Source organism: Acipenser ruthenus, chromosome 5, assembly GCF_902713425.1.
Source record: "Acipenser ruthenus chromosome 5, fAciRut3.2 maternal haplotype, whole genome shotgun sequence".
Lineage (NCBI taxonomy): Eukaryota > Metazoa > Chordata > Actinopteri > Acipenseriformes > Acipenseridae > Acipenser > Acipenser ruthenus.
In genome coordinates this window covers 42,076,091-42,307,125 of record NC_081193.1, presented here as the reverse complement: position 1 = coordinate 42,307,125, position 231,035 = coordinate 42,076,091, and the positions used below count along the sequence as shown (strand labels likewise).

At 39.4% G+C, this 231,035-nt stretch overlaps 5 protein-coding genes across 11 annotated transcripts; 3 read left to right on the top strand and 2 right to left on the bottom strand.

Moving 5' to 3' along the window:
* Window positions 1–61,335: 61,335 nt before the first annotated feature.
* On the top strand, window positions 61,336–88,141 carry LOC117402214 (solute carrier family 22 member 3-like). The gene is made up of 11 exons (XM_059024250.1): window positions 61,336–61,920; window positions 68,684–68,787; window positions 69,926–70,080; window positions 76,057–76,225; window positions 76,511–76,628; window positions 77,061–77,167; window positions 78,323–78,537; window positions 79,424–79,532; window positions 81,117–81,229; window positions 82,301–82,400; window positions 87,284–88,141. The coding sequence occupies exons 1-11, from the start codon at window positions 61,510–61,512 to the stop codon at window positions 87,339–87,341; spliced, it is 1,659 nt and encodes a 552-aa protein (XP_058880233.1). The 5' UTR covers window positions 61,336–61,509; the 3' UTR covers window positions 87,342–88,141.
* Window positions 88,142–99,892: 11,751 nt separating this feature from the next.
* LOC117403251 (solute carrier family 22 member 3-like) lies at window positions 99,893–126,410 on the top strand. The gene is made up of 11 exons (XM_034921282.2): window positions 99,893–100,483; window positions 103,152–103,255; window positions 104,367–104,521; window positions 108,234–108,402; window positions 108,757–108,874; window positions 109,307–109,413; window positions 110,578–110,792; window positions 111,680–111,788; window positions 113,355–113,467; window positions 114,543–114,642; window positions 119,543–126,410. Exons 1-11 carry the CDS (start codon window positions 100,073–100,075, stop codon window positions 119,598–119,600), a joined length of 1,659 nt encoding a protein of 552 aa, XP_034777173.2. The 5' UTR covers window positions 99,893–100,072; the 3' UTR covers window positions 119,601–126,410.
* LOC117402942 (plasminogen-like) lies at window positions 126,401–186,606 on the bottom strand. Of its 2 annotated transcripts, XM_059024246.1 has the most exons (27): window positions 186,483–186,606; window positions 185,315–185,450; window positions 184,303–184,409; window positions 180,299–180,413; window positions 179,319–179,458; window positions 179,014–179,134; window positions 178,101–178,219; window positions 177,613–177,775; window positions 177,049–177,173; window positions 176,471–176,630; window positions 174,967–175,091; window positions 174,390–174,552; window positions 172,889–173,013; window positions 171,628–171,790; window positions 168,726–168,925; window positions 161,904–162,063; window positions 154,925–155,124; window positions 148,111–148,270; window positions 141,102–141,301; window positions 140,715–140,863; window positions 139,636–139,729; window positions 133,767–133,881; window positions 133,356–133,430; window positions 132,319–132,459; window positions 131,708–131,814; window positions 131,229–131,374; window positions 126,401–126,696 (listed from the first exon to the last, which is right to left on the bottom strand). In XM_059024246.1, the coding sequence occupies exons 1-27, from the start codon at window positions 186,529–186,531 to the stop codon at window positions 126,538–126,540; spliced, it is 3,717 nt and encodes a 1,238-aa protein (XP_058880229.1). In that variant the 5' UTR covers window positions 186,532–186,606; the 3' UTR covers window positions 126,401–126,537. The 2 variants fall into 2 exon arrangements, with proteins under 2 accessions (XP_058880229.1, XP_058880230.1); XM_059024247.1 differs by lacking the exons at window positions 176,471–176,630; window positions 177,049–177,173.
* A 4,961-nt stretch (window positions 186,607–191,567) lies between these two features.
* si:ch211-140l13.3 (centromere protein J) lies at window positions 191,568–223,805 on the top strand. Of its 6 annotated transcripts, XM_059024238.1 has the most exons (22): window positions 191,568–191,755; window positions 192,892–192,943; window positions 193,330–193,410; window positions 195,422–195,518; window positions 200,005–200,202; window positions 201,584–201,725; window positions 202,229–202,316; window positions 203,567–203,641; window positions 206,176–207,463; window positions 209,450–209,555; window positions 211,889–212,036; window positions 212,733–212,948; window positions 213,537–213,677; window positions 215,227–215,370; window positions 216,948–217,053; window positions 218,609–218,715; window positions 219,054–219,173; window positions 220,241–220,345; window positions 221,276–221,416; window positions 221,700–221,784; window positions 222,028–222,148; window positions 223,069–223,805. In XM_059024238.1, exons 2-22 carry the CDS (start codon window positions 192,938–192,940, stop codon window positions 223,256–223,258), a joined length of 3,705 nt encoding a protein of 1,234 aa, XP_058880221.1. In that variant the 5' UTR covers window positions 191,568–191,755; window positions 192,892–192,937; the 3' UTR covers window positions 223,259–223,805. The 6 variants fall into 6 exon arrangements, with proteins under 6 accessions (XP_058880221.1, XP_033861400.3, XP_058880218.1 ...); XM_034005509.3 differs by lacking the exon at window positions 192,892–192,943; XM_059024235.1 differs by having other exon boundaries at window positions 192,892–193,410; window positions 203,570–203,641.
* A 52-nt stretch (window positions 223,806–223,857) lies between these two features.
* Window positions 223,858–229,445, bottom strand: ttll2 (tubulin tyrosine ligase-like family, member 2). Its single transcript, XM_034921453.2, has 2 exons — window positions 229,366–229,445; window positions 223,858–228,056 (listed from the first exon to the last, which is right to left on the bottom strand). Exon 2 carries the CDS (start codon window positions 228,030–228,032, stop codon window positions 226,149–226,151), a length of 1,884 nt encoding a protein of 627 aa, XP_034777344.2. The 5' UTR covers window positions 228,033–228,056; window positions 229,366–229,445; the 3' UTR covers window positions 223,858–226,148.
* Window positions 229,446–231,035: the final 1,590 nt, after the last annotated feature.

Here is a 231,035-nt window from a genome sequence, read left to right as displayed (position 1 = left end):
TGTGTTACTGAGTGAATTGTGCTATAGCTGGATAATATTACCACCTGCAGGTGGTTCTCTGGGATCCTGTGCCATCTACTTGGACCACAGCCTGAACTTGGGCTACATTCCAGCCCCAAGCAGCCACTGATGGTTCCTTCACTATTGTGTATCTTAATGGCGACAAGTGTGACAACGGACGCTACTCTACCCGCATTATCTTTCAATGTGACGATATCCCGGTGAGTTTGCTGGGGTTTTTTTTTTTTTAGTACCATAGTTTTTTTAAATAATTTAGCACTCTTGAAAGGTAAGGGCAATGACCACAGTCAGGAACAGTGGCAGCATATACCAGGAGCTCTGCAAATTCACCTCAAGACTGACCTGAACTGCCCTTGCCAATCTGTCATAGCAATGACAGGAGCAAAGGCTGTTTTTTTGTGATGTGTAATGTATAGTGACTCCTTTGTTGAGTAAACTCTTTTCACTTGTTGACCTGAGACAAGTTTGATTCCAGGCCAAGTCTGAATCCAGACTACCAGAGGTGAAATGCCACTTAGTATTAAGTATTTTACTACTGAGGTGGTGTAAATGTACTTGATAAATTATGTTAAAATATCTCTTACCAAGTTTTTGAAAATTCTGTAACTGTCTTGGTGGCAAAGTTTATTAGATTATGTCAAAGAAATTAAATACCTTAAAATAATCCAAGATACCAACCTGAACCCAATTAACAGAGCCTGAACCCACTATCCAACCTTTTGTCCAAATACTATGTAATCATAAATACTTACTGGGAACATTACATTCCTCACGCTGCTGCAGTGAGAACATAAACCTTGCAAAGTGAAGGGTTGTTTCTTCAATCCGTTACGACACAGAAAAGATGCTTTTAAAATGTGTTGGGAACCTGATTTGGGTGAATCTGCAGGTGGCGCTCTTTCCTCAAATAAAAGAAGGACAACAGGAGTAACCTTTGATACTTCCCTGCCCTTTTATTTAATCCTATTTTTTGTTTTGGTCAGTATTTATATTGGATGGCTATAACCAAATGTCCGGGATCCATAGCAGCCAGTTTTTAATGGGAGGCCTTTAACCTTTCAGCGTAAGACGAGAGGCACATGCTGTAGACTGGGGAATGTAAACAAATCAGACTAAAGTACATATACATATGTCCAGTGGAATGCTTTGTTTTTTCCAACACTAATAATCCAGAGAATCATCCAGTGCACCCAAAGAGCAATTTGTTCTTTGTTGTTCCGCAGGGCTCTCCAGTATTTGTGCGTAAGGATGGCTGTTAGTTTGTGTTCATATGGAGGACCTCGAAGGCCTGTCCTGTTTGCAGATCCCAGGGTAAATGAGATGAGGTCTTCAGCCTCCAGAAATAAATATATCTAACCTAAAGCAACCTCACTTTGGCCCAACATCATAATGCTGCTTCTCTTCAACACCGACACTCAGTCTTGATTATTAGTGCTGCCACCTTGTGGCTGTGAGACGGCTCTGTATCACACATTTTAATGATTTGGCTTTTGTTGGATAATTCCTTAAGCCAACTGATAATGCTAACTATTTGAGAGCTGGAGAATAAGGTTGCATATACAGCTATGGCCAAATACACCCTAGAATTGAATATTGAGACATTAATATATATATATATATATATATATATATATATATATATATATATATATAATTTAGATATTTTTAATCATCAAATAAACTACAAAATTATATTGCAAAATTCTACCGGAAGCCATAATAGTAGTTCAATGTTCAATAGTTTGGGTTGTGTGCTGCCAGAACTCGATCTCTGAACTTCCACTGATGGTACTGAACGTTTAAATATAGGACTGCAGGAAAAAAAATATGTTGGCAGAACATTTAATGTAAAGAATCCATTGAGAAAATATTGGAGGTTAGTGAATTAAATTATAAATGGCAATTCTACAATAATGCGATACCTACAGGTGATCCTTGACTTGTGTGTAATGTCCAGTTGCAGATTGGATTGTATGCTGCAGCTGGAACCAGCAGCTGCCCCAGTTTGACATTGGAACAAGATGAGATTGAGTTTTACAGACTGTTTTCATGCAGATGGAAATGTGGCACAATTTATTGGCAGGTTAATTTATGAGAATGGCAAAACATTAATAGTGGTAAACTGAAGCATGTAAGTGTTTAAATGTGAAACACTTATTGGTTGAAATAATTTATTACCTATATGGTAACAGTATCCTGGGAGACAGTCAGCAGGGTTTTAGGAAAGAGAGATCGTGTCTAACTAACCTGCTTAAAGTGTGCATTATAAATATCATATGGGAGATACTGAAATTGAAGAAGGAATCTTTGAAAAAGACCTAGGAGTTGATGTTGCCTCAGAAATGTCTTCATCTAGACAATGTGGGGAAGCTATAAAAAAAGGCCAACCAAATGCTTGGATATATTGTGAAAAGTGTTGAATTTAAATCAAGGGAAGTAATGTTAAAACTTTACAATGCATTAGTAAGACCTCACTTAGAATATTGCGTTCAGTTCTGGTCATCTCGGTACAAAAAGGACATTGCTGCTCTAGAAAGAGTGCAAAGAAGAGCGACCAGAATTATCCCGGGTTTAAAAGGCATGTCGTATGCAGACAGGCTAAAAGAATTGAATCTATTCAGTCTTGAACAAGAAGACTATGCTGTGATCTGATTCAAGCATTCCAAATTCTAAAAGGTATTGACAATGTCGACCCAGGGGACTTTTTCGACCTGAAAAAAGAAACAAGGACTAGGGGTCACAAATGGAGATTAGATAAAGGGGCATTCAGAACAGAAAATAGGAGGCACTTTTTTACAGAGAATTGTGAGGGTCTGGAACCAACTCCCCAGTAATGTTGTTGAAGCGGACACCCTGGGATCCTTCAAGAAGCTGCTTGATGAGATTCTGGGATCAATAAGCTACTAACAACCAAACGAGTAAGATGGGCCGAATGGCCTCCTCTCGTTTGTAAACTTTCTTATGTTCTTATAGTAGGAGGAGTAGATCAAGAGATCTACAGTGCAGTAAACAGGTGGGTCTTGAGGAGGTGGTGGAAGGCAGTCTTGAAGTTCTCCAGTAGCTGGCTCCACCACAGAGGGGCTAGAAAAGAGGAGCGGTCATGGGAGGATGGAGATGGAGAGTGGACCATAGAAGAGGAGCGCGAGGGGGTGTAGGGAAACATGAGGGATTGGAAGTATCAGTGTGGTGAAGGGAGCGGTAGGCAAGAACAAAATGCGAACAAATGCGAGCAGAGGTAAGTAACCAGTGGAGGGTGTGAAGCAGAGGGGTAGAATGAGAGTAGCGAGGTTGGGAGAAAACAAGATGAATGAGCTGAAGGGGGCAAATAGCCAAAGCAGGGAGACCAGCAAGGAGAGTTACAGTAGTCCAATCTGGAGAGTACAAGAGTTTGGACCAGAAGTTGGGTGGAATAAGTGGTACGTTTTTTTGCATTGCAGGATTCAAAGCCAACATTGATTACTGCAATTGAAGATTGCGTCTATTCACTCATGTGGTTCACTGCTGCTGCCTGCCCTCAGAAGAGCAATGTGCATGGAGATTGCAAAGTAACCAACCCAGTTACTGGTATGACAGCTTTTTTGTTTGTTTTTCTATTTCTGTATTTAAAAGCTAATCACCCAGATTTGCTGAATGTGTTTTGGAGTTCACATATTTAAAAGTCTAGTTATTTATTTAGCATTATAAATACAGTTGTCCATCCAGGCTATGTCACCTCCGACCGTGACCGGGAGTTCCTAGGGGGCGGCGCACAATTGGCTGAGCGCTGCCCGGGTAGGGAGGGCTTAGGTCGGCAGGGGAATCCACGGCTCACCGCGCATCAGCGACCCCTGTGGCCGATAGGACGCCTGTGGTTCTGCAGTGGAGCCGCCAGATCTGTGTTGTCCTCCGGCACTATAGGTCTAATGGCATTGCTGTGGATCTGCAGTGCGAAAAATGACGGCTTGGCAGGAGTACGTTTCGGAGGACGCATGTTCCAGGTGCCGTTTCCCGAGTCGGGGTGGGGGTTACGAGCGGTGAGCCGAGGATACAGATAATAATTGGGCATACTAAATTGGGGAGAAAACTGGGGTAAAAAATTGGTGATGACTACATTTATAAAAAAAAGAATTAAAAAAAAAAAAATACAGTTGTCCCGCGTTATACCGCCATCCTCGCATACCGCCAGCTATTCTCTCTGAACAAATGTTACCAATATAAAAACTGTGCTATTTGTACCCATTATATCGCCACGTAGCTGCCCGACACCCGCCAACTTCCCAAGCCAAGCAAACGTAAATATAAGCATTGTAGTTTCCCTCATTGTAGCGCCAGTGAAATAATCATGGGCAATTAAAACAACAAAGTTATGCAGTTAACCTTTGACTCACTTTCCTAATTCGTTGTTAAGTGAAAGTTCATAGAAATGTCATCAACACTCCCGCTCCCAAAGCAAAACAGAAAGTACAAAATGGCGAGTAGACCCTACATTTAACACCAGAGCAAAGAAAAAGAAAATCTGCACGTATGCATCTGAAAATAAGAAAGCAAGTCAGCAAGACAGCGCAAATGTTTTCTCGCCTAAGTGAGGCATATACTGTTAATCGAAGGACAATTAGAGACATTCTAATGGATAAAAACAAATGGCTTACCTTGATGGAACAGGTTGATTTGTTTAACCTGAAAAAGACTTGACGCAGTCTAAAATAAGTGACTTTTATAAACCACAGTAAATGTTTTAAAAAAAAAAAAAGTACATTATGAGGTTTGTTTACGTGCAAGTTTTGCACAAATGAAGGCTGACTTCAACTAAAGAATCAGTTTTGTAAACAGCAGAATAGTTTATTTATTTTTTAACTTTTTGTTTAAAAAAACTGTTTGCCTGTACATATTCAACGGTTTTTTTTTTTAACTGCTTAAAAAAGAATGCTGCTGAGTTTAAATTGCTTTGTGAAATAAATAGATGACATCATTCAATGGGGGATAGTGTTCAGCAGGCTTACAGTCATGCCACAAACAGTAAAGTTCAAATGACAAAGTTCAAAATGTACGCTTTTTTGTTTTTATGGAATTGTTGTTTGGGTGATTTGAAACTAAATGAGTGTTTTATTTATTTATTTTATTTATTTATTTATTTAAGTATAAACTGTTCCTCAAAAGTAACCATGTATGTTTCATACAGATGGGAAAAGATGATAAAACATCACTAGTATACCTACTGTTGTGTACGAGTACTGTTATTTAAAAAAAAGATTAATGTTTTATTAAAATGGCCTGGAGATACTGTAATTGTATAACTAAACAATTAAAACATTTGAATGTATTGCTAACATAGAAGATTATGTGTTTTTTTTTTGTTTTTTTGACCCTCACTATAACACCACCCTTGCTTATTGCCCGTTTTTACCGATGGCCCTTACCTGGCGGTATAAAGGGTTATTTATTATAATCATTCTGAGCTTTAATGCTCCAGTTCTTTTAATTGGATTTCTTTTGTACACATACTCTGAATTTGCCTTTTTTTCTGTCCAGGGCATCTTTTTGATCTAAATGGACTGAATAAAGTTGGTGGCTTTGCTATTCATGAAACTAAAGGAACAAAAGGAAAGCTTACTCATCATGTCTGTGGTGGAATTGGGGACAAACGCAGTGGTGATGAATCCGGTCAGTGTCAAGGGTCAGGTTTTGTTTGGCAAAAGGGACAATTCTCTGATTTAATGAAATGTGAAACATTCTGACGTCCAAGTAAAAAAGGTTATCTGCTCTGTGAAACATTTAACAAAACCGGTGTCTTATTTAAATCTCTGGTTTAAAAATTAAGCAAACCATGTTGAAAGCAAAGAAAGAATGTCACTGCCAGTTAACTTGTCTTTGAAAATATAATAACCTTGTGCACATATTGGATCCACTGTGCAATTTATAATATGTCACCTTGAATGGTCATAATGAGCAGACTATTCTATGACAGAAGGTAGAAAGCACTTTTTTATGCAGGAGCAGCGTACCTGGTGAAGTAGTAACACTAGAAATTGGGGCTGAAATGGTAATGACTTTCTCAATCCAAAACTCTTCTTTACGTCCCAATAAAGCAAGTCTGTTTAAATGCACACTACACGGTGAGACACAGCTTATTTGAACTCATGTTTTCTCTGCTCCAGCAGGCGCCAAGTTCCAGTTTGCTATGCAATCAATTTCAGCCTGGTTTTGTCGTATCAGCTCAGTTTCCACTTCTTCTGCATTTATGTATTAAATTGTGCAAATTGCAGAGGAGATGAGTTGATTTGAATCTTAAGCCAAAATATGTACCTTTTAATAGTACATGTGACAAAAAAAACACATTGATTGTTAAGGCCATTTTAAGTTCATGCAGTAATCTGTAATTTTTGTGAGAAAACCAAAACACGTGTTCTCTTTTGCTGTGCAGGTGTGTGCATCAGTGACGGTTCGAATGCCGTCAACGCAGAGAAGTTTAACAAGCAGTTATCCTACATGTATCAAGTTGTACAGCTTATTTACGATGAGGGAGATGTGTGCCCGGGAAACCCTTATCTCAAACATAAGAGCATCATCAGTTTTGTGTGTAAATCTGAAGCACAGCCAAACCCTCTGCTGGTGTCATCACATGAGAACAAATGCACTAATTTATTTTCCTGGCATACCCCACTAGTCTGTGAACACCAGGTAATCTTCAATTAACCATTTATGATGCTGGCTGTCATTTGGCAACTGTGGCAAGGATGGCTTTGTGGTGATGTCAGACCAGGAAGAGAGACATACAGTACTACAGGGATAAAGCACTGTTGCATGTATTTATTGAAAATAAATAGTTTTAACAGAAACAAAACACTTATACAAAATAAATGGCACAATGGCCAAAATAAACAGACACACAAAACAAACAAGTACCTTGCTGGTCGAAATCCAGCACGAGTAGCAATTGTAGTTATCTTTCTTTGTATATTGAGTCTTGTCTCGTTCTTACTCCCTGAACACCCAACCCTGACCAGAAAAAGCTGCAGGTTTTTATACATGTGCGGATTAGCAATAAATGAATCAATCCGGAGATGGTCACATTCTACACAAGAGTTGAGTACCACTGCACTAAACAATACATTCAAATCATCATAATACAACACAAATTTTCAGTTTTAACTAAAGTAAATTAAACAAGATAACAAACTAGTAACTTAATGAACTGGAATCAAGAGGCTGGCAAATTTGAGTGTCCATATAAGGAAGACACCCCGGACAGCCAGTCAGTAGTACATAGTATTGTATTATTTTGTACCTAACTGGTATGTGTAATGGGCGGCAAGTGCAAAGTTCACTCAACTTTGTTGTACTATGTGGTTACAAAGCTAATATTTCAAAACAATATAGTTAGATGTTAAATTAAAGTAGCACTGTTTGATCCACAGACAAGGCAAAGAACTACACTTCAATGATTGTATTCAGCTGTCAGAGAGGCACAGAGCTGGTAGGCCTTTTCTCTTAAGCACATGTTGTGTCAGTCATTTTGTAAAGTGGCCTCCTCTAGTTTCATATCTCCAACGTCATTTGAAGTACTGACTTTGTCATTTCCTTAATATGTGGAACATCAGCTGTACTGTCCAGTGTCAACAGTTTCACTGACACATTGTTTTTACTATATCAGTGATACAGGCATTTTTTTTTCCTACTTTGTTTTTGTTCACAAGAACTCCCATTTTATGTCAGTAACATAGATCTGATACTCATAATAAATGATGCTTACATAATGCTAATGGATAAGTTGCAAAAGTCTACCGGAAACCATAATAGAAGTACAATATTTCATGTTAGATTTCGAAATGTCACATTTTTCAATTTGTCAGTTTTTCGTTAAGTACAGAGGTCTCCGGCTAAGAGAACACCTCTCGGGAAGCAAATGAAGTGTTCTAATAGCCAAAGTATTCTTTAAGACAGAGTTAGCCACCAGACACAATATGAATCATTAGTTAAATAAATATGTGTTACCTGTCATGACGCATGTGCATCAACATATGAAATTATTATTATTATTATTATTTATTTCTTAGCAGACGCCCTTATCCAGGGCGACTTACAATTGTTACAAGATATTACATTATTTTTACATACAATTACCCATTTATACAGTTGGGTTTTTACTGGAGCAATCTAGGTAAAGTACCTTGCTCAAAGGTACAGCAGCAGTGTCCCCTACCAGGGATTGAACCCACGACCTTCCGGTCAGGAGTCCAGAGCCCTAACCACCACTCCACAAGAAAAGCAATAGGCAAGTGTATACGAAGTAGGCTGATCTTTGCTGAATACAGAGAATAAAAGGATGTCTTACTCTAGGTCTTTCAGTAAGCATTTTACAAATGTTAATGTCTCGATATACAATAATAAAACCTGTCCAAAACCAAGAGTTGAAATTACTTGGTGTCATCAAGGAAACACATCCATATCTGTGAAACATCTACACACTAAATTTGTACCTCTCGATAGATCAGAGTTGCCCGAAGCTGTTCATAAAAACAGTACTGAAAGTTATTTCAGGTGATCCTAGATGACAGGAAACAACAGAGCAAGACCCAATACATCTTGTTATAACTTATATAGACATGATACTGGCTCTTTATTGCAAAATAATGAGGTCTATCAATTTTAGGGTGTTAATGTTTATTGTTCACCTTCAGGTGCTATATTAATAATTTTTTTCATTCACTTCCAGTCACTGAAAAAGGGGAACTCTGTGTCTTTCCATTCAAAGGGAATTCTTACAAGGGCAGCACAACCAATGGAAGGGCAGATGGGCGTTTGTGGTGTGGAACAGCAGTCCGACTATGACACCGACTATAAATGGGGATTTTGTGGCAGTGGTAATATTTCAGATTTAAATAATACAATGTCAATTACTTCAATTGTATATAACATCAGGATTTTATTTCTTAAATCTGTTGAGTAAAAAGGGTGCTTGTTGAATATGCTTTACTCGCATATCTTGTGGATTGGGCTGTACTGTCACTCTCCTGATCCAGGAGACCATTTAATTGCCTGATAGTTTTTTCTTAACTTGTAAAGAAGAAATCAGTTATGCTGTCCAGTTCATTTGTAGAGGTCTCAGATTGACGTCAACTGAAGCATACCGTGCAGGACTTGGTTGTAAATGAATGGATTCTCTGAAAGTTCTGTTGTAAAATATATATAATTATGAATAATAACTACACATTTTGGGAATATTGTACCCTATAGAGAACAATGAGGTTTTAATGTTTCAATGTTCCAACCCATGTAACAATGTGTATTTTATCTGGATTCTCTAGTAACAGGAAAGAGGAGATCCACTATCATTTTGTGACCAGACTGTGCGTGATGGAAACCCACAGCTGCTGAGTGAAACCATGTGGATGTGCCATCACGTCTTTGTTTATTTGTTTGTTTTCATTAAATATCAGTACCTATTGTTGTTGCAAGTGTTGTTTAGCACAGGAGTTCACAAACTTTCTCAATCCATGGGCCACCTGAGGAGCCAGGCAATTTCCAGGGACACCATCACAGTGAGGAACATACTAAGATCTGACAAAACAAGCATTTAATGCAGAAGCTACACATATAAACTATTGTATTTTTAACTATTGAAGTTTTACTGTGCTGATTTAATGCAGTACTCCTGCCTTAAGCTGTTGAACCACATGAATCCAACATGATTATAAAAACCCATGAATAAACATAAGACCTATGACCTGCACATCCTGTCATCACTAACCGGATTGTGGAAATTTAGTCACAATTTAACATACAACTTAGAAAAAGGCGTTCATTCAGGATTCTTTTTACTGATGTTTCTATATTATTATTATTTATTTATTTCTTAGCAGACGCCCTTATCCAGGGCGACTTACAATTGTTACAAGATATCACATTATTTTTACATACAATTACATTATTTTTTACATACAATTACCCATTTATACAGTTGGGTTTTTACTGGAGCAATCTAGGTAAAGTACCTTGCTCAAGGGTCCAGCAGCAGTGTCCCCCACCTGGGATTGAACCCACAACCCTTTGGTCAAGAGTCCTGAGCCCTAACCACTACTCCATACTGCTGTCTATAGGCTCACCAATGTGATGCATGAGTTTTTTTTTATTTTTAACCAGTTTACCATGGTATTTGTGCACATTATTTTTGCAGTTTTACCATGCTTTCCCCATGGTTACTCCTATGCATTTACCATAGTTTGCTGAATTTAATAAGCTTTACCATACCTCATTGTTCTTTATAATGCTTACCTATGCTTTACCATGCTTTTTAAAAATGCTTTATTAAACTTTGCTAAGCTTTTACTATGGTAAAGCTTTATAAAGATCCTTTTATTTTGCATACAAATATTTGTATGTGTTAACTATACACTGTTCCATGACCACCAGTGTAACTGCACAGTTCATGAGAGTTTCTCTGCTTCTGACTATCATGTGACTTCTGGAATTTGAGACCACAAACTGTATAAGAATTTGTACTCATAATACAAACAATGTAGAGTTTGTGTTCTTTATATTTTTTTTGGTGGTGGTGGTGGTGGTGGTGGTGGGGGGGGGATATTTTGTTTTTCGCTTTAGGTATTACATGAATCTTTGCCAGGGTGTCCAAGGAGGTCTTACAGTCTTATAGTGGTAGAACCCAAACTTTGGGTCTAGTCTATACCCAGCAGATATACAGTATGTTCATGGTATGTTCTGTTTATTATTATGAAATATTTGTATTGCTTATTACCCGGCAAAGATAATTTGAATACATAGTAGGGATTTTATTATAAGATTGCTTTATTCACTAGCAACCTGTACTAGAACAGAATAAGCTACCTAACTCATCAAACACATTTATTATAAGTATTTAGACATAATGTCAAAAATTAGGTGGCACGGGCCTGAGGATTTAACCACTTGGCTAATATACTTGGGGAGGGAATAGTTTTCTTTTTGCCAGTTGATTAAAATTGTTATTTTAAAGGCTTTTGTCGATATTTTGTCCTCTTGTATAAAGGCTCTATGTGTGTATGTCCCGTATTAAAGTAATGCCCATATGTCTGATATCCTGACAGATGAGAAGATCTATGTGAACTATTCCAAAGGTGATGATGTGTGTGGCAAAGGTATTCAGGCTAAAACTAATTTGCAGTTGGAATGTGCAAATACATTTGGAACACCCACTCTTCTTGAGTGAGTATTCTTATCTTTACTTTTAGGCTAGCCCTGACCCATTAACTATGTTTGCATGCATTACTGCCTACATTTTTTATTGGTTTACATTCATCAAAAAGTATTTATAAGCAATCCATAAGTTTCCATTTGATAGTTGAAGGACTGGGGGTTCACTTAATCATATAGTATTGGTTCTGTTTTGGAGTGTTCCAAGTGATAGAGAATAGTACAATATTCCTTAGCTTATAGTGGTAGCCAAAAGCAGCTATTTACCTGTCACAATACTGTCACGGTGTGACAAAGCAAAAATTTTGCAGCTTTTCAAACTTGTTTTTTCTGACTACATTAAATCAGCAGCACTTCATTCATCCTGCCACCAGGTGGAAAAGGGGAGCAGAAAATGCATTTAACCAAACAGCAGGAAGGGCTGAGGATTTAAAATGAACCGTGCATTTTGCCAGAGCATTGCTAAACGGCACTTGGATTGGAGTTCTGCTCTTATGTCAATTGATTGTTCACACTCATTCAAAAGGGAGGAGTTATATTTATTGAACTAAAATCAATATAGCTGTCTGTATAAAAAGTGCTTCCACGTATAAATACCCCAAAACACTCAACCTTTTTTTTAAGTGTACAGGAGATGGTCAGTCCAGCAAGAATCTCAAATGATCTGCAGCATTCTTATTATAATATTCATGTAAATATGCATTTGTACAGTACACTTCCAACTATAATGATTCATTCATTACTCTGTATCAAACTATTATTATTATTTGTTTATTTAACAGACGCCTTTATCCAAGGCGACTTACAGAGACTAGGGTGTGTGAACTATGCATCAGCTGCAGAGTCACTTACAATTACCTCTCACCTGAAAGACGGAGCACAAGGAGGTTAAGTGATTTGCTCAGGGTCACACAATGAGTTAGTGGCTAAGGTGGGATTTGAACTGGGGACCTCCTGGTTACAAGCCCTTTTCTTTAACCACTGGACCACACAGCCTCCTTATTATACAGTCCTGTTAATTTTGTATTTGTTAATTTATGCATGAAAGTTGAAAAAAAAAACGAGCAAGGAACAATGCAACAATAATCAAAAGCACAGTTTTATATAGTCTTAAAATGGCAGTGGCACAGATTATGTAATCGGTGTGTGGAAAATCAAAGTCATACTGTAGCCTATATGTTATGCACATTCACCATAACTTGCGTTCTATGAAAATATAGGAGGTCATCGATTTTTCTTCCGTTATTCTCACTTTAGACAGGACAAGTTTAATGTGTCTGTTACGTCTTGGGCAAATATAGGGGGGGACGCAAGGTACTAGATGCTACCAAAATGACAGCATGTAAATAGTGAAACTTCCCAAACGCATAGTGTTTATGTGCAACTGAATCGATTCTGTCCTTCCAAGGGCTGCAGTTTCTGTTTTAAATGTGTGAGTGTTATATTGTGGTTTTTTTGTTTTTTCTTGAGTCCGTATAGTAATGCTACGCGTGTAAACTGATGATCATTAAATGGCGACAACAACTGTAATGTTTGTATTGGGAGGTTTTATTAAACAAAATGTATATTTATTATATCAATACTATACTGTAGCTTACAGCATGTTACATTGTTATAATGCCTATCGTGAGGTCAGCGCATATAAAAATACGTAAGCCTACTACAGTGAAGAAAAACATTTTTATTTTATTATTATTGTCACATAGGTTTGTCTTAAATAGCCAAACTCATGGAAAATGTGTGGCGACAGGGAAGCGGGAGAATTCTATAGTCTTGTTGTCAAGTAGCGTAAACTCGACTACTGCGACCTCTACGACTACTAATAGTAATAATAATATGCTAATTATTACTAATCCCTGTCATAATTAGTTTCCAAATCAATTTATTTCAAATATGACTAAAAGTAATAATAAAAAAATCTCTCTGAACCCTTTATCATTAAACTGTTATCATTTATTTTACTTCTGAGTGAAATTGATGCATTTCAATATTTTATTATTACCACAAACCCAAAAAAGGTTATTTTGATTCCATTTGTCACTGGTTTTGTAAAGAGTAATAATTTTGTTTGAACAAAATGTAACCTTTTTAATTGTTTTCAGCTCTTAAACAGTTGCAGAGTTCAAGTTACTTATAAAATGTTATCGCTAACTTGAAATCTGCAACTGCTTAAGAGCTGAAAACAATTAAAAAGGTCTAATTAAGCAATTTATCAGTTCAATTAAGGGTCTAGTTAAGTAATTGAGAGCTCTGTTGGAATGAAAACTAGCAGACACAGTGGGTCCCTAGGACCAGGGTTGAGAACCACTACTCTAGGGCAGTGGTACTCAACTCTGGCCCTCGAGATCAATTACAGTCCTAGACTTTATTCCAATCAGGTCCTAAATTAGTTAATTACCTTTTAACAACTTCAGTTAACTACATTAGAACATGCTTGGAGTAAAAAACTGGACTGGATTGCATCTCGAGGGCCATTGTTAAGTACCACTGCTCTCCATGCCCATCCAATCCTTGGCCTCTCTTTTTGAGTGCCCACAAAGGTGCAAGTGACTGGTCGATTTTGATATTGACACCAACTAACGAATTTAACTTTATTCACACCCAGATGAAAAACTAGTGCAGTAGCACAATATGCCACTCAATAATATTGACTTGACTTCCTTAATCTCTTCCTTCTCCCTGGTTGATAGGGTCAATGAGGAGAAGTGTGAGTTCTGGCTATTCTGGAAAACACGAGCAGCATGTTCTGTGAAGCCACAGGAGGTCAAAGTAGTGGATGGGACCATCACAATCCCAGCGACGGGGGTCAGCTTAAATCTTGGGGATATCTTTTTCAGGTAAGGAACCAAACTCAAGTGTACATTTCTGGGTCATTCCAGAGAGTACCTGCAGCCTCATTTGTTATACAACTTGCAGTACTTGCAGTACTTTGACAGCTCTACGATGTCATGCATTTGCAGAGACGGTTTCAATAGAAACTTTCTTCCAAGTTTCTGATTGAGTGTTTAAAGTTAAGAATGAAGGCTTGTCTGATAATCAGGGATACTAGGAATCTGTTTGCTGTGGAATAACACGGAAAAACATGGATTTTTGATGCTGTCTGAAAATTTGTAGTTTTACATGCAAGGCTTTTTGTTTTTTGTTTGTTTGATAACCAAATCAATACACTTATCATATATAATCACCAACACAGGCAATTTTACTTTAAATTCACATAAACATACTTGTTCAATAAAACTTCTGCTGAGGTCAAGTTGAATGAGACGCACGGTCACATTCATGTTGATAAGTGGCTTGCAGTTTAATTTGGTAGAATTAATTGTTTTTGAGTGTGTGAGTTATTTGTACTGTACCCATGGTTTATGTCCATTTGCTTCAAATCGTCAGAAATTCGGGCATAAATGTTCTCATTTCTGATGCACAAATTCAGATCTTCCTGAACACGTCTATCTGCCCACAGAGAAACTAGAGCCTGTACTTCCTCAGTGTCCCAAGGCTGTACTTTTTCTCTCATCACACTCGCTGCCCGTCCCGTTTGTTGTTTTTCTTTCTGGAATGTACTGACTGATGCAACGTAATGACGAAAATCCTTAACCCTGCCCCTGGCCCAGCTTGGCTCGGAGATTCAGATGTCTTGTGAGGCCGGAGATTCACGGGTCGGTTCTCGCTCAGCTCGACAAATACCCAGTGGAGAACCACCTGTACCGTACTGAGCCATCACGGGTCGGATGTGCCAGTGGAGAAGGGATATTTGACTTGTGACCTAGGATGGCAACCATATTGGAGTCATGTGACTTTATTTTATAAAGCTGCTGCCGTCAATGTCATAACCTCACCACCATTTGAAATGGTGGCTTCATATTTGCAGGGTTATATAAACGCTGCAAGCTAAATATATTGCAGACCATGATGTTGGCTGCTGTGTTGAGGTCATGTGCCTTGTTTGTTCTGTACATAGACAGTACACTTTGTGTTATTGTCTGGAACACAGCTGTATTATTTGATTTTATTACTGAAGTTCAATTACAAGGGTAGTCCAGTATACACTACACAAGCTGACAGTGTCTTTATAGTTGGTACACAAGTTTGTCTGTCCTGGAGACCATTTATATTCTTAGATATGTCTAGTTATTCACGGCTGTGGCAGAAGATATGTACAGTGCCTTGCGAAAGTATTCGGCCCCCTTGAACTTTGCGACCTTTTGCCACATTTCAGGCTTCAAACATAAAGATATGAAACTGTAATTTTTTGTGAAGAATCAACAACAAGTGGGACACAATCATGAAGTGGAACGAAATTTATTGGATATTTCAAACTTTTTTAACAAATAAAAAACTGAAAAATTGGGCGTGCAAAATTATTCAGCCCCCTTAAGTTAATACTTTGTAGCGCCACCTTTTGCTGCGATTACAGCTGTAAGTCGCTTGGGGTATGTCTCTATCAGTTTTGCACATCGAGAGACTGAAATTTTTGCCCATTCCTCCTTGCAAAACAGCTCGAGCTCAGTGAGGTTGGATGGAGAGCATTTGTGAACAGCAGTTTTCAGTTCTTTCCACAGATTCTCGATTGGATTCAGGTCTGGACTTTGACTTGGCCATTCTAACACCTGGATATGTTTATTTGTGAACCATTCCATTGTAGATTTTGCTTTATGTTTTGGATCATTGTCTTGTTGGAAGACAAATCTCCGTCCCAGTCTCAGGTCTTTTGCAGACTCCATCAGGTTTTCTTCCAGAATGGTCCTGTATTTGGCTCCATCCATCTTCCCATCAATTTTAACCATCTTCCCTGTCCCTGCTGAAGAAAAGCAGGCCCAAACCATGATGCTGCCACCAACATGTTTGACAGTGGGGATGGTGTGTTCAGGGTGATGAGCTGTGTTGCTTTTACGCCAAACATAACGTTTTGCATTGTTGCCAAAAAGTTCGATTTTGGTTTCATCTGACCAGAGCACCTTCTTCCACATGTTTGGTGTGTCTCCCAGGTGGCTTGTGGCAAACTGTAAACGACACTTTTTATGGATATCTTTAAGAAATGGCTTTCTTCTTGCCACTCTTCCATAAAGGCCAGATTTGTGCAGTATACGACTGATTGTTGTCCTATGGACAGAGTCTCCCACCTCAGCTGTAGATCTCTGCAGTTCATCCAGAGTGATCATGGGCCTCTTGGCTGCATCTCTGATCAGTCTTCTCCTTGTATGAGCTGAAAGTTTAGAGGGACGGCCAGGTCTTGGTAGATTTGCAGTGGTCTGATACTCCTTCCATTTCAATATTATCGCTTGCACAGTGCTCCTTGGGATGTTTAAAGCTTGGGAAATCTTTTTGTATCCAAATCCGGCTTTAAACTTCTCCACAACAGTATCTCGGACCTGCCTGGTGTGTTCCTTGTTCTTCATGATGCTCTCTGCGCTTTAAACGGACCTCTGAGACTATCACAGTGCAGGTGCATTTATACGGAGACTTGATTACACACAGGTGGATTCTATTTATCATCATTAGTCATTTAGGTCAACATTGGATCATTCAGAGATCCTCACTGAACTTCTGGAGAGAGTTTGCTGCACTGAAAGTAAAGGGGCTGAATAATTTTGCACGCCCAATTTTTCAGTTTTTTATTTGTTAAAAAAGTTTGAAATATCCAATAAATTTCGTTCCACTTCATGATTGTGTCCCACTTGTTGTTGATTCTTCACAAAAAATTACAGTTTCATATCTTTATGTTTGAAGCCTGAAATGTGGCAAAAGGTCGCAAAGTTCAAGGGGGCCGAATACTTTCGCAAGGCACTGTATGTTGTTAGCATATGACTTTGTTTTGCCCATGATTGTCTTGTTGTGTATAGGAGAATTCATTTTAAATGCCGTGCGTACAACATTCTCGGCTTCCCACGCCTACTCTTTCCTACTTTTCCAGCAGTTTGTCCACATTTCAATTGAACACACTTGATAAAATTAATGGTCTTAGTTTTAATTAGACACTGAGCAATCCATTCTTTCACTTGAAGTAAAACATCTTTTGTATTTGGTAGAACAGTGTTTCTCTGTGTGAAGCAATAGGATTTGCATTTCAAGTGTTCCTCAGTTCACCCTCCCTTTCATTTTATAAGTGGTCCTCATTTACTAAACTTTTTGTAAATGAAAAGTGGTTCAGGGCCTAAGATAAAAACTAAAGAAACTACCCATTTGATAGCACAAAGGTAACACTGCAGTGTTTGACAAAGTATGGGAAATACAGTATTTAATCTGCTTAAAAAAGTCAGGTTTTACTGTTTGATAACACTGATGCATTGTCAGCGTTACAGGTAGGAAAATGAAAGAAAGCTTTTGGCTTGTAAGTAAACTAATATATATTGTGGTTTATAATTTATAATGATTCATGTCCAAACGGTAATTAAGAATTTAACATAGTTCCTTTATTTGATTTCAGTGTTCAAGAGTTACACACACATATTATTTAAACATTGTCTTTTTACAAAATAATGTAGCACTAGTTATTACAGAAGTAAAGGTAGCGTTCAATGACCTCTCCTCCTGGGAGCGCGTCAGCACACACCTTCAGGGTCACCGGGAGGACTTGGAGCGCGTCTCACAATGTCTCTCCCGTGCCTAAATGTATATGCCTTCATGGCTCTGTGAGCTATAAGCGTGGTGTGTTGCCAACTGCTTATTAACTTGCTAAATTACAGTCAACAGCAGTATTTCCACTAGTAAGTGGGGCGCTTGTTCTTGAGTTCAACTGTGAACCTGGTTTAGACACACATTCACTTCTTTTTCACCTTGCATGTCAAACCGCAATTTGATTCCTTTTCATAAACCTCTTTTTCTGTATTCTTAATATAGTTGTGTTGTTGCTACACAGACAAAATCTATGGTAATCTGGTAAATTCATTTTCCATAAATAATATTAACCCTTTCTTAATTCATCTCTAACCCTACAGGCTTACACTGATCCTGTAGCCGGTACAATGGGACACATTTGTATGGATATTGTAAATGTACACCAGGTGTGTAATTCTGGCCATGCCTTGCTCTTTATTTCATTCAGATTAGTTGTGGATGGAAGTAAGTCCAATGGTGGAGACATGGGCTTGTCTGGCCGGAGTCATGCAGTTGGAGCTGTTCTGAGTGCGCTACTAGTGGTACTCACAGTCTGTCTGCTCACTTTACTGCTCTACAAACGAGAAAGGAAGTAGGCTAATGGATGAATTTATTTTAATTAGGATTTGGATGTTATAATGCAATATACAACATGATTTGTGTTTATTTTCTTTTTTTACAGGGAAATTGTGATAGAAAAAGTTACTGCCTGCTGCAGAAGAGGGGGAAATGTTTCTTCTAAATACTCTAAGGCAGTGCTGCCCAAGCCTGGTCCTGGAGAGCCCCTATCCAGCAGGTTTTATAGGTAACCTTTGATCATCAATTTCTTAACACCTGGAACAATTTCATTGTGATCAATTAAGCAGGTGATTTATTAAATAAAGTCATTTAGAGATCATTTTGGTACAAAAAATGAACTACCCTTTTCAGCCCTCAATGGCCTGGATTACATGCTGGGAAAATGTCATGACTTATCTGTCTACTGTCATGACTTATTTAAGGTGGTACAGCTGAATTTTAGATAGTGTGGGTTGGTTTAATTTAACAATTCCTGCTTTGAAACTTCATGATGTATTTGATTTTTGTATAATGTATTACATTTGTATTCAAACATAAACTAAACATAAACCAAAACTAACTAAAATTGTAATCCAGACCGTACCACCTTAAATAAGTCATGACTGTAAACAAGTCATGACATTTTCCCAGCATGTAAACTGGCCCAATCACCACAGTTCCCTTAATTGAACAAGTTATTTGCTTAATTGATCAATAACTTCCATATGTTCCCAGTCTTTAGAAATTAGCGATTTAGGGTGACCTACAAAACTTACTGGATAGGGGTTCTCCAGGACCGTGTTTGGGCAGCACTGCTCTAAGGTATAGGAGCACTTCTCATGTATGCATGTGTATACATCTGAACTTTATAAATACAGTCAAGCCAACTGGAAGGTTTAACTGGGAAACCTGTTGAGATGCTTATTGAAGTCAGTTTGTCTGTTTAAGTTCCCTATAAGTTTTGATTGAGTGTTGTGACGTTATGTTTTTATGTTTTTATCAAAAACATTCTGAAATCTTGTGCCTTTTGCAGTCCAAATGAGTAGATATTTGTCTGTTTGTCTCCCTTTCCCAGGTGAACACAGATGGATGGAGGAGAGGATGAGTGGCTGATGGAGGAGATAGCAGAGCCCAATTCCAGGCTGTCCAAAGAGAACCAGGAAAATGGGCACATCACCAACAAGGTGGTCAACTCGGACGCCTTTAGCTCCTTCCATCTGGATGAGCAAGACAGCGAGGACAAGGTGCTGACAGTCCCTGCCCACTTCAAAAGCAGTCACGAGCCTCCCAGGACAAGAAGGCCATGATGAGGAGGCCCTTCATGGACAAGAGTGACGAAGACTTGGTGGGACTCTTGGGAGAGGACAAGGAGAGGAAGGCCAGACCCAAGCGGAGAGAGAATCCACCACCACAGAGAAAGAAGGAGCCGGACCTGATGAATGTGACTGCCTTCCATGATGACAGTGATGAGGACTTCTTGAAGGTTTGACTCCGATTCGATGTGCCTGCAATACAAAAAATGTATGCTTGTTCTATTACCACAGTACTACGTTTTATAGGGGGGGGGGATCTGATTATTTCAGTGTATCTCTCCCGTCTGGCTGGCTGTATTTTGCACCCAGTCACGTGACTTACTAACGAGGTTAGATCTTCACGAAACCTCACAGTACTGCTGAACACTTCCCGCCACTCTTCTTTAACTGCGGTCGGACTATATTATTTTGTGCAAAGAAAGCTGTTCTGTTTTTGATATGCGAAAAAAAAAAAAAAAACTTGCTGAAATTGCTGTAAATATTGAAGATGAAGGCTTTGCCGGAAGATCACAGGAATGGTACTCTGAAGCAGGGGGAGTCGACACGTGCCAGTATTTGCCAAGCCTTCACTTATCCTGTCACCCCTTTTTGATGTCTGTTAATGTCATGTATCAGCTGGAGTGCACAGCACACACAGTGCCTGAGTTACTGATTTGCAATTTAATCAGATGCCATTTTTGATATATATGAATGTTTTTTACTCTTTTTTCTTAGTTCTACACAGATCTACACTGGACTTAAAAGGAGCCCTTGTATCTTTTAGTTTGGCTTTTCACAGTTTCTGTCATTCAATTTGTTTTGCTTTTTTACCCTGTTTATGTTATTTTGAAGACAACAGAGGGAGTATATGGTCATTGGGACATCGTAAGCTTACAGGGTGTCACACTGTGTATATGGTACTAAGTTGATAATGTATTTTTACATGATCCTGGCAGAACCACCATGTTTCCAAGTTATTTAAAACATGTTACTAGCTGAAGCCCGGTGGAATCCTACAGTACTGGTTAATGTCTGTGACTGTCCATTATTAATGACAAACTACAGTAGGTTACTTTGAAACACCCACTCAGCTACACTCAAGAAAATATCTTGTCTTTTTTTATTGGGAAATGTGTAGCGCTGGTGGTTTAGATTATACCAGGTCACAAAAAGGTTAAAGCTGTCATTTGAGGAATATAGACAGTGTAGATACTTTTTTATTCATTGTTCACTCTGTACTATAAAAAAAAATGTCTCTACAGTATTTGCTTTCACTCTGGCATATCTGCCTTGATTGATAATCAATGCCATATAACTGTACCAATTTTTGCTGGTATCAGTATCCATACTACATCACCTTCTTGTATCAAGCGATCCCTACTACAATATGTTTAATTGATCTTCCAGAGCAAGAGGGTTTGGTACAGTTTTGTAGGTACGGATGATGTGTCTTTGATTTTCTAAATCGTTTTTCGGTTGTATTTTTCTTTAGTCCTTTGGAAGGTAATACTTTATTATTTGTATGTTCTTTTTTGTTTACTATTTAAAAATCACTTTATTTGGTGGAAAATAAGGTATTGCAATATTTCAATAAAAAGAACCTTCATCAATGGGCACTATGGCTTCATTAGTGACTGGATATTGTTCCCTGGAATTTGCCATTTTTCTTGTATCTTGTCTGGCACAGTCTACAGTTAAATGTGGTGCCCCATTCTCCAAAGGGAAACAGAAAAGCACATTGCAAAATAGCAAAAGTTCTGAGAATACTATCTTGATTTGTAATGCTGGCCACACAACCTTGTCAAATGTTTATTTAAAAAAAGAATAAAGAGATTGTATGCTTATCTATTTTTTTTTATTTGCATAACCCCATGCACAAAGTAACTTTCATATCCCCTCTCTCATATAAATTTACTGATCAACATATACTGGTATTTATTATACTGGTATTTTTTTATCTATTGATATAATTATGGAGTGGCCTGAGAGATGATTGAATTGTAACTCATGTTTAGCTATTTTAAAATTAAGAGATTTAAGTCATCAATTTTATGGACTTTTGATTTCATCACCGCCTCAGCACAACCACAGTGTAACAATTGGACAACACAAAGATGATAAACTTCGATGAGATCCTGGTGGAGGCCGGAGAGTTCGGAAGGCTTTAGAAGCATGTCTTTGGGTTGTTTTGCCTGGTTTCCATGCCATGGGCTGGTGTCTGTGGAAATCATTAATTCCCTAATTTAACACTGCGACTGGCCCTGCATACAGTCCGAGGTATGACGTAGACTGGAACAGCACCATTAGCTGTAACAGTCTTCCGCCAAATTTCTGTGTTAACTGTTGAAACAATGTTTTGCTGACAACCTGCCAATGTGGCTGGGTATTTGACTATTAACAGAGAGAAATCCTGTTACAGAGGTAAGATCTTTTATTATTTGGTTGACAGAGCAGTGATAAAGACATTAGCAGAAACATTTGTCTTGACTCCTTCGTGTTACGTTGGTGCATGCCCATTATAAAATGGTTTGGAGATTTCCTGCATCCTGATTGGATGCTGACAATCAAATGCCAGTGCCAGTTGGTTGAATTTTTAAAGTCAAGGGTTTTTTGGTCACTGGTTAAATCCAATTATTTGAAATGAATTTCCATGTGGTAGGAATTCTGTAAAACAAGTTTGCTGTTCTAGTCCTATTCTTAGTGTGCTGGTGACTACATAAAAAATTGCAGAAGTGGAATCACAAGGTCATAAAAACAGTGCTTCACTGCCTTTTGTCGTCTAAACCATTTATTAGCCAGATTACCACATCATATCTACAGTGTAACACCAGAGCTACAAACCTACCTAAAAATATGTTCAGGGAAAATTTGATACACAAATCCTAAAATCCCACTGCACCAATTGCCAGTTATTTCTTGACACAAGAAGAATTTAAGCAGTGGGCAGCAGTGTGGAGTAGTGGTTAGGGCTCTGGACTAGTGGGGGACACTGCTGCTGTACCCTTGAGCAAGGTACTTTACCTAGATTGCTCCAATAAAAAACCCAACTGTATAAATGGGTAATTGTATGTAAAAATAATGTGATATCTTGTAACAATTGTAAGTCACCCTGGATAAGGGCATCTGCTAAGAAATAAATAATAATAAGTGACATTGCTAGTATTTGAGGTCAGGGGTGGCAACTGTCAAATTTCAAGTGGTACCCTCCACTTCAGGGGAGGATCCTAATGTGTATGTTTTTTTGGCCCCTGTACTAAAAACACTCCTCGCAGCAAGTGAGAATACGATGGGAATTGAGGCACATCTACAGTGAAGAAATGTGAGTATGAGGAATGCCAACTTAATATTTTCATTTTTGGGGAAAATCTTTGGGAAAAATCTAACAGTAACTTTCACTTTTTACCATATAAATAACAAAGCACTTTGAGATATTGGTTTCATTTTCGATATACACAACTGATTCTGTACCTCTGTCATTGCCAATTATTTTTATTTCATCTCAGCTCACCACTGCCACCCCTGCACTGACTCGGGAGACATGAAGATGGACACACGCGTCCTCTGAAACGTGTGCCATCAGCTGTCCTCTTCTTTTCACTCTGCAGGCCTGCCATGTAGTTACCTCAGAGCTACAGCGTCGGAGGACCACGCAGTTCTGGGCAACTTACCGGCAGGCCCGTAGGTGCCCGGCCAGTCTACAAGGGTCGCTGGTGCACAATGAGTCGAAGACACCCTGGCCAACTTAAGCCCAAACCACCCAGGCGGCGCTTGGCCAATTGTGCACCACCCCCCTGGGAACTCCCATCCGCTGTTGGCAGAGGAATAGCCTGGACTCGAACCTGCGATCTCCAGGCTATAGGTTGCATCCTGCACTCCATGTGGAGTGCCTTTACCAGATGCACCACTCGGAAGCCCTCAATGCTGGGCTTCTAAGGGGATCCTCAAGATGGCCTACTCAGACAGGGTGTTCGCCGCAAGGTTAGGGAACTACAACAGTATCCTGATAGCCTACTAGTTGCAGCTTCTGCAGTCCAATTCCTCAAGCCACAGGCCACAATAGATGGATGAGCTGCAGCTGGTGAAAAAAAACCTGCTCCAGTTGTCTAAGCTCAAAAGACGGGCTGTAAGCAGAAACCTGGCTGCGCTGGTAGCCGCAAGCAGGCAGCTTTGGCTTTCCCAGGCATGCATGCCTGAAGTGGACAAAGCACCGCTGTTGGACACCTCGATCACTCCAGGGCATATGTTCGGTCCTGCAGTGGACGAGATGCTGCAGCACTCTCACCACACGTGGGAATCCACTAAGGAGCTGGTGCGTCTGCTTCCCAAGCAACCACCTCTGGTACGTAAACCAGTGGCAAACTGACGCCCTTGGGCCCAGTAGCCTCAAAGACTGTCACAGCTGGCGATTTTCATGACTGCCAGCGGCTGCTCGCTGCGGAGGACATAATAGGTTCTGTCACCTGACGCAGAGACAGAAGGCGTAAGCCAAGCCACAGGAATTTGCTGCCACATGCCCAGGGCCCCTTCTCAGGGAGCAATCTGGACTATTAGCATCTGTGCACCACAAGCATCTGGGTGTTTACTACCATTCAGACCAGCTATTCTCTTCAGTTCAAGCACTGTTACCCTCCCTTTCAGGGCATGACTACATCATCAGTTAGACCCACAGGAAGCCACTGTTGTGTTTCAGGAGGTAGCAGCTCTTGGCTTAGCCTTGTAGCATTGGGCAGCAGTGTAGAGTAGTGGTTAGGGGCTCTGGACTCTTGACCGGAGGGCCGTGGGTTCAATCCCCAGTGGGGGATGCTGCTGCTGTACCCTTGAGCAAGGTACATTACCGAGATTGCTCCAATTAAAAACCCAACTGTATAAATGGGTAATTGAATGTAAAAATAATGGGATATCTTGTAACAATTGTAAGTCGCCCTGGATAAGGGTGTCTGCTAAGAAATAAATAATAATAATAATAATAATTCCAGTTGTTCTGCAATCTTGTCCTTGCGACAGCTTTGGTACACTAATCAATTTGTTAATGGTTACATTTTGTACTTGAACTAGAGCGTTAGGTTATTATCATAACCCTGGTTCCCTGGAATATAAATGTAACCATTAACCTTCAAGGTTGCTGCGTCCATGATTGCAGCAGGCTTGAAGGAAAAATGGCGCTGAGATCTGTGAGTGCAGTCCTTTTCATCCCTCAGCGGGGGGGGGGGGGGGCACGACTGCATCACAGGCTCAAAAACCAGCTTTGGTATACAATATTCAGAATTCTGGTCTTTAGGAGAGAAATACCTATTGGGTAATGGTTACATTTCTATTTCAGGGACCCAGTGTTATGATAATGTAAACCATACAAGACAGCCGGATACCACCATATTCAGAATACTTTTAATTGGCTCTCCCCCACCTCCCCAACAACATATGTTGCCCCTTGCTTCAGTTTAATCTGGTGTGTTCTAATGCCTGAATGGTGGATCTCTTGCAGTCAATACTCAATCTTGGCTTTATGGTGGGGACTATAGTCACAGGTTACCTAGAAGAGTGGAAAACTGGGGGACGTGCCCTCCATAGGGGGCGTTAGAAGTTTCACGATTGTTTTTTTTTGTTTGTTTTTTTAACATCTTAACCTATACCGTACAACGGGCAGATCATTTATTTTGGTTTTATTGGCGGTTTTGATTGGATCACCAATAATACTACCACCAATGAGAGGGTTGCATACAGTGCCTGTAGTGATCCCGCCCTCTGGCAGATTGGTATACAGAACAAGTTAAAGAAGTGCTGGATGAGGGAAATAATGTGTCAGTTGTCAAAGTGGATATGAGAATGGCAGTAATGAAGCCACTTTGCATGAAAACATTAAAAGTATACTGGACATTTCCATGAATGGATTTAAAAAATGTGGAATTGAAGATGCGATCAGAGACCCAGAGACACTGTAAACTGCCTGCTACTGTATTGTAGTAAACAAAACAAGCCACAGAACAACACGTTAAATTCTATTAACCAGTTTGAAATTATTTAAAAGCAAATTAAAGCATTTTCGTTTTGGCTTTACTGCAAGGTATACTTTGATCATTCCACTGTGTTATGTTGTAAACCATAACTACGTTTTGAAAGAGAAGATGACCACTAAATTGAATACTTTTGGTATATGCCTGCTTGTCAGGTATTCGCTGAGCATTTTATATCAAAGTTGCCGATAGGCCCCTCCGTACAGTGACATCCTCAAGGTAATAAATAGTCACTGAGCAGAGATCTCAGCCTCTTTTGCATTGAACCCGCGAATGCAAGGTCATCTTCCCTTTCAATTCGAAGATGTCCGCCAAATTGAATACTTTTGGGAAAGCATACCAGAGCCGTCGTGAGGGAGAATGAGTGGATAGCATCTGAGGGACATCTTGCCTATTAAAGGCATAGAGGGATCTACGACATTAAGTCGGTAGAACCTGGTAAACGTATGCGGGGTAGTCCAGCTTGCCACAGTACATATATTGGTCAATGAGGCACCTCTGAAGAGGGCCCATTTGGTTGAATGCGTGGCCACCTTCGCAGGCGGGGGTAGGCCGGCATTAGTATACACAGTCGAAACCGTGTCAACAATCCAATGGGACAGTCGATGCTTAAAGAGGGCTTGACCTCGGTCCGTTCACCATGACAAATGAAGAGCTGGTCAGACTGACGCAGCACTCTCGTTCTATTCACATAGCATCTCAATGCCCGAACTGGACAGAGGGAACTTAATCTCCTATCCGACTCCTCCGTGAAGGGAGAGGGAAGGAAAGCCTCTAGTTCCACTGATTGATTCAAGTGAAATGCTGTAATCACCTTAGGGAGGAAAGCAGGGTTAGTGTGCAATGATACCCTGTTTCCTTCATCCCAAACGCGCATACAGGAACTGTGCATGGACAGTGCCTATAGCTCACTGACCCGCTATAGCTAACAGAAAAGCTGTCTTCATAGAGAGGTATTTCAGCTCTATGGTATCTATGGGCTCAAACAGGGCCTTCGTGAGAGCCTCCAGTACCATGTCTAAAGTCCATTCGGGGAGGGCGTCCTTTATAGGAGGTCATAACCACCAAGCACCCTTTAGAAAACGGGTTGCCAGTATATGAGCGCCCGGGGATACTGAGTCAATGGGAATATGGCAAGCAGATATGGCTACTACACTTTCAACGTAGAGGGGGATTTACCCGTCTCTAGTAGATCTTGCAGAAACTATAAAAGAACTGCTATAGGGCAATACACGGAATCATGGCCTCTGGTCATGCACCAATTTAGAAAATATTTCCACTTATAGGCGTACAATGCTCTTGTGGAAGAAGCCCTAGCGTTCTGCAGTTCTACTAACTACTGCGTCTGAGAGCCTTAGGGCAGACAGACGGTCCCATTCAGGGGCCAGACCCTCAGCTGGAGTCTGCCCGGTTCTGGGTGCCAGAGGGTGCCTTTCACCTGGCTGAGGAGATGCATGCGCATTGGGATCTCCCAAGGCTGGCCATGCAGCAGCTGGCAGAGGTTCGAAAACCAGGTTCTCGTGGGCCATCTGGGGGCCACAAGGAGAACTGTCGCTTCCTCTCTCCTGACCTTCTCGAGGAAGGCAGGGAGTAGCGGTATAGGTGTGAAATCATATAAAGGTGCTTTGGGCCATTCGTGCGCTACGGAGCTGACACCTAGTGGACCTCTGCTACTGCTGAGGGAGAACCACAGGGGGTAATGGGTCGTCTCTGCCGTGGCAAAGAGGTCGACCTGGGCTTCTCTGAAGCATTCCCAAATGTCTGCACCACCTGAGGTTGCAGTCGCCATTCTGACAGGTGAGGACCCTCCCTGGAGAGGAGGTCCGCTGCCCAGTTCACCACTCCCGGGAGATGTACAGCCTGGAGGGACAGTAGGTGCCTCTGTGCCCAGATCAGTAGCCGAAAGGCTATGCGATGTAATCCTGGGGACCGAAGCCCTCCTTGGTGGTTCACGTACGCAACCACTGTGCGGACAAGGACATGTTTGTAGCGGAGCACAGGGAGAAAATGTTGCTGCGTGAGGTGGACTGCTCTCAGCTCTAGCTCATTTATGTGCAGGGACATCCAGCAGCCTGACCAGGATCCGCGGTGGCAAGCCCCTCACCTGAGTGAAGACGTAAAGATGGGAGTTATTTACAACCATCAAGTGGTGACTACAGATGCATTCAGCTCCGGTTGGGGGGTGGTCTGGGCAGACAGAGGAGTCAGGCAGAGCTGAGAGCAGTCCACTTCGCGCTACAACATTTTCTCCCTGTGCTCTGCAACAAACATGTCCTTGTCCGCACGGACAACATGTCAGTAGTTGCGTACGTGAACCACCAGGAAAGGCTTCAGTCCCCGTATGAGCCCATAGATACCATAGAGTTGAAATATCTCTCTGTGAAGACAGCCTTTCTGCTAGCTATCACCTCCGCTAAGTGGGTCAGTGAGCTACAGGAACTGTCTGTGCACAGATCCTGTATGCACGTTTGGGACGATGGAAACAGAGTATCGTTGCGCACAAACCCTGCTTTCCTCCCTAAGGTGATTACAGCGTTTCACATGAATCAATTAGTGGAACTAGGGGCTTTCCATCCCTCTCCCTTCATGGAGGAGTCGGATATGAAATTCCCTCTGCCCAGTTAGGGCATTGAGATGCTATGTGAATAGAACGAGAGCGCTGCATCAGTCTGACCAGCTCGTCATTTGTCATGGTGAACGGACCCGAGGTCAAACCCTCCCTAACAAAAAAAAAATGTTATTTTGATACTTGCCCCTTGCATGTATAGACGTTATCCTTCGGGCACCCTCTGCTGCAGCAAACCACAACTCAACTGCCGCTATTTTATTTGAAAAAATGTCACACAACTCTCGCTAGAGATTTCACTAAGATGACGCAAATAATATTTAAATTAATATATTGTGGCTCTCTTCATTAACATATTTTTTCTTAGTACATATGAAAAAATGTGCACTTTGCAAATTGTCACAACCAAAATGCAAATTGCGGTATGTTTGCGCTGCGACTGGCCCATCTTAGTACATCTACCCCTTAGTGTAACTGTTCCTTCAGCTCCGTTTTTCTTTGTTTAGAGATGCTGTTGTACTTTTACGTGATACACAACTGGAATCAAGCTCTTTTTATGTGTATTTTAAAGTAGTAAAACAGTAAATAGATTTTCATTCTAGGTGGATTCCAGAGTCTACAAGATGACTTCTGTCCCAAAAAGGACTAGTGAAGCTGTGGCACTTACTGAAAAAATCTCTCAAGAGAATGGAAAAATGCTGTCCAAAAAAGTGGAGGTAATGATCACAATATTCCATTTGGGTGACAAATTATTCATAACAATTCAAACATTTTACTTATTTTGGTAGCAAAGTTATTTATTATTATTTATATGTTCTATTTGCACGCATGACAGAGAAGAGCTTTTGAGTCCACCTGTTCTTGACCTAGGTCAGAACTCCCAAGATGAGTTTAATGTTTATTGGTAGGACATTTTAATTCATATTTTTCTTTGTTCTTTTTACTCTTGTTCTATTGTTAAAAAAAAAAACAACTGAGACTGTAATGTACCAATGACTTATAACACAATAAGGTCTAGTAGGGGTGTGCAAATAACTCATTACTTGTATACTCATTCATGCTTTTAAACCGCTAAACTGGAAGCGTCATTAAATGCATATCTGGCCCTAATTTTGATTCAGAAAGTGATCATACAGTGTCTTAATGCTTATTTAACAATGCTTTATTGTTTTGAAGTCCAAATGTGTAATTTTAATTCTTGTTACGCAATCATGTATTTATTCATTTGTTAGTTGTTACTAAGTGGAGATCATTTAGACCAAGTTGCAAATCTACAACACCTATTTTTATTGACTTTTGGGATGGGACGGGGGGGGGGGGTGCTTGTGTACAGTGCATATCAATCACAGAAGACAACACATGTGCAAGACATACAATGTATTATTTGAGTGTTATTTAGGGATTTTAGATATTGTGACGGAGAGGTGCTTGTGTACAAAAAAAGAAAATAATTCAATATGAGGCTAATGGCTGCTTATTAAATCTGCAACCACAACATTGTGATACGGAAAGTGATATGAAAAAATACATGGTCCTTTAAACAATGCACACAACTCGTTAAAAAGAAAATAATAATACAACAAAAACTTGTGGAGCGTATCTACCATAGAAATATGCCTTCTTAAAAGCGAAGGTGAAACAGACAATAACTTGTGTGTGCAAAGTAAATAAAAAGCAGAGTAATCTTATTTTAAGGGCACTGTATTGTATGTGTATGTAGATCTGTACCAGCAGTACTAGTACAAATTTAAATCATACACCTGATCCCAAATAAAACTTCACAACAAAAACAACTAAAAACAAGACACTGCAAGAAAAAACGACCTCTTTTTATAATATGGTATTTTATTGTACTGATATAATAAACTATGGGTGACTATTCCTTTATATAAATGATCATGTTATGCTTTCTGTGGTGATGTACTTTTTTCTTTCAAATAGCATATATCTGTAATCGTTTGCATGATTTATTTTAATTTCAAATATATATCCTGCCCACTATTACACTTTTGTATAGGATACATCAGTTTATCTCTAATGTAATGTAATCACAGTTTTACATATAGACTTCCCTGTTCTCATGCTATGTCCAAATCTTTGCTTTTTAGATAATGTCCTAAATTCTGGGCCGCTTTGCTTTTCTGAATTCAGCCTAGTTTTTTTTTAATGAAGAAACAGAAATTAAATGTATTAAAAAAAAGCTTATTCCTTTATTACAATGAAGAAACTACATTGCACTGAAATAGGTACATGCTAATTCATTAAAGCAGGTGTTTTCCTTTATTAAAGGTTAATATTAAAACACATTTTTGAGAAGGAACATGGTATTCCAAAAAAAAAAAAAAAAGGACATCTCGTTTGCTTATGTAATGTCCATCAATATATAGTCATGCATATGGGGTTTATCAGACCTTCTGGGTTTAAGAGACCAGTGCCCTTCAACAACTTCAAATAAATCTTATTGTATTGTGTCAACATATTCCTTATCTATTCCTGATAGTTTAAACTGCAGGCTATAAATACTGTTTAAACAGTTGGACTATACAAATATCTTGGAAAAATTTAAATACATTGTACAATAGTAATGATCACATCTAGTGAGAGATTACAGACATTCTTGTGCAAAGTACAAGTGCCGTGTAAAAATGTGCCTCTCAACCGTTTACTGTACAGTCCTTCCTACTTAGAAACATTTACACTGGCCATAAATGGGTTAACTGTAAGAGTGATAGAATGACACAAGTTAATTGTATCAAGCTGTGTGACCTACTTAATGCCTAGATTGATACTTTGTTGTAGTTGACACTTCTAACAATCCATAGGCATTTCTGATATTGATAGAATGCCACCTAATAACTGTCTAGATCAGAGGTTTCCAATCCTGGTCCTGGAGGGCTGGTGTCCCTCCTGGTTTTGTTCCAACTCTACCCTGAATTATTTAATTAGACCAATCATTAATTAAAACCCTCTTTTTCCAAGTGCAAATTAACTCCTGATAAATTATGACAATTAACACAGATTTGCTTTTAAATTCCCACACAAACAAAAGAAATAGTCACAAGCAGCCCTGCTTGTTAAGATATTATTTTCGTAAATCAACATAATTTTGGAAATCACATTAGGATGATTATTTAATAACGAAATAGGCACAACAACTGCTTTAAAATGCCAAAATCAATGCTACATACCGATTTCTTGATTCAACACTGGAGTTCTCATTTACAAACTTTTGAAAATCCTAGCATGAGCATTATGTCTTTGTTTATTAAAAACACAAGATATTATTTTTATTTAATTTCCCACACAGCACAGTCGTTCTGAAGGCATGTGAGCGTCTTCTGATTTCACAAGCCTAAAGCCAGAATCACTTTTATGCCGAGCAATCCAGAGCAGAGGTGGGCGGGCTACCGATCCCGGAGAGCAGAGATCAGCCCTGCTTTTTATCCACTCTGAATGTGCTTGGTGTCCGGCCAGTAGGGTTCACTGTTGCGTAATGACGAGAAGGAGTCCCTGCCAGTTTCCCATCCCTCACCCTGGTAGCATCAAAGCCAATGTGACGCCCCCTTCAGAGTCCCCAGCAAAGTTTGGTCTCTAAACACAAGGTACATTTTATCATAATGTGTGCATTTTAACTCTAAAGTTCTCCTTGACCGATTTCATCGCTCCAGATATCAATGTGCCTTGATTTCGGCATCTGATCACGTCGCTCCATGATCCACCATTTTACAACAAGCCTCAGAAATTGTATACGGTACAGCAATATTGTCGTTCTCAACTCCTTCAGGCACCTGTTCTGAGCACAGTATATGTAATGTCCACGTGTCAAAACATATCAGAAAGCATTTTGAGATATTGGAAGATACACAAGTTCGGTATTACAGCGTCCACACTTCTGACAAACAGCACTACCTGATGCAATCTAATTTAGAACCGGACTTGAGACTACCCCCTGAGGTGGTCTCGTCCGGTTCTTGAGTACAGTATTTAATGCTGCATAGTGTAGATGCAAACAGTATTTGGCACTTTTAAGCCGGTTAGTGTGGACAGGGCCTTATGTAATGCCCTCACTCAGAGGAGCACTATGAGTGAAGCTGACTACGCCAGTCCAAGATAAACTATTACCTCAGTCAGAGTTCAGTAGCACAGCGGACACAATGGAAAACAGAGAGGTAAGAACTATCAAGGTTTATTGAGAAGTTATCAGCGAGAACTGGCAGAGGCTCTCTATACAGCAAGGATAGTTTACTTGTTTTCAGAGTACTGACGCAGCAAAAGTAAATAGGCCAAAAGCACCATTTCACTTTTAATTTGTAGTTCCCAACACTCTTAGGTGAAGTGTAGAACAAAAAGGAAATGCCTGTCATACAGTAAGAGAAATAAGTCGCCAAAGTAAGGTAAAAATGTCCTTCTCCTCCTTCTTCTTTTTCTCCCAGGCACTTTTATCCATGCATATTATTATTATTATTTATTTCTTAGCAGACACCCTTATCCAGGGCGACTTACAATTGTTACAAGATATCACATTATACATTATTTCACATTATACAGATATCACATTATTTTACATACAATTCCCCATTTATACAGTTGGGTTTTTACTGGAGCAATCTAGGTAAAGTACCTTGCTCAAGGGTACAACAGCAGTGTCCCCCACTGGGGATTGAACCCACAACCCTCTGGTCAAGAGTCCAGAGCCCTAACCACTACTCCACACTGCTGCCCTACTGCTCCTGCATATGTATATTACAGGACATCCTAGTTTACAATTTTGTCAACATGGAAATATACTAGGGAAAGCATTTATTTTGACGTCTGTATCTTTTATATGAAACAATTTTTTGATATTTTAAAATGGACTAGTTGCACGCACCGTACACACACACAAAAAAATAATAATAATAATTGAAGACCACAGGGAGTTTTACCCACGTATATGTTTATTACAGGACATCCGAGTTTAATGACATTTTAGGAAAAATCTTTTGTAGCAAAAGTTTTGCTTTTGTGGATGAGAAAAAAAAGTTACAAGAAATGGATGTCTACAATTATTTATTTAAGCATTTTTTTTTCCAAAACGTATTCATTAAAAGTATTCATACCCTGACAAGGAAAATGAAATTAATAGCTAGTTGAGGCACCTTTAGCAATAATAACCTCTTTTAAACAATTAGGATGTCAAGAGCTTTTGGCATGATTCTTTAGTGATTTTCGCAAAATTGTTCCAGTTCATTCAAATTCCGAGGACTTCTCTTGTGCACAGCCTTCTTCAACTCATACCAAAGATTCCCAATCGGATTTAGATCGGGACTTTGACTAGGCCATTCCAGAACCTTGATTTTATTCTTCTTTAACCATTCTGAAGTAGAATTTGATGTGTGCTTTGGATTGTTGTTGTGTTGGAATGTTGAGTTGCGCTTTAAACTAAGTTTTGTAGCGGAGGGTTTCAGATGATTGTAGCTTAATTGTATAGCAGTATGCCTGGCCAGGCTAGCAAGCCTCCTAGTTTTCTTGACCCCTCTGCCCTGTTCATTAAAAGAAAAAAAATAATAAAAAGTATTTTCTTTGTCTATAAATGTAGTTTTCGTTTACTGTTATATATTCTATAGTCTATGCGCTGATAATATACTAATGTACTGTAGATTCTGTATTTTAAGCTAAAACTATATACATTAGTTTCCTTTTACTAATGAACTTGTTTGGCAGTAGTTTGTTGTCTATAATACTGCCTTGCTGATATGTAGTGCTTCCTTATCATTGCTACACTTTTTTTCTCACTTTCTAGTTTTCCAAGCAGGTTCTTATTGAATCTTTCACACTGTCTATTTCCTGCAAGACGATAGGGGTGTTATGACTTCTCAGACCCATACAACCTGCAGTTCTTTAATTACAGTGGCCTCAAAGGCTGCTCCTTGATCAGAATGTAGCCTAGATGGACAACCAAAAGGCTGCATTACCATAATGCTTGAGGGATGTAGGGATAGCAGTTTGATCAAATGTAACGACTGCTCAAACAAACTAAGTAAAGTGATTGGTCATGACTAGAACATACTGATGACCAGTGACCAACCGCTCCAAGGTCAGGTAATCTACTGCAACCAGTTCCAGAGGTGCTCTAGTCTGAATAGGGGTTAAAGGTACTTTAGCCTGATGAGTTGGAGTCTTCCTCTGAGCGCATAACTTACAAGCCGCACACCATTCCTTTACCTACACAGATAGAATTAGCAATTAAAATTGACTGCATATAGTTTCCAATGTCTTCTCTTCACCAAAGTGTCCGGCATCACCGTGACCGTATGCCAGTGCAGCTTGCTTTAGCCTCACCCCAAGATCTTTAGGTACCTGCATAGTATGGCATAGAATCTCATTTTGAATGGTCAGCCGCTTCCACTGTCTCAAGATCTTAATCATTTCCTGGTTCTCTTGATACCATTCTTGAGCTCCTGGTGGCCAGCCTCTCTCTAGAAAATAAAACACCTGGTTAAGTACAGTATCTTCTCTCTGTGTCTAACCCCATTGTTCATCTGTTTCCCAGAAGGGTCATGTGATTCACTTGTGGCACCTGCCACCCAATATGGAGCAATAAATGCTTCATCTGCTGTAGCTTAATTGTATAACAGTATGCCTGGCCAGGCTAGCTAGCCTCCTAGTTTTCTAGACCCCTCTGCCCTGTTCATTAAAAGAAAAATAATAATAAAAGATATTTTCTTTGTCTATAAATGTCGTTTTTGTTTACTGTTATATATTCTATAGTCTATGCGCTGATAATATACTAATGTACAGTAGATTCAGTATTTTAAGCTGAAACTATATACATTAGTTTCCTTTTTCTAATGAAATTGTTTGGCAGTAGTCCATTGTCTAAAATACTGCCTTGCTGATATGTAGCACGTCCTTGTCATTGCTATGCTTTTTTCGCGTTCTTGTCCCCGTATGGGCCACCAATTCTGTAACAAGCAACCTTTGACCAAAAGGCCAACCCAATATTCCCAGAATCAGAATATGTTACTACCAAAGACCATTTAAATAATATTGTAAAAAGTAGATGGCAGAAAGGTAGATGACAGCAAAAATAGGATTGCTAGGTTCATTGATTGCAAACAGTTTAATTTATGTACCACACACAAGCATACACAATACTGGAAAACTTGTTATAAGAGTACTTTTATAAACACCAGATCAACCTGGTAAATATCACACATGTGAGCACAGAACAGAGCAAAAAAACAAATAAAATGACTGAGGCACAGATAACGGCCAAGAGGAAAAGAAAACAATAATTCTTGCCAAATCACTTTTGCCTTCCACCCACATAACAGTAAGTACATGCAATTGATATAAAAACAGCAAAACAAGCAATACAAAACAATGTCCCATTTATAATAGTCGTGTAACCCACTCTCTCCTGGTTACAACAAAAGATCCAGCTGAAAAATCATTCCAGTCTACATTTTCTCTAGCAACGGCCTGGTCATTACTATTATCATCCACCATAGTAACCAACAACATACAAATACCACAATTAACTACCCTGAACGTTTCTATTTTCTTAAGAGAAACACTCAGACTTGGGAGATCGAGTGGGCCTTTGGGAGTGCGTCCCACTGTCAACTCAGCTAGAGGAAAACCACGTCAACCTCCACACCCTTTCACATTCCTCCAGGTAGCCCTCCAAATCAATGGCCTCCAGGCCACATTGAGCATGCGGAGCAGCATCTTGCAATGCTTGTTGTGCATGTGCAGGAGGAAGGAGGATTGCAGGGAGACCGGGACAACTAGTTGGAGCTTGTGTCGTCCCTGGTGGATCACAAAACCGATCTTTTGGGGGTCTGCTGGAGACTGGGTCTTAATCACAACACTGATTTCCGCAATGGTGGGAACTTAGGATGATGCAGCTGCAATTTCCTTCAAAGAAAATGGTAGATTGTGGCAAAGTGGTGAATACGTGCAGGCCCGGAAGAAACAGACAGACAGAGACAGCGAGGTTGGTGAAGCTGAGCACTTGGTTGTGCTCAGCATTTAATAAACGAAACAAGAGAACACAAAAACAGGACACGACACTCTACGCCAAAATAAAATAGACAAACAAAATGTACTAAACACTAAACAGACAAACAAACAAACACGGTGAGTGAAAACAACTATCAATTTAATTTACTTTATTTTACTTTCTCCTTCTCTCCCGTTCTCCACTCACCGAACACCCAACCCCGAGTGAGTCAAACATGCATCTATATATACTGTTGTGCTGGGATTCAATTACTAATTAATTATTCACTTGAATCCCAGCATGTGAATTAATTACGTGCAACCTCGTGCTCACATATTAATTACTTTAAATGCACCTGAAGTGATGTGCAATCCCGTGCCTAAATACAATTACATCTTGCTGCACTCGTGCTGCACACACCCATTTATATCCCGTGCAGCCATCTCTATACACCAACATTAACACACGCACGCAACATAGAACACAGAAATGCACACAGGGGCGGAGCACATTGCCACATAGATTCATGCAGTTGTTCAGTGTTTAGCCTGCACAGGCAGCCACAAAGGAGTCACAGGAGACAGGGCCCGGAGAAAGAAGATCCGATACCTGGCTACCGCTTCTTGTGCTGGGCGGTAGACAGGGCTTCCCAACTCTAATGCCAGATTGACGACGAGAATATAAACTGAACCCAGCAGAGTAAAGCTTCACTCTGAGGCGTTTCCCATATCTCATCTCCACCACGCTGCAAAAAAGGGTAAAAGCTGTAGCCCTTAGCTTCTCGCACGCCGTACTTCCTGTTCACCAGGTCTATTTCATTACAGATCTTTGTCAGAAAGTCCACTCCCAGAATAAGAGGGAACACCAGATGACCGTCAGACATGATGTAAATGTCCTGGTGCCAGTATTCGCCATGGAAATCATAGGTGAAGTGAATTTTTCCCAGGCAAGTATGCAACTGTCCGTTGGCCAAGACAAACGTTTGGTCTTGACAGGGGATGAGATCAGAAGAGCCTAAACCTGTCTTTACTATCTGTCTGTCTTGGGGTTCGGGGCTGGAAAGGACCTGCTTTATTAGAACTGTCTGCTAAACTGCCTATCCGTATTAATTTCCCTGAACTTGGAGAGGGGGAAATGTTGTCAGTTATGTTGAGCTGTGTGAAGAATTTCTGGCTCTGCGGCCTATGAGTAATCCTGAAATTATGGCTACTTATCTTCAGTGTTGAAGGGATCTGCAAAGAACTGGTGGATAACAGAACGGAACAATGTTCATATTTGGCCTCATTTTAAAACATATTTTCTGAAAGCTTTTCTTTTCACAGACTTCATCACAGAAACAGAAGATCGAGTGCGGGACTGAGTGCAGACCACAGGAGAGAACACACGTGACTTTGCATATGATTTCCATTCACTGTGTATGAGGCCTAGACCTGACATGCCTGAAGTGGAGATTGTCCATAGGATTCTTAACAACAGCAACCCGAAGCTTGCAGCTTGTCTGGGGGTGGGGGGTGGGGGGTGGGGGGCAGTGCAGCTTTCTAAAGTTTCGAGACAGTGTTGTTCACAAACATCTCAACCCACTTGTTTATGTTCTGCATTGTTTTTTGTTTTGGTTTTCCTGGGTTTTTTGGATTACAAATACGTTTGGATATTTTTTGTGCACTACTAATACAGTTTTTTTCTATTGGATTATTTTTTGTGAATGGGTTACGGGACTATTATAAATGGGACATTGTTTTGTATTGCTTGTTTTGCTGTTTTTATATCAATTGCATGTACTTACTGTTACATGGGTGGAAGGCAAAAGTGATTTGGCAAGAATTATTGTTTTCTTTTCCTCTTGGCCGTTATCTGTGCCTCAATCATTTTATTTGTTTTTTTGCTCTGTTCTGTGCTCACATGTGTGATATTTACCAGGTTGATCTGGTGTTTATAAAAGTACTCTTATAACAAGTTTTCCAGTATTGTGTATGCTTGTGTGTGGTACAGAAATTAAACTGTTTGCAATCAACGAACCTAGCAATCCTATTTTTGCTGTCAATCTGCCTTTTACAATATTATTTAAATGGTCTTTGGTAGTAACCTATTCTGATTCTGGTAATATTGGGTTGGCCTTTTGGTCAAAGGTTGTTTGTTACACACTGTTCCAAATAAATCCTCCCCAGATTGATTCTCTACGGTTGAGGGAGTACTACTTAAGACAGCGTAGACTTCATAACATCCATGCACAACCTCATTCCTTTCATGGTTGAGTGTGGGCACCTTCCAAGGGATCACAAGTTTCAGGCAGTGGTACTCTAGACAGGGCACCAGCATGGCTGTTCTGCTTCCCCGGTCGATGCTTAATTTCAAAGTTGTAGTTGGCTAGACAGGCAGCTCATCGCTGAGTCACACTATCCAACTTGGCAGTCTGCAAATCAGCTAATGGGTTATTGTCAGTATATGCAAGGAATGGAGCTCCGGCTAGATAATCATGGAACTTCTCTGTACAGACCACTTAAGGCCCAAAAAGTCCAATTTAAAGGAGCTAAATTTAAATTGGAGTCATTTCGTTCTGTAGGCTGCAAACTCCTACTGGCATAGGCAATTACTCTCTCTTTCCCTTCTTGCTTCTGCGATAGCACAGCCCCCAGTCAGTGATTTCCTGTCATCTGTATGTAGAACCTATTTAATGTAAATTATTATTATTTATTTCTTAGCAGACGCCCTTATCCAGGGCAACTTACAATTGTTAGAAGATATCACATTATTTTTACATACAATTACCCATTTATACAGTTGAGTTTTTACTGGAGCAATCTAGGTAAAGTACCTTGCTCAAGGGTACAGCAGCAGTGTCCCCCAACTGGGATTGAACCCACAACCCTCCGGTCGTGGGTCCAGAGCCCTAACCACTATTCCACACTGCTGCCCGTTATGCCTTTAAGAATACAAGTGCCAATTGAGAACATACCGACAGCTTGTTACGTGTTAATTGTCTCCCCTTTGTACCAAACATACTTAAACCAAATCAACCATTATTCAAGGGAGTTTTTGTGTGAACGGAGTGTGGAGGCAACAGGAGACGCTAGGAATATTGGGTGGTTTCGTTGTGAGTGTTCGAAAACTCGCTTCCGTGTGATTGCATTGAGACGTTCTCTCTGTTTTTGCCGGTTGTGTTATTGGCGATCTTGAGATCTACAGCTGAAGCATTCTGTAGAGATAAGTACCAAATTCAAATTATTACTAATAACTCTAGCCTCCACGCTCCGTATTAGGGAAGGTGTATTGTGTTTGTGCTTTTGTTTATCTTTGAACTATTGGTTGTTGCAACCACAATGATGTGTGTGTTTTAAACTAGTAATTCAAAGGTGATTGTTGTTTGATTGTGCATTTTATTAACAGACCACGGGTAGTCGTGATAGTCTATAGTTTAAAGTACCAGAGCTTGATAGCAGTTAATTACTTTACTAGAAGTGCACTTCATGTATTTTGCTTTGTGTTATTGTCCTGTTGGGACAAGTTGTATTTCAGATTTGTTTCATTGTTTCTTTCTTTATTTTTTCACTTGAACGTTGGATTGTATTAAGCACCACTTTTGATATTGATTTTTGTTTTGCCTTTTAATTGTAATTTGACTATTGTTGCTATATGTAGCTATTGCTGTGACATTGTGATTACTGCTATTTGAAACAATTTTTAGACATTCATATCATTGTTGCTATATTAAAACCATATTCCACATTGCATTTATTGCTGCTAACTCTAGACAATTGCTGCTACATTTAAAATTGTTTAACTGGAATTGCCTTTGTTAATAAATTTTGTATACATTTATTTGGCTTCTGGGTTTTGTGTTTGGGAAGTGATGCTGCTATTAAACTAAGTCCTTGCCCAATAGAAAATAACCTTAATTAAGATTTTCCTTTTCTCCCTATTTATATTGGGGAGTGGCATAGCGGCTACAATTTAAATGTATTCCTTTAGTGACAGATGTTAATATCGGTTACATGTATACAAAATGAAAGTCAGCAAAGGCCAAGATAGGGGCACTCACTAAAGTCTCCTTCAGTCTCTTAAATGCAATATCGGCATCCTCAGTCCACTTTGAAGGGGTGAATGGGGTCTTGCTCTTTTTGGGGACATACATGGCAGCTGGTGAAGCGGTACTGCAATTTTAAGTTTTCAATAAATCGGTGAAAGTACCCAACAAACCCAAGGAATGCCTGCAGTTCTGTTATTGATGTTGACGTCTTCCAGCTTTTACTTTGTCAAGATCTAGTGCTACACCTTGCTCAGAAAGAACATGTCCCAGATAGTGTACTTGCCTTTAGAGAAAGAGACACTTCAGTTTCAATCCATGCCGCTGGAACTTCTGAAACACAAACTCAAGACATTTTAAGTGAGAGTCAAAGTCCAATGAATACACAACCACGTCATCAAGGCAAATCAACAACGATCCTGTGTTCTGCTTGCCCAGGCAGTTCTCCATTAGGCATTGAATCGTGGCTGGGGCATTGCATAAACCAAACAGCATCCGTTCAAATTCAAACAGACCCATAGTGGTAGTAACAGCAGTTTTTTTACGGTCTCTAAATCCAGTGAAGAGTACCAACTTGCCGCCTTCATGTTAGTTAAAAACTCCTCTATCCAAGGCAGTGGATACGCATTCTTATGAGTCACGGCCTTTAGCTTTCGATAGTCTACACAGAATTTGAGTCCCATCTTTTTTCTTAACTATCACTATGGGAGCCACCCATGGGCTACAACTTTCTCTTACAATGCCTGCTTCTAGCACTCCACGTAATAGTGACAAGGTGGTGTGGCAGGATGGCTTGCAGTGGTGAGGTGTGGTGACATCATGGACCAGGAAGTAACTGAATCAAAACAATGAATGGGAGGGTGAAGCTGAATGCAACGGCGTTCAGCTGATTTTATTAATAAACAAAACAAACAATTTGAACAAAACAACAAAACAAAAGGGCACGAGGGCCAAACGAATAAACAGACAAACAAGTAAGTGTTGTGCTAGCTAATCCAGCACATTTTAGCAATTGTTATTTTCTGTCTCATCTCTATCTTCCCGTACCTCCTCTCTATACACCCAACCCCGCAGCACGGACAGCTGCAGGTTCTTATACTCTGGCCGAGGGGTTAACTAGCTGTTAATTATCTTATTACCCCTTGGCCACAGTCTGCACGCGTTTGGTAAGGATGCGTGACTGTCAGCTAGTTAAATAATCAGTAGCTGATCAGCCACGCATCCTCACAGGTTTTTAAATTATAAATAATAAGAAATATGCTGCGCTGTTATCCGCGCCGCAAACAATAATACAAATAATAATAAATAGGGGTGGGATACTCCACCACAAGTGGGCAGAATCTGACAATACCTTTTGTGAATAGGGGGAGCACTACCAATAGTGATGTGGTGCTGGACAGTACTGGTGCAACCATAATCTTCTCCATGATGGGGAAACAAAAAATCTGGTACTTCAAGCACAGTTCATTCCACTGTTGCTTCTGTCCTTGAGTCAGCTCGGTCTCCACTAGATCTTCCGGAAACAGAGGACATTCTACCTCCACTGTTGCTTCCCCCACAGGTATTACTTCCTATTGGCCGTCACAGACATCACCAGGTAGGTAAACCTCTCCCAGCTTTTGGTGGTGCTGTAAAATGACGGAGAGCGAGCAACATTTTTAACCCTTATTGGGACCTTCCCCTGGTAAACAGGGCTCAAGGAATGATGACAGACCCTTCATTAGACACAGACTCAATGACACACTCCTAGTCCTTGCCATCTGGACCTGTCTTTGTTCGGCCATGGGGCTTCTGCCAACTATTTCCATTTTTTTCAAGTCAGGCCGGAGTCAGCGCCACGCATTGTGTGGCCTAAGACATTGGGGATTATAGTTTAAAGGACTGGAGTGGGAGTATTGGGGCATAAGACAAAAATGATCAATGTGTCCTACCTGCCTACACTTGTAACATATTCTTTGGGCCTGGGGAGGATGTTAGGGAGGGGCCACAACATGGGGAAAGGCACGAGCGATCCCTGTGGCTGGCCAGGCGTCTGCAGGCCTGCCTGCGTGCAATTCAGAACTGCGTGGTCCTAAGACACTGTAGTTCTGTAATGGCTTCACAGCAGGCTTGCAGTGCGAAAAAAAAGTGGATGGCTGACGACACACATTTCAGTGGACGCGAGTGCTCGTATTCGTCTCTGCCGAGTTAGTGTGGGAGTTGCAGTGGTGAGTCGGGTTGAATAATCAGGCATTCCAAATTGGGAGAAAATCGAGGGTAAAATAATTGCCGATTCCCAAATTTATTAAAAAAAATATATATATTTCCCTCTTAGTCTTGCCCTCCAAACTACCTAAAACCATATCCAACTGATGTCCTTCCTGAATCTGGTGTAAACATGGGCTTTACATTTTCCTTCCATTCTGCTAATCCCAATCCACCCTCTTCTGTACTACTACCCATTGGAAGCCATGGGACACACATAAAATAAGGAAACATTCCTACAGGCACCATAAACACCATGCACCGCTGTTCAAATACTGGGATCCTGTCGACTAACGCCAAGCGCTGTAACGCCCTCACTCAGAGGAGCACTATGAATGAAGCTGACTACACCAATCTAAGTTTAAGAAAACTGAGATAATCCCAGACAGTGGTCAGTAACACACCAGACACAATGGAAAACAATAGGGTTAAGAACTTTATTAAACAAACAAGTAAGAGGTCATGACAGAAATAGCGGAATATCTATCTAGTTAAAAGCAGATCAAGTTAAAAAAACATTAAAAAGACAATATCCAATACCACTCAACCAACCTCAAATTAACTTAAGATGTTAAACTTAAAAAGGAATAATAATTTATTTAGTGATAGTTAAAAGGCTTTAAAGTGCATAAAAACTAAAATTACAGTTACCTAATATGAGAAACAATTCTAACAGTGCAAATCATCATAAAAAACAAATCAAATCTAGCCTTAAACTGAAGACTACCCAATTATAATTCCCAGACTATATTGTAGCATTCTTGCAGGAGGCAAAAATCAAGATAAGATGCTTGCTTTTCTTTCAATGCTTTTATTCACTAGGGTCCACAATTCTATCAGCTACTCAGATTACACACACATGCAGGCTAGACTTACACAGGCAGAGGTAACAAACAGTGGGGATTTACAATAACAAACAGGAGGAATGACATAGAGTGGGGAATTACAATTACAAACAGCAGGAATGACGTAGACGCACACAGCATGTAGACACACATATACAGCAGGAATTACAGTAAACGGAACGCTACATTGCCGCAACCTTTGTCTTTTTTTTGTCCCCTAAAAGTTCGCAGGGCGCAATGCCTGAGAGTACACTGGAGCGACGCTAGTGCCGCTGGCATTGCTGCGATCCAGTACATGTTTTCCCAGTAGCCGCTGTCGGTTAACAGTGGTGGTGGCGAGCGATGCAATGCTGTCCTTGTATTCCGAAACAACCCCTTGCCCCCCCCCCCCCCATGAGTGACTGTAGCACAATGCGCTCCCTTACTGTCACCACGTCCCCTTCTTCTCCCAGTGTCTCTCACTCCTGTGCATCTTGTCCGTCAAAGTAGCAGCACCCTACCTCACTGCATGGTCTCTACAGATGTGTCTCCAGCCAGCGGGCTACCTGCCCCAGGTTCCGTGAAGTGCGGGTGGCATGGTCAGAGCGGAGCACAAATAAGCGACCACAGAGGTAGGGGTGATGGTGTTTTACAACTTCCACTACCGCCAGTAGCTCTCTCCGGGTCACGCAGTAATTGCGCTCCGCTTTACTGAGGGCACGGCTGTAGTACGCCACCACCTGATCTCCTTCTTCGGGGGTCCCTTGGAACAGCACCGCTGTGTCCAGTGTGAAGGGGGCTGACACAGAGCAGGCGGTGAGTACAGGGGCGCTGGTCAGAGCATGTTGCAGCTTGGCAAAGGCATTCTCGTGCTCAGCGGCCCACTCAAAGTGCTAATCTTTGTCCAGGAGGTGTTGCAGGGGGCTAGCTGGTTGCGAACCCTTTTACAAATTTCTTGTAGTAGGACGTGAGTCCAAGGAAACTTTAGAGAAACCTTTTGTTGGTTGGGGTGGGCAACTGCTGCACAGCGAAGACTTTCCCAGGGTTGGTGTTGATGCCCTCCTCGCTGACTTTATGACCCAAGAAGGTTGTCTATGGCACTTGTCAGGATGCAGTCACAGTCCGGCAGCCTGGATCCTCTGAGCACCTGCCGCTGGAACAGGGCCTTGGAGAAGGCTGGGGCGTGTACCAGCAGGTCATCCAAGTACACTACACACGCTTGTCTGGGGATGCCGTCCAGTACCCTCTCCATCAGCTACTCAAACGTGGCCGGGGTGTTGCACAACCTGACGCGTGTACAATATACGCGTGTTGCGGCATGACATTAAACTGCCAGAGGCCCTGTCCTGTAGAGGAAAATGGTCTTTGGCTTGGCGTCGTGGGTGAGCTCCACTTTCCAGTAGCCACTTCTCAGGTCAAGGGAGCAAAACCAAGAGGACCCAGTGATAAGGTCCAGCAACTCATCTATGCAGGGAAGTGGGTACGAATCTTTCCCGGTGACCACGTTCAGTCGGCGATAGTTGATGCAGAAGTGCAGACTCCTGTCTTTCTTTCCGACTAAGACAACGGGTGCAGCCCAGAGACTGTTGGACGACTCAATCACCCCCGCCTCCTGCATTTCTTGTATTCCTGAACAAGGGTAGCCGGCATGGTGCTTCTCTGGGTGGGGAGTGGCCGGTGTCATTCCGGTGTTGGACCATCCCGGTCCATCCCCCATCTTCTGTCCGGCCTGGTTGTGCTTTTGCGCGTTAAGTCCCTCTTGGCTGCGTTGCTATACCCCTTTGATGGCTTTGCTGAAGGGGCTCTGCGCAGCTCTTATGTGAGAAGCAGCTGTCGCTATCCCCTTCCCCTCTTTGTACCCCGCTCTTTGGTCGCTCCCTTTGCAGGAGCCCTTGAAAGGGCTGGGGCTCGGTTGGGAAGGAGAATGTCAGTGGTGAGGGCAGCCGTTGCTCTCCGCTGTCACTCTGTTCTGGGGCCGGGCCTTTTGCAGAAGCTCTTGAAAGGGCTGGTGCTTGCTGCGGCTTGGTTGGGAAAGAGAAGGTTGGTTGCTAGGGCGGCCGTCGCCTTGGCTTTCCGCTGGTGCTTCACCCCTGGACGGCGCCGTGTGCAGGAGCCCTTGAATGGGCTGTCGCTCACTGGTGTTCGAGTGGGGCTGACATGGACCAGGGTGCGCAAGAAGGCTGTGGCACCAGGGTTGGTGGTTGGAGGCTCCGAAGGTCATTGTTCCCTTCGTCAGGTCCAGCTGTCCTCTTGCCTGCTGCAGGAAGTCAAGTCCCAGGATGCACTGGTCCTGGATGTCTGCGACCCAGACCTCCTGGTTGAAGGCGGTCTCGCCCAGGTGCCGCTGCAGTAGCCCTCTCCCTCACATCGGGATAGCTGGGCCGTCGCAATCTGGAGTTGTACCGCCATGGGCACCACTTTATCTTGGCTAGTCGCCACCAGGGTGACGGTGGATCCTGTATCGACCAGCGCAGTGCAGGGCATGCCTTCCATCCAACAGTTTAAATGGAGGTGCGCCCCGAAACTGGTTCTCCCCATGATGACTGTCAAGCTGGCAATTGGGTTGGGGTTGAAGACTTGGGCCGATATTTCCCCTTTTACATCGGCCCCTTCTCATTTCCCACCGGTGGTAGATGGGGTTCAGGTCACGGATCCTTTCCGGGGCAGTAGAACAGGATGGCCACATTCCCAGCAGAGGCAGGGACCGGTGGTTGTTGAGGGTCTGTACCATCCGAGTAAGGCTTGCTGGACGTCCACGATATCCCGCAGGATCTTGGCGAGTGGCGCAATGCTCTAGGTGGTATCGTTCGACCCCCCGGACTGTGGGCCATGGACAGGCACTGCTCTCCTCGCGCTTCGCCACCTCTCTGCACTGTCGCCGCTGTCAGTTTGGGTGGCCTGCGGTCTCTCCTTGCTCCGGGTATCTGGCATGGTGCTCGGCTGGTCTTAGCTTGTTCCTCCATCCAGGCAAGCTCTCTCACAAAGTCCTCCTTGCCCTGGATCACCCGCTCCAGCGCGTTGTTCGTCTCTCTGTGTCCTAACCACTCTTCCTTGATGCTCAGGGGTTCCATCTCAAATCCCGCTTCTGACACCAGTGTAGCATTCCACAGCTCTGTCAGCTACTCAGGTTACACACACACGCAGGCTAGTTTTAGACATACACAGACAGAGGTAACAAACAGTGACGAGAAATACAGAGCAGGGGCAGGGACTGTGACTGTGACTGTGCCTGGAAATAGGGCTGAAGCTGATCCAAGTATAAAGTTTTTTTTTTTAATTTAAAATGTATACATGCCATGACATTCTGTAGATGCCACGGGTTGCTTCTATGGTAGTATAACCCCCCCCCCCAACACAGTGTATGTATACAGTATATATATATTATACTAAATAAAACCCACACTAAAACTAAAATCACCAGGTTGTCGCCTTCTGTTTGACCTTATTTAATGATTGTTTAATAGTGATTAACAACTATTTTAAATCGCTCAACCTTTAAAACAGCAAACACAACTTGATGTGTTATATTCTCAATACTTGCTGTTACAGGCAGCTGTACTGCATATTCTTGCAGATGTATTTTTAAACACAATCCAATACCGTGGGTTATTAATTATCTGCTATGAAATTAATTTCACTAAAGAGTGTAGCAGATCACCAAAAATGTTGTATTTATTCAGGTTTTTATTTTTAATACCATCGTAAAAATGACCTGTTCTTTCTGGTATTGCCTAAATGTAATCATCTGTAAATGTAATGTGTTGTGGTATCCAGAGACCAGCTCAAATAAAAAAACAGATGGGAAACACAGTGTGTGCTGTACCTCTGTTGCAACAACTGCGGTGGGTTGTGATCAAGTATTAAAACAGGATTTTCTTGTTTAATACTAATTTGTTGTTGTTGTTGTTGTTGTTGTTGTTGTTGTTATAGGTCTGTGTCGCAAAGTGGTTAACAGTGTGCAGGAGCAGGTGATCAATAAACAGACAGACAACGATAATCCAGGTGCAATGGTGGTTTATTTTTAAATCCAATTGCCTGATGACAAACAGCAGTAAATAATAAACAATGATAAGCAATACAGCTGCATGTATTGCTTTATTGTAATCTGTGGGTTGGTCCCGAAATAATAAACAGTCCCATTCTTTAAACACCCACACGAAACACAAAACACATACACAAGTCCACAGTGAGTGCTAAGGTGCTCGTGGTGTAATTACAGTTCTCTGTGAAATAGTGCAATGTTGTCCAGGTTTAGTGCTGGCCTTTGGCAACAGCTCCGGCTCATGTTAGTCATCTAAATAACAAACAAGCACAATTTAGACACGACAAACAAAACAAACAAAACACTCACGGTTCACAACACAGTACTCCTTCCAGTTAGCGTTAACCATTACAAAGGAACAGATCACCTCGCCCTGTCCCCTTTTGTACCGTCTATCATAACCCCTTGGTTAACAAGTGCAACAGCTCCTCCAGTCCGCGGCTGCTACATCGTTTCCCTTCCGGGTCGATGATTTAGTGTACCGGAGCTCTGCCCCTTTCTGGATTACCATTTTCCACCTAACCCTGGGAATTAATTGTCTGGCCATCCAGTCCAGGGCACTCTGTTCCCTTTACACAGCGCCCTCACAGGTTGGGAGGGAACTGTATCACCAAGAATAATTTTGTCTCTGTCACAGTCTGTTATATATTTGTTTGAAAAGTTTTCAAATTGTGTGCACTGCAATTCTGCATTCACTGTAAAAATAGAAAGCAAGTGACAGCAAAAAAAGGCCACTGCATTTATGTTTTTAGGATTGACGTACTTATACAAAGGGATAATTCTTACAGCCATTCATATTTTGTTTTGTTTCTCATTGCTTTGGACTCCAAGAGCCTTTTAGCCTGAGGTAATACATTATTTGTACAAGGAGATATAACCACATGTGGCCACTTTGTTTTGAATTCCTGGCCCCATTTTGTATTCACAGATGGTGCTGATTAAGTTTATTATGACCTATTTAATAGTATTATAACATTTATGCTTATGTATGTATGTTTTCACAGTAGTGGGAGGTACAGTATCTGGTGTCGGGTCCCTTTCATATGAAAATTCTTAATAGTAAAGCCCATTAGTGAAAGTTCAGAATTATCCCCACAACCCAAGTGAATTAGAAATAAATCGGGGTTTTAAGGGTTAGGTTTTCCCTGTTTTGAGAGGTTCCCACAGGATGTCTTCCCGGGCACCAATAATCCTGAGTTTTAATCTCACACACTGTGTAATACATTGATAATGCTCTCGTAAGAGAACAAGGTATAACTTCAGACTCTGTTAGCTACCCTTCCTTGCTTTCTACACTTTGGCTTTACTGTTAATGTGGGTTGCTAGTAACTAAAGCATCAACAGTAAATTGCGAGTACAAATTTGACCAAAAACCACAAGCAGATGAATTCTGGTTACTGTAGCAAACACTTGCACATTCCATCTTTATATATAGGTACTGCAGTGTTTTGTGGCAAGCTTTGAATTTTTGTCTTTATAGTAATGTTTAACTGAAACCCAAATGGCGTAGACATTTTTGCAGATGGTACTGCAGATGGTGCAAAGATGCTGTAAAAGTTAATTTGTCCAGCAATCAATTCAGAATGAGCACAAAAGACTGATAGTATTCTGAAGACACACATCTTGTGATATTGATAGAAGCTGATATGCCAAATTAGTGAAAACTAGTGAAGACATAAATAATTAACACAGAGGGCTTGGTAATATTATTAATATTATTACATATACTATGTGCTTATTGATTTATTGTCCTTATTACAGCTACAATGATTGGCATGTGTGAATTACGATCCAACTTAAAAGGAGAACTCAGCATTAACATAGAGCTTGAGGGAAATATTCAGGCTGAAATTCATTCACTGGTGTGCTGTCTTACAAGAAACGAAGAAAAGAATACATTTTAACAAAAGGTTAGTAAATATGGTTACAAACTGTAAATTCCAATACACTTACAATGGGCCAAAGCAGGCAAACTTAAATCAATAAATTACAAAGAAACTACAAAAAACACTTCTCTGAGGCCTGTATTCAAAACCGTCTAATTTCACTCGCAGAATTAGTTTTGGGTTCACAGATAGTCAGCATTGCAAAACTGCCACACAATTCGGAACAATACAACAGAATTTATAGTCCTGGATTATAGAATGGTCCTGGACTGAATGGCAGGGGATGTTCTGGTCCAGATTAAGATACACTTGGAGACAGTGAGAAGGGAAACGCTGGCTGCATTGTGCAGTTGTCCCTCTCCTTTCATGCACAGTAAATTTGCACACACCAAAACACAAGCACAAACAATCTTTCTCCCTGCTGTTGAACGTTTTCCTGTCAGTCCCAAAGAGATATAACCCCATGGTTGAGCTAACCACATGGACCTAAATAACACTGAAACAAATCCAGACATCTGTGATCCTGTATACATTCTACCAGTGTTTTCGGGAGATTCAGAAATGAATGTTAGCTTAACAGGACACTACAGTAACATATTTGTATATACAAAAAAAATGACGCACAATGAGACTTGTGTTTGGAGTTGGATGATGAATAGACTGCAGTCGGATCACTTCAATAAACATATCTGGCAAGTATAATCTTTCCTAGAGAAAGAACTGTCTGCTTAGTCAATCAATAGCTTAGTCAATCTACCGAGGTCACTAATCGAGGTTACATTTTGTAAATGTCGTACGTTTCATTTGCATCATCTATAGTAGACTGCCTACTGGAAGTGGTCTGTTCTTATGACATGAGAAAGGCAGTAATATGAAGCTGGGCATTAATCATTTTAGCCTGACAGAATGCTGGAAACAAGCAATAATTCTCTGGCTTTGCCTCTGGGACACAAACTCTCTGACTCGGACATTAGTCCAAAGGCAATGCCTGGACCTAGTTGTAATTACTGTATTCAACTTCCAAACATTCCTTGAAAGTAATGTCCTGTTTTTGATATCACAAAATATGGGAAACTGAACACAATACTTATTCATCTATCATAAAGAGAAAAATTGAAAATGTTGCATTGTCTATTTTCTTTTTCTTTTTCATCTTCCAACAGTAGAATAAATATAAATATATATGGTTTTGTTTTTATATATATATATATATATATATATATATATATATATATATACAGTATGTATATATATATGAAGCAAATGTGAACTTGATATTAGGAAGTGATGCTTTAAATCTTTATTCATTACATGGCATTCTAAACTTACTTTAGGTCCCAAATAAATTTAAATTGAATATCAATTTTGCAGCACAGCTTGTCTGCCTCCCCTAAAACTTCCACTAACAACTACATCTCCCAGAATACAATATCTTCTGTATTAGGGTTGTGCGTTCCTAAACTCAACAATGAGTAGCAACACTTCCGAAAATCGTTCCTAATTTCAACGATGAGGGCTATTGACGTGTTATGTTGGCTCAACGCTGACTCAGAAAACTCACCGACTCTAAGAGCTGGTGAGCTAATCAAAAAAAAGATGGTGGCACCCACAGTTAGCATCAAACTGCTACAAAAATTACGAATGGATTCTGGAAGTAGATAATGAGATTGCAGATTGACTTCAAAACGGTACATGTTAAAACAAACAAACAAACAAACAAACAAACAAACAAACAAAACATACATTTTTTAAATTTATAAAACAGTGCAAACTACCGTAAGGTACGTGGGCGATATAGCCCAGTTTCAACTGTCTGGCCTTATTCATATTGGCCTCGGTAAAATATTGTACAAATAAACAGTAGTACAACATGTTTAATTAAACAGGTGTTGATGGTTTTGTAATATTCTGTTTAGATTCTGCAGCTACAAGCCAATATGCAGAAATGATGTTATCTACAATGGAAGTTGGAACAATGGAAGTTATAGCCACAGCTTCCATCATAGAATCTTCTTTGTCAGATATTTCTAGGATTCTTTCGCCACTTAAAACATCTGATCTTTAATCAACAAAGAGTTCCTAAATACCCAGAAATGTTGACCTTTTAGTGACGTTTTTTGATGGCTCAATGCTGAAAACTACCGTTGAGTTTAGGTATGCACCCATGTACACATGAAAAAATAACCCAACAAAAATGATCCAATCTTTGTCTAGCCATGCTGTATTTGCAACCAATCACAATAAGAATAAGAAAAATTCGAAGCTACACAGGTTGAAGCGTAAACACTCCAGTCCAGCTACAAATCCAACTGGAACCATCCTCAGAGGCAACTGCTAAAAAAAGGTGCCTGTAATATTAAATGAACTGTTTTATAACTTATTAATGCATTTCCTTATATTATTTATCTGTATGGCTTTATATTGAAGTTGTACATGTTCAAGAGTTTAAGAATTTAATGTTAAAATATAAGTAACATAATTAATCTGCTGTCAGTGTGATACCGTGAAAAAAATGCGCTTAGCCGATAAAGAACCTTGTAGAACACGCATATATAGTACATAATATCTACACATATGCACAAAAAAACCCTGCATATTCCTTTTGTTGTGATATCGTAAAAATATATACCCCGGTGCTTAGTTGTCTGAGATATTGGGGGTTCATGTATAGAGGCTGTATGCCTTTAAGAAGAAAGGCAAACAAATGCTTCAGTGCAGAGAGGCGCATGTTATCAACGCCTGCAGAATGCGGTAACCTCAGTTTCATGCAACAGTTGTGATGGTGACCAAATGTGTGTGAGTACTGTTGTGTAAAAAATGAACAACTGCATTCAAGAAATTTAGAACGAGAACAGCAGAACATAAAAATACAATTAAGGTTTGTGTGTTGCACACATGCATTAACAAAATGCCCTCAAAACTTAAAATAAATAAAATAATTTGAATGAAGGGCTGTAATGCAGCAAAGAGGTGAATAATTAAACAAAAAACTCCCAATAAACCAACGTTATCTTTCGCCAGTCAAATCGTAGAGTGCCTAAATAAAGTTTTGAGTTCCACAAACAGTTTTTTTTGTCTGTTGCATCTTCTTTAAGCCACAACTATCACAGACATAATTTGTTTACATTGTTTACTGTCAGGACGCGTAGAAATATCATTAATTAGGAAGTGTATTGCTGATAATATACAGTTGCAGTCAAAAGTTTACATACCCCAGTGGAAATTTATAATTTCTAGAAATTTACAAGGAATTTACAAGAAATTTACAAGGAATTTTAGGAAAAATCTTTTGTAGCAAGGTTTTGCTTTTGTAGATGAGAAAAAAAAGTTACAAGAAATAGATGTCTACAATTATTTATTTCAGCAATTTATTTGAAAAACTCCAAAAATGCTAATTAAAAAATATTCATACCCTGATAAGGAACATTAAATTAATAGCTTGTTGAGTGACCTTTAGCAATAATAACCTCTTTTAACAATTAGGATATTTGTCAATGTGCTTTTGGCATGACTCTATAGTGATTTTTGACCATTCTTCAACGCAAAATTGTTCCAGTTCATTCAAATTCCGAGGACTTCTCTTGTGCACAGCCTTCTTCAACTCATACCAAAGATTCCCAATCGGATTTAGATCAGGACTTTGACTAGGCCATTCCAGAACCTTGATTGTATTCTTCTTTAACCATTCTGAAGTAAATTTTGATGTGTATTTTGGATCGATGTTGTGTTGGAATGTCCAGTTGCGCTTTAAACCAAGTTTTGTAGCGGAGGGTTTCAGATGATTGGCCAATATCTTTTGGTATTCTATGGAATCCATTTTAACATGTATTGGAACTAAATTTCCTGTGCCATTAGATGGAAAACAGCCTCATAGAAGGATATTACCACCTCCATGCTTGACAGTAGGCATGGTGTTCTTTTCTTTGTACGCCTCACCAGACTTTCTCCAAATGTAACGACTACCAGCATGGCCAAATAGCTCGATTTCTGTTTCTTAATTCCACAAAACCTTTGACCAGAACTCATATCCATCATTCAAATGTCGTTTTGCAAACCTTAAGTGATTCTCCTTGTGACGTTTTCCTAAGAGTGGTTTTTCCTTGGCCTGCAACCATTGAGTCCTTCACCATGCAATACTCGACTTATAGTTGAAATGGAAACCCCAGTCCCACTTGCAACCAATTCACTTTGAATATATTTGGCAGTCAATCTCAGACTGTTATTAACCTTCCTCACAATTCTTCTACTTGTTCTTGGTGAAAGAACCTTTTCCAGACCGAGGGAGCGTTGTGACAATACCATTTTATACTTCTTGATAATAGAAACAATAGTTGAAACTGGGAAACTCAAATGCTTGTAAATCTTCTTGTATCCTTCTCCAGCCTTATCACAATAAATAATTTTCTGCCTAAGGTCTTCAGATAGCTCTTTACTTTTTCCCATATTGACTTATTGGTAATGACAGCAATCATCCTATGTCTAACCCTTTTACACTCTCTCAGAATGTTCACCTACAATCCAGCATTTTCTAGACTTTTCTAGAATTAGGTTCTGCATTATCATATTGAAATTTCTAGCTCCTTGTAGACGATACTATTGTAGCATCAAAGGGTATGAATACTTTTGAATTAGCATTTTTGGAGTTTTGCAAAAAAATTGCTTAAATAAATAATTGTAGACATCTATTTATTGTAACTTTTTTTCCTCATCCACAAAAGCAAAACTTTTGCTACAAAATATTTTTCCTATAATTATTTGTTTTCAAGAAATTTCTAGAAATTATACATTTCCATTTGGGTATGTAAACTTTTGTAAACTAGTTTTACTTTTCTAAACTATATATACAGACGTGCTCAAATTTGTTGGTACCCTTACAGCTCATTGAAATAATGCTTCATTCCTCCTGAAAAGTGATGAAATTAAAAGCTATTTTATCATGTATACTTGCATGCCTTTGGTATGTCATAGAATAAAGCAAAGAAGCTGTGAAAAGAGATGAATTATTGCTTATTCTACAAAGATATTCTAAAATGGCCTGGACACATTTGTTGGTACCCCTTAGAAAAGATAATAAATAATTTGATTATAGTGATATTTCAAACTAATTAGTTTCTTTAATTAGTATCACACATGTCTCCAATCTTGTAATCAGTCATTCAGCCTATTTAAATGGAGAAAAGTAGTCACTGTGCTGTTTGGTATCATTGTGTGCACCACACTGAACATGGACCAGAGAAAGCAAAGGAGAGAGTTGTCTGAGGAGATCAAAAAGAAAATAATAGACAAGCATGGTAAAGGTAAAGGCTACAAGACCATCTCTAAGCAGCTTGATGTTCCTGTGACAACAGTTGCAAATATTATTAAGAAGTTTAAGGTCCATGGAACTGTAGCCAACCTCCCTGGGCACGGCCGCAAGAGGAAATTCGACCCCAGATTGAACAGAAGGATAGTGCGAATGGTAGAAAAAGAACCAAGGATAACTGCCAAAGAGATACAAGCTGAACTCCAAGGTGAAGGTACGTCAGTTTCTGATCGCACCATCCGTCGCTTTTTGAGCGAAAGTGGGCTCCATGGAAGAAGACCCAGGAGGACTCCACTTTTGAAAGAAAAACATTAAAAAGCCAGACTGGAATTTGCTAAAATGCATATTGACAAGCCACAATCCTTCTGGGAGAATGTCCTTTGGACAGATGAGTCAAAACCGGAGCTTTTTGGCAAGTCACATCAGCTCTATGTTCACAGACGAAAAAATGAAGCTTTCAAAGAAAAGAACACCATACCTACAGTGAAACATGGAGGAGGCTCGGTTATGTTTTGGGGCTGCTTTGCTGTGCCTGGCACAGGGTGCCTTGAATCTGTGCAGGGCACAATGAAATCTCAAGACTATCAAGGCATTCTGGAGCGAAACGTACTGCCCAGTGTCAGAAAGCTCTGTCTCAGTCGCAGGTCACGGGTCCTCCAACAGGATAATGGCCCAAAACACACAGCTAAAAGCACCCAAGAATGGATAAGAACAAAACATTGGACTATTCTGAAGTGGCCTTCTATGAGTCCTGATCTGAATCCTATCGAACATCTATGGAAAGAGCTGAAACTTGCAGCCTGGAGAAGGCACCCATCAAACCTGAGACAGCTGGAGCAGTTTGCTCAGGAAGAGTGGGCCAAACTACCTGTTAACAGGTGCAGAAGTCTCATTGAGAGCTACAGAAAACGTTTGATTGCCTCTAAAGGTTGTGCAACAAAATATTAGGTTAGCGGTCTGTCACGTTTTCACTTTTCACGTTCTCTTTTATTATATTATTTGCTCTGCACACACTCTTAACTCAGGGGAGACGTTAAGGAGGACATAGATGTTTAAAACTCCTAGTGGTTTATGTTCGAGCACTGGACGAGCGGTGTGTCCTTAAAACCTTTTTATTTAATCAAGAAAATCACTCAGACTCATTTATTCAAAGTTTTACGAATCAGAGCAACATCAGCGCTCCTTCGTTTTATTAAAATGCCTTTAATATTGGTTTAGTAGTTTGCGCATACTACCAAAACCCGAAAACATGTAACAATAATTAGCAATCCTAAGTTTATTACAAGCTTCAGCATTTAATACTTCAATAACATAATACAATTATATGTATTCAGTGCAGCCCTCAGGCTGGTTAAGCACAAAGCCTACAAGCACCCACTGCTATGTTTTAGCACATTCAATATAACACTCTTAATACTAAAACATTGTTTCAAAACCTCATAGCAATATAACCAATAAATGCGAGATACAATAATACCATTAATATGCTTACCTCCTATTATAAGGAAGAGTAGCGTGAACAAAAGAGAAGGACTGTTCTGTAGAGATCTGCAAAGGATGGACCACATAGCTCTGCCAAGCTTGATTGTGGTGGTCTCAGTGTGATCGGCCCAGGGTTTTTATACAATTTTCGTCCCATTGAAAGCAATGGGAAGTCCCAATTAGATCCAATCATCAATCTATATTGACAGTCCTTATCTCTTGGCAAACAGTAATCTCTAAAGAATTCAACCAACTCCTCAGACTCAATTAAAGTCATATGCCAACAAATCAACACTAGCCCATGTTCTCATCCACTCATTCTTGGCCCCCCTCCTTCATCTGAAAAGTTAGGTGAAGCAGAGTTCACAAAATCCCTGCAACCTTGATTCACTACTTAATATGGGTGCATTATAAAAAGGAGTGGTGTTTTAAATATATGCAACACCAATATAAGAAAAGTGGTGTTTTTTTAATATATGCAACACCAATAGTTATATCATAATATAGCAGTTATAGTTATAATGATTATAATTGATTACATGAACTTGGCTTTCAAAAATATATTCCCTCATGTCATCTCACTCTCAGATTAGTTCCCTTCTTTCCTTACAGGTGTGTGTTTAGCAGGTATTATAGGGAACTTCCATCTTATATCTTTTTAATGTAGAGTTTTCTCCTTATGGAAAACCTAACTATTTTACTGAGCTGTAAAGCTGTAATGTTTTTCTCCTATGGGCCCCTGGTAGCTTGAACTTAATTGACATCCAGATGACCCTGTATTTTTCAGCTATACACATACTGGCTAAAACCAGCTTGCTGGAGACACCTCTTTTCCTGCCAAGTTTAATAGTGATTAATGTTCCCTAGAACTTTCCTTACACCTGTATCTTACGTGCTTGTTCCGCCCGGCAACTAACTATCTTAATATATTTTGGAATTAGACCATTTCTATTCTGTCCTCCCTTCTTCTAATTTGAAAAATACTTCTAGCCTTGACACCGTAAATTCCTGATAAAAGAATCCCCGCTTCTCTTGCCAATGAAGACCTCTTGGCCTCAAGCACTGATCCCTCCAAGGGCAGGCTTGTAGAAAGTTCGATAAAGCAGGTTACACAGAGTTTACTTTTCTTTTGCTTATAAAGTTATTCTTCAATATTTTTTCAATCTTTTTATTTTGTATTTTAAACACAACATCTTTTTATGCTGCGTCTTTTAACTTCAGAGTCAAACTAGTACATTACTTCTTATAGCGTATGGCTGCTAACCTTATTACTTTCTGCTAGCAGCAGTATATCCGCAATATTACAATAGGATTTTATTCAATTTTTCTGCTCTCTATTTGTGGTGTATCTTCTGACAATGCTTATTTTTCTTAAGTTATAGTCTGCTTTTACTCTAGGTTGTTCTTACTCACCTACTTATTTTAAAACTGAATTACAAGCAGAAACCTACTCAAAGCGAGGTCTTTTAATCCTTTTCTGTTTTTCTCTTTCCCTTAAGAATACTCCTAACTCCTTTTCCCTTTATATTCAGAAGTTATAATTCTTGAATGTAAGCACACAGTAATTCTTTTCATTGAATTAGGACTCAGTTTTTAACTATGCTCATCTTGATAGAAAACAGCTTCAGGTATGCTATCATATTAAGCATAGTGAATCATATGATCTTATACATAAAAATTGTTCATAGTATTTCATACTAACAATAATTATCACTACCTATGTTTATATGTTAACCCCACCAAAAATATATACCTTTTAAAGCAAACATTTTAACATGTATTTATTAGTATAGCATTATTCTGTAGTCAAGCTGAAAAGTCTTAACAGAGATTTCAGCACTAAATTCTAGGAATCGTGTCAATTTTAATAAGAGACTGCTCAAGGCCGGCCAGTGTATCAAGTTGTACCAGATTCTGTTATACGGTCTTACAGAGAGAGCACTTTACAGTATTTGTTACAGACTAAAGATTATTCAAACATTACAAATGGTTACAGCACATATCATCTCATTAATACATTTCATTTTTAAATCATCCAGTCCATGTCCAATGTTTCAGCTCGTTCCCAGCAGGACTCCACTTCTGTCTTGGGTTCAGCTCGGGTCGACTCTGCAAACACCACAATACCTATTTTGCTCTACATTATTAGTGGGCAGACTTAATACAACTGAATCTGAATCAATCGAGGAGCCGTGAACTCTAGCCACTGAAATTCTCCATGCAAAGGAATCCAATTTCTTACTACACATAATAACTGGTTCGAGGTCACCCGTGACAGGTCCCATCATTTTTGTCCATGTCATTTTCATTTGTTTTCTTATTTACAATATTATGTTGAATAAAAAATCAAAAGCAAAGTCTGATTTCTATTAAATATGGAATAAACAATGGTGGATGCCAATTACTTTTGTCAGTTTCAAGTTATTTCGGAGAAAATTGTGCATTCTTCGTTTTTTGTGGAGGGGTACCAACAAATTTGAGCACATCTGTATATAATGAAATTAAATGTACTGCAGCTTACTTGACTGTATTGAAATAAACTGACATTCACTAAATTTAGCTCTCAGATTGTGCTACAGTAATGAAAATAAGAGAAATAGTGAAATAATTTAATATCGAAAATAGCAAATCTAACATACTATAATTTAAACTTGTTTTTACTGAAAAATATATGATACCATGTAATTTTATAAGAGCTGTCTTTGTTACAGTACACGCTGTCAGATCAGGACTTCACTAACACTGAGCATGGGAGCTGCAGCATGCTGTCAGATCAGGAGTCACTAACACTGAGCATGGGAGCTGCAGCATGCTGTCAGATCAGGACTTCACTAACACTGAGCATGGGAGCTGCAGCATGCTGTTTCCCATATTACAACTGTACACAATTAAAGGTGCGGTCACCAATTCCACACACCTTTTCAGCCAGTCTTGTATTGCACGGGCCTTGATGCTCCAAAACTCAATTTGTCTGGTTGTTCGTGCCTTGTTGTGAGCAGTGCTGAAATAAAACTCCTTCATTGTACTAATGGAGTACTTTGCCAGACACTACAAGCAGACCACTACTAGTCTAGCACATGCTTAAACCATCCAAAATTGTGCCAGAATGCATCATTTGAATCCCCCGTCCCACACTCTCCCCCATCGCCCCTACGCGCCATGATGAGATCGGTGCGTCCTACTACCTTGTAAGTGCCACATACCTTAAAACTAATTGAAACCCCTGGGTTGTACAGTAGTTCAACATAACATTGCATTTAAAATGGAAGGCTCTTTTTTTAATGCCTACCCCATTACCAATAAAGATTGTACTGTATTTATCGAGATTACTCATGACTTCAGGGTAATGTTGCTGAAAAAACATTTTACTCTCTCAGTGTTAAAATTAGAGGGTAAGTTACTCCCAGACCCAAAACCTTATCTGGAACACTATTTATGACATAATTGCCATATTCATTAGAAGATGTTGCATCACATGTTGATGATGTCCTCTCTTTCAAGGGAGCTGTTTCACACACTAGTTAGTATAGTATTTAACTTAGTATTTAGGGTTAGTATTTACATTTGCAGTATGCGACAAACTTTGCTCCCAAAAAACTTAGAAATCCCTTTTGTTGCGCTGCAAATGTTGGCTAATCCAACTAAAATGTTGTGTTGTTGACATGTTATAATAATTCTGAGATCAATAATAAAAACAGAGGAATTCAATTGTTAATCCCACCACAAATAAATGTAGCTGCTTGGAATGTAAGAATTGATGCAAGAAATAACTAAACATGCAGAGCTTTAAAAAGGCAGTTTTTACTTGCTTTGGTGGTTAGAGAACCGCACTACTAACTCACAGGATACCCTATTCTTTAAGTCAAAGCTCTCACTGTGCAGTCTCAAGCAAGTCTCCTGAGCCCTCTTTGCAATTTGAGAGGCAGGACCCCACTGTAAACCTGGTGTTGCTTCTCAGATGGGTTTTTCTTTACAAGATTAATGAAGTGCTGTTCATTTTAAAAGGCTTGAAAGGGCAGCTTTCAGAAAAACATCAGATTCATTTTGTTATACCATAAATATGGGCCCATCAGAAAAAAAGGAATGAAATACGGACCTTTTGGGTATATTTTATATTAATATTGCACTTTGCAGATTGAAAGATAACAAAACTAATCTGTACTATTTCAACTTTGACTCAATTTATATTGATTGTACCAAATACACTATGAAGCACAATCTCTGGGTTTACACAAATTAAGATTAAACTAGCATTCCAAAATGTTAGTTTTGTAATATAACCTTATCGGTGTTGTACAGCCATTTAAAAAAAAAAAAAATATTATGAACAATTTTACCGATAATCTACTCAAACTCAAACGAAAAAAGGATTGGCTTGTTTATTGTGAAAATTGGTGGTGTTCTAGTAGTGCTGATCCCTGCATATCTGTCTCAAACTGAGCTGGAGGAGCCAGGTGCTGCAGGTGACATCTGTAGTGTAGCCTACACAGCAAACTGAGTGAACCACAATGCTACTGTGATTTAATAGAAGATCTCTGGCTCTGTCACTCGAGTGATAACTGGTAGGTGCACTTTGTTGCTACCTGACCAGAAAATAAGCTTTTGCCTACACTCTATCAAAGCTTTATATTATAAAAAAAAACATTTGAGGTGGTTACTTCATATTTCCACGGTTTAATTTATAATGTATTATAAATAATTAGTGTATTATTATCAGAAAAAGGTGTGGGGACATGGTGAAAATGACAAAGGAAGTGCTTGCAAAAATAGATTTATTTAACTTAATATAAAATATCTTTTAAAATGAAAATACTTGTTTGCTAAACCATGTTGTTCTTTCCAAAGGTCACATTTTAGATTTGATGTCCTGGGTGTTCAATTTTTACAACTTTCAAATGTGTCAAGACTTTTATTAAAGACATTTTTAAAAGGAAAGAGAAAAAGCATTGTTTTCATACAGTTACAACAGCTGCTCAGTAATGAGTGTGGGTAAGTATGTTTTTTGTTTTAAATGTATTTATTTATTTTACAACGGTTCTTTTAAATGTTGATGTGCTCCCCTTTTACTGGGGTGTACAATGTGGTTGTGATCAGGAGGAGTGAACATTTTTGGAATCTTACAAGACAAAATTAAAAATGAACACCAGCAGATCAACCTTAACCGTTAAAGTAATTATTAACGAAGAACAAGCAGTGTTTTTACATTATTAACGAAGTACAAGCAGTGTTTTTTATAGGGTTAATGAACTTCTGATTTCAACTGTAGTATAAGAATGCTCTTGGATTACTGAATGTGCCTGCCCACTTTATAAAGCTCAGCCACTTATCTCTAAACAGAAATATATGTTTGGAACCTTTTCACCAGTCTTGGCCAGCAGTGGTTATGTTAGTGTGTGAGTCTAGTTGCTCAAGCTTGGAAGCAGAACGACAGGACTTAAAAAGTTGGAAAGCTTTCAGCTGCTCAGTTACTTGAAGCTTTTGAAAGAACTCTCACTACAACTGGATTGTACATAATGCCAACCTTTGATGAGTTGTTGGTGGACATAGGGGAGTTTGGGTCATACCAGAAGAGGGTTTTTTTGCTAACTTGTGTTCCCGGTATACTTTTCAGTTTTGTTTTTGTGGGGATAGTTTTCCTGGGGGATACTCCTGCTCACTGGTGCCGGAGCCCCGCAGTGGATGAAATCAGAGAAAAATGTGGCTGGACTTGGGAGGAAGAGAGGAACTTTACAGTTCCCCAGCTGAAAGGGGCTGAGGGTTCCTTCAGCCAGTGTGAACAATACGATATACATTGGAACAGCACTGACTTGAGCTGCGGCAAGCCACTGTCACAGTCCACTAATTACTCTACAGATGGGATACATCTTACTCCCTGTAAGAATGGCTGGAACTTTGATACTTCAAGAACCACTATTGTCAGTGAGGTAAGTGTTTAGTTTTTACTTATTGCAGTATAAGAAAACATGAGAATATTTTTCTAAAATAATATTAAAACAAGAATAATTTCTTACCTGGCTCCAAATTAAGAATTGTATTGCCACATAAGCAATTCTTCCGCATTTGAATACATTGTTCTTTATTTAATTGTTCTTATTATAGGACAAAATAAGAACATTTTTCTAAATAAAAAAACATTTTTTGTAGTTATTTAATGATGTTATGTATTTTGTTTGCATTTTTGTTTATAGGCACTGTGACGGGGGACTGCCCCGTCTTTATGATCATGGTTGGGACTGGCAGGGAGGGGGTTAAAATTCCTCCCTGCCAGGAAAACATGTGAGAATGTGGCTGGAGCCCTAATTGACTAATTAGCAATTATTGATTAATTGGGCTCCAGCCACAGGGAATAAAAGCAAGGGGAGAGGCCCTGGCTGGGGAGAGAGTTGGAGAGTGGTAGAGAGAGTTCTGGAAGGAGTGTGTTTTGTTTGTGCTGGTTTTTTCTGTTCCAGTGAAGGCAACGCCCAGCCTGGAAGCTTTATTTTGTAAGTTTTTGTTTTGTGGTTGTATTTTGTGTTTGAAACCTTTTTGTTTGGCCCTTGTGCCTATTTATTTTGTATTTTTGTTCATTAAAAATCTTTATTTTGAACTTTCAACTGTCTCTGAGTCTCAAACCTCGGTCCATCCTGTCACAGTTGGTGTCAGAAGTGGGATAGCGCCACCTGGAGGCTCAGAGCAGTAATTTTTTTTTTTTTCTCTTGAATTTTGGGAGTTTTTTTTTTTTTTGGAAACTTGATTTAAATGGGGAGGAAGAGCAGACAGCGGCAAAGGCAGGAGAAGCAGCAGCCGAAGAAATGTAGGCTGCTGCAACAACAGCCACCCCAGCTGGAGGACCCAGCCAGTCTTTTCCCCTGGTGCTCATGGTGCGGGATGCTGGACCATCGATGGAGATCCTGCCCAGAAGTGCTACCAGCGGACTGGTGTGGGCGCTGTGAGGTCTATGGCCACAACTGGGCAGGACGCCCCTACGCCCTGGCCCAGGAGGAGGCAGATGACGACGGGGAGTTGTTTTTAAAAAGTCTCACGGCAGAGTTGTGCACTGGCTGTGGGGCATATGGGCACACAGTGGCCATCTGCCCCACGCAAACAGAGGGGAGAAGAAGGAGGCAGAGAGGAAGGAAGACATGGGAGGAAGAGGAGTGGTGCACCCAGTGCATGCAGTACGGGCATGAGGAGCACCACTGCCCGGAGGTGTTACCGGACACAGACCTGGAGTGGGAGGAGCACGAACGTCCTGCACCTGAGTGGGAGGAGCCCGAACGTCCTGCGCCTGAGTGGGAGGAGCCCGAACGTCCTGCGCCCAAGAGGGGGGAGTCGGTGCGTCCAGAGCCCAAGAGGGGGGAGTCGGTGCGTCCAGAGCCCAAGAGGGGGGAGTCGGTGCGTCCAGAGCCCAAGAGGGGGGAGTCGGTGCGTCCAGAGCCCAAGAGGGGGAAGTCGGTGCGTCCAGAGCCCAAGAGGGGGAAGGCCCAATGTCCACGGTCCAGGTGTCCACCAGCAGAGGGAGAGTTCCTGCTGGTTTTGCCTCCATCACCGTCACCAGCAGAAGGAGCATGCCTGCTGGTTCCCCTGCTGCCGCCGTCCCGAGAGCCAGAAGGGGAGGAGCTGCCGCCCCGAGAGCCAGAAGGGGAGGAGCCGCCGTCCCGAGAGCCAGAAGGGGAGGAGCCGTCGTCCCGAGAGTCCAAAGGGGAGGAGTCATCATCCCGAGAGCCAGAAGGGGAGGAGCTGCCGTCCCGAGAGCCAGAATGGGGGCCGCTGCCGTCGCCCAGAGAGGGGGAGCCCGAACGTCCACAGCCCAAGAGGGAGGAGCCCGAACGTCCACAGCCCGAGAGGGAGGAGCCCGAACGTCCACAGCCCGAGAGGGAGGAGCCCGAACATCCACAGCCCGAGGGGAAGGAGCCCGAGCGGGAGGAGTCGGTGCGTCCACGGCCCGAGCGGGAGGAGTCGGTGCGTCCACGGCCCGAGCGGGAGGAGTCGGTGCGTCCACGGCCCGAGTGGGAGGAGTCGGTGCGTCCACGGCCCGAGCGGGAGGAGTCGGTGCGTCCACGGCCCGAGAAGGGGAAGCCCACAGGCCCAGGGCTGAAGGGACCCGCAGGGGAAGAATATAGGCTGTTCCCACCTCCACCGCCAGCAGAGGGGGAACAGTCGGAGCTGTCTATCCCTCCACCGCCAGCAGAGGGGCAACAGTCGGTGCTGTCTATCCCTCCACCGCCAGCAGAGGGAGAAGAGCTGCCGTTCCCGCCTCCGCCAGCTGAGGGAGACGAGCTGCCGTTTCTGCCTCCGCCAGCAGAGGGAGACGAGCTGCCGTTCCCGCCTCCGCCAGCAGAGGGAGACGAGCTGCCGTTCCCGCCTCCGCCAGCAGAGGGAGACGAGCTGCCGTTCCCGCCTCCGCCAGCAGAGGGAGACGAGCTGCTGTTCCCGCCTCCGCCAGCAGAGGGAGACGAGCTGCTGTTCCCGCCTCCGCCAGCAGAGGGAGACGAGCTGCTGTTCCCGCCTCCGCCAGCAGAGGGAGACGAGCTGCTGTTCCCGCCTCCGCCAGCAGAGGGAGACGAGCTGCTGTTCCCGCCTCCGCCAGCAGAGGGAGACGAGCTGCTGTTCCCGCCTCCGCCAGCAGAGGGAGACGAGCCGCCGTTCCCGCCTCCGCCAGCAGAGGGAGACGAGCCGCCGTTCCCGCCTCCGCCAGCAGAGGGAGACGAGCCGCCGTTCCCGCCTCCGCCAGCAGAGGGAGACGAGTTGCCGCTCTCGTCTCCGCCAGCAGAGGGAGCCGGGCCGCCGTTCCCGCCTCCGCCAGCAGAGGGAGACGGGCCGCCGTTCCCCGCCTCCGCCACCAGAGGGAGCCGGGCCGCCGTTCCCGCCTCCGCCACCAGAGGGAGCCGGGCCGCCGTTCCCGCCTCCGCCACCAGAGGGAGCCGGGCCGCCGTTCCCGCCTCCGCCACCAGAGGGAGCCGGGCCGCCGTTCCCGCCTCCGCCACCAGAGGGAGCCGGGCCGCCGTTCCCGTCTCCGCCTCCCGAGGGTCCGCTGCTGCTGCCGTCGCCTCCCGAGGGTCCGCTGCTGCTGCCGTCGCCTCCCGAGGGTCCGCTGCTGCTGCCGTCGCCTCCCGAGGGTCCGCTGCTGCTGCCGTCGCTTGGGGTCTTCGGGGATCCTGCTTCGCCTGGGGTCGCTACAGTATGGCCGGAGCCCCACGGAGGGGAGTTGCTGGCCATGAAGAGGGGGAGGGAGGTCAGGAGACCAGCTCCCCCAGCGGCACTTTCGCGGCAAGATGGTGTGTGGCCGGAGCCCCGGAAGAGGGAGCTGCTGGCCACGAAGAATTGGGTGGTGCCGAACGTCCCACCATGGCCACCCCCATGGACACTGTGCTTCCCCCTCTTCCGGGACTGAGACTGAGGGGGGAGGTGGCCATTTAGGCCATGTTGTGCTTGGCACAAGGGGGGGGATATGTGACGGGGGACTGCCCCGTCTTTATGATCATGGTTGGGACTGGCAGGGAGGGGGTTAAAATTCCTCCCTGCCAGGAAAACATGTGAGAATGTGGCTGGAGCCCTAATTGACTAAGTAGCAATTATTGATTAATTGGGCTCCAGCCACAGGGAATAAAAGCAAGGGGAGAGGCCCTGGCTGGGGAGAGAGTTGGAGAGTGGTAGAGAGAGTTCTGGAAGGAGTGTGTTTTGTTTGTGCTGGTTTTTTCTGTTCCAGTGAAGGCAACGCCCAGCCTGGAAGCTTTATTTTGTAAGTTTTTGTTTTGTGGTTGTATTTTGTGTTTGAAACCTTTTTGTTTGGCCCTTGTGCCTATTTATTTTGTATTTTTGTTCATTAAAAATCTTTATTTTGAACTTTCAACTGTCTCTGAGTCTCAAACCTCGGTCCATCCTGTCACAGGCACACATTCACATACTCTTTTCCAGACTGGTTTGTATTTTGTAAAGATTTGCATATACCGGTACAAGGGGTAGTGAAAAAATCAAACCCTGTCAATATAGTGTAATGTCCCTGCTGGTGTAAAGAAGTGTATTTTGAATGTAAGTTTGGCAGGGACGGAGGTTTAATTCCATCTCTGCCAACAATCACGCAGGGAATGTGGCCATTCCCCAGTTATGTAATCGAGTGCCAATTGGGGAATGGCCACATGTATAAAAACAAAGCTAAAGCCTTTGTTTTGGAAAAGGAGTTTGGGGTGAGTGTTTGACTTGTGAGAGACGAGGTGGAGTTGGCCGAGGAATGGCTCCGCCGGGAAGTCCAACCCCAGCCATCCGCCCGACAGTGTAAGATGGACCCATCTGTTTTCTAACCCAATGGGACGGCGGATTAGATGCCCAAGTTGGTGCCTCACCTGTGTTGAGTTTGGGCACTCGTGCTATGCTGCCCACTCCAATACCTGCTAGAGAAGAAGGAATGACCTGCCCAAAAGAGGAAGGGAAGGGGCGGACGTTCCCGGAGGAGAGCAGAGGGAGAAGCCTTTGCCGTCTCCAGTGCCAAAGGGGGAGGGTCCGTTGCTGTCTCAAGTGCCAAAGGGGAGGGGCCATTGCTGTCTTCAGTGCCAAAGGGGAGGAGCCGTTGCTGTCTCCAGTGCCAAAGGGGGAGGGGCCATTGCCGTCTCCAATGGCAAAGGGGGAGGGGCCATTGCCGTCTCCAGTGCCAAAGGGAATGAGCTGCTGCCGTCTCCAGTGCCAAAGGGGATGAGCTGTTGCCGTCTCCAGTGGCAAAGAGGGAGGGGGTGTTGCCGTCTTCAGTGCCAAAGGGGAAAGAGTACCCAGCGACGCCACCCCTGCTGGAGTGACCAGCGCCGCCGCTCCTGGTAGAAAAGGGGTTAAATGGGTGCCCCCTTATAAAAGCCCAGGGGTAACCACAGGGGTTAAACGGGCACCCCTGACAGAAGACCAAGGACCACCTTGGCCGAAGCAGTAGGAGAGGGGACCACCGACACCACAACCCCGACCACCACCCGTGTCCAGATCTGGGCTCCCAGACACCCGACATTGGTGTCCGGACGTCTGGTTGGTGGGCCTGGTTCCCAGGTCGTTGCATCATCAGGCACAGTCGGTTGACTGATTTCCTGCTTTGCTCCCCCTGGTGGCCCAGACGTCACTCCACGGTCGCCGGGGCTCACACCTCTACCGGCTTCTGCACCCGTCCAGTCACCAGTCTGTGCTCCCGATACCCCATCCACGTCGCCTTGGTCCCCTGTCGTCGGTTCTCGGTCTCCAGGGGGAACCACTACTTTTATCTGACCCAAAGTTGACATGAGCACTGAAGCATTTAAAGATTGGCTAAGTCTCCCAGCTGCCTAAATAAATACATTTTTTAAAAATCCATTGCTACAATGTAAATATACACCATAATGGAGTTTTATAATTGCAAAAATAAAATAGGCAGCACAATAAACTGTAAAAGATGAGTTTATTAAAAAAAGCACTTACTGTTCTATAACACCTGATGTGTGTGTAATTACTTAGCCAAAAAATATTTAATTAGCAGGTGAAACAAAAACATAATAAAACAAAACAGGGGCTCTTGTTCTTTTCTAAACAGTGTTTGTTATAATTATTACAATTTACCACACTTACAGAGATTATATTTTTAATATTGATTTATAAAGTACAATGACAACCTTCTTGAAATACAAACTATTTAAAACCCTTGGGGCTCTCTACCTTTAAAAGTTAATAAAAGTTAATAATTGTACATTTTTGTAAGGGCAAATTAGGGCTCTAGTGTAACTGCTAAGTTTTGTATTCTACTTTTTCATAGAAAACAGACTAACTGCTGCCATCATTCAGGATGAATGACCTTCAGTGCAAACACCTAAGCATTTCTTAATCGATCAAATACCATCTCTGTTGTTTTGTCTTTTTTGGCACATTTTCTGGGTTAATCTCTGTCAAGAGAAAAATGAGTTAAAATAGGGACAATACATTTTCCACAAACTATCCTGACAGAAGGAAAAAACTGTCTGCAGAAATTCAACAGGATAATCATTATGCTGTCCCGTCAGTGTTGAAAAGGAAAACAAGAAAGAAAGCACTGCTTTGCTTTTACCATTGTGTAAGGCTTGACAAGCTGCCCTGCTTTTGAAAAAGTGAGTGCATCTTGAGAGGCCCCAAGCTTTTCCATGAAGCTGAAAGAGCAGCCAAATAAGAGAACACATCATTTTATTGAAATACAGCTAGGGTCGACTCTCTCCGGGGGTTCTGTGCAAAATGGAATTTGCACACAACCCCACGTGGGATGCTAAAGCAGGGTAGTGAAAAGCAGAGGAACTGGCATTTGCATTTTGTATTTATGTATTAATTGGGATATAACTTAGAGCTGTAATATAGTACTCTGTTGTATGCATTTTATAAAGTTCCATGTCACTTTTGTACGGCATTAGATGTGGGGTATCCTAATCCCGTGGCATTTGTACAATGATAACCATATAAATGCTGTCCCAAATTAAGTGACCCGTTTTCTAAATGAAAACTCTAATAAAGTTGCCCATCTGACTGCTTACAGGTAGTAGTAACCACTTCCTCTTTTCAAGATGCTCTGTCTGATGGTTCAGGTGCCAGAATGTTCCTCTTGTTTAATAGTTACACTGAGGGAAATTGCAATGGCATTTTTACAAGAAAACATGTTGATTTTTAAAATAGCATTCCCTTGCTGTAGTACCACCTCCTAGAAATTAACCATTTTATGTGCTTTGTGTTTTTCCTCAGTATGACCTTGTATGTGAGCATGCATGGAAGGTAGACCTTACCCAAGCTTTCCTGAATGTGGGATTACTAATAGGAGCGGTAGTCATTGGCTATGGAGCAGATCGGTTTGTACCTCTAAATATATATATATATTTTCTGTAAATAATTTTTTTTTTTTTTTTTTTTAGCTAGCTTGTCTTTTTAACCACACACTGACCAATTCTGTTTTTAGGCAACACGCTATTTTTTTTTTTTTTTTTTTTTTTTACTGGCCCCAACAAAACATATGCTTTTTTATTGTTTTGTATTTGATTTTGCAAGCTAGGTTGAGAGTGGAGCTTTTAAAGCTGGCAAGGCTATGTGATTAACATAGTAATTAATCATCTGTCTTTTAATGCATCCTATAGTAGTTACTTTCAGGAGGTAGGTCAGCTATCCAGAAAATACCCAGATTCTGCCGCGTCAATGCCCATGTTTGAACGCCCCAACCCCAGTTAATGTGTGTTAATGTGTGTTTTATGAACATTTAAAATTACAGTAGACTTACACAGCACCCTTTTTCAGGCAAACCATTTACGTTGTATTTTACCATTTAACACTAGTACAACGGCCCAGGTTATACTCATACCTAAAACCGCCGCAGACAGTCATTATGATGGTTAAATTTTAAACAACATGTTTTTTTTATTTTTAACAATTGAAGAAGTGTTGACAATAACATTGTAAATCAAAATAACATTTAAAAAAAATCATGAAACAATGAAACAAGTTTATTTTTTAACAATTTATTTTAAACTTCAGTTGTTTTTTTTTGGGGGGGGAGGGGTTGTGGTTAAGGTTAGGAGGGGGCATGTATCATTACTAAGAATCAGAGAAGAAGATTCGCTAGGCTTTTTAAATGGTGGTGTTGGATGATTTCCTCGTCTCTCAAGAGCCTCTGTTTCTGAGAGCCATCAGTCTAAACTGCCTAATAAACATCCCACAGAGGGCATGTGGCTGAGGTAATTACTCACTAAATAGATAGCCGCCCCCTAATGTTGTTATACACGTGTCTCATGCTACCACCATGTATAATAAAACTGTAGAACACTGAGGTTTCTAAGAAAATTATCGTTCACCATGAATAAGAATAATAATAATAAGAAGAATAATAATAAGAATAATAATAATAATACACATTATTTGAAAATGTAATCAATGAATTCATTAATTATTGTATTTATTTATTTTTCATATGCTTTCCTAATTCACTTTGTTTTGCAGGTTTGGTAGAAAGTTGTGTATCCTTATTTCTGTTTTTGGATTGGGAGTCTCCGGGGTAGCAATGGCATTTTCACCCAACTATATAATGCTGCTGTTGTTCCGCACAATTCAAGGTGTCTTTGGGAAAGGAGCATGGATGGCTTCATTTGTGCTGGGTAAGAACATTAAAGAAAATGGGACTAACAAAATAATTCCAGTAAATCATTTCCAATATGAAAACCACACACATTATAGTAAAGGTGAATATGATTTGTTTTATGGTAATTTATTTAGCGCTGTTAGTGAAGAAAATGTATTGAATGCAGATACTTCAATGCTACACTTGCTTTCAACTTTGAGATATTACATGAAGGAACTACTGTAAGTCATAGGAAAAGCAGTGATTGGTACTCACAGGCTTTTGCTTCTTGGAGTTTGAGTTATATTAAAGAAAATAAATGGCAAGCATTTCATTTATTTTGTGAAGATATATATACATCGTAGGACTAATCGAAGTACAGCAAAAAGACGACGCGCTACTAGAACTCAAGAGTTCTCTTCTACCGAGGCAATACAGATGGACGAACAGGAGGCATTGGTTCATTGTCCACAATTGAATTAAGAATAACGTAGTAGAGATTGACAGTGTGTCAGAGAAGTCCGCATGACTGATACTGAAAGTTTCAAGGAAGTATGAACTTTAGGTCATCCAAATATATGCACCAACAACAAGCTATTTGGATGAAGAAGTCGAAGATTTTTATGAAGTACAAGAACTACACAAAAATGGGAAGAGCCACTATAAGTTCAACACCAAGATTGAGGCCCAGCAAGAAGACGAGAATTCGGTCTGCAAATTTGGACATGGTGACAGGAACGAGAGGGGCGACAGACTAGTCAAATTTGCAGACAACAAGACCTTATTCATCATGAACACCTTCTTCCAGAAGAAACCCATCAGGAAATGGACATGGAGAGAATGTACACCTAAACACAGCACTAGAGAGAGTGAAATCCAACACAATCAATGTAGAAATGCTCCAGAAGCAAAACCGGGTGTTTCAACTGGAACTGAAGAATAGATTCAGTGCTCTTTAAGATCTGCAAAAAGATGAAGCAAACAAGGTAAATAAAATCTATAAGGAAGTGACGCAAGTAACTGCAGAAACAGCAAAACACATCGCTGGAACACAGAGTACAAAATGCGACCAGAAGATCACGCAAGAGACAAAACACTGCATGAAGAAAATAAGGGAAATGAAACAAACAGCAGCTCTGAAGTCAAATACTGAATACATTGAGCTCTGCAAGACGTAAGAAAGCACATTACTCAGGATATATGGTCATTCAACTGTAGATTGGTAGAGAAAACTATTGAAAACAACCAAAGCATGAAGAAAGCAAAACAAAAAGACTAATCTTCAGGAAAAAAACAGATTTTAGCAATCATACAAGAGGACAGGACTATCATCAAAAACCGCTAATTGATTTTGAAGAGAGTCGAAGACTTTTACAGAAAGTTATATCAAGATGAAAAGAGCAACGTAGCAGATGATGAAGACGAGACGGAAAAAATGCAACTCGAGGATGAAGTTCCAGACATTCTACCGGAAGAAGTGAAACATGCTATCAAACATATGAAGACAGGAAAAGCACCCGGAGAAGACGGCATAACGACTGACATCGTGAAAGAAGGAGGTGAAGAACTGACAAAAATACTGTCATGTATTTTTACAGATTGTATTAAGCAAAAGAAAGTGCCAAACGACTGGAACAATGCATTGGTGATACTTTTAAATAAGAAAGGAGATAAAGAAGACCTCGAAAACTACAGACCTGTTAGCTTACTTTCTATTATCTACAACATTTTTACTAAGATACTCACCAACAGACTTCAAGATAAATTTGACTTGGCACAATCAAATGAGCAAGCAGGATTCTGGAGTGGATTTAGTACAATGGGTCATCTTCAAGTTGTACGGCAAGTGATTCAAACCAGCAACGAGTACGAACTACCACTTTGCTTGGGATTCATCGACTACGAAAAAGCCTTTGACTCTGTTTACACAAGATCTGTATTAAGCTCTCTGAAAAAAACAAGGAATTGAGAAAACGTACAGAGACTTAATAAGCACCATATACAAGAATGTAACATCCATAGTAAGACTCCATAAGGACAGCAACAAAATCAAGATTGAAAAAGGAGTTCGTCAAGGAGATACAATTTTCCCAAAGCTCTTCACGGCCACCCTAGAAAACATTTTTCTAAATACTAGAATGGGAAAATAAGGGGCTGAAGATCAATGGAGCCTACTTGAATCACTTACGATTTGCTGACGACATCCTAATATTTACAACGTGCCCAGAAGAATTACAATGAAGAATACAAGAACTACACAAGGCTAGCATCAAAGCAGGTTTGAAAATGAACCTGAAGACGACTCAGGTTATGTTCAATAAATATACCATTCCTCAGGCAATTGAAGTCAATGGGATCAGGCTTGAAGAAGTCAATAACTATGTACACTTAGTTTCGACAACAGAGAACCACATGTGCGAAATCAACAGAAGAGAAAAATGGGCCTTTGGAAGATAAAGCATGGTTCTGAAACCCTTATGCCTCAAGAGGAAAGTCTTCGACCAATACATGCTGCCCGTGCTAACTTATGGATGTGAAACCTGGACCCTCAATGCAAAAATGACTTAAAATTTACAAACAACTCAACGGAGTATGGAAAGATGGATGCTGGGAATAATAAGAAGAGCCAGGAAAAGGAAGGAATGCAATGCAAAAGTATGCAATGTTATTGTAAGAGTGAAAAAACTGAAATGGCAGTGGGCCGGACATGTAGCAAGAAGAACGGACCATCGCTGGACCAAAGAGATACTAGACTGGATCCCAAGAGATATAAAGCGACCAAGAACAAGACATCCAGGAAGATGGCAAGATGAAATTAGGAAACACGCCAGAGCAACATGGATGAGGGACGCAGCAGACAGGCTTTTGTGGAAGAATCTTGGTGAGGCCTTCATCCAGCAGTGGATTGAAAAAGGTTGAAGATGATAATGATGATGATGATAGATAAAAGGCCTCAGTCTGACATGTGGAATTATTTTGACAAAATAAATGAACAACGAAATGCTGTACAATGCAAGTTTTGCAAAAAACAAATGAGTTCCCGGTGGTACTACTAATTTGCGAGAACACATTAAATGGATGCATGCTGTACTTTACAAAGAAGATCCAGAAAAAGCCGGAGGCCAGACGACCATCACCAACTTTGCAAAAAAAACAACTTCGCTAACACAATCACGTAAAGATGAAATAACAAGCAAGGTGGTCAACTTCTTGGTACAGGGAATGCGTCCACTCAGTATTGTTGAAGACAAACCTTTCATCAAGTTGCTGTGTTGCCTTGAACCACAGTACAAGGTGCCATGTCCCAAAACCGTAAGAGAACTGATTAAACAGCAACACAATGATGGACAAAAAAGCATTTAGGTCCGAACTGGAAAATGTGAGTTCTCTTGCCCTGACAACAGATACATGGACAAGTGTGGCAAATGAGTCATACATGACTGTAACTTGCCACTACATGGATGATGAGTGGAATTTACAAACTAAAATTCGAGCTACAAAACCGATTGCAGAGAGCAACACAATCTACAGCACCACTTAGAGGAAATACTGTCAGACTTTACAATCCCCCTCTCTAAAATTCTTGCAGTAGTTACAGATAATGCTGCCAATATGTTGCTCATGACATAAAAGATGGGCTTAACTGCTGTGAGGTGTGGGGGACTGTGGCAAAGTGGCTGCTGAGATGAACAGGTGCAGCGGTGATGCAGTGCAGAAATAATCACAAGTGAAAACTGTAATCCAATTTGGAAATGTTATTTGTATTTTTAACACAAATCCTGGTCTGGTGACCAAACAATAATCCTCTGCCAATACACCCCTGGTGTAAAGCTCAGCAGGAAAATGATAATAATGATTTGTAAACAAAACAAATAATAACACGTTATCTACTCCCACAATATTACTAACACAAATCACCAGTCCGGGTGTGTGCAGTAGTGCTCAAGGTGGGTGATAACAAATAACAGTGACTGTGGTGTTGTTGTTCCGGGTAGTGCTGGCCCAAGGCGACAGCTCCGGAGACGTGTTAGCCATCTAGTGAATTTACAAACAAAAGACAATTACTAACAGTGGAACAAACAAAACACTCATGAATACTTTTATATTTCTTTTTGGGAACTCTCCCGGTCCTTCCAGTCCGTGCTTCTCTGACCCAAGTGAAGGAAAAGATCTACGATTCCCCAGGCCCCTTTATGCCATTCCGCATGACCCCTTGGTAAACGATTGCAGCTGCCTTTACTGTCTGCAGCTGCTACCTCGTTTCCCTTCCGGGTCAATACGTTCCTGCAACGGAGTACCAGGGAAAGAACTGTCAGGTCAGCCCGTCCAAAGCCTTTCCCTTTCGCTGCTTAGCGCCCTCACAGGTCGGGAGGGAGATTTACAACCAAAACCCATTGTATTTCTGTCACAGGGACACAGTTTACAACTTTCAATTCGGAAAGGTCTGGCAGTACCGGATATTGATCGTGCTATTGGTGCGTCTGGAAAGTTGGTTGGCCCCTTTAGAATGAGCTCCACAGCACAGACTGAACTACACCGGCGACAAGAGCAGTTTGGTCTCTGCAAAGAAGTGCTTATGCAAGATGTACCAACGAGATGGAATGCAACCTGCTATATGATTGAGCGGCTTTCCAAACATAGATGGCCGTTATTTGCAGTACTGAGTGACCGAAAAGTCACAAAAGAAGCTCATAGCTACCTTGATCTCAAACCAGAACAATGGGATATTTTAAAAGTGCTGCTTAACGTATTGTCCCCAATGGAAAATGCTAGACGGTATCTCAGCAGCGAATGCAGTCTTACGCTTTCAGCAGTTTTACCTCTGATCACAAACTTGGTTGACAAAACTAAACCAGAAGGGAGTGATTCATCTGCTGTTAAGACAGACAAAAACTTTGATCAGAACTGACCTGGAGAATCGTTTCCTTAACAATATCAATCCAACCTCTGTGCAAGTGCTAACAGTTGTTCTTGATCGCCGATTTAAAATGCATAAGTTTCTTTCTGATGTCCAAAAAAAAGAAACCAACGGAGAAATTAAGTCCAGATTACGTGCACGCAACCCAGAGCAATTACCACAGAAAATACCTGCCATGGCCAACAGAAAGCAAAACACGACTACAGCAGTTTATTTGGGAATGTAGATGAGGAACCGGATACCATGGACGACCGATCTACGATATTTTTTTGCAAGAACCCAAATCTGTCACAGAAAACCCACTCTTATGGTAGAAGCAACATGCCTCGCGTTTTCCAACACTGTCCCAATTTGCAAGGGAAATGTTATGCATACTGGCAGCATCGACTCCGTTAGAGAGGGGTTTTCAGCAGCTGGTAACACTGTTACAAAGAAGCGAGCCCACCTAAGTGAAGAAGTCGTGGACGCAATTCTGTTTCTTAAAAAAACCTGAACTTTAAAAAAACAAAAACACTTCTGATTTTGTTTTTAAATTATTTTCTGTTGGACTGTTAAATGAACAATGCAAGAGTGAGTTTATTTAAATTCTATAAAGGCTTGAACACGAATTGTGAACAAAATGTTAACACATTTAAATTTCTTTATTGGTTGGTATAAAAGTTAGTTACAAAAAGGCCTGAGTACTGGGGCAATGACAATAGTATACTCAAGTGCTGTGTTTTTGTTGTTTTTCAGATTTTTTTTGTTTAAATATATATATTAGTGGTGGGACGAAAATAATAATAATAGATGGGCTTCAGTGAGTTACAGGAAAATAATTTCATCTAGGGTTTCTGTGATGTCATAAATTACGAGACAGAAGGTTGATTAATTTATAAACTGTCACAGAAACCAGAAATGGAATTGTTTTCCTGTAACTCACTGAAGAGGCCCATCTATTATTTTTTATAATACATGGATACCCTTGTGATACTACTATTAAAGAAGAGGATTCAGCAGTACAGCAGTACAAATATAATATTAACTGGCAAAACTGCAATTACTGACCTGTATTATGATACTAACCCTAAATTTGTTTATTTGTTTATTTTGTAGTAACAGAAATAGTTGGATCAAGCCACAGGAGGGTTGTCTCTATTGTGGCTCAGATATTTTTTACATTTGGGGTGGTAATCCTTCCTGGGATTGCTTATCTCATCCCCTCATGGAAGGCCTTACAACTGACCATCACACTGCCAACCTTCATCTTATTAATATACTTCTGGTACGTGTTGAAAAACAAATTAGATTAAAAATTATGGAATTACTGCCCTGTTTAAAATTTGTAGACATAACCTTGCTATTTTTTTTTTTTTATTATTATTATTTTTTTACAAATCCAGACAATCCACTATTAAACCTATTACTGTTCTGATCAATGATTAATAGTTGGGAAGAGCAACCACTCTGATGGGACTCACCATCAAATACAGTAGCTGGGGTGATTCTCCATTGCTTGGCACATTTCATTAAAGATTAGTAGGTATAAATCTAAAGTTGTCTTTTTAAGGCTCATTCCGGAATCCCCACGGTGGTTGTTGAATCGGCAAAAAATAAAAGAAGCCCTGAAAATTGCAGCGGACATTGCCAAGCATAATGGAAGATCATTACCAGAAAAGTACAGAGAGGTAACAGGATTCTAAAGTTCAGCTTTGTCTTAATGAAATAACACTTCCAATACAAAGTAGAACATGTTGTTCTGCTGGAAGGCTAGCAATGCATCCTCAGCTAAAATAATAGTGGCTCTGTTGAGCTGGTCAATATTACTGTTAATTATTAACTCAACCCTTTTGTGCAAACACAGTATAGTAGTGTTTCTATTTTTGTATTTCCATTTTTTCCCCCTAAGTTTGTTCCTATATTTGTTTAATGTCCAATATTAAATTAAAAGAAATAACCAACAGCAACATGTCTCATTTCTGATCAAATCGAGTCACCGAAGGCTCTAGAATGGTGTACTCTAGAATGGTGTAGTAAGACAGGCACCTAGAAATTATATTGTACTGTAAAATGGATCATGATTGTGGAACACAGTCTGATGCTCTAATTCTCATTTTCAGATGAAACTTTTAGAGCCAAACCCTGAAGATCTCAGTAACCCATCCTTTCTAGATCTGTTTAGGACATCACAGATGAGAAAGCAGACATTAATTCTAATGTATGCCTGGTAAGAACACTCTTAAAACTCTTAAGCTATTTCAAGAATGATCAATGTTTACTAACTTCAGTAGACTGGTTTAAGGCTGTGTCAGTTTAAATGTTAAAACAGTAAACGAAAATAAAAATCCTAAATGGCATAGTATTTTATGTTTCGTTTTTTGAAGCTCTGCGTTTAAATTGAATTTGAGAACATAGATTTCAGGGTTTAGTTTTGCAAAAGAAGCACCATACAACACCATCTGAACAGGAAAAAAAGACAATGAAAAACATTTTCATTTTTGTTACCACCTTGACAAAGAAGCACTTTTAAAGGTGGAGGTCTACTGCACCCCATTTCAACGAGGTATCTAGGACCAATCCACATGAAAAAAGAAATAAGGGCCAGGGGTCACAAATGGAGATTAGATAAAGGGGCATTCAGAACAGAAAATAGGAGGCACTTTTTTACACAGAGAATTGCGAGGGTCTGGAACCAGCTCCCCAGTCATGTTGTTGAAGCTGACACCCTGGGATCCTTCAAGAAGCTGCTTGATGAGATTCTGGGATCAATAAACTAATAACAACCAAACGAGCAAGATGGGCCTAATGGCCTCCTCTCGTTTGTAAACTTTCTTATGTTCTTACATCAGCAGCATTTCACCTGCTGCCATATTCATACAGTACAGTAAACATGGACATGTTGGCTTTGGGGTGCAGTATTACTGGATGTCAAGCAAGCTCTTTTAGGAAGCCTGTCAAATGCTATCTTGTAGTTGAAACATGGACATTTCGTATTAGAGAATCAACTGTTTAAGCATTAATGTACAGTGGTGCTAGATCATTTATCATGTATTCCAAGTCATGGAAAAGGTGAAGACATTTAATAAAAGCCAAAGTTATCTATATGTAATGACAAGGAGGATATTAAAGCTATTATAAACCAAACGCATGTTTTCGTTTGCAAAGACATTTTTAGATGTGTTTTTAGAAACACTGATATCTTGGTCTAAATCGCTTGAAAGTTGACGCCATTTAAAGCGAGTTTCAAGATTCTAGTATGTTAGCTTTTTGAGGGAAACCTAGCAGTGGGATTATGACCGCTCTACACATAATCTGATTGGTTGAGACTCTCTGTTTATAATTTAAGTGAATTGCCTGTCAGAGATTGTATTTGTTGTTTCAGGTTCACAAGTGCAGTGGTTTACCAAGGGCTTATTATGCGTCTAGGAATCGTGGGAGGTAACCTATACCTTGGGTTCTTTATCTCTGGGATTGTGGAACTGCCTGCAGCATTCATTATTTTATTGACTATTGACCGAGTGGGGAGACGTATTCCGTTTGCCACTGCTAACATAGTGGCAGGAGTGGCATGTCTTATTACTGCTTTAATTCCAGAAGGTAAGCTTTTTTAAAGTAGTGCATTGAGACTGTCTTTCATATGCTAACGTCTGCTCTGTGAACATTAAAGAGGTTATTACCACTCACATTGTTGTTGCCGCAACAGTTAAAAACTGTAGCTGTGGGGTCCCTTTCTTCATTCTTTTACATTATGGAGCGTGTAGCCAGCATTCGGCCTGTTCAGTCCATCTACGTTGATGAGATGGGTTTGGACTTGTGCAAAAGGTGCTGAGTAGGTGTTGGTCAAAACAGCCAGTGTGCATTGTGGAAGTATCCGGTCAATGTGGAGGGAATGTCACTACGTTCGCTGCCATATATTCCAAAGTGAGATTGTGGCCCATTTTACCGTGCTTCTACATGTTTGTATTTCATGCAACACTGCGTGATCTGGGAGGTAATCTGGGAATGTGGCAAACAAGGAGAGCCAATACTTCTTGTAATGTCAGTTTTAGTCATGCAGTGCGGGTGCAGCAATGGCTCCATACATATCATGATAATTATTTAAAAATAATGTCAAAGTAATAGAAATGATTGCTGCCAATTAGCGTCAATTAACAATGATAAAGCTCTTTAAATTTCAGCAGATGGTGCTTCCACCTTTGATCATGTGCTTTTGTTTTTACTGAAATATTTAAAAACTATAGCTGTATTTTATTTTAAGTTTGTGATTGATGTACCGATGATAGTATTATGTTTTCCCAGGTGCATAAATGCATTTGAAACTTCAGTTTGCAAGCGCATGCGTTTTGCGAATTACATAACCATTTCAATGTTTGTGTTAAATGTTTGATAATGTGTTTGGAGTACAAGAATTGTGCTGTAATAATTGAGAAAGAAAACTGTAATTGTATTTGTTTTATATATTTTTGTATCTGATTTGTTTTAGACATAAACTGGCTGAAGACAACCCTTGCAGTTATTGGCAGGCTTGGGATAACAATGGCGTATGAAATTGTTTACCTTGTAAACTCTGAGCTGTATCCCACATCATTAAGGTAGCACTTCAATTTAACAGGTGTATATATAACCCATCCCACATTAGAAAACACTGAAGCAAACTAAAGCTACTCCTTAAACAAATGTCAAAGTTGGTAACGTCTGCTTTTACACCCCTTTCAAAAGCTTCTTTGTGGAGCTGGCTAAAGTAGTTACTGGGGCTTGATAATGTGTCGAGGAGAATGGAGATTCAAATTCCTAATTTACTAGATTTATAGGGCAGGTTTAAAGAGTAAGTAGCGGGGGTTCTGAAAAAATATAGTGTTGCATGTCCGCACGCGTTGCTACAACTGTTTAAATAACATACCTGTAATTTCTTTTCATTGTTAACATTCTTTTCTTTTTTTTTAAATTGAGTCGTTGCCAATTATTTTTATTATTTTCTCCCAAATTTGGAAATGAACAATTATTTTTAGGTTCAGCTCACCGCAACCGCCCTTGCGCTGACTCGGGAGGGCGAAGAGGACACTCTGTCCTCAGAAGCGTGTGCCGTCAGCCGAGTGCTTTTTTTCACACTGCGGACTCACCATGCAGCCACCCAAGAGCTACAGCGTCGGAGGACAACGCAGCTCTTGGTCAGCTTACAGGCAAGCCCGCAGGCGCTCGGCCATACTACAGGGGTCGCTGGTGCGCGGTGAGCCGAGGACACCCTGGCCGACCTAACCCTCCCTCCCCCTGGGCGGCGCTCGGCCAATTAAGCGCCGCCCCCTGGAAGCTCCTGTCCTCAGTCGGCAAAGGAATAGCCTGGACTCAAACTCGCGACATCCAGACTATAGAGTGCATCCTGCACTCCACGTGGAGCGCCTTTACTGGATGCGCCACTCGGGAGCCCTCATTGTTAGCATTCTGACAACATTCTACACTTATAACTTTAAAGTCTGTTTCAAAGCTCTATTCAAAATCTAGTGCACTGATAATGTAAGAATTATTGCCCACATTGTCAAGCAGGCAGCAACAACGATCCATACAGTGGTTTAGAGGACAGATCTCAAACCCCTGTGCACTACAGTGGACATTTTGAAAAGAGCTTTGAAACAGACTTTAACGTTACGTGTAAAAAGTTGTCAGGGTGTTAACAATGAAAATAACAATTACAAGTACGCTATTTAAACAGTTGTAGCAACACGTGGAGATGTACAGTATAATGCTATACTTTTTCAAAACCCCTGCTACTTACTTTAACTGACAGTTAAATGAAAACATGAATACAGTTAGACCCTTCAGAACTTTCTTCCACCAGTCAGAAAGCTTCATTAGTTAGATGGAAGATGACTGGAATATTCAGGCACAATGAAAAACAACCAGCAAAACAACATTGAAATGGTATTTAAATCTGTCATTTTAAGATTAAAATGTTTAAAATAGAAAAATGTCACCGGTTACCAGTTGCTAAATGCAATCTTGGTCTTGATCTGTCTATATGGTTACCTTCTTGATGGTAATTCCCTCTATTCGTGGTTGAAACTTGAATAGAAAAAAAGCATTTTGTTATTTTTTTGCATTATTCACTACATGCAACTTAAATAGGCACAGCAACGGACCATAATGCATTTTGTGCTGCATCTTTCTTTTTCTTTTTGAAGGAACCTTGGAGTTTCTGCATGCTCATCCCTTTCTGATGTTGGAGGGATTTTAGCCCCCTTTTTGCTATACAGATTAGCAAGTGTATGGTTAGAGCTACCTTTGATATTATATGGTGAGTATCCTAATTTGCGTATATTTATAAGCTCTGTATTATGCTGATATACTGAATCGGGATGGTCAGAGAAGGCGTCAAGGAATTGCAAAGGATCTGGCAGTTAGAAGACTTCAGCCCTTGAAACACCAGGCAGGTTTTCTAATATATATATAAAACATAAATCTCATTTGCTATTATTATTATTTATTTCTTAGCAGACGCCCTTATCCAGGGCAACTTACAATTGTTACAAGATATCACATTATTTTTACATACAATTACCCATTTATACAGTTGGGTTTTTACTGGAGCAATCTAGGTAAAGTACCTTGCTCAAGGGTACAGCAGCAGTGTCCCCCACCTGGGATTGAACCCACAACCCTCTGGTCAAGAATCCAGAGCCCTAACCACTACTCAGCTGCTGCCCTCTTAAACATTACTAGAGTTATATAAACCATTTTCAGTTATCTGATATTTTCTGAACAGTTTCAGCTTGTCTTTTATTAGTTCAGAAATAGGTTAATGTGTATTGACAGTCTACCCACTTATGTGTGTCGTTTAAATGTGTATCCCGCCTAAGTGAATTAACTTCCAAAATCAAAAAATTACCAATGCTGCATTATTAAATTGACCCTGTTTAAGGTAAAAACAGACAACTGTGGTTGATAGTATATGTTGAGTTAGTTATTAAACAAAACAAGTGCCCCTTTAAAATAAAGTGTGATTGTTAAATGATTTGCATATTCTCCGTAACCTTGGGATTACCCTTTTCCAACTCAGCAGCTTCTCCCCAAGCACTGTTTGTTCTGTGACCCACAAGTGTACATGTTTGCTACATTATGTGACCCTCACAGGATAGAGTATTGAAATTAAACAACAGTCATCTGACTGAAATCTTGAACAACTCTGTTACAGAATAATATGTTTTTTGGTTTATTTAAAAAGACAAAACAGCCATTGTTACTGCATTCTTTTGATTATGAGAGTTATTTTTGCTGCAGTTATTTAATGCATACTGTACATCTCTCTTTTGAGCTGTGGTCCAATGTACAAATCATAATTCAATTCAATTTCCTTATGCTCTTACAGGAGTCATCGCTTTGTTGTGTGGTGGGCTAGTAATGCTTTTACCTGAAACCAACGGCATTGATTTACCAGAGACAGTGCAGGATGTAGAAACATTAGGAAGGTAAGACTTAAGAAACTGTGCTATGAGTAGAGCCTTAGGGAATTGGCTTCAGAAATTGTACAAACTAACTATAGTTCTTTATCTCAAGATGTCCGTATAGGACTCCAAAACATACATTTTACAGCATCTGAAAGATGAAATCAGAAAGGACACTAGCACCCTAACAATAAAGTTTCTCCCTGAGCCAGGATATCAGTGATTTGATACAGTGGTTTATAGCTGTAAAGTTAGCATTTATTAAACATACTTTAAAGTTTGCTGAATTTTAGCCTACTGTAAATGATATTGGCTATTTATGTAAGCCTGTTTTAAAAAAATATATAACAAAAATGAGTTTACAGCAATAAGGATAAATGGTATATATCAGTGGTGCGCAAACTGGGGGGTGCGCTCCCCCTGGGGGGCCGTGGAGAGTCACTAAGGGGGGCGTGACTATGACTAAAGGTGCATTTCTGTAAATAAAAAAAAAAAAGCTAAATATGTAAATGTTAACAAACACATTCTTAAAAGTCGGATTGTAAGAGCAGCTCTGCAACATACAATGCACTGCCAAATCAAACACGTCAATAGGCATGGACTTGCATGTTAAAAGAGCACACCAGACGCGAGCAAAAATAATTAAAACTATTGATTTAAACTGAGTAACGCACAACGCAAGCGAAGCAAGCGGCATGAATGAAGCGAGCAAATATAGAAATACATTTGTTTTATTTGTATTTTGCTACGGGCTGTTTGCGTCGCAATGGACCAATCAGAAATTAGGTCAAAGGCTGTCAGACTGTCAGTGTCTCGCTCACGCAGAAATTACCACAGAAATAAAAAAAAAAAATCGACATCAATGAGAATTTAATTATTAAAGTCGAAAAATATAATCTTCTGTTGTATTGTGCCAGTAGATTTTTAGCAACATTTTAACAAAATTATTTAAATGTCAGGTAATAAAACCCTCCAAATAGGTTTTAAAAAAATAAATAAATAAATAAATAACAGTTAAATGCCAGCAGCCAGCCATTTTAAAGTGTTATGTTTAATAAGCTTCTAATCTGTAGTTTGTAGTAAACTGATGATCGATTCACTAAATTGTAAGCATTAAGTAATGCGATGATTGTTTAATTATTGCTTATTATTTTACCTGTCAAGTCTAACAGACATTGTGTGGCTGTAGGACTAAATTACAAGTGAAAACCTACAGGCCCTGTAAACATAAATGTGTGCATTCATGGATAGAGTGATATTGAAGTCAAAACCTTTGTTCAGCGGAGTCTGTCCATTCATGTTCATTGGGATTCCAAATCTGATTATCTTGTACAAAATGATACAAAATGGTACAGTTTGACTATCACCACTTTATCTGGTTGAATGATTTCATGTGCATTCATTCTGTATTTCTTTTTCTAGTTCTTATTGGGTGTTTCTGTTTTTGTGATTAATTATTGCAAAAGTCCTTTCTGATTCCCCAGTGATACAGCAACAGGAAACTGGTGACATCATCAGCCTTGAGCAACAAATAGAGAATGAAAAAGTCAATTGCTCTTACAAATGAGTAATTTTCTTAACATTAGTCTTTCTTAAAAGGTATATACGAAACCTTTAACTGGGTTGGCTGCAGAAGCCACTCCCATGACAGGCACTCTATAAGAAGTGCCCCAGCAGCGAACACTCATCATTTTCCTTTTTAAACAGTTTTGAGAGGACCAGCTGTCTGCTTACTGTTTTAGCACCTTGGTAGTATTACGGTGTTTTTTGTTATTATTCCAACAGTAATAAAGGAGCCATCTGTCTTTGTCCTGTACCTTGGTAATTTTTTTTTGTGCTAGACCTTAGTTTCTGTGTTCAACCAAAAAAAAAAAAAGTTTTTCCTGGGTCTTCTGCAGTGAGGATCCTGTATTGGTAGACCCTTGTTTGTTATATTTTGTACTCCATTTGTGCAGTGAGGTTTCCTGTGAGCTAAGGTGAATTCCTTGTTTTCTTTTTTTACAACGTTCCTGCCACATTGTGGTTGTTGATTTGAGTTTTACCTTTGGTAGAACTCTAAGTGCTTACACTGCTTCTTAATGTGATTATTTAATTATTTTGTTCTATATTTTAACACCCCATATCCTGCTTTGTAGTTGCTTATTTAGCATAGGCCAATTAACATTTTGACGCTGGTGTTAACATTTTTCAACGTTGCGCCAACCCATTTGCATATTCAATTAATTAATTTGTATATTCTGTCAAAGTACCTAGATTGCTTTGTTTACCAACTACTTTTAAAATTTCAGCATTATTTTTTACTCTCGTGTCCCTCCTTACTTTGGTAATTGGAGTGCTCCAGCAACTGCTTCCCCTGGGTTCCATTTTTGCCTTTGTGGTGCTAAACACCCAGCTTTGGACCCACATCAGCTTTGTGTCACATGCCTGGGCTGGCAGCTTGCCTATGACGCGCTGAATACAGATCCTATGGAATGTCAGTTCTGTGCAGCACTGACAAGTCCTTCACACTCAGAGGCTTGACAGGATCTCTAAATCCGTCCTCAGAGTTATTTAAACCCAGGAAGAAGCCATCTAAAAGGCCAAGAATTATGTCCTCTGATTCTACCTCCTCTAGGTTTGAGGAGGCTCGTTTTTCAAGATCGGAGGACCTCTTCATGTCCAAATTGAATAGTATGGACTGCAGGCTTTGAAAATCGTCTGTCACTGCCACCACCAGAAAATACTGCAAGGCCTTTAGGGTTGCTCCGGCTCAGCAGGCCTTTTCTTATCCTGAGAAGCCAGTGGTGTCTGGCCCTGTTCCTTCTGCAGTTAGGCCTGTCAATCCTGTTCCAGGGCAAGGCCACAGATGATTTTTCCAGGACTCATCAAGTCTTATGCTGCAGCGACCCTTCTTGTTCAGGGCTGGGGGATACCAGTGCTACATAGTCAATTATCAGCTGACCCTCTTGGACAAGTTGGAGTCAGTTTCACCACCTAGCATGAGTCCATTCTAGCTGCTTAGGCTTATTCCCAAACACTCATTGCAGTTTGTTTCTCCTGTCGCTAAGGCTGCTGACAGGGTAATGGGTGCTGCATTGGTTCTAAAGTGATACGCTTGGATGTCCCAGACCAGATCCACAGACCAGTTGAAATCTCATGTCCTGGACACCCCTTTCTCTCATGGACATGTTTTTGGCCCTCCCGTGAACTCAATGTAACAGTCCATCTTGGAGGATACCCAGGCTCAGGAAGCTTTTTAAGGTTTCATACATAAGCGCAAGCCCTTGCCTCAGACCTACCACAGTGGACAGGCTTTGTGTCCTGGGCAGCAGTTACAGTTTTCCGTATCTGAACCCAGTCATGGTGGACAATCATTCCTGCCTGAGCTCAGGGGACAGGACTGAGGCAACCTCCAGCTGCAGCTGCTGGAGTTCCACCTAAGCCTTATAGTCGTCCGTATGGGGTCCCCCTGGAAGAGATAGATGGTATTCACAGACGCCTCGAGGCTCGGCTGGGGTGGAAGATGGAACCACAAACAGCACGGCAGAGCTGGTCTCCTGCGGAATGCCTGCTACGGATATCTTGCCTGGAGATGCGGGCAGTGTTTTATACTCTCCAGGCCTTCCAAAGACGCCTCTCAGGCAGCCAAGTTCTGATCCGCTGTTGTGGCTTACAAAATTCACCAGGCAGGTGTCAAGTCTCGATTTTATTTTTCCAAGGAGCCTTCAAACTTCTACTGTAGTTTTACAGAGAAGAACATCACTTTCAAGACACCCATCATCCATGACCCTCAACCACCCTGTGGACCTGCTCAGTGGAGTGGTCACTGTCCCAGTCAGTGGTGGACATGCTGTGAGAGAAGATCGTCACTCCAGTTGCCGATCTTTATTCCTCCCTTGACAGTGCAAAATGTCTCCTGTGGTTTTCTCGACATCCGCATCCTCTGTCTGACAGGGTAGATACCTCGTCCACCATGTGGCCAAACAACTTCCTGTTCACCTTCCTCCCTTTCATCCCTTGCTGCTGCTCTGTTTCTCGTGGTCATTACATCTGCTTGGAGGGTAAGTGAACTTCAAGCCCTGTCTACTTCTAATATAGGTGTTTTCTTCGCAGAAGGTAGATTTCTTACCAAAGCAGGTTACAGAACTTCATCTAAATCAGCCTATTGAGCTTGAGGCTTTTAAATTGGATGCATACGCGAACAGAGAAGGTGCAAGCTACATTCTCTGTGCCCTGTCAGAGCACTAGCATACTACATGCAAAGAACAAAGGAGCAAAATAGGAGCAGCTCCTTATATTCCATGGTGCTAATAAAGTCGGTCAGGTACTTTCTAAATCTAGATCAGCTCTAAGGCTTTTAGAGCTTATCTGGGAATGTCATGCTAGGGCAGGTTTTCTATTAGAATGCAAGATGAAGGTGCATTCCACCAGAGTGGTTACTACATCCTAAGCTCTCCTTCACGGTTCTTCCATGGAGGTCTGCAAAGCAGCTGTCTGGGATGGACCCCATACCTACATGAGGTTCTACAGGGTTAATGTCACATCCTCACTTTGAAATCTGTCTCCTTCAAGCTGGTACTTCCTTATAAGTAAGCACCTGAGTCTAGCTGATCTTGACCGACTCTATCTTTTGGTATGGGTTACTCATTCGTAAGTGGAATTTACGTGCTTTTTCGGTTGTCTAATCTCAGTGGGCGACAAGGAAATTGTGAGGGTTCGCTCCTTAGGCACTTCCTCTTACAGACTTCCTGTCATGGGAGTGGCTCGTGCAGCCAACACAGTTAAAGGTTTCGGATATACCTATAAAGAAAGACTAATGTTAGGAAAATACCATTCATAAGTGGAATTGATGACTCTGAGAACCATGTAAGGTAAGGCAACACAGCGCTTTTCATTTGCCATTAATGGCATTTATTTTATTTTCACAGGGGCCACAAGGTTCAAGTTAAAAGAAACAAGTCGAAGACTAGAGATTCCTGCATATGACCACAAAGCAAGAGGAAACTTTGAACATAAACTAATGCCAGGTTACTGTCGTTATTACGCACAAGTATCTTAGTAAAACTATTATTTAGAAACAGTCAATGAATGTGGAGTGACCTATGACCTCTTGTTGTACAGTAGCTGCCCCAGGGTCATAGTGGTTACATTTTTTTTGTACTCTGCCGTGACTAAATCTGGCTATCAATCTGCCAACATTCAGAATGTAGGTTTCTCATACATGTATTTGTTTGTGATGCAGTGTAAAAGTCTTTAATATGCTTGCTACCAAAGTATTTTTTTCTGTACAATAAATATCATATTTTGCAAAACGTATACAGCTATGGCCCAAATGTTTTGCATCACCTAGAATTTTAGGATTTAGACATTATTTAAAAAAAACAAAAACAAAAAAAAAACTATATGAACTTAATTTTAACATCATGTAATCAAATAAACTCAAATGATATTGTGAAAGTGTACTGGAAGCCATAATAGTAGTACAGTGTTTGATAGATTTTGAATTAATTTGTCAGTTTTTCATTAAGTACTGTATAAGGAAAACGATAAAGCAGTATGTAATTCAATATGTTAACATAACATTATTCAGCAGGTATCTTTCGACTTTATGAAGCAAAATGTGTTCATTCCATAGGGTGGCCATAGCTGTAGATGCTTTATAAAGGTTTAAGGCTTTCAGGTACCAGTTTTCCAATGAACGTACAAGCTTATTTTGTTTCTTAAAGGCAATGTCTCATTTAGTTTGTGTTTGTCCTTGATTAACAATGCACAATCTTGATACCGCCCTCCAATTTTTTTGTCTGTGTAAACATATGTACAGTCCTGATTTTCTACCATTATTAGAATCGCTTGTTTCCTACTTTAATTTTTCAGAAAGATTACTAACAGTGACACTAAGCAGATCAACCATCTGCTAAATTGTATAAAGGGGTAGTTAACTAGATGAAATGAGACAGTTTGAACTCTGTTTCAACACCCCAAGTAAAATAGTGGCTGGACATAAGTTATAATGGCTTGTGGAAAAGATTGGATCAGTACATAGGCACAGGGAAATGTTGAGGCTGATTTCATTAGAAGGAAATTGAATTATATTAAACGAGTTGATTTGATCACAGTTCAAGCATCCACACTGGTCTGTTTTGAACAGTAGAAAAATATTTGCAATAGAGTCCTAAAATGTATTTGTAGTTTAAATTAAAGGTATACATGGGCTCTACACACAATAACTAACAGGTGCAACAGACCTAACTCTTTTTATCTAAAAAACGTCCAGCTTCAGCTTTTTACTCTCTGCGATGCAATTCTTTTTATCAGAGGTTTAGTGTGTTTGCAAATCCCTGGCGGCTGGCCTGCTGTACACGTGTAAGACTTCCTTTTATCAGTCCATGTTGCAGCTTTAGTACACTTTCACTGCTAGTTTGCCAAACACATTTTAAAAGGGTTATGTTATTAAAGTAATGTCACAAAGACGGCCGGAGTGGGTGGCGTCAGACCAGAGCCAGGAAATAAATAAACAGAGAGATGTGGTTTGGTGAAGCTGGGCGCGTGATCGCGCTCAGCATTTAATAAACAGAACAGAAAATAAAAGGTTTGTAACAAAACACAGGACACGGCACTATACGCCAAAATAAAAAGACAAACAAAACGAACTAAACAGTGCACAGACAGACGAACAAAACACGGTGAGCAGATTTAACTATTTACGTTCTTTTATATTCACTTTACTCCTTCTCTCTCTCTCTCTCTCCCGTTCTCCACTCACCGAACACCCAACCCCGACTGAATGAAAATGTGCATCTATATATACTGTTGTGCTGGGATTCAATTACTAATTAATTATTCACTTGAATCCCAGCACGTGAATTAATTCTGTGCAACCCCGTGCTCACATATTACATTTAACCAGCACGTGAAGTGATTTGTGCCCTCCTCGTACCTAAATACAAATCTACACTTTTTAAATACACGTGAAACACAGACCCGTTTATATCCCATGTACCAATGACTATACACCAACATTAACACACGCACGCAACATACAACACATAATAAGCACACAGGGGCGGGGCACATTGCCACATATACCCCCCCTGTGCAAAGCACACATGGCCTCAACGGCCACCTCCCCCCTTAAAAATCCAGCAATCCAGGGCAAAGTCTCGGGCTGGGAAGGGAGGCTTCCAGGGGCCCACAGGTGGCAATGTTGCCAGTAGCCAGGCTGCTACTGGCCATGCTGTCAGCAGACGTGCTGACAGCTCCCAGACTGACTCCTTCAGTCGGGGCAGTCCTGGCAGCGGAAAGGCTGCTTGGGTGATGGTCTCCTGACCTCCCCTCTTCTTCGTAGCCGGCAGCTCCCTCTTCCGGGGCTCCGGCCACAGTCTCTTCTGCAGCACAAGTGCTACAGTGGGAGCAGGTCTCCGGACCTCCCCCACGATCTCCGGCAGCGAAACTGCTGCAGTGGGAGCAGGTCTCCGGACCTCCTCCACGATCTCCGGCAGCGAAACTGCTGCAGTGGGAGCAGGTCTCCGGACCTCCTCCACGATCTCCGGCAGCGAAACTGCTGCAGTGGGAGCAGGTCTCCGGACCTCCCCCACGATCTCCGGCAGCGAAACTGCTGCAGTGGGAGCAGGTCTCCGGACCTCCTCCACGATCTCCGGCAGCGAAACTGCTGCTGGGGTTGGTGGTCTTCAGACCTCCTCCCCTTTCTTCGTGGCCGACAGCTCCCCTTTCTGGGGCTCCGGCCACCGTACTCCCCGTGGTGGAGGTACGGGAAGCAGAGACAGCTCCTGCTGTTCTGCTTCTGGCAGTGGCGGAGGCAGAGGCAGCTCCTGCTCCTCTGCTCCTGGAAGTGGCAGAGGCAGCTCCTGCTCCTCTGCTCCTGGCGGTGGTGGTGGCGAAGGCAGAGGCAGCTCCTGCTGCTCTGCTCCTAGTGGAGGAAGCGGTGGAGGTGGCGGAGGCAGAGGCAGCTCCTGCTGCTCTGCTCCTAGTGGAGGAAGCGTTGGAGGAGGCAGAGGCAGCTCCGGCTGCTCTGCTCCTGCCGGTGAAGGTGGCGGAGGCAGAGGCAGCTCCGGCTGCTCTGCTCCTGCCGGTGAAGGTGGGAGCAGCGTGTAGTCTCCTGGCGACGGAGGTGGGGGCAGCGTGTAGTCTCCCCCTTTTTCAGGGGACTGGTGCTGCTCTGCCTCTCTTGCAGGGGACTGGTGCGGCTCTGCCTCGGAAGGGAAAACCAGCAGGCATTCTTCCTCTGCTGGTGGAGATGGGGACAGCAGGCATTTTCCCTATGCTGGTGGAGGTGGGACCAGCAGGCCTTCTCCCTCTGCTGGCAGCTTGGTTCCTAGGGTTATGGAAGCCCCGACTTTCCTCTCTTTGGGCTGTGGACGCACCGACTCCTCCCTTTTGGGCTGTGGACGCACCGACTCCTCCCTTTTGGGCTGTGGACGCACCGACTCCTCCCTTTTGGGCTGTGGACGCACCGACTCCCCCCTCTTGGGCTGTGGACGTTCGGGCTCCCCCCACTCAGGCGTAGGACGTTCGGGCTCCTCCCACTCAGGCGTAGGACGTTCGGGCTCCTCCCACTCAGGCGTAGGACGTTCGGGCTCCTCCCACTCAGGCGTAGGACGCTCGGGCTCCTCCCGCTTGGGCTGTGGACGCTCAGGCTCCTCCCATTTTGTCTCTGTCACAGTCTGTTATATATTTGTTTGAAAAGTTTTCAAATTGTGTGCACTGCAATTCTGCATTCACTGTAAAAATAGAAAGCAAGTGACAGCAAAAAAAGGCCACTGCATTTATGTTTTTAGGATTGACGTACTTATACAAAGGGATAATTCTTACAGCCATTCATATTTTGTTTTGTTTCTCATTGCTTTGGACTCCAAGAGCCTTTTAGCCTGAGGTAATACATTATTTGTACAAGGAGATATAACCACATGTGGCCACTTTGTTTTGAATTCCTGGCCCCATTTTGTATTCACAGATGGTGCTGATTAAGTGTATTATGACCTATTTAATAGTATTATAAATTTATGCTTATGTATGTATGTTTTCACAGTAGTGGGAGGTACAGTATCTGGTGTCGGGTCCCTTTCATATGAAAATTCTTAATAGTAAAGCCCATTAGTGAAAGTTCAGAATTATCCCCACAACCCAAGTGAATTAGAAATAAATTGGGTTTTTTAGGGTTAGGTTTTCCCTGTTTTGAGAGGTTCCCACAGGATGTCTTCCCGGGCACCAATAATCCTGAGTTTTAATCTCACACACTGTGTAATACATTGATAATGCTCTCGTAAGAGAACAAGGTATAACTTCAGACTCTGTTAGCTACCCTTCCTTGCTTTCTACACTTTGGCTTTACTGTTAATGTGGGTTGCTAGTAACTAAAGCATCAACAGTAAATTGCGAGTACAAATTTGACCAAAAACTACAAGCAGATGAATTCTGGTTACTGTAGCAAACACTTGCACATTCCATCTTTATATATAGGTACTGCAATGTTTTGTGGCAAGCTTTGAATTTTTGTCTTTATAGTAATGTTTAACTGAAACCCAAATGGCGTAGACATTTTTGCAGATGGTACTGCAGTTGGTGCAAAGATGCTGTAAAAGTTAATTTGTCCAGCAATCAATTCAGAATGAGCACAAAAGACTGATAGTATTCTGAAGACACACATCTTGTGATATTGATAGAAGGTGATATGCCAAATTAGTGAAAACTAGTGAAGACATAAATAATTAACACAGAGGGCTTGGTAATATTATTAATATTATTACATATACTATGTGCTTATTGATTTATTGTCCTTATTACAGCTACAATGATTGGCATGTGTGAATTACGATCCAACTTCAAAGGAGAACTCAGCATTAACATGGAGCTTGAGGGAAGTATTCAGGCTGAAATTCATTCACTGGTGTGCTGTCTTACAAGAAATGAAGAAAAGAATACATTTTAACAAAAGGTTATTAAATATGGTTACAAACTGTAAATCCCAATACAATTACAATGGGCCAAAGCAGGCAAACTTAAATCAATAAATTACAAAGAAACTACAAAAAACACTTCTCTGAGGCCTGTATTCAAAACCGTCTAATTTCACTCGTAGAATTAGTTTTGGGTTCACAGATAGTCAGCATTGCAAAACTGCCACACAATTCGGAACAATACAACAGAATTTATAGTCCTGGATTATAGAATGGTCCTGGACTGAATGGCAGGGGATGTTCTGGTCCAGATTAAGATACACTTGGAGACAGTGAGAAGGGAAACGCTGGCTGCATTGTGCAGTTGTCCCTCTCCTTTCATGCACAGTAAATTTGCACACACCAAAACACAAGCACAAACAATCTTTCTCCCTGCTGTTGAACGTTTTCCTGTCAGTCCCAAAGAGATATAACCCCATGGTTGAGCTAACCACATGGACCTAAATAACACTGAAACAAATCCAGACATCTGTGATCCTGTATACATTCTACCAGTGTTTTCGGGAGATTCAGAAATGAATGTTAGCTTAACAGGACACTACAGTAACATATTTGTATATACAAAAAAAAATGATGCACAATGAGACTTGTGTTTGGAGTTGGATGATGAATAGACTGCAGTCGGATCACTTCAATAAACATATCTGGCAAGTATAATCTTTCCTAGAGAAAGAACTGTCTGCTTAGTCAATCAATAGCTTAGTCAATCTACCGAGGTCACTAATCGAGGTTACATTTTGTAAATGTCGTACGTTTCATTTGCATCATCTATAGTAGACTGCCTACTGGAAGTGGTCTGTTCTTATGACATGAGAAAGGCAGTAATATGAAGCTGGGCATTAATCATTTGAGCCTGACAGAATGCTGGAAACAAGCAATAATTCTCTGGCTTTGCCTCTGGGACACAAACTCTCTGACTCGGACATTAGTCCAAAGGCAATGCCTTGACCTAGTTGTAATTACTGTATTCAACTTCCAAACATTCCTTGAAAGTAATGTCCTGTTTTTGATATCACAAAATATGGGAAACTGAACACAATACTTATTCATCTATCATAAAGAGAAAAATTGAAAATGTTGCATTGTCTATTTTCTTTTTCTTTTTCATCTTCCAACAGTAGAATAAATATAAATATATATGGTTTTGTTTTTATATATATATATATATATATATATATATATATATATATATATACAGTATGTATATATATATGAAGCAAATGTGAACTTGATATTAGGAAGTGATGCTTTAAATCTTTATTCATTACATGGCATTCTAAACTTACTTTAGGTCCCAAATAAATTTAAATTGAATATCAATTTTGCAGCACAGCTTGTCTGCCTCCCCTAAAACTTCCACTAACAACTACATCTCCCAGAATACAATATCTTCTGTATTAGGGTTGTGCGTTCCTAAACTCAACAATGAGTAGCAACACTTCCGAAAATCGTTCCTAATTTCAACGATGAGGGCTATTGACGTGTTATGTTGGCTCAACGCTGACTCAGAAAACTCACCGACTCTAAGAGCTGGTGAGCTAATCAAAAAAAAGATGGTGGCACCCACAGTTAGCATCAAACTGCTACAAAAATTACGAATGGATTCTGGAAGTAGATAATGAGATTGCAGATTGACTTCAAAACGGTACATGTTAAAACAAACAAACAAACAAACAAACAAAACATACATTTTTTAAATTTATAAAACAGTGCAAACTACCGTAAGGTACGTGGGCGATATAGCCCAGTTTCAACTGTCTGGCCTTATTCATATTGGCCTTGGTAAAATATTGTACAAATAAACAGTAATACAACATGTTTAATTAAACAGGTGTTGATGATTTTGTAATATTCTGTTTAGATTCTGCAGCTACAAGCCAATATGCAGAAATGATGTTATCTACAATGGAAGTTGGAACAATGGAAGTTATAGCCACAGCTTCCATCATAGAATCTTCTTTGTCAGATATTTCTAGGATTCTTTCGCCACTTAAAACATCTGATCTTTAATCAACAAAGAGTTCCTAAATACCCAGAAATGTTGACCTTTTAGTGACGTTTTTTGATGGCTCAATGCTGAAAACTACCGTTGAGTTTAGGTATGCACCCATGTACACATGAAAAAATAACCCAACAAACATGATCCAATCTTTGCCTAGCCCTGCTGTATTTGCAACCAATCACAATAAGAATAAGAAAAATTCGAAGCTACACAGGTTGAAGCGTAAACACTCCAGTCCAGCTACAAATCCAACTGGAACCATCCTCAGAGGCAACTGCTAAAAAAAGGTGCCTGTAATATTAAATTAACTGTTTTATAACTTATTAATGCATTTCCTTATATTATTTATCTGTATGGCTTTATATTGAAGTTGTACATGTTCAAGAGTTTAAGAATTTAATGTTAAAATATAAGTAACATAATTAATCTGCTGTCAGTGTGATACCGTGAAAAAAATGTGCTTAGCCGATAAAGAACCTTGTAGAACACACATATATAGTACATAATATCTACACATATGCACAAAAAAACCCTGCATATTCCTTTTGTTGTGATATCGTAAAAATATATACCCCGGTGCTTAGTTGTCTGAGATATTGGGGGTTCATGTATAGAGGCTGTATGCCTTTAAGAAGAAAGGCATGATGGGATATCAGCTGAAATTGTCAGCTGATAAACAAATGCTTCAGTGCAGAGAGGCGCATGTTATCAACGCCTGCAGAATGCGGTAACCTCAGTTTCATGCAACAGTTGTGATGGTGACCAAATGTGTGTGAGTACTGTTGTGTAAAAAATGAACAACTGCATTCAAGAAATTTAGAACGAGAACAGCAGAACATAAAAATACAATTAAGGTTTGTGTGTTGCACACATGCATTAACAAAATGCCCTCAAAACTTAAAATAAATAAAATAATTTGAATGAAGGGCTGTAATGCAGCAAAGAGGTGAATAATTAAACAAAAAACTCCCAATAAACCAACGTTATCTTTCGCCAGGCAAATCGTAGAGTGCCTAAATAAAGTTTTGAGTTCCACAAACAGTTTTTTTTTGTCTGTTGCATCTTCTTTAAGCCACAACTATCACAGACATAATTTGTTTACATTGTTTACTGTCAGGACGCGTAGAAATATCATTAATTAGGAAGTGTATTGCTGATAATATACAGTTGCAGTCAAAAGTTTACATACCCCAGTGGAAATTTATAATTTCTAGAAATTTATAATTTCTAGAAATTGCTCAAACAAGGAATTTTAGGAAAAATCTTTTGTAGCAAGGTTTTGCTTTTGTAGATGAGAAAAAAAAGTTACAAGAAATAGATGTCTACAATTATTTATTTCAGCAATTTATTTGAAAAACTCCAAAAATGCTAATTAAAAAATATTCATACCCTGATAAGGAACATTAAATTAATAGCTTGTTGAGTGACCTTTAGCAATAATAACCTCTTTTAACAATTAGGATATTTGTCAATGTGCTTTTGGCATGACTCTATAGTGATTTTTGACCATTCTTCAACGCAAAATTGTTCCAGTTCATTCAAATTCCGAGGACTTCTCTTGTGCACAGCCTTCTTCAACTCATACCAAAGATTCCCAATCGGATTTAGATCAGGACTTTGACTAGGCCATTCCAGAACCTTGATTGTATTCTTCTTTAACCATTCTGAAGTAGATTTTGATGTGTATTTTGGATCGATGTTGTGTTGGAATGTCCAGTTGCGCTTTAAACCAAGTTTTGTAGCGGAGGGTTTCAGATGATTGGCCAATATCTTTTGATATGCTATGGAATCCATTTTAGCATGTATTGGAACGAAATGTCCTGCGCCATTAGATGGAAAACAGCCTCATAGAAGGATATTACCACCTCCATGCTTGACAGTAGGCATGGTGTTCTTTTCTTTGTACGCCTCACCAGACTTTCTCCAAACGTAACGTCTACCAGCATGGCCAAATAGCTCGATATCTGTTTCTTAATTCCACAAAACCTTTGACCAGAACTCATATCCATCATTCAAATGTCGTTTTGCAAACCTTAAGTGATTCTCCTTGTGACGTTTTCCTAAGAGTGGCTTTTCCTTGGCCTGCAACCATTGAGACCTTCACCATGCAATACTCGACTTATAGTTGAAATGGAAACCCCAGTCCCACTTGCAACCAATTCACTTTGAATATATTTGGCAGTCAATCTCAGACTGTTATTAACCTTCCTCACAATTCTTCTACTTGTTCTTGGTGAAAGAACCTTTTCCAGACCGAGGGAGCGTTGTGACAATACCATTTTGTACTTCTTGATAATAGAAACAATAGTTGAAATTGGGAAACTCAAATGCTTGTAAATCTTCTTGTATCCTTCTCCAGCCTTATCACAATAAATAATTTTCTGCCTAAGGTCTTCAGATAGCTCTTTACTTTTTCCCATATTGACTTATTGGTAATGACAGCAATCATCCTATGTCTAACCCTTTTACACTCTCTCAGTATGTTCACCTACAATCCAGCATTTTCTAGACTTTTCTAGAATTAGGTTCTGCATTATCATATTGAAATTTCTAGGTCCTTGTAGACGATACTATTGTAGCATCAAAGGGTATGAATACTTTTGAATTAGCATTTTTTGAGTTTTGCAAAAAAAATGCTTAAATAAATAATTGTAGACATCTATTTATTGTAACTTTTTTTCCTCATCCACAAAAGCAAAACTTTTGCTACAAAATATTTTTCCTATAATTATTTGTTTTCAAGAAATTTCTAGAAATTATACATTTCCATTTGGGTATGTAAACTTTTGTAAACTAGTTTTACTTTTCTAAACTATATATATCATGAAATGAAATGTACTGCAGCTTACTTGACTGTATTGAAATAAACTGACATTCACTAAATTTAGCTCTCAGATTGTGCTACAGTAATGAAAATAAGAGAAATAGTGAAATAATTTAATATCGAAAATAGCAAATCTAACATACTATAATTTAAACTTGTTTTTACTGAAAAATATATGATACCATGTAATTTTATAAGAGCTGTCTTTGTTACAGTACACGCTGTCAGATCGGGACTTGACTAACGCTGAGGATGGGAGCTGCAGCATGCTGTTTCCCATATTACAACGGTACACAATTAAAGGTGCGGTCACCAATTCCACACACCTTTTCAGCCATTCTTGTATTGCACGGGCCTTGATGCTCCAAAAGTCAATTTGTCTGGTTGTTCGTGCCTTGTTGTGAGCAGTGCTGAAATAAAACTCCTTCATTGCACTAATGGAGTACTTTGCCAGACACTACAAGCAGACCACTACTAGTCTAGCACATGCTTAAACCATCCAAAATTGTGCCAGAATGCACCATTTTAATCCCCCGTCCCACACTCTCCCCCATCGCTCCCCTATGTGCCATGATGAGATCGGTGCGCCCTACTACCTTGTAAGTGCCACATACCTTAAAACTAATTGAAAACCCTGGGTTGTACAGTAGTTCAACATAACATTGCATTTAAAATGGAAGGCTCTTTTTTAATGCCTACCCCATTACCAATAAAGATTGTACAGTATTTATCGAGATTACTCATGACTTCAAGGTAATGTTGCTGAAAAAACATTTTACTCTCTCAGTGTTAAAATTAGAGGGTAAGTTACTCCCAGACCCAAAACCTTATCTGGAGCACTATTTATGACATAATTGCCATATTCATTAGAAGATGCTGCATCACATGTTGATGATGTCCTCTCTTTCAAGGGAGCTGTTTCACACACTAGTTAGTACAGTATTTAACTTAGTATTTAGGGTTAGTATTTACATTTGCAGTATGCGACAAACTTTGCTCCCAAAAAACTAAGAAATCCCTTTTGTTGCGCTGCAAATGTTGACTAATCCAACTAAAATGTTGTGTTGTTGACATGTTATAATAATTCTGAGATCAATAATAAAAACTAATTCAATTGTTAATCCCACCACAAATAAATGTAGCTGCTTGGAATGTAAGAATTGATGCAACAAATAACTAAACATGCAGAGCTTTAAAAAGGCAGTTTTTACTTGCTTTGGTGGTTAGAGAACCGCACTACTAACTCACAGGATACCCTATTCTTTAAGTCAAAGCTCTCACTGTGCAGTCTCAAGCAAGTCTCCTGAGCCCTCTTTGCAATTTGAGAGGCAGGACCCCACTGTAAACCTGGTGTTGCTTCTCAGATGGGCTTTTCTTTACAAGATCAATGAAGTGCTGTTCATTTTAAAAGGCTTGAAAGGGCAGCTTTCAGAAAAACATCAGATTCATGTTGTTATACCATAAATATGGGCCCATCAGAAAAAAAGGAATGAATACGGACCTTTTGGGTATATTTTATATTAATATTGCACTTTGCAGATTGAAAGATAACAAAACTAATCTGTACTATTTCAACTTTGACTCAATTTATATTGATTGTACCAAATACACTATGAAGCACAATCTCTGGGTTTACACAAATTAAGATTAAACTAGCATTCCAAAATGTTAGTTTTGTAATATAACCTTATCGGTGTTGTACAGCCATTTAAAAAAAAAAAAATTATTATGAACAATTTTAGCAATAATCTACTCAAACTCATAAATCGAAAAAAGGATTGGCTTGTTTATTGTGAAAATTGGTGGTGTTCTAGTAGTGCTGATCCCTGCATATCTGTCTCATACTGAGCTGGAGGAGCCAGGTGCTGCAGGTGACATCTGTAGTGTAGCCTACACAGCAAACTGAGTGAACCACAATGCTACTGTGATTTAATAGAAGATCTCTGGCTCTGTCACTCGAGTGATAACTGGTAGGTGCACTTTGTTGCTACCTGACCAGGAAATAAGCTTTTGCCTACACACTATCAAAGCTTTATATTATAAAAAAAACATTTGAGGTGGTGACTTCATATTTCCACGGTTTAATTTATAATGTATTATAAATAATTAGTGTTTTATTATCAGAAAAAGGTGTGGGGACATGGTGAAAATGACAAAGGAAGTGCTTGCAAAAATAGATTTATTTAACTTAGTATCAAATATCTTTTAAAATGAAAATAGTTGTTTGCTAAACCATGTTATTCTTTCCAAAGGTCACATTTTAGATTTGATGTCCTGGGTGTTCAATTTTTACAACTTTCAAATGTGTCAAGACTTTTATTAAAGGACATTTTTAAAAGGAAAGAGAAAAGGCATTGTTTTCATACAGTTACAACAGCTGCTCAGTAATGAGTGTGGGTAAGTATGTTTTTTGTTTTAAATGTATTTATTTATTTTACAACTGTTCTTTTAAATGTTGATGTGCTCCCCTTTTACTGGGGTGTACAATGTGGTTGTGATCAGGAGGAGTGAACATTTTTGGCTTACAAGAAAAAATTAAAAATGAACACCAGCAGATCAACCTTAACCGTTAAAGTAATTATTAACAAAGAACAAGCAGTGTTTTTACATTATTAACAAAGTACAAGCAGTGTTTTTATAGGGTTAATGAACTTCTGATTTCAACTGTAGTATAAGAATGCTCTTGGATTACTGAATGTGCCTGCCCACTTTATAAAGCTCAGCCACTTATCTCTAAACAGAAATATATGTTTGGAACTTTTTCACCAGTCTTGGCCAGCAGTGGTTATGTTAGTGTGTGAGTCTAGTTGCTCAAGCTTGGAAGCAGAACGACAGGACTTAAAAAGTTGGAAAGCTTTCAGCTGCTCAGTTACTTGAAGCTTTTGAAAGAACTCTCACTACAACTGGATTGTACATAATGCCAACCTTTGATGAGTTGTTGGTGGACATAGGGGAGTTTGGGTCATACCAGAAGAGGGTTTTTTTGCTAACTTGTGTTCCCGGTATACTTTTCAGTTTTGTTTTTGTGGGGATAGTTTTCCTGGGGGATACTCCTGCTCACTGGTGCCGGAGCCCCGCAGTGGATGAAATCAGAGAAAAATGTGGCTGGACTTGGGAGGAAGAGAGGAACTTTACAGTTCCCCAGCTGAAAGGGGCTGAGGGTTCCTTCAGCCAGTGTGAACAATACGATATACATTGGAACAGCACTGACTTGAGCTGCAGCAAGCCACTGTCACAGTCCACTAATTACTCTACAGATGGGATACATCTTACTCCCTGTAAGAATGGCTGGAACTTTGATACTTCAAGAACCACTATTGTCAGTGAGGTAAGTGTTTAGTTTTTACTTATTACAGTATAAGAAAACATGAGAATATTTTTCTAAAATAATATTAAAACAAGAATAATTTCTTACCTGGCTCCAAATTAAGAATTGTATTGCCACATAAGCAATTTTTCACCATTTGAATACATTGTTCTTTATTTAATTGTTCTTATTATAGGACAAAATAAGAACATTTTTCTAAATAAAAAAACATTTTTTGTAGTTATTTAATGATGTTATGTATTTTGTTTGCATTTTTGTTTATAGGCACACATTCACATACTCTTTTCCAGACTGGTTTGTATTTTGTAAAGATTTGCATATACCGGTACAAGGGGTAGTGAAAAAATCAAACCCTGTCAATATAGTGTAATGTCCCTGCTGGTGTAAAGAAGTGTATTTTGAATGTAAGGGACGGAGGTTTAATTCCATCTCTGCCAACAATCACGCAGGGAATGTGGCCATTCCCCAGTTATGTAATTGAGTGCCAATTGGGGAATGGCCACATGTATAAAAACAAAGCTAAAGCCTTTGTTTTGGAAAAGGAGTTTGGGGTGAGTGTTTGACTTGTGAGAGACGAGGTGGAGTTGGCCGAGGAATGGCTCCGCCGGGAAGTCCAACCCCAGCCATCCGCCCGACAGTGTAAGATGGACCCATCTGTTTTCCAACCCAATGGGACGGCGGATTAGATGCCCAAGTTGGTGCCTCACCTGTGTTGAGTTTGGGCACTCGTGCTATGCTGCCCACTCCAATACCTGCTAGAGAAGAAGGAATGACCTGCCCAAAAGAGGAAGGGAAGGGGCGGACGTTCCCGGAGGAGAGCAGAGGGAGAAGCCGTTGCCGTCTCCAGTGGCAAAGGGGGAGGCTCCGTTGCCGTCTCCAGTGCCAAAGGGGGAGGGTCCGTTGCTGTCTCCAGTGCCAAAGGGGAGGAGCCATTGCTGTCTTCAGTGCCAAAGGGGAGGAGCCGTTGCTGTCTCCAGTGCCAAAGGGGGAGGGGCCATTGCCGTCTCCAATGGCAAAGGGGGAGGGGCCATTGCCGTCTCCAGTGCCAAAGGGAATGAGCTGTTGCTGTCTCCAGTGCCAAAGGGGATGAGCTGTTGCCGTCTCCAGTGCCAAAGGGGATGAGCTGTTGTCGTCTCCAGTGGCAAAGAGGGAGGGGGTGTTGCCGTCTTCAGTGCCAAAGGGGAAAGAGTACCCAGCGACGCCGCCCCTGCTGGAGTGACCAGCGCCGCCGCTCCTGGTAGAAAGGGGGTTAAATGGGTGCCCCCTTATAAAAGCCCTGGGGTAACCACAGGGGTTAAACGGGCACCCCTGACAGAAGACCAAGGACCACCTTGGCCGAAGCAGTAGGAGAGGGGACCACCGACACCACAACCCCGACCACCACCCGTGTCCAGACCTGGGCTCCCAGACACCCGACATTGGTGACCGGACGTCTAGTCGGTGGGCCTGGTTCCCGGGTCGTTGCATCATCAGGCACAGTCGGTTGACTGATTTCCTGCTTTGCTCCCCCTGGTGGCCCAGATGTCGCTCCACGGTCGCCGGGGCTCACACCTCTACCGGCTTCTAAAGTACAATGACAACCTTCTTGAAATACAAACTATTTAAAACCCTTGGGGCTCTCTACCTTTAAAAGTTAATAAAAGTTAATAATTGTACATTTTTGTAAGGGCAAATTAGGGCTCTAGTGTAACTGCTAAGTTTTATATTCTACTTTTTCATAGAAAACAGACTAACTGCTGCCATCATTCAGGATGAATGACCTTCAGTGCAAACACCTAAGCATTTCTTAATCGATCAAATACCATCTCTGTTGTTTTGTCTTTTTTGGCACATTTTCTGGGTTAATCTCTGTCAAGAGAAAAATGAGTTAAAATAGGGACAATACATTTTCCACAAACTATCCTGACAGAAGGAAAAAACTGTCTGCAGAAATTCAACAGGATAATCATTATGCTGTCCCGTCAGTGTTGAAAAGGAAAACAAGAAAGAAAGCACTGCTTTGCTTTTACCATTGTGTAAGGCTTGACAAGCTGCCCTGCTTTTGAAAAAGTGAGTGCATCTTGAGAGGCCCCAAGCTTTTCCATGAAGCTGAAAGAGCAGCCAAATAAGAGAACACATCATTTTACTGAAATACAGCTAGGGTCGACTCTCTCCGGGGGTTCTGTGCAAAATGGAATTTGCACACAACCCCACGTGGGATGCTAAAGCAGGGTAGTGAAAAGCAGAGGAACTGGCATTTGCATTTTGTATTTATGTATTAATTGGGATATAACTTAGAGCTGTAATATAGTACTCTGTTGTATGCATTTTATAAAGTTCCATGTCACTTTTGTACAGCATTAGATGTGGGGTATCCTAATCCCGTGGCATTTGTACAATGATAACCATATAAATGCTGTCCCAAATTAAGTGACCCGTTTTCTAAATGAAAACTCTAATAAAGTTGCCCATCTGACTGCTTACAGGTAGTAGTAACCACTTCCTCTTTTCAAGATGCTCTGTCTGATGGTTCAGGTGCCAGAATGTTCCTCTTGTTTAATAGTTACACTGAGGGAAATTGCAATGGCATTTTTACAAGAAAACATGTTGATTTTTAAAATAGCATTCCCTTGCTGTAGTACCACCTCCTAGAAATTAACCATTTTATGTGCTTTGTGTTTTTCCTCAGTATGACCTTGTATGTGAGCATGCATGGAAGGTAGACCTTACCCAAGCTTTCCTGAATGTGGGATTACTAATAGGAGCGGTAGTCATTGGCTATGGAGCAGATCGGTTTGTACCTCTAAATATATATATATTTTCTGTAAATAATTTTTTTTTTTTTTTTTTTTTTAGCTAGCTTGTCTTTTTAACCACACATTGACCAATTCTGTTTTTAGGCAACACGCTATTTTTTTTTTTTTTACTGGCCCCAACAAAACATATGCTTTTTTATTGTTTTGTATTTGATTTTGCAAGCTAGGTTGAGAGTGGAGCTTTTAAAGCTGGCAAGGCTATGTGATTAACGTAGTAATTAATCATCTGTCTTTTAATGCATCCTATAGTAGTTACTTTCAGGAGGTAGGTCAGCTATCCAGAAAATACCCAGATTCTGCCGCGTCAATGCCCATGTTTGAACGCCCCAACCCCAGTTAATGTGTGTTAATGTGTGTTTTATGAACATTTAAAATTACAGTAGACTTACGCAGCACCCTTTTTCAGGCAAACCATTTACGTTGTATTTTACCATTTAACACTAGTACAACGGCCGAGGTTATACTCATACCTAAAACCGCCGCAGACAGTCATTATGATGGTTAAATTTTAAACAACATGTTTTTTTTATTTTTAACAATTGAAGAAGTGTTGACAATAACATTGTAAATCAAAATAACATTTTAAAAAAATCATGAAACAAGTTTATTTTTTAACAATTTATTTTAAACTTCAGTATTTTTTTGGGGGGAGGGGGGTTATGGTTAAGGTTAGGAGGGGGCATGTATTATTACTAAGCATCAGAGAAGAAAATTCGCTAGGCTTTTTAAATGGTGATGTTGGATGATTTCCTCGACTCTCAAGAGCCTCTGTTTCTGAGAGCCATCAGTCTAAACTGCCTAATAAACATCCCACAGAGGGCATGTGGCTGAGGTAATTTCTCACTAAATAGATAGCCACCCCCTAATGTTGTTATACACGTGTCTCATGCTACCACCATGTATAATAAAACTGTAGAACACTGAGGTTTCTAAGAAAATTATCGTTCACCATGAATAAGAATAATAATAATAATAATAATAATAATAATAATAATAATACACATTATTTGAAAATGTAATCAATGAATTCATTAATTATTGTATTTATTTATTTTTCATATGCTTTCCTAATTCACTTTGTTTTGCAGGTTTGGTAGAAAGTTGTGTATCCTTATTTCTGTTTTTGGATTGGGAGTCTCCGGGGTAGCAATGGCATTTTCACCCAACTATATAATGCTGCTGTTGTTCCGCACAATTCAAGGTGTCTTTGGGAAAGGAGCATGGATGGCTTCATTTGTGCTGGGTAAGAACATTAAAGAAAATGGGACTAACAAAATAATTCCAGTAAATCATTTCCAATATGAAACACACATTATAGTAAAGGTGAATATGATTTGTTTTATGGTAATTTATTTAGCGCTGTTAGTGAAGAAAATGTATTGAATGCAGATACTTCAATGCTACACTTGCTTTCAACTTTGAGATATTACATGAAGGAACTACTGTAAGTCATAGGAAAAGCAGTGATTGGTACTCACAGGCTTTTGCTTCTTGGAGTTTGAGTTATATTAAAGAAAATAAATGGCAAGCATTTCATTTATTTTGTGAAGAGATATATATATATATATATATATATATATATATATATATATATATATATATATATATATATATATATAATGTGGTAAGTTAGAAAATAACCCCTTAAATGTTTAATTATTCATTTAAATACGGCGTATATATATCTTGAATAACATACTCAGCCAAAGTGGAAGGGGCACTCACTAACCCACCTGGCCAGCATGGTGAGTAATGGCCAACTCCTCCACCCCCCACCATGATGAAAGCACATACAAAAACATGGCCCTCATTCCCCGGAGGCTGGATTGCCACTGACCAAGGCAGCGGCCGGTTAGGCATAAAGGCAGAAGGTGCTAAGAATCACCGTGTTACGATTTTAGGCTGCCACAGAACACTGACTCTAGCTACGTACAACAACAGATCTCTTTCAGGTGAAGCAAGTCTTCAAGAGTTGGAAGAAGAACTTAAAAGAATCAAGTGGGACATCGTAGGACTAATCGAAGTACAGCAAAAAGACGACGCGCTACTAGAACTCAAGAGTTCTCTTCTACCGAGGCAATACAGATGGACGAACAGGAGGCATTGGATTCATTGTCCACAATTGAATCAAGAATAACGTAGTAGAGATTGACAGTGTGTCAGAGAAGTCTGCATGACTGATACTGAAAGTTTCAAGGAAGTATGAACTTTAGGTCATCCAAATATATGCACCAACAACAAGATATTTGGATGAAGAAGTCGAAGATTTTTATGAAGTACAAGAACTACACAAAAATGGGAAGAGCCACTATAAGTTCAACGCCTAAATTGAAGCCCAGCAAGAAGACGAGAATTCGGTCTGCAAATTTGGACATTGTGACAGGAACGAGAGGGGCGACAGACTTGTCAAATTTGCAGACAACAAGACCTTATTCATCATGAACACCTTCTTCCAGAAGAAACCCATCAGGAAATGGACATGGAGAGAATGTACACCTAAACACAGCACTAGAGAGAGTGAAATCCAGAAGCAAAACCTGGTGTTTCAACTGGAACTGAAGAATAGATTCAGTGCTCTTCAAGATCTGCAAAAAGATGAAGCAATTGAGGTAAATAAAATCTATAAGGAAGTGACGCAAGTAACTGCAGAAACAGCAAAACACATCGCTGGAACACAGAGTACAAAATGCGACCAGAAGATCACACAAGAGACAAAACACTGCATGAAGAAAAGAAGGGAAATGAAACAAACAGCAGCTCTGAAGTCAAATACTGAATACATTGAGCTCTGCAAGACAGTAAGAAAGCACATTACTCAGGATATATGGTCATTCAACTGTAGGTTGGTAGAGAAAACTATTGAAAACAACCAAAGCATGAAGAAAGCAAAACAAAAAGACTAATCTTCAGGAAAAAACAGATTTTAGCAATCATACAAGCGGACAGGACTATCATCAAAAAACGCTAATTGATTTTGAAGACTTTTACAGAAAGTTATATCAAGATGAAAAGAGCAACGTAGCAGATGATGAAGACGAGACGGAAAAAATGCAACTCGAGGATGAAGTTCCAGACATTCTACCGGAAGAAGTGAAACATGCTATCAAACATATGAAGACAGGAAAAGCACCCGGAGAAGACGGCTTAACGACTGACATCGTGAAAGAAGGAGGTGAAGAACTGACAAAAATACTGTCATGTATTTTTACAGATTGTATTAAGCAAAAGAAAGTGCCAAACGACTGGAACAATGCATTGGTGATACTTCCTATTATCTACAACATTTGTACTAAGATACTCACCAACAGACTTCAAAATAAATTTGTCTCGGCACAATCAAATGAGCAAGCAGGATTCTGGAGTGGATTTAGTACAATGGATCATCTTCAAGTTGTACGGCAAGTGATTCAAACCAGCAACGAGTACGAACTACCACTTTGCTTGGGATTCATCGACTACGAAAAAGCCTTTGACTCTGTTTACACAAGATCTGTATTAAGCTCTCTGAAAAAAACAAGGAATTGAGAAAACGTACAGAGACTTAATAAGCACCATATACAAGAATGTAACATCCATAGTAAGACTCCATAAGGACAGCGACAAAATCAAGATTGAAAAAGGAGTTAGTCAAGGAGATACAATTTTCCCAAAGCTCTTCACGGCCACCCTAGAAAACATTTTTCTAAATACTGGAATGGGAAAATAAGGGGCTGAAGATCAATGGAGCCTACTTGAATCACTTACGATTTGCTGACGACATCCTAATATTTACAACGTGCCCAGAAGAATTACAATCAAGAATACAAGAACTACACAAGGCTAGCATCAAAGCAGGTTTGAAAATGAACCTGAAGACGACTCAGGTTATGTTCAATAAATATACCACTCCTCAGGCAATTGAAATCAATGGGATCAGGCTTGAAGAAGTCAATAACTATGTACACTTAGTTTCGACAACAGAGAACCACATGTGCGAAATCAACAGAAGAGAAAAATGGGCCTTTGGAAGATAAAGCATGGTTCAGAAAATACCTGCCATGGCCAACAGAAAGCAAAACACGACTACAGCAGTTTATTTGGGAATGTAGATGAGGAACCGGATACCATGGACGACCAATCTACGATATTTTTTTGCAAGAACCCAAATCTGTCACAGAAGACCTACCCTTATGGTAGAAGCAACATGCCTCGCGTTTTCCAACACTGTCCCAATTTGCAAGGGAAATGTTATGCATACTGGCAGCATCGACTCCGTTAGAGAGGGGTTTTCAGCAGCTGGTAACACTGTTACAAAGAAGCGAGCCCGCCTAAGTGAAGAAGTCGTGGACGCAATTCTGTTTCTTAAAAAAAACTGAACTTTAAAAAAACAAAAACACTTCTGATTTTGTTTTTAAATTATTTTCTGTTGGACTGTAAAGTGAACAATGCAAGGGTGAGTTTATTTAAATTCTATAAAGGCTTGAACACGAATTGTGAACAAAATGTTAACACATTTAAATTTCTTTATTGGTTGGTATTTGTTAGTTACGAAAAGGCCTGAGTACTGCCGCAATGACAATAGTATACTCAAGTGCTGTGTTTTTGTTGTTTTTCAGATTTTTTTTGTTTAAATATATATATTAGTGGTGGGACGAAAATAATAATAATAGATGGGCTTCAGTGAGTTATAGGAAAATAATTTCATCTCGGGTTTCTGTGATGTCATAAATTACGAGACAGAAGGTTGAGTAATTTATAAACTGTCACAGAAACCAGAAATGGAATTGTTTTCCTGTAACTCACTCAAGAGGCCCATCTATTATTTTTTATAATACATGGATACCCTTGTGATGCTACTATTAAAGAAGAGGATTCAGCAGTACAGCAGTACAAATATAATATTAACTGGCAAAACTGCAATTACTGACCTGTATTATGATACTAACCCTAAATTTGTTTATTTGTTTATTTTGTAGTAACAGAAATAGTTGGATCAAGCCACAGGAGGGTTGTCTCTATTGTGGCTCAGATATTTTTTACATTTGGGGTGGTAATCCTTCCTGGGATTGCTTATCTCATCCCCTCATGGAAGGCCTTACAACTGACCATCACACTGCCAACCTTCATCTTATTAATATACTTCTGGTACGTGTTATTATATGTTTAATAAATAAATGGCCCATCATGTATTCCATTTTATAAACAGACTCATAACAATCAGTTGAAAAACAAATTAGATTAAAAATTATGGAATTACTGCCCTGTTTAAAATTTGTAGACATAACCTTCCTATTTATTTATTTATTTATTTTTTATTTTTTTACAAATCCAGACAATCCACTATTAAACCTATTACTGTTCTGATCAATGATTAATAGTTGGGAAGAGTAACCACTCTGATGGGACTCACCATCAAATACAGTAGCTGGGGTGATTCTCCATTGCTTGGCACATTTCATTAAAGATTAGTAGGTATAAATCTAAAGTTGTCTTTTTAAGGCTCATTCCGGAATCCCCACGGTGGTTGTTGAATCGGCAAAAAATAAAAGAAGCCCTGAAAATTGCAGCGGACATTGCCAAGCATAATGGAAGATCATTACCAGAAAAGTACAGAGAGGTAACAGGATTCTAAAGTTCAGCTTTGTCTTAATGAAACAGCACTTCCAATACAAAGTAGAACATGTTGTTCTGCTGAAAGGCTAGCAATGCATCCTCAGCTAAATTAATAGTGGCTCTGTTGAGCTGGTCAATATTACTGTTAATTATTAACTCAACCCTTTTGTGCAAACACAGTATAGTAGTGTTTCTATTTTTGTATTTCCATTTTTTCCCCCTAAGTTTGTTTCTATATTTGTTTAATGTCCAATATTAAATTAAAAGAAATAACCAACAGCAACATGTCTCATTTCTGATCAAATCGAGTCACTGAAGGCTCTAGAATGGTGTACTCTAGAATGGTGTAGTAAGACAGGCACCTAGAAATTATATTGTACTGTAAAATGGATCATGATTGTGGAACACAGTCTGATGCTCTAATTCTCATTTTCAGATGAAACTTTTAGAGCCAAACCCTGAAGATCTCAGTAACCCATCCTTTCTAGATCTGTTTAGGACATCACAGATGAGAAAGCAGACATTAATTCTAATGTATGCCTGGTAAGAACACTCTTAAAACTCTTAAGCTATTTCAAGAATGATCAATGTTTACTAACTTCAGTTGACTCCATAGACTGGTTTAAGGCTGTGTCAGTTTAAATGTTAAAACAGTAAATGAAAATAAAAATCCTAAATGACATAGTATTTTATGTTTCGTTTTTTGAAGCTCTGCGTTTAAATTGAATTTGAGAACATAGATTTCAGGGTTTAGTTTTGCAAAAGAAGCACCATACAACACCATCTGAACAGGAAAAAAAGCCAATGAAAAACATTTTCATTTTTGTTACCACCTTGACAAAGAAGCACTTTTAAAGGTGGAGGTCTACTGCACCCCATTTCAACGAGGTATCTAGGACCAATCCACATGAAAAAAGAAATAAGGGCCAGGGGTCACAAATGGAGATTAGATAAAGGGGCATTCAGAACAGAAAATAGGAGGCACTTTTTTACACAGAGAATTGCGAGGGTCTGGAACCAGCTCCCCAGTCATGTTGTTGAAGCTGACACCCTGGGATCCTTCAAGAAGCTGCTTGATGAGATTCTGGGATCAATAAACTAATAACAACCAAACGAGCAAGATGGGCCTAATGGCCTCCTCTCGTTTGTAAACTTTCCTATGTTCTTACATCAGCAGCATTTCACCTGCTGCCATATTCATACAGTACAGTAAACATGGATGTGTTGGCTTTGGGGTACAATATTACTGGATGTCAAGCAAGCTCTTTTAGGAAGCCTGTCAAATGCTATCTTGTAGTTGGAACATGGACATTTTGTATTAGAGAATCAACTGTTTAAGCATTAATGTACAGTGGTGCTAGATCATTTATCATGTATTCCAAGTCATGGAAAAGGTGAAGACATTTAACAAAAGACAAAGTTATCTATATGTAATGACAAGGAGGATATTAAAGCTATTATAAACCAAACACATGTTTTCGTTTGCAAAGACATTTTTAGATGTGTTTTTAGAAACACTGATATCTTGGTCTAAATCGATTGAAAGTTGACGCCATTTAAAGCGAGTTTCAAGATTCTAGTATGTTAGCTTTTTGAGGGAAACCTAGCAGTGGGATTATGACCGCTCTACACATAATCTGATTGGATGAGACTCTCTGTTTATAATTTAAGTGAATTGCCTGTCAGAGATTGTATTTGTTGTTTCAGGTTCACAAATGCTGTGGTTTACCAAGGGCTTATTATGCGTGTAGGAATCGTGGGGGGTAACTTACACCTTGGGTTCTTTATCTCTGGGATTGTGGAACTGCCTGCAGCATTCATTATTTTATTGACTATTGACCGAGTGGGGAGACGTCTTCCGTTTGCCACTGCTAACATAGTGGCAGGAGTGGCATGTCTCATTACCGCTTTAATTCCAGAAGGTAAGCTTTTTTAAAGTAGTGCATTGAGACTGTCTTTCATATGCTAACGTCTGCTCTGTGAACATTAAAGAGGTTATTACCACTCACATTGTTGTTGCCGCAACAGTTAAAAACTGTAGCTGTGGGGTCCCTTTCTTCATTCTTTTACATTATGGAGCGTGTAGCCAGCATTCGGCCTGTTCAGTCCATCTACGTTGATGAGATGGGTTTGGACTTTGTGCAAAAGGTGCTGAGTAGGTGTTGGTCAAAACAGCCAGTGTGCATTGTGGAAGTATCCGGTCAATGTGGAGGGAATGTCACTACGTTCGCTGCCATATATTCCAAAGTGAGATTGTGGCCCATTTTACCGCGCTTCTACATGTTTGTATTTCATGCAACACTGCGTGATCTGGGAGGTAATCTGGGAATGTGGCAAACAAGGAGAGCCAATACTTCTTGTAATGTCAGTTTTAGTCATGCAGTGCGGGTGCAGCAATGGCTCCATACATATCATGATAATTATTTAAAAATAATGTCAAAATAATAGAAATGATTGCTGCCAATTAGCGTCAATTAACAATGATAAAGCTCTTTAAATTTCAGCAGATGGTGCTTCCACCTTTGATCATGTGCTTTTGTTTTTACTGAAATATTTAAAAACTATAGCTGTATTTTATTTTAAGTTTGTGATTGATGTACTGATGAGAGTATTATGTTTTCCCAGGTGCATAAATGCATTTGAAACTTCATTTTGCAAGCGCATGCATTTTGCGAATTACATAACCATTTCAATGTTTGTGTTAAATGTTTGATAATGTGTTTGGAGTACAAGAATTGTGCTGTAATAATTGAGAAAGAAAACTGTAATTGTATTTGTTTTATATATTTTTGTATCTGATTTGTTTTAGACATAAACTGGCTGAAGACAACCTTTGCAGTTATTGGCAGGCTTGGGATAACAATGGCGTATGAAATTGTTTACCTTGTAAACTCTGAGCTGTATCCCACATCATTAAGGTAGCACTTCAATTTAACAGGTGTATATATAACCCATCCCACATTAGAAAACACTGAAGCAAACTAAAGCTACTCCTTAAACAAATGTCAAAGTTGGTAACGTCTGCTTTTACACCCCTTTCAAAAGCTTCTTTGTGGAGCTGGCTAAAGTAGTTACTGGGGCTTGATAATGTGTCGAGGAGAATGGAGATTCAAATTCCTAATTTACTAGATTTATAGGGCAGGTTTAAAGAGTAAGTAGCGGGGGTTCTGAAAAAATATAGTGTTGCATGTCCCCATGCGTTGCTACAACTGTTCAAATAACATACCTGTAATTTCTTTTCATTGTTAACATTCTTTTTTTTTTTTTTTTAAATTGAGTCGTTGCCAATTATTTTTATTATTTTCTCCCAAATTTGGAAATGAACAATTATTTTTAGGTTCAGCTCACCGCTACCGCCCTTGCGCTGACTCGGGAGGGCGAAGAGGACACTCTGTCCTCAGAAGCGTGTGCCGTCAGCCGAGTGCTTTTTTTCACACTGCGGACTCACCATGCAGCCACCCAAGAGCTACAGCGTCGGAGGACAACGCAGCTCTTGGTCAGTTTACAGGCAAGCCCGCAGGCGCTCAGCCATACTGTGAGCCGAGGACACCCTGGCCGACCTAACCCTCCCTCCCCCTGGGCGGCGCTCGGCCAATTAAGCGCCGCCCCCTGGAAGCTCCTGTCCTCAGTCGGCAAAGGAATAGCCTGGACTCAAACTCGCGACATCCAGACTATAGAGTGCATCCTGCACTCCACGTGGAGCGCCTTTACTGGATGCGCCACTCGGGAGCCCTCATTGTTAGCATTCTGACAACATTCTACACTTATACCTTTAAAGTCTGTTTCAAAGCTCTATTCAAAATCTAGTGCACTGATAATGTAAGAATTATTGCCCACATTGTCAAGCAGGCAGCAACAACGATCCATACAGTGGTTTAGAGGACAGATCTCAAACCCCTGTGCACTACAGTGGACATTTTGGAAAGAGCTTTGAAACAGACTTTAACGTTACGTGTAAAAAGTTGTCAGGGTGTTAACAATGAAAATAACAATTACAAGTACGCTATTTAAACAGTTGTAGCAACACGTGGAGATGTACAGTATAATGCTATACTTTTTCAAAACCCCTGCTACTTACTTTAACTGACAGTTAAATGAAAACATGAATACAGTTAGACCCTTCAGAACTTTCTTCCACCAGTCAGAAAGCTTCATTAGTTAGATGGAAGATGACTGGAATATTCAGGCACAATGAAAAACAACCAGCAAAACAACATTGAAATGGTATTTAAATCTGTCATTTTAAGATTAAAATGTTTAAAATAGAAAAATGTCACCGGTTACCAGTTGCTAAATGCAATCTTGGTCTTGATCTGTCTATATGGTTACCTTCTTGATGGTAATTCCCTCTATTCGTGGTTGAAACTTGAATAGAAAAAAAGCATTTTGTTATTTTTTTGCATTATTCACTACATGCAACTTAAATAGGCACAGCAACGGACCATAATGCATTTTGTGCTGCATCTTTCTTTTTCTTTTTGAAGGAACCTTGGAGTTTCTGCATGCTCATCCCTTGATGATGTTGGAGGGATTTTAGCCCCTTTTTTGCTATACAGATTAGCAAGTGTATGGTTAGAGCTACCTTTGATATTATATGGTGAGTATCCTAATTTGCGTATATTTATAAGCTCTGTATTATGCTGATATACTGAATCGGGATGGTCAGAGAAGGCGTCAAGGAATTGCAAAGGATCTGGCAGTTAGAAGACTTCAGCCCTTGAAACACCAGGCAGGTTTTCTAATATATATATAAAACATAAATCTAATTTGCTATTATTATTATTATTTATTTCTTAGCAGACGCCCTTATCCAGGGCAACTTACAATTGTTACAAGATATCACATTATTTTTACATACAATTACCCATTTATACAGTTGGGTTTTTACTGGAGCAATCTAGGTAAAGTACCTTGCTCAAGGGTACAGCAGCAGTGTCCCCCACCTGGGATTGAACCCACAACCCTCTGGTCAAGAATCCAGAGCCCTAACCACTACTCAGCTGCTGCCCTCTTAAACATTACTAGAGTTATATAAACCATTTTCAGTTATCTGATATTTTCTGAACAGTTTCAGCTTGTCTTTTATTAGTTCAGAAATAGGTTAATGTGTATTGACAGTCTACCCACTTATGTGTGTCGTTTAAATGTGTATCCCGCCTAAGTGAATTAACTTCCAAAATCAAAAAATTACCAATGCTGCATTATTAAATTGACCCTGTTTAAGGTAAAAACAGACAACTGTGGTTGATAGTATATGTTGAGTTAGTTATTAAACAAAACAAGTGCCCCTTTAAAATAAAGTGTGATTGTTAAATGATTTGCATATTCTCCGTAACCTTGGGATTACCCTTTTCCAACTCAGCAGCTTCTCCCCAAGCACTGTTTGTTCTGTGACCCACAAGTGTACATGTTTGCTACATTATGTGACCCTCACAGGATAGAGTATTGAAATTAAACAACAGTCATCTGACTGAAATCTTGAACAACTCTGTTACAGAATAATATGTTTTTTTTGTTTATTTAAAAAGACAAAACAGCCATTGTTACTGCATTCTTTTGATTATGAGAGTTATTTTTGCTGCAGTTATTTAATGCATACTGTACATCTCTCTTTTGAGCTGTGGTTCAATGTACAAATCATAATTCAATTCAATTTCCTTATGCTCTTACAGGAGTCATCGCTTTGTTGTGTGGTGGGCTAGTAATGCTTTTACCTGAAACCAACGGCATTGATTTACCAGAGACAGTGCAGGATGTAGAAACATTAGGAAGGTAAGACTTAAGAAACTGTGCTATGAGTAGAGCCTTAGGGAATTGGCTTCAGAAATTGTACAAACTAACTATAGTTCTTTATCTCAAGATGTCCGTATAGGACTCCAAAACATACATTTTACAGCATCTGAAAGATGAAATCAGAAAGGACACTAGCACCCTAACAATAAAGTTTCTCCCTGAGCCAGGATATCAGTGATTTGATACAGTGGTTTATAGCTGTAAAGTTAGCATTTATTAAACATACTTTAAAGTTTGCTGAATTTTAGCCTACTGTAAATGATATTGGCTATTTATGTAAACCTGTTTTAAAAAAAAATATAACAAAAATGAGTTTACAGCAATAAGGATAAATGGTATATATCAGTGGTGCGCAAACTGGGGGGTGCGCCCCCCCTGGGGGGCCGTGGAGAGTCACTAAGGGGGGCGTGACTATGACTAAAGGTGCATTTCTGTAAATAAAAAAAAGCTAAATATGTAAATGTTAACAAACACATTCTTAAAAGTCGGATTGTAAGAGCAGCTCTGCAACATACAATGCACTGCCAAATCAAACACGTCAATAGGCATGGACTTGCATGTTAAAAGAGCACACCAGACGCGAGCAAAAATAATTAAAACTATTGATTTAAACTGAGTAACGCACAACGCAAGCGAAGCAAGCGGCATGAATGAAGCGAGCAAATATAGAAATACATTTGTTTTATTTGTATTTTGCTACGGGCTGTTTGCGTCGCAATGGACCAATCAGAAATAAGGTCAAAGGCTGTCAGACTGTCAGTGTCTCGCTCACGCAGAAATTACCACAGAAATAAAAAAAAAATCGACATCAATGAGAATTTAATTATTAAAGTCGAAAAATATAATCTTCTGTTGTATTGTGCCAGTAGATTTTTAGCAACATTTTAACAAAATTATTTAAATGTCAGGTAATAAAAACCTCTAAATAGGTTTAAAAAAAATAAATAAATAAATAAATAACAGTTAAATGCCAGCAGCCAGCCATTTTAAAGTGTTATGTTTAATAAGCTTCTAATCTGTAGTTTGTAGTAAACTGATGATCGATTCACTAAATTGTAAGCATTAAGTAATGCGATGATTGTTTAATTATTGCTTATTATTTTACCTGTCAAGTCTAACTGACATTGTGTGGCTGTAGGACTAAATTACAAGTGAAAACCTACAAGCCCTGTAAACATAAATGTGTGCATTCATGGATAGAGTGATATTGAAGTCAAAACCTTTGTTCAGCGGAGTCTGTCCATTCATGTTCATTGGGATTCCAAATCTGATTATCTTGTACAAAATGATACAAAATGGTACAGTTTGACTATCACCACTTTATCTGGTTGAATGATTTCATGTGCATTCATTCTGTATTTCTTTTTCTAGTTCTTATTGGGTGTTTCTGTTTTTGTGATTAATTATTGCAAAAGTCCTTTCTGATTCCCCAGTGATACAGCAACAGGAAACTGGTGACATCATCAGCCTTGAGCAACAAATAGAGAATGAAAAAGTCAATTGCTCTTACAAATGAGTAATTTTCTTAACATTAGTCTTTCTTAAAAGGTATATACGAAACCTTTAACTGGGTTGGCTGCAGAAGCCACTCCCATGACAGGCACTATATAAGAAGTGCCCCAGCAGCGAACACTCATCATTTTCCTTTTTAAACAGTTTTGAGAGGACCAGCTGTCTGCTTACTGTTTTAGCACCTTGGTAGTATTACGGTGTTTTTTGTTATTATTCCAACAGTAATAAAGGAGCCATCTGTCTTTGTCCTGTACCTTGGTAATTTTTTTTTGTGCTAGACCTTAGTTTCTGTGTTCAACCAAAAAAAAAAAAAGTTTTTCCTGGGTCTTCTGCAGTGAGGATCCTGTATTGGTAGACCCTTGTTTGTTATATTTTGTACTCCATTTGTGCAGTGAGGTTTCCTGTGAGCTAAGGTGAATTCCTTGTTTTCTTTTTTTACAACGTTCCTGCCACATTGTGGTTGTTGATTTGAGTTTTACCTTTGGTAGAACTCTAAGTGCTTACACTGCTTCTTAATGTGATTATTTAATTATTTTGTTCTATATTTTAACACCCCATATCCTGCTTTGTAGTTGCTTATTTAGCATAGGCCAATTAACATTTTGACGCTGGTGTTAACATTTTTCAACGTTGCGCCAACCCATTTGCATATTCAATTAATTAATTTGTATATTCTGTCAAAGTACCTAGATTGCTTTGTTTACCAACTACTTTTAAAATTTCAGCATTATTTTTTACTCTCGTGTCCCTCCTTACTTTGGTAATTGGAGTGCTCCAGCAACTGCTTCCCCTGGGTTCCATTTTTGCCTTTGTGGTGCTAAACACCCAGCTTTGGACCCACATCAGCTTTGTGTCACATGCCTGGGCTGGCAGCTTGCCTATGACGCGCTGAATACAGATCCTATGGAATGTCAGTTCTGTGCAGCACTGACAAGTCCTTCACACTCAGAGGCTTGACAGGATCTCTAAATCCGTCCTCAGAGTTATTTAAACCCAGGAAGAAGCCATCTAAAAGGCCAAGAATTATGTCCTCTGATTCTACCTCCTCTAGGAGGCTCGTTTGAGGAGGCTCGTTTGAGGAGGCTCGTTTTTCAAGATCGGAGGACCTCTTCATGTCCAAATTGAATAGTATGGACTGCAGACTGCAGGAAAATCGTCTGTCACTGCCACCACCAGAAAATACTGCAAGGCCTTTAGGGTTGCTCCGGCTCAGCAGGCCTTTTCTTATCCTGAGAAGCCAGTGGTGTCTGGCCCTGTTCCTTCTGCAGTTAGGCCTGTCAATCCTGTTCCAGGGCAAGGCCACAGATGATTTTTCCAGGACTCATCAAGTCTTACGCTGCAGCGACCCTCCTTGTTCAGGGCTGGGGGATACCAGTGCTACATAGTCAATTATCAGCTGACCCTCTTGGACAAGTTGGAGTCAGTTTCACCACCTAGCATGAGTCCACTCTAGCTGCTTAGGCTTATTCCCAAACACTCATTGCAGTCTGTTTCTCCTGTCGCTAAGGCTGCTGACAGGGTAATGGGTGCTGCATTGGTTCTAAAGTGATACACTTGGATGTCCCAGACCAGATCCACAGACCAGTTGAAATCTCATGTCCTGGACACCCCTTTCTCTCATGGACATGTTTTTGGCCCTCCCGTGAACTCAATGTTCCAGTCCATCTTGGAGGATACCCAGGCTCAGGAAGCTTTTTAAGGTTTCATACATAAGCGCAAGCCCTTGCCTAAGACCTACCACAGTGGACAGGCTTTGTGTCCTGGGCAGCAGTTACAGTTTTCCATATCTGAACCCAGTCATGGTGGACAATCATTCCTGCCTGAGCTCAGGGGACAGGACTGAGGCAACCTCCAGCTGCAGCTGCTGGTGTTCCACCTAAGCCTTATAGTCGTCCGTATGGGGTTTTCCTGGAAGAGATAGATGGTATTCACAGATGCCTCGAGGCTCGGCTGGGGTGGAAGATGGAACCACAAACAGCACGGCGGAGCTGGTCTCCTGCGGAATGCCTGCTACGGATATCTTGCCTGGAGATGCGGGCAGTGTTTTATACTCTCCAGGCCTTCCAAAGACGCCTCTCAGGCAGCCAAGTTCTGATCCGCTGTTGTGGCTTACAAAATTCACAAGGCAGGTGTCAAGTCTCGATTTTATTTTTCCAAAGAGCCTTCAAACTTCTACTGTAGTTTTACAGAGAAGAACATCACTTTCAAGACACCCATCATCCATGACCCTCAACCACCCCGTGGACCTGCTCAGTGGAGTGGTCACTGTCCCAGTCAGTGGTGGACATGCTGTGAGAGAAGATCGTCACTCCAGTTGCCGATCTTTATGCCTCCCTTGACAGTGCAAAATGTCTCCTGTGGTTTTCTTGACATCCGCATCCTCTGTCTGACAGGGTAGATACCTCGTCCACCATGTGGCCAAACAACTTCCTATTCACCTTCCTCCCTTTCATCCCTTGCTGCTGCTCTGTTTCTCGTGGTCATTACATCTACTTGGAGGGTAAGTGAACTTCAAGCCCTGTCTACTTCTAAGATAGGTGTTTTCTTCGTAGAAGGTAGATTTCTTACCAAAGCAGGTTACAGAACTTCATCTAAATCAGCCTATTGAGCTTGAGGCTTTTAACTTGGATGCACACGCGAACAGAGAAGGTGCAAGCTACATTCTCTGTGCCCTGTCAGAGCACTAGCATACTACATGCAAAGAACAAAGGAGCAAAATAGGAGCAGCTCCTTATATTCCATGGTGCTAATAAAGTCGGTCAGGTACTTTCTAAATCTAGATCAGCTCTAAGGCTGGTAGAGCTTATCTGGGAATGTCATGCTAAGGCAGGTTTTCTATTAGAATGCAAGATGAAGGTGCATTCCACCAGAGTGGTTACTACATCCTAAGCTCTCCTTCACGGTTCTTCCATGGAGGTCTGCAAAGCAGCTGTCTGGGATGCACCCCATACCTACATGAGGTTCTACAGGGTTAATGTCACATCCTCACTTTGAAACCTGTCTCCTTCAAGCTGGTACTTCCTTATAAGTAAGCGACTGAGTCTAGCTGATCTTGACCCACTCTATCTTTTGGTATGGGTTACTCATTCGTAAGTGGAATTTACGTGCTTTTTCGGTTGTCTAATCTCAGTGGGCGACAAGGAAATTGTGAGGGTTCGCTGCTTAGGCACTTCCTCTTACAGACTTCCTGTCATGGGAGTGGCTCGTGCAGCCAACACAGTTAAATGTTTCGGATATACCTATAAAGAAAGACTAATGTTAGGAAAATACCATTCATAAGTGGAATTGATGACTCTGAGAACCATGTAAGGTAAGGCAACACAGCGCTTTTCATTTGCCATTAATGGCATTTATTTTATTTTCACAGGGGCCACAAGGTTCAAGTTAAAAGAAACAAGTCGAAGACTAGAGATTCCTGCATATGACCACAAAGCAAGAGGAAACTTTGAACATAAACTAATGCCAGGTTACTGTCGTTATTACGCACAAGTATCTTAGTAAAACTATTATTTAGGAACAGTCAATGAAGTTATAATGGCTTGTGGAAAAGATTGGATCAGTACATAGGCACAGGGAAATGTTGAGGCTGATTTCATTAGAAGGAAATTGAATTATATTAAACGAGTTGATTTGATCACAGTTCAAGCATCCACACTGGTCTGTTTACTGAACAGTAGAAAAATATTTGCAATAGAGTCCTAAAATGTATTTGTAGTTTAAATTAAAGGTATACATGGGGTCTACACACAATAACTAACAGGTGCAACAGACCTAACTCTTTTTATCTCAAAAACTTCCAGCTTCAGCTTTTTACTCCCTGCGATGCAATTCTTTTTATCAGAGGTTTAGTGTGTTTGCAAATCCCTGGCGGCTGGCCTGCTGTACACGTGTAAGACTTCCTTTTATCAGTCCATGTTGCAGCTTTAGTACACTTTCACTGCTAGTTTGCCAAACACATTTTAAAAGGGTTATGTTATTAAAGTAAATATATATTTGTTTTTATAATTTTATTTATAGAATCTTGTTTAGTGATAGGATGCCACTATAAAAATGTTTTTTTATTTAAACTATCAGCATTCATTCCAATATATAACCGCTTAACAAAACTGTATTGTATATCTTTTATTTTTAAGTTCAAAAGGAAGAATCTTGTGCTTTCTCTAATGTTTTGTTTTTAATGTGTTAGTTTAAATGTTTTAATGCTTAATTGGAATACAAATACTATAGTTGCTTAAACTATTTTTGAACTCCTGTTCTATAATGATTGTTTTAACTGTTTAGTCTTCTCTCTTTCTCTGTATCCTTCCCCATCCCTATTTACTGTGTGCTAAATTGGTTGTGCCCATCCTTGAATCAATGATCCATTATTGGCAAACAAAAAAAGGAATAATCATGGATAACGTTCCCTGAAATAGGAATATTAACCATTATAAGTGGGTGTTTCCCTTTAAGACATCCGAACCAGAAAACGTATGCCAAAGAATTCTCGACAAAGCAGTGTGACGTGGCTGCTGCTCTGCCCCTGAAAGCATAAATGAGCTACTTACACAAACAACGCTGTCATTTTCCTTCGAGAACTACGACCATGAACACCTTGACCTCAAAGTTAATGGTTAATATTCCTATATCAGGGAACCAGGATTATGATAATAACCTAACATTCCATTTCAAGTAGGGAATATTAACCATTACAAATGAGAATACCCAAGCTGTCACAAGGGCATGGTTGTAGAGCCAAAACCGTTTTGTGCTTGTTAATCAATATCCCAGCAGTGACTGGAATGAAACATTTTTAGGATCAACTCACTAATGTTCTGTTGTGAGGGTGGACTGGGAAGCTGCCCTCAGCGCTCTAGTGCCGAATCCAGGGTTCTGCGGATCCACGACATTCAGTCGGTAGAACCTGGTAAAGGTATGGGGGGGGGAGCCCACACACCGCTGCACTGCATATGTCACGGACAGATGCACCCTGGAACAAAGCCCATGAAGTCGCCTGGCCCCTGGTGAATTGGCCAGTGAGCTTCTCTGGTGGAGGCAGATTGGCCAGTTCATAAGCAGTCTTAACCGTGCCTGTCAACCATTTAGACAGACACTGCTTAGACAGGGCCTGTCCCTGGGGCTTAATATACAAAAAATGTGTTCTGACTGCATTCCAACCTTTAGTCCTGTCAACATAATATGCTAATGCCCGCTCTGGGCAAAGTGTATGGACCTGGTGCTCCTTGTCAGATTGGAAAGGGGGAGGGGGGAGGGTGGAAAGCCTCCAATTCCACTGGTTGACATGAAAAGTCAGGATGGTCTTTGGCAAAAAGGCAGGGTTAGTATAATTTTCGATATTGAGAATGCTTGCATTTCACTCACCCGCTTAGCAGAGGTGATTGCAAACAAGAAATCTGTCTTGAAAGACAAAGATTTGAGCTCAGCTGAGTGCATGGGCTCAAATGGAGGTTTCATCAGTGCCAATGAGGAACTATGTCCTTCACCGGCAGCCTATGCCTTTCAAAAAACTCCCCGCCAGGAAGTGAGCTCCTGGGGAGACTTTTATTAATCAATTTTCACATGGCAAACCGAAATGGCAGCCAAATAAACCTTTAAAGTAGAGGAGGATTTCCCCTCATCGAAAAGGTCCTTCAAAAATTGCAGTATCTGCCATAGGGCGTGTTGTGGGTTCGAAACCACGAGACATGTACCACGCTTGGAACACGCCCCACTTGTACCCATATTGGGAACGTGTAGAGGCTGCCCTGGTGTTTTGTAGGGTGTCAATCACCCTGTTCGATAACCCCAGACGGCTCAAATGCAGCCGTTCAGGGGCCAGACCCAGAGCTGTAGGCTCGATGGGTTGGGGTGCCACAAAGTGCCCTGCGTCTGGCTGAGCAGGTCGCAGCGGATCAGCAGTTCCCACGGCTGGCCGATCAGGAGTTGCATCAAGGAGGAGAACCAGACTCTCCTGGGCGAGTTTGGGGCTACTAGGAGCACCCTGGCCCAGTCCTGCCTGACTGACCTTCTCCAGACATAGCGGGAGCAGCGTGAGTGGTGGGAACACATAGAGTAGATGTGCTGGCCAGAGGTGTGCCAGTGCATCTACCCCTAGAGGTCTCCCATCTCCTCTTATGGAGAACCACGGGACAGTGTGCCGACTCCTGACAGGCGAAGAGGTCTATCTCTGCTCTCTCGAATCTCTCCCAAATAAGGCTCAAGATCTCGGGATGGAGTCTCCACTCTGCACCGCTGGGGACCCCACTCGAGAGGAGATCCGCAGCCCAGTTGATCACTCCAGGTAGGTGAACTGCCGGGAGAGGGAGGAGGTTCTCTTGTGCCCACAGCAGAAGCTTGCGGGCCACACGGTGGAGACTGAGTGACCGCAAACCACCTAAGACAGACATTGAACTTATCTTTTCCGTCATCTGCAGGTAGCTTGGCCTTGCAAGAGACACATGCATAAAACCCAGGCATGGCATAAGCAGGACCAGTACTACATAGCAGTGCACACAGTAGTGAGTTTCAGTGCACACAGTAGACAGTGTCAATACACACAGTGCATACAGTGACAGTCAGCATCGCGGTGCACTCTCGGGATCAGGAGCGACAGGTCGTAGTTACTGCTAGTGGCTAACCTTCCAGTCAGTACAGGCATGAGACTGGAAGCAACCTGCTTGAAAACAAGCCTTTGCAGTAGTGTGCTGGAATATCAACACTATTACAGCAACAAGCTGTTAATGTAAGCACACCCACAGCAGCTGCTCGGTTTTGTTTCAATACTTACCTCGTGCAAAAGAAAAATGAAACACAATAAAATAGATAAAATATACAATAATACACACAACCGGTAGAATGCAAAGCAAAAACACGGTGAACAATTTTTTTTTTTTTTTTTTTTTTTAAACTCCAGCCGGAGTAGACTTTGTGTGCTAAGGTCCCAGGAAGGACGGCACTTGAGCCACAGGCTTCCCGCGGAGCACTAGGCCGCGGCGGGACTTCACCAGCACTAGGGCTGTAGTAAAAGAAAAGCTAGAAATAAACAATTTTTACTTCAGTGATTTCAGTCATTTTAAATTAGCACTTTTAAGCAAAAGCTAAAAAGTATGAACAATGTAATAGAAAAAAATAGATAATACTTATCAACGCTCTCTGATGTATTCAGGTCTAGTTGAAAAAGAAAATGGCAGCGTTGTTTGTGTACGTAGCTCCTTTATGCTTTCGGGGGCGGAGGAGCAGCCACGTCACACTGCTCTGTCGAGAATTCTTTGGTATAAATTTTCAGGTTTGGGAGTCTTAAAAGGAAACACCCATTTGTAATGGTTAATATTCCCCACTTGAAAGAGAACCTAAATCATGTTTTAATTGTGACTTTCCCTAGTTATTAGTTCTTCTCTAACTCTCTCTTGTTGGTCTGCTTTTCAATTGTTGACTTTTTTAAAATAACAATTGGGTGGATTTAATACATGTTCAGATGCCCAGTTTAATTACGTTATACATACAGTAACACACCTTTAAGTACAAACTGAAAGAGGAACAAAACATCTCACTGCCTCACTAGCCTCATATGTCTTCTTGACCTCTGTCACCCTGCACTGTTTGTTGGGGCATGCCGCGTCGTTGGACAGCAAGGACAGGTTGGCCGATTCAACAAGTGCAGCAATGGGGGCCTCTATAACCTGTCTCACTGACAGAGCGTGGCGATGCCGAGTGCTAAGCAGGCGTGAGGGAACGTTCCCTGGAATGCTGGGCCATCATTCCGTTAGTCAGAAACGTGATTGTCACTGATTTAATACGATTATTGATAATAATTTTTCATTAAAATTAATATTCAAGACTAAACAAATAATGTGCTGCATAATACTCTGTTAGTAGTGTGTGTAGATCTTGTCCGTCATATTTGTTTACGTTGTTGAATTTGTTTGAATTTCAGAAAGTCAGAAAACAGTGGCAGTGATGTTTTAATCACCATTTTAGTGTTTGGAGCATCTCTCTTTTGTAGTATGCTTTGTAATTAATTTTCTGTTAACTCACAGAATCGCTGTTTAGCAGTTCTTTCACTTTCAGCCATTTTCTCTTGTGAGAAGTGCAGGGAATGGCGGTGTGTTCCTTTGAAAAGGGGCAGGACTGACAGTGATGTGAACCAATTACATATCAGAGGGAGACTATTGCCCTGTGGTGTAGGGATGTTAGGGCAATAGTTCAATCTATTTTTGCTGCTATGAGGAGGCCAGAATTTCCAAGCATATATATATATATATATATATATATATATATATATATATATATATATATATATATATATACGCACACACACACACAACTTCTGTTCTAGCATTGGTGCTTTGTGTCATCATCAAAATTGAGCAGTAGGTGTTCATAATTGTCTGTTGTATCAAACATTTTTTTTTATCTTGATTTCTTATAAAAATAGACAGTAGAAAAACTTGTGTTTACTCTGTTACTGAGCATGTATGTTTAAAATAGTTGTACCACACACCAATATCTGTGTTAGCCCTTATAAAAGTTCACCATAGTAAAAGCATAGAACATTGTAATAAAACCACAGTGAAAGCATGGTAAAGCAAAGCATTGTGAAGAATAGTGAGGTAAAGTAAATCACATTAATAAACATGGCAAACCAGGGTAACCTATGGTATATGCACAGTATAGCCATGGGAAAGCATGGCAAAACTGCAAAAATACCGTGGTAAAACTTTATAAGGGAGTTTTCATTCAGATGAATTTGACAAGTTAAGCTCTTTTTGCCCTGTTTCTATATCCGTGTTGGTCTATAAATAAATACATTTTTGAAATAATGTTTAGTTTATTTCTGAAAAAAAAAACAGTGGTCATTCATTATCTGACAAAATCTTGAAATATGGCATCAAATGAAATAGTGAAAGGTGATTATGCAGTAAAGCAAATACTTACTGTCAACCTGGCCTAACCGTGAAAGAATCCAATTTGTGAATTATTGAACAGTCATATAAAGGGCCTGTAGTTTACTGATTCTTCTTACCAGAAGGTAGTATTTTAATAATTAACCATTTTTGCTTCAAACATAAATCTGCTGCCCCCTCTAGTGGTTGCCGTTTATAGCTGTTGATAAAAATATATAGTACAGTCATAATCTATTTACTGTACCAGATTGTCAATTAACCCTTTTTTAATGTAATACTTGGTAGGGCAGAAAAGTTCTTAACTGGCAGTTGTGCAAATAGTCAACTAATCAGGCTGCTCCCATTAGTCTGGCTAGTTGTTGTTATACAGTAGTGTTTCATGACAAACTAGTTCCTTTTAATAATGTACGGAACCCCTCAAGGTACATTGACAAACTTTTGTGAAAAGTGGCATTGCACACAGAGTGTCAAGTGTCAAAGACAGAGATTTTTTTGTATTTATTTCTGCCTGGTTATTCTCGCCGCTGATCTTTCAGAACCCACTTACAGTAGGGCATTACATTATTTTTCAATAAGCCTATTGGGGCATGTTCATTTTAGAAAAAAATACGTGATATGGTTGAAGTGGACTAAAATTCTGAGTGCTTTGAAGTTGTGAATGATATAAACTGATAAAGTCTAACAAACTAACTGAAACAAGTATTCATTAACATTTTAATATTATTTACCGTATTTTAACATTAGTATATGTAGATATATTCTTGCTATTGTCACAGGGGCCCTGCGCAGCCGGTTCTGCTTATGTGATATTAAAAAGAGCACTATTATAGCTTTATACCAGTAATAATGTTTTAATCATCTTGGAAAAGCTACTTAATAAAAATTAGCTTTGTCTTGCGATTTTCCAAATCGAACCACACGGAAGATATGAAAATAGTATCTTAATTGTGTATTTGCAAAAAGCATACTAATGATGGTTGTTTTATTAGCCATAAAGAAAGGAGAGGTTGACACTTACTAAACAGGCAGCAATGCTGTTGCAGTTTGTTTAATTCATTGTGCCTACTGTGTATCTATTACTTACTATAACAGTGACACCTCATGTATCCTCTTGTACAACACTCTCTTAAGAACGATGTAGTCTCAACATTTCCAATGTGAATGCAAGTAAAACATAGATTGGCATATGATTTTGCAGTACGTTCAAAATGTACTGGCAGTCTGGATTTCAAGCCTTTTATCTATCCCCATTATAAAGTATGTTACTGAATAACAGCACAATATTTTTGTATTTTTCTACAAACAAACAAAAACAGAAAGAAAGAATACACATAAAAAAAGAGTAAAGATAATTTATTTTATTTATTCTTTTGTTTGTAACTGTTTCAATGTGCTGTATTCACAAAACATTATGGAAATTATTAATTATAAAGAAAAATGTAAAAGGTTATTGTAGGTGCAGAATCTCCCAGAGTACAAATTAGCTTTTTATGGTTTTTTCAATCCAGTCAACAAAGTAGGACACTCTAACATAGACTCCAGGTTTCATGGCATTGGCACAGCCGAGCCCCCACGAAGTCACTCCTTGAAGAACAAAACTTCTATCCTGGTAACAAACCAGGGGACCACCGCTATCATTCTGAGGGAGGAATGGTGAAATTGTAGGTCAATCCACAACCTGCCAGATTTACTATAGGTTTAATCCATTGTCATAATCATAATAACTACAATTATTCCATTATTAGACTTGCAGGTGTGTAATACTGGTGAAGAATGCCATTCAGTAACTAACATGAAACTCAGAAATCAGCTGTATAAGTATTAAACACAAAAAACTATGTTTTACTTGACAGTAAGAGCTGACAATTCTGAAAAAGACCGTCACTGCGCCCTTACCTGCCCCATGTTCTAGGTAGGTCAGTTCAGGTCTCAAACCAGAACAACCCTGGTTGTTTTCATGTTGTCATAGAATTATATGTGAATTGGAAAAGCTAATTAGAAAAGTTGGAATATTAACACATGTGGAGTGAGACAAGTTATTTATTGTGTACTTTTCCAAGTATAAAAATATTTACAACTGTCATAACCATTTCAGCTTTTTTCTTTCTTTTATTTTGGATTTTGATTTTGTTTATATAAAAACATGTGTTTGATATGGTGGAAAACAAATTTGATGTATGTGTGGCATAGTAATGTACGGAACCCCTAAAGGTACACGGTGTAAAAATTAAAATGGGCGCCTACTATCTCATGTGCATGACATAATATCTCATGCGCAGGACATAATATCTCATGCGCAGGACATAATATCTTGTGTGCAAGACTTACTATAACATCTCATGCTGACGAGATAGTAAGTCATGTGCACAAGATAGTAATGTCCCTTTTAGGGGTTCTATAGTAATGAGATCATTGAAAGGAGACAAATAATATGTTGCACAAGCATTTTCCAACCAATCAATCCATGAACTTTATAGATCTGTCTTATCCATTTATGACAGTGACTCTTCTAAACTTCTAGGCTGTTTCAGAGAACTTTTGAATCCCACTGATGACTACACATGTTGTCTGAAGTGAACCCGCCTCCTGTGCCAGTTAAGCAGTGTGTGCTGGAAAGCCGTGTCAGAACATGGGTCCAGTAAGGGCGCAGTGGCGGCCTTACCTGACAATTTCCTGTCTTTTTCGGAGTTGTCAGCTCTTACGTCAAGTAAAACGTAGTTTTTTGTGTTTAATATTTTTTATTTTTTCACTGGAAGGCTGATTTTAAAACATGATATTTATATGCAATGGAAAGTAGATCCCTCCATTTAGATTGTAATCCTATCTGTATATCTTAAAGGGTGTTTTTGGTTTGCTATTTTTTTTTATTTGTGGCGCAACTCTAAGTTTTTGTATAAGAAAAATGATCTACTATTATAACAAACATTCCCAAGTAGGACCACATTTTAGATACCTTATACACATATACATAGACTTCTAATTCATAAAACAAGTTATTATTAGGCTATTACATTTTTAACAATTTTTAAAAACTTTTACATTAGGTTAGCTATCTGATTGTTTATTAATAACATGAATATACTCATAAATGTATTTATATGTACACCTTGTTTAAAAATGTATGTTATTTAAATGGTGTCATTAGGAGGAGAACGGCACATTTCCATACAATCGATTCAACCATTTCATCACTTAATATAAACAAGATAATAGCCTAATAATCATGAACAACAGGATCTCCCAGATACTCCGTTAACTAGGGATTTCAAGGTGTAAACAAAACACTGGGGTAAAGCACATACAGAAATAAAAAAAATAGAAAAACACTTTTCAAATGTAGCTACCCTAGTGTATTCACAACTACGCTGTATGTATTGTGTGTCACGGTTCACACGGAAGGAGGCTTCTGAACATAAATGATAAGTCAACTGCTGCAAATCCATAATTGTTTGTGCTCAATTTATTATGTGATTTTTGTGTTCGGAAGTAAACCCTCAAACATTTGGTAATATTAATTATCATGCACAATACATTGTTTGTAATACATTATTGTACACAATATATTAGTATTACGAATATAGATCTTTCATGCTTATGTTTTAAAGTTTACATAATGCATTGTGACAGAGCGCAAATGAATCCTAATCAACAATCTCCCTCCCGACCTGTGAGGGCGCTGTATAACCGGAGCAGAGTGCCCTGTAATGGATGGTTCGGCAGTTCATTCCAGGGTCAGTCGGAAGCCGACCATCCAGGAAGGGGGCGGGGCCACGATACCAGAAGTCAGAGCCTTAATGCGGTAGGTGATGTGTCAGTCACGGATTGGAGGAGATGTGATTGGCTGTGCCACCGAAAGAGGGTGTGACGGAGGGTATTTAGGGGAAGTGGCCCCAGTGATCTGTTCCTCCATTATGGTTATGGACTGACCGTGAGGAATAAAGAGAAACCGTGAGTGTTTAGTGTTGTACTGTCTGTCTATTTAACTGTGTCTTGTTTGTCATTGTAGACAGCTAAAGATCCGGGAGCTGTCGCTGTCAAGCCAGCATTAAACCCGGACTGCACTGTACCACTGTAAAGCACTCATTTCACATTCACAAAACCACTTGCACCCGGAGCACGCACTGTTGGACTGGTAAACGTATAGGTGTCTTAAAGTGTGTGTTTGTTATTATTATTGCAGGACTGGACCCTGTGGTTTTGCTGACTATACACATAGTTTTGTATAGTCAGTGTTATTATTTAAAAGCCTTAATAAAGCTTTGTTATTTACCCTTGGAACTGTTGTTGAACTGTTGTTATTAAGCACTGCATCACCTCTACACCTCTGCACTACTAACCACTTTGCCACATGCATATAAATTAAATATATACTGACTAATATCTTGGCTGTAAATATTTAAAAGTTACTATTTGAGGGGTGTAGCTAGGAATAGATTTTTACTGAAAATCTAATTTTTGTCTAAAAAAAAAAAAAAACCCTGCACATCCTGTTCATGAAGCCTGGAGACTAGTAATGCAAACTGCAAAGCAATATAAGTCGCTAACTCTTCTTACCCAGTGACCTACCTTGGATGATGTTTGAAATTTCATGACACATTTTTTTAAACAAATCTCCCAGCAAAAACAACACCAACCTAAAATGACCTTATGCACACTGTTAGAAATATGTAATATTAAAATGACAAGAAGAATATAACTTATATGAATAAGTAGATGGGTTTATACTTTCATTGAGACATGCATTTGGTTCACTGCTACAGAAGTTAATGCTGAGACTGGTGACACTGATGCTACAACTGGAACTGGTAAGACTGGTGCTGCTACTGGGACTGGTAAGACTGGTGCTGCCACTGCTAGAACTGGTAAGACTGGTAATAGATGTCATCATTATATGCTACAGCCCGATCACATACCAGAAGCAGTTTAAAGTATATTTATGTAAATTTAAAGCAACATTGTCTGTGATGATGATTATATATGATCAGTGTATTTGTTTGGTTATCAACTCAGTTAAACTGTTTCTTGTTATGAACAGGGACCCTAGGAATCCATTTGCTGGGGAAATCACGGATTGTCCATATGCTTTTGGAGAATTTTTTGTTTTACTCTTGGGGCGGGGCAAAAAACATGCAAGGCTTTTTTTTGTTTGTTTGTTAAGTTTGATAACAAGATCGCAGCAGGGATGAAGAAACGTTTGCTCTAATCAACATTTGGCCCGATAGTTCAATCCAGAGAAGCTTGGATGGAAGTGTCAGTAAAAAACTGCTTCCAGGGCACTGATATGCGCATTGTTTACTTGCGTCTGTCACCCAGGTCAACCCTGCTTTATCAAAAGCAGTGTGAAATCACGTACCCGACCTGCATGATACCGGGTCCTGACCCCGGTAAGTTCTGACTCGGGAGAGCACGCCAGTGTGAAAGAGGCTTTAGTTAAGGTCAGAAGCATTTTAAAAAAAATAATTAAATTTAAACTAAGTCATAAAAATGAAATGGATAAAGTCACAATCCACAAGACATAAGTGACCTAAGGAATTCAAATTAAATTACCGACAGAGAATTATTAAACTGACGAATATCCTATAACTTACTGTTGGTGGTGGAGCCCGACTGCGCATACGTAACTTTTAATTTAGCAAAAATAAACCATGCATGCACGAAGAAAAATTAAAATAACTCCCCAAATACTTTATCCATTTTTTCAGTTCCCAGAACAGGCACTCCTAGCCAATGAGTACTATCCACCTGACGGATATGGTGTTTAAACAGGCAGTCGTTTTTGAGTTATTTTAGCTTAAAAAAAAAAAAAAAACACTGACTAATGTCAAGACTGTATAACTTATAAACCACCGCACAGATTTTCACGAAACTTGGCCAAAAAAAAATCTCCATCTCACGGACACGGAGCATATGAAATGCCGTCCCGATCCGTTTTGAAACGGCTGAGAAAAACATACCCCTCAAATTGGAGTTTAAACAAAGCTCTGCCAGCCACTCTTAACGTTATAATTCAAACTAGTTATCTGCTCAATATTAGTTTATGGTTTTTAGAAATAAAGTTATAAACTTAAACAGAGATATTTACATGCTTTAAGGTGGCAGTCTTGCTGGGCTTAAAAGTAAACCTGATGACATGAACATGAAGAAAACAAAAAAATTGAATCCGTTCCATACCTGACAGCTGTCTGTGCCTCCTTCAAGGTTTCCAGCACACATTTCGTGCACCTTCACCCTGTCACCGAGATATTCCGGACGATTGCACATTTTGGTGTCCAGGACTGGAAAACTGGTTTCCTTAAGGACACCATCTCCTCCGGTACCTGCAAATAAATAACAGTTAAAATATATATGCATATAAAATATATACTCTATTATATTTACTGTACAGGTAGGACTGCAGTGTACCACTGACTCCAATGTATCATATTTACAATGTATTTTATTGCTGAACTGCTGCATGTACACGGTTTCAAAGACCAACAAAACAAATAAGGAAGCTGGGCTTTATAAATGAAAGTAAACCTGCTTAAATTGCATTTATTTTTTAATATGTATGTGTATACCCTTGGTGATCTGTGTCCAATGGTTGGTCAATTTTCTAAATAAAAAAATTAGCTGCAAGTAGAATAATAATCAGTTATAGAATACTACACCGTTTGTAACACCCCAACCAGTCACGTAGCATTCTGTTCCACTCGGCACAATGTAATCTTTCTCTGGCAGGCAGGCTGGCTGCACCTTATCGTTAAGTAATGCAGGACTAAAACACACAGAACAGGCCCATGTGGTTAATGTTTTTCTGTTTGTAAGTATTGCTTTAAATTAGGATCTCTTAATTAAGCATGGTTAACTATGGTAGCTATCATGAATCAAAACGTAAAATTACATATCCAGTTCCACCAGCTGGTTACTACGTAATTAATATATTGAGTAACTAAACTTTAGCAGTTTTACATTACCACACTTAGAATTGTTATGGTCTTCATCCTTTACAGATATCAATGTTTTATTAGTTGGAGACCCAACACTACAGGGGGCAAGGTGGTACAGCTACATAATCTTTCTAGCTCTCATGCCTTTCACCTTTTGGGTTAAATCTGGCACATTGCAAAGGCACCACACAGTTTAGCAGTATTGTCAGTCTCGTTTGGGAGAGGCACAGGGTGCCAAGCCAAGATTGAGTTTCACTGTAGCAAGTAAAAAATTGTGTCTTATATTTCACAAGAACAAAAACAAAATGCATATGTGCTTATAAATACAGTACCTTGTTAACTTAATTAATGCAATGTCTGTTCCCTTAGGCCCCAAAACCAGTCTTTCAACATCTTTCACTTGTTTAGACGGCTCATCTGCTTTTTCAGTAAAGATTCCAAGGAAAACTTTGTATTGCGAAGGCCTTGACGATCTGTGAAAGACACCAGTACCTCACTTAGTTTGTTTCATTATACTTAAGCATTACTGTTCAACATGGGAGGCATTTCTGTTGGATAACTGACCACAGGGCCAGTTAGGTGTCCCCGAAGGAGAGGTTACATTATGTACAGGATCGCTACAGACAAAATTCATGACATTATAGACTGAACAGTCTTGTGTATGAAGACACTTTTTAATGTGTTTTTTCACGTTATATTTTGGTTTCAACATTTTAAAGTCCTGTTAGCTTTTAGAGGACATTTACCTGAGGGATAAAGACTGCTCTACTCTGAACCTCATTGTGTAAAGTGTTTGCTTGTTTGTCTAATAAATGTCTGTTCATACATTTTCTTTCTTTGTTGGTTCTCAAATGTGCTGTATTGACAGTTTTTTTTTCTTCTGTAAATCTCACAAATGTTGGATTTTGATACTGGCTTGCAAATATAATGGAACAGATTTATCAAGGTGACAAATCAAGTTATTTTGTAAACCAAAATAAAACTATTAAACCAACAAACAACAAATAATAACTCTTCCAGGCACGCCGTCTCACTCATTTGGAGTAAGACTTGCTCAGTTTTAGCTCTCACTCTGAATGCAAGAAAATTAAATAAACACAATATGATAGGTACACTTAAGCTTCAAAATAAAAGTAAATTCAATGGATGGAAAGAACATTTTCAATTACATTTTGTCATACATTAAAGGGCATTCAAAATAGGATCTAGAAAATTGCATGTTCTTTAACTGAAGCACAAGTACCATAGAACACGGTCTTGTAGCACAAGTTGAACCTTCGTCCAGCATTTATCTTTGTGCCAGTTGAATTTAATGTAGATGTATTTCAAACAGAATCCTATTTGGGTGGTTTTTGATGTGTTCACTTACCTTTCCAGGCAGTGAGTAGCAGTTAGAACCCACTGTGGATGTATCAGAGTACCTCCACAGAAATGTATATTGAACCTGGAACAAAAAGAGTAAATAAATGAAGATGTTTTACAACAGTTTATACCAGCAGCTCCCCTCATCTTGAAAGAAAAAAACAAACAAACACAAAAAATGTATTTAATAAATGTGTGTATGCCTTTCCTATGTTACAACTGGCCTCATCGGCACAATTATTTAATAAGTACCTAGGGGGCTCAGGTTCATTATCAAATCAGAAAGATTATCATGACATGCTTGGCTATAACATTAAACCTAGATTTTTTTAAGAATTTTAGATAAGATCATTTGCAACACATGTACTTACATATATATTAATTTATGTATAATACAACAAAGAAGCATAATTTTCACCTTGTGCGAAGGCTAATCTGCCAGGGCCATGAGTATGGCTTGGAAACACAGCCCCCAACAATTCTACCAAAGCATCTTTTGGGTTCCACAGCAGAGTATCCACATTCCATGGCTTCTGTTTACAGTGGATACAAAAGGCATATATTTAGTAGGTTCAGATGCATTTATCCAACTTTTCATACTGTATGTAGGATAAATATATCTGACAGAGAGCGTTTAAGGAGGTTTTGACTTTCTCTACTGGGAACTGGCAAGCTTTATAAAGAACTGCAAAGTAATCTTGCCTCACAGTCTGTTGGTTCAAAACCATTACTTGAAGAGGCGTAGTGGGGTTGGGGTGGACTGGAAACAAAAATCAAATGGCACTTAACTAGCTTGCCCCTGCTTTTTACTTTGGGAAGCAGTCTGTTACATGTGTATTGCCTGCATAATAAATAATAAGTTTTACTTTACACCCCAATGTAACTTTTAATGACTTCTGACCACTCTCAAGTCTCTAAAGTATGTTTTATTATTATTATTATTATTATTTTTTTTTTTTATAAATATTTGTATTGCATTTTTAAATAACATGCATGCAATCTCATAATACAAACATATTCTCAAATATGTTATAGGCTATTGTAATGGTTATTTAAATAGCCATCCTCTCACTCTTAGTACAGTCATCCCTCTTTATACCACCTGGTAAGGGCCATGGGCAAAAACGGGCAATAAGCGAGGGTGGCTTTTGCAATAGATAGAAGTGTTTTTTTTGTTGTTGTTTTTGTTATACAATTACAGTAGCTCCAAGCCATTTTACTAAAACATTATTTTTTTTTTTAAACTACAGTAATAGAAGATAAAACGTCACTAGTAGACCTACTTTACAACAGTATTAACAGTCGTTTTTATAATCTTTTCCCATCTGTATGAAACATACATGGTTACTTTTGAGGAACTGCTTACACTTAAAAATAAAAACGAATAAAAAATAAAGCAAGCCTTTTTCAGGTTAAACAATTCGACCCGTTCCACCAAGGTAAGATATTTGTTTTTATCCATTACAATGTCTCCAGTTGTCCTTCGATTAACAGCATGCCTCACCTTGGTTGAGAAAATATTTCCAAACTTTTCTGGTGTTAAATGTAGGGTCGACTCGCCATTTTGTACTTTCTGTTTGGGAGCGGGGGTGTTGATGACATTGGTACATTCAGTTAACACCGAATTAGGAAAGTGAGTCAGAGGTTAACTGCATAACTTTGTTTTACTGGGCCATGATTATTTTGCTGGCGCTACAAGGAGGGAAACTACAATGCTTATATTTACGTTTGCTTGGCTTGGGAAGTTGGCAGATGGCGGACAGCAGGGTGGCTATATAACGGGTACAAATAGTACCATTTTTATATTGGTGACATTTGTTCAGAGAGAAATAGCTGGAGGTATGCGAGGGTGGCATTATAAGGGAGGGCGGTATAACGAGGGACAACTGTATTATCTTTTTTTTAAACAGCTAGCTAATTTCAATACACACCTGGGTGTATAATTTGTGGCTAATTAGTTTAATTATGCATATTGTGTTAAATACAATGCTACCCCTTTATAAGGTGGCCCTTTATACTGTGGAACAGGTTATACGGTGGTACTGTCATGGCTCCCATTTTCCCCATAATGCCATTAAACTAACACTAGTATTCTAATTATAAGGCAGAACTCAAACAGCACAGTCTCTTAACTATGGCTACTGACTACAGCATTATAAAGGGGGAGCACAGTAGGTATTGCTATTTATTATTATTATTATTATTATTATTATTATTATTATTATTATTATTACTACTACTACTACTACTACTGGTATTATTATAAATGAAATCATTAAAATACAATATGTTTTGGCATTTTTCTTTCTTTCTTTTTTTACTCACTGAGCCAGGCTCTATTTATTACCGATGTTGATGTGCTTGCAACCTCTCACTGCTCTGCCTATGTCCCGCCAAACAAAAGCAGTTGTTTAAGCGCTTATAGAGCAAACCTCCAACTTCCTCCAGGTCCCCTGGAAGGCAGCCCTGAACAGCGCTGCTCACTTTTCAGACCGGCGCAAACTTCGACCCCCCAGCCCTTCCCGGTGTTCCCGGATTTTCTGGAGGAGGTACAGTCTTTTTGGCAGCAACCGGCCTCTGCGCCGAGTGTCTCCAAACACGTAGCTCCTCTGGCCTCCTTGGAAGGTGCAGGGGCACAGGGTCTAGCACAATTCCCGGTAGGAGGTTTGTCGAAGGACCCTGCGTGCCCTAACGGCCAATGCAGGATAACTCCTTAAAAAAGCACAAGTAACGCGCCTGGCCAACACGGCAGGTCTCCTGACGGCCTACCTGGATGGCATCTTGCGATCGGCGCCCCTCTCTGAACCAGTAGCTTCAGAGCTGCGCTTGGTCTTGGATACGTTGCTGCAAAGCCCTGGGAGGAAGCCTGGCAGGCCTGGTGGTGGCGCGCAGACAGCTTTGGCCGTCACAGGCGAGGGTCACGGATGCGGACAAGTTGGCCTTATTGGACGCGCCTATCTCCCCTGGCCATACTTTCGGGCCAGCAGTGGAGGAGATACTGCACACGCTCTCACTGAGAGCGGGAGGCATCTTGACAGGTGGCTGCAATGCTCCCTTTCCGTGCTCCAGTACGGAAGAGGATGAGGCGCTGGCCGAAAGGTTCCAATCCCCACTGTGCCACGTGGCGACCTGCGGCATCGCCTTCAGGCTTCCGCGGCAGCTAATATCCGGGGCCGCCCACAAGGATGGGGGAACCACAGACGTGGGGTCCCAGCGTAACAGTGCTCCAGGAGGCAGTTCCAATGAAACCGCCCTAGGCAGCCTCCAAGACAGGCTCCACCCCAGCTTCAGTAGCCCCAGCAGGCTTGCGGCCTCAGACCCACCCCTTCTCAGAACACCAGCTGCAATACTGGTGCAACTGCACCTCACTCTTGAGTGCTCGCCACCGTACACACTGGTAACGTGCTGCAGGGATCTCAGTTACATCTGTGAGCAACCCTCTCTAAGTCTTGGCCCTCAGGCAAGAAGTAAAAACATGACTTCTCCAACAAGCTGTCCGCCACGTAGAACACATCTCTCAAGAGGAGGGGTATTTCAGCCCCTATTGGGCATTGTTTGACTAAGACCTTTTTGTATCATTTTTTTCATAGCACAGTCTTGAAACAAAACTCCCTCTCTACAGCAGTTACTGCATAGTGTAATATTTCTTAATGCTTGTCATTTAAAGTTTAACTTAAGTGTTATATTACAGTACACAGCTGAGTGATACATGCAGAGAGTACAAAGCTTTCAGTATTTTCAGCTTCATTGTTTATGGTGAATTGGTTATATTTTATAGTTATTTCTGAAGGCTTATTTAGTATTCATAAATGTTCTGTGTACCGATATGTAAACATTTTTAAAGTATTTATTCATTGTCACTCAAATTGTCTCTATTTTTTAATGTTTACACCCGCCCTGCACATATGAATACCTGCAGTTGAGAATTTCACCCCTGATTCAGTGGATGCGGTAGGTATGAATTTAGAAATGTTTAACTATTCATTATTTTTTTATTGAATTAGCCTTAGCCCTTCATTTTGGGTAATATTGTTATAATCTGTCCAAGCCCTTGCCTATGAAGCATCAGATATAATAACACCTAGATTTTGCTGCCAGCTTTCTTTTGTTTGTGTATTGAAAATGTCAGAAGGATTGATCAAAATGCCATATAAAAGTAAAAGGTATTTTTTCTGATTTGACAGTAAATAATGTTCTAGAGATTTGGAATTGGAAATTATACTGTATGTTAACCCATTTATGCATGACTTTTTAGTTTTTGAATTTATGTGACACATCTGTGTCAAGATGGTCAGGCCTTTTACCATTCCAAGCTGGATCGTACTTTTGTTTAGTCTTTAGCTCGCACTGGAGTAGACTTTTTCTAGCTGAAGATAGAGTTTCACCTGAAGCACCCTCGTCTACGGAATCCAAGAACACGACTACTGGGGCCTGGATTGCTAACAGAGAGTGGAGGCGGAGATGTTGCTGCATCCTGAAGCTGATGGCAATCGGACTCATCAACTTCTGCTTCAGTTTCCATTTCTTGACAGTAACCTATTGTTTTCTTCTCCTGTCCAGGTTAGGATTGCTACACATCCTGCTCTCTGTTGAGTTTCACTCAAATGATCTACATTCAGTCCCCCTGTGCATCTTCAGGGCCACTGTCAGTATCTAAAACTTGATCCACAGTATTCAAGCGTTAACTAGTAGAATTAAATCAATTAAAAGAACAATGGGTGACAAATGTTTTAAAGTCCTACTACTTAACCACTTTTTTTACTATTGCCATTGATATGCAATATGCAGTGATTGATACCATGCTTAGAGCTAGTGCATAGCGTCCCATATATGGGACAGTAATAAACAGTATAGTATTTTTTCTTTGATTAAACTAAATCTTCACATTCAAATGATGCAGTCTAAAAAAAATTTAGCAGCTATTTTTACTTTTTTTGGTAGATGCCATTTTCAAACCTCCTTCCAGAAATGGACGCCAGCTGATCACATGAGAAGGTTGCTATGGCAACCTTGTATATCATGTGAGAGGGAGCGGGTCCTTACAACCTACCACTAGATGTCAGTATTTTGAATTACAGTACTGTAATAAAGCTAAAAGCAAATATGTAGGCATCCCATATATGAGACACTATGCATAAATGGGTTGGCAATCTTTTTAATTCCCCCCCCCCCCCCCCCCCCCCATGTTTTATTCTTAAAAATCTTTAGAAGTGTAATGTACCATAAAGGGGTTCTAATGTCCTCTTTTTAGATCAAAAAAGCTTTAAAATGTACATCTAAAGTTGTTGTGTTGTTTTTTTTTTTTTTTTTTTTTTTTTAAAGTATAGTGTTTCTGACATCTTGGTTGCAAATGAATACCTGGAGATCATTCTGCAGTCGATTTTGGTTGGTACTGAAAAAGTGTCCTCATTTTGCAGCCATGTATACATACACTTTACTAACTTTACAACTCTGTGTTTATGTAGCTAGATCAGGGAGTCCAATCCACCCCTTTTTCATAGATAAAATAAATGCAGAATAAGAAATCCGAGATTTTTTTTTGTTCTATATGAAAAGTTTTTAGATTAAAAAAAAAATGTTTTGCTAGTTAACATGGGATGTCTTTAAATAGAAAACAAAATCTGGGTACATAAACCATTTTAATTAAATTTACTCCCCCCAATAAGTGATAGGGGTAGAAGTGCTGTTAAAAATACCTGTGTGCGTAAAAACATGTGTACCTGTAAAATAAATGTGTAGACTCACAAAAAAGACGAGAACCTATATGAAGCATTCTGTGCAGTGTAAAATAAATGTGTATGTTTGTAAAAACAAAAATGTATAAAAAATTAAGAGTACAACTCATTTTTTACTATTGTTTTTACTATTTCACGCTCACAAAAAAAAAAAAAATCGCACGCAAAGCTCAGGCAGCCACAGCCGAATGCCGATGCGATCGATGAGTATTTAAACGCATGCGCAGGTAAATAATAATAATAATAATAATAATGAGCGTTTTGCAAAAAACATGTCAGCCTTCTCAATGCACCAATTCATAGTGTTGAGGGTGTGTAGCCGGTTTGGTGGGGTGGCAGGTGTTACCCTTAATTTCGAACAAGGATATTGCACTGAAATAGTAGATGTGAACAGGTGACAGAAATCTGTGCGTTTACCAAACAAAACCTGTGTTAATAAAGATAGAGGGGAAAATCCTGCCCTTTGTCTTTAGAAAATGTATTTCATGTCTAGGAGAGTGTCTGCTAGTTTGTAATATTCCAAAGGCGGGTAATAATAAGAAATGTCCTTACCACACTTGGGGATTTGACAAGTGTCTGATTTTTTGTCTGGGTCCATAGTGTAGCACCATGGTCCATTTACATCACCATCTGGATTCCTGCAATACTAAAACAAAAGCAAAAGATTTGTATTTTAAATATATTTATACAGAAGAGGGTGTTTTACTATTGAGAAACTGTATCTGCTGATTCCAGGCCATCGTGTTGTCCTAGAGAACACAACAATTGCTTTTTCAAGCATTTCTACACAAATCTGCCATTTAACTACCCAGCTGCCCATTTATTTTGCCAATTTTCATGTCAAAAATTGCCTAATAAGCAATTTGGACAGTTTTCAAAACAATTTTTGCTTTATTTTTAAAAATACACATTTTTTATTGTTATTATGAAAGACAAAAATATATTATTTCAATAGAACTTAAATAACAAAATAACAACAATGTGTTTACAATTGTAGTATTACAACAATATAAATCACAACATAACAAGTTTTTTTTTCCAATGGCAGCATTATATAAGTATACAGAACATATTTTTTAGATATAATTGCAGCATTATAATAACAGTGATTGTTCAGTCATAACACTTTTTAGAAAAAATGTTTTGTGTGATAGATTTCAAAGCAGACGCCCTTCAAACTCTCATCAATGCTAAACTTGTGTCGCAAATTTTCAATCACGTCATATACAGGTGGATTAGAATGTAAGTTTAGCACATCAACGCACCATATCATTGATGTGGTAAACTTACTATCTTGCTGTTATATGCATTATTATCTGCGAAGTGTACTTCATTAGCAGAATAAAAAACATCATTAAACCATTAGATTTGGTCGGGTAAATAAAAATATAACGATCAATCGCTGATGACTATTATTTACTTTACCATGATACTAACTCCTTATTTGGATTATCTAATGACATTTGGTCTAAAAACCACTTGATAGACCGCATGGTCATTTTTTTGTCATTCTGATAGCTCTGATTTTGAATTTACAGCCATAGAGAGGATGCATGTTACTGAATTACTTGTGGTTATGCTGTTTCCCCGCACTCTTTCTAGAGAAGTTCAGCTGTGATTCAGGCACTTACATTTGAGTCAAGTCCCTTATCAGGGTGGGTCTGAGGAGTGAAGGTCTCGTGATGGTGTGGTATATTGGAGGCCCATTCCTGGCACGTTACCCCAAGCACAGTAGTTGACATTGTCCCTCTGTAATCTTTTCCATTGCCAACTATGCATTCTAAAGTAGAATAATATTGTAGTACAATAGGATGATTAATGCATTATTTAGTGGAAACAGTGCCAATGTTAATGAATGTGCCTCACGAAGACATTTGAATGCATTAAACATACTGTGCGTTTCCTGTTTTCCATTATCTGCCGGCAGCAAAGTGAATGAATGTATGCAGGAATAATGATTGAATCACAAAAGTCCATAGGAAACGTGTGATGTTGAGAAACAACACTTGACCCATCACCTTTAGCATAAGGCTTTTGTGGAGGTTCTTCTGGTTTTGAAGGCTCAACAGAAAGCTTGACTTTGATGGTGGTGGCATGAGATGGCACACTTGGGCACTTGGTAATGTTGCAGTATTCCCGTTCCACACTGGGTTCGGTGGTATAGCACCAGGGTGCCCTGTCATCATCAGGGTTCCTGCAGTAGTTTCTCCTCAGATCCCTGTTAACCAGAAAATGTATTTTTAATATGTTTTGCTTATGTTTACAATGCTTTAGAATCTCCCTGTAACCGTGTCTTAGCTGACAACTGTTGTCAGCTATCGATCAGTAAAGCCTGCTGTAATGGTTTCACTACAAGATTAACAGAGACTTGACTCTGTTAACTACTCTATATATTTGACAAGCTTTTTGACTAATAGCTACTGCTGTGTTGTGACTGTGCCAAAATGTTTGTCTGGGTGGTGGGTGAACAAAACAGTTATTTATTTTTTTTACATCAAACTGTTCATCCAAAATACCTCAAAACCCACCTGCTGACTATTATTAGATCTATAGCATAAATAATTTGCAAGTGTATTATAAATTGCCTACCTGAAATCAACCAATCACTGTGAAGTACAGTATTTGCTGAAATTCCAGTACATGTTATCCTGTGTACAGGTGTCAAGCCGTGCATGGAACACCACACTTAATTTTAATATTCAAAAATCAAAACAAACAAAAAAAAAACATACTTGGTACCTTTAAGAAAATGACATCGCTACAACTGAACAGACTGTGTGATCCAGTGGTTAAAGAAAAGAGCTTGTAACCAGAAGGTCCCTGGTTCAGATCCCACCTCAGCCACTGACTCATTGTGTGATTGTAAGCAAGTCACTTAACCTCCATGTGCTCCGTCTTTCAGGTGAGACGTGATTGTAAGTGACTCTACAGCTGAAGCATAGTTCACACACCCTAGTCTCTGTAAGTCGCCTTGGATAAAGGCGTCTGCTAAATAAACAAATAATAATAACAAGGTACAAAATGCTTAATTCTTTAGTGCTACTGGCGCAAGTTTCTCCAGCTGAACTTTTGTTTTCAATAAATAGCCTCAACACGACACAGCACCTGTAGGCCTACAAACATTCAAGTACTGTGGTAATTGATTCTGGACTAAACCATTGTATGACTAATATTTTTCATTTTAAAGCTATTCCTGAGTACAATCTTCATTTATGTGATAAGTTAATACTAATTATTAGGGAGGGGCACCAATATTGAAATTTTGATAGGATATCGATATCGTTCAATATCAATAATAATTTCCATATAGCGAGAGTGGGATTAAAAAATATATATATATATTTATATATATTGTATTGCTAATACTGCTAAAAATACAAACACAGTATAATCAAGTTTATATACAACAAACCCTATACATAACAATCATGGTCAGTCTCGTATGGCAAACACGCTGCTTGTACCAAGTGACGTCACATTTCAGGATACCGGTATCTCAATTTCCAGTGAATGAGCGGTTTATTTAAAATCCTGTTGTTTACATCTTTTCCTGTGCTGTATTGAACAGTTTTAAATTTTTTTTTTTTTTTTTTTTTGGTGTGGTGACCCTCTGCCTTACAGGACGTGGCCTGTCCCTCACAGAGCCGGTTTCCTGGTTTCTCTGGACTAGTCTGCTGATTGTTGAAGCAGAACATCTCATTCTCCAGGCAACTTATCTCACAGACAGGCTGCCTTCAATCATGCTGATAGCAACCAAGCAATCTTCATTACTTAAGCGGACATAGTCGTATCTTTCAGTGTTCTTGCGTTAATTAAAATCATGTCTTTTCGAATGGCCATTTATACAGATTCTTAATCAATTCATTTTGGCAATTTTAACTCAAATACCAAACACTGAGCACCTGGCGTTTTATTAAATCACATGACTTGAGCTCAGTATTTTGTTATCCCATAGAACAATACTACTCATACAATCAACAAACCTATCTGCTCACTATTTAAAATGTAAATAATATTATGTATGTGCCTAATGAGCTACTGAGGTAAAAGGAGGACTGTTGCATTTTCATTGTGCATCACTATGTGTGTATATATATATATATATATATATATATATATATATATATATATATATATATATATATAAGCTCAAAGAGCCAGCTGCCCAACGTTTCGATATGTTGTACATATCTTTCTCAAGGGAGCCTGTGTTTGAATCAAAACATTGGAGGTATTTATAGGTTTTTGACGGCATGACAACTACTTGTTATAGTTTACATTCAAATTCATGATTTATTCTTACATGATGTAATGGTGTTCTATATATTGTGACATCATTTTTACTTCTATCTTTGAATCTGTATTAATTCTAATTAACACTACTTTATATAAACTTATATTTTTATTGAGGATCAGTCTAGATTTGGCCTCCCCAGCGCATCAGCATGCACAACTTTTGAATGAATTTTGTTTATTTATTTAAATGTTATATATTTATTGAAGTTAATTAGTTCATTCTTTTCTGTTGAGTCCCGTTGGCATAATCATGTTCAGTCTATTTATCCATTTACTTTCTTTTATTCTTCTATATGTCGCATTGTCTAATTTGAGCTGTTCTAATACTACAAACTTTACATCATTTATGTCATGTCCCTGACTGGTGAAGTGGTGTACTATCGGTTCATTCATTTTTTTATTTCTAACTAATGAAAGGTGGTTCTGAATTCTTTTATATAAAGTAGTTCCAGTCTCTCCAACATATTTGATTTCATCACATCTTTCACAGGCTATTCCATAAATAACATTGCTATTTTTACAGTTGGTATTAGTTTTTAGTGGATATGTGGTGTTCTCATGTTTAATTATATTTTTACGTTTGTCTATGTATTTACACACTTTACATCTACTAGTGCATATGTTCGTAGAACCTATTTTGTCAATTATTCTTTTATGTTTACTGTGAACTAAAATATCACCTAAATTAGCTTCTCTTTTGAATGTTACAACTGGGGCCTTAAGAAATACTTTTTTTAATTTTTCTGAATTATGTAGAATCCGCAAGTGTTTCCAAACTATCTAAGAAATATTGGGCAAAAGTTTAGAGTAAGTCATTATTAATGGGACTCTTTTGACCTTTTTATCTCTATTTTTATAATCTAGTAGATCATCTCTTTTTAGTTTATCCACTTTTCTTAACACCGTCTCTATAATTCTTTCTTTGTATCCTCTTTTTTTAAGATTTGTTTTTAATACATTTCTTTGTTTTACATAGTCACTTTCTTTTGAGCATATTCTTCGTGTTCTTATTCCTAGACCCTTTGGGATTGCCCTTTTAGTGTGTATCGGATGTGCAGAGGACATGTGTAAATACTGGTGCATGTCAGTAGGTTTACAGAAGAGGTCAGTCTCAATTGAACCTTCTTCAAGTTTTACTATGGTATCTAAAAATTCTATTTCTTTCCTTGTCCATCGAAGGTCCACCTTAATATTACTGTGTATTTCATTTGCCATTTTATGAAACTGGAAAAGAGATTCTTCTCCATGTGTCCAAACCCCAAAAATATCATCTACAAACCGAATGTATTCTAAAGGTTCTCTTTCTGATTTTCTAAGTAATTGTTCTTCCCATTTCCCCATGTATGTACTGGCAAAATGCATTCCTAATTTAGATCCTATTGCTGTACCATCGTTTTGTTTGTAATTCTTATCAACAAATGTAAAATAACTGTTTTCTAAAACTATGTTGATCATGTTCAGTACCTCTGCTGTAGGTATTGATTTATCTAGTCTATTATCTAGTGCTTTTTGACAAGCTTCTAAAGTTTCTTTACGAGGGACACTTGGGTACAAGGATTTTACATCCAAGCAAAATAAAATTGTATTCTCTGGAAGGTTGTGTTTTATTGATTCAAGGCTTTTTAAAAATTGTGTTGCATCCTTAACATAGCTTGGTAATTTCTCAACGTGCAACCTAAGTTGTTTTTCTGCTATTTCAGCTATTATGTGTGTTGGATTATCAATTGTACTGACTATCATTCGCGTAGGGTGATTTTCTTTGTGCATTTTAGGATTTCCTCTTGCTAGGCCTGTTCTTGCATTATGTGGCTGCATGTATTTTTTTAATTCTTTTGATATAATGCCTTTATTGTATAGTCTCTCCGCAATTTCCTTAACCTCTTTTACCGATTTATTGATCTTATTGCTTTTAACTTCTTCATATGTATATTTATTATTTAATTCACATTCTACAGATTTCATATAGTCATCTGTGTTCATTATCACTATTCCTGAGCCTTTATCTGCTGGTCTTATCATTATATCATCATCATTTAACAACTCAGTCATAGCTTGTTCTTCAATATTGGTTAAATTAAGTTTACATCTTTTCTTTAGTCCTACTATTATTTCTTGTTTAACTACTTCAATATACATACCTAACCATTTATCTCTTCCATCCAGAGGAGTCCATGTGCTTGTACTATTAACCTTAATCCCATGTTCATAATTACCCTCTGAATCCGAGATATTTTCATTGAAAAAATATTCTGCTAATCTCATGCGTCTCTCCCACTCCTTTAATTCAGTGGCCAGTTTATCTTTATCGATGTATCTTTTAGTCGGTATAAACTCAAAGTCCTTTACTCAGTACCGCTTTTTGGGATGTGGTTAAAGTTTTACTTGATAAATTGAATACTATGTCTTCTGTCTTATCTTTTGTGTATTTGGTACCATGTCTATTTTTGGGTCTCCTATCTTTCTGTTTTGAATTCTCTGTCCTATTCATGTTTAACTCTCTATTTTGCATTTTATTATTTACTTTAACCTGGTTTATTTTTACTGTTTTAGATTTATTTTGATTATCTTTCTTAATTATGCCACAGTATTTAGATTTTCTTCCGGTTTCATTGTCTTTAAATACAATAACTGAGAAATGGTTATTGTTGTATAAAAGATTAATTGGATCGTTCTTATTTTTAATAGTTTCTATTGTGCCTTCGTATTTAAAACAGTCCTTATTCTTTAAGTCTATGTATACGTGTATGGGCCTATTTAGGAGGTCTACAGCTGACATAACTTCTGCCTCTGTAGCCCAAGAATCTATACTCCCGTCACTTAATTTCATTTTTTCAATATGGGTCACTAAGTCAATGTACATTTCATATTGTTTTATATTGCTTTCCATTAGTTCTGTTATATCATGTCTAATTGTTCGATGGTCATTTTGTGAACCATACAAAACTACACCTAAACATCTAAAGAAACAGTTCCCGTCCTTCTCTATTTGAACTATGTTGTAGTCGTCATAACTCTTATACTCGCATTGCTCAAGCATTCTATTCGAAAGTGTTTCAGCAGTGTTTTCCTTATTCTCTGATTTGTTATGATTTGAAATTTTAATTTTTTCTAGACCTATTCTATTTTGTAATCCCGGTTGACCTCTTAATTTGTGTAATTTCATTATCTTTTTGTTGTTCAAATGTTCTAGTGTTTTGTTCTCAAGGTTGTCTACTTTACGAAGTAACTGTCTCATTTCTGATGAAGGGAACATGCAATTTATGTCATTTATTACTATCTCTATTTCATTACTTATTTCTCTAATTCGTCTTGCCGATGTTAATTTAGCTTCCTGCATTACCTTAAACGAAGTCTCTTTTAATATCTGATTTACATTTAATCTTTCTGCTTCGCTAGTCTTCATGTTTACGCTTAGTTTTATTTTAAAGCCAGTTGGAACTACTGCATTATCTATACAAGTATCTATAAAGTTTTGATGAGAACGATACTTAGCTCTCTGTGCCGTCAGTCTCTTAAGTTTATTATCCACCTGTCTTGACCTCCTGGATTGGTGTAATACTCCAGTCCGCCTCTCACTTCCTCCATTCATTTCCTTTGTAGAATGATATTATGTATAAAACACAATAATATATTTTAGCTCAAAGAGCCAGCTGCCCAACGTTTCGATATGTTGTACATATCTTTCTCAAGGGAGCCTGTGTTTGAATCCAAACATTGGAGGTATTTATAGGTTTTTGACGGCATGACAACTACTTGTTATTGTTTACATTCAAATTCATGATTTATTCTTACATGATGTAATGGTGTTCTATATATTGTGACATCATTTTTACTTCTATCTTTGAATCTGTATTAATTCTAATTAACACTACTTTATATAAACTTATATTTTTCTTATATCATGCAATGCTGGCTTTGAGGATCAGTCTAGATTTGGCCTCCCCAGCGCATCAGCATGCACAACTTTTGAATGAATTTTGTTTATTTATTTAAATGTTATATATATATACACACACACATACACACTCATGGTCTCCGCCCTTTAGACACTAAATGCCCGTCTCAGCGAAAAAGCTGGTCTCAAAGTGTAGCTGGTGTGGATGGGGTTGAATCCCCATCCCTGTAAAAGCTTATGGGAATGTGGCTGGAGCCTTAATAGGGTCATTGTTTAATGGGTAATTAAGGCTCCAGCCACTGATATAAAAGATCCACTCCAAGCTCATTACTGGAAGGGTGTTCGAGAGTGGAGAACGAGTGAGGAGTTAGGAGGTAAAAACTAGTCCAAAGTAAACAATTGCTAATCATGCTGGCTAAAAACCAGCACGATACTTGTTTGTTTCTGTTTGTTTGGCCAACATGCTCCTTTTGTTTTGTGTTTGTTTAAATCTTTTGTTTGATTATTATTTAATAAAATACTGAGCGCCGTAGCGCCTCAGTTTCACCCCGCTACTTCCTGAGTCTGTGTTTCTGGTCTGACGTCAGCCCTACAGCCATCCTGTTCACAACAAGGCACACATTCCTATAGTTTGAAGTGTTCTTTCAGCCTTGACCAATAAATGTGAGATAGACCAATCGATCAATCAAACTACCTCCTTCATGGTCCTGGATAACTGGTTTGTCCAACTGTACAGTATATGTTTAGTTGCTGTAAACCTATGTGTATTTGTGTGCCATCATTTTGAATTTCAGTCACATTTAACAGATTTGTATTTGGTAAGTGAAAGAACATACGCATCTGGGAAGCTTTGTGGGGTCTTATTATGACTGTGGGGTTTCATGCTGCTCCAGGACTGACACTTCTTCCCACTGGTGGTCTCTGATGTTATGCCACGATATGTCTTCCCATTATCGACGTAGCAGTCCAAAACAGGAGGAACAACTGGTTCTTCCCCTAATGAAAAAAAATCCATACAGGGAATTAGATATTTTGAAACAAGATTGTGATAGAGAGAGAAAGGATCGATGCTGTAAATCTCCCTCCCAATTAGAAAGGGCGCTGTGTAAGGGAGAAGGTAAGCTGCCTCCTAGATCTGCCACCTCTGTGGTAGGTGGAAGCCGAAAGGTGACCATATTGGGAGGGGCGCGTAGCTGCAAGTAGTCAGGACGATTCCATTGCAGTCAGCTGCGGGGCAGCCCTCCATTGGAGAAACAATGGTGACACGTTGACTGCAGGGAGGAGTTTTCTGGGTACAAAGGGGAAGCAGCTACTTCAGTTCCTCCTCTTGCACTGAGAAACTGAGCCACCAGCCGGAGCGTTGTGTTTTTTGGATTATGTGTTGTTTGTTGTGTGTTTTCAGAGGCGGAGTAGGAGCGCGGGACTGCAGCCACAGAGCCAGTTCCAGACCACAAAGCACTACCTTCCCTTCACTAACATCAGCACACCCCGTGTGGATTACAGAGCACTTTCATGCACAGGACACTTGGGATTTCATTGTGGACACTCTCTGTTTGTTTCTTTATTTTTGTTTGTCAGCCAGCTGTGTTCCACCCAATACCCTCGCAGGTAAAGGGGAGGTTTATTTTAATAAACACAGTCGTTTTTTTTTTGGAGAAATACTGTTTCAGGACTGTTATTTATTCACACACCACTCGCATCCGTCACAATTGGAGTCAGAAGAGGGATTCATCATGGACGCCGCCGCATTGGGAGCAATATTGGAGGCGCAGGAGCAAAGACATCAGGAGGGTATGGCAGCTATGATGGAGAGGATGCACGCTATGTTCCTGGAAGCCAATCGGGGGAGAGAACCGACGGCCGAACCAACGGTGCCCTTACCGCGGATAAAGGTACTGAAAATGTCGCTGGAGGATGATCCCGAGGCCTATTTAATTGCTTTTGAAAGGCAGGCAACGGCAGCCCAGTGGCCACGGGATTGGTGGGTTTTCCAGCTGGGACCCAACTTGATTGGAAAGGCCCAGGCAGCCTACCAAGCCCTGACCGACGAAGACGCCCAGAATTATGATCAGGTGAGGCAGGCCATTCTCCAGCGACTTGATATCACTGAAGAAACGCACCGCCGTCAGTTCCGGGAATACTAACGACCCCCAGGACTGCGACCTCGCGTGGTGGCGCAACAACTAGACCCGGTGACCCGGTGGCTCTGCCCCGGCACTAATAGCGCTGAAAAAGACCAGCACTACAGCGTCACCCCATGGGCAGCCTCCCTCCAACACAATGGAGACCGAGGGCGACCCCCAGTGGGGTAAGAGTAGAGCACCCCTCCCCGTTGTCAAATCGGCAGCGGGACACGCAGGCTCCGTGGGCACCCTTTCGCCCCACTTGTTACCGGGGCCAGGAGGTCAGCCACCTGGCAAGGAATTGCCCAGCAGCAATGGAGTGTGGCGTGGCCTCCCATTATGTTCTAACAGCACCAGGTAAGTCCAGGGGTAATGATTGGGAGGGGCCTTGCATTGTTGATGTACGGGTTGGTGATGTGAGCACCCACGCATTGGTGGACTCAGGGTGTGGGCAAACTTTAATTTTGAAAGCTTTGTTGAAGCGGGTACCTTGGTGGTCACGCTGGGTTGTAGTCATTTCCTGCATTCATGGGGATAACAAGGACTACCCCCTCACCAAATTAGATTTGACCATTGGAAGTCATACCAACCGCGTAATCGTGGCTGTGGCTAAAAAGTTGCCCTATCCATTTATTTTGGGTCGAGACTGGCCACATTTTGATAGTATGATTTATAAAACGGTAAAACCAGTCTCCGGGAAGGCCATGGGAGCAGCTGGGGAAGCTATTGGGGATATTTTTCCGCTGCACACTGACCTATTCCATTCCCGATTTTGCCCGAAAAAAACTAAAATAGAGAGAGAAGGGTTGAAAAATGGGAAGGAACATTAATAAGACAAGGTTGGAGCTTGGTGGGGGATACTGCTCAATCAATCAAATGTAGGGGAAAGGGGGTTGGGACTCAGTGTGATCTGCGGGGGCAGGTTACTGAGACCCCCGTTACTGAGACCCCCGTTACTGAGACCCCCTGCACTGGGGGTCTCAGTAACCCCCTGGGGGTTACTGAGACCCCCAGTGCTGAGGCTACTTTAGCTCCACTCGATATCCCGAAATTCTGGGACCGAGATGTGGACCTAGCATTGGAGCAAAACAACGATCCTTCGCTGGTACACATCTGGGGGCATGTTTGGTCTATCAAGGGGAAGGATGTAGAGGATAACCGGCCGCTGACATATCCCCACAACATTATTGTCGGGCATTTACTATATAGAGTAAAACTATATAGAGCAGTCTTTTCGACGTGAGATCATGCAGTTGGCGCACGATGTCCCTGTTCGGGCAATTTAGGGATCGAAAAGACTCAGGAACGAATATTGGCTCGATTTTATTGGATGGGAGTGTTTAGTGAGGTGGCGAGATATGTAGCGGAATGCCCGGAATGCCAGCAAGTAGCGCCGGGGCACGTTCACCTGGCCCCGCTGGTCCCACTGCCCCTGATCTCAGTTCCCTTTGATCACATTGCTATGGACATAGTGGGTCCATTGACCCAGACTGACTCTGGATATACGCACATTTTGGTAGTGGTGGACTACACAACTAGATATCCAGAGGCAGTACCATTGAGATCCACTAGTGCCGCAGTAGTTGCTCGAAAGTTAGTACAGATTATAACGAGAGTAGGGATTCCAAAAGAAATTGGATCACGGAACGAACTTCATGTCACAATTTTTGAAAGAATTATATAAATTATTGCAAATTAAGTCAATTCGAACCTCTGTTTATCATCCACAGACGGCCGGTTTGGTGGAACGTTTTAATCAGACTTTAAAACAGAAGCGGTGCTGAAGCGGTTTGTTAACCAAGAACAGAAACATTGGGCTAAACTCCTCCCCTACCTAATGTTTGCGGTAAGAGAGGTGCCTCAGAGCTCAACCAGGTTTTCTCCCTTTGAGCTCCTGTAAGGGAGGCAACCATGGGGCATTCTTGATCTTGTAAAAGAAGGGTGGGAGGAGCAAACAAAAACTTCCAAAAACATAGTCAAGTATGTAATCATGTTAAGAGACCGCCTGGAATTGGTTGGTCGTTTGGCACAAGAGAACTTAAAACTAGCTCAGCATCGCCAAGAGCAGCAGTACAACAAACAAGCAAGAATTCTGACCTTTCGGCCAGGTGATAAAGTACTGTTGCTACTTCCCACATCGGAATCTAAGTTGTATGCTAAGTGGTAGGGGCCATATGGGGTGATACAGGGAATTGGTAATGTGAATTATGAAATTAGACAACCCGATCGCCAGAACAAGACTGAAATTTATCACATTAATTTGCTAAAACCCTGGAATGAAAGGGAGGCCCTATATGTAGCAGGCGACAGTGTAGAAGAGGATTTTGGTCCCACTGTCAATCCACCAGTTACAACTCATATTCCGATGGGGGAACAGTTACTTCCGGATCAGAAACGTGAGCTCCACCAGGTGGTGCAAAGGTTTAGTGATGTTTTTTCTGACTTGCCCAGCAGAACTAATGTTATTTCTCATGCTATTATTACTCCACCAGGTGTCAAGGTCTGAGAGAGACCGTACCGGATCCCGGAGAGTCGCAGGGGGTCCTGTCCACAAGGAGGTGGAGGATATGCTCAAGCTTGGAGTCACAGAACCTTCCCACAGCGAGTGGTGCAGTCCGATTGTGATGGTGGGAAAGAAGGACGGCTCCACTCGGTTCTGTGTGGACTTTCGAAAGGTTAATGCCATCTCCAAGTTCGATGCATATCCAATACCCTGGGTGGATGAGCTCCTCGACCGACTTGGTAAGGCGCAGTTAATTTCGACCTTGGAGCTGACGAAGGGATACTGACAGATTCCACTCACTCAGAGCTCAAGAGAGAAAACTGCTTTCTCTACCCCAGATGGCTTGTTCCATTTCCGGACCATGCCCTTCGGGTTGCATGGAGCTCCAGCCACTTTTCAGAGACTGATGGACCAGGTCTTAGCTCCCCATCATCAGTACGCAGTCGCGTACATTGATGATGTGGTGATTTTTAGCTCCACCTAGGAAGAGCATATTGTTAGACTTTTAGCTGTCCTTCAGTCTCTGAGAGAGGCGGGGCTAACAGCCAAACTGGGCAAGTGTGCATTTGGCAAACAAGAGACCCAATATCTTGGCTACGTTATGGGTAATGGTCGGGTGAAGCCGATCACCTCCAAAGTCCAGGCGCTGGTGGAGACGGCAATCCCGAGAACCAAGTCACAGGTGAGATCACTACTGGGGTTAGCCGGCTATTATCGCCGTTTTATCCCCGAGTATGCCACCATAGTCAACCCCCTAGTCGAACTCACCCGAAAGGCTGCTCCAAAATTAGTTAAATGGACAGGGCAGTGTCAGGAGGCATTTGATATGATTAAGAAGCGGCTCTGTCAAGCTCCCGCTCTAATTTCACCAGATTTCAGCAAAGAGTTCATCCTGCAGACTGATGCCTCCCACATTGGTCTGGGGGTGGAAATTAACTACTCCGTCATCGAGAAGGAATATTTAGCTATTAAATGGGCAGCAATGGGCTACTCACGCTCTTCGCTATTACTTGTTGGGGCGTTCTTTCTCTCTTATCACTGATCATGCTCCTTTAAAGTGGTTACACACGATGAAGGACAATAACGCCCGGATAACTTGGTGGTATCTGGCTCTGCAACCCTTCCACTATACAGCGAAACATCGTGCGGGTAAGGAGCATCAAAATGCAGATTTTATTTTTGAGGGGGGACCATTGGGAAACGTAGAGTTGGCTGAGTGTTCCTTCGGCATTACTCTGAGGGGTGAGATATGTGAAATAGAGAGAGAAAGGATCGATGCTGTAAATCTCCCTCCCGATTAGAAAGGGCGCTGTGTAAGGGAGAAGGTAAGCTGCCTCCTAGATCTGCCACCTCGGTGGTAGGTGGAAACCGGAAGGTGACCATATTAGGAGGGGCGCGTAGCTGCAAGTACTCAGGACGATTCCATTGCAGTCAGCTGCGGGGCAGCCCTCTAATGGAGAAACAATGGCGACGCGTTGACTGCAGGGAGGAGTTTGCTGGGTACAAAGGGGAAGCAGCTACGTCAGTTCCTCCTCTTGCGCTGAGAAACTGAGCCACCAGCTGGAGCGCTGTGTTTTTTGGATTGCGTGTTGTTTGTTGTGTGTTTTCAGAGGCGGAGTACGTGCGCGGGACTGCAGCCACAGAGCCAGTTCCAGACCACAGAGCACTACCTTCCTTTCACCAACATCAGCACACCCTGTGTGGATTACAGAGCACTTTCATGCACAGGACACTCGGGATTTCATTGTGGACACTTTCTGTTTGTTTCTGTATTTTTGTTTGTCAGCCAGCTGTGTTCCCCCCAATACCCTCGCAGGTAAAGGGGAGGTTTATTTTAATAAACACAGTCGTTTTTTTGGGAGAAATACTGTTTCAGGACTGTTATTTATTCACACACCACTCGCATCCGTCACAAAGATATATATTTACATTATACAACAAGAGTTGTAAGATCTAGCCTTGATTAACTTTTTTGCATTTACATTCCTGAGGGATTTTTTTGTATTATTATCGAATCTCATTAGAATCTACCTTGTATTTTTCCAAATCCAAAGACAGAATAACTGAACAAATCAACACTGTTCTTAATTATGCCACATTGCTAACAAGATGAACAGCTTGATCTAAATAAAGTCATTTTCTGAGTCCTGTGCTAATTCCACTTATGAGGGCAGCTGTAAACCACCTACACAAACCCTTTCAGAGTGTGTTGGTTATGTGACTACAGTACTCCATGAATATATCCTCTATGCATGTTTTTTGCTTTGTTTTTCACGGTACAAAATGTAATAAATACAGTCCATACCTGTCCCAGGCTGAGCATCACACCTTGGCACTTTGCAGTATTCCCATTAGAATAAAAAACATCATTAAACCATTAGATTTGGTCGGGTAAATAAAAATATAACGATCAATCGCTGATGACTATTATTTACTTTACCATGATACTAACTCCTTATTTGGATTACCTAATGACATTTGGTCTAAAAACCACTTGATAGGCCGCGTGGTCATTTTTTTGTCATTCTGATTTTGAATTTACAGCCATAGAGAGGATGCATGTTACTGAATTACTTGTGGTTATGCTGTTTCCCCGCACTCTTTCTAGAGAAGTTCAGCTGTGATTCAGACACTTACATTTGAGTCAAGTCCCTTATCAGGGTGGGTCTGAGGAGTGAAGGTCTCGTGATGGTGTGGTATATTGGAGGCCCATTCCTGGCACGTTACCCCAAGCACAGTAGTTGACATTGTCCCTCTGTAATCTTTTCCATTGCCAACTATGCATTCTAAAGTAGAATAATATTGTAGTACAATAGGATGATTAATGCATTATTTAGTGGAAACAGTGCCAATGTTAATGAATGTGCCTCACGAAGACATTTGAATGCATTAAACATACTGTGCGTTTCCTGTTTTCCATTATCTGCCGGCAGCAAAGTGAATGAATGTATGCAGGAATAATGATTGAATCATAAAAATCCATAGGAAACGTGTGATGTTGAGAAACAACACTTGACCCATCACCTTTAGCATAAGGCTTTTGTGGAGGTTCTTCTGGTTTTGAAGGCTCAACAGAAAGCTTGACTTTGATGGTGGTGGCATGAGATGGCACACTTGGGCACTTGGTAATGTTGCAGTATTCCCGTTCCACACTGGGTTCGGTGGTATAGCACCAGGGTGCCCTGTCATCATCAGGGTTCCTGCAGTAGTTTCTCCTCAGATCCCTGTTAACCAGAAAATGTATTTTTAATATGTTTTGCTTATGTTTACAATGCTTTAGAATCTCCCTGTAACCGTGTCTTAGCTGACAACTGTTGTCAGCTATCGATCAGTAAAGCCTGCTGTAATGGTTTCACTACAAGATTAACAGAGACTTGACTCTGTTAACTACTCTATATATTTGACAAGCTTTTTGACTAATAGCTACTGCTGTGTTGTGACTGTGCCAAAATGTTTGTCTGGGTGGTGGGTGAACAAAACAGTTATTTATTTTTTTTACATCAAACTGTTCATCCAAAATACCTCAAAACCCACCTGCTGACTATTATTAGATCTATAGCATAAATAATTTGCAAGTGTATTATAAATTGCCTACCTGAAATCAACCAATCACTGTGAAGTACAGTATTTGCTGAAATTCCAGTACATGTTATCCTGTGTACAGGTGTCAAGCCGTGCATGGAACACCACACTTAATTTTAATATTCAAAAATCAAAACAAACAAAAAAAAAACATACTTGGTACCTTTAAGAAAATGACATCGCTACAACTGAACAGACTGTGTGATCCAGTGGTTAAAGAAAAGAGCTTGTAACCAGAAGGTCCCTGGTTCAGATCCCACCTCAGCCACTGACTCATTGTGTGATTGTAAGCAAGTCACTTAACCTCCATGTGCTCCGTCTTTCAGGTGAGACGTGATTGTAAGTGACTCTACAGCTGAAGCATAGTTCACACACCCTAGTCTCTGTAAGTCGCCTTGGATAAAGGCGTCTGCTAAATAAACAAATAATAATAACAAGGTACAAAATGCTTAATTCTTTAGTGCTACTGGCGCAAGTTTCTCCAGCTGAACTTTTGTTTTCAATAAATAGCCTCAACACGACACAGCACCTGTAGGCCTACAAACATTCAAGTACTGTGGTAATTGATTCTGGACTAAACCATTGTATGACTAATATTTTTCATTTTAAAGCTATTCCTGAGTACAATCTTCATTTATGTGATAAGTTAATACTAATTATTAGGGAGGGGCACCAATATTGAAATTTTGATAGGATATCGATATCGTTCAATATCAATAATAATTTCCATATAGCGAGAGTGGGATTAAAAAATATATATATATATTTATATATATTGTATTGCTAATACTGCTAAAAATACAAACACAGTATAATCAAGTTTATATACAACAAACCCTATACATAACAATCATGGTCAGTCTCGTATGGCAAACACGCTGCTTGTACCAAGTGACGTCACATTTCAGGATACCGGTATCTCAATTTCCAGTGAATGAGCGGTTTATTTAAAATCCTGTTGTTTACATCTTTTCCTGTGCTGTATTGAACAGTTTTAAAATTTTTTTTTTGGTGTGGTGACCCTCTGCCTTACAGGACGTGGCCTGTCCCTCACAGAGCCGGTTTCCTGGTTTCTCTGGACTAGTCTGCTGATTGTTGAAGCAGAACATCTCATTCTCCAGGCAACTTATCTCACAGACAGGCTGCCTTCAATCATGCTGATAGCAACCAAGCAATCTTCATTACTTAAGCGGACATAGTCGTATCTTTCAGTGTTCTTGCGTTAATTAAAATCATGTCTTTTCGAATGGCCATTTATACAGATTCTTAATCAATTCATTTTGGCAATTTTAACTCAAATACCAAACACTGAGCACCTGGCGTTTTATTAAATCACATGACTTGAGCTCAGTATTTTGTTATCCCATAGAACAATACTACTCATACAATCAACAAACCTATCTGCTCACTATTTAAAATGTAAATAATATTATGTATGTGCCTAATGAGCTACTGAGGTAAAAGGAGGACTGTTGCATTTTCATTGTGCATCACTATGTGTGTATATATATATATATATATATATATATATATATATATATATATATATATATATATATATATATATAAGCTCAAAGAGCCAGCTGCCCAACGTTTCGATATGTTGTACATATCTTTCTCAAGGGAGCCTGTGTTTGAATCAAAACATTGGAGGTATTTATAGGTTTTTGACGGCATGACAACTACTTGTTATAGTTTACATTCAAATTCATGATTTATTCTTACATGATGTAATGGTGTTCTATATATTGTGACATCATTTTTACTTCTATCTTTGAATCTGTATTAATTCTAATTAACACTACTTTATATAAACTTATATTTTTATTGAGGATCAGTCTAGATTTGGCCTCCCCAGCGCATCAGCATGCACAACTTTTGAATGAATTTTGTTTATTTATTTAAATGTTATATATTTATTGAAGTTAATTAGTTCATTCTTTTCTGTTGAGTCCCGTTGGCATAATCATGTTCAGTCTATTTATCCATTTACTTTCTTTTATTCTTCTATATGTCGCATTGTCTAATTTGAGCTGTTCTAATACTACAAACTTTACATCATTTATGTCATGTCCCTGACTGGTGAAGTGGTGTACTATCGGTTCATTCATTTTTTTATTTCTAACTAATGAAAGGTGGTTCTGAATTCTTTTATATAAAGTAGTTCCAGTCTCTCCAACATATTTGATTTCATCACATCTTTCACAGGCTATTCCATAAATAACATTGCTATTTTTACAGTTGGTATTAGTTTTTAGTGGATATGTGGTGTTCTCATGTTTAATTATATTTTTACGTTTGTCTATGTATTTACACACTTTACATCTACTAGTGCATATGTTCGTAGAACCTATTTTGTCAATTATTCTTTTATGTTTACTGTGAACTAAAATATCACCTAAATTAGCTTCTCTTTTGAATGTTACAACTGGGGCCTTAAGAAATACTTTTTTTAATTTTCCTGAATTATGTAGAATCCGCAAGTGTTTCCAAACTATCTAAGAAATATTGGGCAAAAGTTTAGAGTAAGTCATTATTAATGGGACTCTTTTGACCTTTTTATCTCTATTTTTATAATCTAGTAGATCATCTCTTTTTAGTTTATCCACTTTTCTTAACACCGTCTCTATAATTCTTTCTTTGTATCCTCTTTTTTTAAGATTTGTTTTTAATACATTTCTTTGTTTTACATAGTCACTTTCTTTTGAGCATATTCTTCGTGTTCTTATTCCTAGACCCTTTGGGATTGCCCTTTTAGTGTGTATCGGATGTGCAGAGGACATGTGTAAATACTGGTGCATGTCAGTAGGTTTACAGAAGAGGTCAGTCTCAATTGAACCTTCTTCAAGTTTTACTATGGTATCTAAAAATTCAATTTCTTTCCTTGTCCATCGAAGGTCCACCTTAATATTACTGTGTATTTCATTTGCCATTTTATGAAACTGGAAAAGAGATTCTTCTCCATGTGTCCAAACCCCAAAAATATCATCTACAAACCGAATGTATTCTAAAGGTTCTCTTTCTGATTTTCTAAGTAATTGTTCTTCCCATTTCCCCATGTATGTACTGGCAAAATGCATTCCTAATTTAGATCCTATTGCTGTACCATCGTTTTGTTTGTAATTCTTATCAACAAATGTAAAATAACTGTTTTCTAAAACTATGTTGATCATGTTCAGTACCTCTGCTGTAGGTATTGATTTATCTAGTCTATTATCTAGTGCTTTTTGACAAGCTTCTAAAGTTTCTTTACGAGGGACACTTGGGTACAAGGATTTTACATCCAAGCAAAATAAAATTGTATTCTCTGGAAGGTTGTGTTTTATTGATTCAAGGCTTTTTAAAAATTGTGTTGCATCCTTAACATAGCTTGGTAATTTCTCAACGTGCAACCTAAGTTGTTTTTCTGCTATTTCAGCTATTATGTGTGTTGGATTATCAATTGTACTGACTATCATTCGCGTAGGGTGATTTTCTTTGTGCATTTTAGGATTTCCTCTTGCTAGGCCTGTTCTTGCATTATGTGGCTGCATGTATTTTTTTAATTCTTTTGATATAATGCCTTTATTGTATAGTCTCTCCGCAATTTCCTTAACCTCTTTTACCGATTTATTGATCTTATTGCTTTTAACTTCTTCATATGTATATTTATTATTTAATTCACATTCTACAGATTTCATATAGTCATCTGTGTTCATTATCACTATTCCTGAGCCTTTATCTGCTGGTCTTATCATTATATCATCATCATTTAACAACTCAGTCATAGCTTGTTCTTCAATATTGGTTAAATTAAGTTTACATCTTTTCTTTAGTCCTACTATTATTTCTTGTTTAACTACTTCAATATACATACCTAACCATTTATCTCTTCCATCCAGAGGAGTCCATGTGCTTGTACTATTAACCTTAATCCCATGTTCATAATTACCCTCTGAATCCGAGATATTTTCATTGAAAAAATATTCTGCTAATCTCATGCGTCTCTCCCACTCCTTTAATTCAGTGGCCAGTTTATCTTTATCGATGTATCTTTTAGTCGGTATAAACTCAAAGTCCTTTACTCAGTACCGCTTTTTGGGATGTGGTTAAAGTTTTACTTGATAAATTGAATACTATGTCTTCTGTCTATTTTTGGGTCTCCTATCTTTCTGTTTTGAATTCTCTGTCCTATTCATGTTTAACTCTCTATTTTGCATTTTATTATTTACTTTAACCTGGTTTATTTTTACTGTTTTAGATTTATTTTGATTATCTTTCTTAATTATGCCACAGTATTTAGATTTTCTTCCGGTTTCATTGTCTTTAAATACAATAACTGAGAAATGGTTATTGTTGTATAAAAGATTAATTGGATCGTTCTTATTTTTAATAGTTTCTATTGTGCCTTCGTATTTAAAACAGTCCTTATTCTTTAAGTCTATGTATACGTGTATGGGCCTATTTAGGAGGTCTACAGCTGACATAACTTCTGCCTCTGTAGCCCAAGAATCTATACTCCCGTCACTTAATTTCATTTTTTCAATATGGGTCACTAAGTCAATGTACATTTCATATTGTTTTATATTGCTTTCCATTAGTTCTGTTATATCATGTCTAATTGTTCGATGGTCATTTTGTGAACCATACAAAACTACACCTAAACATCTAAAGAAACAGTTCCCGTCCTTCTCTATTTGAACTATGTTGTAGTCGTCATAACTCTTATACTCGCATTGCTCAAGCATTCTATTCGAAAGTGTTTCAGCAGTGTTTTCCTTATTCTCTGATTTGTTATGATTTGAAATTTTAATTTTTTCTAGACCTATTCTATTTTGTAATCCCGGTTGACCTCTTAATTTGTGTAATTTCATTATCTTTTTGTTGTTCAAATGTTCTAGTGTTTTGTTCTCAAGGTTGTCTACTTTACGAAGTAACTGTCTCATTTCTGATGAAGGGAACATGCAATTTATGTCATTTATTACTATCTCTATTTCATTACTTATTTCTCTAATTCGTCTTGCCGATGTTAATTTAGCTTCCTGCATTACCTTAAACGAAGTCTCTTTTAATATCTGATTTACATTTAATCTTTCTGCTTCGCTAGTCTTCATGTTTACGCTTAGTTTTATTTTAAAGCCAGTTGGAACTACTGCATTATCTATACAAGTATCTATAAAGTTTTGATGAGAACGATACTTAGCTCTCTGTGCCGTCAGTCTCTTAAGTTTATTATCCACCTGTCTTGACCTCCTGGATTGGTGTAATACTCCAGTCCGCCTCTCACTTCCTCCATTCATTTCCTTTGTAGAATGATATTATGTATAAAACACAATAATATATTTTAGCTCAAAGAGCCAGCTGCCCAACGTTTCGATATGTTGTACATATCTTTCTCAAGGGAGCCTGTGTTTGAATCCAAACATTGGAGGTATTTATAGGTTTTTGACGGCATGACAACTACTTGTTATTGTTTACATTCAAATTCATGATTTATTCTTACATGATGTAATGGTGTTCTATATATTGTGACATCATTTTTACTTCTATCTTTGAATCTGTATTAATTCTAATTAACACTACTTTATATAAACTTATATTTTTCTTATATCATGCAATGCTGGCTTTGAGGATCAGTCTAGATTTGGCCTCCCCAGCGCATCAGCATGCACAACTTTTGAATGAATTTTGTTTATTTATTTAAATGTTATATATATATACACACACACATACACACTCATGGTCTCCGCCCTTTAGACACTAAATGCCCGTCTCAGCGAAAAAGCTGGTCTCAAAGTGTAGCTGGTGTGGATGGGGTTGAATCCCCATCCCTGTAAAAGCTTATGGGAATGTGGCTGGAGCCTTAATAGGGTCATTGTTTAATGGGTAATTAAGGCTCCAGCCACTGATATAAAAGATCCACTCCAAGCTCATTACTGGAAGGGTGTTCGAGAGTGGAGAACGAGTGAGGAGTTAGGAGGTAAAAACTAGTCCAAAGTAAACAATTGCTAATCATGCTGGCTAAAAACCAGCACGATACTTGTTTGTTTCTGTTTGTTTGGCCAACATGCCCCTTTTGTTTTGTGTTTGTTTAAATCTTTTGTTTGATTATTATTTAATAAAATACTGAGCGCCGTAGCGCCTCAGTTTCACCCCGCTACTTCCTGAGTCTGTGTTTCTGGTCTGACGTCAGCCCTACAGCCATCCTGTTCACAACAAGGCACACATTCCTATAGTTTGAAGTGTTCTTTCAGCCTTGACCAATAAATGTGAGATAGACCAATCGATCAATCAAACTACCTCCTTCATGGTCCTGGATAACTGGTTTGTCCAACTGTACAGTATATGTTTAGTTGCTGTAAACCTATGTGTATTTGTGTGCCATCATTTTGAATTTCAGTCACATTTAACAGATTTGTATTTGGTAAGTGAAAGAACATACGCATCTGGGAAGCTTTGTGGGGTCTTATTATGACTGTGGGGTTTCATGCTGCTCCAGGACTGACACTTCTTCCCACTGGTGGTCTCTGATGTTATGCCACGATATGTCTTCCCATTATCGACGTAGCAGTCCAAAACAGGAGGAACAACTGGTTCTTCCCCTAATGAAAAAAAATCCATACAGGGAATTAGATATTTTGAAACAAGATTGTGATAGAGAGAGAAAGGATCGATGCTGTAAATCTCCCTCCCAATTAGAAAGGGCGCTGTGTAAGGGAGAAGGTAAGCTGCCTCCTAGATCTGCCACCTCTGTGGTAGGTGGAAGCCGAAAGGTGACCATATTGGGAGGGGCGCGTAGCTGCAAGTAGTCAGGACGATTCCATTGCAGTCAGCTGCGGGGCAGCCCTCCATTGGAGAAACAATGGTGACACGTTGACTGCAGGGAGGAGTTTTCTGGGTACAAAGGGGAAGCAGCTACTTCAGTTCCTCCTCTTGCACTGAGAAACTGAGCCACCAGCCGGAGCGTTGTGTTTTTTGGATTATGTGTTGTTTGTTGTGTGTTTTCAGAGGCGGAGTAGGAGCGCGGGACTGCAGCCACAGAGCCAGTTCCAGACCACAAAGCACTACCTTCCCTTCACTAACATCAGCACACCCCGTGTGGATTACAGAGCACTTTCATGCACAGGACACTTGGGATTTCATTGTGGACACTCTCTGTTTGTTTCTTTATTTTTGTTTGTCAGCCAGCTGTGTTCCACCCAATACCCTCGCAGGTAAAGGGGAGGTTTATTTTAATAAACACAGTCGTTTTTTTTTTGGAGAAATACTGTTTCAGGACTGTTATTTATTCACACACCACTCGCATCCGTCACAATTGGAGTCAGAAGAGGGATTCATCATGGACGCCGCCGCATTGGGAGCAATATTGGAGGCGCAGGAGCAAAGACATCAGGAGGGTATGGCAGCTATGATGGAGAGGATGCACGCTATGTTCCTGGAAGCCAATCGGGGGAGAGAACCGACGGCCGAACCAACGGTGCCCTTACCGCGGATAAAGGTACTGAAAATGTCGCTGGAGGATGATCCCGAGGCCTATTTAATTGCTTTTGAAAGGCAGGCAACGGCAGCCCAGTGGCCACGGGATTGGTGGGTTTTCCAGCTGGGACCCAACTTGATTGGAAAGGCCCAGGCAGCCTACCAAGCCCTGACCGACGAAGACGCCCAGAATTATGATCAGGTGAGGCAGGCCATTCTCCAGCGACTTGATATCACTGAAGAAACGCACCGCCGTCAGTTCCGGGAATACTAACGACCCCCAGGACTGCGACCTCGCGTGGTGGCGCAACAACTAGACCCGGTGACCCGGTGGCTCTGCCCCGGCACTAATAGCGCTGAAAAAGACCAGCACTACAGCGTCACCCCATGGGCAGCCTCCCTCCAACACAATGGAGACCGAGGGCGACCCCCAGTGGGGTAAGAGTAGAGCACCCCTCCCCGTTGTCAAATCGGCAGCGGGACACGCAGGCTCCGTGGGCACCCTTTCGCCCCACTTGTTACCGGGGCCAGGAGGTCAGCCACCTGGCAAGGAATTGCCCAGCAGCAATGGAGTGTGGCGTGGCCTCCCATTATGTTCTAACAGCACCAGGTAAGTCCAGGGGTAATGATTGGGAGGGGCCTTGCATTGTTGATGTACGGGTTGGTGATGTGAGCACCCACGCATTGGTGGACTCAGGGTGTGGGCAAACTTTAATTTTGAAAGCTTTGTTGAAGCGGGTACCTTGGTGGTCACGCTGGGTTGTAGTCATTTCCTGCATTCATGGGGATAACAAGGACTACCCCCTCACCAAATTAGATTTGACCATTGGAAGTCATACCAACCGCGTAATCGTGGCTGTGGCTAAAAAGTTGCCCTATCCATTTATTTTGGGTCGAGACTGGCCACATTTTGATAGTATGATTTATAAAACGGTAAAACCAGTCTCCGGGAAGGCCATGGGAGCAGCTGGGGAAGCTATTGGGGATATTTTTCCGCTGCACACTGACCTATTCCATTCCCGATTTTGCCCGAAAAAAACTAAAATAGAGAGAGAAGGGTTGAAAAATGGGAAGGAACATTAATAAGACAAGGTTGGAGCTTGGTGGGGGATACTGCTCAATCAATCAAATGTAGGGGAAAGGGGGTTGGGACTCAGTGTGATCTGCGGGGGCAGGTTACTGAGACCCCCGTTACTGAGACCCCCGTTACTGAGACCCCCTGCACTGGGGGTCTCAGTAACCCCCTGGGGGTTACTGAGACCCCCAGTGCTGAGGCTACTTTAGCTCCACTCGATATCCCGAAATTCTGGGACCGAGATGTGGACCTAGCATTGGAGCAAAACAACGATCCTTCGCTGGTACACATCTGGGGGCATGTTTGGTCTATCAAGGGGAAGGATGTAGAGGATAACCGGCCGCTGACATATCCCCACAACATTATTGTCGGGCATTTACTATATAGAGTAAAACTATATAGAGCAGTCTTTTCGACGTGAGATCATGCAGTTGGCGCACGATGTCCCTGTTCGGGCAATTTAGGGATCGAAAAGACTCAGGAACGAATATTGGCTCGATTTTATTGGATGGGAGTGTTTAGTGAGGTGGCGAGATATGTAGCGGAATGCCCGGAATGCCAGCAAGTAGCGCCGGGGCACGTTCACCTGGCCCCGCTGGTCCCACTGCCCCTGATCTCAGTTCCCTTTGATCACATTGCTATGGACATAGTGGGTCCATTGACCCAGACTGACTCTGGATATACGCACATTTTGGTAGTGGTGGACTACACAACTAGATATCCAGAGGCAGTACCATTGAGATCCACTAGTGCCGCAGTAGTTGCTCGAAAGTTAGTACAGATTATAACGAGAGTAGGGATTCCAAAAGAAATTGGATCACGGAACGAACTTCATGTCACAATTTTTGAAAGAATTATATAAATTATTGCAAATTAAGTCAATTCGAACCTCTGTTTATCATCCACAGACGGCCGGTTTGGTGGAACGTTTTAATCAGACTTTAAAACAGAAGCGGTGCTGAAGCGGTTTGTTAACCAAGAACAGAAACATTGGGCTAAACTCCTCCCCTACCTAATGTTTGCGGTAAGAGAGGTGCCTCAGAGCTCAACCAGGTTTTCTCCCTTTGAGCTCCTGTAAGGGAGGCAACCATGGGGCATTCTTGATCTTGTAAAAGAAGGGTGGGAGGAGCAAACAAAAACTTCCAAAAACATAGTCAAGTATGTAATCATGTTAAGAGACCGCCTGGAATTGGTTGGTCGTTTGGCACAAGAGAACTTAAAACTAGCTCAGCATCGCCAAGAGCAGCAGTACAACAAACAAGCAAGAATTCTGACCTTTCGGCCAGGTGATAAAGTACTGTTGCTACTTCCCACATCGGAATCTAAGTTGTATGCTAAGTGGTAGGGGCCATATGGGGTGATACAGGGAATTGGTAATGTGAATTATGAAATTAGACAACCCGATCGCCAGAACAAGACTGAAATTTATCACATTAATTTGCTAAAACCCTGGAATGAAAGGGAGGCCCTATATGTAGCAGGCGACAGTGTAGAAGAGGATTTTGGTCCCACTGTCAATCCACCAGTTACAACTCATATTCCGATGGGGGAACAGTTACTTCCGGATCAGAAACGTGAGCTCCACCAGGTGGTGCAAAGGTTTAGTGATGTTTTTTCTGACTTGCCCAGCAGAACTAATGTTATTTCTCATGCTATTATTACTCCACCAGGTGTCAAGGTCTGAGAGAGACCGTACCGGATCCCGGAGAGTCGCAGGGGGTCCTGTCCACAAGGAGGTGGAGGATATGCTCAAGCTTGGAGTCACAGAACCTTCCCACAGCGAGTGGTGCAGTCCGATTGTGATGGTGGGAAAGAAGGACGGCTCCACTCGGTTCTGTGTGGACTTTCGAAAGGTTAATGCCATCTCCAAGTTCGATGCATATCCAATACCCTGGGTGGATGAGCTCCTCGACCGACTTGGTAAGGCGCAGTTAATTTCGACCTTGGAGCTGACGAAGGGATACTGACAGATTCCACTCACTCAGAGCTCAAGAGAGAAAACTGCTTTCTCTACCCCAGATGGCTTGTTCCATTTCCGGACCATGCCCTTCGGGTTGCATGGAGCTCCAGCCACTTTTCAGAGACTGATGGACCAGGTCTTAGCTCCCCATCATCAGTACGCAGTCGCGTACATTGATGATGTGGTGATTTTTAGCTCCACCTAGGAAGAGCATATTGTTAGACTTTTAGCTGTCCTTCAGTCTCTGAGAGAGGCGGGGCTAACAGCCAAACTGGGCAAGTGTGCATTTGGCAAACAAGAGACCCAATATCTTGGCTACGTTATGGGTAATGGTCGGGTGAAGCCGATCACCTCCAAAGTCAAGGCGCTGGTGGAGACGGCAATCCCGAGAACCAAGTCACAGGTGAGATCACTACTGGGGTTAGCCGGCTATTATCGCCGTTTTATCCCCGAGTATGCCACCATAGTCAACCCCCTAGTCGAACTCACCCGAAAGGCTGCTCCAAAATTAGTTAAATGGACAGGGCAGTGTCAGGAGGCATTTGATATGATTAAGAAGCGGCTCTGTCAAGCTCCCGCTCTAATTTCACCAGATTTCAGCAAAGAGTTCATCCTGCAGACTGATGCCTCCCACATTGGTCTGGGGGTGGAAATTAACTACTCCGTCATCGAGAAGGAATATTTAGCTATTAAATGGGCAGCAATGGGCTACTCACGCTCTTCGCTATTACTTGTTGGGGCGTTCTTTCTCTCTTATCACTGATCATGCTCCTTTAAAGTGGTTACACACGATGAAGGACAATAACGCCCGGATAACTTGGTGGTATCTGGCTCTGCAACCCTTCCACTATACAGCGAAACATCGTGCGGGTAAGGAGCATCAAAATGCAGATTTTATTTTTGAGGGGGGACCATTGGGAAACGTAGAGTTGGCTGAGTGTTCCTTCGGCATTACTCTGAGGGGTGAGATATGTGAAATAGAGAGAGAAAGGATCGATGCTGTAAATCTCCCTCCCGATTAGAAAGGGCGCTGTGTAAGGGAGAAGGTAAGCTGCCTCCTAGATCTGCCACCTCGGTGGTAGGTGGAAACCGGAAGGTGACCATATTAGGAGGGGCGCGTAGCTGCAAGTACTCAGGACGATTCCATTGCAGTCAGCTGCGGGGCAGCCCTCTAATGGAGAAACAATGGCGACGCGTTGACTGCAGGGAGGAGTTTGCTGGGTACAAAGGGGAAGCAGCTACGTCAGTTCCTCCTCTTGCGCTGAGAAACTGAGCCACCAGCTGGAGCGCTGTGTTTTTTGGATTGCGTGTTGTTTGTTGTGTGTTTTCAGAGGCGGAGTACGTGCGCGGGACTGCAGCCACAGAGCCAGTTCCAGACCACAGAGCACTACCTTCCTTTCACCAACATCAGCACACCCTGTGTGGATTACAGAGCACTTTCATGCACAGGACACTCGGGATTTCATTGTGGACACTTTCTGTTTGTTTCTGTATTTTTGTTTGTCAGCCAGCTGTGTTCCCCCCAATACCCTCGCAGGTAAAGGGGAGGTTTATTTTAATAAACACAGTCGTTTTTTTGGGAGAAATACTGTTTCAGGACTGTTATTTATTCACACACCACTCGCATCCGTCACAAAGATATATATTTACATTATACAACAAGAGTTGCAAGATCTAGCCTTGATTAACTTTTTTGCATTTACATTCCTGAGGGATTTTTTTATATTATTATCGAATCTCATTAGAATCTACCTTGTATTTTTCCAAATCCAAAGACAGAATAACTGAACAAATCAACACTGTTCCTAATTATGCCACATTGCTAACAAGATGAACAGCTTGATCTAAATAAAGTCATTTTCTGAGTCCTGTGCTAATTCCACTTATGAGGGCAGCTGTAAACCACCTACACAAACCCTTTCAGAGTGTGTTGGTTATGTGACTACAGTACTCCATGAATATATCCTCTATGCATGTTTTTTGCTTTGTTTTTCACGGTACAAAATGTAATAAATACAGTCCATACCTGTCTCAGGCTGAGCATCACACCTTGGCACTTTGCAGTATTCCCATCAGAATAAAAAACATCATTAACCATTAGATTTGGTCGGGTAAATAAAAATATAACGATCGATCGCTGATGACTATTATTTACTTTACCATGACACTAACTCCTTATTTGGATTACCTAATGACATTTGGTCTAAAAACCACTTGATAGACCGCATGGTCATTTTTTTGTCATTCTGATAGCTCTGATTTTGAATTTACAGCCATAGAGAGGATGCATGTTACTGAATTACTTGTGGTTATGCTGTTTCCCCGCACTCTTTCTAGAGAAGTTCAGCTGTGATTCAGACACTTACATTTGAGTCAAGTCCCTTATCAGGGTGGGTCTGAGGAGTGAAGCTCTCGTGATGGTGTGGTATATTGGAGGCCCATTCCTGGCACGTTACCCCAAGCACAGTAGTTGACATTGTCCCTCTGTAATCTTTTCCATTGCCAACTATGCATTCTAAAGTAGAATAATATTGTAGTACAATAGGATGATTAATGCATTATTTAGTGGAAACAGTGCCAATGCTAATGAATGTGCCTCATGAAGACATTTGAATGCATTAAACATACTGTGCGTTTCCTGTTTTCCATTATCTGCCGGCAGCAAAGTGAATGAATGTATGCAGGAATAATGATTGAATCACAAAAGTCCATAGGAAACGTGTGATGTTGAGAAACAACACTTGACCCATCACCTTTAGCATAAGGCTTTTGTGGAGGTTCTTCTGGTTTTGAAGGCTCAACAGAAAGCTTGACTTTGATGGTGGTGGCATGAGATGGCACACTTGGGCACTTGGTAATGTTGCAGTATTCCCGTTCCACACTGGGTTCGGTGGTATAGCACCAGGGTGCCCTGTCATCATCAGGGTTCCTGCAGTAGTTTCTCCTCAGATCCCTGTTAACCAGAAAATGTATTTTTTAATATGTTTTGCTTATGTTTACAATGCTTTAGAATCTCCCTGTAACCGTGTCTTAGCTGACAACTGTTGTCAGCTATCGATCAGTAAAGCCTGCTGTAATGGTTTCACTACAAGATTAACAGAGACTTGACTCTGTTAACTACTCTATATATTTGACAAGCTTTTTGACTAATAGCTACTGCTGTGTTGTGACTGTGCCAAAATGTTTGTCTGGGTGGTGGGTGAACAAAACAGGCACAGTTATTTATTTTTTTTACATCAAACTGTTCATCCAAAATACCTCAAAACCCACCTGCTGACTATTATTAGATCTATAGCATAAATAATTTGCAAGTGTATTATAAATTGCCTACCTGAAATCAACCAATCACTGTGAAGTACAGTATTTGCTGAAATTCCAGTACATGTTATCCTGTGTACAGGTGTCAGGCCGTGCATGGAACACCACACTTAATTTTAATATTCAAAAATCAAAAAAAAAAAACAAAACATACTTGGTACCTTTAAGAAAATGACATCGCTACAATCTGAACAGGCTGTGTGGTCCAGTGGTTAAAGAAAATGGCTTGTAACCAGAAGGTCCCCAGTTCAAATCCCACCTCAACCAGTGACTCATTGTGTGACTGTGAGCAAGTCACTTAACCTCCATGTGCTCCGTCTTTCAGGTGAGACGTGATTGTAAGTGACTCTACAGCTGATGCATAGTTCACACACCCTAGTCTCTGTAAGTCGCCTTGGATAAAGGTGTCTGCTAAATAAACAAATAATAATAACTAGGTACAAAATGCTTAATTCTTTAATGCTACTGGTGCAAGTTTCTCCAGCTAAACTTTTGTTTTCAATAAATAGCCTCAACACGACACAGCACCTGTAGGCCTACACACATTCAGGTACTGTGGCAATTGATTCTGGACTAAACCATTGTATGACTAATATTTTTCATTTTAAAGCTATTCCTGAGTACAATCTTCATTTATGTGATAAGTTAATACTAATTATTAGGGAGGGGCACCAATATTGAAATTTTGATAGGATATCGATATCGTTCAATATCAATAATAATTTCCATATAGCGAGAGTGGGATTAAAAAAAAAATATATATATATATATATATTGTATTGCTAATACTGCTAAAAATACAAACAGAGTATAGTCAAGTTTATATACAACAAACCCTATACATAACAATCATGGTCAGTCTCGTATGGCAAACACGCTGCTTGTACCAAGTGACGTCACATTTCAGGATACCGGTATCTCAATTTCCAGTGAATGAGCGGTTTATTTAAAATCCTGTTGTTTACATCTTTTCCTGTGCTGTATTGAAGAGTTTTAAAATAGTTTTTTTTTTTTTTTACTTCAGTCTGCAGTCTGAAAACCATTACACAGACAGATCAGTCGGATGTGATGGTCCTAGGCTGGTGTGGTGACCCTCTGCCTTACAGGACGTGGCCTGTCCCTCACAGAGCCGGTTTCCTGGTTTCTCTGGACTAGTCTGCTGATTGTTGAAGCAGAACATCTCATTCTCCGGGCAACTTCTCTCACAGACAGGCCGCCTTCAATCATGCTGATAGCAGCCAAGCAATCTTCATTACTTAAGCGGACATAGTCGTATCTTTCAGTGTTCTTGCGTTAATTGAAATCATGTCTTTTCGAATGGCCATTTATACAGATTCTTAATCAATTCATTTTGGCAATTTTAACTCAAATACCAAACACTGAGCACCTGGCGTTTTATTAAATCACATGACTTGAGCTCAGTATTTTGTTATCCCAAGGAACAATACTACTCATACAATCAACAAACCTATCTGCTCACTATTTAAAATGTAATTAATATTATGAATGTGCCTAATGAGCTACTGAGGTAAAAGGAGGACTGTTGCATTTTCATTGTGCATCACTGTGTGCGTGTATATATATATATATATATATATATATATATATATATATACACACACACATACACACTCATGGTCTCCGCCCTTTAGACACTAAATGCCCGTCTCAGCGAAAAAGCTGGTCTCAAAGTGTAGCTGGTGTGGATGGGGTTGAATCCCCATCCCTGTAAAAGCTTGTGGGAATGTGGCTGGAGCCTTAATAGGGTCATTGTTTAATGGGTAATTAAGGCTCCAGCCACTGATATAAAAGATCCACTCCAAGCTCATTACTGGAAGGGTGTTCGAGAGTGGAGAACGAGTGAGGAGTTAGGAGGTAAAAACTAGTCCAAAGTAAACAATTGCTAATCATGCTGGCTAAAAACCAGCACGATACTTGTTTGTTTCTGTTTGTTTGGCCAACATGCCCCTTTTGTTTTGTGTTTGTTTAAATCTTTTGTTTGATTATTATTTAATAAAATACTGAGCGCCGTAGCGCCTCAGTTTCACCCCGCTACTTCCTGAGTCTGTGTTTCTGGTCTGACGTCAGCCCTACAGCCATCCTGTTCACAACAAGGCACACATTCCTATAGTTTGAAGTGTTCTTTCAGCCTTGACCAATAAATGTGAGATAGACCAATCGATCAATCAAACTACCTCCTTCATGGTCCTGGATAACTGGTTTGTCCAACTGTACAGTATATGTTTAGTTGCTGTAAACCTATGTGTATTTGTGTGCCATCATTTTTAATTTCAGTCACATTTAACAGATTTGTATTTGGCAAGTGAAAGAACATACGCATCTGGGAAGCTTTGTGGGGTCTTATTATGACTGTGGGGTTTCATGCTGCTCCAGGACTGACACTTCTTCCCACTGGTGGTCTCCGATGTTATGCCACGATATGTCTTCCCATTATCGACGTAGCAGTCCAAAACAGGAGGAACAACTGGTTCTTCCCATACTGAAAAAAAAATCCATACAGGGAATTAGATATTTTGAAACAAGATTGTGATAGAGAGAGAAAGGATCGATGCTGTAAATCTCCCTCCCGATTAGAAAGGGCGCTGTGTAAGGGGGAAGGTAAGGTGCCTCCTAGATCTGCCACCTTGGTGGTAGGTGGAAGCCGGAAGGTAACCATATTAGGAGGGGCGCGTAGCTGCAAGTAGTCAGGACGATTCCATTGCAGTCAGCTGCGGGGCAGCCCTCCATTGGAGAAACCATGGCGACGCATTGACTGCAGGGAGGAGTTTGCTGGGTACAAAGGGGAAGCAGCTACGTCAGTTCCTCCTCTTGCACTGAGAAACTGAGCCACCAGCTGGAGCGTTGTGTTTTTTGGATTACGTGTTGTTTGTTGTGTGTTTTCAGAGGCGGAGTAAGAGCGCGGGACTGCAGCCACGGAGCCAGTTCCAGACCACAGAGCACTACCTTCCCTTCACCAACATCAGCACACCCCGTGTGGATTACAGAGCACTTTCATGCACAGGACACTCGGGATTTCATTGTGGACACTTTCTGTTTGTTTCTGTATTTTTGTTTGTCAGCCAGCTGTGTTCCCCCCAATACCCTCGCAGGTAAAGGGGAGGTTTATTTTAATAAACACAGTCGTTTTTTTGGGAGAAATACTGTTTCAGGACTGTTATTTATTCACACACCACTCGCATCCATCACAAAGATATATATTTACATTATACAACAAGAGTTGCAAGATCTAGCCTTGATTAACTTTTTTGCATTCACATTCCTGAGGGATTTTTTTGTATTATTATCGAATCCCATTAGAATCTACCTTGTATTTTTCCAAATCCAAAGACAGAATAACTGAACAAATCAACACTGTTCCAAATTATGCCATGTTGCTAACCAGATGAGCAGCTTGATCTAAATAAAGTCATTTTCTGAGTCCTGTGCTAATTCCACTTATGAGGGTGGCTGTATACCACCTACACAACCCCTTTTAGAGTGTGTTGGTTATTCGACTACAGTACTCCATGAATATATCCTCTATGCATGTTTTTTGTTTTGTTTTTCACGGTAATAATGTAATAAATACAGTCCATACCTGTCTCAGGCTGAGCATCACACCTTGGCACTTTGCAGTATTCCCATCGAGTTGCCGGGTCAGTAGTGTAACACCAAGGCATTCTCTCATTGTCAGGGTTTCGGCAATAGTTTTTTTCAAGTCCTCTGAAAGTAGAGCACAGCATATTATTTTATTACAATATCTCATTGGTTCACCTTTAAATAAAACTTTTCATTTTAAATAGGAATGTTTGTTTCCTCTGGGTTCCTAAACAATTCCAGGACTAATGGTCAAGTTTGATCCAATGGTCTAGCTGCAATTAAGCCATGTGACCTTAATGAACCAACATTGTATCATACTAAAAAGGGGAATAGTAAAACGATTGCTCATGCTAATAAGTAAGAAATTTCATTTAAAGTGTTAGTTATCATTCATTTAGATTCAACCTATTTCGAGCATGAGAACTGTACTTTGAATATTGATGAAAGCCATTGATTCTGATTCACTATGTGCAGAACTCATCTTCCTTGATTCAGCTTACTTGCATTTTTGTGCAATATACAAGGGATATCCAAAAGCAAAACCATTTTACGCCAAATACTTTTTCATTTTAAAGCTATTCATGCAAACAGTCTTCATTTGTGTGATAAATTAATACTAATTATATTGTATAAGAGACTCATTTCACAAGTTTGAGCAGCCAGAACCTCTCACTCAAATTGCATGAGATGACATCTACAAAGTATTACCTAAGTATATTGGTTGGACCTGCCAGGCTAAGAAAACACTCTTCTTGATTATTAGTTTTAGCTGGGATTGTTTGATGGTCTGGATCATAGATAACTATAAAAGAAATGAAGCAAAGTGGTGGTTCAGGCAGGGAACTCATATTTAATCAGTCAATCAAATCAAGCTTATTAAGTGTTGATAACCAGACAATTCTCAATTGAAATAGGACTACTTTATCACTAATAACGTAATTACTTGTCCAATGATTGTCAAGGAAGGGATTCAAATCTTGCCTGATCCATTACCTCCCTGCTGCGAGTTAGAGTTTGCCTCCTCCTCCCCAGCCTCCACCTTTATGACTTTGTTTAAGGGGGAGGGCAGCTATCCTGCCCCCTGCCCATGGCTGTCCTACAGTCAGCCTCTCCACTTATCAGCGTAAAAATGTATGGGCAGGGGTTCCCTGAGGCGAGGCCAAAGGCCAAAGATGTATTATATGTTAAATGTGTTATCCAAGAATGTATGATATGCATAAATGTGTTATTGCGTCTAATCTGTAATAAATGTTTATTGCATGAGTTCCCTGACTGAACTACAGTATACAAGGCACACATTCCTATAGTTTGAAGTGTTCTTTCAGCCTTGACCAATAAATGTGAGATAGACCAATAGATAACTACCTCCTTCATGGTCCTGGATAACTGGTTTGTCCAACTGTACAGTATATGTTTAGTTGCTGTAAACCTTTGTGTATTTGTGTGCCATCATTTTGAATTTCAAAACAGGTTTGTAATTGGTAAGTGAAAGCACATACGCATCTGGGAAGCTTTGTGGGGTCTTATTATGACTGTGGGGTTTCATGCTGCTCCAGGACTGACACTTCTTCCCACTGGTGGTCTCCGATGTTATGCCACGATATGTCTTCCCATTATCGACGTAGCAGTCCAAAACAGGAGGAACAACTGGTTCTTCCCATACTGAAAAATTATATATTTTTAAACAAAAGAGATATATTTACATTATACGACAAGTTGCGAGATCTAGCCTTGATTAACTGTTTTGCATTCACATTCCTGAGGGATTTTTTGTATTATTATCGAATCTCATTAGAATCTACCTTGTAGTTTTTCAAATCCAAAGACAGAATAACTGAACAAATCAACACTGTTCCAAATTATGCCATGTTGCTAACCAGATGAGCAGCTTGATCTAAATAAAGTCATTTTCTGAGTCCTGTGCTAATTCCACTTATGAGGGTGGCTGTAAACCACCTACACAAACCCTTTCAGAGTGCTTTGGTTATTCGACTACAGTACCCCATGAATATATCCTCTATGCATGTTTTTTGTTTTGTTTTTCACGGTAAATAATGTAATAAATACAGTTCATACCTGTCTCAGGCTGAGTATCACACCTTGGCACTTTGCAGTATTCCCATCGAGTTGCCGGGTCAGTAGTGTAACACCAAGGCATTCTCTCATTGTCAGGGTTTCGGCAATAGTTTTTTTCAAGTCCTCTGAAAGTAGAGCACAGCATATTATTTTATTACAATATCTCATTGGTTCACCTTTAAATAAAACTTTTCATTTTAAATAGGAATGTTTGTTTCCTCTGGGTTCCTAAACACTTCCAGGACTAATGGTCAAGTTTGATCCGATGGTCTAGCTGCAATTAAGCCATGTGACCTTAATGAACCAACATTGTATCATACTAAAAAGGGGAATAGTAAAACGATTGCTCATGCTAATAAGTAAGAAATTTCATTTAAAGTGTTAGTTATCATTCATTTAGATACAACCTATTTCAGGCATGAGAACTGTACTTTGAATATTGATGAAAGCCATTGATTCTGATTCACTATGTGCAGAACTCATCTTCCTTGATTCAGCTTACTTGCATTTTTGTGTAATATACAAGGGATATCCAAAAGCAAAACCATTTTACGCCAAATATTTTTCATTTTAAAGCTATTCCTGAGTACAATCTTCATTTGTGTGATAAGTTAATACTAATTATATTGTATAAGAGACTCATTTCATGCAGTTTGAGCAGCCAGAACCTCTTGCCTAAATTACATAAGATGACATCTTATACAAAGTATTAACTAAGTATATTGGTTGGACCTGCCAGGCTAAGAAAACACTCTTCTTGATTATTAGTTTTAGCTGGGATTGTTTGATGGTCTGGATGATAGATAACTATAAAAGAAATGAAGCAAAGTGGTGGTTCAGGCAGGGAACTCATATTTAATCAGTCAATCAAATCAAGCTTATTAAGTGTTGATAACCAGACAATTCTCAATTGAAATAGGACTACTTCATCACTAATAACATAATTACTTGTCCAATGATTGTCAAGGAAGGGATTCAAATCTTGCCTGATCCATTACCTCCCTGCTGCGAGTTAGAGTTTGCCTCCTCCTCCCCAGCCTCCACCTTTATGACTTTGTTTAAGGGGGAGGGCAGCTATCCTGCCCCCTGCCCATGGCTGTCCTACAGTCAGCCTCTCCACTTATCAGCGTAAAAATGTATGGGCAGGGGTTCCCTGAGGCGAGGCCAAAGGCCAAAGATGTATTATATGTTAAATGTGTTATCCAAGAATGTATAATATGCATAAATGTGTTATTGCGTCTAATCTGTAATAAATGTTTATTGCATGAGTTCCCTGACTGAACTACAGTATACAAGGCACACATTCCTATAGTTTGAAGTGTTCTTTCAGCCTTGACCAATAAATGTGAGATAGACCAATAGATAACTACCTCCTTCATGGTCCTGGATAACTGGTTTGTCCAACTGTACAGTATATGTTTAGTTGCTGTAAACCTTTGTGTATTTGTGTGCCATCATTTTGAATTTCAAAACAGGTTTGTAATTGGTAAGTGAAAGCACATACGCATCTGGGAAGCTTTGTGGGGTCTTATTATGACTGTGGGGTTTCATGCTGCTCCAGGACTGACACTTCTTCCCACTGGTGGTCTCCGATGTTATGCCACGATATGTCTTCCCATTATCGACGTAGCAGTCCAAAACAGGGGGAACAACTGGTTCTTCCCCTAATGAAAAATTATATATTTTTAAACAAAAGAGATATATTTACATTATACGACAAGTTGCGAGATCTAGCCTTGATTAACTTTTTTGCATTCACATTCCTGAGGGATTTTTTTGTATTATTATCGAATCTCATTAGAATCTACCTTGTAGTTTTTCAAATCCAAAGTCAGAATAACTGAACAAATCAACACTGTTCCAAATTATGCCAGGTTGCTAACCAGATGAGCAGCTTGATCTAAATAAAGTCATTTTCTGAGTCCTGTGCTAATTCCACTTATGAGGGTGGCTGTAAACCACCTACACAAACCCTTTCAGAGTGCTTTGGTTATTCGACTACAGTACCCCATGAATATATCCTCTATGCATGTTTTTTGTTTTGTTTTTCACGGTAAATAATGTAATAAATACAGTCCATACCTGTCTCAGGCTGAGCATCACACCTTGGCACTTTGCAGTATTCCCATCGAGTTGCCGGGTCAGTAGTGTAACACCAAGGCATTCTCTCATTGTCAGGGTTTCGGCAATAGTTTTTTTCAAGTCCTCTGAAAGTAGAGCACAGCATATTATTTTATTACAATATCTCATTGGTTCACCTTTAAATAAAACTTTTCATTTTAAATAGGGATATCCAAAAGCATACTCAAGTCAGTCCAATGTTCACATTAAAATTTTGAATGATGACGACTTTATGGTTTACAGTGTGAACTGTCTCATGAATCGAAATGTATAATCAAAAGGATCAGGTTTTACCATGAATAAGCATGATTGTTAAATGGCTTCCATCAAGAATTATGATTCCTTTATAATTACTACTTAAATATTTAAAGAAGTGCATTTTGTGTCTGGGCCACTGGTTAATGAATTAATTCTACGTGCAGTGCTGCAACACATCATAAGTTGGCCCTCTTCTACAGTAAGTTTTCGCTGGGCAACATCAGAGGCTATGCTAAAAGAAAGGGTTCATTTGACAAGTCTGCTTACTTGCAGGGATAGTTCTCTGAAGTTCTTAAATGTTTTTGTGGAATGTGAGCATCCCAGGCCTGACATGTTTTTCCACTCTCTGTCACAGATATGGTTCCTCGATAAGAACTGCCATCTCCAGTTACACAAGTCACATCCGGGGTGATGGTAAGAGGCTCAGTAACTAGAAAAGATATTATTGTTATTTTTTTAAATGTCTGTTTATTTTGGAGTTCTCAATGGGGCTGTCTAAATATAAAAGCACCATTTGAATCACCAGCAGAATTGCTTGAGGGGCAGAGCTGTTCAGAAGCTTTGTAGTTCTTTTTCCCTACCCAAAGTGCTTGTGAGAGGACACCGGAGACCTTCTGTCATAACCAGAGATCATGTCAACTGTAAATAACCATTTAGACTGTAGCATATCCTTTAATATTTTGTGTTGGAGTTCACCAACAACATTCAGATTGTTAATGGTACAGAAGTGGAATGTGTGAGAAAAGCTTCATTACCACAGCGGGGGATGGAACAGGACTCCCAACGTTTTAAAGGGTTGGTTGTGAAGCACCAGGGCCGAGGCTTTCCGTCAGGGTTCCGACAGTAATTCTCCTCTAAGGATTTATCTGTGAATCTAACGACGAAACAAACAAGTACCCTTCAGTCGAAGTCTCAACATGACTTACCATTTTTGACGTATTTACTGTTTAGCATAAGACCATGGTAATGTATTTACTTATTCTTTAATTAAGCAATAAACACCAACATGTGCTCTTACAGAAAAGTTAAGAACATACTATTGGGATACCATTAACAGAGCCTGCAGCAGCAACACAACGGCTTTGGAACATATGGTCCTGATACAGTAGAACAAATATAGCTTTGATTGCCAGTACAGTATGTTTTGCTTCATACCATTGTGAGACCATTGGCATGTCAAATTATGAAAATGTTACCAGTGTGTTAACATTTTACCAATGGTTCACTCACAACTGTAGCTGTGCTTGTGCTACTGTTGCCCCTTTGCACAAAACCATTGCATTGCCATTGTAATGCCACTGTATTGCAGTTGAACATCAGGAATTTAACTAAACTGTGAAACATGCCTGGTTATCAGTGGCTCTGCTTTGGACAGTGCAATTCCAATACATTCTTAATGGTCTTGGAAAATCAAATATTGTAGTATGCTTATTCAGTAGAAACTTTTAACTGTAATTTTTTAATATTTTCATAAAGATTTATCAATGACGTAATCTGCATTTCCAAAATGAAGATAAACTAGACAATTACTACTTTTTAGTAGTTTTTCTCACAAAAAAAAATACCAGTCAGCCCAGCTGTTTATACATGAGCCAATAGTGCCTGCAGTATCCGCAGTCCCAAGCACACAAGTTTAATTTGGGGTCAGTTGCATTCCTTGGCACTTACAGATCTGGTAGATATCCATGGCTGTGTGGAGTGTGAGAATCCCAGCGCTGGCAAACATAGCCGCTTTCTGTTTTTGCAGCTTTCCCCCGGTAATCCTCTCCACTGCAGTGGATGCATTCCTCTGTAAAGGTATGATGAAGGTCAATTCTAGGGAAGCACTATGTTAAATACACATTTCAAAAGCAGATTTCTAAATTGTTGTAACATAGAAATTTTTTTTTTATTGGATATCAAACCATAAAGAGTACAAGCAGATATAGCAAGAAGACAGATAGACTGAAAAAAACCAGTGTGAAAAACAGTACCATTGCAATCTTGTATCTGGCAGTGTTCCCATCTCAACTCTGGATCGGTGGTGTAGCACCATGGTCCTTTTTGGTCCTTGTCTGGATTTCTGCAGAAGTTTGACTCCAAATCTGCATGTGGATGTGTTGTTGGTGTGACACTGTAAACAATTATAACTTTTATTATTGGGTTTCTCTTATTGACACATAAAGAGGGGTCAACTCGAATTACTTCTGTAATAAAAAACAATGCCATGAAGCGCGATTCTAGGCCTGTGACTATTTGCCATATAAGGTGTTATTGCTGGCAAATGCCAATATTGTGCTGTTTAGGTAACTGTAGCTAACAGAGTAGTTCCATACATGTTTCAGCAAACATGCATTCTTTTTAAAACATGATATCTGGCAGTATACTAAAGAAACTTTCTAGCATGTTCTGCGTCTTTTCACCAAGAGGGTGAAATTGTCCCCACCCCTTCACTAGCTTCTTTCCTGTCAATAACCAATCAGCTGCTTTTCCTATTGACTGACATGCTTTCAGCCAGTAACATGCTTTTGACCCAAAAGACACTGCTGGAATGAAATGACCAAACTGTAGCAGATATTCTGCAAGGCAAGATAACTGAGAACTTAGTATAGTACCAGATGTCTGTTTTAAAATTAAAATACATGTTTGCTATAAAATGTGTTTCTTATTAAACTGCACACTTGAGACTCTGTGGCTAATGGAAACACAAAGGGGGAAGATTTATGTAAAATAAAATTTTTAAAAAAACATATCCCTGAGCTTAGTAAAATTAGTTAGTTAATAAGTTATTTAAATATATTTCAATAGAAAGGGTCAGTATTCCTGTGAGAGAAAATGTGCACAGCATGTAGTTTAAATACCTTTTTTTTTTTTTTTTTTTAAGTGTTGAAGTATATGCAACATGTGAAATATACAGCACACTATGCATGTCTTAAATTTGATACAGATAGATTATTAAAAAAGAAACGCATACTTTGGTTTATGTGGGGTGCTGGATGCCCACTGTTGGCAGGTTTTTCCTGAAGCGGTTTTGGATAAGGATCCTCTATAATTCACTCCATTGTCTTCCATGCACTCTATCAGGTAAACTGAAAAAAGGTACACATCTTAAAAAGGAAACCAGGAAATAGAACTATATATATAATAATAAATAAATAAATAAATAAAAGGTATAAATAACATTAGCACATTGACCTGAAACCACGTTGGTCTTTTCTTGATTTTCCAGCATTAGGAATGTACTGAAATTGACTGTCCAATGCAGAGCAACAAGTAATATCCTGACATGGGCCGATTCAACCTCTTCTTGTTTGTCTAAACCTTTTAGAGTGTGTTTAACCTCTCATATCTTGTTTGCTTACTAGGCAACTTTAAGCTTAAAAAGCAAATACCAGTAAGGTTAACAATTGACGGAGTCCATAAAAGTGAAGTGTTGTATTTAGATTTCTCGTGACTCGAACTTGGACTCAAGTCACGGCCTGTGACACGATGGCTTGTGTGGTGACGTCAGGCCAGGAAATAGACAGACAACAGTTTTGGTGAATGAAATGCGCTGTTGCACCAATTTATTATAAATAAAAAAGATTTAAACACAAAACACTGAACAAAACAAAAGGCACGATGGCCAAAACAGACAGACTAACAAACACTGACCTTTAACAAGTAGGGGGCTGGTGTAGAACCAGCACGCATAGCAATTGTTGTTGTTATTATTATTATTATTATTATTATTATTATTATTATTATTATTATTATTATTATTATTGAACACTCATTCTCACAAAACTGCATTCTTGAAAAATACGTTATTTGGTTTTGCTGAGCTCCCTGAATCTCTGCAATATAATTTATTTGTTTGCATTGAAAACAATAGAACATTGGTGACCTTAATAATTTTCAGTTTACGGAAAACAAAAAAATGTATGAAAAAAGAATAATCATATAAGTTATAATCATACTTTTAGAGCTTCTTAATTCATGTCAAAAAGTCGCTGTGTTAAATATTCTGTGCTTTGCTTCTAATCTCCACTCATTCCCAGCACACGCCATCACTGTTTGCAAGCAACATCAATGAATTAACCTGGCAAATTCAGGGTAAAACTAGGCACTAAAGTCTCAAATTGAAAATTGCCTACAGTCAAACAGGCAGATATAGCAGACTGATATGACAGAAGGACTGATTGATAGCAAAAAAAGAACGACAGAATAACTTAATACCACTTCCATTTACCAAAATGAAAACAATTTATTATGGATGCAGGAATAATACATTAACAAAGGTCTGTGCAGCGTCAACCTAGAAATCTGTCTGTGAGAACTTCATTTTTTTTATTCCATTATGAACCTACACAAAGGTGAAATACATAAATATAATATGTTTTTGTGTAAAAGAGAAAAGATTAAAAATACATCTGAAATCAAATGAACTGAAGCACAATCTCCTAAATGCATCATTGTATTACAGACTTAATAAAAGTGCAAATGCAATGAAAGTGAAATATAACGTTTCTGTTTTGCAAAACAAATAATAAAAAATAATACTACATTTACTATTTAAGAACACAGTATATTTACAGTTCCAGCAATGTCTAAATCAGATTGGCAGATTTTACCCGAATTGAAGTCAAAGTAGATGCTTTAGTCAGAGCTGAAAGTAACTTTAAATTCTTACCTGTGTAGTGGTACTCAGCACACTGCGCTTGCTCGCACATGCCTAAACAACTTCCACTAAGAAAGCAGGGAAGCGCCCATCAGATCACAATTAGAAAAACACCCAGATAGAAAAACACCCATCAGATCACAATTGATTGCACTTGTACCAAAATCTGACTGCATAGCACTTGCAATCCGACAGGTTTTGGTACATATATCACATTCTGACAATGTACCACTTTCTAACACTACACCGGCTCTATAGTCCAGATCACAGCTTCTATCAAAGTGAAAAACAACGTCCACAAACTTGAACTTATCTATAAACTTCAGGTACATTCAAACAGTATTCCTATTCCGAAAGAAAAGAAGATAGTGACAGACAAGTTGAAAAAGGCACGCAAATAAATAATCTAGCTAACAAAACTATATCAAAATAATTTTAGTTTTCTCCACACAGGATACACACTCATTCTTTCAAACATTCATTCTTTGTTCCTTTTTATAATAGGGCTTGACCAGGGGCAATGGACATTCAGTTACCACCTGGCCACATGCCACACTTTTCCAGTCACACCTCAATCACTCAATTAAACAATGAAACACAATTTTTCCATCACCACGCACACACACATGAACATTTCATTCAATTCAATTCACTGAACATTTCATTCAATTAAATTCACTTCACTTCATTTGTTTTTCATTTAACCCGGATGGGAACCCATTGAGATGTACATTAGCATGGGCCTACTAGAAGACAGCAGCAGCACATGATTACTCAATCAGTTACAAATGCCAATCACATTCAAAAGTAGTGTAGCATCACCTGCTCTCTCCACAGTTATAACTAATATGGACTCCTTGTTTAGATCCTTATTTAGATCCGGGACAGGTTTGTAGTTTTATAATAAGTGGGTACACAGGTTTTCGGCTAATTTAAACAAATTGTTTTGATTCTGGTTTGTTTCAAACAGAATTACTTGAATATTCAAGTTCCAAATGCTTTAAATAGTTTGTTTGTTATGGGAACAAACCATATTCAATTCAAAGTTTAACTTTCAGTCGATTTAGGGCTCCCGAGTGGCGCATCCAGTAAAGGCGCTCCGCGTGGAGTGCAGGATGCGCTCTATAGCCTGGACGTCGCCAGTTCGAGTCCAGGCTATTCCACAGCCAACCGTGGACGGGGAGCTCCCAGGGGGCGGTCCACAATTGGCCGAGTGTCGCCCGGGGGGGAGGGTTTAGGTCAGCCAGGGTGTCCTCGGCTAAAAATAATTGGCCATTTCCAAATTGGGAGAAAATAATAAAAATAATTGGCAACAGATAAATTAAAAAAAAAAAAAAAAAAACTTTCAATCTGTTTTCTCATTTAAGTGTTTGCTATTTTTTTTAAGGCTTCATGTCAGGAAAAGGAAATGTACTGTGCCCTGGCCATCCATAGGGTGTACAGCACAGCCGGAATATTTCTTGAATTTAACTAAGTCCAGCTGTCTCCCTCTGCAGATGTTTTTTGATCCCCTGATCCTCAGTTTTGCAAAGTTGAGGCATTAAAGGTCAGCTGGCCCAGGCACTACTGTATGTTGAAATACAATTTAGCAAATCGTACCAAAAATGTATGATACAGACTCTGACCCCAGTTTTGAATCAAGTAAAAAAAAAAGAAGGCACATTTTCAGAGAATACTAGTTGTTCTTTTCGGAAACAGTAATTTGTTGCATGTTTTATACCATTACATTTGTTTTATTCCTCACAGCACCATTGGCTTTTCCCTTTGCACTTGCTTCAATACAAAATGGGGTGGTGTTTTTATTTTATTAACTTACTGACAACCAGAGTTATGTATATGTAACTTCAGGATTGCCCCATCTCTCACTGCCTTCCGCTGTCTCCTCAAGACTCACCTGTTTAGACTGCACTTGTAGATCTCTTCTTGATCTACCCCTCCTCCTATGTACTGTATTCATCTGACCTAAGCACCACATTACTGGATCCTCAGCTGATGCACTATCCTTGCACTATTACACTACTACTATGTCATTGTAGAGATAACTTGTTGTAATCCTAACTTATTCATACTGTACTTTAGTAGCATAATTTGCACGTACTGTAAACTATACTGTATTTACTATAAATATTGACCTTGCATTGTAATGCTGTACTGCCCTGTAACACCTGTAAATCGCCTTGGATAAGGGCATCTGCCAAATAAATAAATACGAATAATAATAATGTTTAAATCATTAACGTTATAGAAGTTTTTGACATGATTTACTGTGAATTTCGCAATTATCAGGAATTTAATAATAAGAAAAGTATGTCACTTACCTTTCTTCTCATAGAAAGTTGTGTCCCTCCTTTGCAATAGCTGTGCTGTTTTTCTGTTGTCTATGTGTGTTATACATTCCTGATCTTTGTTAGTGTATCTGAAAGACCTAATAATGGGTAAAAAACAAAGTGTTAGAAAAGATGTACACTGTGGATGTATTGCTGTTCTACGTAGTCCACAGATTTTATTTCTAATTTACAATATTTCTATAGGAGCCCATTTAATATTTCACTTTCTGTGCCACCAGAATTGTGACCCCACCTTACATTTGCCTCTGTGATACGCATACAGTAGGATAATGTGTGTTGGGCTTGGTGGGGTTGTGTTACCATGGTAACATGTAAATTGAAAAAACAAATGAAGTGAGCATGATGTGAAATGAAAATGGAGTAAGACAAGAACCTGTAACACTTTGGAGTAGTTACTCATTGTGGACATGGTCTTCTTATTTAAGTCAGTATATGGTCTTTACTAGCAGGGTAGAGTTGAAAGGTCTGCTGCACTTGGGCAGCAGTGTGGAGTAGTGGTTAGGGCTCTGGACTCTTGACCGGAGGGTCGGGGGTTCAATCCCCGGTGGGGACACTGCTGCTGTACCCTTGAGCAAGGTACTTTACCTAGATTGCTCCAGTAAAAACCCAACTGTATAAATGGGTAATTGTATGTAAAAATAATGTGATATCTTGTAACAATTATAAGTCGCCCTGGATAAGGGCGTCTGCTAAGGAATAAATAATAATAACTTGGACTCCAGAAGTTTGCGATAGCTATAGGGAAAATGATTAAAACTCATTAGGAAAGGTGAAAGGTGAACAGTGAAAATGACATTTGAGGCTATGTATAGTACTCTTTAATCATAGCATATAAAAACCATGGGGTATTTTCAAACATATTGATATAGACAGGGCTGTTATTAATAGTAATCTATTTACATAAACCTTGAAGTCAAAACTATAATACCTTACATTACTGATCCAAAAAATAAAATACTATAAATACAAAAATAAACTGTACCTGCAAGTAAACTTTGTTTCAGTATTGCATTTTTCTGCACATTCTAGATTTGTTTTTGCTGTGTAATAGTTTTTCTGGACAGCAAATATCCAGACCCCTTCAGTTTTTATATAGTCATCCAAAGTGCTGGCCGTCACTAAAAAAAAGTTAACACACAAGTAACGATTTCAAAATGAATCTCTTCCTTAGCTACATACAGTATGTACAATACAACTACCTAACATACACGTTGCTGTTAAAATCTGAGTGCAGATCTATCCAAGGAATACATTTCAATTATGACGTGATTTTTACTAGGCTACTGTTAAAAGTACACAACAACAAAAATGATGATAACTTTGTTCAAGAATGTTATACTACTGCATAAAACAGCAAAACAAATCACCTATCTTTGTCACAGCTGTTGTTTGTTTTAACTGGTAGTGGTAGTGGTAGGAAACCATAATTACAATGTAATCCTAACATCCTAAATATAACATAGCGGTGGATGTATTACTAATGAACTAAACCATTTTATTAAGACTCATTTAAATCTGTTTTTCTTCCTTAAAAAAAATCTGCATTGTATTCTTAGCAAAAACTGGAGTTGTTTTGGGGTTACTTTGTAGTTTGAGCCATTACCATACTGTAGACCATGAAAAGCTCTTAATCTCCCCATTTTCTTTAACTTTTCAAGAAAGGATATCGTATACAATTTTTATTATTTTGGGAATTATTAAACAAAAGTTATTTAATTTCAATTGTAGTTTTTCTTTCCATTTAAATTCTGCTATGTTACAGTAGTTGCAGTTTCTTAATTAATGGGTTTGTAGATACATAGGGAAATCAAAACTCCAGAGCTTTAAGATCAATACCCATTCTACAGGAGAAACATAACCTAATTAGTTTAATTAGTTCCCATTGGGATCAACAGGGAATGTTGGTCTTTGCATATACTGTAATACAACATAGTTTAATTCAACGCAAACTATAGCTGATATATCTTTCTACAGATACAACTTCCTACATACATTGTTAATACATCAAATACCATCAATTGTGACAGTACCCATTTCATAATAAGAACAATCCCCAAACAAATGATTACACTGCGTAATTATTAGAATGAAACCCCAATGTATTTTACTGACAATGGTCACAATGCATCACATTTCAGTAATGTACATACCTGAATGGAGAACAGTGAAAAGTACAAGCGCTGCTTTGCAGGTAACCATTTTGGCACTGAATCCAGCACTTCCAGGACATCTTATATGTTTGTACCTTTCATGGGCCCTTGTTCGCAAACAAAAAGACACTACTAATAGTCAATCATTGTCCTAGCAAGGACACAGACCAAAGTTCAAACTTGTTGTGTTCATCCAACCTGGGATTCCTGTCAAGCTGACTGTTACCTATGCTAAAAATGCATATACCATTAAAAGGGTATGTGGCAAAGTGGTTTGCAGTGCGCAGGTGTAGAAGTGATGTAATGCGTAAACAGATGACTAACAACAGAGTTCACGGTCCAAACAATTCTTTATTGGTTCCCGTTTTCTAATCCAGGTCGTTGCGACCATAAATAATAATCCCAGGCAATACACAGCAATGTGTATTGCACTGTTTTAAACCATGGGTAACAGTCCTGAAATAATAAACCCAGTATAAACACACACCAAGACACAAACACGATCACAAGTCCAGAGTGAGTGCTAATGTGCAAGTGGTGAAATACAATTTATTCATGTACAGTGGTGAAGTGTTGTTCGGGTTGGTGCTGGCCTTAAGCGACAGCTCCTAGTACATGTTAGACGTCTAATGAGAACAAACGAGTACAATTAGAAATGACAAAACAAACAAACACTAAACACTCACGGTTATTTTATTTTCCTTCAGTGGTTTCTCTCGCAACCATAACAAAGGAACAGATCGCTTAGCCACTTCCCCTTTTGTACCGTCAGCCACGCCCCCTTGGTTAGCGAGTGCAACCGTTTTTCCTCCAATCCGCGGTTGCCACATCGCTTCCCGATAACTTGGTGTACTGTGGCTCCGCCCCCTTTCCAGACGTCCGACTTCCACCTTTCCCTGGGAATTAATTGTCAGACCATCAAGTCCGGGGCACACTGTTCCCTTTACACAGCGTCCTTACAGGTTGGGAGGGAGATTTATAACCAAGATTCGTTCTTTTTCTGTCACATATCCCACCGCTCAGAGTGGAGCTGAAGGAACACTCGGCTAAATCTACTTTTCCCATTACACCCCCCTCCCGGGAAAAATAATCTGCATTTTGTCGGCCTATCCCTGCATGGTGAATCATATGATACATGAAGGGCTGCAATGCCAGATACCACCGAGTCATCCAGGCATTGCTGCCCTTCATTGTGCTTAACCACTTGAGTGGGGCGTGGTCTGTGAAGAGATCGAATGAATGACCCAGCAGGTAATATCGTAAAGAGTGAGTAGCCCACAAAAGTGGTACAAACATTTTCTTTTAAACTGTTCTTCAGTTCTAATAATAAAATATGATATATTTTCAAATGAATAAATAACCATTCCATGCATGTGTAGAGTAACAGTAGTAACTTATCTGCTTTGTTATTGTGTGGTATACAGGCACACAGACATTGAGTCACAGAATTGAAATGTCCCTTTATTGCTCAAGATTACATTTTAGGCTCCTTTTAGATGGATGAATATGTGTTTGTCTGGAGAATACTGCGTTTTGAACATTTACAGTGTTCAAATTCTAAATAGACTGACAAAATGTTTATCTATCAATCTATTTATCTATCTATATATTGGTATGTTAATTTACGAACATTTACATTTAAAATTGTAGCTTATACAAAATAGAGGACTTTACCAATAAAGGGTATTTGCTCAGTTCTTAAATAGAGCAATATTTCAATGTTCAATATATTTCTGTTGAGCTTCTGTAGTCTGTGTACATGCAAAGGTAATGTTAAATCATCTAGAATGTCATCACTAAAGTACAGACACTTCCACTGCTTTACTGTGTTATTTACAGGGGCGAATCATCCACTAGGGGAGCTAGGGTGCTGCCCCACCATAGCAGGACACAAGAAAAAAATAAAAAGCATAAAAACGACTGTGAACATTTAAGTGCTTAATTCTGACATTTATACACGTTCTTAGTTGTTATTATCCACAGCAAATGTGCATTTTATGGAAAAAAAAAGTATTTATGCCAAATCGCTGGTTATGCTTATCGTATGCCTCTTCTGGTTCTGGGGGGTCGCGCCCGGAGGATGACCGTCATGCATAGTTATGATTTTCAGCCGAAATTGTGCCTAGTTTTTCGCTGCTCCTATTAATCCCATTTGGGGCGGTGAAATTAACGCCCAATGCAGAGTCTATGCAGTTACCACCTAGACACACTAGATGGCAGTTTATAAAATATTGCTATATTTATCAAGACGATTAATGTTGTAGCCAAATAGCAGCCTCAGAATAAGAACATTAAACAAGGAGAAAGAGAAGAAGTAGTTTGTAGCTCGTCGCCATTTTTGTTAGAAAGTGAACGATGACAGAACAAGAAAGGCCAATGAACGCCTTGCTGTCGCTACAACAAAGTCTGTTTGAGCGGAGAACTCCAGAAAAATTACAGATCAAGGAGTTGGGCCCGGATCAGCCAAATATTACAGTAAATCAGCATAGCAGCGACAGGGGGAAATTGTACAACCGGGCGACATGAAGCACATCTCGGAAAAGACGAAAAAGCACGAACACGGTAAAACCAAAATCGGTTTGCCCAACATCGCTAGCACGGTAAAGCTAGCGATGTTGGGCAAAGTTATCATAGCTACCCAACTGAACAGAGTTCAATAAAAACATTGAGAGGTTTGCCTCCCAGAAAGAGAGACAGGCAAAGTTTCTTTATAGGTAAATGCCTGACTGTTTCTGATCCTCACCTGTGTGATTCTGTGTCAGCTGAGCAAAATAATTAATTTACACACACCATCACTCTCACTCTCAATCACTCACTCACACATACAGAACACATACTGAACTATACAGTAAAAATGTTGGTGATGTTTAAATGTTTGAGTTATTTGAGTTTATGCACATGTTTGAGTTATTTATTTTGGATTTATTTATTTGAGTTCATGTAAATGTTATTTATTTGAGTTTATGTAATTTAGTTATTTATTTCAGTTTTTTATAGTGTCAGGTTGAAATTTTGATAATGTTGATATAGCCTATGTTTAATGTAATGTGAATGTTGATAAGTTAAATGGAAACAATGTAAATAGTTTTAATGGAAAATTACCTGTATGGGAACAATATCCTGGGAGACAGTCAGCATGGTTTTAGGAAAAGGAGATCATGTCCAACTAACCTGCTTGATTTTTTTGAGGATGCAACATCGACAATGGATAATTGCAAAGCATATGACATGGTTTATTTAGATTTCCAGAAAGCTTTTGACAAAGTCCCACATAAAAGATTAATTCTCAAAACTGAACGCAGTAGGGATTCAAGGAAATGCATGCACATGGATTAGGGTGTGGTTAACATATAGAAAACAGAAAGTAGGCCTTCTGATTAGAGGAGAAACCTCAAAATGGAGTGAAATGACCAGTGGTGTACCACAGGGATCAGTATTAGGTCATCTGCTATTCCTAATCTACGGTTAGGAATAGCAGGTTATATATAAGGTTATAAAAATGTGCATTATAAATATCATAAGGGAGATACTGAAATTGAAGAAGGAATCTATGAAAAAGACCTAGGAGTTTATGTTGACTCAGAAATGTCTTCATCTAGACAATGTGGCGAAGCTATAAAAAAGGCCAACAAGATGCTTGGATTTATTGTGAGAAGTGTTGAATTTAAATCAAGGGAAATAATGTTAAAACTTTACAATGCATTAGTAAGACCACACCTAGAATATTGTGTTCAGTTCTGGTCACCTCGTTACAAAAAGGATATTGCTGCTCTAGAAAGAGTGCAAAGAAGAGCAACCAGAATTATCCCGGGTTTAAAAGGCATGTCGTATGCAGACAGGCTAAAAGAATTGAATCTATTCAGTCTTGTACAAAGTAGACTACGCTGTAATCTGATTCAAGCATTCAAAATCCTAAAAGCTATAGACAATGTCGACCCAGGGGACTTTTTTGACCTGAATAAAAGAAACAAAGACCAGGGCTCACAAATGGAGATTAGATAAAGGGGCATTCAGAACAGAAAATAAGTGGCACTTTTTTGCAGAGAATTGTGAGGGTCTGGAACCAACTCCCCATTAATGTTGTTGAAGCTGACACCCTGGGATCCTTCAAGAAGCAAGATGGGCTGAATGGCCTCCTCTCGTTTGTAAACTTTCTTATGTTCTTATGTGTATCCGTTTATGTGTGTGTGTGTGTGGGGGGGGGGGGGGGGGGGGGGGTCAGGTTTCTGCCACACCTTACAAAAAACCCACCAGCCGCCACTGGTCATTTATAAGGTCAGTATTTCTGATGTACAACCAGGATGACTTTTGCACTTGAATACACCATCATCTGTGCAGCAAACAACAGACGCTCATTCCTCTCCACAATTGGGGTACCAAAGTGTGACTTGAGTGACAAAGTCTCAAATGTAGGTTTCCTGGTTTTATTTACATTTCAGCAATGCAGTTACTGTAAATATTTTACTAATAAAATATCACATTACAAACAGATTCAAGATCATTTAGGTGGTAACGTGTTCAAATACTACCTTTTATTGTTTAGTGATTACAAATGACATAACCTTGGAGTTTTCAAAACGCAAAATGCAATAATAATTTAAAGAAAAATCAATAACAGCTACATCACACTAGCATATTACAGTATTAGTTGCATGTCTTATGTATGTAACGATGTCTTGGAATGCACCCTTATTCTTACTGTTGTGTTGAAAATGTCCCTTTATTTATGTATCTAGCCTTAAAACAAACAAACAAACACATAAAAAAACAATAAGAGTTGGCACAGGCCACAGACCGTGTTCAAACAGCACACCAGTACTCTCTTGGTTTCTTAACTTGCTTAACTGTGCAAGTCGTTACTTTTTTATGACCTGCAAACCGTTTCGGGTCACCTGATAGGTTACAATTGCAACAGAAAATGTGAAACGTGCAATGGAAAACAAATTAATGCATACAAAACACCATCGATTTAAACTGATAGTTAGAACCATAATTTTAATTTCAATTCGATTTTGGCAAATCAATTAGTTGACAATTCTCACAGTACAGTCCACTGTCTAATCCCTACACTGCAGAATACCAGTAGAGGTCCCCATAGCATAGCCCGTTGCTTACTGCAGCAGTGATTGACTTCAGCTAGTGGCGCTGAAAACTGCCCTGACTGGCGCTTCTTCCCTACATAAGTATACGTTTGACAGCAATTAACCAAGAGTTCATTGGTGAAAATAAATAAATAAGTAAATAACTGTAGCATGGCAATCATGTAATTCTAGGTGAGTACATACAGAAGCGGCTTATTTATAATGTTGTGTTTTAAAGCAATATTATTAACTTTTTAATCAGTGCACCTGACGCAGTTTGATGTTTACAGTTACTGTAACTAATAACAACGTTGTGAACGCCTGGTTAGGTTCAGAGCTATGGGTTTTAATTTAATTACTCTGTTTTCAACGCAGGAAAAACAAAAGAAATAAAATACATTTCTCCGGATGCATTTAAAAATTGCTCGTAAAGATCCTGCTTTTTTAAACGAGGTACTTTATGTAAGGGTTTTTTTTTTTTATATATATATATATTATTATTATTTACTGTACATGTATTTAACTTTGTATAACCGATATTAATCATTTTTGCACAAGACGTTGTACAATTAAAATAGAAACTTCAGAAGGATAAAAAAAGCTTGTGTACTTTTAATGCAAATATATTTCTTGTTTCATATGCTGCCTGTACGGACATGTTTTATGTCATTTAATATATATGCAAGACGGGTCACTGTTGAAGTGAAAACAAAGCTTTGGTTACCTTTTCAGAATATCAGCCTTTGATGTGGAAGATTACAAATTAGAATGCACGTATGTTACGTTAGATAGTTTTTACATCTTTTACTGTCAAAAGCAAAAGTGCATAAAAAGTTGTCTACACTCCATGATTAATGTATTTGCTATACTCGTTGACTGGGATCTTATTTACCTACAGGGCGCCCAGCAAGAGGCGAATACATGTTTGTTTAAATTCCCGCACTTTTGTTTTGTTAACCACAAACAATAACTTTTACCACAACTTTCACAATTAAAAAATGTTCATTCAGTCGCGTGGAGGCCTTCTCGTTTTAAAATTAAGTCGTTATATATTGTAAAACCGATGATTACTGTGTTGAGCATCATTATGCGTAAAGCCAAAATTAAGTGATAAACGTTTCAACTAGTTTGACATTAATAAAGACTAGTTGAAAAGTATGTAAATTAATTTACATTTCTTTTACTATTTGTAAATCCAGTACTTCTGAGTGTTTAATGAATGATTTCGACACATTTACAAAAGTGATAGTTTGACATTTCACTTGGGAAAAAAAACAAACAACGAAATATACATTTTAAAAACTGACCATGATTTCTCTCATTTTTAGATGTCATCATGAAGAAATAGAATTAAAAATGAAAGTGAATATGTAAATGCAGGTAGGACAAAAAGAAAATACTTCCACTTACATGGCAAGAGTCTCGGCTGCATATTACTGGAAATAAAAAAGGACATGTCTGCAGATATTCCAAATGATAAAAAACTATTAAAACAGTGGTCAATGGATTTATCAAGTGCACTACAGCCAAATTCACTTAACATGAGTGACACTGACGCTCAGGCACAAAAAGACAACTGCAATGTGTTCACGGTACAAATCCCAGTGGTCAATCACTCCACAAGCAACAGTTTTGTGAACACAGATAACAGTGGCTTTAACCATGTGGTTAACAGTCAGATTGGCCAAGATTCATCATCAAACAGTTTTAGCACAAACCCTCTTCTTTTCCCACACCTGTTAAATACTAATTTGATCCAAGGACAGCTCCAGTCGGATGTTGCAAGTGAACCCCTGGCACAAAATCAGAGTGGTCAGCAAGCAATGTTGTCCAGAGCCCTGCTACAGGTAAGTAATGCAGTGTGTTTCACTTTTTATGACATGCAGGAAACAAGTCATAAGTATTGATGTTTGTTAGATATATCAAATCAATATTAAAACAAAACTATATGTTATGTTTATGACGGTTTTAGAGATATGCCCATGTTTGACAAGAATGGTAATATTTCTCCAATTCCTCGATATTAATTAAGTTGTAAATGCCTGCTGTGTTGTTTGGCTGTGGAGCAATCTTATTTGTTGGCATTGGAGGACCATGTTGGTATGTTACTGCCTTTTAAAACCGATTTATTGGTAATATTTCCAGATAATGACAAAACGTCATGTAACGTACTTTGTGGTGTAAAAATAGTTACACATATTAATCCAGGTCTTCAATAACGGTCGTTCGGCTAAACTCACTCTAAGCAGTGTTTCTGTGTCTTGATTGCAGCTACTACTACAACTCTTTTTGTCTAGATCTTATTAAACGATTAGGACGATTAGGACAAGGGCAGCAGTGTGGAGTAGTGGTTAGGGCTCTGGACTCTTGACCGGAGGGTTGTGGGTTCAATCCCAGTTGGGGGACACTGCTGCTGTACCCTTGAGCAAGGTACTTTACCTAGATTGCTCCATTAAAAAATAATGTGTAAAAAAGTAATGTAATTGTATGTAAAAATAATGTGATATCTTGTAACAATTGTAAGTCGCCCTGGATAAGGGTGTTGGCTAAGAAATAAATAATAACCTGATTGGTTAGAATCAGTAATACACTTACACACTCATTGGCCAATGTATTAGGACCCCCTTCCTAATATTGTGTTGGCACATCTTTGTTCAATGACGGCCTCAAGTTGTTGTGGTACATCAGTACGCCTTGCAAATGGACCTGTGAGTTAGGCAGATTGAGGTTGTGAATGGGACTTTAATCTCACAGCTGATGCTCAATTGGATTGCTGGCCAAGGCAGATGGAAGTCATGTGGCATGGTGGATGGTCCACAGAACTGCTTCCATCTTATCCCATTCAGAAAAACAATTAAACATTGAAAAGTTGAAACATTTGTTATTTAATTTACTATATTATGTTTTACTGTATTTCGTATTTCTAAATGTAGTACTATTTAATGTTTTATATTAGTGGTACTTCAGTATTGTAGCTGACTTAATCAGCAACTATATTGAAGTACACACGAATGTGAACTAAAGAAACCACTCTAGTTTGTATTGGATCCTCCAGGGTGGAGGAACTTGGAGCGGGGAGGTTTAAGTGGATTGTGAGTGCTGTTATTGTAGATGTATGTATGTATGTATGTATGTATGTAAGTGATACTTGGACTCTTGAAACTATTTAATAAAATTAGAGCCAAAATACATATTTGTAGTAATCTAATAATATTTCTGGTATCTGTACACCAGTGGGATGGATGTTTTGCAGATATTTCAAGAGGAGAAAATGATCTATTGAGGTATACCAAGATATTTAGTGAACAAGGGCCCTGAGTGGGAAAAACTGGTCCATAACAGTCACACCCCTCGTCGTTCTACAGTCTTAAAAATGTGAGATGATTATTTATTAATGAGGGGTAAAAAGAGTAAGTAAATGCCCCACCACCGGTCATTCTGTTTCAAGGCAGGTGACATTGATAATTTTGACTACCAGTGTGTATAGGAATAACCATATGAATACATTTCAGTTTATTTATTCAAAAACGTATGCTTTAAATTTACTTTCGTAGTCAGACTACGCAACCCTGTTATGTAACTACCCTTCGGTAAGTACTGGGCTGTCCATTGCCTTTGACCAACATTCTGCCCCAATGCTTGTGGAGGCTATATATGGTTATTATCTGTGATCTACAACAATGTTCGCCAGAAAAACATCCCAGAGCAAAGAGTAAATGTGATAAATCATTATTTTTGTCTATGCCACACCCAACTTAACTTGGACAAAACCTTTGAATTGTTGACTGCATTATATCCAAGAACAAATTAGCGCATTTGACTGAGTGGTTTCATATTTGTTTGCTTTGTGATTTACAGAACCCTGGGCAGCAGGAACAACTGATCAGATATCAGATGGAAAACCTTCAGAGACTGGTTCAGGAACAGAACAAGCTTATTTCACTTATGAATCCAGGTAATTGTACAAGTATGATATATTGAACAGTGTAGCAGGGTAGCGTTGCGTTCAAGGCTGGTCAGCAGCAGGAAAGCAAACCCAGAGACAGAAGCAGCAGTTTTAAGTGCTGCGTGCACTTTTATTAACAATAACACACAAAAACTAAAGAAACAGCACAGAGGCCAAAATAAACAGTTCAAACTAAATAACACTGACAGTTCAAAATAAAAGATACATGTAGCCTGGGCCTGGGCCTTCACTAAAGGTTTCACAAACTCACCCTAAATTCCTCCACCAAACAAAGGATTTCTCCCCTTTTTATACCATGTGGCTGGGACTTGATTGATGATCAATTCAATCAAGACCCAGCCACATTTCATATATTTGGCAGCAATAGAATTAACCCCATCCCCGCCAAACTTAAATACAAAAATACCCCCACACACTATTTACATCATCAGGGCTTCTGCCCTGCCACAAATGCATACACAACAGCAATAGAAAAAAAGGTGCTAAGTGGTACAAACAGACTTTGCGGGGCCAAATCAAGAAGTGTGCGGGAACAATCCCATTTGGACATGGCCACACTGAAAGTGGTTGTTAGCCATGCATATATCCCAATGTGAGCCTGCCTGTCTTCCTGCAGACCCCTAGTTGGTGGAAGGAAGTGCTATGCAGGAACATCATTGTATCCTACTTACACCCACAGTCTTGAACTCTCCATAGACTCCCACAGCCCTGCCCAGCTATGCTTCAGGTATCTTAAAATCACAAAATTAACCCCTTCTGTACTAAGGCCCTGGTAATTCTCTGTGCTAGAGGCATTTTGCAAATTTGTGACTCTCAAAATTACTATATGTTCCTTTTTAGATACCCCTGGCAAACTATGTATATATTGTGCATGTTTTCATTGGTATTGGGGTGTTTAGACAGACACTAGGCAACTTTGACTTTTCCAGTTCGGAATATTCAGCCCACGGACCATAGCACCCACCACAATTTCATGTGCCCAGTACGCTGCTAAAGAATGAGATACCCTGGCATTATACATTTTTTAAAACTGCACAAAAAAAGGATTTTAGAAATGGGTAACATGACCTTGCATGTCAATGGTGTGTTACCCATAATCCTTCTGCAATTTGAGGTAATGCCACTGTATATAGCAAAAGTCACTTGTTTCTCCTTATATTTGGACCTGTGAATCTGACAGCTTTTGTTCTACTTTTAACCCTTTGCGGTCCATTTATTAATCGCGCGTCAGGCACGCCAGGTCTAATTAATTTTCACACGCGCAGTTAATTTTATACGCGCTGTTTAAAAGTATTTTTTTTCACAGTCAAACGGGTTTAAATGGTCCTGCATATCAACAAAGCACACACTAGGCATCTCCAGCCCCTCCCCAGCCTTTTGTTTGCTATAGCGTTCAGCTGTGTAAGAAATAAATAATAATAATAATAATAGTCGTACATACCGATCGATCATCTCCAGGTCACTCGTTTTATCACCAAACTCCTCAATAATGCGATCCAAGTCATTATTTTATTACTATAACATCTGAAAAAAGCTCTGCAAATGTCCATGATAGTCTCAGTGCGCTGACGCACTTAGCCAGCTTGTTTATTATGGACGCCCATTATCTGATACCTGATACCATGTATGACTATTCATGAAATACGCCTTTTTTATTTATTTTTTTTTTTTTTTCCGACTTGTCTCGGCTCCTGTCGCTACCACTCGGCAATTGAATGGTTTTCTCTGCTTTTTCCGGAGAAAAAACGACTAAACACCCATTTATTGCGTTGCTATAATGATGTCGGACCCAGTCCGACAAAGGACCTGTGAGGAATAATTGCAATGTCGGACCCAGTCCGACAATGGACCGCAAAGGGTTAAAAGGACAGTGGATTTGAATTGCCCTGATTTTCCTGAATTCAAAAATGCCAAATATGTGCACCTTTATATAGGTTTTCAGGCCCTTACAGGCCCTAGACTGAGACCAGACCACTTTGACCTTTCCCCTTTGAAAAATGCAGTCCTTGGGTCATACTACCCATACTAATGTCAAGTGGTATAATCCTTTTGGAGCCCAAGGTAATGTTGCTGCATGACATAAAAACAAGTGACTGGGGTTTATTTAGTCTTTCCAGTACTCATGTACCGTGTGGTATTTTTCAAAACACACCTGCAAACAGAGGCCTGGCTGAGAGGGACAGCGGGGACAGTAGTACCTTGTATCCCTCCGCATGCCCTTGCAGTATAGTTTGGCCAGTCCCGACCCAGAATTACTGGGTGTGGTAGCCTTTCCGCCTCCCCCACTTCCAGGTGGCATTTTATCGGTCCCACCGATAGGTATACTTTTAGTACGGGGTATGTCGCCGTGTCTCCATGGATACAGGAGATAGCCACCTGACCTTGTGGCTGCCTCGACACATCGCCCAAGACAGCTGTTCGAATTAAGGTCTGCTCACACCCTGTGTCCACTAATGAGTGGGTTTTCACTTTCCCTATAACCACATCAACAATACAAGGCCCCTCCCGACCATTTTCCCATCGCTTACCCGCTTCTGATACCAAATAACATGTCGCCACGTCACACTCCATTGCAGATGGGCATAACCGGGCGATGTGTCCTGACTTGGCACCTAAAACAGATAGGAGGGGCAGAGGGAGCTGAGGTTGTGTATCTGTTCTGCTGCTGATAAGGCAGCGGGGCATGGGCAGTGTAGCTTCCCCAGCTGGGGGCCAACCTTTGCCTCCATAGTGGGGAGGCAAGGCTGCCCGTTAGGGTCTGTGGTCTGGGAGGTCTGGGTCCGATCATGGGTAGAGGTGGAGTGGGGAGGGGAACCGGTCCTCTGCTGCTCCGTGGTGAGGGAGCTGTGAGTAGGCCGGTCCTGGAGGAGATCAGGGAGTCCTCGAAATCCTCTGCCAGTTTCACCACAGCTTCCAAGGTGTCGGTATTGTGGCGCTGTATCCAGGCCTGGGTTTCAGCATCGACCAAATGGCAGAACTGCTTGATGACGATGGCCTCGCCCATCTGTACCCCCGATTTCTGGGCGGGCAAAACCAGTGTACCATGTGGTCACACAATCATTGTGCGACTACCCTGTGGCGTGTATCTGGCGGTCTCTGAAGCACACTCTGTGTGTTTCCCCCGTGATGTTCTGAATGCCCCCTTTATCTAATCTCCATTTGTGACCCCTGGTCCTTGTTTCTTTTTTCACGTGACCATGTAGCCTGAATGGTTTAATTCAAACTTGATAGAATTAGCAAACAGTATGAGTAAAGGAATGGTAGTCCTGTTCATTTCATTCATTTTGCTTGCTTTTATCTTTATCTAACTTTATAGTTTGTCTTACTATAATTCCAAATCCTTCCCTCTGCTGACATAACTTGAGGGTGCTTAGCAATTCCCTATGTGCACACCAGCACTACATGTTCATTTCCTATTAATCGAGGGAGCGGAGCCAAAGACTTCTTGTCAAAACATTTGTCATATTTGTATTAGTTTCTTTTAGTATTATCACCTATGGATTAAACATCCCAAAATGACTAATAAACTACACAGAGGCATGTCATTTGCATTGCGTTGTAGCTTTCATTTGATTTGTGTGAGGCAGCTCAAAGCTTTTTCTTTAAAGCATTTGACACAGATGGACGAAACTTTTATAAAATGTAATGTTTATTTGAAAAGTTAAGAATGCCCTGAAGGGAAAATGACTACCGTACTTAGTTGGGTCGAAGAACTCCTTTTCTTAATTAAGTAATTATATATAAATGTTAAAAGCTTTTGGAAATAAATATTTCCATTTACTGAAAAATAAGAACCACAAGGTTCCATAAAATCAATGTTGGGGAATTAGCATCTTAAATTTATTTTTTTTTTCAGTTTGTTATTTGTTTAACTGCTATTATGTTACGGTAGCAGAAAGCACTGAGCAGAGCAATATACACCTGGGTTAGTCTGTTAACAATAAATACAAAAAGTAGTTCATTTCTGCTACTTTTCTAGTTTTCAGACAGCTGTATGTTTTATTTTATTGAAACGTGTTAGAGTAAGATAGGCACATCAATGACAATGACAAACACAAAAATAATCCTATAGATTGACAGAAAAACAGACTGGCCAGGCTTGTTTGTATTGTAATATTCTATCTGGTCTTTGGTTAACCCAATTTATTAGCTGGATTTAATATTATGAATCTACTTTAGTGGCTTACCTTTGTTATTCAGTACAGTATGTCACAATAGCTGTTGCCTTTGGTTCATACTTGACATTTGCTGAAAGTGGTTTGATTTGATCAGATTGTTCCCCTTGAAGTCAGGAGATGAAAGTACTACCCTGACAATTATGTGTGTCTATCCAGAGATGTGAAAAGGATATCAGAACTATGAAGTAATCAGAACATGAATACAGAGCTGTAGTTCATTGAGACAGGCTTATATTGCTGTCCTTTTGGTTGATATTATTTGTGAATAATGTTAACTGTATGGCCTTCCTGTGAAGGTCTTGTGTTGTCCCCAGCATTGTCACCACAGTTACTGGGCCTGGCACCCGGCCTGTTTCCAGGGTTAGGCACCACGTCTATGGCCATAACTGCCACACATTCCAAGGAAAACACACCCAGCCCGGCAACTCCACCTTCTTTAGAAAACAACAGTACCTTGGAATCAACAGAACTTTCTCCACTGGATCAAACCACAGGTTAGTAACCAGCCAGTCATAAACACAATTACAATATTTCTGACATTATTTCCTGTTGTTTCCATTATACTAAACTTAACTGAATCCGGTTAGCATGAGATATAAATCTGGAACCATTGTATTCGTTTGGTATTGGTCTGTTTTTAGTCCTTGGAACCAAGGCTTAAGGAGACAGGACATTTTATTATTATTATTATTATTATTATTATTATTATCTATTTCTTAGCAGACGCCCTTATCCAGGGCGACTTACAATTGTTACAAGATATCACATTATTTTTACATACAATTACCCATTTATACAATTGGGTTTTTACTGGAGCAATCTAGGTAAAGTCCCTTGCTCAAGGGTACAGCAGCAGTGTCCCCCACCTGGGATTGAACCCACGACCCTCCGGTCAACAGGCTAGAGCCCTAACCACTACTCCACACTGCTGCCACTTTTAGCAGAATAATCAGATAAAGAAGTGCTCATGTGCCAAACAGCGTATTATTATTATTATTATTATTATTATTATTATTATTATTATTATTATTAGGAAGGAGGACTGCCCTACATTAGACTGCCTTTGCAGATGTTAATGGATTGCAACCACAACTTCCCTATTTGATTTGTCTACTATTTAGTGCTACCCCTAATCAGTTGCAGCACCCGTATTGCATTTTTGTCACTATTTTTGTAATTAAAACTAAAAGTGAAATGCCAGTTGTGCTCCTATTGTTAATATTTAAATGGTGGTACTGTATTTAGATCCATTTAAACAATAGTGGTAAATCTACAGCTATGGCCAAAAGTTTTGCATCACCATATAGAATTAACTAATTTTTCTTCATAAAGTCAAATGAAACCTACTGAATAATGTTACGTATCATATTAAATTACATACAGCTTTGTAGTTTTCCATATACTTAACGAAAAACTGAAAAAAATTAAAGAATGTCACATTTCAAAGTCAAACCTGAAATACTGTACTACTAGTATGGCTTCCGATAGACTTTTGCGATATCATTTTGTCATTTCTTTGGTTACATGATGTTCAATAAAATATCTAAATTATGTTCATATAGTTTTTTTTTTTTTTTAATTATCGCAATCCTAAAATTCTAGGCAATGCAATAGCTATAGGTTGCTGGTTTGATCGCAGCCCAAGAACTGACAATAGTAATTTCGAACGGCAGTTGTAAAGGTTGTCATGCAAAACAGGTGTAGTTCTATTGATTGTTCACTGTGTTTACTCCTCACCAGAATTTACTGAAGGTTGTTTTGTTTCCATTCTGCTGTTTACTTGAAACTTATCACTTCTACCACCAAGATATTTCTCATTTGTATAATTTTTATATTTGTTATGCTTTCTGTCATTCTGCTCGTACTGTGCTTCAGATGAGAACATTCCAGAAAAGGATGAGGCCCTTCCACGGAATCTGTCTCCTATTAAAGAAGAAAGTGGAGAACAAGTTGAAGAGCAGAGTCCTGTGAGCCCCTTTGGGATGAGAAGAAGACCATCTATAAACCCAGAGGAGAGGTAGAGACAGCCAGATTCTGTTCCTGTATATACTGTAACAACACTGCGGCACAGTCTATTATAGTCAGATTCCAGATTATGAAATGCGCAGTACAGTAAAACCAGTGCTTCCTAGTTGACTGTTCTTATTAATGTAACTAATGTCCTTATTTCCTATTTTTTATTTTATTTATCTCTCCAGTATATACATTTTGCCGCCAGAATACTACTTTTAACTTTACATTATCACTTTCTGGTACATGCTCAAATTGAGACTTCTAGATACATGGAATATATATATATATATATAACAAATTCCATTCATTTTTGTCAGAGAAGTAAATTGACCATTTATAAGGTTTTTTTTTTTTTTTTTTTAAGTTTCCCTTAATATTGTTAATGTTAAGTGTCTGTTACCAGTCAAGAAAATGGTACTTCTTAGCAATATATTTCTGATATTGGTGCAGCTTGATCTTAGAAAACCGCTAGGAATTAAAATGCAATTTCCTTTATAAACGTTTTAGACCTATTAGACCAGGAGTTGGGGTGAGGCAGAAAACGTTTGAAGAATTTGTTGAAGAGCAGCTTAAAGTGGATACTGAAGATAAAAAGGTAATTATATTTAAATAGGATGCAGTATCCCACCACCATGGTACATTTTTTTAACAAAAACAGTAAAACTGAACCACATTTCTTGGTGTCTATTTGTTACATTTATACATAGTTTACCCACAGTCACACCCCCCAAAATGAAGGTGAACCAGCTGTATGTCCCCATTGCCACCCCTGAGACATGCTTACCAATGTAAATTACATAAAGTACTCTACTGGTATTTAAAGATGTGCTCACTAAGGTTTTAAAATCCATTCCTTACCTCTTATAAACATTAGCAATATTATTATTGATGTTCTGTTGATTTGCTTTTGTATTTTAATCTTCAGTTTGGAATATGCTGATACTTCAAAGATAAAACTTAGTAAAAGTTGCTGTTACTGCCTGGTACAAAATCCCTTTCTGTACTAGAGCTCAGTTTCAGTTTAATGGTGATTAGATACCAGGAAGAATCAGTTGTATATATGTTTTATCTACTATGTTGTACTTGAAACATCTCTGTATCCTGAATTAAAGTATAAACTGGAACCATGTTCTGTGGCACTTACAGCAACAACCATTTATCATGATGCAACTGTACTGTAGTTTGTGAAAGAGGCTTGGAAGTGGTTGGAAACACTGTAGAGGATGGGCAGTTTTTTTTATGGCTGTCATGGCAACAAATTTGCTTTAGAATCAGTAGACACTAAGTGGGTTTATGTTTTAACACATGTTTTGAAATGTTTTTGTAAAGTTAGGGAGCCAGTATAAATGCAATGAAAACACAGAATATATTTACCTGAGCATTGCTGTTACCTCAGCACAACACCAGCGTGAAGTGAGTTATTATGATTATGGAATGTATTTGATTGCAGCTTTTTTCTTGGCACTATATTGATCATGAATATTTTAATATCGAAGAAAGTACGATATTTACAGCACCATGGTTTAAGAGTAACACATGGCTATAACCATGCCCTTAGCAAAAGAAGTAAAAGACAGCAGCTGCACACAGAAAAATACAACCAAAAAACAAAGACACAACAAAAGGAACCAGGGATATTACTGCAAATAACATGCACAAAATTAGATTTGAAAACCTTGGTTAGCACTCCTTTAAGCTCTGGTACAGAACAAGTTGGCAAGTTTCAGGAAAATAATTTTGTATCAAGAGAGTTTTAATGGTGCCACATAACTGTTTAACACTTTAAGGCCTATTTGGTGCCAGAGAGAGGCATGGTAAATGCCAGTCTTTCATTTATCAACACAGCAGTTGCAGCATGGGCAGTCGCAGTGTCAGCCCTCCCAAGATGACTGGACGCTCAGCTCTGCCCTGGTAGGACAGGTGAGAGGACAAAACAGCCACCATACCCATCCAGACCATGCCAGCACCTCCAGGTTCACGTTCCTCATAACAACCAGATGCCCTGTGTCACATGGCCACTCTGGTACTAAAAAAATATAAAAAATAAATTATGGATGCACTGAACCTATGGATGTGGCTTTACACTAAAGATTATTCCAGGAATACACTTCTGTAATCCCATTGCAAATATAGTGTTAGAACAAATAACTCAAGGGCCAATGGAACTTGGTATATATATAAAAAAAAGTCAACTAGTTAAAAGGGCACAGAGCTACATCAGTGCTTCCCCACTATTGTCAAAAGTACATTCTTAGGAATTTCACTTTTCTGAATAATCTCAAAACAGGTTAATCTGTTTATCTGTGTGTCTGTTTAAATACCGTATTACTTTGAATTAACACTGCCCTCGAATTAACGCCTCACTCAGATATCAGTTTTTTAATAGACGCCGCCCTCAAATAAACACCGCTCTCAGTAAAGAAACGTAAAGGTATTTTTTTTCTACCCCTGCTCAAAAAATAAAGAAACGCGCAACTCTGCCTATGTACATGACACCCCCGAAGAGACTGCAACCTCAATCCAGCATGTAATACAAACTAATGTACACCCACCTTAGTAAGCAAATGTTATTTTATGGTACAGTCCTGAGAGACAACCCATGATGAACTACTTACAGCACAGCAGTCCTTCACGTCCCTTTGTTTCCAGTAGAGTTCAGTGCCAACACAGCAAGGGATAAAACAAGGGCTGTTTGTTTACCTCGTCGTCAGCTTGGATGGTGAAAACCTAAACTCAGAGGAACTTAGAGCTTTGCCAGTCACTGTAAGCGCTATCCGAAAGCTGGCAGAAGATATCTTCTCGTAGTTGGTTTAGTTGTTCTGTTTTTTATTCAACTTGAATTTTACTCAGTCCTGTACAAATATATATATAAAAAACTTGCTTACTATCTATGAGAAGATTTAGTTTTGGTTTGTCTTATAGAGAAATTACAAACAAGCAGGTAAGTTACAGTGAGAAAAAAAAACAAAAAACGAGTAGGATATATTTTAGATCAGATCCTCTCATGGCGCCGTTTCTAAAATGCCTTAATTTAATAAAATTTTGCAGCATTTGTAAAGCATAGTATTATTAATAAAGGCCACCCTCGTATAATCGCCGCCCTTGTTTGAGAGCTGCAGTCATTTTGATCATTTTAAAATAAACGCAAATTGAAGTAATAGGGTTTGCATTACAGGGAGGTAGTGTGGTCCAGTGGTTTAAGTCCAGGGCTTGTAACCAGAAGGTCACTGGGTCAAATCCCACCTCTGCCACTGACTGACTCACTCTGTGACCCTGAGCAAGTCACTTGATCTCCTTGTGCTCCATCCTGCGGATGAGATGTTAAATCAATATCCTATTGTAAGTTGACTGCATATAATGCACAGTTCACAGCCTACCTCTGTAAAGCAGTTTGTGATGGAGGTCCACTGTGAAATGTGTTATATAAAGATATTATTATTATTAAATGCAGTATAAAATCTCAGCAGAAAGCCAGACTCCCATGTAGCTCAATCAATAAAGCCTTAGCTTGTGATCCTTAACATCATAACATTGAATGCCATTGCTGGAAAATATTTTAACACAAAGTTACTTTTCTTATAATAATAATTATAGTTAAGGCCTTTTGTCACCACCCATGTGTGTATTATGTGTTATCTGTTGCATGTGATGTTAATGTTGGTGTATATATATTGGTGCATGGGATATAATGTGGGATATTTAGCACAACTGTTAAAATATGTAGTTGTATTTAAGCACAGGGAATGCACAAATTAGTTCACGTGCTGGGGTTCAAGTGAATAATTAATTAGTAATTGAATCCCAGCACAGCTGTATAAATAGCTGCACAATTCACTCACTCTGGGTTGTGTGTTCAGGAGTGGAGAACGGGAGAGAGAAGGAGAAAATAATTAAAAACGGAAAGCAAAACAAATGCTATTTGTGCGAGAGGACTCACACGATACTTGTTTTGGGGTTCATCCACCGTTTGTTAGTCTGCCTATTTGTTTTGGCCACCGTGCCATTTGTTTTGTTTAGTGTTTGTGTTTTGTTAAACCTTTTTATTTTACAATAAACCAGTGCATCAGTGCAATTTCATCACTCACCAGTCCTGTCTGTGTCCATTACTTCCTGGTCTGACATCACCACAACAGTTTAATGTTTGTTTTGTGAAAATATTGCAAGTGGACATACTGCAGCAACTTTGAATTGTATTTCACCAGTCAATAAATATAACTGCACTTCTTGATTATTTAGCATGACTATGTGCTGTGCTCTACCTTTGAATTTTAAGCATACCTAATTGTAAATGTACTGTATTTACCTAATGTTAATAATGCCTATAATTTCACCCCTGCCTGAGTCAACGCCCCTCCCCACCACTTTTACCTTAACAACAACTTTACACCCTCTGGGCGTTGACTCGGCAGAATCCGGTACATATAAAACTAAACTTTTTAATATTTTTATGTTAGGATTTGGAGGAAGTGAAGGTGTTACCAAAGAAGTCATTCCTGAAGCGGGGAGAGGGCATATCCCGGATAGAGAAAAGCAAGGAAAATCTTCTGAAAGAACAGAGGAGAGCCCCCCAAGCCCAGTTACCTAAACAAGTGGGTTTTACCAACCAGCGCCGGCGTTCTTTGCCCACCCTACAAGGCACAGAGAAGTTTCAGGTGAGGAAGAGGCCTGTTTTGACCAGGCAAATCAGCAGCCCAAACGTGATGGTTTCAAGAGGGAAAAAGGTAATCCCCAGTCATGATTACAAAGCAGAGGCCATCGACACAGAGTATCACGGGTCAAATGAGGAATTTGCACAGCAGTTGAAGGATAAAAAGACAACGCAAAACCGAGCAGGCATAAATAATAAAGTAATGGATGAAAAACCTGCTATTAGAGGAACCCTGAGGTCCAGAAGTTTTAGCCTGGAAGTCCCTGAAAGCTTGGCTTTCTGCTTGACTGAAAAAGAGAACCAACAGAAAATGGACGAGCACAAAACCTTGAAAGAGTCACCTAAGGCACAACTGTCTGTCACAAAAGAGGTTAGATGCCAGGGTCTAGCAACAGAGAAACAGAGTTCTGATCACAGTTATGGTATTCAGCCTTACAGAATTGGACCAAACATTGGGTTCAAGAAAATCAACGACCGGATTGTCAAGGTTCAGTCAAGTGAAAGCAGGAGTGAGAAAAGTGTAAAGGACTCGCAGGATGACAGGCAGGTCTGTGAAACCAAGGTGATGAAGTTTGAGCCCCCTTCCAGTAACAGTGACAGAACCAGCAGCGAAGATGACCCCAAGTCTCAGTGCCATGAGCTTCCAACCAAGGAGATTCCACAGAGGCTGGGGCACCTCGATCGAAACTTGGACCTGTCTGATGATGACTATGCCAGTGACGCACCTAGTGGATTAGAAGATGTGGTATCCAGAAGCTACACCCCCCGGAATTTAACACTCCTAATTGAGTCCTCCAGCACAAGCAGCAGTGAGGACAGTGACAATGAACTGATGAACTTTCAGTGGAATAAGACCACAGCTTCATCTCGAGCATCTTCATATCAGCGCAGTAGGTCAGCAGAGAAAGAGAAGGCAGGCAAGAGCGGAGCAATGCCAGAGGACAAGAACGACACCAGTGCAAAGGCATACCTGCAACCACCATCTACTTCTGATCTGGTAGCGAACCTCTTCCCTGGTTTAAAAACAAAGCCAAAGGTACAATCCCAAAGCAACGTTGCAGTGGAGTCCACAAGCACTGAGAATAATGCCTCTAGTAAGTAGAACATTTATGAATGAATTTAGTTGATAGTGCAGACAAAACACCCAATTCACATGCTTCGTTTACACCTTTTTCCTGTTTTATTGGACTAAACATGATGCTAGTTAAAAAAAAATAATAATTTGCTGTCCATTTTCTTGTTTTTAGCATCACCCAAATCTACCTTTAAATTACCAAAAACTCACTTGGCTGGCTACCAAGGGATTTGGCAAAGTAATTCCAATAAAAGCATGAAAATGTATGTCCATATTTAATAAACAAAAATACTTTGTTTGCATAAATGCAGAGACCACAGCAAAAAGGCCTGTGTGGTGTTTATGAGTTTTTTACTATATTGTCTTCTAAGCCAGTGGTTCTCAAACTTTTTGGGCCGTGCCCCCCTGCCTCTTGTCTGTGGTACTTGATGCCACCCCCCCCCCTTCAATAAAAATAGGTACATATACTGGTAAATCCAGCATGCCTGTGGCTTCTCTGTATGTCACTGCTGTTGTGTTGAGAGCAAACTTAACACTGCAAATTACAGTTTACCAATTGTGACCAACGCTTACTAAAGTGCACAGCACGTAGTAAGCCGATAAACAACATCCATTACCAGATGACAGCAGACTTCATCCAAAAAATATGCAAGCTTAAAAGGCACCAGTCAGATGTACAGTGCCATCTACAAAGTTTGACATGCCTGGAGGTGTGAGCAGAAAGATTTGTTTTAAGTTAATATATACCATATAATGGGAAATTTTGGCTGGTATTAAATTCAGCAGATTTGCTGCCTTGGGGGATTTTTGGTTTTTGAATTGTCATTTTTCCCTTAACACATTCACAAAAAAAAAAAATGGCACACGGTTTTGCATTTATACTGTTAATTCCAAAAACATTCAAATAAATGTATACTTAATTAAATGTCTGCTAAAACAGTATCTCATTTACAGTAGCTCGTTATAGCATCTGCAATAACGCATGATCACTGTACTATCATGCAGTAATTGTAGGGCAGTATTGCCATGTGTGAAATTGTTAACAATAAAGCCGAAACGAAAATGCTTTAATTTGCTTTTAAATCATTTCAAACTGGTTAATATACTAGCCAGCACTGGCAAAATCAGCTCAGTTTTATATGATGGAGTGACTCAGTCAAGTGAAAGCGGGAGTGAGAAAAGTGTAAAGGACTCGCGGGATGCCAGGCAGATATGTGAAACCAAGGTGATGAAGTTTGAGCTCCCTTCCAGTAACAGTGACAGAACCAGCGTTTATTTTAACGTTTTGTTTTGTTTCTGGACTTTGCGATACCTGCACGATGCCTGCACTAATAGTCGTATCTACAACGTATTGGCAATAACAATAAACCATTTTGTTACAGACTTTCTAACAAGTCTGACACAAACAATTTTGGCTGCTACTTAATTAAACCCTTGTAAAAAAAAAAAAAAAAACACAGAAATGCTTAACACAAAAAGAACAGTCCGACTACAGTAACAGACGCAGTTTACACTGCCTCTGGGTTTCTGATCGCATCAATTCCAGATTTTTTAAATCCAGTGATGGAAATGTCCGGTCTACTTTTAATGTTTTCAAGCAAATTGGCTTCATCACTGCCTTTCTCATATCCACTTTGACACCTGACACATTCTTTCCCTTGCCCAGCACTTCTTTAACCTGTGCTGCATACCAGGCTGTCAGAGGGCGGGATCACTCACTGTATGCAACCCTCTGATTGGTGGAAGTATTATTGGCGATCCAATCAAAACCGCCAAAAAGCCAAAATCAATGATCCGCCTGTTATACAGTATAGCCAAGGTTAAGATATGCGCTGTAATTAAAAAAAAAAAAAAAAAAAAAAAAAAAAATTTTAAAAAATCCTGAACCTTCTAACGCCCCCCCCCCCCCGCCCCCCCCCCCCCCCCCGGATACAGTCCGTGCCCCCCAGTTTGAGATCCACTGTTCTAAGCTAAAGATGTAGATTTCACTGAATCTTATTTACAGAACATGACACTCAAGTTTGGCTCTCAGAGATGGATCACCACCGTAGTGATAATTCTGTACTGGACAACATGAAGGAGGAACAGGAGAGAGCAATGCAACTTCTCAGGTTCAGTAAACTCTTAATCGTTTTCTACAAAAATATTAAAAGCAAAATGACATACAGTAGCTGGTAGTGGGATTATCAATTTGAAGGTGTCAGGTGTCATAAAGGCCTTTTTGGCACACAACCTTGTCTGCCCAGGGTAAATGTTTGTTTTCTGTACAGTATGGACAGTTTTCATTCTTGTAGGCAGAAAATGGGCCAATGACACTTGTCCAATACACTTATATTTTAAAAGGTGTAAGATTCTCTTTCAAGTCTGAGACCATGTCAATAATCCAACTGAACAGGCTGCATCTTATTAAGCATGCAGGGTTTGGCTATTTACGTTGACTTCTTTCAACAAAGTGATCAATCAAAACTGAGAAATGACAAGTTTGGGCCTGTCCTAGTGGTCAGCAGTTCCTGTTGCCATGGCAGAAACGGAAGCATTCAATGTGATTTAAGAATACCAGCCTAAACTCTCCACTGCGGAAAACTAGAGCTCTACTTTTAAGTACTTGTTTATTTGTTTGTTTATTCCTTTCTTTCATTGTTTATTTTAATGTGGTCTTGCACGGAAGTATGCTGACATATATTTTCAGTGCTGTGATCAGTCATGTGTTCTGTTAGGGTTTCAGTCTACCTGAGGTATTCCAATTGATACTTTATTTATTAGTACTTTAAAATATGGATTGGTAAGTTATGCCTGTGCTCGTATCCTACCATATTACTGTACCGTTGGTGGTGTTTCCAAGTGTTGATTTATGCTGTACATTTAGTTAAAATGCCGATTGGCAGAATTAAGGTGTTTTGTTCTGTCAAAACGTTTTGTTTCTAGGGAAGTTAAATAAGATGCTTTATAAAATAACCCATTTCAAAGCTCAGTTCAGTAGTTCGGGACAAACACCAATCACAAAATGTTTTAGTACAAATATTTATTGTAGAGAATGCGGAGTATGCGATTTAACAGAAAAGTATGCTGTATATACACATTCATTTGGCATCAAACCTAACTTGGTTTGAGGGTTCGCTGCCTGGCCGACTTGACGAGGCTGAGACCCCCATTTGATAAAACATAAAAACTGTTATTAAGAAAGGTGGAGATGGGGAGGTGGTGGGTTACGATGAAATCAAAACGCAACTGAGAGATAAGTGAAGAGGGTATTTATAGTGCTAACAATTTAAATTAGCTAATGTGTAAATTGAATGATTCAATTTGGTGACGCAGAGATTGGTGTCAGACCCTCCTCCCGAACTTTAATTATAAATTTCATTTTACAACAATGAGGCTAATTTGAGTAATTGGATTACGTGCTAAATTATTTTTATTGTGTTTGTGAACTTTTGAAAAGCTTACATTCTTGTTTAATAATTACATAGAAGCGAGAGTGTTAACAATAGCCTACTTTCATAAAGAATTCACCCCTAAAAGATAAATTGTATATTAGCTAATACCTTCTGCCTAACACTGATGAAGGCATTAGCTGAAACATTTCTCTACATGACACATTTGCGTCTACCCTTTTCTTAACTTGACGTGTCCATTTTACAAAACTAGAACCATCAACCAAGTAAAATAAATCAATGTGTCTTATAAATTCTCAAGATGTTGTTGTTGTTGTTGATTTATCAACGTGTTAATTGGAATTAATTAAATGTGCTTTGAAATATGTCCCTTTGTTTTTTTTATAATTTGAATTAAGTATATTAGTAAATGAATTGGTACAGTGAGAACCTCTGTATGTTAATGCATGTACAGTTGTAGTCAAAAGTTTACATATCCCAATGGAAATTTATAATTTCTAGAAATTTATCAAACAAATAATTATAGGAAACATCATTTGTAGCAAAAGTTTTGCTTTTGTGGATAAGGAAAAAAAGTTTGTTTGCAAAACTCAAAAAATGCTAATTCAAAAGTATCAAGGAAAATGAAATTAATAGCTAGTTGAGGCATCTTTAGCAATAATAACCTATTTTAAACGATTAGTCAATGAGCTTTTGGCCTGATTAAGTGATTTTTAACAATTCTTCAACGCTCAGATATATAGCCCAAATAGAGAGTGTTTCATGAGAACATAAATACATCCAATAAACACTTATTTTTATTTTTATTGAATAAACACATCATCAGTGGTTGATCATTGCTCCATTTGTTTATTGAATTAATATGCTCTTAAAGCATGTTTTATCTTTATCGGCCTTATGATAAGTAAAGCCATGATAATGCTTTATAAAATGTTGTGCATTAAACCAATGCTAGTTTTACTAATTTTACAATTACTGATCTGGGTATAGCTATCGGGTGAGCAGGTTGTACACAGCTGGGCTGTGTAAGAGTGTCACTTTTGTAATGGCAGGCGTAGGATGGGTCATTTTGAGCTGGAGAAGTGTGAAGAACAACATCCTCTGGAAGAGTACAAGAAACAAGAGATGAAAAAAAGGCAGATCTTAAAAAAACTGTCAGCCACACCAACTCCAGAGAAAAACGCTAATGAGGAATTCCAAGTAAGTTAAAATAAAGCATCTGCATTAACAGAATTCTTTGCACAGCTAAATTGGGTAAGAGGCATTTTACCAGACTAGAAGATGGTCATTTTCCATTCAAAGTCTGCCTATTTTGCGTTTTATCTTATACTGTAAATCCTGAAGCCACTACAAGTTTACTCTGATGTGTTCATTCTCTAGTTTTTTATTTACACACTTCCGCCCGTACACTGGCCTTCCAGTAAATTAAAAAGGTGTGCTGGTGATGGGGTGTGTGTTTTACTGCTCTTGTTTGTTAAATACCTTGGTATCCCTGAATAAATCATTGTCTCCCTGTTTGTCCCAGGAGCTTATGATAGAAAATGTTTTTTAGCAATGATGATGGAGTGATATCACAGTGCATGAATCTTGTACAGGGCAGTAAGCATTGCAGATTCCCATTTTTGGGTAAAATGGAGAAAGAACTATCCACCAGAGCTAGTTCTGCATTTGACGCTCTTTCATGATAATGATGATCTATTCTGGGATGCCAAGATATTTAGTAAGCAAGAAGGGGTAAAATGCCAGTACTACACTGTATATGTAGAGCCATTTTTCAGTGCAAAAGTTATTATTTTAATTAATGTCATATGGGACCTGATATGGAATTAATCACTCAAAAGAAAATGTAATTATTAAACCCCTGTTTATTAATGCATTTATTTTGTTAACAATTAGATATTAAAGGAGCAGATTGCAGCACTGCAGCAAGAGTTTAAAAAGAAGGAGACTCGCTGGTCAGCTGCCCACGGCCGGCTGAGAGACCAGGTGGAGGCCCTGACCAAGGAAAACCTGGAGCTGAGAGACGAGCTCAAGCTGTCAGAGAGACACCGGCAAGAAGCAGTGAAGAAAGCCGAGGTGACATCTATCCCCAGCAAGAAGGCAGAAACACAGGTAAGAGAACATATGATATTCACATCGCCAGCATATTCCCTAATAGTGCCTGGAACTGTTGTTCTTCATCTTGCATGCCCAGCTGTTACAGGCTTGGTGGTGTCCAGTCTCTTCAGCAGTGTCTACAAAACATTTCTGTCACAAGCTCTTTGTAAGAATTCTAGTCTTCCAGCAAGCAGACCCATTTACATTAGGCTAAGCCAGCAGTGGATCCTTGATCGTAGCTCCACCTGTGCCTGTGCTTATTCATAGTGTCTTGATATTCACACAGCAATGCTTGTCCAGCTTCACTGGCTTCCAGTTTGTCAGTGAACTGAGTTCAGGATCCTACTGCTTGCAAACTATGGATGATCATGCATTTTCATCCATTGGTCCCAGATTCGGGAGCAATCTGGCCTTTCCTTATCCATAATTGTAGTATTCATTTATAGTCTTTATAGTTATTTGTCTTTTAACTGTTAATGTTAGGTTGTGTGTTTTGTGAAAGAAAATAACTTTGAAAATGGGAGATTCTGCATCTCAGTTGTGTTCTGGAGAGCAAAAGTTTTAATAAATAAATACATTACAGAACCCTGCTATTGTGTGTAGGTTTCTGAAGCAATACTGATGGGCACACGTCATGTGAGAAGGGAAGACAGGCCACCTGCTGGCCATAAGAGTCGCAGCTCCACTCCTGTTGGGAGGAAGACACCATTTGAGAGACAGGTTACTGTAGAGCCTCAGGTCAAGGTAAGGACCCAGATCAAACCATTTTCTTTATTGTACTTGTGGCAGGGCAGAAGCCCTGCACATGTAAATAAATGTATAATTTGTAAGTGTTATGTGTAAATATTAGATGACAATGTATGTGTTAGATATGGCAGGGCTGGAAGTTAAGATTCCAGACGTAGTTGTTTTGGGTGTGTTTGTGGTGGTGGGCAGCGGGGATAGGGTTAATTCCTATCCCTGCCAAATGCACGTGCAAAATGTGACCAGGTGTTTGTTGATTGAATTATTAATTGTCAATCAACCCTGGCCACATGGTATTTAATAGAGGCAGGAGCTCCATTGTTGGAGGAACTGCCTGGGAGAGGGGAAACCACATGGTCTGTCTGTTTGTCTCTCTCTGTCTGTCTGTCTGTCTCTGTCTGTCTGTCTGTCTGTCTGTCTGTCTGTCTGTCCGTCCATCCATCTGCCTGCCTGCCGTGTTTCTTTTCTTTGTTTTCATAAGTCAGTGAAGGCATTGCTCAGCCTGACTTCTATGTTTGATTTGTATTTTTGTATAAACCTTTTGTTTGGCCCTGTGCCTATTTGTTTTGTGTTTTTGTTTTATTTTTGTTAATAAACATGCGCCCCAGCGCTTAAAACCTGCAGTTACTGTCTCTGAGTCTCTATCCACCAGCCATCCTGTCACAGTGCTTTAGTAGAAATATTATATCAACCTGAGTCACTGTTGATTATAAATTCATTTGGTGGATGTGGCTTGAAAAAACAAATATAGTTAACATATTGAGACAAAATTTGTGATTTTCAAACACTGGATTAATTTAGCAAGTGACCCCTCCTTTAGCTGGGTCCTTTTCCCTTTATTTTAGGAAATAAAAGTACTAGGTAAAGGATAACAAGGAACTAAAAATATATTTTAAAGCCTTGGTAATAACAGTTTTCTTTGTTGTGGTTTTACATGATTAGGAGCTGATCAGTGTATAGTCCAACAGGATCAGAAAGGGCTATAGAACAGGAAATACATAAAAAATATACTGTTAATATTATTTGGTTTTAAGTCATACCCAAAAGGCCTTACACACCGGATGCGATGAGACAAGCGAATGTGTCGTACAGCACACCGCACCATGACAAAAAAAATAAAACGTGTTTTTCATACAAGCCATTCACACTGCCTGCGATGCGACAGGCGACACTGAAGCTATGTGAAAAAAGTAGGATTGGTGTCTATTTTTGCGATTTTGTCGCATGACAGCTAGGGAACTGACCAATGAGGAACAGCTTCCCTTGCGTGCCTTCAGTAAACAATGGCAGAAGAAAAGATAATTCTTGCAGTATCAAAATACCGGGAGCTGTACAATAAAGGCCTCAAATTATAAAGACACGGCAAAGAGGGAGAGCATCTGTGGTGGGGGGGTGTATGTTACTGACAGCCTTCAAACTAGGGAGCATGTGATGAATCAGTAGTTAATTATTTCAAACAATCAAATCAACTGGGTTTGATTAGGATCTGTTAGGGAAGTCTGTCGATCACAAACCGTCGGTCATTATTTTAATATTATGATTTTTCTAGGTTGAAGAAAAGAGTGAAATTGTGAAAATAGCAGTCAGGGAGCCAAGGGATAAGAATGTTTCTCAATCGGAAAGTGCCCCCCCACCTGGATGGAGGACTCCCCAACCCCACAAGGAGAGAGAAACCCCTTTGGACACAGAAGCAGTAAGTGGGTGTTTCATTTTAATATAATCCTATTGGGTAGCATTCTCATTCTAGAGACATCAACATGACATTTATTGGGATTATTTCCCAAGGGTTAGCGGTCCTCACCCCTGCTCTTAACTGACATAGTATGTGCAGGTGGGAGTCTTTTGCATTCTGTTGATAAGCTGAAAGGATGCATATTGGGTTATTCTTGCATGAAATGTGCCCTATAGTGCTCTTTAAACACCCAGTAATAATTGATACCACTTCAGTTTCTCATTGTGTCACTATCATCTTATGACCAAGCCTGGTATTGTGTTTTACCTATTCATAACTGTGCAATTAATACTCTCAATGCAGTTTAAGGGCAATTAGGGGCCAAAATCTGATTTTACATTTTCATTATCCTCCTCATATATAATTCAATGGCACTCTGAACTCAGATTCAATAATTAATGGCAAAACGTATGCAAAATTGGAATTCTACACTCTCTGCAAAGAGCCTCATTAAAACTGTAAGAATATCATCAAATAAAGATAGGGTGGCCAGATTAGAGGCTGGCAATGAGGTTTTGACTGCTTTCGTGTGAAAGCCAGTGTCTGAATACAGCTTTTTCCAGAGGAGACAGAGAGCTTTTCAAAAAACGCTCCACAGGTCCAGCTCTTAAGGATGCTGATTCCAATGAGGCAATATTTTCTTCATCATCTATTAGTTCCAGCCCTGGTTTACTGCAGTCTAATGTGCTATTAGTCTTCCATTGCTGTGAATCACAAACACTATGCCCTCCATATTCCACTGTAGGGTGTTTCTAAATACTTATTAACAACCTCTGTTTTATGAAAGGTTACTTTTTCTGGGAACTTTTGAAGCAACTTCTTGTGAAGAAATTGTCATGTAATTTTCACTATCTGGAAAACAAAGCTTAAACCCCACAATATAAGTATTCTTCAGTTTAAATGGCTGAAAAATACTTAATCAACAGGTTGAGTATAGGATAGGTTGTGTTCCATGGCTATAACATGGCTAAACTAGTTTCTAAAGCCAAAACCTTAGTAAATGCTTGGATTACTGCAAGAAACTACAGTAATCTATACACACATTAAGTAAATTACTGTTTACTGTTTTAACAATTAAAATTATTGTGAGGTATGTAATTGCAAGTGTAGCGATCTTGGTTCCCGCAGGCAGGCGCATCACACAGGGCAAGGCAACCCACACACAGGCGGAGGGCGGGCGCGAACCCGGGACCTCTCGCACTGAAGCATAGCGCCGATACCGCTGTACAAAAGAGCCGGCTCCCTTGCAAGGAGCGTATATCGGGCTTATGTCTTTGTGTGTGATTACGTCACCTACCAGCCCTACTGCTGCCTTCCCCCTTGCACGCTACACTCTCCCCTGCCAGCCTCAAGTCCGCCCCGGACTTGCTAATCAGGCTACAGTCCGACGAGTGCGTACCGGGGTACTTGCATCCCACTTCTGACACCAATGTAACAATCTTGGTTCCCGCAGGATCGTTACACAAGCTAAACTGTATTTCTATGGATGGAAATTACCTGTCTCAATATGCTCATTTTTCTTTGCTTCATCTCATTAGACAGTCCATCGGTTTGTAACAAATCGTCTGAGATCAAAGGACAGAATGTCACCTGTGCCAAACCTAAATGTTGGAAGACAGAACAATGCGCACAACTCTGCTAAAGGTAAGTCACCATTTCATTGGTACTGGAGATTTCATTGCTGACATGTCCGCTGTTTCAGAAAATATTAATTACAGATTTTGATAACAATTAGTAGGTCAAGTCAAGTTGAGTAAAATAGACAGTGAAACAAATCTGAGTTCAGAGCAAAAAAAAAAAAAAAAAACATGTAGCTTATGAACTGCTTATATAAGGAGTGAGTTACCTACTGGAAGTGATTAGTCGGGTTTACATCCTAGACTTCGGAATCTCAACCTTATGTTCTCAAAAGTCACACCTCTCTGAAATGTCTAACCTAACCCTGTTTACAAACATTACCGACTGCATGTATTTAATCCCAATTTTTTTATGTAATTTTACTACTTTTATCTGACTTTTGTGCCTTAATTTAACCAATAACTTAAGTGAGGACAGGTCTAGAGCAGCTTCTTTCACTGAAGTATCTTCAACAGTGAACTTTAAAAAAAAGAAATAAAAGATGACCCGAAATGTATAAACAGCTATGGCCAAAAGTTTTGCATCACCTAGAATTTTAGGATTGAGACATAATTAAAAAAAAAAATTAAATATATGAACATAATTTAGATATTTTATTTAACATCATGTTGTCAAAGAAACTACAATATTACTTCACAAATGTCTACCGGAAGCCATAATAGTAGTACATGTTCGATTTCGAAATGCAACATTTTTGTCAGTTTATCATTAAGTATGTGGAAAACTACAAAACGGTATGTAATTTAATATGTTAACGTAAGATTATTCAGCAGGTTTCATTCGACTTTATGAAGCAAAATTTGTTAATTCTATAGGGTGATGCAAAACTTTTGGCCATAGCTATATTTGTTTTCACAAACAAATACACCTGAACATATTTCAGTAGCCTTCTTTTAATGTAATTCATATGGCCAGCAGCACATTCATTATGCTAAAATGAATGTGCAATACTGTGTGCAATATTTAATGACAGTCTTTACTGTCATTAAATATTTATTTTTAATGATAGTCTTTACTGACCAATGCACAAAACTAACCTGGCTGCTGACAGAACCACTGCTGCTTACTGTCTGTGCTGGGATAAGGTACAATCAGTCCCAGAACAAGAGGTTTACATATTCCTTACATCTGACTTTAGTACTATATCAGACTTATAAAAGTGTGACAACCTTTTGGCCCAAGCTTTCATGTCGCTTCTCCATAAATCCTGACTGGTCCTGACTTTTTATACCCCATGTAAACTGGAACACGGCCATTAATCCGACCTTTGTCAAAGTTTCAGGATCATGCAAACCCTGTGATTGACAGATTTGAAATAACCTGGACACTCCATTTAGTTACTGCAGGATGGTAGAATTTGATGAACACTGTATATATTACGATTGTCAGACCAGTGAATAATTTAAGAGGATGGCTCTGATTTAATCTCATCTAAAGTCAGTGCTTTGCAAGTGCAAAAGAAATTTAGAACTAAAACTTCTGCTTTCACTCCATTCTACAGCATTCCAACGTGATTTACCATGAGAATGCTTTTGTTAACGGGACTCTTTTCAATGTTTAGGAAGACTTTCTTCACATTCGGGAAGTTCAGAGGACGCTCCAGACACACGTGCAAGAAATCAGGAAAAGCACAACTCTAAATCCCAGAGCAGCAACGATGAAGCAGGGGTAATCGAAAGAAAGATCCTGCAGTTGTTTTATTCTTACTTTGAATTAACTTGGATGTAGGGAGGTGATCATGGCCTTATACCACAAATGCCTGGCCATTCTTGTGTGAAAAAATGTGTTTGTTAAACACTGCTCAGTGCATTATCTGCTATACATATATTTATAGTAAGACGATTGTATCCGCTAAATTTACTTCATTGATCTATGTATTACCTTGACTGTCTTTATTGCTTTGTGGCATGGAGGATCAGAAGCTGACCTATACGGACATTGTTCAATAAAGATAGTACCTGTTTGTAATAATCGTTGATCACAGTTACATCTTTCTCTGTGAACAGACAGTGCCAAGATCTCGAGAGAGACCAGCATGTGCAATGGAACGCAGAAGCCGCAGTGCAACTCCAAATGGCAGAAAGACACCATCATCTGGAAAAGCGACTCTTGAGGCTGAGTATAAGGTTTATATATCAGTCTCAATTTCACCAATTAGTGTGTTAGAGTGTCACAAGGCTTAACAAAGTTAGAGGGCTAGATTCTTAGTTATTTATTCTAGATCATCATTACTATTTTTTCTGATAGTGAAAACAAACCAATAAAGTTACCAAACCAGAAACAAACAAATCATAAAACATTTGCAAGTAATCAAGAGTTTTCTTTGGTTTGTTTTGGAAATGTAAATGGTGTTTTCTTTCCTTTCAGACCATAATATGATTTTCCATCAAGGAGACCTAGTGACATCATAAATAACTGAAAGAAAGAAATAAAAAAGAACAGGATAAATTGCAGAACTTAGTTATGTATACCACTTGACTATTATTATTATTATTATTATTTATTTATTTATTTATTTTTATTATTATTATTATTTATTTCTTAGCAGACGCCCTTATCCAGGGCGACTTACAATTGTTACAAGATATCACATTATTTTTACATACAATTACCCATTTATACAGTTGGGTTTTTACTGGCGCAATTTAGGTAAAGTACCTTGCTCAAGGGTACAGCAGCAGTGGCCCCTACCAGGGATTGAACCCACAACCCTCCGGTCAAGAGTCCAGAGCCCTAACCACTACGCCACACTGCTGCCCTATTAGTAGTATTTTTTTAGGAAGACCAAACACTTAATTGTCTACTAATAATAGTTTTTATCACAAATACATTAAACAATAATAATAATAATCTCATTGTACCTGATAATAATAATAAAAATCTCATTGTATATATATATATATATATATATATATATATTTTTTTTTTTTTTTTTTTTAATTACTAGGTGGGATACAAGTTTATCTGAATCTAGCCATATGCAATCTGAAATGTCTATGGGAGGCTAGGAGTGAATGATAAAGGTTTAGTAAAGATTCAAAATCAAGGCATTTGTCGTGTTCACCCTGTAAAGTGTGACAGACACACCGCGAACAGCAAAACTATCCTCAAACAGAAATACATATTTAGCTTGTTCTCGGCTTCCGTTTCCATTCTGCATGTTAAATCTATTCACATGCTGTTTTGTTTTCAGGAAATAAAACCAAAACCAGTGTTGTCAGGAAGAGCGTCACCTTATGTGAGCAGTAAGGGCAAGGACAGTGAAATCCGAGAAGAAACGCAGTATCCAGATGGCAAGGTACCAAGAATAGTTTGATTTGTTTGTAGTTTATTATGTGCTCCTTTAGTACTGATATATACGGTGGCCCTGAAGTGCAAAACACAAGGAAATAAAAAAGTTAGCAACATGCAAACAAATCCCAAAACAGAAATAACCTTGAAAACGGAAATGGAACACTTAAGTGGACAGGTGCAAGATAGTGAAGGAAACTGATCACAGATCTGCGATTACAGGAACATTCGCTCAATTACTGTGGTTCTGGACAGCGAAGTCAAAATATCTTTAAACGAAACAGTTTTACAATGTCAACACCATTTCAGCTTTGCTTAAAATACTGTATTCTAAGTTTCTGTTTAGAAAAAGAAAAAAATATATGTTAACAAAAAAACCACTGTGCAAAGACAATGCACTTCACTGTCCAAACTCCAAGTGCAATTAATGATACATCTATTATTATTATTATTTATTTCTTAGCAGACGCCCTTATCCAGGGCAACTTACAATTGTTACAAGATATCACATTATACACATATCACATTATTTATTTATTTTTTTACATACAATTACCCATTTATACAGTTGGGTTTTTACTGGAGCAATCTAGGTAAAGTACCTTGCTCAAGGGTACAGCAGCAGTGTCCCCCACCTGGGATTGAACCCACGACCCTCCTGTCAAGAGTCCAGAGCCCTAACCACTACTCCACACTGCTGCCTCTGCATTAGCATTTGAATGCAGTTGTACTCAACCCTGATTGGAGGGATGTTTTTTGAGAATTAGGCTCTAGAATGCAACAGTGCTTTTAGGTCTTCATCTGGATCTCCGCAGATTTAATGGTTGCATGTTGTTCTGGTGAATATTTAACTGTATATAAGATGAATACATACCTACAAACTTGTCAGTCTGTGTTTTGTTGAGCTGACATTTTAAATGATGTTATTTTTTGTAAGACTGAGCAGGTGCTTGCAAGTGGCCGTCGAATTATCACTTTCCGGAATGGAACCAAGAAGGAAATCGATGCAGATGGCAAATCAGTTACAGTCACCTTCTTCAATGGGGATGTGAAAAAGATGATGTCTGACGAGAGGGTGGTATGTGAGGCCATGTCTTAGTACTATGTCGTGTTATTAACTCGATTGCAAATCATTACAAAACTACTTTAATGCTGCAATTCAATCTCAAGAATTAAAGATACAAAAGGTGTTTTTCACTCGAGCTTTAACTCATCTGACTGATGATGTAAAAGAGCCTTTGAAGTTCTATGATTCAGTTTGTAATATGCAGCAAAAATCATTTCTGAGATAAAACGACAGTTGCTTTTGTAAGGTTTATTGACATTTTCTATGAAACTGTATTTGTACTTTCTTATTACAGATTTATTACTATGCTGATGCCCAGACAACTCATACAATGTATCCCAATGGCCTAGAGGTATTGCAATTTCCAAATAACCAGATTGGTAAGAATTTCAAATACATTTATTTTCTCTTTTGCAGTTACTTGTTCAAATACGGAGGTTTGATACATTTGTTGTAGCTGATTTGTTGAGTTCATAACCATTACATTTTTGATTCAGTAATGTTTCCTCTTATTAGATGGTAAACCTCTTATTTAATAGCAAAGTACACTGTGAATAACCACATTATTGCATGATCAAATTATTACATAATGTGGAGCACTGCATTGTGTTTATTTTTTGTAGAAAAGCATCACCCGAATGGTACAAAGGAAATAATATTCCCGGATCAGACAGTTAAACATCTTTATAGTGATGGACGTGAAGAAAGTATCTTTCCTGACGGTACTGTGGTGAAGCTTGAGAAGTAAGCTGACAAATTTGTTTATATTACAATTTGACATGTGCTATAAAAAAAACATTTTGTGGAAAACAAAGTAGATTTTTGCTTTTAAGATTATAAATATCATCCTTGATGTGGTTAACTTAGTATATAGTATATTTATGATACAGTAGATGATTAGTAGTATTTACATAATATTATTACCAATCTCACTTGGTAAATGCAAAACATAATAGCATATATGATTTTAAATATGAGCTGTAAATAGGATTGAGAACTGTGGGCGAGATATACAGAGAATTTGTGAGTTTATGTTTGCATTGCAGATACCTTGCATGCATTCGCAAGTCTGAGAAATTCAAGTTCCGGGAATGAAAATATAATACATTTTTGTATATTTAGCAACAGTATCTATTCATGCTTTTATTTCAGTTCTCGTACTGCTCTGAACAACTGGAACTAAAGTTAATTTAAACAAAGCTTAGGGAGCTCTAAGCTCCCTCTTGATAGGAGGTATTTAAATAGTATTTGATCTTTTTTGCAAATTAGTTAAGTGAAGTCAAACGCATGCAACACATTTTTCTGCAACATTGTTATGTGCGGAAAACATACTGTTTGAATTTCACACTTGTAGGTGTCTTGCATAATTATTCATACAGAGTTAAGGAAAAATAAGCAAGGTCACGCGATTCCCGCCACTCCTGTTTTAAATTTCAGTCACAACTTTTTCTCGAGGCAGAATTAAGGGTAAAAGAAATTCCTGCAACTGCCCTTGCTTAACTCACATATATCTTTTGAATATCTGGCCCTGTATTTAAAAAAATATATATATTGTTGTTCTAAAATTGTCTTCTCTATAATCTGCTGATTGTATAGCTTTTTCATTAGGAAACACATGCATGCACACTCACTACTTAATTGTAGTATGCTTGTTTAATTTCCAGGAATGGAGAGAAGATTGTTGTATTTAACAATGGGCAGCGAGAGATCCATACTTCACAGTACAAGCGCAGAGAGTATCCCGACGGAACTATCAAGACAGTTTATTCTAATGGTCGACAAGAAACAAAGTATTCTTCTGGACGGTTTCGGATAAAAGACAAAGAAGGCAATATTATCCTTGATAAAAAATGATGTGAACAAGCACATAATGGTGCAAAGTGAAGTAGCTCCTCTGCTTTAGATTTTGCAATATTACCCGTCAAATAATTATTTACATACAAGACCACCTGCATATAAATTGTACTTTTTAACCTAAACCATTTAAAAAAAAAAAAAAAAAAAAAAAGATTATTCATTGTTATTCATATATGTTAATAATTCTTCACATTTACAAATATGGTCACTTTTTAAATTGATTATTAATAGTGTAAATATAAATTATTGTATCATCAACCCATTTTATTGTGTGTTTTGTTTATTTTTTTATTTTTAAATGTGCATGTAAATAAGATGTTTTATACTTTATTAGGTACAATTCCATTTAATATTGCAATCCTGGTACTTTCTTGGTCAGATAACATTTCGTTGAAAGGTTAAGGATTTAGTAAATGCACTGAAATGTTATAACATCATACATAACACGGGTTCAAGTTTATTTACTGTCAGTGTTTTTATACAATCCAAATGATCTGTAATCAAAATTCTATACCAGTTTGTAAAAATTATATATATATATATATATATATATATATATATATATATATGTTTAGTAGTCTTTGTATAGTCTTTTTTAGGATTATAAAAAGTGTTTTTACAAAAAATGCATTGCTTATCGCAGTTTCATATGCACTGTATATAATCAGATAAATGATTATAAAGTGTGCTTTATTATTGGCTTGTATTCACATTTGTTTCAGTGCTTGATGGCCATTTTCTTATCAATTAGATAATGCACATACAAAAACATTGGTTTATATTGGTGTTAGATGTCTGTGGAGTCACTTAAGGTGACTGGTATTACGAGCTGATGTTTTAAGTTACAATTTATTTATTCATTAAGCTGAATGAAAAAGTAGTTGTGTTTTTAATGTGATACTTCATGTTTTGTTTTGTTTTTTGCTGATGAACACATCCAAGAAACATGGATTTTGATAAAGGTAACCAAATTACATTCAATCATCGTCTAATCAAGGCATATGCATGTGTCTAATACATCCTGGGATGCAAGGTAACTATATGGCTATACTTACACATTTAGCAGTACTGTATAACTGCATAGTCATGGGTACATTTAAATGGTTTCTGTCAGATTTGGGCTATTGCTGCGTAATAAATGAATGGCTGTTGGTGCTGTAATTGGCTGAAACTACCTACAGCGTTGTATAAACTGGGTTATATAACATAAATACTCATGATTGTGTCATTTTGTTAATAAAAACAATATTGTCTCCATTCTCAAAGCTTTTTACTCCAAATAGTCATTCAGAAAGGAAGTATACACCTAATAAATTTACCAAACCAGAAGTAAACAACTCAGGACATTTGATTTGGGTGCTTGTTTCTTATTTGTTTTAGAATTGTAATGCTTTTAGTAAAATAATGAGTAATTCTGAGCAAAAAGCTTTGTGTTGTTTAGGCGATAATATTCTGCAAGTGAGAATAATAGGAAAGTAACATTAATAAAAACCCAGCACACAAGTAACAGATGATAATTACTGCTGCAACAAGGTGAGCATAAACTCGGTTACAGTACAAATATTTTACAAGTTGATTTGTAGGCCATCAAAATGGTTATATATTTACCAGAAGAAGGTTCAATGGGTTGTAAGAATGAAACATACAGGACTTCTCCTTCACAGCTTATTAAACCAATTGTGCATCTTCTTCCCTCTACTCATACTTTCCAAACTGGTAAAAAAATGTTAACTTTTTTTTTTTTTTTTTTTAAACAATACCCACTTTTGAACACATTGAACATAGTGTACGCTGTGCCACCAGAAAGTATTCAGATACGATAACTATATTGTGATTGATGGGCCCACTTGGCTGTAAATATAAAAACAAAATGACTTTTAAGGTTTCGTTACTTATTTTCTTGCCACTCAGTAAAACAGAAACTTAATCACAGCTGTTGTCGAGTTGACGAGTGGGTCCATGTTAGAATTAATACTGAATAAAGGGAACATGAGAACTGGTTGAATTTATTAGCAGCAGTGAGCAAAAATGAAATACCCTGAAATACTGTAAACCCCTTTTTATTAAAATGCCATTCATTGCAGGTGATTTCATTATACGGTAGATTCCCGTTAATCGGTGTTTCAATCATTTGTGTTTCGATAATCTGTGTGGTTTAATACAGTACATTATCAAAATGTATTAGTGCAGAAATCAGTTATTCGCACTCTTTATTAGTGCAGAAATCAGCGTATCTGCGGAAGCAGACAGTCATCATTTAATTCAATTAAATTGAGTACAGTATAGTGCAAGCCAACAGACAGTACTGTATTGTAGTTACTGAAACCAGTGACAAGCAAGCAGAAGCAGACTTAAGACTCTTAGCCTGGCAGTCTGAATATGAAAAGCAGTTACGACAATTAAAGATCAGTGACTTTTTTAAACCAGCTCTCTCTGCCTCTGAACAACGCGGATTACGTACAGTATATATTTTTTGACCATTGGGAGATATATATTTTTTGTACTATTGCATTTTTCGAGTCTTCAATTAATAGTGCAGGGATTTCCCAAACAGCAAGCTTAATTTCGGCTAATCCATGTTTTTCACTAATTCAGGCTCAAATCGGTCCCACTTTGAACAAATTAACGGGGGTCTACTGTAGTGTACATGCAATCACAATGTACTGTTTATATAGTATACAAATGTATTGATACCAGTAATAGCACATATTTAAAATATTTCAGGGATATACATTTGTAATAGTAGGTGTCGACATAAAAAAAAAATTAAACTACAAATATTATTGTTTGTTTTATCATTAGAACATTTCCACATATCATTTTGAGACAGACTGTATTATTTGTAAGTACTTTGTCCTGATTAAAATCTGCAGGTATTACATCACGGTCAATCGTTAATCGTGTGTGAGCAGCAGTCACTGAGAAGAGGAGGGTCTTTAGGACCCCATAGCAATGGTCCAACGCACTCTTTGCTACTGCATATGCTATCAGAAAAAGAGCCTGCTTTTCGTCTCTTTACTTTATGAAGCTCAGAAGACACAAGCCTTTTTATGAGCTTCTGAACTTCTTGGACTGCTATTTTCACATTTACTGTGCTTCTTGAAGCCTTGTACGTAGCTTCATTGAAAGGAAATGTTAGAATAAAGTCTCCCACACGGGACTGGGGCCTAATATTCTCATTAGCTTTTGAATTCCAGGGAAAAGATGCAGGTTTGTACCTTTGTATGTGAATTGAAGGTAGCTTACAATGGCCAAGAGACGACTGCTTCAAGGATGGCCTCTTTCTAGCTGCTCCTAACCTTTCTTTGTTCTGAGATACAGCCTGTGTACTAACTGCAGAGGTCTTCTTGTTGGTGGTGCTTATTGCCCACTGAACCTGTGCTGGTTCTTTTGAAAGAACAGGGCACTTCTTAGTATCCCAACATATGTTAGGTCTAGATGCCTCAGTGCCATCTTCTCGGTTGTATGCATACATCTGGGTTCTGCTATCACATGACGTACTGCAGCCCTTAGTCGCAATGGATTCAGAGTGTGCCTCTTTGTTAGAATTCTGTTTGTACACACTAGAATGACTGAAACTTTTGTTGTGAGTCAGATCTATATGCTCCTTGGGCTTATACATAGCTTTAGGATGAACTACCAGTGCATTTCCTGAACCCAAAGATTGAGTACTTAAATAACGGGGGCCTTTATACCACTGTTTCAAGTAACCACTTTGTCTCTCGCTATCCATCTTCTTGTAGTTCAACAGATCGACCAGGTCATATAGCAGTCCCGTCTTTACCGTCACATCTGTTGGGCAGTCCAAAGACAGCGCCGGGCTGTAGTTCACTTCCAGGAGCCATGGCTTGAAGTTATCATCAATCAGGATATCAAACCCAAAGAGTTCTATGCAATTAGGGGTTGGTGGAATGGAAGGGGCAATGGTAAGTAAGGTCAGGGTTACTATGTTGTTGATTCTCTGCCACAAAAGAATTTCATCAATGTTCTGGCTATGTAGAAAGCAACGGAATTTACTCATTGTCCACTTGCACCCTGGGCCCACCCGCTCTTTGTCCATGGTGTATGCTGGCCCAAACTTGTTGATACTTGTGTTGGTCAAATGTGCAAGCAGGTTGTTCAGTGAAGTCAGCTTGTACTTCTCTGTTGCAAATCTCACCAAGCCCTCTTGGTACATGTACACTGTAAGAGGGTGAAAACTACTGACACAAACATAGATACGGAGATCTAATTTATAGCCAGAAATCAGCAAAGGGTTGCTTACGTACTTCTGCACAATGACAGGGGAATCATAAGCCAGATCCTGAATGTCCTCAAAAATAAATATCCCTCTTCCCCTAGATAGATCTACTGGCTTACATATCCAGTACCCTGGCTTCCCACCATTTGCATATCTGTCTTTTGTATACTCGGCCACAAACTTTGTATAATCATTGGGCAGGATGAAAGCAATTGGACTAAAATCATAGAGTGATGGGCCAAAAATCCCTTTCATTCGCTTTAGGTTCCTTGCTAAATTGTCCTTTCTTGTTATGCCCATTGTTTTAGGGTGGTGGTTCAGTCTTTGCCATGGCAAAATGTTATCAAAGTCACAGCTCCTGAATGTAGAGGAGCGCCAGTAAAGATTCCAGTCGCCTTCCTCCTGCTCCTGCTCGTCATATTCCACCCAGCCACGCTCCAAGAGGACCTCACGCACCACTTCAGGTGCTCCCTCATGAAGTCGAAACACCAGGGGCTTCTCCACCACCTCTGAGGCATCCCCTGAGGCCATGCTTCGACTGCTTTCCTCCACAGACTATAAAGACAATAAAATACAAATAAAGTTAAAGGCATTATTATTGCAAGATTTAAATTCACAATCTTAAATATCAGCATGTTTTAAAATATCCTGCTGTTTACCAACAATACTGTACATAAAGAACGTGCAAATGTAATGAATGGTTTCTTAGCAACTCTAGTTTCACACTCTCATTATTAAGAAAATGTGTTGTAGCCAACAAATATTATTTAATAGCTTCAGGTGTTTTGTCAAAGAACAAAAGCAAAGGAGTGGTGTTATTCACCAATGTATTTCAGCAACCATGGAGTCTGATTGTCAATGTTAACATTCCCCTTGCTACTTGAAAAAACACATTTCGCACCAGTATTGCCAACAATTCTGTTATATTAGACTCATACATTAAATTATTTACAGATAATACATTATATATATATATATATATATATATATATATATATATATATATGTATATATATATATATATGTATATATATATATATATATATATATATATATATATATATATATATATATATATATATATATATTCTGTGCGTGAATGATACAATAAAGGGCAGCAGTGTGGAGTAGTGGTTAGGGCTCTGGACTCTTGACCGGAGGGTTGTGGGTTCAATCCCCAGTGGGGAAACTGCTGCTGTACCCTTGAGCAAGGTACTTTACCTAGATTGCTCCAGTAAAAACCTAACTGTAAAATGGGAAATTGTATGTAAAAATAATGTGATATCTTGTAACAATTGTAAGTCGCCCTGGATAAGGGCGTCTGCTAAGAAATAAATAATAATAATAATAATAATAATAAACAAACACGTTAAACAAGGAATCATATTTATTCAATAATAATAATAATAATAATAACCCACAAATCATGTTTCATTTACTTTACAAACAGAATTTTTTTTGATTTTTTTTTTTTAGGTTAGTCTTATGCATTTGTTGTATCTTGGTTTTTTTTTGTTTGTTTTTGAGAATCGTCATGTCCTTACTGTACACTTCAACAAATAAATAACAGATTTGTTATAGACCTGCATCATAAGTTTCTTTAAAAAACACAGCATCATTACGTATTCTTCCCTGATTAAGAATGTGTACGGCGTCGATGACATTCGTTGTACCTTACATTAATAACTAAGTAGGTTACATTGGTTCAAGAAAATCATATTAATCAAACGACGTTCCATTTACCATTTGATTTAAAATGTATAGAAAAAGTTACCAGCTATATATATATATATATATATATATATATATATATATATATATATATATATATATATATATATATACACACACAAACTATACGCACCTTGCTGCTTTCCTTTTTGCAGGCGCACGTGTATTGCTCTTGCGTCTCCTCCGTTTCCTTTCTGCCAGCTTTCACTTTCTTCTCGGTCTCTCTCCGAAAGCTATTTGTTCTGAGCAGGTTTATGATCTGTCGCTCCACCCCTGGTTTCTCCTGTTGCTAGGATGCAAAGCACGTATTTATTCTCAGTAGTATTAATGGTAGAAGAGACTGTTCTCAGCTGCTTTGGGCACAGTTTCATTCATTTTTTTTTTTAATTTGGTGATTTTCCTTTAATTCTCATTTCTTTCGTTTGAGGAAAATGTATGTGCACCCAATAACCATACACTTCTTCAGAAACACCTCAGATACGTACCACATATAATTAGTTGTTCAAAACTGATGATGAATGATTTCTTTTCAAAGAAAATTGCATCCTTGACATGTATTCTGAAATAATAAATAAAGGTTGCATCTCCCTGTTCCAAGACAGATTCACACCTGCATGACGAATCTCACTTACCTTAATAGCAGAATGATTGAAAATTGTACAAGGGTTGTGTTTTCTGGTGATGGTTATGTTATAGAGCTACATAAGAATGAACTATGCCTTTGTATGACTGTTATATAAAAAAAAAATCCTTTGTGTTCTGGAATTTGTTTTAGCGTGTTGCTATACTTGCACTAGTTGGTTGGAGATAGTTGCATATATCCTTCAAGGAATAAAAACATTCTTGGATCTACCACGATGCTGAATGGAACAGAATTAAATGTGGAAGGAACCAATGGACTATGCAGATCTCAAACAGGAATGTCACAGAACATGCATAACCTGAAGGAAATTAAGAATTTTCTCAAGGACAAAAATGAATCTGTCCCTCGTTAAAAAACATGCCATGCCATCTTCAGATACTAAAGGACAGTGATGGAGAGCCAAGCTTTTATGTATCTGTTTCTAGATCTGTACTGACAAAAGCAATATATAACTTAGCATTGTGTTTTCTTGGCTCTGGGCCTATGGAAGGTGAGTGGTTGCCTAACTGAGTGCAGCTCTAAAATAAAACTGTCAAAGTTTCATAAGCAGTAATTTATATCTACAGCACAAAGGATGATCAGCCTTAAAACAAACACTCCAAGGAGAACACTATTGTTTGAATGGAATGCACCTTTCAAATGAATCACCTTTAGATATATTAGCCAGTATCAAAATATTTCTCTCATTCGTAACCATTCCCATAGAGATGTGGTGGAAAAAGTAATCACTGTGTGGTGATGGAAAATACATTGTAACTGATGTCACACGCCAGTTTGATACACTAGTGTACTCACAATGGCATGATTTGACTAAAGTAAACAGTTAGCTAAAAGCAAATGCAATGAATTGAAACTTACCAAAAACAAACAAAAAATATATCTAATGTGAAAAACATGTTTCATATTATATCACATTTAAGAACTGTGTAGTACAATTTAATAAAAAATGTACCTTTATTTGATGCATTAAACAACTAATTAGTGAACACTATAATACAGAAATTAACTAAAAATCTGCAACAGCCCGTTTGTAAGGGCTACTGCAGGATGCAATATAATATTTAATGGTTAAGGATAGAACCAGATGAAGCTAGATTAATGCAATGGGATGGATTGTATGGGACCAATTTCTTATACAAACAGATTTGTTTTTACAATAA

Excerpts from the sequence above, each read along its gene's own strand:
- LOC117402214 (XM_059024250.1), top strand. The coding sequence starts at position 61,510 with ATGCCAACCTTTGATGAGTTGTTGGTGGACATAGGGGAGTTTGGGTCA. Across the intron at positions 70,081-76,056 it reads GATGGCTTCATTTGTGCTGG|TAACAGAAATAGTTGGATCA; the intron begins GTAAGAACATTA and ends TTTATTTTGTAG. Across the intron at positions 77,168-78,322 it reads TTAATTCTAATGTATGCCTG|GTTCACAAGTGCAGTGGTTT; the intron begins GTAAGAACACTC and ends TTGTTGTTTCAG.
- ttll2 (XM_034921453.2), bottom strand. The coding sequence starts at position 228,032 with ATGGCCTCAGGGGATGCCTCAGAGGTGGTGGAGAAGCCCCTGGTGTTT.
- si:ch211-140l13.3 (XM_059024234.1), top strand. The coding sequence starts at position 193,018 with ATGTCTGCAGATATTCCAAATGATAAAAAACTATTAAAACAGTGGTCA. Across the intron at positions 193,411-195,421 it reads TGTCCAGAGCCCTGCTACAG|AACCCTGGGCAGCAGGAACA; the intron begins GTAAGTAATGCA and ends TGTGATTTACAG. Across the intron at positions 215,371-216,947 it reads CCCCTTTGGACACAGAAGCA|ACAGTCCATCGGTTTGTAAC; the intron begins GTAAGTGGGTGT and ends TCATCTCATTAG.
- LOC117403251 (XM_034921282.2), top strand. The coding sequence starts at position 100,073 with ATGCCAACCTTTGATGAGTTGTTGGTGGACATAGGGGAGTTTGGGTCA. Across the intron at positions 104,522-108,233 it reads GATGGCTTCATTTGTGCTGG|TAACAGAAATAGTTGGATCA; the intron begins GTAAGAACATTA and ends TTTATTTTGTAG. Across the intron at positions 111,789-113,354 it reads CTGTATCCCACATCATTAAG|GAACCTTGGAGTTTCTGCAT; the intron begins GTAGCACTTCAA and ends TTCTTTTTGAAG.
- LOC117402942 (XM_059024246.1), bottom strand. The coding sequence starts at position 186,531 with ATGGTTACCTGCAAAGCAGCGCTTGTACTTTTCACTGTTCTCCATTCA. Across the intron at positions 180,414-184,302 it reads AACTTTCTATGAGAAGAAAG|TTTACCTGATAGAGTGCATG; the intron begins GTAAGTGACATA and ends ACCTTTTTTCAG. Across the intron at positions 171,791-172,888 it reads TGATGCTCAGCCTGAGACAG|TATGGGAAGAACCAGTTGTT; the intron begins GTATGGACTGTA and ends TTTTTTTTTCAG.